The sequence below is a fragment of the Ranitomeya variabilis genome, chromosome 4, assembly GCF_051348905.1.
Source record: "Ranitomeya variabilis isolate aRanVar5 chromosome 4, aRanVar5.hap1, whole genome shotgun sequence".
Classification (NCBI taxonomy): Eukaryota; Metazoa; Chordata; class Amphibia; order Anura; family Dendrobatidae; genus Ranitomeya; species Ranitomeya variabilis.
In genome coordinates this window covers 347651401-347939758 of record NC_135235.1, presented here as the reverse complement: position 1 = coordinate 347939758, position 288358 = coordinate 347651401, and the positions used below count along the sequence as shown (strand labels likewise).

Here is a 288358-nt window from a genome sequence, read left to right as displayed (position 1 = left end):
AGGCAAATCTGCTTCCCCAGAGCTTCCAGCTAGCCTGAAAATATCATAATGACAAGCTGGACAAAAAGAAACATAACATGAGCAGAGCAATTAAGTTCACATCAAATGGACAACCAAAGAACTAGCAAAAACTTATCTTTTGCTGAAATGGACAGGCCATAGGAGAAATCCAAGAAGAGATCTGAATCCAACCCAGAAAACATTGACAGCTGGCATGAACTGAAGACCAGAGCCAGGTTAAATAGCAAAGCCAGGAGAAACGATCAGTGAAAGCAGCTGCTACAGCTAAATTCAAGGAGCAGCAGTTCCACTCGAAACCACCAGAGGGAGCCCAAGGGCAGAACTCACAAAAGTACCATTCACAACCACAAGAGGGAGCCCAAGAACGGAATTCACAACAGTACCCCACCCTCACCAGAGCCCCCAGGCCTATCAGGACGAGCCAAGTGAAAAGCACGAACCAGATCGGCCGCATGGACATCGGAGGCAACAACCCAAGAATTATCCTCCTGGCCATAACCCTTCCACTTGACCAGATACTGAAGCTTCCGCCTCGAAAAACGAGAATCCAAAATCTTCTCCACCACATATTCCAACTCCCCCTCAACCAACACCGGAGCAGGAGGATCAACGGAGGGAACCATGGGCACCACATATCTCCGCAACAAAGATCTATGGAACACATTATGAATGGAAAAAGAAGCTGGAAGGGCCAAATGAAAAGACACCGGATTGATAATTTCAGAAATCTTATAAGGACCAATAAAGCGAGGCTTGAACTTAGGGGAAGAAACCTTCATAGGAACATGACGAGAAGACAACCAGACCAAATCCCCAACATGAAGCCGGGGACCAACACACCAACGACGGTTAGCAAAACGTTGAGCCTTTTCTTGAGACAACGTTAAATTGTCCACCACATGAGTCCAAATCTGCTGTAACCTGTCCACCACAGAATCCACACCAGGACAGTCCGAAGGCTCAACCTGCCCCGAAGAAAAACGAGGATGAAAACCAAAGTTACAAAAGAAAGGCGAAACCAAGGTAGCCGAACTAGCCCGATTATTAAGGGCAAACTTGGCCAACGGCAAGAAGGTCACCCAATCATCCTGATCAGCAGACACAAAGCATCTCAAATAGGTTTCCAAGGATTGGTTCGCTCCGTTTGGCTATTTGTCTGAGGATGAAATGCTGAAGAAAAAGACAAATCAATGCCCATTCTAGCACAAAAGGACCGCCAAAACCTAGAAACAAACGGGGAACCTCTGTCAGACACAATATTCTCCGGAATGCCATGCAAACGAACCACATGCTGAAAAAATAATGGAACCAAATCAGAGGAGGAAGGCAATTTAGGCAAAGGTACCAAATGGACCATCTTAGAAAACCGGTCACAAACCACCCAGATGACAGACATCTTCTGAGAAACAGGAAGATCAGAAATAAAATCCATGGAAATATGCGTCCAGGGCCTCTCAGGGACCGGGAAAGTCAAAAGCAACCCACTAGCATGGGAACAGCAAGGCTTGGCCCGGGCACAAGTCCCACAGGACTGCACAAAAGAACGCACATCCCGCGACAAGGAAGGCCACCAAAAGGACCTAGCAACCAAATCTCTGGTACCAAAAATCCCAGGATGACCAGCCAACACTGAACAATGAACCTCAGAAATTACCTTAGTAGTCCATCTATCAGGAACAAACAGTTTCCCCACTGGACAGCGGTCAGGTTTATCAGCCTGAAACTCCCGAAGCACCCGCCGCAAATCAGGGGAGATGGCAGAAAGAATCACCCCCTCCTTGAGAATACCAGCCGGCTCAAGGACTCCCGGAGAATCAGGCAAAAAACTCCTAGAAAGGGCATCAGCCTTCACATTCTTAGATCCCGGAAGATCCGAGACCACAAAATCAAAACGGGAGAAAAACAGAGACCATCGAGCTTGTCTAGGATTCAACCGCTTGGCAGACTCAAGGTAAATCAGATTCTTATGATCGGTCAAGACCACAACGCGATGCTTGGCTCCCTCAAGCCAATGTCGCCACTCCTCAAATGCCCACTTCATAGCCAACAACTCCCGATTGCCGACATCATAATTACGCTCAGCAGGCGAAAACTTTCTGGAGAAGAAAGCACACGGTTTCATCAAAGAGCCATCAGAACTTCTCTGAGACAAAACGGCCCCTGCCCCAATCTCAGAAGCGTCAACCTCAACCTGAAAAGGGAGAGAAACATCTGGCTGACGCAACACAGGGGCAGAAGTAAAACAACGTTTAAGCTCCTGAAAGGCCTCAACAGCCGCAAAGGACCAATTCATCACATCAGCGCCTTTCTTCGTCAAATCGGTCAGAGGCTTAACCACACTGGAAAAATTAGCAATGAAGCGGCGATAAAAATTAGCAAAGCCCAAAAATTTCGGAAGACTCTTCACAGATGTGGGTTGAGTCCAATCATGAATGGCCTGGACCTTAACAGGGTCCATTTCAATAGCCGAGGGAGAAAAAATGAAACCCAAAAAAGAAACCTTCTGAACTCCAAAGAGGCACTTAGACCCCTTCACAAACAACGCATTAGCACGAAGGATCTGAAATACCATCCTGACCTGCTTCACATGAGACTCCCAATCATCGGAAAAAAACAAAATATCATCCAAATATACAATTATGAATTTATCCAGATAATTCCGGAAGATATCATGCATAAAGGACTGAAACACAGATGGAGCATTAGAGAGCCTGAATGGCATCACAAGGTATTCAAAATGGCCTTCGGGCGTATTAAATGCTGTTTTCCATTCATCACCCTGTTTAATACGAACAAGATTATACGCCCCTCGAAGGTCAATCTTGGTAAACCAACTAGCCCCCTTAATCCGAGCAAACAAATCAGAAAGCAAAGGCAAAGGGTACTGGAATTTGACCGTGATCTTATTGAGAAGGCGATAATCTATACAGGGCCTCAAGGAGCCATCCTTCTTGGCAACAAAAAAGAACCCTGCTCCCAACGGTGACGAAAACGGGCGAATATGCCCCTTCTCCAAAGACTCCTTTACATAACTCCGCATAGCGGCATGCTCTGGCACAGACAGATTGAAAAGTCGACCCTTAGGGAACTTACAGCCAGGAGTCAAGTTAATAGCACAATCACAGTCCCTATGAGGAGGTAGGGAACTGGACTTGGGCTCATCAAATATATCCTGGAAATCCGACAAAAACTCAGGAACTTCAGAAGAGGGGGAAGAGGAAATTGACATCAAAGGAATATCACTATGTATCCCTTGACAACCCCAACTAGTCACAGACATAGATTTTCAATCCAGCACTGGATTATGTACCTGTAACCATGGAAAACCCAGCACAACAACATCATGCAAATTATGCAACACCAAAAAGCGAATATTTTCCTGATGTGCTGGAGCCATGTACATGGTCAACTGTGTCCAGTACTGAGGTTTATTCTTGGCCAATGGCGTAGCATCAATCCCCCTTAAGGGAATAGGGCTCTGCAAAGGCTCCAAGGAAAAGCCACAGCGTTTGGCAAATTCCAAGTCCATTAAGTTCAGGGCAGCGCCAGAATCCACAAATGCCATAACAGAAAAGGACGAAAATGAGCAAATCAGGGTAACAGACAAGAGAAATTTAGGCTGTACAGTACTAATGGTAACAGACCTAGCGACCCTCTTAGTACGCTTAGGGCAATCAGAAATAGCATGAGTAGAGTCACCACAGTAAAAACACAGCCCATTCTGATGTCTGAATTCCTGCCGTTATGCTCTAGTCAAAATCCTAAGAAAGGAGAGGAAAGACACTGCATAAATGTGTGCACACCTATAAATATGTAGCAGCGCCCAATCAATCGGCAGGGCCCAGTGTCGCCTTACCGACGCAACCACAGGAACAGACGCCATTGACCTTGGCCCCTCAGCCTCACTTGGAGATGGGATCCACACAGGTACCTTCTTCTACTTTACAAATAGTTAACCTATCTGACCATGTTCTTTCATCAGCAGAACAATCGGTATTGCAGAGGGGACTCTCCTTTTCCCCTACTCGGACCACGGATAAATTTGATCTTATTAAGGATCTCTATTTGTTTTGTAGAAAATTGGTGCTGCAGGTTATTCATCAGCGACCAGAAATTGTCCAGACTCCATCCACCAGGGACCTACAGGTGCTCCAGGATCTTTTGGATTTATTGGAAGATAATACTACGCCAGCAGGTAGGAAACCTTTTCCATTTAGAAATAAGTCCTCTACCACTCCTTCATTTTCTTTGGTCCCTGCGGTCAAATTCTTTTTTGAGTCCACCAAAAGAGACATCCTACAATTACCTGTGTCTATTGGTAACACCCATAATCTTTCCTTACAGGAAAGAAAGGCACTGGGCTCTTTAAAAAATAATCACTCCTTCATCATTAGGGAGGCGGACAAAGGTGGGAATGTGGTACTTTGGCCCACCCACCTTTATCTTGAGGAGGCTAAAAGGCAACTTAACGATACCAAATTCTATGTCAGATTGCCCTCTGATCCGACAGAAATTTTTGCGCAGAGACTTTATAGGGTTATCAATCAGGTTGCAGCCATGGGCACCAATTCCATGAATGAAAAGAAGTTCATGTGGGTTGAGAATCCCATCATCCCCACGTTCTACCTTTTACCAAAGGTACACAAGGACGCCTGTAAGCCACCTGGCAGGCCCATTGTGTCAAGCATTGGCAGCATTTGTGAACGGGTCTGTACCTATATTGACTTTTTTATACAGCCTATAGCGTCATCTCTGCCATCTTTTATTAAAGATACGGCTGATTTAATTCGTGTTTGTAGTGGTATTTCTCTCACAGGACAGGAAATATTGGTAACATGCGATGTCGAATCGCTCTATTCAAATATCAGCCATGCCCATGGAATCAAAGCATTGTCTCACTTTTTAGATCGACTTAATGGTACAAATCGCCTGCATGACTCCCTCATTGTGGATTTATTGAGTTTTGTCCTGCACCACAACTATTTTTTGTTCGACAGGACATTTTATAAACAGGTATCTGGCGTCGCCATGGGCGCACGGTGTGCCCCGGCCTTCGCCAATATTTTCCTTGGTTGGTGGGAGGAAACGATCGTTTTTTGTTCCCAGACGTTTCATGACCATGTCAAACATTGGCATCGTTTCATAGACGATGTCTTTTTTATATGGGCTGGTACGGAGAATTCTTGTCTACAATTTCTCAGGGAACTGAATGACAATTCATTGAACATCTTTCTTACCCATTCTTGTTCCCCTGATTCAGCGGTGTTCCTAGATCTTCGGATTTCCACAGAAGGAAATAGACTGGTGACAGATTTACTCCGTAAGCCTACTGCCACTAGCAGCCTGCTTCAATACCAGAGTTTTCATCCTCAACATACCCGGATGGGTATTCCAACAGGGCAGTTCCTCCGGGTCCGCCGCAATTGCACTACCGATGAAAGCTTCAGACAACAATCCAGGGATCTGACTTCAAGGTTCCAACAGCGAGGGTACCCTCGGAGGGTGATTTCCAGAGCCTTCCAGCGGGCCTGATCATCGGACCAGGCTTCTCTTTTGGTACCACGGCCTCGGCAACAAGATTTCTCAGTTAGGTTCATCACGGAATATAGCACAAATTGGAATCAGGTGAGGCACATTTTGACAAAAAATTGGGACATTCTGACTTCAGATCCCCAAACTGTGGCCTGTGTGAGTCCCAGACCCCTGATGACTGCTAAGAGAGCACCTAACTTACGTGACGTCCTCACTAAAAGTCACTTTTCACGACCGGTTACTGGTTTAAATCGGGGTATTCGATTGAGAGGTTCCTTCCCTTGTGGAGATTGTACTCTTTGCCGCTTTATGCCACCCACCAGGGACCTCTTCCACAATCCATTAGACAGCTCTGATCATAAACTTTGGCAATATATCAACTGTAAGACCAGTTTTGTGATTTACGCTATTGTTTGCCCATGTCACAAGGTATACATTGGTCAGACATCGCAGGAATTAAGGAAACGAGCCCAAAAACATCTATCTACAATTCATTTGGCCCATTCTGACCTAATAAAGGGTAAGGTCTTAACCCCGATTGCAGCCCATTACCTTAAAGCAAATGGTGGTAAATCTACTAACACTCAATTTTTTGGTCTGCAGAGGATTTTATTAAATGAGAGAGGTGGTAATCGGCACAGATGGCTACTACAACATGAGGCCCGCTGGATTTTTCGTTTGAGGACCATCTCGCCCTTCGGTCTGAATGAAGAACTCCTCTATACAGGCTTCTTAGGATAACTGGGTCTGTTTAAATTTCATTTTTGGTATCCAAGATATAGACTTAGCCTGTTGCGAGCCAGTTTTCTGGACTCTTGGAATTTCCTTCTTTATTTGGTCCTTCGGTCTGTTTTAAGCCTTGAGTTCTGTACATGGATTGGACATGATTGGTGGCCCTGATTCTTATGGAACTTTTGCTTATCTTGGCACTGGACATCACTTTCATCCAAGACGTTTTTGCATGGCAGCATATCGACGGTCGGAACTTCTCCTCAACTTCATACCTGTGTGTTTCCCATCGGAGGATCTTTTTGCTGGACTATTTGGCGGTTTCTTTGCCACATGCTATGAGCATCCTGACTGAACTTCATTTTCTTAACATATACTTTGCGGGATGGTCTTCATATACATATACATATGCATATATTTTGGTGTTCTTCTGTATATATATAGTTGTGATTTTTTTCATATTTTGTTTATTATTTTTGTTATTTTATTGTTTTGTTAAAAATTATTTGGCTGAGAGATGCTTCTATCTACATGTTTCTATACATGGACAGATTATCTATATGAACAGATTATACACAATTGTGTGATATGTTAATTGTGCTTTTCTTTATTCAAGGGTGCAATATCTAGTATTTCTTATTTCTTACTTATTTATTCCTTACATTGGTTTCAGTTTCTCTACTTCTACATGTTCTAATTAATTGGACTAAATAAATATGTGTATTTTATTCTCTTCTATATACATATACATAATAATTTTTTCTTTAATATACATATTTTTTCTCATATTTTTTGCTGGTTTTTTATTTCCATTTTTCTTTTCCCCTTCTTTTATTACACTTTTTTTACTTTTTTTGTGCGGCCGCACAACATATATTTTGGGTTTCTTTACCTGCGTAGACATCCTCATTCGAGGGATGTGCCTATTGGCTCATCTAGATGAAGCAGGTGATAATTTATTCATTATTTTTCATTTTTCCGCTTGCTCCTTCATATTTTTGATCATGCGCAATTTACTCTGTTCTTACCGGGCCTCTGCGCCTGTGTATTACATCTGTCCATGCGCATTACATCCTGGTCTCTCCAGCCCATCACGCTTGCGCACCCAGCTCTCCTCCTCTCACTTCCGGTCTTCCACCTGTATTGCCACACACCGGTAATGTATAGGATCATCATCGCCGCTATATTTAGCGGTTTCATGCAGCTTGAGAATCACTTTCCCTGACGAAGCTGCTTAGTGCAGCGATACGCGTGGGATTCTCCCACACCTTCTCCTCATTGCCCATCGATCCGCCAGCACCGGGGTCTTTTCCATGACAGCTGTGGGACATAGAACTATCTCAGCTCCTTCTTTTTTGTGGTGAGCCGGCCTATTGCTGCTGACTGTTCTTTTGATTATGGCATTATCCAGCTACATTCGCTATACTATGTCTATATCTTTGCAACGGTGACTCCTGTTTACATTTGTTGGTCTTTTGACCTATAGGTGACCCCTCGTTGTTATAACTTGCACACCTTTTGTTTCCTTATGTCCACTTGTGACATAGGCTGTATCTTAAGGCCCCGTCTCACATAGCGAGATCGCTAGCGAGATCGCTGCTGAGTCACAAGTTTTGTGACGCAACAGCGACCTCCATAGCGATCTCGCTATGTGTGACACGTACCAGCGATCAGGCCCCTGCTGCGAGATCGCTGGTCGTGTCGGAATGGCCTGGACCTTTTTTTGGTCGTTGAGGCCCCGCTGACATTGCTGAATCGGTGTGTGTGACACCGATCCAGCGATGTCTTCACTGGTAACCAGGGTAAACATCGGGTTACTAAGCGCAGGGCCGCGCTTAGTAACCCGATGTTTACCCTGGTTACCAGCGTAAATGTAAAAAAAAACAAACAGTACATACTCGCCTTCTGATGTCCGTCAGGTCCCTTGCCGTCTGCTTCCTGCTCTCACTGACTCCCGGCCGTACAGTGAGAGCACAGCAGTGACGTCACCGCTGCGCTCTGCTCTCAGTGTACACATATGAAAAGAGAAAAGGTAGACCTGACAAAATGGGAGTCACCACCATGTGAATATAAAATATCAGATAACAACCTTTATTCAACACTTATGCAAAAGACAGAACATTTAAAAACATTTAAAAAGGGATCACACATATCCCTGAACCAAATAGCCTATAATAAGGCCAAAGCACCGCACCCCCTAATGAAGGGTTAAATACACATGCCCAATATAGTGAACAAAGAAAGACCCTGTCCACTAGCTCAATTGCTACAAATCAACAGTCCCCCGGTCCAAATAGTGGCAAGCGGTGTTTGTCTAATAACAAATATACCAGCGCCCCATGATGGCATAAAACCTGAAAGACAATAATAATTAGCACAATCCTTAGATATTTAGCATGTGTAGAAATGTTATGACCATGCATGGATAAAATACCCACCTAAGCAAAAGAGACCGGTGACCCAGAGTGCAGGAGCAAGAAATAACCCGTAAATGCCAGTCATAAGCACAATAGCATAATAGCATACAAGGGCATGTGTACCCTAACACAGGTGAGTGCGGGCGACAGACACCCAACGCGTGTCGCCACACAGCGGTGGCTTCGTCAGGTCCCCTGACGAAGCCACCGCTGTGTGGCGACACGCGTTGGGTGTCTGTCGCCCGCACTCACCTGTGTTAGGGTACACATGCCCTTGTATGCTATTATGCTATTGTGCTTATGACTGGCATTTACGGGTTATTTCTTGCTCCTGCACTCTTGGTCACCGGTCTCTTTTGCTTAGGTGGGTATTTTATCCATGCATGGTCATAACATTTCTACACATGCTAAATATCTAAGGATTGTGCTAATTATTATTGTCTTTCAGGTTTTATGCCATCATGGGGCGCTGGTATATTTGTTATTAGACAAACACCGCTTGCCACTATTTGGACCGGGGGACTGTTGATTTGTAGCAATTGAGCTAGTGGACAGGGTCTTTCTTTGTTCACTATATTGGGCATGTGTATTTAACCCTTCATTAGGGGGTGCGGTGCTTTGGCCTTATTATAGGCTATTTGGTTCAGGGATATGTGTGATCCCTTTTTAAATGTTTTTAAATGTTCTGTCTTTTGCATAAGTGTTGAATAAAGGTTGTTATCTGATATTTTATATTCACATGGTGGTGACTCCCATTTTGTCAGGTCTACCTTTTCTCTTTTCATATGTGTTTCAGTTGTTTAGACCTGGGTTGAGTCCCACCGATCGTGGTGCCCCCATTGCTTTGTTTGCTGCTCTCAGTGTACGGCGGCTCAGTCAGAGCAGGAAGCAGACGGCAAGGGACCTGGACACCGAAAGGCGAGTATGTACTGTTTGTTTTTTTTGGTAACCAGGGTAAACATCGGGTTACTAAGCGCGGCCCTGCACTTAGTAACCCGATGTTTACCCTGGTTACCCGGGTGCTGCAGGGGGACTTCGGCATCGTTGAAGACAGTTTCAACGATGCCGAAGTCGTTCCCCTGATCGTTGGTCGCTGGGGAGAGCGGTCTGTGTGACAGCTCCCCAGCGACCACACAGCGACTTACCAACGATCACGGCCAGGTCATATCGCTGGTCGTGATCGTTGGTAAATCGCTTAGTGAGACGGGGCCTTTAGCCTCGAGTTCTTATTGACATAGGGTGTGTTTCACATACCAGGAACTTGTTTATGGTATGATTTTGAGTGGGGACGCCCACTGGCTATTGGTATCGATGGTGCTTTCAGTACACCAGCTATAAGGGCCTGACCTCAACATATATTCATATGGTCAACATTTATATATAGGATTGTAATTACATTATTTCAGGCCATTGCTGGCTACATTTCTAGTAGAATGGTGTGTTTTGTGTTTGATCCTTATGGGATATGTTTTTAATGGTTTTTTATATTTTGTACTTGTTTGCTTCACAATAAAGTTGTCATTTTCTACATATTTATAGGTGTGCACACATTTATGCAGTGTCTTTCCTCTCCTTTCTTAATATTGCATTTTCCATGTTTTGTGTAGCACCCTAGTGGAAATATTCATATTATTGTTGTGCTCCGGACACATCTTTTTCTTGTTGCTAGTCAAAATCCTATCACATTGCATAGGCTCAGGACTCAGCCCAGAGGACACCGCCATATGGTGCACCACCTTGCGCTCGCGCAGGCGCCGATCAACCTGAATGGACAAAGACATTGATTCGTTCAAACCAGCAGGCGTGGGGAACCCCACCATAACATCTTTAAGGGCTTCAGAAAGACCCTTTCTGAAAATCGCTGCCAGGGCATACTCATTCCATTTTGTGAGCACAGGCCACTTTCTAAATTTCTGGCAGCATACTTCTGCTGCTTCCTGACCCTGACACAGAGCCAGCAAGATTTTTTCTGCCTGATCCACAGAATTAGGTTCGTCATACAACAATCCGAGCGCTTGAAAAAATGCGTCTACATTGAGCAATGCAGGATTCCCTGGCTCAAGGGAGAATGCCCAGTCCTGTGGGTCTCCACGCAGCAGAGAAATGACAATCTTCACCTGCTGAATGGGGTCACCAGAGGAACGGGGTCTCAAAGCAAAAAACAATCTGCAGTTATTTTTAAAGTTCAAAAATTTAGATCTATCCCCAGAAAACAAATCAGGAATAGGATTTCTAGGCTCTAAAACCGGAGTCTGAACAAGATAATCTTGGATACTCTGTACCCTTGCAGCGAGTTGATCCACACGCGAGGACAGACCCTGAAGCTCCATATCAGCACCAGAATTCTGAACCACCCAGAGATTAAGGGGAAAAAAAAGACAAAACAGGCTGCAAAGGAAAAAAAATGGCTCAGAACTTTTTTTTCCCTCTTTTGAGATGCATTCAACACATTGTTGGCCAGCTGTACTGTTAATCCCCAGAAAACATTTACAGCTGGCATGAACTGAAGACCAGAGCCAGGTTAAATAGCAAAGCCAGGAGAAACGATCAGTGAAAGCAGCTGCTACAGCTAAACTCAAGGAGCAGCAGTTCCACCCGAAACCACCAGAGGGAGCCCAAGGGCAGAACTCACAAAAGTATCATTCACAACCACAAGAGGGGGCCCAAGAACGGAATTCACAACAGCAGGATTAGTGAGTTGAGTGTGAGAGACTGAAGGGAAAGGAAGCAAGAGAGAGAGAAGCCTGGGGTCTGGAGCTGCGATAGGGCTCACCCCACGATAAAGCACCAAAATATCGGAGTCCGTGGTCATGCAAGGATTGCATACTCAGCCACCGAATCTGGAGGGTAGGAGATTGCAAGAGTCCTGTCCCCAACTGACATCCGCAGGCAACACAGCAGGTCAGGAGCTTGGGGCTGCCAGTGGGAAGGTAGTGCCCATGACAGCCTCAGGCTGTCAGCCATAAGGGTAGAAAGTACAGACACTGAGAGGACTTGTGCAGAGCTTCAGGCAGCAAGGGTCAGAATACAGCACAGAAAGGAAGGCTTCCAATCCCACCTGGTTAGGTGGATCCCAAGCTGTTTCCAGGCCGCCTGGACCCCATCACCACCTGCTACCTGTACCCTGGACTGTACCTGCAATTCATCAGTAAAAGGTAAAGGAAACTGCAACCTTGTGTCCTTCAATTCTTTCCTGCATCTCCACATCTACTATCCTTTACCAACTACAACGGGAGCCCTGGGGACCAAGCTCTACCTGTGGGGAGCTATACCAACTCTGCTGCAATACCATCAGCCCCAGTGAACCCCGTTTAAGCAGCGTTGGCTACCCCTGGCCGAATACCACAGGTGGCGTCACGAACAAATAGCTTTCATAAACGCTAATCCTCATTCACATACCCTTTTATTGGATGCCCAGGGCCACGGACCAGGTCACTGCCACTGTCACCACCCCTTTAAGTACCGCTGAATCCCGGTATCAAGTGCCCCATGGCACTAGCGGGCACCTCAACTTGGCGTCACAAACAGGATAAAGAACCGCCTCTAAGCAGTTCTTTATTCACATAATCCCTTTAAGGACTATCCCTTTTACTTGGGTACCCAGTGCCATGGACTGGGTTGCAGCCACCGTGACACATCCCCTTTAAGTACCGGACCCAGTACTGAGTACCCCACGACCCTGGCGGGCAACTCAACTTGGTGTCACAAACCAGATGGACCAACCCAGTGAAATGGGTCATGTGCTTAACTGTGTTAAGAGACTGTGTTTAACTGTGGAACTGTGAACTGTAAACTGGGGCGTTTTGTCATGGGCGAAGCCTGGAGGAATAGTGCGAAAGTTAAGGCCTCCCCTCATCGATATTACTATGTCCGAGAGATCTGTCCATCAGTAGAAGTTCGCCTCCTAATCTGGGATGGCGGGGATGAGAAGAGAAAAAAACTCCTATGGAAACAGATGTGGAAGGAACAGCAGGAAGGTGTGGCCCAGAACCCAGCCAGCAAGATGACGAGTGGAAGTCCCCCTCGAAGGAGGGGGAGGAAGCAGGAAGCTGCCCCAACCAATGGGAGAAAGAAGAAGACCTGCTGTCAGCGATGAACCCGGAGGTTCTTGGAGCAGAAGTGGAATAGCTGTGCTGTCAGCTCTGGCAGTCCTGGTTCGGCACAAACGCAAAAGTGTGAGAGCAGCAGCGGAGCCAGCTTTCGGAATCCCAGCCTGCAGCGGAGGAGTCCGGCATCGGAAACACCGCAGCGGCAGGTAAGGAGACCAACCCTGCCCCGGTAGCCGAGGACACCCTGATAGGGCCCATAGCCGCTCCGACGCCCCTACCACCCGGCTGGGTGTGCAGATTAATTGATTTGGAGCAGCCCTTGGATGTCATGCATACCTCCGCAGTCCCCGCTACAGCAGTCAAGAGGGACCCAGGAAGCACATGGAGAATGGGTGACCTTCCAGTGGGAGCACTCTGGCACCAACCTGATGGGGTTCCCTGGGGAGGCACAGACTGAGGGAGAATGTCTGGAGGTTATCAGCCAGAAGGAATACTGTCAGCAGAAGGCGCTCAAACGAGCAGGAGGACAGAGAGCGGGACCTCCGACACAGGCCATAGAAGAAAGAAATTTGCGTGCTAAAGCTCAGGCTAGAAAGAATAACCATTAGTGATGAGCGAATATACTTGTTACTCGAGATTTCTCGAGCATGCTCGGGGGTCCTCTGAGTATTTTTTAGTGCTCGGAGTTTTAGTTTTTAGCGCCACAGCTGAATGATTTACATCTATTAGCCAGCATAAGTACATGTGGGGGCTGATCTCAAGAACTGGTCAGCTCCAGCTGTGGCAGCGTTTTCTTCCTTGAAGAACTGTTTCATGACTGCCCCTGTATTGGTTCAACCTGATTTGTCTAAACCATTTATCGTAGAGGTGGTCGCCTCGAAGGTGGGAGTGAGGGCTTTGTTGTCTCAGGGGCCCACCATGTTGACTAACTTAAGACCCTGTGCCTTCTTTTCGAGAAAATTTTCCTCTGCTGAGAGGAATTATGATGTGGGTAACAGGGAGCTATTGGCCATTTAATTGGCGTTTGAAGAATGGAGGCATTTTTTGGAGGGAGCTGTACATCGTATCAATGTCATTACAGATCACAAGAACCTGTCTTACATCAAGTCAGCCAAAAGTTTAACTTCGAGACTTGAATGTTTCTGATACCAGGTAAAGAGATCTCCTTCGTTGCCTCCAAACGTAACATCACTCCCCCTTAGAGGAGAACGATATTGTTGCAACGACCAGGACCCTGGGGCGCTGCAATTTTACTGTATGCGGCACATGAATTGCTGGCATTTCAAAGGACACCGGTGCGTAAAGATTGGACAGCACTCGCATGGTCCGTGTGCTCTGCGATTTTTTTCCACATTGTAAGAGTCATGTCGGTCTGGTAGTCGGGGGCAGGTATATCTCGCCCAGGTATTTGTCCTATGTGAATTAGGCCACTCAGTATCTTCAGGATACCGAGGGGTTAATAAGTGCAGGAATAAAGGCTGACCAGCTGGAGGTTTCAGGTGTCAGCCTGGGGCACACAGAATGCCTGTCTGTGTGAGACAAATGCAGCGCCCCAGAGTCCTGGTCGTTGCAGTACTGTGGCTCCGCCACTAAGGGGAGCCATGGCGCGTTCGATGGCACTGAAGGAGTTCCTCCAATCAGGTATCACAGACACCAATATGTTTCACAGCTGGGCCTTCGGGGGGAGCTAAGGGTGCTATTCATTAGGCCACTCCCCACCATAGTGGGTAAACTGGGGGTCAGGCAGGAAGTTAGAGGAGAACGCTGACTGGATTGAACGAAGCAACACCTTGTGGCAGAGGGTGTTGTGAAGGGAGAGACAGTAGGGTCTCTGCCAGGGGTGGGATCCTGGCAGAGGCTTGGCATTGGAAAGAACGTAACGGGACCGTGCCTGCTCAGCATAGCGGCGGTGCCCAAAGAAAGGATTAGAAGCGAGATAGATTGTGCTGAGTGAGAAACGAGATCAAGCAGAAGGAGAATACCAGCAGGGGTTTTGTTGAAAGAGGCAGCACCTTGCTGAGGCGCATTACCGGTGGCCGGAACGCCGAGGGAGTGGAATAGAATTCAGCTTCAAGCCATACTCCAAACAGCGGCAGGACAGTCAGTCTCAGGCGGGCTGTCTACCACACATCACCTATGAAGTCTTGGGGGGCAATTGCGGGAGAGGGGCGACTCTAGGGTCCCGGAAGAACTCCAGGCCTACCTGACAAACGGGTGCCATTCCAACCTGAATACAGGGAGGGGTGGATTACGAGAAGAACATCAATTAATCGAGTTGTGAGGGAACTTAAGAAACAGACACAACCGTTGTGGGGTTACTTTCCGTGAGCACAGCAGGGAAGGACTACAACACATAGCGCTAGAAGGAAGGCACAGATTTCCACCTGAAAGGAGAACTCTGGAGGTGCCATTGGACCGGCCGGACTTGCGCAGCCTGGTGAACCGTATTCTGGACTGAGGACTCAGAGATCTCCAGTAAAGAGGTAAAGAGACTGCAACCTGGTGTCCTCGTTATTTACCGCGACCTGCACCCCACAACTACATCGCTACCATTATCACCACCTATTACACCGGACGTCCCCCACTGACGGACAGGGCCACGGACCGGGTCTAGCCACCGTGACAACCCCAGGACTGAGACCTAGAGGCCCGGCTCCGGGTACCCCTCGGCCCTGCGGCGGTGTGGGGGCGCTCCGCAACTTGGCGTCACGAACAGGATCTACTTAAGCCTGAAGAATCAGGTCATGTGTGCCTAGAGACTGTGATTTACTGTGCTTGGACTGTACTTTATTGCAAGACTGTGCTGCGCCTTTAGCCGCCAAAAGTTCCCGCCAAAAGGCGCCGCCATTGCTACACCCGAGAGGAAGTAGGGCGTGTTATGGGCGGAGACTTCCAGTGTGGCGCGAGAAATGGCTACCGCCCCCTGCATTTCTGGCTGCAGAGGAATGACCTGCCCCAAAGCCGAAGAGAAACACCCCTTGATATGCAACGGCGGGAAGCGGGTGACGGAGAAGCCCGACCTCTGAGAGATGGCGGAGTTAGGTGCATGCACTGCCACCGACTATCAGGCAGCGACGATGAACAGCAAGTGCCTGAGCGAGGAAGAAGCGATTCCGGCTTGCCCTCCTTCACCAGGGACGGACCGGAAGCCTGCGGAACTGACAGCGGAGCTACGTCCACCAACCCCGACCTTGGAATTAGAGGAGGAGGAACCACAGCAAGCGGAGCCGAATCCGAGAACCCCATTGGAGGAGCCGCGGTCCGGACTGCAGCCGACTCCAGCGTCCTCGTTAATGGACCGGAGCGACATCGGTGGGACCACATCAGGCGCAGGTATGGACGACACCCCTACTCCCCTGGTCGGTTCTGCTCTCCTGACCGATCCTCCCCGCAACAGTAATCCCTCATTTACAATCGAGCGGGCGGTCCTCACCCCCGGCGCGATGGGGAAGTTGTTACCACCATTGCCAACCAGGTGGGGAGAGCCCATAGAAATGGACCCAGGAGGGGTGATGTTTCGGTGGGATACCCCCTGGGTCGAGCAGGATGGGATCCCAGTGGATGGTCTCACTATTGCGATACTTACCTGGGACCAATACAAACAATGCGTGCTCCAGCACTGGGGGCAGCGCACTGAAGTTGAAAAACGGGAACTGCAGAGCAAAAAGATGATATGTGACGGGACGGATGCGGTAAGACGAGGAACGGTGGCGGCCTTCCACCCAAAGAAGGGGTGGGGCTCCATTTGGGAATCGGGTTTACCTACTGGCATCTTTGTTGCCGGCTACGATGTGGAAACCCCCTGCTGCGACCGAGAAGGCGAACCCCTCCGGGAAGGGGATCAGGTGACGTACACCCGTCACTGGAATGCACAAGGATGGCGTGCCCGGAAAGTTCAGCGATGTGAACCTGAGAGAATGTCACCTGTGGCCCCAACCATGGTCGATCCAGGGCTGCCAGACCTTGTTACTGTTTCTACTGTGCGCTTTGTAGCAGCTCCCGAACTTGCCAACAGAGTTAGGCTTCAAATTCAGACAACAGGCGACCAGGTGGTCCCTGCGGGGCTTGCCGCTGGTATCCGTGCTACAGTGGCCAGGGCTCAGGAACCAAAGCCACCTGAAGAAGAATAAACCTCGATACCATGAGAATGTAAATAGTTTTTCTTTAACTGTTCTTGATTTTTGCTACTATTTTTCTACTGTTGCTAAAACCCGTCCAGGGTAAACTTTAAAAGGTGACCCCTTTGTTGACCCGGGGTCACTATTGTTGTTCTTTTAAAGTTTTGCACAAAAGTTACACAAACTGCAGTAATCATGAACTGTGCATGATTCGAACTTTTTCTGTAAATAGTTTGCACCTTCTTAAAGGTGCTTCCTACTGGTTCTAGTTAAAGACACTTTGCGAAGATACCATTCCAGAACCTTTGCCTGGACTGGTAGGCTGAGAAGACGAGCTATCTCAGAAAGACTTGGTCCCCTCTTAAAGGGGATGTGTGAAACTGAACTTGAAAAGTGATACTGTTGCAGAACAGTAACGTCGTGATGATGCTTGGAAAAAGAATGTAACTGTTTTACATGAAAAAGTTATATGTGTTGAATTTGTTGAAATGTGAAATCTAAATAATGTTTTGCAAAAGGAAAAGATGCAGAGGGCCCGTAGGGGTAGAAGTAGAGATCTGCATGGCTGAAAGTAAAGAAGTAATAATGAAGGTGAGGATAGAAGGTAAACCCTGCGTCCCCATAGAAAGTTACTTTGTTACTAAGGACAGAAAGTGAACCCGTAGGGGTTAGAGAGTGAGTCCTTAAAGGAGCCGAGTAGAGCTGGCTCAGAGTTCTCTAAATGAAAGGAATGTTATGTCTATACTATGTATAGTAGCGAAAGGCAGTAGGCCCTGGCTGAACGGGGCGGTCCTGTAAAAGAAAGGAGAGGCAGTAGGTCTGGTGCCATAGGGACAGGCGGTCCTGCAGGTTCAAAGTAGGAGAATGTGAAGTTACCTTGCCCTGTAATGTGATTATAGGAAGGCCTTTGGTAAACTAAGAGTGTATGTTTCTTAAAGGCAATGTTAATTTATTGTTCCAGTATTTGCACTAAGTAGAATACCCGGTTGGGTAACAGGAGTTATGTATAGCCTGTAATTTATAATGTTGACTATGTTTGTAACGTTAAAGTGTCCTCACCTCCCATAAAGGGAAGCCTGTTCAAGTATACTTATTGTTTTGCACTCAACAAAATTGTATGTCTTTTTGCTAATCTGTATTGTTGTTTTTCTTCCCAGTCCCGGAGTACTGTGTTTAACCAGGGGGGAGTGCAGCGCCCCAGAGTCCTGGTCGTTGCAGTACTGTGGCTCCGCCACTAAGGGGAGCCATGGTGCGTTCGATGGCACTGAAGGAGTTCCTCCAATCAGGTATCACAGACACCAATATGTTTCACAGCTGGGCCTCCGGGGGGAGCTAAGGGTGCTATTCATTAGGCCACTCCCCACCATAGTGGGTAAACTGGGGGTCAGGCAGGAAGTTAGAGGAGAACGCTGACTGGATTGAACGAAGCAACACCTTGTGGCAGAGGGTGTTGTGAAGGGAGAGACAGTAGGGTCTCTGCCAGGGGTGGGATCCTGGCAGAGGCTTGGCATTGGAAAGAACGTAACGGGACCGTGCCTGCTCAGCATAGCGGCGGTGCCCAAAGAAAGGATTAGAAGCGAGATAGATTGTGCTGAGTGAGAAACGAGATCAAGCAGAAGGAGAATACCAGCAGGGGTTTTGTTGAAAGAGGCAGCACCTTGCTGAGGCGCATTACCGGTGGCCGGAACGCCGAGGGAGTGGAATAGAATTCAGCTTCAAGCCATACTCCAAACAGCGGCAGGACAGTCAGTCTCAGGCGGGCTGTCTACCACACATCACCTATGAAGTCTTGGGGGGCAATTGCGGGAGAGGGGCGACTCTAGGGTCCCGGAAGAACTCCAGGCCTACCTGACAAACGGGTGCCATTCCAACCTGAATACAGGGAGGGGTGGATTACGAGAAGAACATCAATTAATCGAGTTGTGAGGGAACTTAAGAAACAGACACAACCGTTGTGGGGTTACTTTCCGTGAGCACAGCAGGGAAGGACTACAACACATAGCGCTAGAAGGAAGGCACAGATTTCCACCTGAGAGGAGAACTCTGGAGGTGCCATTGGACCGGCCGGACTTGCGCAGCCTGGTGAACCGTATTCTGGACTGAGGACTCAGAGATCTCCAGTAAAGAGGTAAAGAGACTGCAACCTGGTGTCCTCGTTATTTACCGCGACCTGCACCCCACAACTACATCGCTACCATTATCACCACCTATTACACCGGACGTCCCCCACTGACGGACAGGGCCACGGACCGGGTCTAGCCACCGTGACAACCCCAGGACTGAGACCTAGAGGCCCGGCTCTGGGTACCCCTCGGCCCTGCGGCGGTGTGGGGGCGCTCCGCACAAACATGAGTGTGAGCTGTGCTCATGATCTGTGTAATGTTAGCTGGGAGGGAGAAGCCCCCCCAGTTGTTAGATAGGAACGTATTTGTTTAGTTAGCGCCGGACAGGCTAGGATTTATTTTTATGTTTTGTTTTCTGTATTTGCTTTCACTTTAATAAACCTGACTTGAGGTCAGTCAACTTGGAAACCTGCTGTCGCCTCAGAGTTCAATGCACAAACCACGCGACCTTTGACCCCAGCAAAGGCGATCCCGGAATGTTTTGTTACATTGTGGTGGAGAATGCGGGCAACGCGTGGCACAGGCGACAGTATGGAAGACGTGGTGAAAGCCCTAGTACAGGCCACTGCGGCACAGCAGGAAGCTAATCGCTTGATGGCCGCACAGCTGAAGGAGTTACTGGACATGACAGCTGCAGACTGCCAGCTTCTCCAACAGGTGGCGCAACGCTTGGTGAGCATGCCTGAGGTTGACCCGGAAGCAGAGTCCAGGAGGATCCATGTGAGTCGATACTGGCAAAAGCTGACCGCAGAAGATGACGTCGAGGCGTACCTGACAACGTTTGAGCGGACAGCGTTGAGAGAGAAGTGGCCGAAGGAACGATGGACCGATCTATTTGCTCCGTTTCTCTCCGGTGAGGCCCAAAAAGCTTACCATGACTTGGACCCAGAAGTCGCTCAGGACTTTGAGATGCTGAAAACTGAGGTCCTGGCCCGGCTGGGTGTGACGACGGCTGTCCGTGCACAGAGGGTACATCAGTGGACCTATCAGCAAGATAAACCGCCGCGATCGCAGATGTTCGACCTGATCTACTTAATAAAGAAATGGCTGCAACCCGAGGTACTGACAACTCCGGAGATAATCCAGCGGGTCGTTCTGGACAAGTACCTGTAGTCCATGAGCCGGGCCAGATATCGGTACCACCCGGAGTGACTAATTTTCTTTGGTATTTTTAGGTAGATGCATGTCTGTAGTTTATTTTTTGATATGATAGCCCTTACATATACGTAGCTTATTAACCCCTTCAGCCCTAGGCCTATTTGTACCCAAGTGCCTAAGCCAATCTGACCTGTGCCACTTCATGGGCTAATAACTTTGGAACGCTTTCACCTATCCAAGCCATTCTGAGATTGTTTTCTCGTGACATATTGTACTTCACGTCAGTGCTAAATGGGAGTCAATATATTTTACCTTTCTATATAAAAAAATGCTAAATATTCGGAAATTTTGGAAAAATCGGCAATTTTTTAACTTTGAAATTCTCTGCTTTTTACAAAAATACTGATACCCCCCATAATAGTTATTAATTTACACTCCCCACATGTTTACTTCATATTGGCATCATTTTGAAAATGAAACCTTATTGTTTTACGACGTAATAGGGCTTATAGTTTTATGCGCAATTTTTCACATTTACAGCAAAACCCACTTTTCAAAGGACCAAGTCACTTCTGAAGTCACTTTAAGGGGCTTACATAACAGAAACCACCCATAAATTACCCCATTTTGCAAACTACACCCCTCAAGCTGTTCAAAACTCATTTTTAAAAACTGTTAACCCTTTAGGTGTTCCACAGGAATTTTAGCAGAATGAAGGCGAAATTTCAAAATTTCATTTTTTTTCCAGATATTACATTGTAATCCAATTTTACCTGCAACCTAGCAAGGGTTAACGGCAAACCCAAACTTGGTTACCCTAATTCTGCAGTTTATAGAAACACCCCACATGTACTCGTAAACTAAAGTATGGGCACACAGCACAGCTCAACACGGAAGGAGCGCTATGTGGTTTTTGGGTGGCGGATTCACTGGAAGAAATCTAGGGGGCCATGTCACATTTGAAGGCTGCCTGAGGTACACCCACAGTGGAAACCCCAAAAAGTGACCCTATTTTGGAAACTACACCCCCAAGGAATCTTTTAGGGGGTATAGTGACCACTTTGACCCAACCAGTGTTTCACAGTAGTTGGAAACACTTGGTTGAGAAAATGGAAAAAGTGCATTTTTTACATGAAGGTGTCATTTTAGGCTCATTTTTTTATTTTTAAGAGGTGTACCAGCAAAAAATGCACCCCACTATTTGTTCACCAATCTCTCCCGAACACAACAACACCCGATATGTTGTCGTACACTGCAGTATTGGGGAACGGCAGGCCTCGGAAGGGAAGGAGCGCCAAATGACTTTTGGAGTGCAAATTTTACTGGAAGAAATCTAGGGGGCTATGTCACATTTGAAGACACCCTGAGGTGCCCCAACACACGCACACACACTGACACATACACGTTCTGTGCTGAACAGGACTCTCCGGTCTTCTCTGCAGAGCTCCTATCTCCCTCTGCTTGCATGGAAAAACTTCCTTCCATGGCTAGAAGAAAACCATGCAAGGGACCTTCACCATCTGGATGAAACACTGAAGAACATCACAAACTTTCGCATCAGTGTGTCGCAGGGATCCTTCGAAAAGCTCTTGGATAATGAATCTTGCACACTTACCCTGAAGCTCTTTCAAGTTTATCTTGAGACCCTCAGAAATGAACAACTCTCAGCATTCTGGATGTCATACTTGGACATGGTCGAGACCATGCTGGCCCTGGTTCGAGCTTCAAGAGAAGGCAACTGGATGCTTCACCTAGGAGCAATCCGACAGATGATACCATGGTGTTTTGCCTATGACAAGGTCAACTATGCCCGATACCTAACCTATTACTATGCCACAATGTCTCGGCTGCCCATAGAACACCCAGAGGTCCATGAATACTTCATGCAAGGTGGCTTTTCGGTCCAGATCGGTAGCAAGAATCCTTTTGGACGAATTCCTGTGGACCAGACCATTGAAGAGACAATCAACAAAGACACCCAGACACCAGGGGGCACAAAAGGCTTCAGCCTCAAAGTTGGAGCTGTTTCCAGGTTCTACCTGACATCAGAGTACCGCAGTATGTACTTGAGGCAGCTGAGGGCCCTGGTAGGCCAACAATATACTGACTTCAGCCATTCAGACCTACAGGTGTCTAGGATTAGAAGAGATGAAGCCGATGTCCAATCTTTCGTTCAACTGCTGGAGACAGGTTGGGTGAACCCCTTCAACAAAGAGCATAATGGTGAACTTATCAGTTTGTCAACAGCGACTGTAGCACCACCAGATGTAGCCAAAGACCTTCAAGGGGCATACAGTATAGGAGAGGATGCATATCAAACATTCAAGGATGAGCGTTTGGGTACCGATAAGCCAACTACATTGTTTCATGACAAGATGACGAAGAACAAACTTAAAACGTTCTCTAACATCCAAATGAAGACACGCAGACAAGGTCTTGGCAAGGAGGTAATTTTGAAGGCTGACAGAAACCTATTTGGCCAGATGATACTTGTAGCTGAGAACAGAAAGCTACAAATGAGTGATGTCTTGACTCATCCCCTGGGTCCATTGCCATGGGCACTTGCCAATGGTGATGGGTCTATCCGCAAGACCAACAAGGCTGCCCTCGCAAGGGAGTTGGAGAGGAATGCTCGTCCTGCAGAAGTGATCCCCGAGCCCTCTGCAACCATCATTGATGGGATGAGCCTGGTTCAGAAACTGAAGGGAAACAATGCAACATTTGGCCAGCTAGCAGGCACAGCAATGAGTCGCGCTATCCATGAGGGTGCTAAGAGCAAGCGCATTGATATTGTCTTTGACGTCTACAAGGAGACATCCATCAAAGATACAGAAAGAGTCAACAGATATGAAGGCACAGGGATCCATTTCAAGAACATTCAACATGGGCACAACATCCAGCAGTGGAAAAAGCTTCTAAGTAGTTCCTCCAACAAGGCAAGTCTCATAAAGTTTCTGGTAGAAGAATGGAAGGCGAAACACCACAGGGAGAAGCTTGAGGAGAAGGAGCTGTATGTCACATGTGAGCAGCTCTGCTTTAAGATCACCAAAGAACAGTGGGAAGAGGCTGCTGACCTTAAGTCAAATCAAGAAGAAGCAGACACACGCCTCCTTCTCCATGCTCTTCATGCAGCAGAATCTGGTTACAAGTCGGTCATCATCACTTCGGAGGATACTGATGTCATGGTCCTGTGTCTGGGCATGTGCCACAAAATCCCATCCCACCTGTTCCAGAAATGCGGTACACAGAACCGGACAAGATTCCTGGATATCACCACTCTGAGCCGAACATTGGGAGGCAGCGTATGTGATTCATTGATTGGTATGCATGCATTTACAGGCTGTGACACCGTCAGTGCATTCGCTGGCCGTGGGAAGATGACGACACTCAAGCAGTTGAAGATGAACAAGACATACCAGGATGCCTTTCAGGAAGTTGGTCGTTCATGGGAAGTGTCTACCGAACTTTTTGAGAAGTTACAGGAAATCACCTGCCACATGTACCTGCCAACTACCCAAACAACTGAGGTAAACAGGCTCCGTTATCAGCTGTTCTGTGCCAGACGTGGAGTGGTAGAGTCAAGTCAACTCCCTCCTTGCCAGGACTGCCTTTTCATGCATGCACTGCGTGCAAACTACCAGGCTGCGATCTGGAGGAGAAGTCTGCAGAGCCAGCCATGGGTTGCAAACCCAACAGACTGCGGTTGGATGATAGATAACGACGGAAAGCTTGTTGTCAAGTGGATGCAAGGGGCACCAGCACCAGAAGCTATTATACAGCTACTGTCCTGCAAGTGTGTGCGGTCATGTGAACTTCCTCAGTGTACTTGCCTCAGCAATGGCCTGAAGTGCACAGACATGTGCAGATTACAGACATGCCAGAACAAGGGTACTGAAGACGAGCCAGTAGAACAACAGTCAGATTCAGAGTCCGATGTTGAAGATATTATGGAGTAACATATATATATATATATATATATATATATATATATATATATATATATATATATATATGCACATGACATGTTCAGTGTGTATTTACATAACTTGGATTAAATTTTGTTACAAATACTACATCTAGTCACTCCGGGTGGTACCGATATCGTCATATTTGGTTCTTGGCTCATGCTAAAATTCCTGTGGAACACCTAAAGGGTTAACAGTTTTTAAAAATGAGTTTTGAACAGCTTGAGGGGTGTAGTTTGCAAAATGGGGTAATTTATGGGTGGTTTCTGTTATGTAAGCCCCTTAAAGTGACTTCAGAAGTGACTTGGTCCTTTGAAAAGTGGGTTTTGCTGTAAATGTGAAAAATTGCGCATAAAACTATAAGCCCTATTACGTCGTAAAACAATAAGGTTTCATTTTCAAAATGATGCCAATATGAAGTAAACATGTGGGGAGTGTAAATTAATAACTATTATGGGGGGTATCAGTATTTTTGTAAAAAGCAGAGAATTTCAAAGTTAAAAAATTGCCGATTTTTCCAAAATTTCCGAATATTTAGCATTTTTTTATATAGAAAGGTAAAATATATTGACTCCCATTTAGCACTGACGTGAAGTACAATATGTCACGAGAAAACAATCTCAGAATGGCTTGGATAGGTGAAAGCGTTCCAAAGTTATTAGCCCATGAAGTGGCACAGGTCAGATTGGCTTAGGCACTTGGGTACAAATAGGCCTAGGGCTGAAGGGGTTAATAAGCTACGTATATGTAAGGGCTATCATATCAAAAAATAAACTACAGACATGCATCTACCTAAAAATACCAAAGAGAATTAGTCACTCCGCTTGGTACCGATATCGTCAAATTTGGTTCTTGGCTCATGGACTACTGAGAGTACTACCACCGGCGCTGAAAAAGTGGGTGAGCCAAGGAAATCCCGCGACAGCGGATCAACTGGTGGACTTGGTGGAGTGTTATTCCGTGGCGGAAGGACTTCCTGATGATACCGCTACTACCCGAACTGTACCTCCTCCTCGTGGAACCGGTAAGACTGTTCCAGGGACTGTGGGGGAGGAACACGGGACTGCTCGCACCCCGAGATCAAGAGTGTCGGACTCTGGTTTCAATAGGGGGCTTGTTAGGTGTTTCCGTTGCCATGAGAAGGGCCATGTTTCTGCGAACTGTCCTGTTACCACTGAACCCATGCAGTGTGACGTTACGGACTCTAAGAAACGCATGTCTTTGGTTACACGGCTAGTAAGTGTGAATGCGGGTCAAAATGATACAGTAAAACATCTGTGTGAATTGTCTGTAGATGGGAAAAATGTTGTGGCGTTACTAGACTCTGGAAGTGTGGTGACTCTAGTGAAAGCCAGTCTGATAGCACGTCCAACTAGTCCATCTGACAAGTTTTCTGTAACGTGTGTGCATGGTGACACCTGCTCATATCCTACAGCGGTCATATGTATCTCCACTCCCTATGGATCTGTGCAACACAAAGTGGGACTCGTCCCCGCATTGTTACATGATATAATCCTGGGCAGGGATTTTTCCCATTTCTGGCAGTTGTGGGAGAATCAGTTGCTCCTTCACGGTAGTTGTGACCGTGAATCTTCTCCCATGCTACCTGGAGGTCCCGAGCTCCTGGAGGAGACCCCACAGGAAGATGCTGCTGGGGAGATTAGTGAATCTAACCTTCAGTACCCCTTCTCAGTTATGGCGGGGGAAACTGAGGAAACTGAGGAAACTCAGTGAGAGGCGGAGGCAGACAGCCATCCCGCACCATGCCTACCAGATTTGGGAGTCCAGTTGGATGACTTCCACAGCGAACAAATGAAAGATCCTACCCTGACTCAGGCTAGGAAAAATGTAAAAATGGTAGATAGCGTACCCGTAGAACCTGACACTAGGCTAGCGTACCCGTACATGGTTCTTGAAAATGATTTACTCTACCAGGTAGAAAAAAAAGGGGAAGACACTGTGCAGCAGTTAGTGGTACCCAAACCTTATCGGCGGAAGGTACTGGACCTGGCCCACGGACATATAATGGAGGGACATCTGGAGGTACAAAAAACCACAGAAAGAATATTGCATTGTTTTGTGTGGCCTGGAATACACAATGATGTGCGTGACTATTGTGAGTCCTGTCCAGAGTGCCAAATCTCGGCACCTAAACCTCGGTACTGTAGTCCTTTGGTACCCCTCCCTATCATTGGGGTCCCTTTTGAGAGAATTGGGATGGATTTGGTTGGGCCCCTTCCCCGGTCCGCACGTGGGCACCAACATATCCTTGTCATCATGGACTATGCCACTCGCTACCCGGAAGCCATCCCTTTGCGTAACACTGCTACCAAAACGATCGCCAAAGAATTGGTGCAAGTGTTTAGTCGGGTAGGAATTCCAAAACAGATACTCACCGACCAGGGGACTCCCTTTACGTCGAGGGTAATGAAGGAGCTCTGCAGACTCTTACAAATAGATCCCTTGCGTACATCTGTCTATCACCCTCAAACAGATGGGTTGGTTGAGCGGTTCAATAAAACCTTAAAACAGATGCTCCGGAAGGCGATAGACAAAGATGGGAAGAACTGGGATTACTTGTTACCCTATTTGCTGTTTGCCATTAGGGAAGTTCCCCAGTCTTCCACAGGGTTCTCGCCTTTCGAGCTATTATACGCCCGTCGTCCTTGTGGACTGTTGGACGTCGCAAAAGAAACCTGGGAAGGTCAAGTCACTCCCTTTAAAACGGTGATAGACCATGTAACGCAAATGCAGGACCGTATTGCTGCTGTCATGCCCATTGTTAGGGAACATATGTTACAGGCCCAGGGAGCCCAGAGGCTAAGTTATGATAGAGGCGCCAAGGTCCGTACGTTTGCACCCGGGGATAGGGTGTTGATCCTAATCCCTACGGTGGATAGTAAATTTCTGGCGAAATGGCAGGGCCCCTTTGAGGTCATGGAACGAGTTGGAGAAGTGAACTATAAAGTGCACCAGCCTGGTAAGAGAAAACCAGAACAGATTTATCATGTGAATCTGATAAAACCCTGGAAAGACCGCGCTGCCCTAACAGCGGATCTGCCCCGTCCGGTTTGCTCCCCTACCATACCGGAGGTGCAGATTGCCGAGACTCTCTCTGAACGAAAAAAATCTGAGGTTAAGCAGTTTTTGTTACAGAACCAACAGTTTTTCTCGGAAAAACCTGGCCAGACTAGGCTAGTGAAACATGAGATTGTCACAGAGCCTGGTGTCACAGTTCATGTGAAGCCATACCGGATTCTGGAAGCACGCCGTGAAGCCGTCTCCCGGGAGGTGAAGGCAATGTTGGACTTAGAAGTCATTGAAGAGTCGCACAGCGCCTGGTCCAGTCCAATCGTGTTGATACCTAAGCCGGATGGCTCTATACGGTTTTGCAATGACTTTAGGAAACTGAATGCGGTTTCTAAATTTGATGCCTACCCTATGCCCCGGGTCGATGAGTTGATCGATCGGCTGGGTAAAGCCCGATACATTACGACCCTGGATCTAACAAAGGGGTACTGGCAGATCCCTCTGGCCGAGGCGGCCAGAGAGAAGACGGCATTTGCTACACCGGAAGGGCTGTTTCAGTATATCTACATGCCGTTTGGACTTCACGGAGCCCCAGCAACGTTCCAGAGATTGATGGATCGAGTCTTGAGGCCCCACAGGCAGTACGCTTCTGCCTACCTGGACGACATCATAATTTACAGTGTGGACTGGGAAGCTCACCTCCGGAAGGTACAGGTGGTGATTGATGACCTGAGAGACGCAGGCTTAACGGCGAACCCCAAGAAATGTCACATCGGCCTTGAAGAAGCCCGATACTTGGGCTACGTGATTGGCAGAGGAGTGGTTAAACCCCAGATCGACAAAATACAGGCAATTCAGGGCTGGCCGCAACCAGTGAACAAGAAACAAGTTCAAGCTTTCCTGGGCATTGCCGGCTATTATTGCCGGTTCATACCCAACTTTGCGGCCATGGCTACCCCCTTGACGGATCTTACCAAAGGGAGGGATTCTGTCATGGTAAAATGGTCCTCAGCGGCTGAAGAGGCCTTCCACAGTCTGAAACGGGCTTTGTGCTCTCAGCCCGTACTAGTGACTCCTGATTTCAGCAGCGAGTTTGTGGTGCAAACTGATGCTTCTGATACTGGTGTCGGAGCTGTACTTTCCCAGGTAAGGGACGGAGTCGAACACCCGGTCCTCTACCTCAGTCGGAAACTGAATGTACATGAGCAGAGGTATGCCGTGATTGAAAAAGAGCCATCAAATGGGCTCTCGACTCCCTCAAATATTACCTGGCAGGTAGGAAGTTTAGGCTGGTCACGGACCATGCCCCTCTCAAGTGGATGCATCTCCACAAGGACCGTAATAGTCGCGTAACCCGGTGGTTCCTTGCCCTGCAGGCTTACTCTTTCACGGTGGAGCACCGCCCCGGGGTGCAGATGGGAAACGCTGATGCCCTGTCCCGAGTACACTGTTTTGAGAGTATTCTTGCTCGACCTGAGTGGTCTGAGCAGGGGGGGAGGATATGTAAGAGTCATGTCGGTCTGGTAGTCGGGGGCAGGTATATCTCGCCCAGGTATTTGTCCTATGTGAATTAGGCCGCTCAGTATCTTCAGGATACCGAGGGGTTAATAAGTGCAGGAATAAAGGCTGACCAGCTGGAGGTTTCAGGTGTCAGCCTGGGGCACACAGAATGCCTGTCTGTGTGAGACAAACGTGAGTGTGAGCTGTGCTCATGATCTGTGTAATGTTAGCTGGGAGGGAGAAGCCCCCCCAGTTGTTAGATAGGAACGTATTTGTTTAGTTAGCACCGGACAGGCTAGGATTTATTTTTATGTTTTGTTTTCTGTATTTGCTTTCACTTTAATAAACCTGACTTGAGGTCAGTCAACTTGGAAACCTGCTGTCGCCTCAGAGTTCAATGCACAAACCACGTGACCTTTGACCACAGCAAAGGCGATCCCAGAGTGTTTTGTTACAACATATATAGACTTGCATTGGCAAGTGTCGACAGAGTCTCGGTGACAATCGCAGCATGCTGTGATTTTACATGCACGTAGAATGTGCCTGCCCCATAGATTAACACTGCTGAAAATTAATGCATGTTCATAAGATTTTAGCAAACACAGGTCACATGCCACAGAAACACTTTAACTGGAAGAATGAACGTACTGTATATGCAAATGTGGTGCCCCAGGGTCCTGGTCGTCACAGTAGCATTGCTTTCCTCATGGGGAGAGTGATGTTACATTTGGAAGCGATGAAGGATAACTCTCATCAGGTAACCACCATACACATAACATGTTCACACTCCAGGCCGCAATTGGGGAGCTTTTAATTCTATTTACTAGGTGACTCCCCTATATACGTTGTGGTTTGGAGGGAAAGAGGTTCAGATTGTCAGAGAGACAGAAGATAGCAGATGGACCTAGAGGGTCAGAACGTCTGAAGGGGCCTTGTGGTCTGAAGTACCACAGCTCCTGGAAAGAGACATACAGAAAGCCGAACATTGTTCAGTGAGCATGCAGGAGAGCGAAGCACAGGAGAGTGATATCAGGGGAGACCAGCAGCGAGCAGGCTGCCTCCCTCTGAGGCGCAGATAACCGGTAACCAGACCACCAAGGTTGTAAGGGACTCTACGACTTACAGCAGAAACCGGCAGGACAACTGAACTGCAAGTTACCTGTCCACCTTAAAACCCGAGACACGATGACACCTATAGAGCCCGGCGCGTGCTAGAGTCCCTGTAAAAAGGCTCAAGTCACCAGTCATACGGGTTATGTCCTATCCTATATGGGAGACAGAGAGAACAACTGTGAGGACCTTATGTGAAGCCATAGGCAGTAAGGGACTACAACACCATCGCGCTTTGAGGAAGGCTTTTAACTCCCACCTGGTAAAGGGGACTCTGGATTCGCTTCCAAGCCGGCCATACCCTGCCTGTCCTGTGATCTGGTACCCTGGACTGTTGCTGCCTGAAGTCTTCAGTAAACAAGGTAGAGACTGAAAACCTGTGTCCTCGTTCTTACTGCGCCATTCACCATTTTCCATCTACACACCGGGAGCCCTGGGGATACACTTCACCTGTGGGAAGGTATACCATCTAGATGCCATAACATCACCCAAGAGGACCCCCTAAAGAAGCGTCAGTCCCCACTGACCGAATACCAAAGGTGGCGTCACAAACATAATATTATCCCTTTTACATGGGCGCCCAGGGCCACGGACCAGGTCACCACCGTGACATCCAATTGTGAACTCCGGACCCGGTACCAGGTACCCCACGGCCCTGGCGGGTGACTCATCTTGGCTTCACAACAGGATGGACCGACCCTGAGAATCGGGTCATGTGCGCCTAAAAGACTGTGCCTGAACTGTGATTTATTGAAAGACTGTTACTTGTAAATTGCTGCCAAAACCGCTGCCATTACAGTGCCATGAGGAGCGCCGGAGAATGGCGTGCTATCATGGGCAGAGACTACCACAGCGGTGCGAACAGTGATCAACGCCCACTTTACATGTTATTACATGACGAGGACGCGCCCGTCTGCCAAAGAGGTCCGCATCCTGATCTGCTAGGGCGGGAATAAGGAGGAGAAAAAGCCCCACCCAGGAAGAGAGCAGCATGCACGTGTGAGCGCAGACCCGGGGGGAGAGGATGGCGACCAGCAGTAACCCAGAGCGTGGGGTAGCAGCCGAAGAGAACCCGGACTCACCGTTGCCAGAGAATCCAGACTTCATGGAAGTGCAAGTGGACGAGCTGAGCCGCCAGCTCCTGGACGCCGAGCTGACTGCAGTGAAGAAATGGAAAGCAGCCCTGCGCAGGAAGATCGTGCTGGAGGAGCTGCAGCAGCAGCTAACGTCAGCAGCCTCACCAGTGGAGCGGACCGACACCGGTGGAACCACATCAGACGCAGGTATAGGAAACAACCCTGCTTCGGTGACCGACCCCACTCCCGTGACTGCTCCTGCCCCAGCCAGTAACCATGCTCCAGCGACTGCTCCTGCGCAACTACCGACTCCGCTCCCGCAACTGCCCCTGCTCCAGCTGAAAGCCCTGCTGTAGTGACTACTACCGCCGCCACCGACGAGACACTGGTAGGCTCGCTCCCTGCTCCATCAGACCCTGACCTGGTTCGGGTCACTATAATGTCTCCCAGGATCAGGAATCTGGGATGGAGAGGCACCTGAGCACTCCACTAACACCCATTGGCACTCCACTGGAGGTAAACACAGATGGGGTAGTCTTGCAATGGGACAATCCGGGAGCAGAACTGATCGGGTTCCCTGGGGAGGCCCAGCCAGAGGGATCCCATATAGAAGTCCTCACTTGGGTGGAGTACAGCCAGCGTCTAGAGCTAAAGTGGAGAAAGGAGGACTGGGATCTGTATCCAGGGGATATTGTGACATACCCCAAACATTTTGGTGAAAAAGGGTGGTACGCCTTAAATGTGACAAAGCTCAGAGACACTGCCCTAACGCAGCCCAAACCAAAGGCACCAGCAGCGCCACCTAGTGCCAAAGTAGCCACCACCCTTACCTCTCCAGCTGTGCCACCAGCATCCTAAGCCACCACAAAAACGACTGTGTGCACTATAACCATGACTGAAAAAACAGCAGCGGCAACCTCCCCAATCATCATGCGCACCACGACTACGCAAACCCTTATTGCAGGACATGATTTGACTGTGCACCAAGACCAAACCCACGACACTTATCTGGCACCAGGTGTGACTTTGGATCCAGATCTTCACAGGCCAGGAAGTATTCAGCGCCAAATCTTGCCTTGGAGACAGCCAAAGTAAATAAAAAGAAAGAATGTGACTGTAAATAGTTGGAGGTTAAACCATCATTGCTGAAAGTTTAAAATGACTGCTACAATTTAAAAGTTTAATAAACCTGACCAAGTTTCTATTTAAAGGGGTCCTTCATTAAAAGAGATCCTCTGTTTAAAGAGTTCATTTATTTAAAGAACATTCGAATCATGGGCGGTGAATGGTTCACAAACTTTCTTATAAATACTTTGCACCTTCTTAAAGGTGCTTTCTACTGGTTTTACAAAGAAGCTTTAAAGAAACTGTTTCTAATATTGCTGTGAAAGTTGCTTTGTTTTACAGAGACCTGAAGAAAAACTGGTTTGGCGTTGCAGGATTCCGTGTCTGGATACACGCCTCGCAGCCCTATGTTGGGGGTTTATGACAGGTCCCTCGCATCGATGCTGCTGTTGAAAAGTTATTAATTGACTTAGGTATTAAATTGCACCTTTAAATGCATTATCTCAGTACTGAAAGAACTTAGATTTGAATTTGCACCCTTAAAGGGAATGTTGAATTGACGCACTTTGTTAAAATGATATCTGAAGTTAGTCAGAACTGTACTTTATATGCTAGATAGTTAATATATTAGTGAGTTAATATAATGAATAAAAATGAAAACTGAAACTTTAATCCGGAAAGTGTTATGTGCAGAAAGAATTGAAGATGTCTAATGTTGCACTTTTGAATTAAACGAACCTGATGCAGTATACCCGTAGGGGTAGCCGCCGTTTGTAAGAAAAGATTTGCACTTTGAAGAAAATAAAGATAACTTTTGTTTTGCACTTTGAAGCCGTAAGAGATAGTATACCCGTAGCGGGTAATAGCCTTTCATAGTTATTTAGTTATTATACTGTTCTCTATTGTTAAACGTAGGCCTACAATGTAAATATGTTCTTGTAACGTTCAAGCATCAATTTCTCCCATAAAGGGAAGCTCTAGTTTACACTATTAACTTGTTCTATTGTTTATAGCATTTAAAAATGTGTATGTCTTTTTGCTAATTTGTATTGTTGTTCTTCTTTTCCCAGTCCGACTACTGGATTTAACGGAGGGGAGTGTGGCACCCCAGGGTGGCATCACGAACATAAACTTTATTCAATTATCCCTTTTACATGGGCACCCAGGGCCACGGACCGGGTTGCCACCGTGACATCCCCCTGTGAACACCGGACACCGGGTACCCCACGGCCCTGGCGGGTGACTCACATAGAGATTTTTTAGGTGGTTACAAAAGCATATTTTTTAGTGGAAATTCACCTTTGGTGAGTTTTGGGAGAAGATTTACATCTAAAGCGGTTTTGAAGAGTTTCTAGGGTAAGCTCACACAGGGTGTTTTTGCTGTGTTTTTTTCTGCAGCAAAACCTGATCATCTTGGCGGGAAAGAAGCTGCTCCAAAAACGCAGGTTTAGGTGCATTTTTGTTGCATTTTTTGCGGCGTTTTTGCCATGCTTTTGGTGCATTTTTCATGCTTTTTTTTCTCTTTGTGCATGCCAATGAAGTTGAGTGCACACAGAGAAAAAAACAACAACTTCTTGTAGATAGATAGAATGAAAAGATAGAATAGATAGATTGATAGAATAGTGAGTCGCCCTACCAGGGCAGTGGGGTACTCGGTACCGGGTCCGGTCACTTTTAAAGGGGATGTCACGGTGGCTGCGACCCGGTCCGTGGCCCTGGGTGCTCACTTAAAAGGGGAACAATCTTTAAAGGGATATTTAGTAATAAAGTCTATTTGTGACACCACCTGTGGTTCTTGGTCAGAGGGACTGATGCTGCTTAAAGGGGTCCTCTCGGGTGAGGTTGTTGTAGCAAAATGGTGATGCTTCCCACAGGCGAAGCAGGGTCCCCAGGGCTCCCAAGGTATATGGCAAGGATGGTGGGTTGCCAGTAAATAAGTGGAGGACACAGAGTTGGGCAGCACAGTGGCACAGTGGATAGCACTGCAGCCTTGCAGCGCTGGAGTCCTGGGTTCAAACCCCACCAAGGACAACATCTGCAAAGAGTTTGTATGTTCTCTCCGTGTTTGCATGGGTTTCCTCCGGGCACTCCGGTTTCCTCCCACATTCCAAAGACATACTGATAGGGAATTTAGATTGTGAGCCCCAAAGGGGACAGTGATGATAATGTGTGCAAAACTGTAAAGCGCTGCGGAGTAAGTTAGCGCTATATAAAGATTATTATTAGTTGTAAAGTATTTACCTGGTTTACTGGTAGAAGCAGTCCACAGTCCAGGGTACCAAGCACAGGTGGTGATGTGGTCCAGCCGGCTTGGAGGCAAAGGTGATCCCTATCCCAGGTGAGGTCCGTAAACCTTCCTAGTATGTAAGGTCCCTGATGCCTATAGTTTGCTGGCAATGTCCTCTCACTCCTGACCTAGAACAGGTACCCATATGATGGGCAGCTTGAGCCGTTTTACAGGGTATCTATCACCTGGGCTTTTCGGTTGCTGCTTTACCTCCAGGCGTGATGCGGGCAAATCACATACAGTTCTAAGCCCTCCGGTTCTGCTGTGTCGTAGAGTACAACAAAGCCTTGGGCTCCCGGTTACTGCACTTCGGCTCTGAGGGTGCCCGGTCACAGTTCCCCTCTGAGCCCTTTGCTTCCTCCACTGTGCTCCTTCCCTCAATTGCTCCACTACATTCAACAACCCCTCAGGTTCTCGTCCTTGCCTGGAGCTGCAGCTCAGTCCTGGCTGCACAGCTCCGTAGTCTGCTCTCTGCTCCACTCTCTCCCCAGACTGAACAAACTCCTCCTCCAGACCAGAATACTTAAAGCTGAGAGAAGCTTCCCTGAATCCAGGTCCTGAGCTCCCCCTTCTGGCCTGGATTCAGAATGTGTTGTGGTAGGTGCTTATCTGGTAAAGAGAACCCTCCTTGACTTCAAGCATGATATCGCCCTCCCCAAAAGGAAGGCAACATCACTGTAACAACCGGTTACCTGGAGTGTTACACTAGATCGATTAATAGACTAGATCGATTGATAGAATAGATCGATTGATATAATAGATAGATTGATAGAATAGATAGATTAATAGAATAGATAGAATACAATAGATATATTACCTGCGGTATCCTCTTGTCCGGCATTTTCCGACGGTGCAGAGGTAACTTAAAGTCAGGCTGTGAGGGAGCGCAGGCTCGGTGACGTCACCACTAGTTACTGCGGGTTGCCTGGTTGCTAGGGAATCTCCACATGTACTTATGCTCACTAACAGATGTAAATCATTCAGCTGCGGCAATGAAAACTAAATCTCTGAGCACTAAAAAATACTCGGAGGACACCCGAGCGTGCTTGAGAAATCGCGAGTAACAAGTATATTCGCTCATCACTAATGAGGACCCCTCTAAATCTTGATAACTAGCCTTGCTGATCCTGACAGCTGGGGGTTGCAGCCCCCAGCTGTGAGTTTTGTCTGGCTGGTTATCAAAATTAGGGGGGAACCCACGCTGTTTTTTTTTCATTATTTATTTATAGCGCAGGAGCGGCAGATGAAAACTCCCATCCGCCAGTCCTGTTGTCACTGTAATTAGCGGCTGTAGGTGTCAGATGATGGGAGCAGTAGCCCATCAGCTGTCATCAGTGATCGGAGGTGATGTTTACACCTCCGATCACAGCTGAGCGGTCCCGCTGTCTTCTGACAGCGTGGGAACCGAGGATTTCCCTGCCAATCAGAAGCGGTGTTTGCTGCGCTGTCATGCATATGACAGCGTGTCAAATACTGTAATGCCGGATCCCCCATTCAAGTGAATGGGGGGTCCGCTGCTGGATGACAGGCTGCATGGATGCAGTATTCAGCCTGTCGTCTAGATGTAGCAGAGCTGAGTGTGATGTCACATCCGGCTCTCCTTGACCTTTCTGCAGTAAATACGCTGCAAGAAAAGTCAACCCTGCATATTTGCAGCGTTTTTTCACCATCCATTCAAGTCAATGGGTGGAAAATGCTGAAAAAACGCTGGAAAAACGCTGAAAGAAGTGACATGCCCTATGTCAAAAAAATGCTGCAAAGCACAAAATACTGATTACACAAAAACCCACTGTGTGTGCATGAGATTTCTGAAATCTCATAGGCTTTGCTGGTATTGTAAAAGCATCTGAAAATTAGCATAAAAAAGCAGCAAAAAAACGCAGCAAAAACGCCCTGTGTGAACTTTCCCTAAAAGTGTTTTAGTAGAGTTTTTTTCTTATGTGTTTTTTGCTGCCTTGTGATTGGACAGTGCTTGGTATGAAGCATTTTCCATTGGGATCAGCTTTGAGGCGGCAGGTCCGGGTTTACAGCTCTTACTATGAGTGAGTTATATCTAGGTATATGCACTTACAATTTACCTGCACCTTATGCACGATTGCACTTTGTTTAGCTATGTGATACATACTATTACATCTCCCTTATGTCTGATCTCATAGATGGATTACACATGGAGACACTCTTATAAAATATAGCCATGCATTTTGTCTAGGTAATCTTGCTGCTTCTTAGTCACGCTATGACCCCTGATTGGACTGTTTGATTTTTATATGCGGCTATGACACCTACTTATCATTATTCTTCATAGTGTTTAATGTATACTGTATACATTTTGTAGTGCATATAATTCTCTATCAGATATATTATTCTATTTCTGCTTTATGTGTTACTCTGATCTGATTTTAATAATTTTTTGGATTAATAAAAATTTATATATTTTAATACTCTCTGACCTTTCCTCTATTATTTTATTAATAGAAAGGGTTATATGTGGTTAGATGTATAACATCTTGCCTGATGTCAAGATTTCTGAACTGGCAGCCATATTTATGACACTGGTATTGTCGAAAGTGTTGTATATCAAGGAGGAAAAACTGCACCCCAGCCCCACCATTTTAGTACCCCTTAGCCCACCAACTATAAAATGTTCCGCCAATAAAGACAAGACCAAATAATTTCTTTGGAATTATATAGGCCACAGCAGCCTTTATTTAACATACAACAATTAATACAGTGAATGCAGATACATTAACTTTAAAACTAGAAGGAGTCCTTGGAACCCCCAAGAATCTGGTGATTAACAACCCATAAAGTGAACATTAACATAACACCAATTTACTCCCAGCCATTCTAACCCTGGCTCGGGAGCACCAAAAAACCCAAAAGAGGGTTCACTGTTGACGGTAATATTCCAGGAGATCCGACCACCCCTGCTAGAACTCCCCACCACCATTCACCAGATCCGAAACATATTAAACTCCAAAAAACAGAGGAGCCATATGCCATTGGATCCCCCAAACCAATTTCCACCAGCTCCAAGGACTCCCCCCAGCCACCACAACGAGAGGCCATTGAACACAAAGGCCCGAGACCCCACCAAAATGAAAAACCATGGCCCTTTCAATGCCTTCTTGTAAGCCAAGTGCCCAAAAATCCATCCCCATGGCGTTCAAATGAATGCCGTCAGCCAACCAAAATGCCCCTTCCCCTTTCTCCAACTCAAAATGTCTCACTGTCACGCCCCCATTTCTAGATACAAATGCGGACACAGCCCTATTAACCTTTAACCTGGCCTTGTTTTTTTATCCAATGACCGCATGTTCCTCCAACGTTTACGCGGCACAATTTCCAACCAGACAATGGTCAAACCAGGATACAAAACGCATAACCGCAAAATAGCTTTTATTAATTCCCTAAAAGTTCGAACCCCAAAATCAATACCCCCAACATGCAAAACTAAAATATTTGGAACCTTATCCAACTTGACACTGTTATGGATCTCCTGTAGAACTCTATTCCAGGCCATCCCCCTAAAACCAAGCCACCGAATTACCACCACTCTCCGTTCAAAACCAAGCTGTCTACCCTCATTCCACACATCGGCACGCAGTGCTCCCCAATGGACATACGAGTGGCCGAGAATCCACACCACTAATGGCAGGGGACCTTAAAAACACAAAACAAAATCTCAAAATGTAAAACAGACGATATGACAACACTAAGGTCCTACACCAACTAAGGCACCACAGACCGCCCTTTGCGGCCGCACATAGCTGCGATATCTGTTTGACCGCCACCTACCAATACGCCGAATGGCAGCAGCCTCTAGGCCCCCAAACACCGCATCTGTTGTGGCCCAAATCCTAAACGAGTGAGGAGCAAAACAAGAATCATCCAAACCCTCCGTAATTTGATATCGGGATAAAAAGGAACCATCCTTATGGCATAACAATAACCGATCCCGATTAGGCCGAAGCCCCCAAAAATTTGCCAGACAGATAACCAGACACATAACCGAACCGTCGTCCGAACCCAAAACAATTCTACTACCTCTACTTTCCTGATCCGACTTTGATCGCAGCAACCACAACTCGACACGATCAGCTGACAGCAACACATCTCGAGCCAACAGTCCCCCATCACTTTTTTGCTAGGTGATACCAACTCATCAACTCTCAACGCCCCGAAATAGGCTAAAGTAAAGGCCAAACAGAACAAATAAAGTTCAAAAACTGACAAACATAAAGAAGGCAAAACCCCACCCAACTTTTCCAACAAATTAAAAGAAACAGGCCGTCTAGAATCCACTTGGCCCGGCTGCCGACGAAAACCTTTTACTGCCTGTTTCACCAAAAAGATCTTGGTTAAATCTTGTTGACAGGGGCGTCCCTATAATGAGGCAACTTGAGCTTGTTGCCTCAGGCGGCGCCACCTGCTGGGCGGCAGTGGGAGCGCTCAGTGCAGGAGACTGATGCACAAATTACTGAGCGTTGCTCCTGTGCAGAGCTTGGTGCCGCCTCCAGCACTGGCTCCTCCTCTGTCTTCTCTCCCCCTCACCCTCTGGCTGATCAGGACATCGGCAGTGAGGGACAAAGCAGGAGGAGCTCGGAGCCAGAAATCCCCTCAGTGTGTGACAATTATAGTGGCCAGTAGGCGGCAGCGTCACAAATTGATGCTGCCCCCTCCTGGCTCCAGATGTAGGGCTGTTCCCTACCCCAGCCCCCACCATTCCTGAGAATAGCTGCTGACGCTGCCTGCTGGTGCCTCTGTACACTGTCCCCTCCATAACTCCTTCCTAGTTCCTCTGAGATCACAGGAAGCAGTCGGACCAGAGGAGGAGGAGGGGGAGATCCTGCCTGCACAGACTCCTAGAGGAGGCAGCAGCTCCCTGTGTCCTCCTGTCTCCTCTGCCCCTGGTGACCTGGGATGGGGCGAGCAGTGACGGCTCTGCTGCAGCATGTGAGTATATGGAATGTCATTTATAGGGTATGTAATAGTGTGTATAGTGTCTGCTTTCCTGTGTGTGAATGAATGAAGAGGTTTCTTGTGTATGTAATAGTGTGTGTAGTGTACAGTATGTGTGTCTCTGTTTATAAATGAGTGTATTTGGCCATACGGCCTGTGATTCTTGAGTATAATCAGGCCTGAACCCACAATTGTCTCTGCTTGTCAGGATCCCACATAATAAATTCCCCCCAATAACAATCCTTTGCATATATCCAGCACAGTGTAACCTGTGCACTCCCGAGTATCTGGAGTCCTGTCCAGTAATGTGCTGGGGTGCAGGTGGTGTGGTGCTGGTGGGTGTGATGTGCGCTCCCCTGAGTATCCGGAGTCCTGTCCAGTAATGTGCTGGGGTGCAGGCCGTGCTGGTGTATGTGATGTGTGCTCCCCTGAGTATCCGGAGTCCTGTCCAGTAATGTGCTGGGGTGCAGGCGGTGCTGGTGTATGTGATGTGCACTCCCCTGATTATCCGGAGTCCTGTCCAGTAATGTGCTGGGGTGCAGGCGGTGCTGGTGTATGTGATGTGTGCTCCGCTGAGTATCCGGAGTCATGTCCAGTAATGTGCTGGGGTGCAGGCAGTGTGGTGCTGGTGTATGTGATGTGCGCTCCCCTGAGTATCCGGAGTCCTGTCCAGTAATGTGCTGGGGTGCAGGCGGTGCTGGTGTATGTGATGTGTGCTCCACTGAGTATCTGGAGTCCTGTCCAGTAATATGGTGGGGTGCAGGCAGTGCTGGTGTATGTGATGTGCGCTCCCCTGAGTATCCGGAGTCCTGTCCAGTAATGTGCTGGGGTGCAGGCAGTGCGGTGCTGGTGTATGTGATGTGCGCTCCCCTGAGTATCCGGAGTCCTGTCCAGTAATGTGCTGGGGTGCAGGCGGTGCTGGTGTATATGATGTGCGCTCCCCTGAGTATCCGGAGTCCTGTCCACTAATGTGCTGGGGTGCAGGCGGTGCTGGTGTATGTGATGTGCGCTCCCCTGAGTACCTGGAGTCCTGTCCAGTAATGTGCTGGGGTGCAGGTAGTGCGGTGCTGGTGTATGTGATGTGCGCTCCCCTGAGTATCCAGAGTCCTGTCCAGTAATGTGCTGAGGTGCAGGCAGTGCGGTGCTGGTGTATGTGATGTGCGCTCCCCTGAGTATCCGGAGTCCTGTCCAGTAATGTGCTGGGGTGCAGGCAGTGTGGTGCTGGTGTATGTGATGTGCGCTCCCCTGAGTATCCGGAGTCCTGTCCAGTAATATGCTGGGGTGCAGGCGGTGCTGGTGTATGTGATGTGCGCTCCCCTGAGTATCCGGAGTCCTGTCCAGTAATGTGCTGGGGTGCAGGCAGTGCGGTGCTGGTGTATGTGATGTGCGCTCCCCTGAGTATCCGGAGTCCTGTCCAGTAATGTGCTGGGGTGCAGGCGGTGCTGGTGTATGTGATGTGCGCTCCCCTGAGTATCTGGAGTCCTGTCCAGTAATGTGCTGGGGTGCAGGTAGTGCGGTGCTGGTGTATGTGATGTGCGCTCCCCTGAGTACCTGGAGTCCTGTCCAGTAATGTGCTGGGGTGCAGGTAGTGCGGTGCTGGTGTATGTGATGTGCGCTCCCCTGAGTATCCGGAGTCCTGTCCAGTAATGTGCTGGGGTGCAGGCAGTGTGGTGCTGGTGTATGTGATGTGCGCTCCCCTGAGTATCCGGAGTCCTGTCCAGTAATATGCTGGGGTGCAGGCGGTGCTGGTGTATGTGATGTGCGCTCCCCTGAGTATCCGGAGTCCTGTCCAGTAATGTGCTGGGGTGCAGGCAGTGCGGTGCTGGTGTATGTGATGTGCGCTCCCCTGAGTATCCGGAGTCCTGTCCAGTAATGTGCTGGGGTGCAGGCGGTGCTGGTGTATGTGATGTGCGCTCCCCTGAGTATCTGGAGTCCTGTCCAGTAATGTGCTGGGGTGCAGGCAGTGTGGTGCTGGTGTGTGTGATGTGCGCTCCCCTGAGTATCTGGAGTCCTGTCCAGTAATGTGCTGGGGTGCAGGCGGTGCTGGTGTATGTGATGTGTGCTCCCCTGATTATCCGGAGTCCTGTCCAGTACTGTGCTGGGGTGCAGGCAGTGCGGTGCTGGTGTGTGTGATGTGCGCTCCCCTGAGTATCCGGAGTCCTCTCCAGTAATGTGCTGGGTTGCAGGCAGTGCGGTGCTGGTGTATGTGATGCTATCAGTGCAGACGAGCGCTGTGCACTCTGGTACCCAGCACCTGTATGTTCTGCAGTTATCGTCCCTCTCATTATCACACCTCAGCTAGAATGTCCGCTCTGTGGAACATCTCCTGAAGGCTCGTGCATGATTCCAGAGCTCTGGTCATTCTAGCAATGGACCTAATAGTCCAGGCAGTGGTGACCACGGTCATTTCACTATATATAGATGCAGTGATGAGCCTGGGTTTAGGTTCCTCTCTGACTGAGAATCATGTCCGTTCTGTGTGGGCGGCTAAAATCTCCTTTTTTGTTTGACTAAGCTATTACAGATAGGACGCGCAGGCTGATATCAGAGATTTCTGTTGAGAACAATATGTATTGTTGACATAGCACAACGACCTAATGACTGAGGTGGACTCTTTTGTGCAGTTCCTCTGTTGGATAATGGTATTAAGTTAAATGCCTTTGATCAAAATGTCTGCTTAACATGGCCCAATAATCTCACGAGAGAATCGGAGCACACTGAGGAGAAGATGGAGGAAATAATTCTGTATCTTCTTTATCTTATCACTTTGCGGAAATCAGACTGCACTCAGATGTCATCCAAGTGCAGTCCAATGTTCTGCCCCCACTCACTGATTTGAATTTTTGCATGCCGTCCAATATACCCTGCTACTCCGCATTCTGTGATTTTTTTTTTTTGTCATGCCAATTCAGTATGAGAAGAAGACACTAGTCTTTTAGAAATCCCATCCTCACTATGTTTCTCCCCTCCGCAGCGTTATTTTAGCTGCAGTGCAGGTTTTGGGACTTCCTCATCACCACAGCATGTTCATTTCATGCTGTGGAGTCAGAAGAGATCGTCATCGGGTGAATGCGGGGAGAAGCCGCCCTGCACCCACTGCAGATCGTGAGTACAGGGCAGCGGCGGTCTCCCTGCGATCACCCGCGGGTCCCCACAGGTCTAGAGACACTGATTCCAAGACGCAGCCCCTCAAGATGTTGAGCACATACCCTAAGACTATGTTCACACACTGCATTTCTGTGTTTTCACCCATAGCACGCTGCAAAAGCGCTGAAAATAATTGGTGCTCATTCTTTCCAAATCGCAGGAAAACCCGTGCAGGCTTCACTGTCTGCAAATAAATAAAACCAATGTGCGTTCTCAGCTATAAAAAATGCAGGTTTAGATGAGCATAAAACCAAGGTAAAAATGCAGCAAAACCTTCCTTGTGTGAACACAGCCTAAAGAGGAGGAGAGAGTGGAGAATACATGTTATATGCGGCTCTTTACTTCATTCATTGGCCAATAGACCTGTCATAGGGGGGCACCAAAATCTCCTCATTTGCATTACATGTAAACAATTTTCTCAGGAAATTGTCCTGTGGTTTGCAGGCATTTTTCGGGAGGTTTCCCTCTTGCCCATTCCCTTGAAAGGGCGAGTTAAGCATGGCATCCGCCGGAAAATAGCTTTGAAGCCCCGGCCGGAATCCGCACCATAGACATGAAAGAGTGGGTTTCAGGCAGGAAACACAGCATGGAATACGCCTGTAAATCCAGCTTGTCTGGATAAAGCCTGAGGCCTCGTGCCCACTGACCGAAGGGGATAGCGGAGCGGCATCTCCGCAGTGGCTGTAATTGCGGTAGCAATTGCAGATCCCACAGGAATCTATTTGTGCCTGCAATTGTGGCCACTATTGTGGTACCCTAATTCTGTATCAAACTCTTCACTTAACTCTATGGATTGAGGTGCAGGTTTTAGTGCAGGATTTCAGCCCCTTGTCTGAATGGCTGGAATTGTTTTTGTATAATGGCAGCATACATTGACATGCTGCACTGCATGTTTTTTTTTGTAAACAAAATTTTTTCATCAGCATGTGGATGGGATTTACACATTAATGCTGCATATGACCCCAGCCTAATGGACCATTCAGTTATGCCTTAGGCCAAAAGCACACTGGTGATTTTACTGGCGTTTTTTGCATCCTGCACAATCCTCTCAGTAGTGTAGCTTACATATTACTCATCAAACTCAATTTGACAGGTGGACCCGCCCCTATCAAAGTGTATCAAAGTGTGTAACCCCCTCCCCTCCCTGTCTGGCTGCTGTCCCTGTGTGTCTGCTCTCCCCTTTTGATATAGTTTGATAATGTTAATTTGCTGCTGTGTTTATTATCACAGTATTGTTTTTTATATTAGATTTTCATATGTAGCTTGTGTGAGATTATTCTGTAATCGATGTATTTTAGAAGCAGTGTTTCAGCCACACAAACAGAGCGAGACACACAGCTAATGGCCCGTCAATCAGCACAGCAAAACAGACTGCAGGATGTTATGTGAAAGCCAGGGCCAAGAACTATTTCTTAGAAGCAGTGTTTCAGCCACACAAACAGAAGTGTCTGCTAATGGTCAGTCAATCAACACAGCTTAGGTGTTTCTGTCTGCAATTTTGTTTCTGCCTGCAATACCGGTTGTTATGTGATGTGAAAGGCATTCACATAACAACAAGCAGGTGTGTGTTATGAGTCATGGAGGGTCCCACGGACGTTGTGAGTTCTGGGAGCAGGTGTGTGTTATGAGTTATGGAGGGTCCCACGGATGTTGTGAGTTCTGGGATCCCAGAAGTGTAGGAAAGACTGGATGTGCAAAACATTATGTATGTGGCCATATTACAACACCCGCAAATATGAAGCGGTGTGTTTTATACGATTATAAAAACCAAAGACACGATATTGTAAAAGTTTAAAAAGATTTTATTGTAAAATAAATACATCTCAAAGACATTTCAATACTATAAAAATTCTTACAGAGTATAAAAGCAAAATCATTAAATAGCACAATGATCATACATCAACTCACTTCTTACAAAATGAATAAATAGTATCACAAGTACAATGAATATACATCATTACACTTCTTACAAAATAAATAATATAGTGTTACAAGCCAAGTACAGCATTTATCCAGTACACTCTTTACATCGTGAGCCACATGGTTTGTAGCATCGGTAGAGACCTTTTTTTAGGTAGCAGAGTTCCGCATGTGGTACCTAATGACGGGGAATGTAAAGATTGAATTGTACATGGCGGTGGGGCTAGCTTCTGCGGCGTAGATACAGCGTGTGTCTCACTGCTGGAAATGTTTAATTCATCTAAAAGCTTCCTAGTAGTGGGGTTACCAACAACTGTAGATGGTATATTTAGCTCGGCCATAGCCTGCATAAATGAATCCAACCCGGCGGTAAATTTCTGCCGGTCAGAGCATGACTCTGCGTTGTACTACGTACCAAATCCAGTAAGTTAGACCCTGGTATTACGGATCCTTTGAAAATAAATTCAGTTTTATTATTCCAGGCTGTAACATTTTTATTCTGCAGTAACCTGTTTAGTAAAAATTCAGCATTCTTTTTATATCTTTGGTTTATATGGCTGACAATTTCAGCGACCTCTTGATTTTTATCAGAGTCGGTATTTGCCAATTATTGCTGATCAGGATCAGGAGTGCTAACGTGATTTAAAGCCGTTACTTCTTTTGAGCTGTGCCTCGCATGTACCAAGTAACGCTGTAGCACAGAGCTATACATTTTAATTTTCACATCATCGGGAATGTCGCGATGTTGTAAAATGTCGCTAATTTCACTATCAAGGTGTCGAATAACACTGTCGCGTATGTTATCTGTAGTACCGGGTCTTAGTTTGTCTAGCTCCTGTTTGGGGACTAGATACATTTTCTCTGTATGCTCCATTATCTTCCTGCGAGCAGACTTGTTATTATAGGGATTGCAAAAGCTAAAAGAGGGCCGATAAACCCGCCGGCCTGCTTTAGTAGCCGCTTCTTTTTCTTTATGGGCTGAGATTTGTCGCTCAGGGTTCTTATAGCTTTACACCACTTCTTTAATATGCCTTTTTGACGCTCTTTCAGCGGAATCCTGCCTTTTAAGATGTTTAAAGCAATCTCGCCTATGGCTGTAATTAAATCATTGCTTGCATTGCGTAAAATAGACTTTCTGACAGCGGGGGTTGCTTTCACCAGAGTTTTTAAGAGAGCCCAGTTACTCCGGAGTCTCCCAGATATCTTTACATCACAACGCACACAGCGTAGAATGTCTGATACCTGGGTAAAATTCACTTTTTAGAAGTGTTTTTCTTTTGAACATAGACAGCAGGCAACGCTGGTGGAAACAATCCGGTCCTTAAGCGAAGATCCTCAGGGGTATTGGCTCTCAAATCTACAAGCAAATACCCATAAGGCTCCCGTGTGGCATCCTCAAAAGCTTCTAGGAAAAAACGTGTTTTTCCGGGGTACATCTGACAAGCTAGAGTTAAAATTTGTAATTTATCTCGGGGGTTATTAAAAAGCACCATGTACTTTGTGTTTAAATTTATCGTGCAGCTTTTCTTACCCTGACAAAATATGTTTTGTACCAGGTAGAAAATGCTGAGATTTCTGTGGTGCACATACTTGGTAAAGGCTTTTTCTAGCTCACAATTTTCACTAGCACTCTCCATGAGATCATCAACAATAGCCAAATTCACCTTCTCCGGTGGGAATAATTTGTCATCTACGAATGTATTCGGCAGACCCTCCACAAATCTGGAGTGGGGAAAAGAGAGAGACATTTCATCATATAGTTTCTGCCAACATGAATAAAACCAAACAATATTATCAGGTTTCTGAGAAAAATTAGTTTCAATATTATACAGCAGTTGTTTTACAAAATAGCTCTTTCCAGAATTAGACGGCCCTGCTAGAATGCATGAGAATGGGTGTTGCAGGCGTGTATCCATCACAATACTCGACTAATACCCAAAAGGTAAGGTAGTGAAATCATCAATTAGTCACCGCTTTGTGTAAACGCACTTTTGTGTTTTGCGTAATGGCCTCGTCTCAATCGCCCAGTACTTTTTATTTCTCACAATGGACGGCTGCTGTACGACAATACGTTTCTGTGTATCTGTGTCAGAATTGCGCGGGTAGTCCAGAACTAGATCTTTTAGACTGTTGAAATTAATAGATTGAGAGTTAGCGATATTTATTGTTATCCCCTTAACTTTTAAGACAGTTTTACAGGTGTTGAGTTTGTAACCGTAAGTTTTGGGGCCCGCGGATACAAATTCTGTGATGTGTGTACCATCGGGTATTTCACTGGTCAGTTCCCCCAGGTAATCGCCTAAAGGTGGCTGCCACTCACCATCTCTCTGTACAAAAATAACAGAATCTGTGTCTTGATAAAGGCACCTCTCCTGTAGCCTGTCCAGTGGCGAATAGAGCTCTAGCATGACATACGCGGTTGTAAAACACGCTATAAAAAGTTTGTGTTTTTGTTGTGTTAAAATCATACAGTCACGGCCTCTTTTGTTTAATGATCTGACTGGTCGCTATAGATTTCAAGCGCCTTTTTTACACCACCGCTATTTTTAATGATGGTGACGACTAGCTTTAACGAATTGGAAGCTAGACATTCAACGTTACTTTGAAGTGTGCGGGCAACGGCATTTAAAAAAGATTCAGAATTAAAATCTTCCCGGGTTTGTTTTGTAGCGAAAATAGGGTCTAAAGTATCGCCACATTCAAGCCTTAACTGTACAAAGTTACCAGGTTCAATGTCCCTGATGATTCTATCCAGTAATGACTGAACGCCGTCATGAACAATATTTTCGGCCTCTACAAATGATTGTACTTGATCCAAATTTACAAATCTAAAATGATCTGTATGTATATGTCCATTGAAATTGCGGAGAGCCCTTTGATGATGATAAAAATGCTGTAAAACGTCTGAACGATCTACGGACATTTCACTATCATAAACACCATTACCTACAGAGGCTGCATCATGCGCATTTTCAGTATGTGTTTCAAGATGCCCACTGCTCTGAGCATCTGGATCAGCACTGCTGTTGACATCTCCAGGACTGTCTTGGGTGTGTAAAACTGTAGTTGAATCATGTAACAGCCTCTGGGGATATTGTGTAGATATAGCGCTGTAAACTGTCTTTCGCCCCCTTCTAGCTGCTCGCGATCTTCTGGATTTTTTAAAACCACAGCCAACCAAGCTTAGTCAGGTGGATTTAGATTTATTTAAATTCACAGGTGGTGTATGTACACAGGCATGATTTAGTTTAAAATCATATAGCTCGGCGATAATGTCAGGTGTTGGACAGGCATTTATCAGTCTTTCATACGTATCACAGAAAGATTTTAGCTTGATCTGTGCGAGTTTGGTATGGATGTACTGAGCAGACATGACAATAAATATTTTGACATGCTCATCATCCCACACAGGTCGCCCTGTATAAGATGAATGTTCACCAACTCTCTGTTTTTTCCTACATACACGACGTCATGATACCGATCGTTTCTTTAGAGGTAATACAATGCCGGGGTCGCTAGAAGATCCTGCAAGAGCAGTATGTGCAGATTGTACAGTTTGACACAACTGTTTATTGCCACGGTTATTACCCTTCTTACCCGCGACGAGCTGTGCAATTTATCTGTTTTCAGGAGGAACATGCGGGATGCTGATTGTGCTATTGCCTTCCTAAGTTATGCTGGGGCTATCGTTCTGCGATGCAAATCTCTCTCTTGAAACATTCTTATATTTTTGATGTGGAATCTTGGGGCATGGATTCCTGGAGTGTTTGGGTGACGCGTAGCTTTCCTCACGATCCACAACACAGATGGGCGAAAGAGGACTTGTTCTCACAGCTGCAATAGCTCTTTGGGGGTGATTCAGTGCAGGCCCGTAATTACGTCGCTGCATAACTCATGGATGAAGATCCGACGTATCTAAAAGAAAAGATACAAGTGTCAGTTACCCGCGAAACCGGTGTAAAATTGGAAAAGCTGCACGCCAGTAGTTATCCATGATCCTGCTTAATATTTGAAAAGTTAACTGTGACAGTTATCCATGAAATCATTGTAACAATATTTGCATAAATCCGGTATAGATCAGACCAGATATATACTTACAAGTATGAACCGGGAATTGCACCTCCGCAGCTCCTGGTTTAACGGACGTCGCATTGTTCGAACTCGTTGAGACGGGGATATTCTCTTTTTCAAAATGAATTTTTCTGGCAACTAGTTTAGCAGATGTAAATAAAATATGACTATTAGTTAACACAGAACTGATTTTCTACACAAAAGTGAGAATCGTATGTATTTCAAGTGAACCGTTACCTTTTCTATTCTTGAGACACCTGCTTAACAAATTTCCGCGTCTTTTAGGGGCGCCGGGTAACGGCGAAATTACAGTGTTCTTGACATCTATGATCTCGACATCTGAATCCAGATTTTCACATGGTTCGGGAACACACCAGTTTTCAGGCATATAGACCGATGGCTGCGTGTCAGTATCTGTATGAAAAATTGCACTTAGTTCGTGTTTACATACTCACGTCCCGATTACATACCGCTGTGCAAACAATACTTTGACTCCATAAACAATACAGTCATGTCGGACCAGGGGACGCCGGTTAAATTCAGATACAGAAAGTGTATAGTGCGATTACATTTCAGACCGCGACAGTATTGACACGATAAAATGGTGTCTCAAAGGGTGTATGGAGATCCCGCTGTTTATGCCCGCTACTATACTGCCCAGTCGGGGTACGGGCTAGAGGGGTTCCGCGGGAGCGAGGACATGTATGGCTCTGGCCTGGCCGGGATATTTAAAGGCTTATTTTGCCGCGCTGTGCCGCTTTTCAGAAAAGGCCTAGAATTAGTAAAACCACACATAAAGACGGCGGTCCGGAACATCGCGACGGACGCCGTCACGACTGCCTCAACGGCCCTTATGAAACGGATAAATACACAACCACAGCAAGACGGATCTGGGATAATTTATGTCGCTAAAAAAGCACAAAAAAGAAAGAGGCGCGCTTGCCCGCCTTTATGCTCATGAATAAAACTACCACCAGGAGACGCCCCCGTCAGAAACGAGTAAGACGCTCTGCGGATGACATCTTCTAACCAGTTATCATGGCTTTCCTGCATGACGTTTCTGTAGAGTGCGCAAAATCTGAACTGGATATTTTTGATGTACCCCCGACACAAACCAGTATAGAGAAATCTCTATTTGTAGAAGTACAACCGGCTGCGGCTCTGTCAGACAATGGCCCATTGGAATTTTTCATATCTGGGAGCGGCGATTATTATTATTATTATCAAAACAACATGCTGTTGTACATAAGCTGTCGCATCGTGAAGCAAGATAATACGGCTATCGCCTATGGCGCCCGTGTGGCTCTCATAAACTATCCTCTAGCCACCCTTTTTAACCAGGTCGATATTACTCTGGGAGATCGACTTATCTCACAATCGGACAATCTCTACAGCTATAGAGCGTACATAGAGACCCTTTTAAATTACAGCTCGCAGACGCTGTCATCACAATTTACAGCCGGTTTGTTCTATAAAGACACTGCGGGCCATCATAATGACCGGAGCTTGGATGGCGCAAATGCAGGGTTTATCAAAAGAGCCAATGCAGCTTCTCGCTCAAAGCTTATCGACCTCTTGGGGCCCATTTTTGGGGATATATTTAATCAACCAAAGTTAATATTGAATGGTCTTGACCTTAAGGTTAAGTTAACAAGAAATAAGGATGCTTTCTGCCCCATGTCCGCAGAAGCCGAGCCGCTGAAGGTGCAAATCTCGCAAGCGGCTCTATATGTGAAAAGAGTGCCGGTGTCTCTGGCTGTCCGAATTGGTCACAGCCAGGCCCTCCTAACCGCAACCGCCAAGTACGCTATTGACCGAACATGCATGAAAGTGTACAGCATCGCCGCAGGGACACGGATCACGAACCACGAGAACCTCTTCCTAGGCCAGATACCAAAAACTGTCATATTGGGGTTTGTAGATAATGAGGCCTTCAGCGGTTCTTACTCGATAAGCCCCCTGCAATTCCACAACTACCACGTCAACCACGGCGCTTTATATCTGGACGGCCAGCAGATACCCGCGAGACCTTATAATCCTAATTTTAATGATGATTTAGCCATCAGAGAGTATATGGCGCTTGCCCATATATCTGGTAAACAAAAGGCTGATTGTGCCATGGCGATAGATCGTGAAGAATTTATGGCTGGATTCACTCTATTTGCTTTTGATTTATCGCCTGATCAAGAGCCTGGAGGCCATTTCTCGCTCATTAAAACAGGCAACCTACGTGCTGAAGTCCGCTTTGCGCTAGCGACACCCCACACGATAAATATGATTGTTTTTGCAGTCAACCACACCATTCTGGAAATTAATAATAGGAGAGAGATCTTGTACGATTTTAATTAAGTAACGATGGACAGTCTGCAGCTTACAGCGGTGGTGAAAGCCGATAATTATACAAATCGCATATTCGCCGGTGTGTTTCCGTGTGATTTGCTTCCGGAAGATAGAGTGACTCAGAGACCCCCGGCATATATCGTGAATACAGACCCGGCGAGTCAGGCTGGCCGCCATTGGGTATTAATCGTGCTCTGCGATGATAAAACGGGCATATTTTTTGATAGTTATGGGTTTCGTCCGGACAATATAATCTTCCCACGCGATTTTGTGACATTCCTGAACAAGAATTGTGAATCTTATTGTTATCAGAACGCGCAAATCCAAGATATGTATAGCCGTGTATGCGGCCATTATTGCGTATATGTATTACATTATTTAGCGCGCAGGTTACCATTCAAGAAACTTTTGCAGCGTTTCACTTCTGACATGCAGAATAATGATAGAATCGTATCAGATTTTGTGTCATCAAAATTTTCATGTTTAACTCGTTGTTCTGTCAGAAATTATCAATTTAATCAAAAATGTACTTGTCTTTGCAAACTTCATTGACCTAAATGTCAAATGTCTGAGCAGACATAGCCCCATTGATACATAGCGGCTGCTACCAATTAGCTCTGTTGTGTTTTAGTTCTGACAATAAATATTTTAACTGCTCTGTGTTTGTACAGCCAGTCTTTCCTACACTTCTGGGATCCCAGAGCTCACAACATCTGTGGGACCCTCCATAACACATAACACACCTGCTCCCAAAAGGCACATCACATAACAACCGGTATTGCAGGCAGAAACAAAATTGCAGACAGAAACAAACACCTAAGCTGTGTTGATTGACTGACCATTAGCAGACACTTCTGTTTGTGTTTACGTAAGAAATAGTTCTTGGCCCTGACTTTCACATAACATCCTGCAGTCTGTTTTGCTGTGCTGATTGACGGGCCATTAGCTGTGTGTCTCGCTCTGTTTGTGTGGCTGAAACACTGCTTCTAAAATACATCGATTACAGAATAATCTCACACAAGCTACATATGAAAATCTAATATAAAAACAATACTGTGATAATAAACACAGCAGCAAATTAACTTTATCAAACTATATCAAAAGGGGAGAGCAGACACACAGGGACAGCAGCCAGACAGGGAGGGGAGGGGGTTACACACTTTGATACACTTTGATAGGGGCGGGTCCACCTGTCAAATTGAGTTTGATGAGTAATATGTAAGCTACACTACTCCTCTCAATGAGACAGCATAGGCAGCATGGACGTCACGAACGTCCGCGCTGCCCACCCAAAGACTAGCGCGCCCATCCGCCTGAATGGAACGCCCCATTCAGGCGGGCGGCCCGCCCAGTCGTTCATTCAGACGTCCAGCCGCACACCGCGTCTGGATGCGGCTGTCAACTAGACGGCCATTCAGCATGGCGGCGATCGGCCGTGCTGAACAGCCGTCTAGTTCATGGGTCTAAAGGTACCCTAAAAATGTGACCTATTTCAAGTTTGGAAGTAATTTTAATTTTAAACAAAAATATATAATTTTCCACTGGGACAAAATATGTTGTAAAAAAACTATTGGTTGGCCCCTTCACACTAGATTTTGCTTCAGTTTTTTTATTATGAAATCAGAAAATCTGGAGCAAAATATGAGTTTTTAATGTGAGATATGAACAGAGGCTTCTGATTAGGATATTTTTTTGTGAATTTATCCCAAAATTCTCTGCTGCTTGTTACACTTTTTATGTTATTTCCTCTACTAATACTTTCATTTTAAATTAGGAAATGGACACAGCCGTATGTTGATATTTGGAACAAGAGACAATCTCCATCTACTGGCACAAAGTAAAGAGTGGGTTGCTGATGACATGTTTTTCACTACACCAGCCTTGTTTAAGCAACTTTACACAATCCATGTAGTCCACAGCGGCCTTGATGTTCCGCTAGTGCACACCTTGCTGACAGACAAGAGCCGTTCTACATACCAGAGGTTGCTGCAAGAGCTGAAGAACTTGCAGCCTGGACTGCAGTCAGACAACCTGATGTTGGATTTTGAACTAGCTGCAATACAGGCATTTGAAAGTGAATTCCCCAACCTTGTGAAGACTGGTTGCTTTTTCCACCTATCACAGTCGGTTTGGCGTAAAGTTCAAAATGAAGGACTCAAGATGCAATACCAAGGTGACCATGAATTTGACCATTGGATATGCATGATACCTGCCCTGGCCTTTTTTCCACCACAGAATGTTGTGCAATCATTTGAAGAATTGGTGGAAGATCCTGACTTTCCACAAGAAGCAATACCAATTGCCAACTATTTTGAAGACAGCTATATCGGTCATTGCAGAGGACGTCAAGCACCTTTGTTTCCAGGTCAATTCTGGAATGTGTATGAACGAACATTGAATGATCAACAGCGAACAAATAATGATGTCGAAGGATGGCACCGTAGCTTTCGAGAAACATGTGGTACTCTTTTCCAAAATATATACCGGTTCATTAACTGTCTGAAACATCAGCAAGAGCTCCATAGTTTTGAAATTATTCAGATAACAGCAGGAAATCCCATCGCTGCAAGAAACAAAAAGTATGCTGCGGTTTCAGCAAGGGTTAAACGTATCGTGCAAGATTTCAATAATAGAAGCTTGATGGATTATCTAAGAGGCATTGCCTACAGCTTTGAATTTTAGTTCATGGTCACATATTGTATGTTTTGAGAGCAGTGTTTTTAGCTGTAAAATAATTCAAGCATTATAACCTGTCATTTGTATTTTCTCTTTTTCTCTAATCCTTCCCCTCTATACCTTTTTATGTTTCTTGTTAAAACAGTTTTGATATATACAATTAAAGCATAACTCTACAAAAAACATGTTATGTTATAGTACCTGTGCCCATGATATTCATTTCCAAAGGAGAACTTCCAGCAGCTTCACGTCTGTGTGAAAAGTCTCATTCAAGTTAAAGCTCCATGTGCTGCAGGATTTCAGTGGTTGCTAAGGAGGTTGTTTCTCCTTAGTAGCAGTACTTGTGGATGGATTCTAGAGGGCGTGGCTGCACAGGAGCATGCAACTAACAATATATTCCCTATGATGTATAAAGGGCTGCTGGTTTACTTCCCTCTGCAAAGCCCCCCATGTGTTCTGTCCTGTAACGGCTTTACACAGGCAGGGGGGAGCCCTCCTCTTGTCCAGGACAGAGCACACAAGTGGAGGGTGAAGGGGAGCTTTTCAGAGGGTTGTGAACAAGCAGCCCTGAATGTATCATAGGGAGCCAGGATCCATTCTGCTACCAAGGGGGCATGACCTCCTTAGTAATCAATGAAATCCTACCATTTTCCTGTCTGTAAAATTACTCAACTAGAAAACAAAGTTTTAGAATAAAAAAAAAATAATTTGATCAGAATTCTATATCTTAGACTCATATGGTGTATTATTAGTGATAAGCGAACCTGCCAATGTTCAGTTCAGGCAGGACTTTCCCGGATGCAAAATATCCAGGAGCAAATTGCTGGAGGCAAAACATCCAGGGATGAACTGCTGGGGGCGAAACATCCGGGGGCGAACTGCTGGGTGCGAAACATCCGGGCGCGAACTGCTGGGTGCGAAACATCCGGGGGCGAAACATCTGGGGGCAAACTGCTGGGGGTGAAACATCCGTGAACGAAACTGCTGGGGGCGAAACATCCGGGGGGTGAAACATCCGGGGGCGAACTGCTGGGGGCGAACTGCTGGGGGCGAAACATCCGAGGGCGAACTGCTGGGGGCAAAACATCCGGGAACGAAACTGCTGGGGGCAAAACATCCGGGGGCAAACTGCTGAGGGCGAAACATCCGGGGGTGAAACATCCAGGGGCAAACTGGTGGGGGCAAAACATCCGGGAGCAAACTGCTGGAGCAAAACATCCGGGGGCGAAACATTCGGGGGCGAACTGCTGGGCGCGAAACATCCGGGGGCGAACTGCTGGGGGCGAAACATCCGGGGGCGAACTGCTGGGGGCGAAACATCCGGGGGCGAACTGCTGGGGGCAAAATATCCGGGCGCAAAACATCCGGGGGCAAACTGCTGGGGGCGAAATGTGCGGGGGCGAAACAACCTGGGGGCGAAATGCTGGGGGCAAAATGTTCGGGGGCAAAGTGTACCTGGGGGCGAACTGCTGGGGGCAAAATGCTGGGGGCGAACTGCTGGGGGTGAACTGCTGGGGGCAAAACTTCCTAAAACCAAAGATAATTGACAGAAAATAGATAGATAAATAGCCTATAGAGCTTTCTATTAAGCTAAATAAATAAATGGTTAAATGAAAAAAACCACGTACATACTCTTTTTTTGGTATCCAACAAAGGTAAAGAAGACAGCTGCAGGCTCATATTATCCATGGTTATTGGTCCCAATCTGGCCTAAAAATACAAGCCCGCAGCCGCTCCAAAAGTGACGTATCAGATTAGATATTCCAAATCTTCGCCTTGACTCTTCCTGATTGCTCTGGTGCGCTGGCAATCGAGGTAATGGTAGTTGATGTTGATGTTAGCTCTGAATTGCCAAAATAGCTGGATCAAGCTCTGGTTTAGAAATGGAGAGGGATCTATCAGGCACCCCCATTACTATCCCAGTAAAAAAAAAATACTTTATTTAACTAATAGTCCAGGGATTGAGCCGTACAAATGCTATGGAACCCCTTTCTGATGCTCCATAACCTTTCCAGAAAGCAGTCATTGACACACTCCACAAGGAGGGAAAGCCACAAAAGCTCATTACTAAAGAAGCTGGCTGTTCATAGAGTGCTGTATCCAGGCATGTTAATGGCAAGTTAAGTGGAAGGAAAGAGTGTGGTAGAAAAAGGTGCACAAGCAACTGGGATAACTGCACCCTCGAAAGGATTGTTAAGAAAAGGCCATTCAAAAATATGGGAGAGATTCACAAGGAGAGGATTGTTGCTGGAGTCATTGCTTCAAGAACCACCAGACACAGGCATATCCAGGACATGGGCTGTAAGTGTCATGTTCCTTGTATTAAGCCAATCATGACCAATAGACAACGCAAGAAGTGTCTTACCTTGGCAAAGGAGGAAAAAGACTGGACTGTTGCTCAGTGGTCCAAGGAGTTGTTTTCAGATGAAAGTAAATTTTGCATTTCATTTGGAAATGAAGGTCCCAGAGTCTGGCCAAGGAGCTCAGAGACAGAATTGTGGCAAGGCACAGATCTGACCAAGGTTACACAAGTAAACCACCGAACACAAGACACAAGCAACCAAATGGTCCCATAACACTATAAATCTTTATTAGAAAAATGTAAAAAGCCATCAGGTGAATAAAACGATGCAGGATAAGGGAACAAACGTGTATTCCTGTCGGACATGCTAAAAGGGTCAGGACAACCACACATGTCATGCCTAGATATGGCAATATGCCCTTAGTATAGGAAGGCCCATAATTTCATATGCTATTAAATAATAGAACAGTGTCATAGCAAAAACAGTAATGCATAATAGCTCAGTACGAGCACATACCTGATGTGAATGTAGCAGGCAGGATGCGTGGGTGACCGGACCCTAACCCCCATGCGCGTTTCGGAGCAGGCAGCTCCTTCCTCAGGGGGTGAATTACTGCAGTACTCAAGGTTCCTAACAGCACAGTGGCCTCCATAATCCTTAAAGTGAAGATGTTTGGAACCATCAGAAGTCTTCCTAGACCTGGCCAACCAGCCAAACTGAGCAATCGTGGGAGAAGAGCCTTGGTGTGAGAGGTAAAGAAGAACCCCAAGATCACTGTGGCTGAGCTCCAGAGATGCAGTAGGGTGATGGGAGAAAGCTTCACAAAGTCAACTTTCACTGCAGCCCTCCACCAGTCGGGTCTTCATGGCAGAGTGGCCCCACAGAAGCCTCTCCTCAGTGCAATAATAATAAGAAACCCAGCACTCAACTTGAAGTGATCAATCTGGTAATTTAATATAATTCACTGTAGTAGTCAAATTTGACTACTACAGTGAATTATATTAAATTACTAGATAGATCACTTCAAGTTGACTGCCGGGTTTCTTATTATTATTACTAACGGTGTGAGAACCTACTCTGGCACCTCAAATAGTGGTGCGCACGGTTCTCTTTTTCAGTGACCTCTTCTCAGTGCAAGACATATGAAAGCCCGCACAGAGTTTGCTAAAAAACACATGAAGGACTCCCAGACTATGAGAAATTAGATTCTCTGGTCTGATGAGACAAAGGCAGACCTTTTTAGTGATGATTCTAAGCGGTATGTGTGGAGAAAACCAGGCACTGCTCATCACCTGCCCAATACAATCCCAAGAGTGAAACTTAGTGGTGGCAGCATGCTATGGGGATGTTTTTCAGCTGCAGGGACAGGACGACTGGTTGCCATTGAAGGAAACATGAATGCAGCCAAGTACAGAAATATCCTGGATGAAAGCCTCTTCCTGAGTGCTCTGGACCTCAGACTTGACCGAAGGTTCACCTTCCAACAAGACAATGACCCTAAGCACACAGCTAAAATAACAAAGGAGTGGCTTCAGAACAACTCTGTGACATTCTTGACAGGCCCAGTCAGAGCCCTGACTTAACTCCTTAATGACCACCAACACGTCTTTTAACTGACCTGAGATGTAAGAGAATAGCATTCCCATACAGGTAACAATCCAGCAGATGTTGACTGTACACTATAGCTGACTACTTGCTGCATCAGCCACGATCAGTGTTTGCACTATCCAAATCTGTTTAACCCCTTAGATGCTGCTGTCAATACATTGTGTGCAGAATTATTAGGCAAGTTGTATTTTGATCACATAATACTTTTTATACATGTTGTCCTACCCTGATTAAGTACATCAGGTGATGTGCATCTCTGAGGAGGGGTGCTGTCTAATGACATAAAAACCCTATATTAGGTGTGCTGAATTATTAGGCAACTTCATTTCCTTTGGCAAAATGGGTCAGAAGAGAGATTTGACGGGCTCTGAAAAGTCCAAAATTGTGAGATGTCTTGCAAAGGGATGCATCAGTCTTGAAATTGCCAAACTTTTGAAGTGTGATCACTGAACAATCAAGCGTTTCATGGCAAATAGCCAACAGGGACGCAAGAAGCGTGTTGGGCAAAAAAGGCGCAACATAACTGCCCATGAATTGAGGAAAATCAAGCGTGAAGCTGCCAAGATGCCATTTGCCACCAGTTTTGCCATATTTCAGAGCTGCAACATTACTGGAGTAACAAAAAGCACAAGGTGTGCGATACTCAGGGACATGGCCAATGTAAGGAAGGCCAAAAAACGACCACCTTTAAACAGGAAACATAAGATAAAACGTCAAGACTGGGCCAAGCAATATCTTAAGACTGACTTTTCAAAAGTTTTATGGACTGATGAAATGAGAGTGACTCTTGATGGGCCAGATGGATGGGCCAGAGGTTGGATCAGAAAAGGTCAGAGAGCTTCACTCCGACTCAGATGCCAGCAAGGTGGAGGTGGGGTACTGGTATGGGCTGGTATCTTCAAAGATGAACTTGTGGGACCTTTTCAGGTTGAGGATGGAGTGAAGCTCAACTCCCAGACCTACTGCCAGTTTCTGGAAGATAACTTTTTCAAGCAGTGGTACAAGAAGAATGGTATCGTTCAAGAAAAAAAAGATTTTCATGCAGGACAATGCTCCATCACATGCCCCCAACTACTCCACAGCGTGGCTGGCCAGTAAAGGTCTCAAAGAAGAAAAAATGACATGACCCTCTTGTTCACCTGATCTGAACCCCATAGAGAACCTGTGGTCCCTCATAAAATGTGAGATCTACAGGGAGAGAAAACAGTACACCTCTCGGAACAGTATCTGAGAGGCTATGGTGGCTGCTGCACGCAATGTTGATCGTAAACAGATCAAGCAACTGACAGAATCTATGGATGGAAGGTTGTCGAGTGTCATCATAAAAAAGTGGCTATATTGGTCACTAATTTTTGGGGGTTTTGTTTTTGCATGTCAGAAATGTTTATTTCTAAATTTTGTGCAGTTATATTGGTTTACCTGGTGAAAATAAACATGTGAGATGGGAATATATTTGGATTTAATTAAGTTGCCTAATAACTCTGCACAGTAATAGTTACCTGCACAAACATATATCCTCCTAAGATAGCCAAATCTAAAAAACAAACCCTCCAACTTCCTAAAATATTATGCTTGGATATTTATGAGTCTTTTGGGTTGATTGAGAACATAGTTGTTGATCAATAATAAAAATAATCCTCTAAAATACAACTTGCCTAATAATTCTGCACACAGTGTAGTGACTACATCATTATAAATGGTTAACAGACTGTGGGGGCTTCCTCTTTATCCCAATTGGTGCCCTCAGATCATGATTTTGTGGTCCTCATGTTTGCCATGGCAATTCACGACCAAATACCGGCCTTAGAGTCTGCCGATTGTTGTAACCTGTTTAGAAGTTAGAGGCATTTAGGTGTTAAAAATGCACATTTTACTTTCTGTCAAGTCAATTTGTATTAATTCCTGAAAAACAACTGAAGAGTTAATAAACTACTTGACAGCAGTTTTCAATATGCCGGGGTGCTGTTTATAAAATGATATAACTTTTGTTTGTTTTTTTCAAATATATGGGACCCCTAAAGGCCCTTCAAACATAGATAAGTCCCTAAAAAAATACATTTTGTAAATTTCCTTGAAAAAATGAAAAATTATTGCAACGTTTTTAAACCTCCTAAAATGCTAACAAAATAAAAGAACATTTTACAAATGGTGCTGATGTAAAGCAGACATGAGAGAAATTTTATTTATTAATGTTTTACTGTGGTATGACTGTCTGGATTAAAGGGATAATCATTCAAAGTTTGAAAATTGGTAATTTTTTAACATTTTTCTCAAATTTCTGATATTTTTTATAAATAAACACAAAACATATTGACCTAAATTTTCCATTATCATAAAGTATAGTGTGTCACAAAAAAACATTCTAAAAAACACTGGGATTTGTTGAAACTTTCCAGGGTTATTACCACATAAAGTGACACGGTTAGATTTCAAAAATTTGGCTCCATCACTAAGGGGTTAAACCCAATTGAGCATGTCAGGAGAGACTTGAAAATGGCTGTCCACCAACATTCAACATCCAACCTGACAGAACTGGAGAGGATCTGTAAGAAATTATGGGAGAGGATCCCCAAATCCAGGTGTGAAAAACTTATCGCATCATTCCCAAGAAGACTCACGGCTCAAAAGGGTGATTCTACTCAATACTGAGCAAAGGGTCTGAATACTTATGGCCATGTGATATTTTATTTTTTATTTTTTAATAAATTTGCAAAAATTTCTACATTTCTGGGTTTTTTTCAGTCAAGATGGGGTGTAGAGTATACATTAATGAGAAAAAAATTAACTTTTTTTAAATTTACCAAATGGCTGCAATGAAACAAAGAGTGAAAAATTTAAAGGGGTCTGAATGGATTTCATGATGCATTTATGGTGGTTCATGTTTTGCAATCTTGCAGTGATGGCAGTTTTGGTAATGTATTCATGTGCTGCTAATGGCTCTGGTGATTTATTCATGTAGTGATGATAGTTCTGGTGCTGTATTTATCACCCGAATCTCCATTAGTACATGAATAAGAAATTAAAATTATTGTCATGTTCCTTGTATTAAGCCAATCATGACCAATAGACCATGCCAGAAGTGTCTTACCTTGGCCAAGGAGGAAAAAGACTGGACTGTTGCTCAGTGGTCCAAGGTGTTGTTTCCAGATGAAAGTAAATTTTTCATTTCATTTGGAAATGAAGGTCCCAGAGTCTGGAGAAAGAGTGGAGAGGCACACAATCCAAGCTGCTTGAGATCGAGTGTGAAGTTTCTACAATCAGTGATGGTTTTGGGAGCCATGTCATCTGCTGGTGTAGGTCCACTGTGTTTTATCAAGGCCAAAAGTCAGCGCAACCGTCTTCCAGGAAATTTTAGAGCACTTCATGCTTACCTCTGCTGACAAGCTTTTTGGAAATTGTTGTAACTGTATTTATCACCAGAATCGCCATCAGTACATGAATAAGAAATTAAAATTATCATCAGTACATAAAAAGAGCACCAGAGCCATCAATATTACATGAATACATAACCAGAACCACAATCAGTACATTAATGTGTCTCAAGAAGCACCATCAGTACATAAATGCATCACCATAGTCAGTACATGGATACATCACTAGATCCACCATTAGTAAATAAATACAACACCAGTACAGTACCAGCACATGTATACATAAACAAAATCACAATCAGTGCATGGATACATGACCAGAACCACCATTAGTGGATGACTACATTGCTAAGCTTTGTACAACAATCAATGGTAATGGCAAGTAAGCCCCATATATATTTGTATCGCAAGAACCTACAACTCAAAATATGTCCTTAACAATGCTAAGGAGATGCTTAGAGTTGTTATAATTCAGCTGCGGACCATACAAGAATCACAGTACTAATGAGACTTAGTAACAATAATTAAACATTTACATCCAGGTACCATTGTGATGGAAATATATATCATATAGATCTCACTTGTGCATATACTCCTATATAATTATATACTGTATACTCATGTATACTCATATATCCACAGCTAATATATACACTATAATCAATTGCTTAAAATGGCTGACATAAACTGATATAAGCTAGACTGACAGTTTGGGGATTTCCAGCCATAAAGTGGAACAGCACCAGATGTACTAAATGGTGATCAGATGTCTAAACTTTGTCCTAGATGCAGAAAGATGCAGACGGCTACATTTTAGTTGCTTAATCAGCATTCATATGTGCATTAATCACAATATTCCATATATATTTAGATAACCAATAACAGAGGAGCTAGACAATATGGTAATGAACTAACCACCTCCTTTCTATATGCAATTATAAAACCATGTGTGTACAATAAATCATCGGTATTGGTGGAATGTTATTGTCACAATTATGCACAGTGTAAATTCTTGAGCGCTCAAAATACTCAGTCTAATTGGGAACGGCCGCAGCACACACAGGGATAGATTTATCCAAGCCAAATTTCCATAACACCTTATGTATGAAATATTTTGTTATTGGAGTCATTCTCTTCTCCATCTTGTTCAGATGCCATCATGACCTTTCACAACCACAACTTGTCTTTGCAGACTTCCCTCTTCTACCATCTTTTGCAGCACATCCCCACATGGTGCTCTTAAAAAATAAGAGTGTTATTAAAATGCCCTCTGCATAAATATATCTGTCCATAAATTGCCCTAAATAAGCCTTCTAACGTAAATGGCCTCCACACTGTCTAACCTTATGAGCTACACCTACTAGACTGTTTGCCCTTATGAGCTATAGCCACTCCACTGTCTGCCATTATCAGCTTTAACCACCACACCATTCGCCTTAATGAAGCACAGCCATAGATATCCCATATCCACTGTTTTCCCTTACACTCCTTATATCTCCACACTGTCTCCCCAGCATAATAATCTGTCTGCATATTGCACCGCTATTTCATACAGCCTCCTCTCCATAACCATTTTGTGCTCCTATACACACTAGGCCATTATACTGCCCTCAATGCTTTCCTCTCCTAACTATATCCATTCCTCACACTGTCCTCCTACACTGTATGATGGTCACCACAGCTGCCCATACAGTATGATATCCACATGCAGTATGATGCCTACCATACCCTCCTATTTTATAGTATGGTCCCCACCATAGCCCCTCATATATAGTGTGATGTCCACCACAGCTCCGCATATACAGTATGATAATCCCCACAGCATCCCATACAGTTTATGGACCCTGGTCACCAATACAGTATAATGGCCCCCACAGCCACTAATAAACAGTATAAAGCACCCAACAGTATGATATCCATGGCAGCCTCCAATATACAGTATGATGCCAACCACAGCTCTCTATACAATATGGTCACCACATCACCACAACACCCTATACAGTATCATGTCACCCACATATTGTGTGCTGTTATGACCTTGTATTGTGGGAAATGGTGACCATACTGTATAGCGATACAGTATGGTCACCGCAGCAACCAATATAGTATTGTCATCACAGCCCCCTTTACAGTATTAGGACTTCACAGTCCCCTTTATAATGTCCCCCATAGCCCCTATACAATATGATCCCCCCACAGCCCCACATATAGTATGATGCATTCACAGGCTCCAGTATAATGTCCCTCACAAACCTCCACATAACGTGATGTCCCTCACAGATCCCCATATAATGTGATGTCCCCCACAGGCCCTTTTATGTTGTTTTATTTGCAAAGTGCGCCTGCCTCCGGGAAGCAAAAGGTAGCTATGTGGGTGTGTTTCCTGCCTATCCTTCATCCCTGAAGCATATCTCTAAATACCACAAAGAACAGCATCTCAGGTCAAATGGCTTCTGCATAAGAATGCATTGAAAAAAATTCTACAATTAGAAAACAAAATCAGAAGATAAAAAGAATATTTCACTACCAATTTTTAATAAGTACAAAATATGGGTAATACTTAGTTATCTCTAAAATTCAATGTCAGTGTCACATCATTATGATATTTAGCTTAACAAGCGTTAATAACATATTACTGGGACATTTTATCCTTAAAGTAGAAAAGTATACTTTTCAAAGGTAGTTTCATCTTTCAGACAGTTCATGTTATGAACACTTTGTCCTGTATATTTCAGTTATCTTGTAAATTGCAGTTATCTTTCAAGCTGTTAATTTTCCATGGATCACTCAGATATTTTTGAACTTCAATAGCAGGGCTTCGTGTCACTGCATTTAATGCTAGCAGCTTTTGAAACATGTCTAGTGCACGCCATGTAAATTGCTTCCATTGATAAGGGATTTTCTTGTAATTTCCTGTGGTTTGCCACAAAGCAAATTGTTCATACTGACTGTCTTTATAAGATGCTGTATCCCAGGGAAAGTATCCTGTTGAGATGCAAAACAGAAGAATACCAAATGCCCACACATCAAGGCTGGAGTCAAGTTCAAGAGTATCATTTTCTTCTAAGACACATAGTTCAGGAGATGAATATGGAACAGTTCCTTTTAAAGGAGATATGTTAAAACATTCAAGCCTTGTTAATCCAAAATCAGCAAGTTTTATGCAATGACAATCTTTGTCAAAAAGTAGAATATTATCCAGTTTCACATCTCTGTGAACAAGAGCTTTACTGTGCATAAAGTCAAGAGCTTCAGCCAACTGCATTGCACATCGTTTCACCATTATGTCAGGTAAACCTACCTAAAAAACAATAACAACATAATATGACATCAAAAAGTTAATCTAAGTATGCAAAAAATTTAAAAATACAATCAAAATTATAGGGGTATTCCCAGAAATAAACATTATCTTCTATCCAAAGGATAGGGAATAATTTATTAATCAATGGAATCCCAACTGTTAGGATCCCCAGCAATCCAAACAACAGAGATGTGGAAAGGATTTCATGGGCTTGACCTCCCAATTGATTGTCTGACAGACAACTAGAGACAGACAAGTCCAGTACTTCAGCTCTTTCCAGCTGTGCCACAGATGATGACTGGAGTGGAGGTTAATGATGTGCATCACTGCTTTTTCAAAGTGAATCTCTTCAGAGCTCTGCTCTTTGGATCACTAGTGGTCCCCCAGCAAACAGTAAATTAGAAGATAATTTTACATTCTAAGAATATTCCTTTAAATAGTGAAATAAAATATTCTGATCATTTATTAAAATGTTTGACCCTATTGAATGTGTTAACCATCTCAGGAAAACCTTATTTTGGGCTTTTATGATGAAGAATGATGAATATCATGTCAGAAGAGATAGAAATGATTTTAATAGTGGGCAAACTTTTTTGTTAAGAGATCGCCGTTATTCATTGAATAATGGTGATCATGTAATCGGGAACCGAAAAATCCTTCCCTGATTGTGTTCTCCAGGGATTCAGCTACCTCTGGATTTTCGGATTCTGGGTGGTGCAATAGGCTTATTCCCAGGGGAATAAGGTCCCTTAGCGGCCACCCTTTTAACCCTAGAACGCATACCTGGGGCCTCGCAGGCCTGCCAGCTTACTTGTTTTCTATTTTCTGTAAAAGTACTTTAGTTAGAATTTTGAAAATCTAGGTAATCCTCATGTATATAGTTGTTTCCAGTTATTCATATATTTTTATGTTACAGACATTTTGGTATATAACAACCTGTTTTTGGGACTACCCCATATTCACGCACCTGGGGCCTTATAGGCCTGTACTAGGTTTACATGTGATACTCAGTCTTTTTGTCTGTATTGTTGCTGGGGAAGAACTTTTATGACTCTGCTATTGCTGGGAAGAGTGTGGATTCTGCATGACAGCGCTGCTATATTTGTCCAGCAAAGAAGGAAAGAAAATCGGAGCGTTTCTGTTCTACTTGCGGACAAAATGTATGCAAGGAACAATAAGCCAAAAAAAAAATATGCGAGAATTGTCGGGGGAATATGTAAAGTTACAAATAGATATTCCTGCACCAAGTTTGCTACAACCAAAAAATGTTTTCATAAAAAAATTGCATATTTGGTGTGCCCGTTTACTTACTTTTTTGTTGTTTTATGCACATAATTATGTTTTGAAATATACACATCTTAGGCTGTGTTCCCAGTAGCGCTGGGGTTCGCCAGAAGGGGATCCATAATGGATCTGACCTCCTGGTAACTCCAGCTAAGGCTGCCGGAATGGCGGGATTCTGCCAGCCTTAGCTGGGGTCACCAGGAGGTCAGACCCATTACGAATCCCCTCCTGGCGGACCCCAGCGCTACTGAGAACACAGCCTAAGATGTGTATATTTCAAAACATAATTATGTGCATAAAACAACAAAAAAGTAAGTAAACGGGCACGCCAAATATGCAATTTTTTGGAATGCATCCTTACCTTACAATTGTAAAATAAGTTTTGAAAAGTATTTTTATTTGAGTTATTCCGTGTTATTTGCACACAGGCCTAAAAGGCCCCAGGTGCGTGAATATGGGGTAGTCGCAAAAAAAGGTTGTTATACCGAAATGCCTATAACATAAAAATATATGAACAACTGGAAATTTCTAACAACTATATACCTGAGGAATACCTAGAGTTTCAAAATTCTAACTAAAGTAATTTTACAGAAAATAGAAAACAAGTAACCTGGCAGGCCTGCGAGGCCCCAGGTATGCGTCCGCCAACCTTAGCTGGGGTCACCAGGAGGTCAGATCCATTACGGAATCCCGTTCTGGCGGACCCTGGCGCTAGTGGGAATGCATCCTTACTTTGCAATAAACTTTGAAAAGTATTTTTCGGATTGGCAGGCTGTGAGTGGTTGTCTTATTGGTATTTTTGCACCTATTTTGAAGCCATCTTAGGCTAGTTTCACATTTGCGTTTAAAAACGCAGCGTTTAAAACACAAACGCAGGTGGTGAAAAAACGCATGTAAACGCGTGCAAACGCTGCGTTTTTTAGACGCATGCGTTTTCTCATGCGGTAAAAAAAGCGGCGTTTTGCAGCGTTTACATGCGTTTTTTCCTGCGTTTGCGTTTTTGAAACGCATGCTGAGAAGTGTGTGACAGCTGCCAATCATCAAAATCATCTAGAAAACCCACTATAAATAGAAATAGCTAGGGTTGGGGTTAGGGTTAGGGTTAGGATCAGGATCCCTAGGGTTAGGGTTAGGGTTAGGGTTAGGATCCCTAGGGTTAGGGTTAGAGTTTGGATCCCTTTATCACCTTGATGGGTTAGGGTTAGGGTTAGAGGTAGGGTTAGGGGTAGGGTTAGGGGTAGAATTAGGGTTAGAGTTTGGATCCCTTTATCACCTTGATGGTGGGGGGTGGCTTATCAGTGTGTATTCTTGTTTTTTTCTATGGAAACGCATGCGTTTAAAACGCAGCCAAACGCATGTGCTTAAAAACGCATGCGTTTACATAGACAGCAATACATTTTTTTGCCGCAAAAAAAGCCTCTAAAAATTACTACATGTTGCATTTCTGCAACAAAACGCAAGCATGGAATCGACGCATGCGTCGTCAAACGCGGCAAAACGCATACAAAAAAACGCATGCGTTTTTAATTTTAAATATAGGGAAAAAAACGCATGCGTGTTTTTGCGCTAAAACGCAGCGGCAAAAAATGCAAATGTGAAACCAGCCTTAACTGCATGGGTCCACTGCATCCTGATAGTGCATATGTTTTGAGGCCTGGGCAGGTAAGCATCTCTGCATTTTGCTAGTGTTTTTTGAATTTTTGGAGGATCTCTGAATCCTATTTTTGTGCTGTATTTGTTCATCATAGGTAGACCACAATTATGAGAGTCAAAATGAGAAAACAAATGCAGAAAATCATTATCTGATTTGGCAAGATTTATTTTGCTAATTATGGTGGAAAATAAGTAATTGTTCACCTAAAAACATGCAAGATTTCTGGCTTTCACAGACCTATAACTTCTTCTTTTAGAGGCTCCTCTGTCCTCCATTCATTACCTGTAGTAATGGTACCTGTTTGAACTTGTTATCAGTATAAAAGACATCTGTCCACAGCCTCAAACAGTCACACTCCAAACTCCACTATGGTGAAGACTAGAGTTGAGCGACTTTCATTTTTTTAAGATCGAGTCTGGTTTTTTGAAACCCGATTTTGTCCAGAGTCGAGTCGAGTGCAGTCGGCCGATTATCGCTAAAAGTCGGGGATCGACCGAAACACGAAACCCAATGCAAGTCAATGGGGAAGCATAGTCGGCAGTGAGTGGAGGCCAGGAAAACACCTACAGTGCCCATTTTAATGCCAAAAACATCCATTCTTGTTTCTGAAGCTTGCAAATCTTAATTAACTTTATAATAATAGTTGGGCATAGGGAATTGGGGGTCATTTGGCAAAAGTTGTGGGGGGAGTAGGGCTGGCTCAAGTTTTTCGTGGGCCCAGGAAATGCGGACTACGTCACGGCGGTGTTGCAGGGAAAGGTAAGTATTTAAACGTTGCAAGTGCTGTGATCCTGAGCAAGCAGGGGGGGGCCCACTCGTTCACATTGGCACTGGCACAGGGCCCCTCAAAGTACGGTGGTGTGTTTGCATGGCGGGAGCGCCTCCCACCAGCAGCGACACTTTTGCGTACTCTGAGGGGCCCTGTGCCAGTGACGTCGCCAACGAGTATGCCCCCCCACCTGATGAAGGAACCTGCACTTTCATCTGCACCTTCCTCTTTGTCCCTGTGTAAGGTGGTATAACATGCGGGAAGGGGAACCTTACTTTCAGCAGGGTCAGATTCTGGCTGTGTAGAGTACAAGGGGAATGTAGTGGTCTAGGTCAATGTACCAGCAGACTCATTTAGCAGTGGCTGGGCAATGGGTAGGATGAGGAGGAAACAGATATAGGGCCAAAGAATAAAGTAGGCTAAATGCAGTTCAAAATTGGTAACAGGACTAAACAGGCGGCATTGCTTTGTTCAGTGGAGTAGCAAACCCAAGAGCAGCAGACACTGTTTCAAGGGCCTAACCACACTAGTAGGCCAAATGCAGTTTAATATCTGATAGTATAGGGCGAAAGCCAGAATGTGGAAGCTCAGCTTTGTTCAGTTGAGGACAACACCAGGGAGGGGCAGACACCTTTAGTAGGCCGGAACAGCCAATTTCATTTTTTAAAATGGTAATTTGGAACAGAAGGTTGAAGCTCAGCTTTATTCAGTTGAGGACAACACCAGGCAGGGGCACACAGACAGACACCTTTAGTAGGCCGGAAAAGCCAATTGCATTTTTTAAAATGGTAATTTGGAACAGAAGGTTGAAGCTCAGCTTTATTCAGTTGAGGACAACACCAAGCAGGGGCACACAGACACCTTTAGTAGGCTGGAACAGCCAATAGCATTTTTAAAATGGTAATTTGGAACAGAAGGTTGAAGCTCAGCTTTATTCAGTTGAGGACAACACCAAGCAGGGGCACACAGACACCTTTAGTAGTCCGGAACAGCCAATAGCATTTTTAAAATGGTAATTTGGAACAGAAGGTTGAAGCTCAGCTTTATTCAGTTGAGGACAACACCAGGCAGGGGCACACAGACAGACACCTTTAGTAGGCCGGAAAAGCCAATTGCATTTTTTAAAATGGTAATTTGGAACAGAAGGTTGAAGCTCAGCTTTATTCAGTTGAGGACAACACCAGGCAGGGGCACACAGACAGACACCTTTAGTAGGCCGGAAAAGCCAATTGCATTTTTTAAAATGGTAATTTGGAACAGAAGGTTGAAGCTCAGCTTTCTTCAGTTGAGGACAACACCAGGCAGGGGCACACAGACAGACACCTTTAGTAGGCCGGAAAAGCCAATAGCATTTTTAAAATGGTAATTTGGAACAGAAGGTTGAAGCTCAGCTTTATTCAGTTGAGGACAACACCAAGCAGGGGCACACAGACACCTTTAGTAGGCCGGAACAGCCAATAGCATTTTTAAAATGGTAATTTGGAACAGAAGGTTGAAGCTCAGCTTTATTCAGTTGAGGACAACACCAGGCAGGGGCACACAGACAGACACCTTTAGTAGGCCGGAAAAGCCAATAGCATTTTTAAAATGGTAATTTGGAACAGAAGGTTGAAGCTCAGCTTTATTCAGTTGAGGACAACACCAAGCAGGGGCACACAGACACCTTTAGTAGGCCGGAACAGCCAATAGCATTTTTAAAATGGTAATTTGGAACAGAAGGTTGAAGCTCAGCTTTATTCAGTTGAGGACAACACCAAGCAGGGGCACACAGACACCTTTAGTAGGCCGGAACAGCCAATAGCATTTTTAAAATGGTAATTTGGAACAGAAGGTTGAAGCTCAGCTTTATTCAGTTGAGGACAACACCAGGCAGGGGCACACAGACAGACACCTTTAGTAGGCCGGAAAAGCCAATAGCATTTTTAAAATGGTAATTTGGAACAGAAGGTTGAAGCTCAGCTTTATTCAGTTGAGGACAACACCAGGCAGGGGCACACAGACAGACACCTTTAGTAGGCCGGAAAAGCCAATTGCATTTTTAAAATGGTAATTTGGAACAGAAGGTTGAAGCTCAGCTTTATTCAGTTGAGGACACCTTGAATTAGGGACTGCAGACTGTCATGCAGCGCTCGCCCCCGGCTTCTGCAGCTCGCCGGGTGCGCGCGCGCGGCGCATTCAGCTCTGCGCGTGCGCACATCTGATTTCTCTGTTGGCACTCCTTCCTGTCCTCTCCGTCATCCTGGAGGACTGTAACCCGGAAGTAGCTCTCACGCTGGTATATAAGCTGCTTCCTGCTGCTCCTCTGTGCCTGATGATCATTTGTGTTTACAAGTGCTTCTGGTCACCTGTGGTCTCTGTGCGTTCCTAGCTTTCTGACCTTGGGACTCCTCCTTCCTCTGCAAGTACCTGCCTGATTTTCCTGTGTTCCTGATTTGTTCCTTCAGTTCCTGTTTCTCTGCGGTACCTGCCCGGCTCCTTTACCACACCTTGCTCCCGTCAGCCTCTGTGTCTCCATATTGTCTCGTCAGCCTCCGTGTCTCTGTAGTATTCCCATCTTCTCCCTCGTCTCAGTAGTTCCTTGCCATTCCCTCTGTTTCCTCCGCTGTTTCCTTCAGTCCCTGTGTTCCTGCAGTGTACCCTTCTTATCTCAGTCGACCCTCCAGCTTCCGTGGCGATAGTCCCTCACGGGCCTGCCCCTAACGCTCCCTGTATAGGGGGCGGTCCACCTGGTCAGCTCGTCCGAGAGGGGTTCGTCGTCACGGTCCAGTGGGTCCACTCTCCGTTGCCCCTGTTTGAATCTACTCTCTCAAATGGGACTGCACTCGGATGACATCTGAGTGCAGCCTGATTCTTACAGCATCACAGTATCATCAGGCCATGGACCCCGCTGGAGCTTCCGCTACTCAAAAAGACTTACTCTTTTTGCGTGAAAACCAGACTAGGATCATGTCGTTTTTAAAAAACATGGAGTCTCGCCTAGCGGCTTTACAGCCTTCTGATCCTGGTATTGCTCCGCAGTTGGTTGCCCTTCAGCTGGAGCTAGGTCTACAATGGGACACTCAGTCCCATATTTCGAATTTTTTGGCCTCTATTAATGATCGGCTTCTCGCCCTCCAGAATGTGGCCTCTGTCTCCGCTCCTGTCTCTGCGCCACAACCCTCGCCCCGACTTGCTAGACCTCCTCGGTATGGTGGGGATCCTAAAGCGTGCCGCGGCTTTCTTAATCAATGCCAGTTGCATTTTGAATTGTCTCCGCTACTTTATCCCACCGATCGAGCTAAGGTTGTTTTTATAGTATCCCATTTGGAGGGTGAGGCTTTGGCGTGGGTTAATCCCCTCTGGGAGCGTAATGGTCCTTTGGTCTCCCAACTCAATCCGTTCCTGGATACCTTCCGCAAGGTTTTTGATGAACCTGGACGTCTGGTCTCTACCACAGAGTCCCTCTTTAACCTTAGCCAGGCTACTCTCTCCGTAGCTCAGTACGCCATCCGTTTCCGGACTCTGTCTTCAGACCTTGGGTGGAATAATGAGGCTTTGGTTGGAGCGTTTTGGCGTGGTTTGTCTTCACGGATTAAGGATGAGCTGGCAGGACGGGACACTCCCACCTCTTTGGATGATCTTATCTCCTTGGCCATACGCATTGATCTGCGATTTCAGGAGCGCACTCGCGAGCTTGCCAGAGAAAAGAGACCTCTTCGCCAGACCACTATTGCTCGAGGGACTTCTTTTTCTCAAACAGCCCCGGTGGTTTCTTCATCTTCTCCTGAACCCATGCAGGTCGATCGCTTTGAGTCTTCCGAGCAGCGCCGCAAGGAGAGACTCGCACAAGGTCTCTGTTTTTACTGCGGTAGTGCCTCTCATCTCTTACGCGCCTGTCCTCAGAGGTCGGGAAACGCCTCCGCCTAGGACAGGTAAGAGAGGCCTTCCTAGGTGGTTATGACTCCTCTCCACCTCTGGTTTTGTCTGTTATTCTACATTTAGGTTCCCGTCACTTTTCTCTGGAGGCTTATGTTGATTCAGGAGCGGCTGGGAACTTTGTTCAGCTCGAGGTTGTTAACAGGCTTGGGATACCTGTTAGACCCTTGGAGACTCCTAGACAAATAGCTTCCGTCGATGGTCAGCCTTTGCGGGAGACCGTCAACTTAGTTACGGAGGAAGTTGAACTTCAGATTGGAGCTCTTCATCGTGAGAAACTGGCCTTTTATGTTTTACCTTCATTGTCTCATTCTTTCCTTTTGGGTCTTCCTTGGCTGAGAGATCACGAACCCACTCTGGACTGGCGCTCTGGAGATGTTCTACGGTGGGGACAGTCTTGTCTGAACAGGTGCCTGCTTCCTGTCAAGCCTGCGTCCTCCTTTCGGTCTGCTTTGGAATCCACGGGAATTCCTCCAGCCTATTGCGCCTTCTCGGATGTCTTTAACAAGAAGGAGGCGGAGATCTTGCCGCCGCACCGCTCTTATGACTGCCCGATAGACCTTGTTCCTGGTTCTACTCCACCTCGAGGACGTATTTACCCATTGTCTCCTACCGAAACTCAAGCCATGTCCGAATATATCCAAGAGAATCTGGCCAGAGGCTTCATTCGAAAGTCTTCCTCACCTGCAGGAGCTGGGTTCTTCTTCGTCAAGAAGAAGGACGGTTCTCTTCGCCCATGTATAGACTATCGGGGTCTCAACACTATCACGATCAAGAACAAGTACCCACTTCCTCTCATACCAGAACTCTTTGATCGTCTACGTGGAGCACGAATCTTTACCAAATTGGATCTCAGAGGAGCTTATAATTTGGTCCGTATCCGTTCCGGTGACGAGTGGAAGACTGCGTTTAATACCAGAGATGGTCATTATGAATATTTGGTTATGCCATTCGGTTTATGCAACGCACCCGCAGTCTTCCAGGAGTTTGTAAATGATGTTTTTCGGGATCTACTTTACACCTGTGTTGTAGTGTACTTGGACGATATCCTTGTGTTCTCTCCAGATCTGTCTACTCACAGAAGAGATGTACGGCAAGTACTTCAGCGTTTGAGAGAGAATCGGCTGTACGCAAAACTGGAAAAATGTGTCTTCGAACAGTCATCTCTTCCCTTCTTGGGTTTCATCATTTCCGACGCTGGTTTGTGTATGGATCCAGGAAAAGTTTCTGCCGTGCTCAACTGGCCACGTCCTCTTGGAGTGAAAGCAATTCAGCGATTTCTTGGATTTGCTAACTACTATCGTCAGTTTATCCCTCACTTTTCCTCTCTTTCTGCTCCAATTTCCTCCATGATTCGGAAGGGTGCCAATCCTCATCTATGGTCGTCTGAGTCCGAAGAGGCTTTCCGGTCCATCAAGCAGGCCTTCGCCTCCGCTCCTATTCTTCATCGTCCTGTGGCCAATAAACCCTTCATCCTTGAAGTAGATGCTTCTGCAATTGGAGCTGGAGCTGTGCTCTCGCAGAAATCCTCTTCTGGTCGTCTTGTGCCCTGTGGTTTTTTCTCTAAGATCTTCTCCTCCTCTGAAAAGAATTATTCTATCGGTGATAAAGAACTTTTGGCAATCAGGTTGGCATTGGAGGAGTGGCGGTACCTCTTGGAGGGGGCTTTACATCGTTTTGTAATTTACACAGATCACAAGAATCTGGCATATATCCGCTCTGCGCAAAGACTAAATCCTCGGCAGGCCAGGTGGGCCTTGTTTTTCGCCAGGTTTGACTTCGAACTTCGTTTCCTGCCAGGAGATAAAAATTCCAGAGCTGACGCTCTGTCTAGGTCATTCCAGGCGGTGGATATGGAGGAAGAACCTGCACACATCATCGATCCTGCAAGAGTCATCACAGTTGCTCCTCTCTCTCTTTCCTCGTTGCCTCCGGGTAAGACCTTAGTTGCTGAAGAGAACAGAGAACGCGTCTTACTTTGGGGTCATGCCTCCAAATTAGCTGGACATGTTGGTCTCAAAAAAACCCTCCGTCTGATCTCTCGCTATTACTGGTGGCCTACGTTGTCCAAGGACGTCCAAAGTTTTGTCGCCTCTTGTCCCTCCTGTGCCAAGAATAAAATTCCCAGGCAACTACCTTCCGGGCTTTTGCATCCTTTACCGGTACCCTCCACTCCGTGGCAACATTTATCGATGGACTTCATCACTGACCTGCCTTCTTCATCTGGTTGTACCGTCATCTTCGTGGTCATGGATCGTTTCTCCAAGATGGCTCATTTCATTGCACTACCTGGTTTGCCTTCTGCTCCCGAATTGGCAAAGATTTTTGTTCACCATATTTTTCGTCTTCATGGTCTTCCTTTACATATTGTTTCTGACCGAGGTGTTCAATTCACCGCCCGCTTCTGGAAATCCCTCTGCAAATCTATGAACATTTCGCTTGACTTTTCTTCGGCCTACCATCCGCAGTCCAATGGCCAGGTGGAACGTACTAATCAGACCTTGGTAACTTATATCCGTCATTTTTCCAATTCCCATCAGAATGATTGGTCTGACTTGCTGCCATGGGCTGAGTTTTCTTACAATAACCATTCCAGCGAAGCTACTAACAAATCTCCATTTTTTATCGTCTATGGTCAACATCCTGGCCTTCCTCTTCCGGTTCCTCCTGTCTCTACTGTACCAGCGGCTGATCTTCTGTCTAGAGAGTTCTCCAGGGTCTGGCAGGAGACCAAGTCTGCCCTTGAGTTGGCTCAAGTCAGGATGAAGAGACATGCGGACAAAAGACGCCTCGATTCTCCTATATTCCATCCTGGGGACAAGGTTTGGGTTTCTTCTAAATTTATCCGTCTCAAAATTCCTTCACATAAGCTGGGTCCTCGCTATATCGGTCCATTCGAAGTTTTGTCTCGTATTAATGACGTTTCTTACAAACTTAAGTTGCCTGCCTCTCTGCGTATTTCTAATTCCTTTCATGTGTCTCTCCTTAAACCCGTAGTTTTTAATCAGTTTCATTCTTCTAACCTTTGTTCTCCTTCGCCTGTTTCCGAGGATGATGTCTTTGAAGTTAGGGACATTTTAGCCATGAAAAAACTTAGAGGGAGAACTTTGTTTTTGGTTGACTGGAAAGGTTTTGGTCCTGAGGAGAGGTCCTGGGAGCCTCGTGAGAACATTCAGGCCCCTCGCATTTTGTCCCGGTTTCTTTCAAGTCTTAAAAAGGAGGGGCGTAAAGACGGGGGTACTGTCATGCAGCGCTCGCCCCCGGCTTCTGCAGCTCGCCGGGTGCGCGCGCGCGGCGCATTCAGCTCTGCGCGTGCGCACATCTGATTTCTCTGTTGGCACTCCTTCCTGTCCTCTCCGTCATCCTGGAGGACTGTAACCCGGAAGTAGCTCTCACGCTGGTATATAAGCTGCTTCCTGCTGCTCCTCTGTGCCTGATGATCATTTGTGTTTACAAGTGCTTCTGGTCACCTGTGGTCTCTGTGCGTTCCTAGCTTTCTGACCTTGGGACTCCTCCTTCCTCTGCAAGTACCTGCCTGATTTTCCTGTGTTCCTGATTTGTTCCTTCAGTTCCTGTTTCTCTGCGGTACCTGCCCGGCTCCTTTACCACACCTTGCTCCCGTCAGCCTCTGTGTCTCCATATTGTCTCGTCAGCCTCCGTGTCTCTGTAGTATTCCCATCTTCTCCCTCGTCTCAGTAGTTCCTTGCCATTCCCTCTGTTTCCTCCGCTGTTTCCTTCAGTCCCTGTGTTCCTGCAGTGTACCCTTCTTATCTCAGTCGACCCTCCAGCTTCCGTGGCGATAGTCCCTCACGGGCCTGCCCCTAACGCTCCCTGTATAGGGGGCGGTCCACCTGGTCAGCTCGTCCGAGAGGGGTTCGTCGTCACGGTCCAGTGGGTCCACTCTCCGTTGCCCCTGTTTGAATCTACTCTCTCAAATGGGACTGCACTCGGATGACATCTGAGTGCAGCCTGATTCTTACAGCATCACACAGACAGACTTTGCAGGCTGTCCCCTGTGTGGACCATGCATCCAATACATTAACCCATTGAGCCACAAAGGACACGTAACCTTCCGTGGCCAGGCCTACAGGTCCATGTGTCTGTTGTCAGGTATACCTTTGGACTGACAAATTGACAGAATGCAAGGACAATGCGGTCTTTAACATACAGGTGGAGGGGTGGGATGGCTTTTCACGCAAAAGAATTGTCAACTGGGTAGCTCATAGCGTGGTATATCGTAGTTCATCCTGGCTTTATTAATATTAAATTAAATAAAAAAATAGGCTGTAAGCACTTTATAATTGGTTCCAGGGGTACACGGGCAGCAGTGGTCTGGTCAGTGGAGGACTAGTGGAAGGAGGGAGCGCAGAAAGGCTTCGAAGGCCTAACATAATAAAATGGGCTGGCTGTAGGCACTTTATAATTGGTTCCAGGGGTACACGGGCAGCAGTGGTCTGGTCAGTGGAGGACTAGTGGAAGGAGGGAGTGCAGACAGGCTTCAAAGGCCTAACATAATAAAATGGGCTGGCTGTAGGCACTTTATAATTGGTTCCAGGGGTACACGGGCAGCAGTGGTCTGGTCAGTGGAGGACTAGTGGAAGGAGGGAGTGCAGACAGGCTTCAAAGGCCTAACATAATAAAATGGGCTGGCTGTAGGCACTTTATAATTGGTTCCAGGGGTACACGGGCAGCAGTGGTCTGGTCAGTGGAGGACTAGTGGAAGGAGGGAGCGCAGAAAGGCTTCGAAGGCCTAACATAATAAAATGGGCTGGCTGTAGGCACTTTATAATTGGTTCCAGGGGTACACGGGCAGCAGTGGTCTGGTCAGTGGAGGCCTAGTGGAAGGAGGGACCGCAGACAGGCTTCGAAGGCCTAACATAATAAAATGGGCTGGCTGTAGGCACTTTATAATTGGTTCCAGGGGTACACGGGCAGCAGTGGTCTGGTCAGTGGAGGACTAGTGGAAGGAGGGAGTGCAGACAGGCTTCAAAGGCCTAACATAAAAAAATGGGCTGGCTGTAGGCACTTTATAATTGGATCCAGGGGTACACGGGCAGCAGTGGTCTGGTCAGTGGAGGACTAGTGGAAGGAGGGAGTGCAGACAGGCTTCAAAGGCCTAACATAAAAAAATGGGCTGGCTGTAGGCACTTTATAATTGGATCCAGGGGTACACGGGCAGCAGTGGTCTGGTCAGTGGAGGCCTAGTGGAAGGAGGGAGTGCAGACAGGCTTCAAAGGCCTAACATAAAAAAATGGGCTGGCTGTAGGCACTTTATAATTGGATCCAGGGGTACACGGGCAGCAGTGGTCTGGTCAGTGGAGGACTAGTGGAAGGAGGGAGTGCAGACAGGCTTCAAAGGCCTAACATAAAAAAATGGGCTGGCTGTAGGCACTTTATAATTGGATCCAGGGGTACACGGGCAGCAGTGGTCTGGTCAGTGGAGGCCTGATGGAAGGAGGGAGCGCAGAAAGGCTTCGAAGGCCTAACATAAAAAAATGGGCTGGCTGTAGGCACTTTATAATTGGTTCCAGGGGTACACGGGCAGCAGTGGTCTGGTCAACGGAGGCCGATTGTAATGAGTGTCTGCCAGTTAGTAGTCCAAAACAACAAATAAATGTGAATGTCTCGCATTAAAACAAAACAAAAACACTAAAGGGTGCAATCATTAGGTTCAGGGGTGGGATCCTCTGCGTTGTTTCAGACCTACTAATTGTGCGCAAAGTATTTACTGTGGTAAATAGAGGACACTGCCCCTGACTATGTTAAGTACCATCATACATGTCAACACAATGGTATTGTCAGTGGCAGGTATGGAAGGATGTCAGCGCATAGACTTAACATTGGTGGAAGTGTGAGAGATAACTGTGGAAGTGGTAGAGCAATGTTTGACCTGGGGGTGGGTGAACTCTCTTGTGGCCGGCGGTACAGGCCCAAGGCCCCTCATGTTACAACAGTGTGTCTGACGTTGGGTGCGCACCACCACCGCCAGAGACACTTTATTGCACTATGAGGGACCCAGTAGCAATGCCGTCGACCAAAAGCGAGTACACCCACCTCTTCAGACAAACAGCAGTCTCACGGGTGCTTGCGCCAAGTCGCGATACCACGGCCCCGTGTGGGGAGTTTGGCCATTTAGGGAGGTGTAAACATGTCGTATGCTGGACAATCAGCTGCAGCAAATTAGACATTAGAAATGTAATTCACAGTAGTCCACAGGCAAGAGCTTTTCATAGGAAAGCTAGGTGTCGGCCGGGCAAGGTGGGGCAAAAGATTTCGAAATCCAGTTGTGGTTCATTTTAATGAATGTTAGATCATCAACATTTTGGGTAGCCAGACGAGTCCTTTTTTCGGTTAATATTGAACCTGCAGCACTGAATACTCTTTCTGATAGGACACTTGCTGCCGGGCAAGCAAGCTCCTGCAAGGCATATTCTGCCAATTCTGGCCAGGTGTCTAATTTTGATGCCCAGTAATCAAATGGGAATGACGGTTGAGGGAGAACATCGATAAGGGATGAAAAATAGTTAGTAACCATACTGGACAAATGTTGTCTCCTGTCACTTTCAATTGATGCAGCAGTACCTGTCCTGTCTGCGGTCATAGCAAAATCACTCCACAACCTGGTAAGAAAACCCCTCTGACCAACGCCACTTCTGATGTGTGCACCCCTAACACTCCTAGTCTGCTGCCCCCTGGAGCTCGTGTGAGATCGATCACGTGCGCTGTGTGCTGGGAATGCCTGAAGCAAACGGTCAACAAGAGTTGATTGTTTGGTTGCTAATATTAGTTCCAAGTTCTCATGTGGCATAATATTTTGCAATTTGCCTTTATAGCGTGGATCAAGGAGGCAGGCCAACCAGTAATCGTCATCGTTCATCATTTTCGTAATGCGTGTGTCCCTTTTTAGGATACGTAAGGCATAATCCACCATGTGGGCCAAAGTTCCAGTTGTCAAATCTCCGGTTGTGATTGGGTGAGGGGCAGTTGCAGGCAAATCTACGTCACTTGTGTCCCTCAAAAAACCAGAACCCGGCCTTGACACGCAACCAATTTCCAGTGCCCCCGGGAAAGGTTCCGCATTAAAAATATACTCATCCCCATCATCCTCCTCGTCCTCCACCTCCTCTTCGCCCGCTACCTCGTCCTGTACACTGCCCTGACCAGACAATGGCTGACTGTCATCAAGGCTTTCCTCTTCCTCTGGTGCAGACGCCTGCTCCTTTATGTGCGTCAAACTTTGCATCAGCAGACGCATTAGGGGGATGCTCATGCTTATTACGGCGTTGTCTGCACTAACCAGCCGTGTGCATTCCTCAAAACACTGAAGGACTTGACACATGTCTTGTATCTTCGACCACTGCACACCTGACAACTCCATGTCTGCCATCCTACTGCCTGCCAGTGTATGTTTATCCTCCCACAAAAACATAACAGCCCGCCTCTGTTGGCACAGTCTCTGAAGCATGTGCAGTGTTGAGTTCCACCTTGTTGCAACGTCTATGATTAGGCGATGCTGGGGAAGGTTCAAAGACCGCTGATAGTTCTGCATACGGCTGGCGTGTACAGGCGAACGTCGGATATGTGAGCAAAGTCCACGCACTTTGAGGAGCAGGTCGGAGAACCCAGGATAAGTTTTCAATAAGCACTGCACCACCAGGTTTAAGGTGTGAGCCAGGCAAGGAATGTGTTTCAGTTGGGAAAGGGAGATGGCAGCCATGAAATTCCTTCCGTTATCACTAACTACCTTGCCTGCCTCAAGATCTACTGTGCCCAGCCACGACTGAATTTCTTGTTGCAAGAACTCGGACAGAACTTCCGCGGTGTGTCTGTTGTCGCCCAAACACTTCATAGCCAATACAGCCTGCTGACGCTTGCCAGTAGCTGGCCCATAATGGGACAACTGGTGTGCAACAGTGTCATCTGCCGATGGAGTGGTTGGCCGACTGCGGTCTGTGGAAGAGCTGTAGCTTCGGAAGGAGGACGAGGACGAGGAGGAGGAGGGGGTGCGAACGCCTACAGCCAACTGTTTCCTAGACCGTGGGCTAGGCACAACTGTCCCTAAATTGATGTCCCCTGTGGACCCTGCATCCACCACATTCACCCAGTGTGCCGTGATGGACACATAACGTCCCTGGCCATGCCTACTGGTCCATGCATCTGTAGTCAGGTGCACCTTGGTACTCACAGATTGCCTGAGTGCATGGACGATGCGCTGTTTAACATGCTGGTGCAGGGCTGGGATGGCTTTTCTGGAAAAAAAGTGTCGACTGGGTAGCTCGTATCGTGGTTCAGCATACTCCATCAGGGCTTTGAAAGCTTCGCTTTCAACTAACCGGTAGGGCATCATCTCTAACGAGATTAGTCTAGCTATGTGGGCGTTAAAACCCTGTGTACGCGGATGCGAGGATAAGTACTTCCTTTTTCTAACCAGAGTCTCATGTAGGGTGAGCTGGACTGGAGAGCTGGAGATCGTGAAACTTTCGGGTGTGCCGGTGGACATGGCAGACTGAGAGACGGTTGGAGACGGTATTGTTTCCGCCGGTGCCCTAGATGCAATATTTCCTCCTACAAAACTGGTGATTCCCTGACCCTGACTGCTTTTGGCTGGCAAAGAAACCTGCACAGATACTGCCGGTGGTGCGGAAAATGGTGGCCTTACAGTGACGGAAGGGATGTTGCGTTGCTGACTAGCTTCATTGGCCGAGGGTGCTACAACCTTAAGGGACGTTTGGTAGTTAGTCCAGGCTTGAAAATGCATGGTGGTTAAGTGTCTATGCATGCAACTAGTATTGAGACTTTTCAGATTCTGACCTCTGCTTAAGCTAGTTGAACATTTTTGACAGATGACTTTGCGCTGATCAATTCGATGTTGTTTAAAAAAATGCCAGACTGCACTCTTCCTAGCATCGGATCCCTTTTCAGGGATTGCAGACTGAGCTTTAACCGGATGGCAACGCTGTGCTCCAACAGGTTTTGGCTTTGACACGCGTTTTGGGCCAGATAAGGGCCCGGCAGATGGAACCTGTTGCGATGTTGATGCCTGCTGCGGCCCCTCCTCCACCTCCGCTTCTGAACTACTGCTGCCTGCACCCTGTTCCCCCAATGGCTGCCAATCGGGGTCAAGAACCGGGTCATCTATTACCTCCTCTTCGAGCTCGTGTGCAACTTCGTCTGTGTCACTGTGTCGGTCTGTGGTATAGCGTTCGTGGCGGGGCAACATAGTCTCATCAGGGTCTGATTGTGGATCTGTACCCTGAGATGGCAATGTGGTGGTCTGAGTCAAAGGAGCAGCATAGTACTCTGGCTGTGGCTGTGCATCAGTGCACTCCATGTCAGAATCTACTTGTAATGGCCTGTTAAGTGTTTCACTTTCTAAGCCAGGGACGGTATGTGTAAAGAGCTCCATGGAGTGACCTGTTGTGTCGCCTGCTGCATCCTTCTCTCTTGTTGTAGTTTTTGCAGAGGAGGACAAGGAAGCGACTTGTCCCTGACCGTGAACATCCACAAGCGACGCGCTGCTTTTACATTTACCACTTTCAGAAGAGGAGGCAAAAGAGCTAGACGCTGAGTCTGCAATGTAAGCCAAAACTTGCTGTTGCTGCTCCGGCTTTAAAAGTGTTTTTCCTACTCCCAGAAAAGAGAGCGTTCGAGGCCTTGTGTAGCCAGACGACGAAACTGGCTCCACAGCTCCAGACTTAGGTGGAATATTTTTATCCCCACGACCACCTGATGCTCCACTACCACTACCATCATTACCAGCTGACAATGAATGCCCACAGCCACGACGACCTCTTGCACCAGACTTCCTCATTGTTTTAAAAAATTAACCAAAGTAACTTTATTTGTTGCTGTCAAACAACTTACACGGTGAGCTATAACTTCAGTATGATTTCTATATCCCTTAACAGGTTGGTGAGACCACAAGGAAAATCAGGCACAATGTTACACACTGTTTTCTGTGGCACAAAATCACAGAGATGACACACACGCAGGACTGTCACTCAAGCACTAATGTCAATATTATTCTCCCACCTAATTTTTTTTTTTATTTTTTTTTCTCAGGGAGACTTTAGAAACCAAATAAGATAAAATGTTTTTTTCAGGGACAATTTAGAAACCAAATACTAATAAAAAAAAAAAATATATAGCCTTTCTATGGCCCACTGATTGAGAGAGAGAGAGAGGTGGCACACCCAGGAGTCAAGACTGGCACACAAGCTGAAAGGGCAATATTACTCTCCCACTGTTTTTTTATGTATTTTTTTTTTTTGTTTCAGGGAGACTTTAGAAACCAAATAATAACAAAAAAATAAATAAAAATAAATAGGCTTTCTATAGCCCACTGAATGAGAGATAGCACACACAGGAGTGGCACACAAGCCCTGACTGAGGCCAATATTTTTCTCCCACTGATTGATGTAGTGTTTTTGTGTTGAGGTAGAATTTAGAACACAAATCACGGAAAAAATAAATAGGCTTTCTATGGCCCACAATTAGAGAGAGAGGTGGCACACCCAGGAGTCAAGACTGGCACACAAGCTGAAAGGGCAATATTACTCTCCCACTGTTTTTTTATGTATTTTTTTTTTGTTTCAGGGAGACTTTAGAAACCAAATAATAACAAAAAAAAAAATTAAAATAAATAGGCTTTCTATAGCCCACTGAATGAGAGATAGCACACACAGGGGTGGCACACAAGCCCTGACTGAGGCCAATATTTTTCTCCCACTGATTGATGTATTGTTTTTGTGTTGAGGTAGAATTTAGAACACAAATCATGGAAAAAATAAATAGGCTTTCTATGGCCCACAATTAGAGAGAGAGGTGGCACACCCAGGAGTCAAGACTGGCGCACAAGCTGAAAGGGCAATATTACTCTCCCACTGTTTTTTTTTTTTTTTTTGTTTCAGGGAGACTTTAGAAACCAAATAATAACAAAAAAAAAATTAAAATAAATAGGCTTTCTATAGCCCACTGAATGAGAGATAGCACACACAGGAGTGGCACACAAGCCCTGACTGAGGCCAATATTTTTCTCCCACTGATTGATGTATTGTTTTTGTGTTGAGGTAGAATTTAGAACACAAATCACGGAAAAAATAAATAGGCTTTCTATGGCCCACAATTAGAGAGAGAGGTGGCACACCCAGGAGTCAAGACTGGCACACAAGCTGAAAGGGCAATATTACTCTCCCACTGTTTTTTTATTTATTTATTTTTTTTTTGTTTCAGGGAGACTTTAGAAACCAAATAATAACAAAAAAAAAAATTAAAATAAATAGGCTTTCTATAGCCCACTGAATGAGAGATAGCACACACAGGAGTGGCACACAAGCCCTGACTGAGGCCAATATTTTTCTCCCACTGATTGATGTAGTGTTTTTGTGTTGAGGTAGATTTTAGAACACAAATCAAGGAAAAAAAAAAAAAAAAAAAAAGGCTTTCTATGGCCCACAATTAGAGAGAGAGGTGGCACACCCAGGAGTCAAGACTGGCACACAAGCTGAAAGGGCAATATTACTCTCCCACTGTTTTTTTATGTATTTTTTTTTTTGTTTCAGGGAGACTTTAGAAACCAAATAATAACAAAAAAAAAAATAAAAATAAATAGGCTTTCTATAGCCCACTGAATGAGAGATAGCACACACAGGAGTGGCACACAAGCCCTGACTGAGGCCAATATTTTTCTCCCACGGATTGATGTAGTGTTTTTGTGTTGAGGTAGAATTTAGAACACAAATCACGGAAAAAATAAATAGGCTTTCTATGGCCCACTCAGTGAGAGATGGCACACACAGGGATGGCACTGTAGCAGAAATGCCAATCTTAATCTCCCACAAAAAAAAAAAAAAAACAGGGACTGTCCTACAATTACTATCTCCCTGCAGTAATCTAAGCCAGGTATGGCAGGCAGCAATAGGAGTGGACTGATGCACAAATTAAATAAAAAGTGTGGACAAACAAAAAAGATAGCTGTGCAGAAAGGAAGGAACAAGAGGATATGTGCTTTGAAAAAAGCAGTTGGTTTCCACAGTGGCGTACACACAGCAATACAGCTATCACGGAGCCTTCTAGGGCAGCCCAATGAGCTACAGCGCTGAGGAAAAAAAAATTTAGCTTCCACTGTCCTGCAAACAAAAGGTGGTATTGGACAGTGGAAATCGCTACAGCACAAGCGGTTTGGTGGTTAGTGGACCCTGCCTAACGCTCTCCCTGCTTCTGACGAAGCGGCAGCAACCTGTCCCTAAGCTCAGATCAGCAGCAGTAAGATGGCGGTCGGCGGGAACGCCCCTTTATAGCCCCTGTGATGCCGCAGACAGCAAGCCAATCACTGCAATGCCCTTCTCTAAGATGGTGGGGACCAGGACCTATGTCATCACGCTGCCCACACTCACCTTCATTGGCTGAGAAATGGCGCTTTTCGCGTCATTGAAACGCGACTTTGGCGCGAAAGTCGCGTACCGCATGGCCGACAAGCACAGGGGTCGGATCGGGTTTTATGAGACGCCGACTTAGCCAAAAGTCGGCGACTTTTGAAAATGAACGACCCGTTTCGCTCAACCCTAGTGAAGACTAGTGTTGAGCATTCCGATACCGCAAATATCGGGTATCGGCCAATATATGCGTTATCGGAATTCCGATACCGAGTTCCGATATTTTCAGTATATCGGATACCGGAATCAGAAGTTCCCATAATTCAGAGCCAGAATTCAGCTAATGAGGAATGTTTAGAAGTGTGGGCACAACCTGATGTGCATGGTAGGCATGTAACTACTGGCATGGCTGTGATTGGCTGCTGAAATGATTTCATGATGCACTATAAAAGTCGCCACCGCCATTTTGGGCTCACTGTGCTGTGAATTCAGTTAGGGACAGGACGCTGTGTTCTGACTGAGGGCCAGTTTAGAGATAGCGATTTGCTTCATTGTGCTTGACCCAGGCTAGTAGTGTAGCAGAGATATGACTCGTCAAACTTAATTTGACAGGTGGACCCGCCCCTATCAAAGTGTATCAAAGTGTGTAACACCTCCCCTCCCTGTCTGCCAGCTTTCCCTCCATCTGGCTGGTTTCCCCTTTTGATACAGTTTGATATTGTTATCACAGTATTTGATACAGTGATTATTATCACAGTATTTGACCGTCTCCTTAATTAAACATAAACACATGTGTCCATGCAAGACATTCACCAAATGGTCAAGCAATCAACACAGCAAAAGAGATGTGGGGGAGATATACAAACAGTCAGAGTTTCTCAGCGATATATCCCTGAGTCACTCTTTCTTCCTATTTATATCCTGTGTTTTGCAGCATTATTTGATACTGTGACTCTCATTTTATATGAGTTTTATAACACACCAGGCTCATTGTATTGGGCATATTATGTATAACCTGTGTTTTTGCAGCATTATTTGATACTGTGATTCTCATTTTATATGAGTTTTATAACACAGCAGGCTCATTGTATTGGACATATTATGTATAACCTGTGTTTTTGCAGCATTATTTGATACTGTGACTCTCATTTTATGAGTTTTATAGCACACCAGGCTCATTGTGTTGGGCATATTATGTATAACCTGTGTTTTTGCAGCATTATTTGATACTGTGATTCTCATTTTATGTGTTTTATAACACAGCAGGCTCACTGTATTGGGCATATTATGTATATCCTGTGTTTTTGCAGCATTATTTGATACTGTGACTTTCATTTTATATGAGTTTTATAACACACCAGGCTCATTGTATTGGGCATATTATGTATAACCTGTGTTTTTGCAGCATTATTTGATATACTGTGATTCTCATTTTGTATGGGTTTTATAACACACCAGGCTCATTGTATTGGGCATATTATGTATATCCTGTGTTTTTGCAGCATTATTTGATACTGTGATTCTCATTTTATATGAGTTTTATAACACAGCAGGCTCATTGTATTGGGCATATTATGTATAACCTGTGTTTTTGCAGCATGATTTGATACTGTGACTCTCATTTTATATGAGTTTTATAACACACCAGGCTCATTGTATTGGGCATATTATGTATAACCTGTGTTTTTGCAGCATTATTTGATTCTGTGACTCTCAAAATGATTGTGTTTCTGCAGCATGTTATGTGAAAGGCATTCTGTGTATCACAGACTAGGTGTCGTGTTTCAGGAGCTATTTCCATGCTTAAATACAACCAGATGTGCTCATGTAGGAACAGAGCAGTATTTTTGATACTGTGATTCTCATTTTATATGAGTTTTATTACACACCAGGCTCATTGTATTGGGCATATTATGTATATCCTGTGTTTTTGTCAAGTATAAAGCGGGTGTTTTATACATTTCTGAAAAAAGCAAAGACAGGGTATTGTAAAATTTTTAAGATTTTAATATAATAAAATAAATACATGTCAAAGACATTTCAATACTATAAAATTCGTACAGAATGATATAAAAATCATTACATGTACAATTAACATGCATCATTACACTTCTTACAAAATAGATTATATACAGTGTTACAGTTCAGCTACAAAAGCACATTTCAGTGGGATTACAGCGTGATGTACAACAGCATACAATGGTGATTAGTTTAATAAGATATAGTATCACTTATTTTACAAGTGTTCAGAAAGTGGTGATAGCATAATTTTCAACACTATCAGGGTCTGTGTTAAGAGGTGTTTACCAAATATGTGTTCTGACCAGCAGATAATTAATTAAAATCCCATAAAGTGTGTTAAATAGACATCATACGGATATCGTAGTGAATCAAAGTGTATTAAATTGATTACTGAAACGATTCCCAGCTTTAACATGCTGGGTTTGGTACATAACACAACTCAGAGTCATGCCATGTCCAGCAGGAATTTCCCCCGGGGCTGGGATTCGTTTATGCAGGCTATGGCAGAATTAAATATGCCCTCCACCGTTGTGGGTAATTCCACTACTAGAGAACAATTTGATCGATTAAAAATTCCAATGAATGAAACTGATGGAACATCTAAGCCACAAACTCTATTCACATCATGCCGTGCGATCCGTCCTTTACACTCCACCCGACTAGGTATCGCTCAAGGACCATTGAGGCTCAAAAAAGAGAATCACCGATACTACAAGCCACATGGCCCACTATGTAGCCGTTATCAATTGTATTGCTATAAATTATTATGGACAAAATATTATGTACTGTATATACATTATTACATTCCAAGCCATCTATATGAGTGCAATAGTGAGTGGTCAGTGATAATTGATTTGATTTGTTTATTTGCGGTGTACTGTGGATTTCAAGAAGTAGCTGATTGAATCTAATTGAACAACAAAATTTATTCATATTACTTTTTTATAAAATGTAATTGATTATGTTCAATAAACGTTATTACTTTTATCTGAAAAAGTTCTCTCGTTCTTTATTTTACAAAGATCAGTACTGTTTATAGTATCAAATTGTCAATAAAAGAGGGTCCTATATAAATAGGTGTATCAAATTGTCAATAAAAGAGGGTCCTATATAAATACTGCAGGTGTATCAAATAGTCAATAAAAGAGAAAAAATATTATTTGACTATAAATAAATGCTTCCATAGACCAAAAAGACAAAAAAAAATCGGGACTGTCTGAACAAAGCTAAGGCTGCTCCACTCCTGGAGCCATGTGTTAATCAACAGCCATTATACTGCCAGCCACATATGCTCAGATCGGGTGCTCTTCAGAATGAAGCAGACGCTTCCAATAGTACATGCATGTACTATAAATAAAAGGGCCTATATAATAATAGATGTATCAAATTGTCAAAAGAGAATAAATATTATTGGGACTATAGGTGTATGAAACTGTCAATAAAAGAGAATAAATATTATTGGGACTATATATAAAAGGTCCTATATAATAATAGGTGTAATTATACACTTTGATACACTACGATTTCGATGTGATATCTATTTAATATGCTTTGATGTCACTTTGATAACAATTTGTTATCAATTTGTGGGAATTGTATCAGTAATCAATTTAATACACTTTGATTCACTACGATATCCGTATGATGTCTATTTAACACAATTTATGGGATTTTAATTAATTATCTGCTGGTCTGAACATATATTTGGTAAACACCTCTTAACACAGACCCTGACAGTGTTGAAAATTATGCTATCACCACTTTCTGAACACTTGTAAAATAAGTGATACTATATCTTATTAAACTCATCACCACTGTATGCTGTTGTACATCATGCTGTAATCCCACTGAAATGTTCTGTTGTTGCTGAACTGTAACACTGTATATTATCTATTTTGTAAGAAGTGTAATGATGTATGTTAATTAGTGTTGAGCATTCCGATACCGCAAGTATCGGGTATCGGCCGATATTTGCTGTATCGGAATTCCGATACCGAGATCCGATACTTTTGTGGTATCGGGTATCGGTATCGAAACAACATTAATGTGTAAAACAAAGAATTAAAATAAAAAATATTGCTATACTCACCTCTCTGATGCAGCCTGGACCTCACCGAGGGAACCGGCAGCGTTCTTTGCTTAAAATGCGCGCTTTTCCTTCCTTCCGTGACGTCACGGCTTCTGATTGGTCGCGTGCCGCCCATGTGGCCGCGACGCGACCAATCACAGCAAGCCGTGATGTAATTTTCAGGTCCTTCTAGGCATTCAGTATTTTAAAATTACGTTCCGGCTTTGTGATTGGTCGCGTCGCGGTCACATGGGCGACGCGACCAATCACAAGCCGTGACGTCACGGGAGGCAGGAGACGCGTGCATTTTAAAATGCGCGCGTGTCCAGCCTCCCGTGACGTCACGGCTTGTGATTGGTCGCGTCGCCCATGTGACCGCGACGCGACCAATCACAAGCCAGAACGTAATTTTAAAATCCTGAAGGACCTGAAATTATGTCACGGCTTGCTGTGATTGGTTGCGTCGCGGCCACATGGGCGGCACGCGACCAATCAGAAGCCGTGACGTCACGGAAGGAAGGAAAAGCGCGCATTTTAAGCAAAGAACGCTGCTGGTTCCCTCGGTGAGGTCCAGGCTGCGTCGGAGAGGTGAGTATAGCAATATTTTTTATTTTAATTCTTTATTTTACACATTAATATGGTTCCCAGGGCCTGAAGGAGAGTTTCCTCTCCTTCAGACCCTGGGAACCATCAGGGATACCGTCCGATACTTGAGTCCCATTGACTTGTATTGGTATCGGGTATCGGTATCGGATTAGATCCGATACTTTGCCGGTATCGGCCGATACTTTCCGATACCGATACTTTCAAGTATCGGACGGTATCGCTCAACACTAATGTTAATTGTACATGTGATGATTTTTATATCATTCTGTACGAATTTTATAGTATTGAAATGTCTTTGAGATGTATTTATTTTATTACATTAAAATCTTAAAAATTTTACAATACCCTGTCTTTGTTTTTTTTAGAAATGTATAAAACACCCACTTTATACTTGACAAAAACACAGGATATACATAATATGCCCAATACAATGAGCCTGGTGTGTTATAAAACTCATATAAAATGAGAATCACAGTATCAAAAATACTGCTCTGTTCCTACATGAGCACATCTGGTTGTATTTAAGCATAGAAATAGCTCCTGAAACACGACACCTAGTCTGTGATACACAGAATGCCTTTCACATAACACGCTGCAGAAACACAATCATTTTGTATTATGTGATCATTGGGGATAAAATATATTGCTGTGATTACAGCAGCAAACTCATATCAACCTCATATAAATGTAATGCTGCAAAAACACAGGATATACATAATATGCCCAATACAGTGAGCTTGCTGTGTTATAAAACTCATATAAAATGAGAGTCACAGAATCAAATAATGCTGCAAAAACACAGGATATACATAATATGCCCAATACAGTGAGCCTGGTGTGTTATAAAACTCATATAAAATGAGAGTCACAGTATCAAATAATGCTGCAAAAACACAGATTATACATAATATGCCCAATACAATGAGGCTGGTGTGTTATGAAACTCATAAAATGAGAATCACAGTATCAAATAATGCTGCAAAAACACAGGATACACATAATATGCCCAACACAATGAGCCTGGTGTGTTATAAAACTCATATAAAATGAGAATCACAGTATCAAATATTGCTGCAAAAACACAGGTTATACATAATATGCCCAATACAATGAGCCTGGTGTGTTATAAAACTCATATAAAATGAGAATCACAGTATCAAATAATGCTGCAAAAACACAGGTTATACATAATATGTCCAATACAATGAGCCTGGTGTGTTATAAAACTCATAAAATGAGAATCACAGTATCAAATAATGCTGCAAAACACAGGTTATACATAATATGCCCAATACAATGAGCCTGGTGTGTTATAAAACTCATAAAATGAGAGTCACAGTATCAAATAATGCTGCAAAAACACAGGATATACATAATATGCCCAATACACTGAGCCTGGTGTGTTATAAAACACATAAAATGAGAATCACAGTATCAAATAATGCTGCAAAAAGACAGGTTGTACATAATATGCCCAATACAATGAGCCTGGTGTGTTATAAAACTCATATAAAATGAGAATCACAGTATTAAATAATGCTGCAAAAACACAGGTTATACATATTATGCCTAATACAATGAGCCTGGTGTGTTATAAAACTCACATAAAATGAGAATCACAGTATCGAATAATGCTGCTAAAATACAGGTTATACATAATATGCCCAACACAATGAGCCTGGTGTGTTATAAAACTCATATAAAATGAGAGTCACAGTATCAAATAATGCTGCAAAAACACAGGTTATACATAATATGCCCAATACAATGAGCCTGTTGTGTTATAAAGCTCATATAAAATGAGAGTCACAGTATCAAATAATGCTGCAAAAACATAGGATATAAATAATATGCCCAATACAGTGAGCCTGCTGTGTTATAAAACACATAAAATGAGAATCACAGTATCAAATAATGCTGCAAAAACACAGGATATAAATAGGAAGAAAGAGTGACTCAGGGATATATTGCTGAGAAACTCTGACTGTTTGTATATCTCCCCCACATCTCTTTTGCTGTGTTGATTGCTTGACCATTTGGTGAATGTCTTGCACGGACACATCTGTTTATGTTTAATTAAGGAGACAGTCATACTTGAAGCACGACATCTACTCTGTGTAAAATGAGATGACCATTTGCTTTATGTCTCGCACGGACACTTCTGTTTGTGTGACCGACAGAAACACTGGTTCTAAAATACACTGCCCTGATTACACCAGCAAGCTTACAGCAGCTACATACAAAATGAAAATCTAATAGGATATAAAAACAATCAAATACTGTGATAATAATCACTGTATCAAATACTGTGATAACAATTTCAAAATGTATCAAAAGGGGAAACCAGCCAGATGGAGGGAAAGCTGGCAGACAGGGAGGGGAGGGGTTACACACTTTGATACACTTTGATAGGGGCGGGTACACCTGTCAAATTAAGTTTGACGAGTCATATCTCTGCTACACTACTCAGGCTAATTTAGCAACCGCTGTGTGAGAACCTTGCTTTTGCCTTGCAGCGCTGTTCACAGCTGTCTGCAAGGTCTCTGTGTGTGTGAGTGCAACTCACTCTGTAGTCTGTCCGCAGCCACAGCCGTTTGAAGTCAGCTCAGGATGCGTCACTGCCTCATACTGTTCAATCCATTGTCCTTTTTTGCAATTAGTGCGGCCTGCTGCATATTTTTTTCAAATTTATCCTATTAGTGGCTTTCCATCTGTATCCTGCTAGATTGTGGAAAAACACTATATAGAATTACATAGAGGAGCTTTTTTTGGCCTTGCAGCGCCGTTTACGGCTGTCTGCACGGTCTGTGTGTGAGTGCAGCTCGCTCTGTAGTCTGTTCTGCCACCACAGCCGGTTGTAGTCAGCTCAGGGTGCGTCACTGCCTCATACCGTTCCATTGTCCTTTTTTGCAATTAGTGCAGCCTGCTGCACATTTTTTAAAATTTATCCTATTAGTGGCTTTCCATCCGTATCCTGCTAGATTGTGGGAAAACACTATATAGGATTACATAGAGGAGCTTTTTTTGGCCTTGCAGACCCATTTACGGCTGTCTGCACGGTCTGTGGGTGAGTGCAGCTCGCTCTGTAGTCTGTTCTGCGGAAAAAACAAGAAATTAATAAAGTTCACCAAGCACTCCACTTTATAGTTGTGTAGGCCACATTAGCTCATATTAAAGTCTAGTCCACACTTGATAAAATTTGTGTTCCTTACACCTGTTAGCAGCTGTTCAGGAATAAGTACACTAAGCCCTTAGTACTTTTCTGCCTATCTTTATCAGTCTACCAAGATGAAGAAGGCAGAGAGTAAGGCACGTGGGCGTAGGCGTGGAGCAGGGAGAGGATGTGGGGATTCTGTGCCTGCTGCGGGCACCGGTGAATCATCATCCCCCAGTTTTAGCAGGGAACAGTCCTTCATGAGCAGCTTTGTAGGAGCTCACCGTGCCCCGCTGCTACGGGACGAACAAATTGAAGCCGTTGTCGGATGGATGGCAGCTAACACATCGACTTCAATTAGTGCCACATCCTCTCCGTCACAGAGCACAGAAGAGGACCCATCTGTCTCTTCACCACCTGCCAAATTGCCCAGGCAGTCAGAGAGCCCAGGACAGGAGCCATCTCTACTTCTGTTCTCTGAATCTCTTGGCTTGGAAAGAGGGGGCCAGCCAAGCAGCTTTGGAGAAATGGAAGAAGAGGCAGTATGCAGTGATGCCCAACAGCTTTTTTGACACAGCTGCAGATGACATTTGCTTAGCCAAACGCAAGGTGTGTCATCAGAAAGTCAAAAGAGGGAAAAGTGTCAGCAACCTCAATACCACAAATATGTGGAAACATGTGCGGACCAAGCACGTGGTGGAGTTACAAAAACACACTGAAGACCTAGGCCAACCAACAGCGGCACCTACCACCTCTTCAGCTCGTGTTGTTGCCTCTTCCCCCAGCTCACACACAGCTGGTTTGGCTTCCTCACAGGATCGCCATGGAAGAACCTCTGGCACTGTTGTCCACAGACCCAGTGTAATTCCACCCATAGCACCTTGTTCCCAGTCATTCTCACACTTCCAGCCCAGTCTACAGCCATCGGTAGCACAGGCATGGGAGAAAAGGCGGCCATTCTCGGCAAACCACCCCCGAGCACAGGCTCTGAATGCTGGCATTGCAAAACTACTGTCCCTTGAAATGCTGTCATTCAGGCTGGTGGAGACTAAAAGCTTCTGTAACTTGATTGCATTGGCAGTCCCACAATACAATGTGCACAGCCACTTGTATTTCAGCAGGCAAGCCGTCCCTGCCCTGCACAAGCATGTGGAGGGACACATAAAACATGCGCTACTGAATGCCGTCAGTCGCAAGGTCCACCTCACCACCGATGCGTGGACCAGTCACCATGGACAGGGGTGATACCTTTCCCTCACTGCCCTTTGGGTTAATGTTGTTGAGCCAGGTACAGATCGTGCGAGTGGTGCAGGACGTGTTCTGCCAACTCCAAGGATTGCAGGAATCCAGTCTGTATGCTGTTGTGAATTCCGTTCTTGGGCTCCCTCCGGTGGTTGTAAATGGCACTTTTGTGAATTCTGCCCTTGGGCTCCCTCCTGTGGTTTTAAGCGGAACTGCTGCTTCTTGGATTTAGCTTAGCAGCTGCTTCCACTGATCGTGTCTCCTGCTCTGCTATTTAGCCTGGCTCTGATCTTCAGCCAGTGCCAGCTGTCAATGTTTTTTGGTTGGATTCAGATCTCTCTTTGGATTTCCTTGATATTCGGTCCTGTTCAGCAAAGATAAGTCCTTGCATGTTCATTTGTTGTCCTCTTGCTGTGGACTTAATCATTCAGCTCATTTTATGTTTGCTCTAGTCCAGCTTGTCAGTATTCAATATTCAGTTAAGCTGGAAGCTCTGGGGAAGCAGATTTGCCCTCCACACCGTTAGTCAGGTGTGGAGATTTTTTGTAAACTCTGATGGATTTTTCTAGCTTTTAATACTGACCGCACAGTATCCTTTCCTATTCTGTCTATCTAGTTAGAAGTGGCCTCCTTTGCTAAATCCTGGTTTCATTCTGTGCATGTCATTTCCCTCTCCACTCACAGTCCATATTTGTGGGGGGCTGTCTGTCCTTTGGGAATTTTCTCTGAGGCAAGATAGCTTTCCTGTTTCCATCTTTAGGGGTAGTTAGTTCTCCGGCTGTGACGAGATGTCTAGGGAGTGACAGGAACATTCCACGGCTACTTCTAGTGTTGTGTTAGGTTCAGGAACTGCGGTCAGTAAAGATACCATCTCCTCAGAGCTCATCCCATGTTGCTCCTTAACCACCAGGTCATAACAGTACAGCTGGCCAGCAATGTATTGAATGCATCTCAAAAGAGGGGAAAAAAAGGTTCTGAACAATTTTTTTTTCTCTGCAGCCTGTTTTGTCTTTTTTCCCCCTTAATGTCTGGGTGGTTCAGGATTTTGGCGCTGACATGGATGTTCAGGGTTTGTTCTCTCGTGTGGATCAACTTGCTGCAAGGGTACAGAGTATCCAAGATTATGTTGTTCAGACTCCGGTTTTTGTTTTTTGCTTTGAGACCCCGTTCCTCTGGTGACCCCATTCAGCAGGTGAAAATTGTCATCTCTCTGCTGCGTGGAGACCCTCAGGATTGGGCATTCTCCCTTGAGTCAGGGGATCCGGCATTACTTAATGTAGACGCATTTTTTCAAGCGCTCGGATTACTGTATGATGAACCTAATTCTGTGGCTCAGGCAGAAAAAACCTTGTTGGCCCTGTGTCAGGGTCAGGAAGTGGCAGAATTATACTGCCAGAAATTTAGAAAGTGGTCTGTGCTCACTAAATGGAATGAAGATGCTCTGGCTGCAATTTTCAGAAAGGGTCTTTCTGAAACCCTTAAAGATGTTATGGTGGGGTTTCCCACACCTGTTGGTTTGAACGAATCTATGTCTCTAGCCATTCAGATTGATCGGCGCCTGCGCGAGCGCAAGGTTGTGCACCATATGTGTTGTGAATTTGGTTTCTGGGCTCCCCCGGTGGTCACTGGTGGTACTGAACTTGTGTGCTTCATCTCCTCTGTTCACCTGTTTCCATCAGGATGTGGGAGTTTTCTATTTAGCCTTGCTCCTCAGTCATTTCTATGCCGGCCATCAATGTAACCAGAAGCCTTTCTGTTGCATGTTCCTGCTCCTAGACTACTATCAGCTAAGTTGGACTTTTGTCCTAAGTTTGTTTTGCATTTTTGTTCCAGTTCTCTGTGATTGAATATTTCTGAGGCTGGAAGCTCTTGTGAGCTGAAATTGCCACTCTGGTGTCATGAGTTGATATTAGAGTCTTAAAGTAATTTCAGGATGGTATTTTGAAAGGGTTTTCAGCTGACCGTGAAGTTTCCTTTTCTGTCTTCCTACTATCTAGTAAGCGGACCTCAATTTGCTAAACCTATCTTCATACTTCGTATGTCAATTTCCTCTGAAATCACCGACAATATATGTGGGGGCTACTGTCTGCCTTTTGGGGAAAATTTCTCTAGAGGTAAGCCAGGTCTGTATTTTCCTCTGCTAGGGTCAGTCAGTCCTCCGGCTGGCGCTGGGCATCTAGGGATAAAAACGTAGGCACGCTACCCGGCCACTGTTAGTTGTGCGGTAGGTTTAGCTCATGGTCAGCTCGAGTTCCCATCTTCCAAGAGCTAGTCCTTTTGTATGCTCTACTACGTTCTCTTGCCATTTGAGAACCATGACAGTATGGCCGGCCAAGGGTTAAAATAATTGGCAGAAGAAAGGAGAGAAAAGAAGTCTGCAGAGAACTTTTTTTTTTTTTTTTCCTCTGAGTTTGCTCAATAGTTGATTCACTAGCATCTCTGCTTATACTGCAGCCTTCGTCTCTCTCTCCTTCTAATCCTTGAATGGTTCTGATTTCACCTGATTAAAATGGATCCTCAGAGTTTGGCTACAGGTTTGAATAATCTCGCTATGAAGGTTCAAAGTTTACAGGATTTTGTTATTCATGCTCCTATATCTGAACCTAGAATTCCTTTACCTGAATTTTTCTCCGGGGATAGATCTCGCTTTCAGAATTTCAAACATAATTGTAAATTGTTTTTGTCTCTGAGATCTCGCTCCGCTGGAGATCCTGCACAGCAGGTCAGGATTGTAATTTCCCTGCTCCGGGGCGACCCTCAGGATTGGGCATTTGCTTTGGCACCAGGGGATCCTGCGTTGCTCAATGTGGATGCGTTTTTCCTGGCTTTGGGGTTGCTTTATGAGGAACCTCATTTAGAGATTCAGGCTGAAAAAGCCTTGATGGCCCTGTCTCAAGGGCAAGATGAGGCTGAAATATACTGTCAAAAATTTCGTAAGTGGTCTGTGCTTACTCAGTGGAATGAGTGCGCCCTGGCGGCGAATTTCAGAGAGGGTCTCTCTGATGCCATTAAGGATGTTATGGTGGGGTTCCCTGTGCCTACAGGTCTGAATGAGTCCATGACAATGGCTATTCAGATTGATCGGCGTTTGCAGGAGCGCAAACCTGTGCACCATTTGGCGTTGTCTACTGAGAAGGCGCCAGAGAATATGCAATGTGATAGAATTCTGTCCAGAAGCGAACGGCAGAATTTTAGGCGAAAAAATGGGTTATGCTTCTATTGTGGTGATTCAACTCATGTTATATCAGCATGCTCTAAACGTACTAAGAAGGTTGATAAGTCTGTTTCAATTTGCACTTTACAGTCTAAGTTTATTCTATCTGTGACCCTGATTTGCTCTTTATCGTCAATTACCGCGGACGCCTATGTCGACTCTGGCGCCGCTTTGAGTCTTATGGATTGGTCCTTTGCCAAACGCTGTGGGTATGATTTAGAGCCTCTGGAAGTTCCTATACCTCTGAAGGGTATTGACTCCACGCCATTGGCTAGTAATAAACCACAATACTGGACACAAGTAACTATGCGTATTAATCCGGATCACCAGGAGATTATTCGCTTCCTTGTGTTGTATAATCTACATGATGTTTTGGTGCTTGGATTGCCATGGCTGCAATCTCATAACCCAGTCCTCGACTGGAAAGCAATGTCTGTGTTAAGCTGGGGATGTCAGGGGACTCATGGGGATGTACCTTTGGTTTCCATTTCGTCATCTATTCCCTCTGAGATTCCGGAATTTTTATCTGATTATCGTGACGTTTTTGAGGAGCCTAAACTTGGTTCACTACCTCCGCACAGAGATTGCGATTGTACCATAGATCTGATTCCGGGCAGTAAGTTTCCAAAGGGTCGTTTATTTAATCTTTCTGTGCCTGAACATGCTGCTATGCGTGAATATATTAAGGAGTCCTTGGAAAAGGGACATATTCGTCCTTCGTCATCTCCCTTAGGAGCCGTTTTTTTCTTTGTATCTAAAAAAGATGGCTCTTTGAGGCCCTGTATTGATTATCGGCTTTTGAATAAAATCACGGTTAAATATCAGTATCCTTTGCCACTGCTTACTGATTTGTTTGCTCGAATAAAGGGGGCCAAGTGGTTCTCTAAGATTGATCTTCGTGGGGCGTATAATTTAGTGCGAATTAAGCAGGGGGATGAGTGGAAAACCGCATTTAATACGCCTGAGGGCCATTTTGAGTATTTAGTAATGCCTTTTGGTCTTTCAAATGCCCCTTCAGTCTTTCAGTCCTTTATGCATGACATTTTCCGTGAATATTTGGATAAATTTATGATTGTGTATTTGGATGATATTTTGATTTTTTCGGATGACTGGGACTCTCATGTCCAACAGGTCAGGAGGGTTTTTCAGGTTTTGCGCTCTAATTCCTTGTGTGAGAAGGGTTCTAAGTGTGTTTTTGGGGTTCAAAAGATTTCGTTTTTGGGGTACATTTTTTCCCCCTCTTCCATTGAGATGGACCCTGTCAAGGTTCAGGCTATTTGTGATTGGACGCAACCCTCTTCTCTTAAGAGCCTTCAGAAGTTTTTGGGCTTTGCTAATTTTTATCGTCGATTTATAACTGGTTTTTCTGATGTTGCTAAACCGTTGACTGATTTGACTAAGAAGGGTGCTGATGTTGCTGATTGGTCCCCTGCTGCTGTGGAGGCCTTTCAGGAGCTTAAGCACCGCTTTGCTTCCGCCCCTGTATTGCGTCAGCCTGATGTTACTCTTCCTTTTCAGGTTGAGGTCGACGCTTCAGAAATCGGAGCTGCGGCGGTTTTGTCACAGAAAAGTTCCGACTGCTCCGTGATGAGACCTTGTGCGTTCTTTTCTCGTAAATTTTCGCCCGCTGAGCGAAATTATGATATTGGTAATCGGGAGCTCTTGGCTATGAAGTGGGCTTTTGAGGAGTGGCGTCATTGGCTTGAGGGGGCTAGACATCAGGTGGTGGTATTGACCGACCACAAGAATTTGATTTATCTTGAGTCTGCCAGGCGCCTGAATCCTAGACAGGCGCGCTGGTCGTTATTTTTCTCTCAGTTTAATTTTGTGGTTTCATACCTACCGGGTTCTAAAAATGTGAAGGCGGATGCCCTTTCTAGGAGTTTTGAGCCTGATTCCCCTCGTAATTCCGAACCTACAGGTATCCTTAAGGATGGAGTGATATTATCTGCTGTTTCCCCAGACCTGCGACGGGCCTTGCAGGAGTTTCAGGCGGATAGACCTGATCGTTGCCCGCCTGGTAGAATTTTTGTTCCTGATGATTGGACCAGTAGAGTCATCTCGGAGGTCCATTCTTCTGCGTTGGCAGGTCATCCTGGAATCTTTGGTACCAGGGATTTTGTGGCTAGGTCCTTCTGGTGGCCTTCCCTGTCGCGAGATGTGCGAGGTTTTGTGCAGTCTTGTGATGTTTGTGCTCGGGCCAAGCCTTGTTGTTCTCGGGCTAGTGGATTGTTGTTATCCTTGCCTATTCCGAAGAGGCCTTGGACTCACATCTCCATGGATTTTATTTCTGATCTCCCTGTTTCTCAGAAGATGTCTGTCATCTGGGTGGTGTGTGACCGTTTCTCTAAGATGGTCCATTTGGTTCCCTTGCCTAAATTGCCTTCCTCATCCGAGCTGGTTCCTCTGTTTTTTCAAAATGTGGTTCGCTTGCATGGTATTCCGGAGAATATCGTTTCTGACAGGGGGACCCAGTTCGTGTCTAGATTTTGGCGAGCGTTCTGTGCTAGGATGGGCATTGATTTGTCTTTTTCGTCTGCTTTCCATCCTCAGACTAATGGCCAGACCGAGCAAACTAATCAGACCTTGGAGACTTATTTGAGGTGTTTTGTGTCTGCGGATCAGGATGATTGGGTTGCCTTTTTGCCCTTGGCGGAGTTTGCCCTCAATAATCGGGCTAGTTCTGCCACCTTGGTTTCTCCTTTCTTCTGTAATTCGGGGTTTCATCCTCGTTTCTCTTCCGGTCAGGTGGAGTCTTCGGATTGTCCTGGAGTGGATGCTGTGGTGGAGAGGTTGCATCAGATTTGGGGGCATGTGGTGGACAATTTGAAGTTGTCCCAGGAGAAGACTCAGCATTTTGCCAACCGCCGTCATCGTGTTGGTCCTCGTCTTTGTGTTGGGGACTTGGTGTGGTTGTCTTCTCGTTTTGTCCCTATGAAGGTTTCTTCTCCTAAGTTTAAGCCACGGTTCATCGGCCCGTACAAGATATTGGAGATTCTTAACCCTGTGTCCTTTCGTTTGGACCTCCCTGCATCTTTTTCTATTCATAATGTCTTTCATCGGTCATTGTTGCGCAGGTATGAGGTACCGGTTGTGCCTTCCGTTGAGCCTCCTGCTCCGGTGTTGGTTGAGGGTGAGTTGGAGTACGTTGTCGAGAAGATCTTGGACTCCCGTGTTTCCAGACGGAGACTTCAGTATCTGGTCAAGTGGAAGGGCTACGGTCAGGAGGATAATTCTTGGGTGACTGCCTCTGATGTTCATGCCTCCGATTTGGTCCGTGCCTTTCATAGGGCTCATCCTGATCGCCCTGGTGGTTCTGGTGAGGGTTCGGTGCCCCCTCCTTGAGGGGGGGGGTACTGTTGTGAATTTGGTTTCTGGGCTCCCCCGGTGGTCACTGGTGGTACTGAACTTGTGTGCTTCATCTCCTCTGTTCACCTGTTTCCATCAGGATGTGGGAGTTTTCTATTTAGCCTTGCTCCTCAGTCATTTCTATGCCAGCCATCAATGTAACCAGAAGCCTTTCTGTTGCATGTTCCTGCTCCTAGACTACTATCAGCTAAGTTGGACTTTTGTCCTAAGTTTGTTTTGCATTTTTGTTCCAGTTCTCTGTGATTGAATATTTCTGAGGCTGGAAGCTCTTGTGAGCTGAAATTGCCACTCTGGTGTCATGAGTTGATATTAGAGTCTTAAAGTAATTTCAGGATGGTATTTTGAAAGGGTTTTCAGCTGACCGTGAAGTTCCCTTTTCTGTCTTCCTACTATCTAGTAAGCGGACCTCAATTTGCTAAACCTATCTTCATACTTCGTATGTCAATTTCCTCTGAAATCACCGACAATATATGTGGGGGCTACTGTCTGCCTTTTGGGGAAAATTTCTCTAGAGGTAAGCCAGGTCTGTATTTTCCTCTGCTAGGGTCAGTCAGTCCTCCGGCTGGCGCTGGGCGTCTAGGGATAAAAACGTAGGCACGCTACCCGGCCACTGTTAGTTGTGCGGTAGGTTTAGCTCATGGTCAGCTCGAGTTCCCATCTTCCAAGAGCTAGTCCTTTTGTATGCTCTACTACGTTCTCTTGCCATTTGAGAACCATGACACATATGGCAGTGTCCTCTGAGCAGAGTCCTGAGCCTATGCAATGTGATAGGATTTGGACTAAAGCAGAACGGCAGGAACTCAGACGTCAGAATAGGCTGTGTTTTTACTGTGGTGATTCTGCTCATGCTATTTCTGATTGCCCTAAGCGTACTAAGAGGGTCGCTAGGTCTGTTACCATTAGTACTGTGCAGCCTAAATTTCTCTTGTCTGTTACCCTGATTTGCTCATTATCGTCCTTTTCTGTCATGGCATTTGTGGATTCAGGCGCTGCCCTGAACTTAATGGACTTAGAGTTCGCCAGACGCTGTGGTTTTTCTTTACAGCCTTTGCAGAGCCCTATTCCCTTGAGGGGCATTGATGCTACACCATTGGCCAAGAATAAACCTCAGTACTGGACTCAGCTGACCATGTGCATGGCTCCAGCACATCAGGAAGATTGTCGTTTTCTGGTGTTGCATAATTTGCATGATGTGGTTGTACTGGGTTTTCCATGGTTACAGGTACATAATCCAGTGCTGGATTGGAAATCCATGTCTGTGACTAGTTGGGGTTGTCAAGGGGTACATAGTGACGTTCCTTTGATGTCAATTTCCTCTCCCCCCTCTTCTGAAGTTCCTGAGTTTTTGTCGGATTTCCAGGATGTATTTGATGAGCCCAAGTCCAGTTCCCTTCCTCCTCATAGGGACTGTGATTGTGCTATTAACTTGATTCCTGGCTGTAAGTTCCCTAAGGGCCGACTTTTCAATCTGTCTGTGCCATAGCATGCCGCCATGCGGAGTTATGTTAAGGAGTCTTTGGAGAAGGGGCATATTCGGCCCTCTTCGTCACCGTTGGGAGCGGGATTCTTCTTTGTTGCCAAGAAGGATGGCTCCTTGAGACCCTGTATTGATTATCGCTTTCTTAATAAGATCACGGTCAAATTCCAATAGCCTTTACCTTTGCTTTCTGATTTGTTTGCTCAGATTAAGGGGGCTAGTTGGTTTACTAAGATTGACCTTCGAGGGGCGTATAATCTTGTTCGTATTAAACAGGGTGACGAATGGAAAACCGCATTTAATATGCCCGAAGGCCATTTTGAATACCTTGTGATGCCATTCGGGCTCTCTAATGCCCCATCTGTGTTTCAGTCCTTCATGCATGATATCTTCCGGAATTATCTTGATAAATTCATGATTGTATATTTGGATGATATTTTGATTTTTTCCGACGATTGGGAGTCTCATGTGAAACAGGTCAGGATGGTATTTCAGATCCTTCGTGCTAACACTTTATTTGTGAAGGGGTCTAAATGCCTATTTGGAGTTCAGAAGGTTTCTTTTTTGGGTTTTATTTTTTCTCCCTCGGCTATAGAAATGGATCCGGTCAAGGTCCAAGCCATTCATGATTGGATTCAACCCACTTCTGTGAAGAGCCTTCAGAAATTTTTGGGCTTTGCTAATTTTTATCGCCGTTTCATTGCCAACTTTTCCAGTGTGGTTAAGCCCCTGACCGATTTGACGAAGAAAGGCGCTGATGTGACGAATTGGTCCTCTGCGGCTGTTGAGGCCTTTCAGGAGCTTAAACGTCGATTTACTTCTGCCCCTGTGTTGCGTCAGCCGGATGTTTCTCTTCCTTTTCAGGTTGAGGTTGACGCTTCTGAGATTGGGGCAGGGGCCGTTTTGGCTCAGAGAAGTTCTGATGGTTCTTTGATGAAACCGTGTGCCTTCTTCTCCAGAAAGTTTTCGCCTGCGGAGCATAATTATGATGTCGGCAATCGGGAGTTGTTGGCTATGAAGTGGGCATTTGAGGAGTGGCGACATTGGCTTCAGGGAGCCAAGCACCGCATTGTGGTCTTGACTGACCATAAGAATCTTATTTACCTCGAGTCTGCCAAGCGGTTGAATCCTAGACAGGCTCGATGGTCCCTGTTTTTCTCCCGTTTTGATTTTGTGGTCTCGTATCTTCTGGGATCTAAGAATGTTAAGGCTGATGCCCTCTCTAGGAGTTTTTTGCCTGATTCTCCGGAAGTCCTTGAGCCGGTTGGTATTCTCAAGGAGGGGGTGATTCTTTCTGCCATCTCCCCTGATTTACGGCGGGTGCTTCAGGAATTTCAGGCTGATAAGCCTGACCGCTGTCCAGTGGGGAAACTGTTTGTTCCTGATAGATGGACTAGTAAGGTCGTTTCTGAGGTTCATTGTTCGGTGTTGGCTGGTCATCCTGGGATTTTTGGTACCAGAGATTTGGTTGCTAGGTCCTTTTGGTGGCCTTCCTTGTCGCGGGATGTGCGTTCTTTTGAGCAGTCCTGTGGGACTTGTGCCGGGGCCAAGCCTTGCTATTCCCATGCTAGTGAGTTGCTTTTGCCTTTACCGGTCCCTGAGAGGCCCTGGATGCATATTTCCATGGATTTTATTTCGGATCTTCCTGTTTCCCAGAAGATGTCTGTTATCTGGGTGGTTGGTGACCGGTTTTCTAAGATGGTCCATTTGGTACCTTTGCCTAAATTGCCTTCCTCCTCTGATTTGGTTCCATTGTTTTTTCAGCATGTGGTTCGTTTGCATGGCATTCCGGAGAATATTGTGTCTGACAGAGGTTCCCAGTTTGTTTCTAGGTTTTGGCGGTCCTTTTGTGCTAGGATGGGCATTGATTTGTCTTTTTCTTCGGCGTTTCATCCTCAGACAAATGGCCAAACTAAGCGAACCAATCAGACCTTGGAAACCTATTTGAGATGCTTTGTGTCTGCTGATCAGGATGATTGGGTGGCCTTCTTGCCGTTGGCCGAGTTTGCCCTTAATAATCGGGCTAGTTCGGCTACTTTGGTTTCGCCTTTTTTTTGCAATTTTGGTTTTCATCCTCGTTTTTCTTCAGGGCAGGTTGAGCCTTCTGATTGTCCTGGTGTGGATTCTGTGGTGGACAGGTTACAGCAGATTTGGACTCATATGGTGGACAATTTGACGTCTCAGGAAAAGGCTCAACGTTTTGCTAACCGCTGTCGGTGTGTTGGTCCCCGGCTTCGTGTTGGGGATTTAGTTTGGTTATCTTCTCGTCATGTTCCTATGAAGGTTTCTTCCCCTAAGTTCAAGCCTCGCTTTATTGGTCCCTATAAGATTTCTGAGATTATCAATCCGGTATCTTTTCGTTTGGCCCTTTCTGCCTCTTTTGCCATCCATAATGTTTTCCATAGATCTTTGTTGCGGAGATATGTGGTGCCCGTTGTTCCCTCTGTTGAGCCTCCTGCCCCGGTGTTGGTTGAGGGGGAGTTGGAATATGTTGTGGAGAAGATTTTGGATTCTCGTTTTTCGAGGCGGAGGCTTCAGTATCTTGTCAAGTGGAAGGGTTATGGCCAGGAGGATAATTCTTGGGTTGTTGCCTCCGATGTCCATGCCGCCGATTTGGTTCGTGCCTTTCACTTGGCTCGTCCTGATCGGCCTGGGGGCTCTGGGGAGGGTTCGGTGATCCCTCCTCAAGGGGGGGTACTGTTGTGAATTCCGTTCTTGGGCTCCCTCCGGTGGTTGTAAATGGCACTTTTGTGAATTCTGCCCTTGGGCTCCCTCCTGTGGTTTTAAGTGGAACTGCTGCTTCTTGGATTTAGCTTAGCAGCTGCTTCCACTGATCGTCTCTCCTGCTCTGCTATTTAGCCTGGCTCTGATCTTCAGCCAGTGCCAGCTGTCAATGTTTTTTGGTTGGATTCAGATCTCTCTTTGGATTTCCTTGATATTCGGTCCTGTTCAGCAAAGATAAGTCCTTGCATGTTCATTTGTTGTCCTCTTGCTGTGGACTTAATCATTCAGCTCATTTTATGTTTGCTCTAGTCCAGCTTGTCAGTATTCAATATTCAGTTAAGCTGGAAGCTCTGGGGAAGCAGATTTGCCCTCCACACCGTTAGTCAGGTGTGGAGATTTTTTGTAAACTCTGTGATGGATTTTTCTAGCTTTTAATACTGACCGCACAGTATCCTTTCCTATTCTGTCTATCTAGTTAGAAGTGGCCACCTTTGCTAAATCCTGGTTTCATTCTGTGTATGTCATTTCCCTCTCCACTCACAGTCCATATTTGTGGGGGGCTGTCTGTCCTTTGGGAATTTTCTCTGAGGCAAGATAGCTTTCCTGTTTCCATCTTTAGGGGTAGTTAGTTCTCCGGCTGTGACGAGATGTCTAGGGAGTGACAGGAACATTCCACGGCTACTTCTAGTGTTGTGTTAGGTTCAGGAACTGCGGTCAGTAAAGATACCATCTCCTCAGAGCTCGTCCCATGTTGCTCCTTAACCACCAGGTCATAACAGTACGCATTGCCTCCTCCTCATACTCAAGTTCCTCAGAATCATCGCTGCAGGAGCCGTCACAGTCCACCTCCACATGGACCCATGAACGTTTACCTGTTATGACCGATATGAGCACAGACATGGCCAAACGTCAACAGGCCGTACTGAAATTAATTTCTTTGGGGAATCGAAGCCACACAGCGCAGGAGCTCTGGAATGCCATCAAGCAAGAGAGCGACGTGTGGTTTGTGCTAGCGAATCTCCAGCCAAGCATGGTAGTGTGTGGCAATGGCCGAAATCTGGTGGCAGCTCTGGGCCTAGGCAACCTCACTCACATCCCATGTCTGGCACATATGCTCAACTTGGTCGTGCAGAGTTTTTTGAGGGACTATCCGGATCTTGATGCACTGCTGCACAAGGTCCGCCTAGAGTGTGCGGCGTTCCAGCATGGCAAGATCGCGCATTGCAGCTCTGCAGCGCCGATTCCGCCTTCCGGAACATCGCATCATATGTGACCTACCCACCAGGTGGAATTCCACGTTACATATGTTGGAGCGGTTGTGTGAGCAGCAGGAAGCAGTAATGGAGTACCAGCTGCATCAGGCGCAAAGAAGTCGCACTGTGCGCCGTTCAGACTTCACAACCACTGAGTGGGCCACTATGAAGGACGTCTGCCAGGTTTTGCATTCCTTCGATAATTCCACCAAATGATGTCAGAAGACAGACAGCGCTAACTGCGGATGGCCAAGGTTGAACATAACAGCGCAGGCTACGGGACAGATTCAAACAACGCTGAGGAGGCGGCGCACTACGCCAAGTGGGTAGAAATGACAGCTGTGTTGCGTCTCATTAGGAAGGAAAGTCCCACCTCCGGGACGGTTTCACGATATCAGGGGACACATTTTATAAGTGTTTAGTTTAGCATTTGCAAGGAGCATAATTAAAAGACCCACCTTTTCCTTGTGCAGCCTTAGTGCTGCACAAGATGGCTCTTTCAGTTACTAACGCCTGCGGGGGGTTAAAGGTTCCCTTTCAACTTGCTCCAATTAGGCCTCGGCCTACACTCTGCTCCTCCTGCATTCCCTGGGTTCCAACACCGCCAGTTGCTTCCCGGAAGTGCTGTTTGCACAGAGAAAAACACTTGCTCCTGTTTTAGTGGGGTTCAGTAGCGTCAGCTGCTCCCCTACTGTGTATCCAGCAATGTGTCCTGCGACCACCACGCTGACACTCCATCAGAAATTAAACTGCATCGAGTGCAGGCCTTGGCCTACACTCTGCTCCTCCTGCATTCCCTGGGTCCCAACACCGCCAGTTGCTGCTCGGAAGTGCTGTCTGCACAGTCAACAGTCGCTCCTCTGTTGTTGAGGTTCAGTAACGCCAGCTGCTCCCCTGCTGTGTGTGCGGCAATCACTCTAGTCTGCTCCTCCTGCCATCCCTGGGCTCCAACACTGCCAGTTTCTGCTTGGAAGTGCAGTCTGCACAGGCAACAGTCGCTCCTCTGTGATTGGGGTTCAGTAACGCCAGCTGCTTCCCTGCTGTGTGTGCGGCAATCACTCTAGCCTGCTCCTCATGCTGTCCCTGGGCTCCAACACCACCAATTGCTGCTCGGAAGTGCTGTCTGCACAGTCAACAGTCGCTCCTCTGTTATTGGGGTTCAGTAACACCAGCTGCTCCCCTGCTGTGTGTGCGGCAATCACTCTAGCCTGCTCCTCCTGCTGTCCCAGAGCTCCAACACCGCCAGTTGCTGCTCAGAAGTGCTGTCTACACAGTCAACAGTCGCTTCTCTGTTATTGGGGTTCAGTAACGTCAGCTGCTCCCCTGCTGTGTGTGCTGCAATCACTCTAGCCTGCTCCTCCTGCTGTCTCTGGGCTCCAACACTGCCAGTTGCTGCTCGGAAGTGCTGTCTGCACAGTCAACAGTTGCTCCTCTGTTATTGGGGTTCAGTAACGTCATCTGATCCTCAGCTGTGTATGCGGCAATGTGTCCTGCGACACTACAACAAAAATTAAAGGGAACCTGTCCCCCCAGGCATTTGTAACTAGAAGAGCCATCTTATGCAGCACTAATGCTGCATTTGGACAAGGTGGCTGTTTTAGTTATTCTCCTTGCACACGCAGAACTAAACACTTATAAAATGTGTCCCCTGATACCGTTAATCCATCCCGGAGGTGTGACTTTCCTTCGTAATGACACGCAGCAACCCCCTTGGCGCCGGGCGCCGCCTCCTCAGCGTTGTTTGAATCTGTCCCGGAGCCTGCGCTGTTATGTTATCCCTTGGCCATGTGCAGTTAGCACTGCCCGTCTTCTGACATCATTTGTTGTCAGGCTGGCTGCGCCTGTGCGGCCGCCCTGCCCGAAATCATGCCCCGCAGTGTCTTATTTATTCTCACTGCGGAGCTGTGATTCATGGGCATGCGCAGTGCATATCTTCGCCTCTCACTCATCTCCTTCCGCCTTCTTCAGACTGTGCGGCTTCACGGCCTTGGCATGTGATTAGGGATCAGCTGACGCCACACAGTCTGAAGCAGGCATAAGGGCATGAGTGAGAGGCAAAGATATTTACTGCACAAGGCCATGAATCCCAGCCCCGCAATGTGAATAAATCAGAAGACACTGCGTGGCTGGGATTCATGGGCATGCGCGGTGCATATCTTCGCCTCTCACTCATCTCCTTCCGCCTTCTTTAGAGTGTGCGGCTTCACGGCTGTGGAATGTGATTAGGGATCAGCTGATGCCGCACATTCTAAAGCAGGCGTAAGGACATGAGTGAGAGGCAAAGATATTTACTGCGCAAGGCCATGAATCCCAGCCCCGCAGTGTGAATAAATCAGAAGACACTGCGGGGCTGGGATTCATGGGCAGCGCGACCGCACAGGCTGACATCAAATGATGTTAGAAGACGGGCAGCTCTAACAGCGCATGGCGAAGGGATAACATAACAGCGCAGACTCCGGTACACAAAAAAGCAACGCTCAGGAGGCTGCGCCCAACGCCAAGGGGGTATTTTTGACAGCTGTGCTGCGTCTCATTAAGAAGGAAAGTCCCGCCTCTGTGACGGTTTCACGGTATGAGGGGCAAAATTTTATAAGTGTTTCGTTCAGCGTGTGCAAGGAGCATAATTAACAGAGCCACCTTTTCCTTGTGCAGCATTACTGCTGCACAAGGTGGCTCTTCTAGATACTAACGCCTGGGGGGGTTTAAAGGTTCCCTTTCAATTTGCTCCAATTAGGTCTCAGCCTACACTCTGCTCCTCCTGCTGACCCTGGGCTCCAACACCGCTAGTTGCTGCTCGGAAGTGCTGTTTGCACAGTAAACAGTTGCTCCTCTGTTATTGGGTTTCAGTAACATCAGCTGATCCCCAGCTGTGTATCCGGCAATGTGTCCTGCGACAGCCACACTGACACAACAACAGATATTAAACTGCCTCGAGTGCAGGCTTTGGCCTACACTCTGCTCCTCCTGCTTACCCTGGGCTCCAACACCGCTAGTTGCTGCTCGGAAGTGCTGTTTGCACAGTCATCAGTTGCTCCTCTGTTATTGGGTTTCAGTAATGTCAGCTGATCCCAGCTGTGTATCCGGCAATGTGTCCTGCGACCACCACGCTGACACAACAACAGATATTAAACTGCTTCGAGTGCAGGCTTTGGCCTACACTCTGCTCCTCCTGCTGACCCTGGGCTCCAACACCGCTAGTTGTTGCTCGGAAGTGCTGTTTTCACAGTCAACAGTTGCTCCTCTGTTTTTAGGTTTCAGTAACGTCAGCTGATCCCCAGCTGTGTATCCGGCAATGTGTCCTGCGACCGCCATGCTGACACAACAACAGATATTAAACTGCCTCGAGTGCAGGCTTTGGCTTATACTCTGCTCCTCCTGCTGACCCTGGGCTCCAACACCGCTAGTTGCTGCTCGGAAGTGCTGTTTGCACAGTCAACAGTTGCTCCCATGTTATTGGGTTTCAATAACATCAGCTGATCCCCAGCTGTGCATCCGGCAATGTGTCCTGCAACCGGCACGCTGACACAACAACAGATATTAAACTGCCTGGAGTGCAGGCTTCGGCCTACACTCTGCTCCTCCTGCTTACTCTGGGCTCCAACACCACTAGCTGCTGCTCGGAAGTGCTGTTTGCACAGTCAACACTTGCTGCCGTGTTCTTGGGTTTCAGTAATGTCAGCTGATCCCCAGCTGTGTATCCAGCAATGTGTCCTGCGACCGCCACACTGACACAACAACAGATATTAAACTTCCTCGAGTGCAGGCCTCGGCCTACACTCTGTTCCTCCTGCTGTCCCTGGGCTCCAACACTGCTAGTTGCTACTCGGAAGTGCTGTCTGCACAGAAAAAAACACTCGCTCCTGTGTTAGTGGGGTTTTGTAAAGCCAGCTGCTCAACTGCTGTGTTGCTGCAAGAACTCTAGCCTGCTCCTCCTGCTGTCCCTGGGCTCCAACAATGCCAGTTGCTGCTCGGAAGTGCTGTCTGCACAGAGAAAAACAATCGCTCCTGTGTTATTGGGGTTCAGTAAAGCCAGCTGCTCCCCTGCTGTGTTGCGGCAAGAACTCTAGCCTGCTCCTCCTGCTGTCCCTGGGCTCCATCACCGCTAGTTGCTGCTCGGAAGTGCTGTTTGCAAAGTCAACACTTGTTGCCGTGTTATTGGGTTTCAGTAACGTCAGCTGATCCCCACCTGTGTATCCGGCAATGTGTACTGCAACCGCCATGCTGACACAACAACAAATATTAAACTGCCTGGAGTGCAGGTTGCGACCTACACTCTGCTCCTCCTGCTGACCCTGGGCTCCAACACCGCTATTTGCTGCTCGGAAGTGCTGTTTGCACAGTCAACAGTTGCTCCCATGTTATTGGGTTTCAGTAACATCAGCTGATCCCCAGCTGGGCATCCGGCAATGTGTCCTGCAACCACCACGCTGACACAACAACAGATAATAAACTGCCTCGAGTGCAGGCTTCGGCCTACACTCTGCTCCTCCTGCTTACCCTGGGCTCCAACACCGCTAGTTGCTGCTCGGAAGTGGTTTGCACAGGCAACAGTTGCTCCTCTGTTATTGGGTTTCAGTAACGTCAGCTGATCCCCAGCTGTGTATCCGGCAATGTGTCCTGCGACCACCACGCTGACACAACAACAGATATTAAACTGCCTCGAGTGTAGGCTTCGGCCTACACTCTGCTCCTCCTGCTGACCCTTGGCTCCAACACCGCTAGTTGTTGCTCGGAAGTGCTGTTTTCACAGTCAACAGTTGCTCCTCTGTTATTGGGTTTCAGTAACGTCAGCTGATCCCCAGCTGTGTATCCGGCAATGTGTTCTGCGACCACCACGCTGACACAACAACAGATATTAAACTGCCTGGAGTGCAGGCTTCGGCCTACACTCTGCTCCTCCTGCTGACCATGGGCTCCAACACCGCTAGTTGCTACTCGGAAGTGCTGCTTGCACAGTTAACAGTTGCTCCTCTGTTATTGGGTTTCAGTAACGTCAGCTGATCCCCAGCTGTATATCCGGCAATGTGTCCTGCGACCACCACGCTGACACAACAACAGACATTAATCTGCCTCGAGTGCAGGCTTCGGCTTATACTCTGCTCCTCCTGCTGACCCTGGGCTCCAACACCGCTAGTTGCTGCTCGGAAGTGCTGTTTGCACAGTCAACACTTGCTGTTGTGTTATTGGGTTTCAGTAACGTCAGCTGATCCCCAGCTGTGTATCCAGCAATGTGTCCTGCGTCCGCCAGGCTGACACAACAACAAATATTAAACTGCCTCGAGTGCAGGCCTCGGCCTACACTCTGCTCCTCCTGCTATCCCTGGGCTCCAACACTGCTAGTTACTACTCGGAAGTGCTGTCTGCACAGAAAAAAACTCTCGCTCCTGTGTTAGTGGGGTTTAGTAAAGCCAGCTGCTCCACTGCTGTGTTGCGGCAAGAACTCTAGCCTGCTCCTCCTGCTGTCCCTGGGCTCCAACACCGCCAGTTGCTGCTCGGAAGTGCTGTCTGCACAGAGAAAAACACTCGCTCCTGTGTTAGTGGGGTTCAGTAAAGCCAGCTGCTCCCCTGCTGTGCAGCGGCAATAACTCTAGCCTGCTCCTCCTGCTGTCCCTGGGCTCCAACAATGCCAGTTGCTGCTCGGAAGTGCTGTCTGCACATAGAAAAACACTCGCTCCTGTGTTATTGGGGTTCAGTAAAGCCTGCTGCTCCCCTGCTGTGTTGCGGCAAGAACTCTAGCCTGCTCCTCCTGCTGTCCCTGGGCTGCAACACCGCTAGTTGCTGCTCGGAAGTGCTGTTTGCAAAGTCAACACTTGCTGCCGTGTTATTGGGTTTCAGTAATGTCAGCTGATCCCCACCTGTGTATCCGGCAATGTGTACTGCAACCGCCATGCTGACACAACAACAGATATTAAACTGCCTCGAGTGCAGGCTTCGGCCTACAATCTGCTCCTCCTGCTGACCCTGGGCTCCAACACTGCTAGTTGCTGCTCGGAAGTGCTGTTTGCACAGTCAACACTTGCTGCCGTTTTATTGGGTTTCAGTAACGTCAGCTGATCCCCAGCTGTGTATCCAGCAATGTGTCCTGCGACCGCCAGGCTGACACAACAACAGATATTAAACTGCCTCGAGTGCAGGCCTTGGCCTACACTCTGCTCCTCCTGCTTACCCTGGGCTCCAACACAGCTAGTTGCTGCTCGGAAGTGCTGTTTGCACAGTCAACACTTGCTGCCGTGTTATTGGGTTTCAGTAACGTCAGCTGATCTCCAGCTGTGCATCCGGCAATTTGTCCTGCGACCGCTACGCTGACACAACAACAGATATTAAACTGCCTCGAGTGCACGCTTCAGCCTACACCCTGCTCCTCCTGCTGACCCTGGGCTCCAACACCGCTAGTTGCTGCTCGGAAGTGCTGTTTGCACAGTCAACAGTTGCTCCTCTGATATTGGGTTTCAGTAATGTCAGCTGATCCCTAGCTGTGTATCCGGCAATGTGTCCTGCGACCACCACGCTGACACACCAGATATTAAACTGCCTGGAGTGCAGGCTTCGGACTACACTCTGCTCCTCCTGCTGACACTGGGCTCCAACACCGCTAGTTGCTGCTCAGAAGTGCTGTTTGCACAGTCAACAGTTGCTCCCATGTTATTGGGTTTCAGTAACATCAGCTGATCCCCAGCTGTGCATCCGGCAATGTGTCCTGCGACCGCCACTCTGACACAACAGATATTAAAGTGCCTCGAGTCCAGGCTTTGGCCTACACTCTGCTCCTCCTGCTGACCCTGGGCTCCAACACCGCTAGTTGCTGCTCGGAAGTGCTGTTTGCACAGTCAACAGTTGCTCCTCTGTTTTTGGGTTTCAGTAACGTCAGCTGATCCCCAGCTGTGTATCCGGCAATGTGTCCTGCGACCGCCACGCTGACACAACAACAGATATTAAACTGCCTCGAATGCAGTCTTCGGCCTACACTCTGCTCCTCCTGCTGTCCCTGGGCTCCAACACTAGTTGCTGCTTGGAAGTGCTGTTTGCACAGTCAACACTTGCTGCCATGTTATTGGGTTTCAGTAACATCAGCTGATCCCCAGCTGTGCATCCGGCAATGTGTCCTGCAACCGCCACGCTGACACAACAACAGATATTAAACTGCCTCAAATGCAGGCCCCGGCCTACACTCTGCTCTTCCTGCTGTCCCTGGGCTCCAACACTGCTAGTTGCTGCTCGGAAGTGCTGTCTGCACAGAAAAAAACACTCGCTCCTGTGTTAGTGGGGTTCAGTAAAGCCAGCTGCTCCACTGCTGTGTTGCTGCAAGAACTCTAGCTTGCTCCTCCTGCTGTCCCTGGGCTCCAACACCACCAGTTGCTGCTCAGAAGTGCTGTCTGCACAGAGAAAAACACTCGCTCCTGTGTTAGTGGGGTTCAGTAAAGCCAGCTGCTCCCCTTCTGTGTTACGGCAATAAGTCTAGCCTGCTCCTCCTGCTGTCCCTGGGCTCCAACAATGCCAGTTGCTGCTCGGAAGTGCTGTCTGCACTGAGAAAAACACTCGCTCCTGTGTTATTGGGGTTCAGTAAAGCCAGCTACTCCCCTGCTGTGTTGCGGCAAGAACTCTAGCCTGCTCCTCCTGCTGTCCCTGGGCTCCAACACCGCTAGTTGCTGCTTGGAAGTGCTGATTGCACAGTCAACACTTGCTGCCTTGTTATTGGGTTTCAGTAAAGTCAGCTTATCCCCAGCTGTGTATCCGGCAATGTGTCCTGCGACCGCCATGCTGACACAACAACAGATATTAAACTGCCTCGAATGCAAGCATCGGCCTACACTCTGCTCCTCCTGCAGACCCTGGGCTCCAACACCGCTAGATGCTGCTCGGAAGTGCTGTTTGCACAGTTAACACTTGCTGCCGTGTTATTGGGTTTCAGTAACGTCAGCTGAACCCCAGCTGTGTATGCGGCATTGTGTCCTGCGACCGCCACGCTGACACAACAACAGATATTAAACTGCCTCGAGTGGAGGGGGCGTGGCTATGTAAGCTAAGAGAGAGGACGCACCTCGTGGGAGCTCCGGTTATCCTGGTCCTAATCCTGCCATTAATCCCCCTGATCCACAGTCTGCACCGGCTGGAACGGTGCCCTGGGACCTCAGGAGACCGGCGATCTCTTCAAACGGCAGCTTTGGAGTCCTGGGACGTCAGTAAATGAGACGGCCTGGACAGGCGGCAAAGTCCCTGAGCTGCGGCGGCCATCTTTGAGTGCGGCTCCAACAAGCAGGACACAGCGCCGTCGGTGACTGAAGCTGGGTGTATCCCCCTGGGATGCGGCAGATACCTACATTACAGCGGGGATGCTGTGAAACACCGGGAAATACAGGTGCTGGGTCTGGAGCGGCGGGCGGTGCCTGGGGAGACTGCAGCCATTATCACATGCAGCCATTATCACAGCGCGCACTCCAGCAGTAAGGAGAGCAGCGCTTTGCAGCACAATTGCGGTGCAGCTCAGGAGGTGAGATAACAGCCTGAAACAATAGAAGGGTGGTGCAGTGTGTGCCCTGGAAGATTGGGCCCTGCACCCCCTTACCAGACAAACTCCTGTCAGCGCCATAACTCTGGAGGGATTATCCACCCTCCCTGCTGTTCTGCCTGTGGGAGCTGAGGGATGCTCTGGGGCACAGTGCCTGGGCAAATCCTTAGTTGCTGCTCCTATAAATATCTGACAATTCTCTGCCTGACCGACAGCCTCCCTGGGATATATTCCAGTATTTGAACTTGTCCGGTCTGCTGTTGGAGAATAGACTAACTATAATCATAAGTGTGGTCCTTTTGTGGGGACCTTCTGTTAACCGCCATGCATCATTCTAAAGGAGCGGGGGCTGCTGACAAGTTAAAGAAATATGCCAGAGAAGATGCCCCTGACAATGTACATACCCTCAGAAATAATCCCACGCAGAACCAACGCAAAAATCGTCTTTCTGACAGTAATGAGGAGGGAAAACAAGACGAACTGACTCTTAAACAAGCATCTGAGCAATTGATGCAAGCCATATCCCTCTCCAGATCTTCTCTTACTGAGAAAATAGAAGACGTACATACTGAAGTGGGTCGTCTGCAACATGATATGCAAGCTATGAGAGGGCGTATCTCAGAGGTTGAAGCAAGAGTGTCTCAGATAGAGGACACCATTACCCCAAAGGAAGCTAAGCTGTCAAAGGCTGCTGGCTCTGTGCATGCCTGGAAGCAAAAAGCAGATGACCTGGAAAACAGATTGCGCCATAATAACATTCGAATTATTGGCCTGCCGCAACGCTCAGAGGGTCAGCAACCTGAGCAATTTCTGGAGGACTGGCTTAAAACCTGTTATGATCCCAATGGCAGAGGATCTCTGATATTCCGGCAAGATAGCAAAAATATAAATACTGCTCTAGGGAGGTGGAAACTGGGCTAACCGCATACCTGATCCTAACACAAACAACTAGAAGTAGCCGGTGAACGTGCCTACGTTGGTTCTAGACGTCTCGAGCCAGCCAGAGAACTGACTACCCCTAGAGAGAAATAATAAGACCTCACTTGCCTCTAGAGAAATTGAACCCCAAAGATATAGAAATCCCCCAACAAATAATAACGGTGAGGCAAGAGGAAAGCACAAACATAGAGATGAACTAGATTCAGCAAAGTGAGGCCCAATAGTCTAAATAGCAGAAAATAGATAGTGGACTATGCGGTTAGCAGAAAACCCTACAAAAACATCCACGCTGAACATTCAAGAACCCCCACACCGACTGACGGTGCGGGGGGAGAACATCAGCACCCTTAGAGCTTCCAGCGAGCAGAAAATCAAATATAAAGCAAGCTGGACAAAAACACTGAATAATGCAAACGATCCAAATTGTACAAAAACAGACTTAGCTTTTCTTGCATAAGGCAGACTGAAAGGAATCCGGAGGAGGTCATATAGGTCTGGATACAACGATGCCAGGCAAGAGACTGAGTCCAGAGGAGACTCAAATAGGGAACACCCGCTGCTTAACGACACAGCTGGAGCTCAGGCCTGCAACAAGACATGCCTAACACAATACCGTTAGTGACCACCAGAGGGAGCCCAGAAACATAGTTCACAACAAAAACCTCCCTGGGAGATGGATTCTCCTCAACATTTTCTGTGGAGAGGGCCCATAGGGTCCCAACGAGACCTCTTCCTCCCGGAACTCCACCCCGGCCTTTTTTGGCACGTCTCCTCAATTGCAGAGACAGGGATGCGATTCTTCGCTTGGCAAGGCAGAAGGGCCCTATTAAATTCAATAACGCTACTATATCAATCTTCCCGGATTTCTCCATGGAGCTTCAAAAGCAGCGAGTCCGATTTATGGAAGTTAAAAAGCAGCTCAGGGATAAGAACATCATTTACTCCATGCTTTACCCAGCTCGACTCCGCATTGCCCATGAAGGCTCTTCCTTGTTCTTTACTGATCCGGCGGAGGTAGCCGAATGGTTGCAGTCATACAAGGGGTCTAGTGTGCCGGACTCCTAAGTAGTTCTCCTTGTCTAATGGCAACACAAATTGGAGCTCTCTATATGGGTGCTGAGCTTATCAACAATACGGGACGCTGGTTCCAGTGAGGGTATCCCCTTTTCTATCTGACTGTAGGAGTGTAGGATTATACTCCTCCACTGTTCAAACTCTGTTTTGTTTGGGTTTTTACACCAGTTTTGATTGTTTGATATGTTTGTTAGTCGCCAATGATAATTTTATGCTCTGTGTGTTGTTCCTAATCCCTGCTCAGGTTGTGGTGTATATTATTCCTTTTTCTGGGTGTGGATATGGGGTCTGAGATTATATATATGACGTGGAATATACAGGGTATTAAGACTCCTCGAAAGAAAGTCAAGGTATTTTCGCAGATTAAAAGGTATCATCCCCATGTTTGTTTGTAATTTCAGTATGGCACCCTTGCTGTGGTGATATCATTATACTTGTTTTATTTTTACTTTTGTCTTATTATTTTTCCTTTTTTCTTCCGTTTTTTCTTTTGTCTCTCTTGTTTTTAAATTTATGGTTGCAGTCACTCATTTTATCTTTTTCTATATTTGCAGTATATATGTTTTGAAACCTCTGTTGAAATGTTTTGCATGGAGGGACTTTTTTCTGGCTGGCCAAATGGACATCAGGATAACGTGGGCATGTCTGCATATCCATCCTTTCAAGTGCATGATTACGAAATAATGAAAGCAAGGATCCCCTTTGCATCACTATTGCATAAATTGATCTTGTTTTGTATATTGATTTTTTTTTTTTTTGTATTATTAATGTGTTATGACATATTATATGTGCACTTGGGTGATCCGGCTTTGCCTTTTCTATTTCATTCTAGAGTAGGGTATAAAGATGGTGTCTATGTTGGATACAGGTGCGCTATACAAACTCTTAATATTTGCTGGCATCTCTCTCTATAGACCCAACTGTTTTATACTTACTTGCCATCCGGGCTCTTTACTTACGCTCGTTGGTGTCTTCCCCCTTCCCTCTTTCTCATGCCTTTGCATTCACGGCCCTGTTGCCCTGGCCTCTGCCAGTAAGCAAGATGGCGATCGCGGCACGCGCATGCGCGGTGGACCCGAGGTCTGCACACGTCTTCAGATGGCGTCCTATCAGTGCTGTAGGGAATATTGACGTCACGGAGTGTTTTCCTCCTCTCCCCTTCAGCGCTGGGACTGCCGGACGTTACGTGCTGCGGTACGGGGACCGCCCCGCGTGCGCGACTTAGAGCAACGCAATCTGTTTAGTATAAAAGCCCCCCCATTGTGGCAACCTCACACAGGCCACCCGAGGAAGCTAACAAAAGCGAAACGTACGTCGGGGCTACGAACCTAGCAGGTACCTCCTCCACATGGGTAAGCACCATAGTTAGCATCGACCTTATGCACTTGGCACTTTATTGTTAGTCGGCAGCACATGGGTTTTCTGTTAACCGACCATATAACGCTTAATTATTTGTGGGATATCGGTTCTCCTGTGCTTCCCTGACACTTGTCTGCATGCCATTTTCATGTCAGTTCCCTTGTAGTGAGGACTGACAATATCTTTGGTCTATGCTATCATTGGATTGCTAGTAACTTTACTATAGTACTGCCTTGGTTCTTTATTTTGGTCATCACCAAGTTTCTATCATTCTACTGTGGTTTTATGGTGTTTTGTATTTATTAATAAATAAATTTGTCTTTTTCACTATATTATGTACAGTGTCGTAATTTTGGGGCGTCATTCTCCGCTGTTCTTTATAGGGTCTATTATTTATGGGAGTTGTTCCATGGTCCAGAAATTGTTTGGACATTCTCTTACTTTTGGATATTAATAAATGTCTATGATATGTCGGTTTCTGTTGTAATCATCCCCATGTTGTAGCACTTGTGGAAACGCATCTGACCAGAGACACAGTTAAATGTACACAAAAGCCGTGGGTGCAGTGGTCCCTTCACGCATTCCATACTAGTTACTCCAGAGGGGTCTCTCTGTTGATACATAGGAGTAGGGTTGAGCGAAACGGATCGTTCATTTTCATAAGTCGCCGACTTTTGGCAAAGTCGGCGTCTCATGAAACCGAGCCGATCCCTGTGTGGGGTCTGCCATGCGGTACGCGACTTTCGCGCCAAAGTCGCGTTTCAATGACGCTAAAAGCGTGCCAGAGTGTGGACAGCGTGATGACATAGATCTCAGTCCCCACCATCTTAGAGAAGGGCATTGCAGTGATTGGCTTGCTTTCTGCGGCGTCACAGGGGCTATAAAGGGGCATTCCTGCCGACCGCCATCTTACCGCTGATCTGAGCGTAGGGAGAGGTTGCTGCAGATTCTTCGGAAGCAGGGATAGTGATAGGCAGAGTACATAAAGCTACAAACCACTTGTGCTGTAGCGATTTCCACTGTCCAACACCACCTTTTGATTGCAGGGACAGTGGAAGCTACATTTTTTTTTCCTCAGCGCTGTAGCTCATTGGGCTGCACTAGAAGGCTCCCTGACCCTGATAGCTGCGTTGCTGTGCCTGTGTGTACGCCACTGTGCAAACCAACTGCTTTTTTCAAAGCACAAATCCTGTTTTTCCTTCCTTTCTGCACAGCTATCTTGTGTGTTTGTCCACACTTTTGTGTGCAGCAGTCCTTTTTATAGCTGCCTGCCATACTTTTCTGAGATAACTGCAGGGAGATAAATATTGGCAAGTCTGCCTCCGTGCCATTGCTGTGTGTGGTATCTGTCTCTCATTGTGTGCCACCAAAAACACTGTGTAATACTTGGCCATTTTTTTTTTTTTTTGCTAAATTCTCCCAGAAAAAAAAAAAATAGTGGGAGATTAAGATTGGCATTTCTGCTTGAGTGCTGGTCCTGTGTGTGCCATCTGTCTCAAATTATTGGGGCACAGAAAACCTAGTGTGTAACATTGGGCCTGATTTTCCTTTCAGTGTCAGGCACCTATAAAGGTATATATAAATCCTACAGAAGTTTGAGTTCACCTGATAAGTTGTTTTACAGTAACAAATAGCGTTACTTTGGTTACGTTTTGCAAACAATGAGGAAGTCTAGTGGAAGAGGTCGTGGCCGTGGGCGGTCATTGTCAGCTGGTAATGATGGTAGTGGTGGTGGAGCATCAGGTGGTCGTGGTAAAAGCAGTACAGCACCTAAGTCTCGAGTTGTTGAGCCAGGTTCGTTGTCTGGCTACACAAGGCCTCGAACGCTCCCTTTTCTGGGAGTAGGAAAACCACTTTTGAAGCCGGAGCAGGAGGAACAAGTACTGGCTTTCATTGCTGACTCTGCCTCTAACTCTTTCGCCTCCTCCTCGGAAAGTGCCAAATGTCAGAGCAGTGCATCGTCAGTGGATGCTCCCGGTCAGGAACAAGTCGCTTCCTTGTGTCCTTCACTAAAAACAACAGTGAAGGATGCGTCAGTCGACACAACAGGTTACTCCATGGAGCTCTTTACACATACCGTTCCAGGGTTACACAGTGAAACAGTTAACAGGCTATGCCCATTAGAAGTTGAATCGGACATGGAGTGCACAGATGCACAGCCACAGCCAGATTACTATGCTGTTCCTTTGACTCAGACCAGAACATTGCCCTCGCAGTGTACTGAGGCAGAATCAAAACCAGCGGAGACTATGGTGCTCGGTCACGAACGCAATACCACCGGCTTACAAGGTGACACAGACGAAGTTGCACACAACATAGAAGAGGAGGTCATAGATGACCCAGTTGTGGACCCCGATTGGCAGCCATTGGGGGAACAGGGTGCAGGCGGCAGTAGTTTTGAAGCGGAGGAGGAGGAGCCGCAGCAGGCATCAACATCACAACAGGTTCCATCTACCGGGCCCGTATCTTGCCAAAAACGTGTGGCAAAACCAAAACCAGTTGGAGGACAGCGTGGCCATCTGGTTAAAGAAGCTCAGTCTGCAATGCCTGAAAAGGTATCCGATAGTAGAAAGAGTGCAGTCTGGCATTTTTTTAAACAACATCCAAATGATCAGCGCAAAGTCATCTGTCAAAAATGTTCAACTACCTTAAGCAGAGGTCAGAATCTTAAAAGTCTAAATACAAGTTGCATGCATAGACATTTATCCACCATGCATTTGCAAGCCTGGACTAACTACCAAACGTCCCTAAAGGTTGCAGCACCCTCGGCCAATGAAGCTAGTCAGCAACGCTACATCCCTTCCCTCCCTGTAAGCCGACCATTTCCCACACCACCTGCAGTATCTGTGCAGCTTTCGTCGCCAGGCCAAAGCAGTCAGGGAATCACCAGGTTAGTAGTAGGAAACACTGCATGTAGGGCACCGGCAAGAATACCATCTCCAACCCTCTCTCACTCACCCATGTCCACCGGCACCACCGCTAGTTCCACGATCTCCAGCTCTCCAGTCCAGCTCACCCTACATGAGACTCTTGTTAGGAAAAGGAAGTACTCATCCTCGCATCCGCGTACACAGGGTTTGAATGCCCACATTGCTAGACTAATCTCATTAGAGATGATGCCCTACCGGTTAGTTGAAAGCGAAGCTTTCAAAGCGCTGATGGACTACGCTGTACCACGCTATGAGCTACCCAGTCGGCACTTCTTTTCTAGAAAAGCCATCCCAGCCCTCCAACAGCATGTTAAAGACCGCATCGTCCATGCACTCAGACAGTCTGTGACTACAAAGGTGCACCTGACAACAGATGCATGGACCAGTAGGCATGGCCAGGGATGTTACGTGTCCATCACGGCACACTGGGTGAATGTGGTGGATGCAGGCTCCACAGGGGACAGCAATATTGGGACAGTTCTGACTAGCCCACGGTCAAGGAAAGAGTTGGCTGTAGGCGTTCGCCCCCCCCTCCTCCTCTTCCTCCTCCTCCTGCAGAAGTGAGAGCTCGTCCACAGACCGCAGTCGCACATCCACTCCATCCGCAGCTGCCACTGTTGCACACCAGGTGTGCCATTATGGGACAGCTAGTGGCAAGCGTCAGCAGGCTGTATTGGCAATGAAGTGTTTGGGCGACAACAGACACACCGCGGAAGTTCTGTCCGAGTTCTTGCAGAAAGAAACTCAGTCATGGCTGGGCACTGTACATCTTGAGGCAGGCAAGGTAGTGAGTGATAACGGAAGGAATTTCATGGCTGCCATAGCCCTTTCCCAACTGAAACACATTCCTTGCCTGGCTCACACCTTAAACCTGGTGGTGCAGTGTTTCCTGAAAAGTTATCCGGGGTTACCCGACCTGCTCCTCAAAGTGCGCAGACTTTGCTCGCATATCCGCCGTTCGCCTGTACACTCCAGCCGTATGCAGAACTATCATCGTTCTTTGAACCTTCCTCAGCATCGCCTAATCATCGACGTTGCAACAAGGTGGAACTCCACACTGCACATGCTTCAGAGAGTGTGCGAACAGAGGCGTGCTGTTATGTATTTGTGGGAGGATACACGGGCAGGCAGTTGGATGGCAGACATGGAGTTGTCAGGTGTGCAGTGGTCGAAGCTACAAGACCTGTGTCAAGTCCTTCAGTGTTTTGAGGAATGCACACGGCTGGTTAGTGCAGACAACGCAATAATAAGCATGAGCATCCCCCTAATGCGTCTGCTGATGCAAAGTTTGACGCACATAAAGGAGCAGGCGTCTGCTGCCGAGGAAGAGGAAAGCCTTGATGACAGTCAGTCATTGTCTGGTCAGGGCCGTGTAGAGGACGCGGTAGCCGGCGAAGAGGAGGAGGAGGACGAGGAGGATGATGGGGATGAGTAGTTTTTTAATGAGGAAGCTTCTCCTGGGCCAACAGAAATTAGTGGCGTTGCAAGGCCGGGTTCTGTTTTTGTAAGGGAGACAAGTGACGTAGATTTGCCTGTAACTGCCCCTCAAACCAGCACAACCGCAGATTTGCCAGCTGGAACTTTGGCCCACATGGCGGATTATGCCTTACGTATCCTCAAAAAGGACCCACGCATTATTAAAATGATGAGCGATGACGATTACTGGTTGGCCTGCATCCTTGACCCTCGCTATAAAGGCAAATTGCAAAATATTATGCCACATGAGAACCTCGAACAAATATTAGCAACCAAACAAGCTACTCTTGTAGACCGTTTGATTCAGGCATTCCCAGCACACAGCGCCGGTGATGGTTCTCACACGAGCTGCAGGGGGCTACAGGGCAGAGGTGTTAGAGGTGCACAGATCAGAATTGGCTTGGACAGAGGGGATTTCTGACCAGGTTGTGGAGTGATTTCGCAATGACCGCAGACAGGACAGGTACTGCAGCATCTATTCAAAGTGACAGGAGACAACATTTGTCCAGTATGGTTACTAACTATTTTTCAGCCTTCATTGATGTTCTCCCTCAACCGTCATTCCCATTTGATTACTGGGCATCCAAATTAGACACCTGGCCTGAATTGGCAGAATATGCGTTGCAGGAGCTTGCTTGCCCAGCAGCTAGTGTGCTATCAGAAAGAGTATTCAGTGCTGCTGGTTCAATATTAACCGAAAAAAGGACTCGTCTGGCTACCCAAAATGTGGATGATCTCACCTTCATTAAAATGAACCACTCCTGGATTTCAAATTATTTTGCCCCACCTTTCCCGGCTGACACCTAGCTTTCCTATAAAAAGGTCTGGTTTGTGGACTGGTCTTACTGAGTGTTAAAATCTCTTAATTTGCAGCAGCTGTTTGACCAGCATACGACATGTTTACACATCCCCCAATGGGAAAACTCCCCCCACGGGGCCGTTGTCTCACTCTCGACACTTGGCGCAAGCACCCGTTAGTTACAGTGCTGTTTGTCAGAAGAGGTGGGTGTGCTCGCTTTTGGTCGAAGGCACTGCCACTGGGTCCCTCATAGTACAATGTAGTGTCTCTGGCGGTGGTGGTGCGCACCCAACGTCAGACACACCGTTGTAACATGAGGGGCCCTGGGGCGGTACCGCCGGCCACAAGAGAGTTCCCCCCCCAGCTCAAACTGTGCTCTACCACGTGCCAAATTATCTCGCACAGCTCCACCAATGTTTAGTCTATGCGCTGACATCATTCAATGCCTGGCACTGACAATCAATACCAATTTGTTGACATCTATGATGATAGTTACAGTAGTCTGGGTCAGTGTCCTATATTGACACCAGTAAATACTAATTTACTGCCAAATTACTTTGTCATAAACTCTGCAGATGAGCCCACCCCTGTACCTAAGCATGCCACCCTTTTTTTTATTTATAGTTGTTTTGCGAGACATTAACATCTATTTATTTTTTGGGAGTACTAACTGTGTCAGACACTTCTTGCAATACTCCTCCACTGACCACAATGCTGCCTGCCTGTGTATCCATGTAACCGATTTAAAACTGCCATGCCTGCCTATTGTTTGTTATTTTAGGCCTTTGATAGCCTGTCTGCGGCCCCTACTTGCAATACTCCTCCACTGACCACAATGCTGCCTGGAGTGCCTGCCTGTGTATCCATGTAACCGATTTTAAACTGCCATGCCTGCCTATTGTTTGTTATTTTAGGCCTTTGATAGCCTGTCTGTGGCCCCTACTTGCAATACTCCTCCACTGACCACAATGCTGCCTGGAGTGCCTCCCTGTGTATCCATGTAACCGATTTTAAACTGCCATGCCTGCCTATTGTTTGTTATTTTAGGCCTTTGATAGCCTGTCTGCGGCCCCTACTTGCAATACTCCTCCACTGACCACAATGCTGCCTGGAGTGGCTGCCTGTGTATCCATGTAACCGATTTTAAACTGCCATGCCTGCATATTGTTTGTTATTTTAGGCCTTTGATAGCCTGTCTGCGGCCCCTACTTGCAATACTCCTCCACTGACCACACTGCTGCCTGGAGTGGCTGCCTGTGTATCCATGTAACCGATTTTAAACTGCCATGCCTGCCTATTGTTTGTTATTTTAGACCTTTGATAGCCTGTCTGCGGCCCCTACTTGCAATACTCCTCCACTGACCACACCAATGCTGCCCGTGTACCCCTGGAACCTATTTAAAAGTTCATAGAGCCTAGTTATATATTTTATTTACTATTAATAAGGCCATGATGGACTACGCTGTACCATGCTACAAGCTAACCAGTCGACACTTCTTTTGCGAGAAAAGCCATCCCAACCCTCCACCAGCATGTAAAAGACCGCATTGTCCATGCACTCTGGCAATCTGTGAGTACAAAGGTGCACCTGACAACAGACGCATGGACCTGTAGGCATGGCCATGGAAGATTACGTGTCCATTAAGGCGCAATGGGTTAATGTGGTGGATGCATGGTCCACAGGGGACAGCCTACTAAGTCTGTCTGCAGTCCCTAATTCAAATTGTCCTCCACTGTCTAAATCGGAGCTTCCACCTTCTGGCTTTCGGCCTATAGTATCAGATATTAAACTGCATTTGGCCTTCAACTTTGGTTACGGCCTTCTAACGGTGTCTGCCCCTCCCTGGTGTTTGTCCTCAACTGAATAAAGCTGAGCTTCAACCTTCTGGCTCTCATTTAGTGCTGTGTTTTTAAAAATTGGTGGTTAGGGCCTACTAACGGTGTCTGCCCCTCCCTGGTGTTTGCCCTCAACTGAATAAAGCTGAGCTTCCACCTTCTGGCTTTCGGCCTATAGTATCAGATATTAAACTGCATTTGGCCTTCAACTTTGGTTACGGCCTACTAACGGTGTCTGCCCCTCCCTGGTGTTTGTCCTCAACTGAATAAAGCTGAGCTTCCACCTTCTGGCTTTCGGCCTATAGTATCAGATATTAAACTGCATTTGGCCTTCAACTTTGGTTATGGCCTACTAACGGTGTCTGCCCCTCCCTGGTGTTTGTCCTCAACTGAATAAAGCTGAGCTTCAACCTTCTGGCTCTCTGTTATGATCCTAGTGGTAGAGGATCTCAGGAAATCCAGCTAAGTCTGCAAACACAAAAACCAGCTCATAGGGAGGTGGTAACTTGGCTGACCGCATACCTGATCCTAGCACAACAACTAAAAGCAGCTGGGGAACGTACCTACGTTGATTCTAGACGTCTCGCGCCAGCCGGAGAACTAACTAACCCTTTCAGAGAAAATAAGACCTCACTTGCCTCAAGAGAAAAGACCCCAAAGTTATAATACAAGCCCCCAACAAATAATAACGGTTAGGTAAGAAGAAAAGACAAACGTAAGAATGAACTAGATTTAGCAGAGAGAGGCCCACTAATTAATAGCAGAAAATAGGAAGAGGACTTATGCGGTCAGCAAAAACCCTACAAAAATATCCACGCTGAATATCCAAGAACCACCGCACCGACTAACGGTGTGGGGGGAGAATATCAGCCCCCTAGAGCTTCCAGCTAAAACAGAAATCACATTTTGAGCAAGCTGGAACAAAATAAGAGCAAATGCAAATGAACAAAAATAAGAAAGCAGAACTTAGCTTATCTTGCAAAAATCAGGAGACCAGGAGTCAGGAGAACACAGACATAGACTGATTACATCGATTCCAGGCACTAGACTGAGTATCCAGGAAGTTTAAATAGGAACACCCAAGGCCAAACGAACCAGGTGAGTACCAACCTGGGGAATGACAAACAAAGTGTCATACCGCTAGTGACCACAAGAGGGAGCCAAGAAATATAGTTCACAACAGTACCCCCTCCTTTAAGGAGGGGTCACCGAACCCTCACCAAGACCACCAGGGCGATCAGGATGAGCAGCGTGAAAGGCACGAACCAAATCGGCCGCATGAACATCAGAGGCGACCACCCAGGAATTATCCTCCTGACCATAGCCCTTCCACTTGACCAGATACTGAAGCCTCCGTCTAGAGAGACAAGAATCCAAGATCTTCTCCACTACGTACTCCAACTCGCCCTCAACCAACAACGGAGCAGGAGGCTCAACAGCAGGAACCATAGGCACAACGTACCACCGTAACAAAGACCTATGGAACACATTGTGAATGGCAAACGACACCGGAAGATCCAAACAAAACGACACCGGGTTAAGGATTTCCAAAATGTTATAAGGGCCAATAAAGCGAGGCTTAAACTTAGGAGAGGAAACCTTCAGAGGGACATACCGAGAAGACAACCAAACCAAATCCCCAACACGAAGTCGGGGACCCACACCGCGGCGGCGGTTGGCAAAACGCTGAGCCTTCTCCTGTGACAACTTCAAGTTGTCCACCACATGATTCTAAATCCGCTGCAACCTATCCACCACGGAATCCACCCCAGGACAGTCAGAAGGTTCAACATGACCCGAGGAAAAACGCGGATGAAAACCAGAGTTGCAGAAAAATGGCGAAACCAAGGTAGCGGAACTAGCCCGATTATTGAGGGCAAACTCAGCCAATGGCAAGAAGGTCACCCAATCATCCTGATCCGCGGAAACAAAACATCTCAAATAAGCCTCCAGTGTCTGATTAGTACGCTCCGTTTGGCCATTAGTCTGAGGATGAAAGGCAGATGAAAATGACAAATCAATGCCCATCTTAGCACAAAAAGATCGCCAGAATCTGGACACAAACTGAGATCCTCTGTCAGACACGATATTCACAGGAATGACGTGCAAACGAACCACATTCTGAAAAAACAAAGGAACCAGATCGGAAGAGGAAGGCAACTTAGGCAAGGGCACCAAATGGACCACCTTGGAAAAACGATCACACACCACCCAGATGACAGACATTCCTTGAGACACCGGAAGATCTGAAATGAAATCCATGGAAATGTGCGTCCAAGGCCTCTTCGGGACGGGCAAGGGTAAAAGCAACCCGCTGGCACGAGAACAGCAAGGCTTAGCCCGAGCACAAATCCCACAGGACTGCACAAAAGAATGCACATCCCGCGACAGGGAAGGCCACCAAAAGGACCTAGCCACCAAATCTCTGGTACCAAAAATCCCAGGATGCCCTGCCAACACCGAGGAATGAACCTCGGAAATAACTCTGCTGGTCCATTTATCAGGAACAAACAGTCTATCAGGTGGGCAAGGGTCAGGTCTACCAGTCTGAAATTTCTGCAACACACGTCGCAAATCAGGAGAAATGGCCGACAAGATTACTCCCTCTTTAAGAATACCCGCTGGCTCTGAGACTCCAGGAGAGTCAGGCACAAAACTCCTAGAAAGAGCATCAGCCTTCACATTCTTTGAACCAGGCAGGTACGAGACCACAAAGTCAAAACGGGAGAAAAACAACGACCAACGAGCCTGTTTAGGATTCAGGCGCTTAGCAGACTCGAGATACATCAGATTTTTGTGATCAGTCAAGACCACCACATGATGCTTAGCTCCCTCGAGCCAATGACGACACTCCTCAAATGCCCACTTCATAGCCAACAACTCCCGATTACCAACATCATAGTTCCGCTCAGCAGGCGAAAATTTCCTAGAAAAAAAAGCACATGGTCTCATCACAGAGCAACCAGAGCCTTTCTGCGACAAAACAGCCCCTGCACCGATCTCAGAAGCGTCTACTTCAACCTGAAAGGGAAGTGAAACATCAGGCTGGCACAAAACAGGCGCCAAAGTAAACCGGCGCTTCAGCTCCCGGAAAGCCTCCACGGCTGCAGGAGCCCAATTAGCAACATCAGAACCTTTCTTGGTCATATCCGTCAAAGGTTTAACAATGCTAGAAAAATTAGCCATAAAACGACGGTAGAAATTAGCAAAACCCAAGAATTTCTGAAGACTCTTAACAGACGTGGGTTGAGTCCAATCATGAATAGCTCGGACCTTGACTGGGTCCATCTCCACAGTAGAAGGGGCGAAAATAAAACCCAAAAAGGAAACCTTCTGCACTCCAAAGAGACACTTTGAGCCCTTCACAAACAAAGCATTATCACGCAAAACCTGAAACACCATCCTGACCTGCTTTACATGAGAATCCCAATCATCAGAGAAAACCAGAATATCATCCAGATAAACAATCATAAATTTATCTAGATACTTCCGGAAGATGTCATGCATAAAGGACTGAAACACTGAAGGGCCATTAGAAAGCCCAAAAGGCATCACCAAGTACTCAAAATGACCTTCGGGCGTATTGAACGCAGTTTTCCATTCATCTCCCTGCTTAATGCGCACAAGGTTGTACGCACCACGAAGATCTATCTTGGTGAACGACTTGGCACCCTTAATCCGAGCAAACAAGTCCGACAATAGTGGCAAAGGATACTGAAATTTGACCGTGATTTTATTCAGAAGCCGATAGTCTATAAAAGGTCTCAAAGACCCGTCTTTTTTGGCCACAAAAAAAAATCCCGCACCAAGAGGGGAAGAGGATGGACGAATATGTCCCTTCTCCAAAGATTCCTTTATATAAGAACGCATCGCGGCATGCTCAGGTACAGATAGATTAAATAATCGTCCCTTAGGAAATTTACTACCAGGAATCAAATCTATAGCGCAGTCACAGTCCCTATGAGGAGGAAGGACACTGGACCTGGACTCACTGAATACATCCTGATAGTCCAACAAATACTCAGGGACTTAAGAAGGAGTAGAAGAAGCAATAGACACCGACGGGGAATCGGAATGAATTCCTCGACAACCCCAACTTGACACGGACATAGCCTTCCAATCCAAAACTGGATTATGGGTCTGTAACCATGGCAGACCCAAAACAACCAAATCATGCATTTTATGCAGAACGAGAAAACGAATCACCTCCCGATGTTCAGGAGACATGCACATGGTCACTTGTGTCCAATACTGCGGTTTATTCTCCGCCAATGGCGTAGCATCAATTCCTCTAAGAGGAATAGGATTTTCTAAAGGCTCCAGGACAAAACCACAGCGCTTGGCAAACGACTAGGGTTGAGCGACTTTCATTTTTTTACGGTCGAGTCGGGTTTTGTGAAACCCGACTTTGTCCAGAGTCGAGTCGAGTGCAGTCGCCCGATTATCGCTAAAAGTCGGGGATTGACCGAAACACGAAACCCAATGCAAGTCAATGGGGAAGCATAGTCGGCAGTGAGTGGAGGCCAGGAAAACACCTACAGTGCCCATTTTAATGGCAAAAACATCCATTCTTGTTTCTGAAGCTTGTCAATCTTAATTAACTTTATAATAATAGTTGGGCATTGGAAATTGGGGTCATTTGGCAAAAGTTGTGGGGGGTAGGGCTGGTTCAAGGTTTTGGTGGGCACAGGAAACGTGGACTACGTCACGGCGGTGGAGCAGTGAGAGGTAAGTATGTCAAGTTTGCAAGTGCTGTGATCCTAAGCAAGCAGGGGGGCCCACTCATTGGCATTGGCACTGGCACAGGGCCCCTCAAAGTACAGCGGTGTGTTTGCACGGCGGGGGCGCCTCCCACCGGCAGCGACACTTTTGCGTACTCTGAGGGGCCCTGTACCAGTGACATCGCCAACGAGTATGCCCCCCCCACCTGATGAAGGAACCTGCACTTTCATCTGCACCTTCCTCTTTGTCCCTGTGTAAGGTGGTATAACATGCGGGAAGGGGAACCTTACTTTCAGCAGGGTCAGATTCTGGCTGTATAGAGTGCAAGGGGAATGTAGTGGTCTAGGTCAATGTACCAGCAGACTCATCTAGCAGTGGCTGGGGAATGGGCAGGATGAGGAGGAAACAGATATAGGGCCAAAGAATAAAGTAGGCTAAATGCAGTTCAAAATTGGTAACAGGACTAAACAGGCGGCATTGCTTTGTTGAGTGGAGTAGCAAACCCAGGAGCAGCAGACACTGTTTTAAGGGCCCAAACACACTAATAGGCCAAATGCAGTTTAATATTTGCTACTGTAGGCCAAAAGGCAGAAGGTAGAAGCTCAGCTTTACTCAGTTGAGGACAACACCAGGCAGGGGCAGACACCGTTAGCAGGCCGGAACCACCATTTTTTTAAAAAAACAGCAGTTAGTCAGAGCCAGAAGGTAGAAGCTCAGCTTTATTCAGTTGAGGACAACCCCAGGCAGGGGCAGACACCGTTAGTAGGCCGGAACCACCATTTTTTTTAAAAACAGCAGTTAATCAGAGCCAGAAGGTAGAAGCTCAGATTTATTCATTTGAGGACAACTTGAATTAGGGACTGCAGACAGACTTACCAGTCTGTCCCCTGTGTGGACCATGCATGCAATACATTAACCCATTGCGCCACAAAGGACACGTAACCTTCCGTGGCCATGCCTTCCGCTCCATGTGTCTGTTGTCAGGTGAACCTTTGGACTCACAGATTGACAGAATGAAAGGACAATGTGGTCTTTAACATGCTGGTGGAGGGGTGGGATGGCTTTTCTCGCAAACGAATTGTCAACTGGGTAGCTCATAGCGTGGTACAGTGTAGTCCATCATGGCTTTATTAATATTAAATAAAATAAAAAATAGGCTCTATGCACTGTAAAATAGGTTCCAGGGGTACACGGGCAGCAGTGGTCAGGTCAGTGGAGGCCTAGTGGAAGGAGGGACCGCAGACAGGCTTCGAAGGCCTAACATAATAAAATGGGCTAGCTGTAGGCACTGTAAAATAGGTTCCAGGGGTACACGGGCAGCAGTGGTCTGGTGTTGTGAATTTACCTTTTTGGCTCCCTCTAGTGGTTACTAGTGATTTGACTCTGGGAATGTCTGCCATCCCTTGTATGCTCACCTGGGTCGTTAGGTCAGGGGTGTTGCTATATAAGCTCCCTGGACCTTCAGTTCAATGCCTGGCAACGTTGTAATCAGAGCTAATCTGTTGTGCTCTTGTCTACTGATCCTGGTTCCTGCTAGATTAAGCTAAGTCTGCTTTCTTGCTTTTTGCTATTTGTTTTTGTTTGCATTTTTGTCCAGCTTGTACATCATCTGTATCCTAACCTTGCTGGAAGCTCTAGGGGGGCTGGAGTTCTCCCCCCGGGCCGTTAGACGGTTCGGGGGTTCTTGAATTTCCAGCGTGGATTTTTGATAGGGTTTTTGTTGACCATATAAGTTATCTTACTACATTCTGCTATTAGTAAGTGGGCCTCTCTTTGCTAAACCTAGTTCATCTCTGTGTTTGTCATTTCCTCTTACCTCACCGTTATTATTTGTGGGGGGCTTGTATCCTACTTTTGGGGTCTTTTCTCTGGAGGCAAGAGAGGTCTTTGTTTTCCTCTTCTAGGGGTAGTTAGTCCTCCGGCTGGCGCGAGACATCTAGCGACCAACGTAGGCATGTTCCCCGGCTACTTCTAGTGTTGGCGTTAGGAGTAGATATATGGTCAACCCAGTTACCACTGCCCTATGAGCTGGAATTTTGTACTTCGCAGACTTACTTGCTCCTCTGAGACCCTCGCCATTGGGGTCACAACAGTTTGCCAGGCCAGTATTAAATGTTATATGCATTGCAGAAGCGGGATTATAAGAAAGAAGATTCTGAGTTTTTTTTTCTCTCTCTCATTTTTTTTTCTTTTCCCCTTTACCTCTGAGTGGCTTGTGTTTGCTGCAGACATGAATGTCCAGACCTTGATTACAAGTGTGGACCAGCTTGCTGCTCGTGTGCAGGGCATACAAGATTATGTTACCAGAAATCCTATGTCAGAACCTAAGATACCGATTCCTGAACTGTTTTCCGGAGACCGATTTAAGTTTAGAAATTTCAGGAATAATTGTAAATTGTTTTTGTCCCTGAGACCCTGTTCATCTGGAGACTCCGCTCAGCAAGTGAAAATTGTTATTTCTTTTTTACGGGGCGACCCTCAGGATTGGGCCTTCTCGCTGGCGCCAGGAGATCCGGCATTTGCTGATATTGATGCGTTTTTTCTGGCGCTCGGTTTGCTTTATGAGGAACCCAATCTTGAGATTCAGGCAGAAAAAGCCTTGCTGGCTATGTCTCAGGGCCAGGACGAGGCTGAAGTGTATTGCCAAAAATTTCGGAAATGATCCGTGCTGACCCAGTGGAACGAGTGTGCATTGGCTGCAAATTTTAGAAATGGCCTTTCTGAAGCCATTAAGAATGTTATGGTGGGTTTTCCCATTCCCACAGGTCTGAATGATTCCATGGCCCTGGCAATTCAAGTCGACCGGCGGTTGCGGGAGCGCAAAACCGCAAATTCCCTCATGGTGTTGTCTGAACAGGCACCTGATTTAAGGCAATGTGATAGAAAAACCGCAAATTCACCTATGGTGCTGTCTGAACAAACGCCTGATTTAATGCAATGTGATAGAATCCTGACTAGAAATGAGCGGAAAATTCATAGACGCCAGAATGGCTTGTGTTACTATTGTGGTGATTCTACACATGTTATCTCAGCATGCTCTAAACGTCTTACTAAGGTTGTTAGTCCTGTCGCCATTGGTAATTTGCAACCTAAATTTATTCTGTCTGTAACTTTGATTTGCTCACTGTCATCGTATCCTGTCATGGCGTTTGTGGACTCAGGTGCTGCCCTGAGTCTTACGGATCTGTCATTTGCCAAGCGCTGCGGTTTTGTTCTGGAGCCATTAGAAAATCCTATCCCTCTTAGGGGTATTGATGCTACGCCTTTGGCAAAAAATAAACCGCAGTTTTGGACACAGGTTACCATGTGCATGACTCCCGAACATCGGGAGGTGATACGTTTTCTGGTTCTGCATAAAATGCATGATTTGGTTGTTTTGGGTTTGCCATGGTTACAGACCCATAATCCAGTCTTGGACTGGAAGGCAATGTCAGTGTCAAGTTGGGGCTGCCATGGAATTCATGGAGATTCCCTGCCCTTGTCTATTGCTTCTTCTACGCTTTCGGAAGTTCCGGCGTATTTGTCTGATTATCAGGATGTCTTCAGCGAGTCTAAGTCCAGTGCACTGCCTCCTCATAGGGAATGTGACTGAGCAATAGATTTGATTCCTGGCAGTAAGTTTCCTAAGGGGAGACTGTTTAATCTGTCGGTACCTGAACATACCGCGATGCGTTCATATATCAAGGAGTCTCTTGAGAAGGGGCATATCCGTCCTTCTTCTTCCCCTCTTGGTGCGGGATTCTTTTTTGTGGCCAAAAAGGACGGATCTTTGAGGCCTTGTATTGACTATCGGCTTTTAAATAAGATCACTGTCAAATTTCAGTATCCTTTGCCGCTGTTGTCAGATTTGTTTGCCCGGATTAAAGGTGCCAAGTGGTTCACCAAGATAGACCTTCGTGGTGCGTACAACCTTGTGCGCATTAGGCAAGGCGATGAATGGAAAACCGCATTCAATACGCCCGAAGGTCATTTTGAGTACTTGGTGATGCCATTTGGGCTCTCTAATGCACCTTCAGTTTTTCAGTCCTTCATGCATGACATTTTCCGGAAGTATCTGGATAAATTTTTGATTGTTTATCTGGATGATATTCTGTTTTTTTCTGATGATTGGGACTCGCATGTGGAGCAGGTCAGGATGGTTTTTAAGATTTTGCGTGAAAATTCTTTGTTTGTAAAAGGCTCAAAGTGTCTCTTTGGTGTACAGAGGGTTCCCTTTTTGGGGTTCATTTTTTCCCCTTCTGCTGTGGAGATGGACCCAGTCAAGGTCCGAGCTATTCATGATTGGACTCAACCCTCGTCAGTTAAGAGTCTTCAGAAGTTCTTGGGTTTTGCTAACTTCTTCCGTTGTTTTATCGCAAATTTTTCTAGCGTTGTTAAACCGCTGATGGATATGACCAAGAAAGGCTCTGATGTAGCTAACTGGGCTCCTGCTGCCGTGGAGGCTTTCCAGGAGTTGAAACGCTGGTTTACTTCGGCGCCTGTTTTGTGCCAGCCTGACGTCTCACTTCCCTTTCAGGTTGAGGTGGATGCTTCGGAGATTGGGGCAGGGGCCGTTTTGTCGCAGAGAGGCCCTGGTTGCTCTACTATGAGACCTTGTGCCTTTTTCTCTAGGAAGTTTTCGCCGGCAGAGCGAAATTATGATGTGGGCAATCGGGAGTTGTTGGCCATGAAGTGGGCATTTGAGGAGTGGCGTCATTGGCTCGAGGGTGCTAAGCATCGTGTGGTGGTCTTGACTGATCACACAAATCTGATGTATCTCGAGTCTGCTAAACGCCTGAATCCTAGACAGGCCCGCTGGTCATTGTTTTTCTCCCGTTTTGACTTTGTGGTCTCGTATTTACCAGGTTCTAAGAATGTGAAGGCCGATGCTCTGTTTAGGAGCTTTGTGCCTGATGCTCCTGGAGTCGCTGAACCTGTGGGTATTCTTAAGGAAGGAGTTATCGTGTCAGCTATTTCTCCAGATCTGCGACGTGTGTTACAGAGATTTCAGGCTGGTAGGCCTGACTCTTGTCCACCTGACAGATTGTTTGTGCCTGCTAAATGGACCAGCAGAGTCATTTCCGAGGTTCATTCCTCAGTGTTGGCAGGGCACCCGGGAATTTTTGGCACCAGAGATCTGGTGGCCAGGTCCTTTTGGTGGCCTTCCTTGTCAAGGGATGTGCGGTCATTTGTGCAGTCCTGTGGAACTTGTGCTCGAGCTAAGCCTTGCTGTTCTCGTGCCAGGGGGTTGCTCTTGCCCTTGCCTGTCCCGAAGAGACCTTGGACACACATCTCTATGGATTTCATTTCTGATCTTCCGGTGTCTCAGGGCATGTCTGTCATCTGGGTGATATGTGATCGTTTCTCCAAGATGGTCCATTTGGTTCATTTGCCTAAGCTGCCTTCCTCTTCTGATCTGGTTCCTGTGTTCTTCCAGAATGTGGTTCGTTTGCACGGCATTCCTGAGAATATTGTGTCGGACAGAGGATCCCAGTTTGTTTCCAGGTTCTGGCGATCCTTTTGTGGTAGGATGGGTGTTGTGAATTCGCTTTTTGCTCCCTCTAGTGGTTACTAGTTTTTTGGACACTGGTTTTTCTGTCATCCCTTTTATCCGCACCTGGGTCATTAGTTAGGGGTGTTGCTATATAAGCTCCTTGGACCTTCAGTTCTATGCCTGGCAACGTAGTTATCAGATCTAGTCTGCTGTGCTCTTGTCTACTGATCCTGGTTCCAGTAATTCAGCTAAGTCTGCCTTTTGCTTTTGCTATTTGTTTTGGTTTTTGTATTTTTGTCCAGCTTGTTCCTAATCTATATCCTGACCTTTTCTGGAAGCTCTAGGGGGCTGGTGTTCTCCCCCCGGACCGTTAGACGGTTCGGGGGTTCTTGAATTTCCAGTGTGGATTTTGATAGGGTTTTTGTTGACCATATAAGTTACCTTTCTTTATTCTGCTATCAGTAAGCGGGCCTCTCTGTGCTAAACCTGGTTCATTTCTGTGTTTGTCATTTCCTCTTACCTCACCGTTATTATTTGTGGGGGGCTTCTATCCAGCTTTGGGGTCCCCTTCTCTGGAGGCAAGAAAGGTCTTTTATTTTCCTCTACTAGGGGTAGCTAGATTCTCCGGCTGGAGCGAGTCATCTAGAACCAACGTAGGAATGATCCCCGGCTACTTCTAGTGTTGGCGTTAGGAGTAGATATATGGTCAACCCAGTTACCACTGCCCTATGAACTGGATTTTTGTATTCTGCAGACTTCCACGTTCCTCTGAGACCCTCGCCATTGGGGTCATAACAGTTTGCCAGGCCAGTATTAAATGTGTAATGCATTGCAGAAGAGGGATTATAAGAAAGAAGATCTGAGTTTTTTTTTTTTTTTTTCTTCTTCCCCTTTACCTCAGAGTGGCTATGCTTGCTGCAGACATGAATGTCCAGACCTTGATTACAAGTGTGGACCAGCTGGCTACTCGTGTGCAGGGCATACAAGACTATGTTATCAGAAATCCTAGGTCAGAACCTAGAATACCGATTCCTGAACTGTTTTCCGGAGACAGGTTTAAGTTTAGGAATTTCGTGAATAATTGTAAATTGTTTTTGTCCCTGAGACCCTGTTCATCTGGAGACTCTGCTCAGCAAGTAAAAATTGTTATTTCGTTCTTACGGGGCGACCCTCAGGATTGGGCTTTTTCGCTGGCGCCAGGAGATCCGGCATTGGCTGATATTGATGCGTTTTTTCTGGCGCTCGGTTTACTTTATGAGGAACCCAATCTTGAGATTCAGGCAGAAAAGGCCTTGCTGGCTATGTCTCAGGGGCAGGACGAGGCTGAAGTGTATTGCCAAAAATTTCGGAAATGGTCCGTGCTGACACATTGGAACGAGTGTGCACTGGCCGCTAATTTCAGAAATGGCCTTTCTGAAGCCATTAAGAATGTTATGGTGGGTTTTCCCATTCCCACAGGTCTGAATGATACTATGGCACTAGCTATTCAAATTGACCGGCGGTTGCGGGAGCGCAAAACCGCAAATTCCCTCATGGTGTTGTCTGAACAGACACCTGATTTAATGCAATGTGATAGAATCCTGACTAGAAATGAGCGGAAAATTCATAGACGCCGGAATGGCTTGTGCTACTACTGTGGTGATTCTACACATGTTATCTCAACATGCTCTAAACGTATAGCTAAGGTTGTTAGTCCTGTCACCGTTGGTAATTTGCAACCTAAATTTATTCTGTCTGTATTGCTCACTGTCGTCTTATCCAGTCATGGCGTTTGTAGATTCAGGTGCTGCCCTGAGTCTTATGGATCTGTCATTTGCTAAGCACTGTGGTTTTACTCTTGAACCATTAGAAAATCCTATTCCTCTTAGGGGAATTGATGCTACGCCATTGGCAGCAAATAAACCGCAGTATTGGACACAGGTTACCATGTGCATGACTCCTGAACACCGCGAGGTGATACGTTTCCTGGTTTTACATAAAATGCATGATTTGGTTGTTTTAGGGCTGCCATGGTAACAGACCCATAATCCAGTCCTGGACTGGAAGGCTATGTCAGTCTCAAGTTGGGGCTGTCGTGGTATTCATGGGGATTCCCTGCCTGTGTCTATTGCTTCTTCTACGCCTTCGGAAGTTCCGGAGTATTTGTCTGATTATCAGGATGTCTTCAATGAGTCTGAGTCCAGTGCACTTCCTCCTCATAGGGACTGTGACTGTGCTATAGATTTGATCCCAGGCAGTAAGTTTCCTAAGGGAAGACTGTTTAATCTGTCGGTACCTGAACATGCCGCTATGCGTTCATATATCAAGGAGTCTTTGGAGAAAGGACATATTCGTCCGTCTTCTTCCCCTCTTGGTGCTGGATTCTTTTTTGTGGCAAAAAAGGACGGATCTTTGAGACCTTGTATTGATTATCGGCTTTTAAATAAGATCACTGTCAAATTTCAGTATCCTTTACCACTATTGTCTGACTTGTTTGCCCGGATTAAAGGTGCCAAGTGGTTCACCAAGATAGACCTTCGTGGTGCGTACAACCTTGTGCGCATTAGGCAAGGTGATGAATGGAAAACCGCATTCAATACGCCCGAGGGTCATTTTGAGTACTTGGTGATGCCTTTTGGGCTCTCCAATGCGCCTTCAGTTTTTCAGTCCTTTATGCATGACATTTTCCGGAAGTATCTGGATAAATTTTTGATTGTTTATCTGGATGATATTTTGGTTTTTTCTGATGATTGGGACTCGCATGTGGAGCAGGTCAGGTTGGTCTTTAAAATTTTGCGTGAAAATTCTTTGTTTGTCAAGGGCTCAAAGTGTCTCTTTGGTGTACAGAAGGTTCCCTTTTTGGGGTTCATTTTTTCCCCTTCTGCTGTGGAGATGGACCCAGTCAAGGTCCGAGCTATTCTTGATTGGACTCAGCCCTCGTCAGTTAAGAGTCTTCAGAAGTTCTTGGGTTTCGCTAACTTCTACCGTCGTTTTATCGCTAATTTTTCTAGCGTTGTGAAACCTTTGACGGATATGACCAAGAAGGGCTCCGATGTGGCTAACTGGGCTCCTGCTGCCGTGGAGGCTTTCCAGGAGTTGAAACGCCGGTTTACTTCGGCGCCTGTTTTGTGCCAGCCCGATGTCTCACTTCCCTTTCAGGTTGAGGTGGATGCTTCAGAGATTGGAGCAGGGGCCGTTTTGTCGCAGAGAGGCCCTGGTTGCTCTGTTATGAAACCTTGTGCCTTTTTCTCTAGGAAGTTTTCGCCTGCCGAGCGAAATTATGATGTGGGCAATCGGGAGTTGTTGGCCATGAAATGGGCATTTGGGGAGTGGCGTCATTGGCTCGAGGGTGCTAAGCATCGTGTGGTGGTCTTGACTGATCACAAAAATCTGATGTATCTCGAGTCTGCTAAACGCCTTAATCCGAGACAGGCCCGCTGGTCATTGTTTTTCTCCCGCTTTGATTTTGTTGTCTCGTATTTACCAGGTTCAAAGAATGTGAAGGCCGATGCTCTTTCTAGGAGCTTTGTGCCTGATGCTCCTGGAGTCGCTGATCCTGTTGGTATTCTTAAAGATGGAGTTATTTTGTCAGCTATTTCTCCTGATCTGCGACGTGTGTTGCAGAGATTTCAGGCTGATAGGCCTGAGTCTTGTCCACCTGACAGACTGTTTGTCCCGGATAGGTGGACCAGCAGAGTCATTTCCGAGGTTCACTCCTCGGTGTTGGCAGGTCACCCAGGAATTTTTGGCACCAGAGATCTGGTGGCCAGGTCCTTTTGGTGGCCTTCCTTGTCAAGGGATGTGCGGTCATTTGTGCAGTCCTGTGGGACTTGTGCTCGAGCTAAGCCTTGCTGTTCTCGTGCCAGCGGTTTGCTCTTGCCCTTGCCTGTTCCGAAGAGATCTTGGACACATATCTCCATGGATTTCATTTCTGATCTTCCGCTATCTCAGGGCATGTCCGTTATTTGGGTGATATGTGATCGCTTCTCCAAGATGGTCCATTTGGTTCCTTTGCCTAAGCTGCCTTCCTCTTCCGATCTGGTTCCTGTGTTTTTCCAGAACGTGGTTCGTTTGCACGGCATCCCTGAGAATATTGTGTCAGACAGAGGATCCCAGTTCGTTTCCAGGTTCTGGCGATCCTTTTGTAGTAGGATGGGCATTGATTTGTCGTTTTCGTCTGCTTTCCATCCTCAGACTAATGGACAGACGGAGCGAACCAATCAGACTTTGGAGGCTTATTTGAGGTGTTTTGTCTCTGCTGATCAGGACGATTGGGTGACATTCTTGCCGTTGGCTGAGTTTGCCCTTAATAATCGGGCTAGTTCCGCCACCTTGGTTTCGCCTTTTTTCTGCAACTCTGGTTTCCATCCTCGCTTTTCTTCGGGTCATGTGGAGCCTTCTGACTGTCCTGGGGTGGATTCTGTGGTGGATAGGTTGCAGCGGATCTGGAATCATGTGGTGGACAACTTGAAGTTGTCACAGGAGAGGGCTCAGCGCTTTGCCAACCGCCGCCGCGGTGTGGGTCCCCGACTACGCGTTGGGGATTTGGTATGGCTTTCTTCCCGCTTTGTTCCTATGAAGGTCTCCTCTCCCAAATTTAAACCTCGTTTTATTGGGCCTTACAAGATATTGGAAATCCTTAATCCTGTGTCTTTTCGTCTGGATCTTCCTGTGTCGTTTGCTATTCACAATGTATTTCATAGGTCCTTGTTGCGGCGGTACATTGTGCCTGTAGTTCCTTCTGCTGAGCCTCCTGCTCCGGTGTTGGTTGAGGGCGAGTTGGAGTACGTGGTGGAGAAGATCTTGGATTCTCGCCTCTCCAGGCGGAGGCTTCAGTACCTGGTCAAGTGGAAGGGCTATGGTCAGGAGGATAATTCCTGGGTGGTCGCCTCTGATGTTCATGCGGCCGATTTAGTTCGTGCCTTTCATGCCGCTCATCCTGATCGCCCTGGTGGTCGTGGTGAGGGTTCGGTGACCCCTCACTAAGGGGGGGGTACTGTTGTGAATTTGCTTTTTGCTCCCTCTAGTGGTTACTAGTCTTTTGGACACTGGTTTTTCTGTCATCCCTTTTATCCGCACCTGGGTCGTTAGTTAGGGGTGTTGCTATATAAGCTCCTTGGACCTTCAGTTCTATGCCTGGCAACGTAGTTATCAGAGCTAGTCTGCTGTGCTCTTGTCTACTGATCCTGGTTCCAGTAATTCAGCTAAGTCTGCCTTTTGCTTTTGCTATTTGTTTTGGTTTTTGTATTTTTGTCCAGCTTGTTCCTAATCTATATCCTGACCTTTGCTGGAAGCTCTAGGGGGCTGGTGTTCTCCCCCCGGACCGTTAGACGGTTCGGGGGTTCTTGAATTTCCAGTGTGGATTTTGATAGGGTTTTTGTTGACCATATAAGTTACCTTTCTTTATTCTGCTATCAGTAAGCGGGCCTCTCTGTGCTAAACCTGGTTCATTTCTGTGTTTGTCATTTCCTCTTACCTCACCGTTATTATTTGTGGGGGGCTTCTATCCAGCTTTGGGGTCCCCTTCTCTGGAGGCAAGAAAGGTCTTTTATTTTCCTCTACTAGGGGTAGCTAGATTCTCCGGCTGGAGCGAGTCATCTAGAACCAACGTAGGAATGATCCCCGGCTACTTCTAGTGTTGGCGTTAGGAGTAGATATATGGTCAACCCAGTTACCACTGCCCTATGAGCTGGATTTTTGTATTCTGCAGACTTCCACGTTCCTCTGAGACCCTCGCCATTGGGGTCATAACAGATGGGCATTGATTTGTCGTTTTCGTCCGCTTTCCATCCCCAGACTAACGGACAAACGGAGCGAACTAATCAGACTCTGGAGGCTTATTTGAGGTGTTTTGTCTCTTCTGATCAGGATGATTGGGTGACCTTCTTGCCGTTGGCTGAATTTGCCCTTAATAATCGGGCTAGTTCCGCCACCTTGGTTTCGCCATTTTTCTGCAACTCTGGTTTCCATCCTCGTTTTTCCTCGGGACATGTGGAGCCTTCTGACTGTCCTGGGGTGGATTCCGTGGTGGATAGGTTGCAGCAGATCTGGAGTCATGTGGTGGACAACTTGAAGTTGTCACAGGAGAAGGCTCAGCGTTTTGCCAACCGCCGCCGCGGTGTGGGTCCCCGACTTCGCGTTGGGGATTTGGTATGGCTGTCTTCTCGATTTGTTCCTATGAAGGTCTCCTCTCCCAAATTTAAGCCTCGCTTCATTGGTCCTTACAAGATATTGGAAATCATTAATCCTGTATCCTTTCGCCTGGATCTTCCGGTGTCGTTTGCCATTCACAACGTAATTTCATAGGTCCTTGTTGCGGCGGTACGTTGTGCCTGTGGTTCCTTCTGCTGAGCCTCCTGCTCTGGTGTTGGTTGAGGGCGAGTTGGAGTACGTGGTGGAGAAGATCTTAGATTCTCGTCTCTCCAGGCGGAGGCTTCAGTACCTGGTCAAGTGGAAGGGCTATGGTCAGGAGGATAATTCCTGGGTGGTCGCCTCTGATGTTCATGCGGCCGATTTGGTTCGTGCCTTTCACACCGCTCATCCTGATCGCCCTGGTGGTCTTGGTGAGGGTTCGGTGACCCCTCACTAAGGGGGGGGTACTGTTGTGAATTTACCTTTTTGGCTCCCTCTAGTGGTTACTAGTGATTTGACTCTGGGAATGTCTGCCATCCCTTGTATGCTCACCTGGGTCGTTAGGTCAGGGGTGTTGCTATATAAGCTCCCTGGACCTTCAGTTCAATGCCTGGCAACGTTGTAATCAGAGCTAATCTGTTGTGCTCTTGTCTACTGATCCTGGTTCCTGCTAGATTAAGCTAAGTCTGCTTTCTTGCTTTTTGCTATTTGTTTTTGTTTGCATTTTTGTCCAGCTTGTACATCATCTGTATCCTAACCTTGCTGGAAGCTCTAGGGAGGCTGGAGTTCTCCCCCCGGGCCGTTAGACGGTTCGGGGGTTCTTGAATTTCCAGCGTGGATTTTTGATAGGGTTTTTGTTGACCATATAAGTTATCTTACTACATTCTGCTATTAGTAAGTGGGCCTCTCTTTGCTAAACCTAGTTCATCTATGTGTTTGTCATTTCCTCTTACCTCACCGTTATTATTTGTGGGGGGCTTGTATCCTACTTTTGGGGTCTTTTCTCTGGAGGCAAGAGAGGTCTTTGTTTTCCTCTTCTAGGGGTAGTTAGTCCTCCGGCTGGCGCGAGACATCTAGCGACCAACGTAGGCATGTTCCCCAGCTACTTCTAGTGTTGGCGTTAGGAGTAGATATATGGTCAACCCAGTTACCACTGCCCTATGAGCTGGAATTTTGTACTTCGCAGACTTACTTGCTCCTCTGAGACCCTCGCCATTGGGGTCACAACAGTTTGCCAGGCCAGTATTAAATGTTATATGCATTGCAGAAGCTTGATTATAAGAAAGAAGATTCTGAGTTTTTTTTTCTCTCTCTCATTTTTTTTTTCTTTTCCCCTTTACCTCTGAGTGGCTTGTGTTTGCTGCAGACATGAATGTCCAGACCTTGATTACAAGTGTGGACCAGCTTGCTGCTCGTGTGCAGGGCATACAAGATTATGTTACCAGAAATCCTATGTCAGAACCTAAGATACCGATTCCTGAACTGTTTTCCGGAGACCGATTTAAGTTTAGAAATTTCAGGAATAATTGTAAATTGTTTTTGTCCCTGAGACCCTGTTCATCTGGAGACTCCGCTCAGCAAGTGAAAATTGTTATTTCTTTTTTACGGGGCGACCCTCAGGATTGGGCCTTCTTGCTGGCGCCAGGAGATCCGGCATTTGCTGATATTGATGCGTTTTTTCTGGCGCTCGGTTTGCTTTATGAGGAACCCAATCTTGAGATTCAGGCAGAAAAAGCCTTGCTGGCTATGTCTCAGGGCCAGGACAAGGCTGAAGTGTATTGCCAAAAATTTCGGAAATGGTCCGTGCTGACCCAGTGGAACGAGTGTGCATTGGCTGCAAATTTTAGAAATGGCCTTTCTGAAGCCATTAAGAATGTTATGGTGGGTTTTCCCATTCCCACAGGTCTGAATGATTCCATGGCCCTGGCAATTCAAGTCGACCGGCGGTTGCGGGAGCGCAAAACCGCAAATTCCCTCATGGTGTTGTCTGAACAGGCACCTGATTTAAGGCAATGTGATAGAAAAACCGCAAATTCACCTATGGTGCTGTCTGAACAAACGCCTGATTTAATGCAATGTGATAGAATCCTGACTAGAAATGAGCGGAAAATTCATAGACGCCAGAATGGCTTGTGTTACTATTGTGGTGTTTCTACACATGTTATCTCAGCATGCTCTAAACGTCTTACTAAGGTTGTTAGTCCTGTCGCCATTGGTAATTTGCAACCTAAATTTATTCTGTCTGTAACTTTGATTTGCTCACTGTCATCGTATCCTGTCATGGCGTTTGTGGACTCAGGTGCTGCCCTGAGTCTTATGGATCTGTCATTTGCCAAGCGCTGCGGTTTTGTTCTGGAGCCATTAGAAAATCCTATCCCTCTTAGGGGTATTGATGCTACGCCTTTGGCAAAAAATAAACCGCAGTTTTGGACACAGGTTACCATGTGCATGACTCCCGAACATCGGGAGGTGATACGTTTTCTGGTTCTGCATAAAATGCATGATTTGGTTGTTTTGGGTTTGCCATGGTTACAGACCCATAATCCAGTCTTGGACTGGAAGGCAATGTCAGTGTCAAGTTGGGGCTGCCATGGAATTCATGGAGATTCCCTGCCCTTGTCTATTGCTTCTTCTACGCTTTCGGAAGTTCCGGCGTATTTGTCTGATTATCAGGATGTCTTCAGCGAGTCTAAGTCCAGTGCACTGCCTCCTCATAGGGAATGTGACTGTGCAATAGATTTGATTCCTGGCAGTAAGTTTCCTAAGGGGAGACTGTTTAATCTGTCGGTACCTGAACATACCGCGATGCGTTCATATATCAAGGAGTCTCTTGAGAAGGGGCATATCCGTCCTTCTTCTTCCCCTCTTGGTGCGGGATTCTTTTTTGTGGCCAAAAAGGACGGATCTTTGAGGCCTTGTATTGACTATCGGCTTTTAAATAAGATCACTGTCAAATTTCAGTATCCTTTGCCGCTGTTGTCAGATTTGTTTGCCCAGATTAAAGGTGCCAAGTGGTTCACCAAGATAGACCTTCGTGGTGCGTACAACCTTGTGCGCATTAGGCAAGGCGATGAATGGAAAACCGCATTCAATACGCCCGAAGGTCATTTTGAGTACTTGGTGATGCCATTTGGGCTCTCTAATGCACCTTCAGTTTTTCAGTCCTTCATGCATGACATTTTCCGGAAGTATCTGGATAAATTTTTGATTGTTTATCTGGATGATATTCTGTTTTTTTCTGATGATTGGGACTCGCATGTGGAGCAGGTCAGGATGGTTTTTAAGATTTTGCGTGAAAATTCTTTGTTTGTAAAAGGCTCAAAGTGTCTCTTTGGTGTACAGAGGGTTCCCTTTTTGGGGTTCATTTTTTCCCCTTCTGCTGTGGAGATAGACCCAGTCAAGGTCCGAGCTATTCATGATTGGACTCAACCCTCGTCAGTTAAGAGTCTTCAGAAGTTCTTGGGTTTTGCTAACTTCTACCGTCGTTTTATCGCAAATTTTTCTAGCGTTGTTAAACCGCTGATGGATATGACCAAGAAAGGCTCTGATGTAGCTAACTGGGCTCCTGCTGCTGTGGAGGCTTTCCAGGAGTTGAAACGCCGGTTTACTTCGGCGCCTGTTTTGTGCCAGCCTGACGTCTCACTTCCCTTTCAGGTTGAGGTGGATGCTTCGGAGATTGGGGCAGGGGCCGTTTTGTCGCAGAAAGGCCCTGGTTGCTCTACTATGAGACCTTGTGCCTTTTTCTCTAGGAAGTTTACGCCGGCAGAGCGAAATTATGATGTGGGCAATCGGGAGTTGTTGGCCATGAAGTGGGCATTTGAGGAGTGGCGTCATTGGCTCGAGGGTGCTAAGCATCGTGTGGTGGTCTTGACTGATCACAAAAATCTGATGTATCTCGAGTCTGCTAAACGCCTGAATCCTAGACAGGCCCGCTGGTCATTGTTTTTCTCCCGTTTTGACTTTGTGGTCTCGTATTTACCAGGTTCTAAGAATGTGAAGGCCGATGCTCTGTCTAGGAGCTTTGTGCCTGATGCTCCTGGAGTCGCTGAACCTGTGGGTATTCTTAAGGAAGGAGTTATCGTGTCAGCTATTTCTCCAGATCTGCGACGTGTGTTACAGAGATTTCAGGCTGGTAGGCCTGACTCTTGTCCACCTGACAGATTGTTTGTGCCTGCTAAATGGACCAGCAGAGTCATTTCCGAGGTTCATTCCTCAGTGTTGGCAGGGCACCCGGGAATTTTTGGCACCAGAGATCTGGTGGCCAGGTCCTTTTGGTGGCCTTCCTTGTCAAGGGATGTGCGGTCATTTGTGCAGTCCTGTGGAACTTGTGCTCGAGCTAAGCCTTGCTGTTCTCGTGCCAGCGGGTTGCTCTTGCCCTTGCCTGTCCCGAAGAGACCTTGGACACACATCTCTATGGATTTCATTTCTGATCTTCCGGTGTGTCAGGGCATGTCTGTCATCTGGGTGATATGTGATCGTTTCTCCAAGATGGTCCATTTGGTTCCTTTGCCTAAGCTGCCTTCCTCTTCTGATCTGGTTCCTGTGTTCTTCCAGAACGTGGTTCGTTTGCACGGCATTCCTGAGAATATTGTGTCGGACAGAGGATCCCAGTTTGTTTCCAGGTTCTGGCGATCCTTTTGTGGTAGGATGGGCATTGATTTGTCGTTTTCGTCCGCTTTCCATCCCCAGACTAACGGACAAACGGAGCGAACTAATCAGACTCTGGAGGCTTATTTGAGGTGTTTTGTCTCTTCTGATCAGGATGATTGGGTGACCTTCTTGCCGTTGGCTGAATTTGCCCTTAATAATCGGGCTAGTTCCGCCACCTTGGTTTCGCCATTTTTCTGCAACTCTGGTTTCCATCCTCGTTTTTCCTCGGGACATGTGGAGCCTTCTGACTGTCCTGGGGTGGATTCCGTGGTGGATAGGTTGCAGCAGATCTGGAGTCATGTGGTGGACAACTTGAAGTTGTCACAGGAGAAGGCTCAGCGTTTTGCCAACCGCCGCCGCGGTGTGGGTCCCCGACTTCGTGTTGGGGATTTGGTATGGCTGTCTTCTCGATTTGTTCCTATGAAGGTCTCCTCTCCCAAATTTAAGCCTCGCTTCATTGGTCCTTACAAGATATTGGAAATCATTAATCCTGTATCCTTTCGCCTGGATCTTCCGGTGTCGTTTGCCATTCACAACGTATTTCATAGGTCCTTGTTGCGGCGGTACGTTGTGCCTGTGGTTCCTTCTGCTGAGCCTCCTGCTCCGGTGTTGGTTGAGGGCGAGTTGGAGTACGTGGTGGAGAAGATCTTAGATTCTCGTCTCTCCAGGCGGAGGCTTCAGTACCTGGTCAAGTGGAAGGGCTATGGTCAGGAGGATAATTCCTGGGTGGTCGCCTCTGATGTTCATGCGGCCGATTTGGTTCGTGCCTTTCACACCGCTCATCCTGATCGCCCTGGTGGTCTTGGTGAGGGTTCGGTGACCCCTCACTAAGGGGGGGGTACTGTTGTGAATTTACCTTTTTGGCTCCCTCTAGTGGTTACTAGTGATTTTACTCTGGGAATGTCTGCCATCCATTGTATGCTCACCTGGGTCGTTAGGTCAGGGGTGTTGCTATATAAGCTCCCTGGACCTTCAGTTCAATGCCTGGCAACGTTGTAATCAGAGCTAATCTGTTGTGCTCTTGTCTACTGATCCTGGTTCCTGCTAGATTAAGCTAAGTCTGCTTTCTTGCTTTTTGCTATTTGTTTTTGTTTGCATTTTTGTCCAGCTTGTACATCATCTGTATCCTAACCTTGCTGGAAGCTCTAGGGAGGCTGGAGTTCTCCCCCGGGCCGTTAGACGGTTCGGGGGTTCTTGAATTTCCAGCGTGGATTTTTGATAGGGTTTTTGTTGACCATATACCGTATTTTCCGGCGTATAAGACGACTGGGCGTATAAGACGACCCCCCAACTTTTCCAGTTAAAATGTAAAATCTCCTTAAAAGTCGGGGGTCTTCTTATAAACCGTGTCGTCTTATAGGACCGGTAACTAATGTGCCTTTTGGGGGGGGGGGGAGTGGGCCTGATGATGACGAGGGGGCGTCTCACAGGAAAGTGAGTATCCCCCATTACCTCATTGTATCGCTGCAGCGTGGGGTCTCTGCTGGGAGCGGCGGCTGCTGCTCCTCATTGTGCAGCGTGGGTGCTGTGCTGTGGCGGCTCCTCTTCTTCAGTGTGGGGCCTCTGTGCAGCTGGGCGGCGGCGGCGGCGGCGGCTTATCTTCAGGCAGTCGGGGCTCCTCCGGTATCTCCTTAAAGCCCGGAGGCCCTGCCGGCAACTCCATCGGTGCAATGCAGTGGCCTTCAGGAACATGGCCGCTGCTCAGATTCAGATCTCGTCCCGAGATCTCGGGAGACGAGATCTGAATCTGAGCAGCGGCCATTTTCCCGGAGACAGCTCCATTGCTGCTATGCGGTGGCCCGGCCGCTGGGGGCTGCGCATGCTCAGATTCAGATCTCTGAATCTGAGCAGCGGCCATGTTCCCGGAGGCCACTGCATTGCACCGATGGAGTTGCCGGCAGGGCCTCCGGGCTTTAAGGAGATACCGGAGGAGCCCCGACTGCCTGAAGATAAGCCGCCGCCGCCGCCCAGCAGCATTGAGGCCCCACACTGAAGAAGAGGAGCCGCCGCCCCACGCACAGCACAGCAGCCGCCGCCGCTCCCAGCAGAGACCCCACGCTGCAATGATACAATGAGGTAATGGGGGATACTCACTTTCCTGTGAGACGCCCCCTCGTCGTCATCAGGCCCACTCCCCCCCCCACCCACCATATACACCCGGCAATGCGATACCCGGCGTATAAGACGACCCCCGACTTTTAAGATGATTTTCAGGGGTTAAAAAGTCGTCTTATACGCCGGAAAATACGGTAAGTTATCTTACTACATTCTGCTATTAGTAAGTGGGCCTCTCTTTGCTAAACCTAGTTCATCTCTGTGTTTGTCATTTCCTCTTACCTCACCGTTATTATTTGTGGGGGGCTTGTATCCTACTTTTGGGGTCTTTTCTCTGGAGGCAAGAGAGGTCTTTGTTTTCCTCTTCTAGGGGTAGTTAGTCCTCCGGCTGGCGCGAGACATCTAGCGACCAACGTAGGCATGTTCCCCGGCTACTTCTAGTGTTGGCGTTAGGAGTAGATATATGGTCAACCCAGTTACCACTGCCCTATGAGCTGGAATTTTGTACTTCGCAGACTTACTTGCTCCTCTGAGACCCTCGCCATTGGGGTCACAACAGTCTGGTCAGTGGAGGCCTAGTGGAAGCAGGGACCGCAGACAGGCTTCGAAGGCCTAACACAATAAAATGGGCTGGCTGTAGGCACTTTATAATTGGTTCCAGGGGTACACGGGCAGCAGTGGTCAGGTCATTGGAGGCCTAGTGGAAGGAGGGACCGCAGACAGCATTCGAAGGCCTAACACAATAAAATGGGCTGGCTGTAGGCACTTTATAATTGGTTCCAGGGGTACACGGGCAGCAGTGGTCAGGTCAGTGGAGGCCTAGTGGAAGGAGGGACCGCAGTCAGGCTTCGAAGGCCTAACACAATAAAATGGGCTGGCTGTAGGCACTTTATAATTGGTTCCAGGGGTACACGGGCAGCAGTGGTCAGGTCAGTGGAGGCCTAGTGAAAGGAGGGACCGCAGACAGGCTTCGAAGGCCTAACACAATAAAATGGGCTGGCTGTAGGCACTTTATAATTGGTTCCAGGGGTACACGGGCAGCAGTGGTCAGGTCAGTGGAGGCCTAGTGGAAGGAGGGACCGCAGACAGGCTTCGAAGGCCTAACACAATAAAATGGGCTGGCTGTAGGCACTTTATAATTGGTTCCAGGGGTACACGGGCAGCAGTGGTCAGATCAGTGGAGGCCTAGTGGAAGGAGGGACCGCAGACAGGCTTCGAAGGCCTAACATAATAAAATGGGCTGGCTGTAGGCCCTTTATAATTGGTTCCAGGGGTACACGGGCAGCAGTGGTCAGGTCAGTGGAGGCCTAGTGGAAGGAGGGACCGCAGACAGGCTTCGAAGGCCTAACACAATAAAATGGGCTGGCTGTAGGCACTTTATAATTGGTTCCAGGGGTACATGGGCAGCAGTGGTCAGGTCAGTGGAGGCCTAGTGGAAGGAGGGACCGCAGACAGGCTTCGAAGGCCTAACATAATAAAATGGGCTGGCTGTAGGCACTGTAAAATAGGTTCCAGGGGTACACGGGCAGCAGTGGTCTGGTCAGTGGAGGCCTAGTGGAAGGAGGGACCGCAGACAGGCTTCGAAGGCCTAACATAATAAAATGGGCTAGCTGTAGGCACTGTAAAATAGGTTCCAGGGGTACACGGGCAGCAGTGGTCTGGTCAGTGGAGGCCTAGTGGAAGGAGGGACCGCAGACAGGCTTCGAAGGCCTAACACAATAAAATGGGCTGGCTGTAGGCACTTTATAATTGGTTCCAGGGGTACACGGGCAGCAGTGGTCAGGTCAGTGGAGGCCTAGTGGAAGGAGGGACCGCAGACAGGCTTCGAAGGCCTAACACAATAAAATGGGCTGGCTGTATGCACTTTATAATTGGTTCCAGAGGTACACGGGCAGCAGTGGTCAGGTCAGTGGAGGCCTAGTGGAAGGAGGGACCGCAGACAGGCTTCGAAGGCCTAACACAATAAAATGGGCTGGCTGTAGGCACTTTATAATTGGTTCCAGGGGTACACGGGCAGCAGTGGTCTGGTCAACGGAGGCCGATTGTAATGAGTGTCTACCAGTTAGTAGTCAAAAACAACAATTAAATGTGAATGTCTCGCATTAAAACAAAACAAAAACACTAAAGGGTGCAATCATTAGGTTCAGGGGTGGGATCCTCTGCGTTGTTTCATACCTACTAATTTAGCGCAAAGTATTTACTGTGGTAAATAGAGGACACTGCCCCTGACTATGTTAAGTACCATCATACATGTCAACACAATGGTATTGTCAGTGGCAGGTATGGAAGGATGTCAGCGCATAGACTAAACATTGGTGGAAGTGTGAGAGATAACTGTGGAAGTGGTAGAGCAATGTTTGACCTGGGGGTGGGTGAACTCTCTTGTGGCCGGCGGTACAGGCCCAGGGCCCCTCATGTTACAACAGTGTGTCTGACATTGGGTGCGCACCACCACCGCCAGAGACACTTTATTGTACTATGAGGGACCCAGTAGCAATGCCGTCGACCAAAAGCGACCACACCAGCCTCTTCAGACAAACAGCAGTCTCACGGGTGCTTGCGCCAAGTCGCGATACCACGGCCCCGTGTGGGGAGTTTGGCCATTTAGGGAGATGTAAACATGTCGTATGCTGGACAATCAGCTGCAGAAAATTAGACATTAGAAAAGTAATTCACAGTAGTACACAGGCAAGAGCTTTTCATAGGAAAGCTAGGTGTCGGCCGGGCAAGGTGGGGCAAAAGATTTCGAAATCCAGTTGTGGTTCATTTTAATGAATGTTAGATCGTCAACATTTTGGGTAGCCAGACGAGTCCTTTTTTCGGTTAATATTGAACCTGCAGCACTGAATACTCTTTCTGATAGGACACTTGCTGCCGGGCAAGCAAGCTCCTGCAATGCATATTCTGCCAATTCTGGCCAGGTGTCTAATTTTGATGCCCAGTAATCAAATGGGAATGACGGTTGAGGGAGAACATCGATAAGGGATGAAAAATAGTTAGTAACCATACTGGACAAATGTTGTCTCCGGTCACTTTCAATTGATGCAGCAGTACCTGTCCTGTCTGCGGTCATAGCAAAATCAGTCCACAACCTGGTCAGAAAACCCCTCTGTCCAACGCCACTTCTGATGTGTGCACCCCTAACACTCCTAGTCTGCTGGCCCCTGGAGCTCGTGTGAGAACGATCACGTGCGCTGTGTGCTGGGAATGCCTGAAGCAAATGGTCAACAAGAGTTGATTGTTTGGTTGCTAATATTAGTTCCAAGTTCTCATGTGGCATAATATTTTGCAATTTGCCTTTATAGCGTGGATCAAGGAGGCAGGCCAACCAGTAATCGTCATCGTTCATCATTTTCGTAATGCGTGTGTCCCTTTTTAGGATACGTAAGGCATAATCCGCCATGTGGGCCAAAGTTCCAGTTGTCAAATCTACGGTTGTGATTGGTTGAGGGGCAGTTTCAGGCAAATCTACGTCACTTGTGTCCCTCAAAAAACCAGAACCCGGCCTTGCCACGCAACCAATTTCCAGTGCCCCCGGGAAAGCTTCCGCATTAAAAATATACTCATCCCCATCATCCTCCTCGTCCTCCACCTCCTCTTCGCCCGCTACCTCGTCCTGTACACTGCCCTGACCAGACAATGGCTGACTGTCATCAAGGCTTTCCTCTTCCTCTGGTGCAGACGCCTGATCCTTTATGTGCGTCAAACTTTGCATCAGCAGACGCATTAGGGGGATGCTCATGCTTATTATGGCGTTGTCTGCACTAACCAGCCGTGTGCATTCCTCAAAACACTGAAGGACTTGACACATGTCTTGTATCTTCGACCACTGCACACCTGACAACTCCATGTCTGCCATCCTACTGCCTGCCCGTGTATGTGTATCCTCCCACAAAAACATAACAGCCCGCCTCTGTTGGCACAGTCTCTGAAGCATGTGCAGTGTTGAGTTCCACCTTGTTGCAACGTCTATGATTAGGCGATGCTGGGGAAGGTTCAAAGACCGCTGATAGGTCTGCATACGGCTGGAGTGTACAGGCGAACGTCGGATATGTGAGCAAAGTCCACGCACTTTGAGGAGCAGGTCATGCATGGTGGTTAAGTGTCTATGCATGCAACTAGTATTGAGACTTTTCAGATTCTGACCTCTGCTTAAGCTAGTTGAACATTTTTGACAGATGACTTTGCACTGATCAATTGGATGTTGTTTAAAAAAATGCCAGACTGCACTCTTCCTAGCATCGGATCCCTTTTCAGGGATTGCAGACTGAGCTTTAACCGGATGGCCACGCTGTCCTCCAACAGGTTTTGGCTTTGACACGCGCTTTGGGCCAGATACGGGCCCGGCAGATGGAACCTGTTGCGATGTTGATGCCTGCTGCGGCCCCTCCTCCACCTCCGCTTCTGAACTACTGCCGCCTGCACCCTGTTCCCCCAATGGCTGCCAATCGGGGTCAACAACTGGGTCATCTATTACCTCCTCTTCGAGCTCGTGTGCAACTTCGTCTGTGTCACTGTGTCGGTCAGTGGTATAGCGTTCGTGGCGGGGCAACATAGTCTCATCAGGGTCTGATTGTGGATCAGTACCCTGAGAGGGCAATGTGGTGGTCTGAGTCAAAGGAGCAGCATAGTACTCTGGCTGTGGCTGTGCATCAGTGCACTCCATGTCAGAATCTACTTGTAATGGGCATGGCCTGTTAAGTGTTTCACTTTCTAAGCCAGGGACGGTATGTGTAAAGAGCTCCATGGAGTTACCCGTTGTGTCGCCTGCTGCATCCTTCTCTCTTGTTGTAGTTTTTGCTGAAGAGGACAAGGAAGCGACTTGTCCCTGACCGTGAACATCCACAAGCGACGCGCTGCTTTTACATTTACCAGTTTCAGAAGAGGAGGCAAAAGAGCTAGAGGCTGAGTCTGCAATGTAAGCCAAAACTTGCTGTTGCTGCTCCGCCTTTAAAAGCGGTTTTCCTACTCCCAGAAAAGAGAGCGTTCGAGGCCTTGTGTAGCCAGACGACGAAACTGGCTCCACACTTCCAGACTTAGGTGGAATATTTTTATCCCCACGACCACCTGATGCTCCACTACCACTACCATCATTACCAGCTGACAATGAATGCCCACGGCCACGACGACCTCTTGCACCAGACTTCCTCATAGTTTTAAAAAATTAACCTAAGTAACTTTATTTGTTGCTGTCAAACAACTTACACGGTGAGCTATAACTTCAGTATGATTTCAATATCCCTTAACAGGTTGGTGAGACCACAAGGAAAATCAGGCACAATGTTACACACTCTGTTTTCTGTGGCACCAAATCACAGAGATGCCACACACGCAGGACTGTCACTCAAGCACAAATGTCAATATTAATCTCCCACTGTTTTATTTTTTTTTTCTTTTTCAGGGAGACTTTAGAAACCAAAAAAAAATAAATAAATAGGCTTTCTATGGCCCACTGAGTGAGAGATGGCACACACAGGAGTCAGGAGTGGCACACAAGCCCTGAGGCCAATATTTTTCTCCCACTGATTGATGTAGTGATTTTTTTTCAGGTAGATTTTGCAACCCAAATCAAGCAAAAAAATAAATAGGCTTTCTATGGCCCACTGAGTGAGAGATGGCACACACAGGGATGGCACTCTAGCAGAAATGCCAATCTTAATCTCCCACAAAAAAAAAAAAAAAAAAAACAGGGACTGTCCTACAATTACTATCTCCCTGCAGTAATCTCAGCCAGGTATGGCAGGCAGCAATAAGGAGTGGACTGATGCACAAATTAAATAAAAAGTGTGGACAAACAAAAAAGATAGCTGTGCAGAAAGGAAGGAACAAGAGGATTTGTGCTTTGAAAAAAGCAGTTGGTTTGCACAGCGTCGTACACACACAGGCACAGCAACGCAGCTATCAGGGTCAGGGAGCCTTCTAGGGCAGCCCAATGAGCGACAGCGCTGAGGAAAAAAAAATGTAGCTTTCACTGTCCCTGCAAACAAAAGGTGGTGTTGGACAGTGGAAATCGCTACAGCACAAGCGGTTTGCAGCTTTATGTACCCTGCCTATCACTATCCCTGCTTCTGAAGAAGCGGCAGCAACCTCTCCCTACGCTCAGATCAGCAGCAGTAAGATGGCGGTCGGCGGGAACGCCCCTTTATAGCCCCTGTGACGCCGCAGAAAGCAAGCCAATCACTGCAATGCCCTTCTCTAAGATGGTGGGGACTGAGATCTATGTCATCACGCTGCCCACACTCTGCGTTCACCTTCATTGGCTGAGAAATGGCGCTTTTCGCGTCATTGAAACGCGACTTTGGCGCGAAAGTCGCGTACCGCATGGCCGATACAACGCTGGGATCGGCTCGGTTTCATGAGACGCCGACTTTGCCAAAAGTCGGCGACTTTTGAAAATGAACAACCCGTTTCGCTCAACCCTACAAACGACAAGTCCATAAGACTCAGGGCAGCACCCGAATCCACAAATGCCATAACAGGGTAGGAAGACAATGAGCAAATTAAAGTCACAGACAAAATAAACTTAGGCTGCAAATTACCAATGGCGACAGGACTAACAACCTCTGACAGGCATTTAGAGCATGCTGAGATAACATGTGTAGAATCACCACAGTAAAAACACAACCTATTCTGGCGTCTATGATTTTGCTGTTCGATTCTAGTCTGAATTCTATCACAATGCATTGAGTCAGATGTCCGTTCAGACAACACCGCCAGAGGATTAGCAGATTTGCGCTCCCGCAAACGCCGATCAATCTGGATGGCCAGAGCCATAGAATCATTCAGACTTGTAGGAATGGGAAAACCCACCATCACATTCTTAATGGCTTCAGAAAGACCATTTCTGAAATTTGCGGCCAGAGCACACTCATTCCACTGAGTAAGCACGGACCATTTCCGAAATTTTTGGCAGTACACCTCAGCTTCATCCTGGCCCTGAGAGATAGCCAGCAATGCTTTTTCTGCCTGAATTTCAAGAACCCCCGCACCGACTAACGGTGTGGGGGGAGAATATCAGCCCCCTAGAGCTTCCAGCTAAAACAGAAATCACATTTTGTGAATGTTTTTCCCAGCAATATGCGCTCCTGAAGGATGATGATGGAACTCGATATTCTGATTCAAAGATGATTTTTATTTCAAACTAATATACAACCGGTTTCGACTTCTTAGAGTCTTCCTCAGGTATAATGTCATGCATATAAACAGATCTATCTGAACACATTTTATAGCAGATATCCCTGCATGTCAATTTGGGTGGGGACTGACAATTTCTTTTCTTTTTTTTTTTTTTCTTCTTTTTTTTTTTTCCTTTTTTCTTTTTTTCTTTCTCACACAAGGAGGAAAAAAAGTGTTAAAAAACTCCACACTGAAAAAAACAAACAAAAAAAAAAAAAAAAAAATGTACCCACAAATTTTTCACTAAAATGATTTTTTCTTTTCTAAAAACACTATAAATATAATTATGCTATATCTAAAATTTCTTTTAAAATGTTATTAAACATACTAAAGTGTGATTTCATACTAAAATGTAAAATCCTACAAACATATACATAATAATAAAAAAAAAAAAAAACTCCCTTTTTTCATATTGGGACTATTTCCAAATGCCAAATACAAATTTTCGAAATTTCATTCATATCAAAACTGAAAAAACTAATATGCAATTTTGTACCTGTCAATTTATTTGCTTTGTACTTCATATACCTTCTATAACATCATTTAATCCATCTGGGTATAATGTACCCAGACGGAAGATCCAATATGATTCTTTCCAGTTTAACTTTTGTACTCTATTAGTACAATTCACAGGTATTTGCTCCAACGGGGTTACAGAAATATTGAATGTTTTATTATGCTTCAAACATAAATGCCGGGATAAGCTCTGCTTTAAAAAGCAATTTTTAGTATTGTGTCTGTGGCCATTCATACGGGATCGTAAGGACTGAATAGTCCGACCCACGTATTGCAGGCCACAGGCACAGGTAATAACATATATCACAAAATCACTATCACATGTTAGTTTTTGTGTGATTGCTATGGTTTCACCCGTACTATACGACGTGATGTGATGAGTCATATGGGTGATAATTTTACAGGTACAACATTTTCGGGAACCACATCGATAAATACCCGGTTTGGAAGCATCCGTTTTGTTTATCCTAATTTTTTCTTTTCTCTGTATACATTCACGTTCCTCATCTTTGGTCATTCTGAGATTACTAGGGGCAATTATACCCTTCACTGTTTGGCCCCTACGAAAAGTAATATTGGGTTTGTCTGGTAAAAGTTTTTTCAAAAATGTATCTTTTTTCAATAAGTACCAATATTTATTTAAAATGTTTCTTATCTCTATATTACTACTATTAAAAGCAGTGATAAAATTATACTGCCACCCATCTTTTTTTCTATCCTTATTATTTTTGTTTTTATTAGTTGTCTGCTCAGGTTTTTCTCCTCTTTCCTTAGTTATCCCCTCTTCCACTTCCTTATTTTTATTATTCTCTCTGGATAAGCACTCCTGCTGAGTTCTTTCTAGATTGGTTCTATATGCTGCCATAATTAATCGCTTTGGATATTTCTTATCCGTAAACCTATCGATCAAAATTTTCGATTGTTCTACATAATCTTTCTTATTTGTATTATTTCTCCTGATTCGACGGAACTGGCTATAAGGAATGTTTTGCTTCCATTTTTGATGGTGTGCACTCCGATAATCGAGGAAACCATTGGTGTCAGTTTTCTTGAAGTTCTAGTGCTAATTTTTTTGTTTTTATGAGATATTTCTAGATCAAGAAAATTTATTTTTTCTTTATTAACCTCTGCGGAAAAAGTGATACCCCAGTCATTCCTGTTTAATGCCACAATAAATTCTTGAGCTTCAACTGCAGTGCCTTTCCAGAATATAATTGCGGAGCGCCCCCACACCGCCGCAGGGCCGAGGGGTACCCGGAGCCGGGCCTCTAGGTCTCAGTCCTGGGGTTGTCACGGTGGCTAGACCCGGTCCGTGGCCCTGTCCGTCAGTGGGGGACGTCCGGTGTAATAAGTGGTGATAATGGTAGCGATGTAGCGGTGCAGTTGTGAGGTGCAGGTCGCGGTAAATAACGAGGACACCAGGTTGCAGTCTCTTTACCTCTTTACTGGAGATCTCTGAGTCCTCAGTCCAGAATACGGTTCACCAGGCTGCGCAAGTCCGGCCGGTCCAATGGCACCTCCAGAGTTCTCCTCTCAGGTGGAAATCAGTGCCTTCCTTCTAGCGCTATGTGTTGTAGTCCTTCCCTGCTGTGCTCACGGAAAGTAACCCCACAACGGTTGTGTCTGTTTCTTAAGTTCCCTCACAACTCGATTAATTGATGTTCTTCTCGTAATCCACCCCTCCCTGTATTCAGGTTGGAATGGCACCCGTTTGTCAGGTAGGCCTGGAGTTCTTCCGGGACCCTAGAGTCGCCCCTCTCCCGCAATTGCCCCCCAAGACTTCATAGGTGATATGTGGTAGACAGCCCGCCTGAGACCGACTGTCCTGCCGCTGTTTGGAGTATGGCTTGAAGCTGTATTCTATTCCACTCCCTCGGCGTTCCGGCCACCGGTAATGCGCCTCAGCAAGGTGCTGCCTCTTTCAACAAAACCCCTGCTGGTATTCTCCTTCTGCTTGATCTCGTTTCTCACTCAGCACAATCTGTCTCGCTTCTAGTCCTTTCTTGGGCACCGCCGCTATGCTGAGCAGGCACGGTCCCGTTACGTTCTTTCAATGCCAAGCCTCTGCCAGGATCCCACCCCTGGCAGAGACCCTACCGTCTCTCCCTTCACAACACCCTCTGCCACAAGGTGTTGCTTCGTTCAATCCAGTCAGCGTTCTCTCCTAACTTCCTGCCTGACCCCCAGTTTACCCACTATGGTGGGGAGTGGCCTAATGAATAGCACCCTTAGCTCCCCCCGGAGGCCCAGCTGTGAAACATATTGGTGTCTGTGATACCTGATTAGAGGAACTCCTTCAGTGCCATCGAACGCACCATGGCTCCCCTTAGTGGTGGAGCCACAGTACTGCAACGACCAGGACTCTGGGGCGCTGCACTCCCCCCTGGTTAAACACAGTACTCCGGGACTGGGAAGAAAAACAACAATACAGATTAGCAAAAAGACATACAATTTTGTTGAGTGCAAAACAATAAGTATACTTGAACAGGCTTCCCTTTATGGGAGGTGAGGACACTTTAACGTTACAAACATAGTCAACTTTATAAATTACAGGCTATACATAACTCCTGTTACCCAACCGGGTATTCTACTTAGTGCAAATACTGGAACAATAAATTAACATTGCCTTTAAGAAACTTACACTCTTGGTTCATCAAAGGCCTTCCTATAATCACATTACAGGGCAAGGTAACTTCACATTCTCCTACTTTGAACCTGCAGGACCGCCTGTCCCTATGGCACCAGACCTACTGCCTCTCCTTTCCTTTACAGGACCGCCCCGTTCAGCCAGGGCCTACTGCCTTTCGCTACTATACATGGTATAGACATAACATTCCTTTCATTTAGAGAACTCTGAGCCAGCTCTACTCGGCTCCTTTAAGGACTCACTCTCTAACCCCTATGGGTTCACTTTCTGTCCTTAGTAACAAAGTAACTTTCTATGGGGACGCAGGGTTTACCTTCTATCCTCACCTTCATTATTACTTCTTTACTTTCAGCTATGCAGATCTCTACCTCTACCCCTACGGGCCCTGTGCATCTTTTCCTTTTGCAAAACATTATTTAGATTTCACATTTCAACAAATTCAACACATATAACTTTTTCATGTAAAACAGTTACATTCTTTTTCCAAGCATCATCACGACGTTACTGTTCTGCAACAGTATCACTTTTCAAGTTCAGTTTCACACATCCCCTTTAAGAGGGGACCAAGTCTTTCTGAGATAGCTCGTCTTCTCAGCCTACCAGTCCAGGCAAAGGTTCTGGAATGGTATCTTCGCAAAGTGTCTTTAACTAAAACCAGTAGGAAGCACCTTTAAGAAGGTGCAAACTATTTACAGAAAAAGTTCGAATCATGCACAGTTCATGATTACTGCAGTTTGTGTAACTTTTGTGCAAAACTTTAAAAGAACAACAATAGTGACCCCGGGTCAACAAAGGGGTCACCTTTTAAAGTTTACCCTGGACGGGTTTAGCAGCAACTTAAAGGAATAAGCAGTGAACAATTAGGAACAGTCAAAGGAAAACTATTTACATTCTAAAGCATTCTGTTTCAAAATTCCTCACGAGGCGCCACCCGGCGGGTGAACCCCTGCAGTACAGGCAGTTCAAGTTCCAGGTTCACTCCCGCAGCCAGGTACACCCCATGAGTACGGGTCTGTTGCACAACCAAATCATGTGCGGTGATGGGAGTCTGCGTTCCCACTTCTCTCCGCTCCGGTACATCAGGAACACCGGTCATTCGAAGGGGCACCTCCTTAGCCACTACGGTGGTTGTGGCGATCGGGCGGCAGATCGCAAGTTCTGTGGCCTGGCAGGCGGGGGTGACCAGGGCGGTTGCAGGTCGGTCACACGGTGGCACTTTGGCTACAGGGGCTGGTTTCTCCTTCTTGTAGACGTTCAGAGTGAACCACCCCTTTTCCCCAAAATGCCGGGTGTAAGTGACACTGTCCCCCGGATAGAGGTCTCGATCAGGGTGACCCTCTCTAAGGTGTGACTCGACATCCCGTCGGTTAACAAAGACCTCCGCGTATAGCCCCGGTTCTTTAATGAAACCCCAGCCTCCTTGGAGTTTAAAGGTGGTGACGATGCCCTGCCTGCGCGGGGCCTGGTGAGTGGTGGGGTCCTTATGGGCCCGGTCCTTGACCGCCAAATCTTTTTGATGGTAGGCCTCCCGTCTAGCCTGATGTGTTTTCTCCTCCTCTCGCCACCGTTGTTCTAGCTGAATCTGGTATTCTTCCCAGCTTAGGGCCTGTACCATTTCTCCCTTCTGGGTCTCCACCCCGGGGAACCCCATAAGATTGGATCCAGGGTTCACCCAGCGGCACACCGTGCGCTCCGCGCTGACCTCACACGGCAAGGGAGTAGGGGTGATTGGGGCTCGCATACGGTGTTCCATGCCCGTGGCTTCCTCCCATGGTAGCAGGCGCTGGAGTCTATGGGTTCCCGGGAGAGGTGGTGCCGCTACGGGACCCACTAACACACCCTCGGCTGGCGGGGAAGGATCGGCGGACTCACCCACTGGTACGGATCCACTTTCCGCGACAGGTCCCGCTGGTTCTTCCGGTGAGAACTCCGATGTCCGGGAATCCTCTGCCGGCACCACCTGGTGCGGGGCCTGGACTCTCACATTCAGTTGGAGGAGCTGGTTATATAAGTCCTCCATCTCGGCTCTCAGGAATCTGGTGTTATCCACGGAGGACAGGCTGCTGGGCTCATCCGGGTAGTCAGGGGAGGCTTCCACTTCAACCCCGCTGTCGGGTTCGGAGCTGCTGGCCATAACGTCCTCCACGTGGGTCGCTTCCTGGTCTTTTTCCCGCTCTCTCCTTCGTGAGCAGTTTCGTTTTCTCTGCCTCCGCCCCCCATTGAGGATTAGGAGGCGGATCTCTGCTGCTGACGGACACGTCCTCACCGTGCAGAAATATTTAGACTGGGCGGCCATTGCTGTTCGCGCTCTCCAGCTTGCCTACGCCCACTCCACGCCCCTCTTCTCTTCCTGCGCTCTCCTCAGCGCTGTAATGGCGGCGGATTTTGGCGGCAACTGGCGCAGCACAGTCTTGCAATAAAGTACAGTCCAAGCACAGTAAATCACAGTCTCTAGGCACACATGACCTGATTCTTCAGGCTTAAGTAGATCCTGTTCGTGACGCCAAGTTGCGGAGCGCCCCCACACCGCCGCAGGGCCGAGGGGTACCCGGAGCCGGGCCTCTAGGTCTCAGTCCTGGGGTTGTCACGGTGGCTAGACCCGGTCCGTGGCCCTGTCCGTCAGTGGGGGACGTCCGGTGTAATAAGTGGTGATAATGGTAGCGATGTAGCGGTGCAGTTGTGAGGTGCAGGTCGCGGTAAATAACGAGGACACCAGGTTGCAGTCTCTTTACCTCTTTACTGGAGATCTCTGAGTCCTCAGTCCAGAATACGGTTCACCAGGCTGCGCAAGTCCGGCCGGTCCAATGGCACCTCCAGAGTTCTCCTCTCAGGTGGAAATCAGTGCCTTCCTTCTAGCGCTATGTGTTGTAGTCCTTCCCTGCTGTGCTCACGGAAAGTAACCCCACAACGGTTGTGTCTGTTTCTTAAGTTCCCTCACAACTCGATTAATTGATGTTCTTCTCGTAATCCACCCCTCCCTGTATTCAGGTTGGAATGGCACCCGTTTGTCAGGTAGGCCTGGAGTTCTTCCGGGACCCTAGAGTCGCCCCTCTCCCGCAATTGCCCCCCAAGACTTCATAGGTGATATGTGGTAGACAGCCCGCCTGAGACCGACTGTCCTGCCGCTGTTTGGAGTATGGCTTGAAGCTGTATTCTATTCCACTCCCTCGGCGTTCCGGCCACCGGTAATGCGCCTCAGCAAGGTGATGCCTCTTTCAACAAAACCCCTGCTGGTATTCTCCTTCTGCTTGATCTCGTTTCTCACTCAGCACAATCTGTCTCGCTTCTAGTCCTTTCTTGGGCACCGCCGCTATGCTGAGCAGGCACGGTCCCGTTACGTTCTTTCAATGCCAAGCCTCTGCCAGGATCCCACCCCTGGCAGAGACCCTACCGTCTCTCCCTTCACAACACCCTCTGCCACAAGGTGTTGCTTCGTTCAATCCAGTCAGCGTTCTCTCCTAACTTCCTGCCTGACCCCCAGTTTACCCACTATGGTGGGGAGTGGCCTAATGAATAGCACCCTTAGCTCCCCCCGGAGGCCCAGCTGTGAAACATATTGGTGTCTGTGATACCTGATTAGAGGAACTCCTTCAGTGCCATCGAACGCACCATGGCTCCCCTTAGTGGCGGAGCCACAGTACTGCAACGACCAGGACTCTGGGGCGCTGCATAATTAAATCATCAATGAAGCGTCGATAATATAATATATTGTTACAGTAAGGTAGCTGACATAAGGGGGATGAGGACTCGAAGCACCCCATGAAAAGATTTGCGAAACTTGGGGCTACCCGAGTCCCCATCGCGGTGCCAAGCCGCTGTATATACAATTGCCCCTGGAAAGTAAAAAGGTTGTGTTCCAATATGAATTTTAGACCCATTATTAAAAATTGTCTCTGATGTTCTGGCATATCAATTACCTCATTCAAATAATGTGAAACTGAATTTATTCCCAATCTATGATCAATGTTGGAGTAAAGAGCGTGCACGTCTAAAGTTATGAACATGTAATCTTCTTCCCAAACAAAATTTTCACATTCTTTTATTAATTGGCTGGAGTCTAGGAGAAAAGAAGGTAATTTTCTAACTAGATCCTGCAGGTACAGATCAATGTAATGAGACAGCTGACTAGTTAGTGACCCTATCCCCGAGATGATCGGTCGTCCGGGAGGTTTCACAGGATTTTTATGCACCTTGGGCAGATGATAGAATAGGGCTGTATTTGGATTTTTGTTAGTCAGGAACCGTTTTTCCCTTCTATTTAGGATGTTTTGATTAAAGGCTGTGTCTATCAACCTATGATAATCTTCAATATGTCTTTTGGAAGGGTCAACATCTAATTTTTTATAGTATTTTACATCCGATAATATATTATATGCTTCCTCCAAATAGTCCTCTCTGTCCTGAATGACAATACCCCCTCCTTTATCTGCCCCTCGAATCACAATGTTTTCGTTGTTCTTTAGTTCTTTTAAAGCTTCTTTTTCTTCCTTTGAAATATTCATTTTTTGAATGGTTCTTTTATTACTTAGTCTGTTTCTACCTACAGAACTCGTATTTTCTATTTTCCCTTTTTGTATAGTTTTTCCAGTCTTATTTAAGCTCAGGAATTCCTCAGATACTAAAGTATAAAAAGTGTCCAAATGACTGCCTCGATGGTGGGTGGGGTTAAAATTGGATTTGGGACAGACGTTTTTATGTATACTTTTACTGGATAGTATGGTATCTGCTTTTTCAATAGTTTTTACTTCATCCTTGTCTTTACACCCTGCTGTTCGATCCATTATAGCAAAACCGGTTTTACGTACCGGTAATAGGATTTTACAGAGTCCACGACAGCACCTTGTGTTCCAGAGTACAAGGGATACCGCCAATGAATCAGTACATGACAATATTATCTTAAACACTACTAAATACCACCACCTCTATAGAGTGATCTCTAAAGCACACCTTCCAACAGAGTGCAGGAATAAGTAACTAAATACGGGGGGGGAATGTATGGGTGCTGTCGTGGACTCTGTAAAATCCTATTACCGGTACGTAAAAACCGGTTTTCCTATCGCCACGACAGCACCCACAACGAGAGACTTTCAAAGACTATTAACTGGGAGGGACCACAGCACTCAGCACTGAGCGGCCAAATTGTAAGGTGGAATTAGCAGATAGATCAAGGCGATAGTGCTTATAAAAGGTGGAAGGTGATGACCAAGTTGCCGCCTTACATATCATTTCAATGGGGACATCTGCCTTCTCCGCCCAGGATGATGCCATGGCCCGAGTGGAGTGCGCCCTGATGCCTTCAGGTGGTGTTACTCCCTTGGCAGAGTAGGCAAGACATATCGCTTCTCTAATCCATCTGGCGATAGAGCTTTTCGTGACACCAGAACCTTTTTTCCGATTCTGGAAAGAAATAAACAGAGCCCTACTCTGCCTCCAGCTTTGTGTCCTATTCAGGTATTCTAATATTACCCTCTTAACATCTAGTGTGTGATATTTTTTCTCCTCATCTGAACCCGGATTTTCATAGAAAGATGGTAAATAAATCTCCTGACTCCTATGAAATTTAGTTGCCACTTTTGGCAAGTACGCAGGATCAGGTTTTAAGACAATTTTATCTTGGAGAATTATCAAGTAGGGAGGATCTACTGACAAGGCATGAATATCACTGACCCTTCTGGCAGATGTTAACGCTAAGAGCAGGGCTGTTTTTAATGTTAGATTTTTAATCGAAATAGATTCTAAAGGCTCAAAGGGGGGTTCAGTCAATGCCTCAAGCACCAAGTTGAGGTCCCAAGGAGGTACCCTGGCAATATGGATTGGGTTAGAACGCTGACATGCCTTAATAAATCTAGCAACCCATCTATTACCAGCTATGTCACTGTTGTACAGAGCTCCTAAGGCTGATATATGAACCCTTAGAGTGTTGACCGCTAGACCCAACTCCCAGCCCTTCTGAAGAAATTCTAAAATGGCTGAGATCGGAGCATTATCTCCCAATGGTTTATGGTAAAACATAAGGAATCTTTTCCAAATTTTTGAATAGATTTTTGTTGTAACCTCCTTCCTGCTTTTCAATAAGGTAGTTACTAAAGCCTCGGAGAACCCCCTCTCCTTCAGAAGCTCCCTCTCAAGTTCCACGCTGTTAAGTGAAGAGTCTCCAAATCTGGATGACGAAATGGACCTTGAGAGAGGAGATCCGGAACCACTGGTAACACCCAGGGATCGGTGACAGACATTGCTTTGAGGAGGGAAAACCAAGGTCTCCTGGGCCAGAAGGGGGCGATTAAGATTATTCTGGCTCCCTCCTCCCGGATCTTCCTGAGAACTATCGGAATTAGACACATAGGAGGGAATGCATACGCTAGCCGGAAGTTCCAACGGACACGAAGGGAGTCTACTATGAGAGGTTGGTCTGCCCTGTGTAAAGATGCAAACCTCCTGGTCTTTTTGTTCTCTCTCATAGCAAACAGATCTATTGTCGGTAATCCCCACAGATTGACTATCTGATTGAATATGTGCTGGTTTAGGGACCACTCTCCCTGACGAAGGGAATGGCGACTGAGGTAGTCTGCTTCTATATTGAGTTTCCCTTCTATGTGAACCGCTGTCAGAGATTGTAAGTGGTCCTCGGCCAGAGACAATATCTGTGCTGCCGTGGTCATTAAGGAACGTGACCTTGTCCCTCCCTGATGATTGATATAGGACACCACAGTCATATTGTCCGACTGTATTTGAACATGCGAACTCTCCAGGGAAGGTAGCAGGGAAAGAAGAGCCTGGTTGACTGCGGTCAGCTCTCTTAGGTTTGAGGAGTTCTGGGACTCTAGACTTGACCAACGCCCCTGGGTTAGAATGTCTCCCATATGGGCTCCCCAACCGAACGGACTGGCATCTGTCGTGACCACATTGTCCGGGGTGATGGTCCAGAGGACTCCTTTTGACAAATTTACTGGATTGAGCAACCATCTGAGATCGTGAAGAGTGGCAGGCGATATACTGAACTTCCTGCTTAGAGCTCCCTGAAGATCTTTCTCTGCTTGAAGCACCTCGTACTGAAGCATTCGGGTGTGAGATTGAGCCCATCTCACCGCCGATATGCATGCCGTCAAAGAACCTAGAAGAGACATTGCGTCTCTTAAACTTAAGTTTGGAGCTTTCCTTACGGCCTTGATCTTCTGAATGATCCTTTGTTTCTTTTCTTCTGGTAGGAAGGATGACTGATTTTCTGAGTCTAAAAGAACTCCTAAGAATGATTGATGTCTTGTGGGTTCTAGTCTTGACTTTTTCCAGTTGATTATCCACCCGAGACCCTGTAGGGATGATATTATGGCATTTACCCTAGATGTACACTGAGCGATAGAATTTCCAATTATTAAAAAATCGTCTAGATAGGGCACCACCAGGGTTTCTCTTTCCCTGACATGGGCCATTACTTCTGACACAACCTTTGTAAAAATTCTAGGAGCCATAGATAGGCCAAAGGGCATTGCTGAGAACTGGAAATGCTTAATCTGATGGTTTACCCATACAGCCATCCTGAGGAATTGCCGATGATCCCGGTGAACTGGAAGATGGTAATACGCATCTTTTAGATCCAACACTGACATGTAGCACCTAGGAAACAAAAGCTTAGTTGTTGATCTGATGGATTCCATCTTAAAGGCGCGGTACTGAAGATATTCATTCAATCTGCGTAAATTTATAATGGTCCTAAAGGACCCATCAGGCTTAGAGATTAAGAACAGCGGAGAATAAAAGCCAGTCTTCTCCTGATCTCTTGGTACTTCTTCAATGACTCGCTTTGTCAGTAATTGTTGAATCTCTAACTCTAGGGCCTGTTGTTGGGCCGGAGTATCCAGTGATGTTACAATAAAACGATTTGGGGGAGTTTTCAAAAATTCTAATCTTAAACCTGCCCCGACTACCCCCATTATCCAGGCACTAGATGTTATTTTCTGCCATTCTGCTGAGAAGAACTTTAATCTTCCACCTACTGGCAGACCTGCTTTATCTGCGTCTCCGTCTTGAGAAAGATGAAGGGTTTTTATAGTATCCACCTTTCTTTTTCTGATCCGACGACTCCCAGTCACGATTATATCCCTGCTGGTCTGACTGGAACTTCCTGAAGGGCATACGTCTCCGGAAGGTGTTCCTAAAAGTGGGATTAAAAGCTTTAGGAAATCCCTTCTTTCTATCTTCTGCCTTTGCAAGTATGTCATCCAGCACCGGGCCGAACAGGTACTCACCCCTACACGGAATAGAGCACAATTTAGCTTTTGCCTGGGCATCTCCCTTCCAAGTCTTTAGCCAAAGCGCCCTTCGGGCTGCGTTTGAGAGCCCCGCCGATCTCGCAGCTAATTTCAGGGAGTCGATTGAGGCATCTGCCAGGTAAGCTGCTCCTTCTCTGACCTGAGACAGGGAGTTCAGCAACTTATCCCTAGGTGTTTTTGCTTTAAGTTGTTCTTCTAGCTGCGTCACCCAGACCATGATTGACCTTGCCGTACAGGTGCCTGCGATTGCAGGTTTAAAGGCTCCTGATGATGCTTCCCACACTTTTTTAAGGAGCATGTCAGCCTTTCTATCTGAGGGATCCTTAAGGAGTCCCACATCCTCTAATGGTAGTGAGGCAGTTTTTGAAGTAGAGGCTACTGCCGCATCCACTTTCGGGATTTTTACCCACTGAGATAAGGTGTCATCTTCAAAGGGGTACCTTCTTTTTGCAGCCGAAGGTAAGAACCCCTTATCCAGTTTGTCCCATTCTCGCCTGACTAGATCTTTAATGGTCTCAACCACGGGAAAAGCTTTACGATTCCTCTGGTTTAGTCCTGCAAACATGATCTCCTGGGTGGTTTTTGGCTCTTTGCTCTCTGCCACCCCCATCGTTGTACGGACTGCTTTAATTAAAGAGTCCATATTTTCCGTGGAGAAACAAGGCCTTCCTTCCTCATCCGAGGAGGCCGATGATGAAGTGTCCGAGCACTCGCCCTCTTGTAATGAAGGGCTGGAATCAGATATCACCTCCATGCTACTTTTCTCATGCCGCTTGGTTTTAAGGGATGATTTTATTTCCTCCCTAATTACTTCCCTTAAATCTGATACACGGAGGGGAGCTTCTTCCTCTAACGTGCGGCATATACACAACTGACATAGCTTTTTTAGATAGGTGTCAGGTAGTGGCTCCGTGCATAACGCACACTGCTTATGTTTGGACTTTGAGGTCTTTTTTCCCTATAAGAAAACATAGTACAGGGGACAATCTGTATCAGTCAATGGTTCAAATATAAAACTCACCACTGCTGATGAAACAATAAAGTACCGGTTTTTGAGGGGGTGAGGTACGACGTGGTGTGCCAGGGTCCTGCTGCCCGCGTGCCACATCTCCAGCGTGAGATCTGCTGCTCCTCTGCTCACTTAACGGTCGGTGTTCGGCGTCTCCTGTAGAAGACATGCTGCCGCACACTACTCACCAAGCGCTGCCTTCTTTTCAAAGGTCCCGCGCTCTTCCTCCCGGCCTCCTCCGGAAGTCGTTGTTCTACTTCCGGGTCCCTGGCGTCCTGCGCGCGTGGTCGACCCGGGGCGGCGCGCCTTCCCCCGGGAACGCCACTACGACCGCTCAGTCTCCACCGAGCCGGTCCCTGCCAGACGAGGGGGGAGGCTGAAAACAGAACCTCCCCCGACGCTGCTTCCAGGCCCCCGACTCTGCCGTTCTCACCCGGACACCGCACAGAGGCTTGGCGGACCTGGGTAAGCTAAACCGTAGGCTCCCGCCGTCCGGACAGGAACCCAAACTGGAGGGCGAGGGGGGGCCGCCCTTTTTTAACCTGTAGGTTCCTGTCCGGAAGGTGGGCGGATCCCCTCTCTCGTTGTGGGTGCTGTCGTGGCGATAAGAAAATGTCTAATAAGTGTTAATTTACGGACATACTTATTTAGATCAAGAAATAAATCAAAAGGCCTGGCACTTTGTGTGGGACAGAAGCCTAGACCTTTAGATAGAATTGCTTCTTCAGCCTTAGAAAGTTGATGTTTTGATAAATTGAATAATTTAATCGTACTATTCTCTATATTCCGTTCGGTATTCTTTTTTAAAAACCTCCTTCTTTTAGAGAGACCAGAGTTTTTTTCTTTCCTCCCTCCTCTAGAGCCTCTGGTCCTCTTTTTCTTTTTGAGGACTGCAATGGTGTTGGAGGAAAATACTTTGTGATCAAATTCTTCTTTTGTGCCTCTATTGGAGGCGCTACTAATGAGCCTGTCTCCAGACTGGGTAAAATTACCTCTGTGGGTGGTTGGGTTATTCTTGGTACAATCTCTAAAAAAGATATATTGGAATTTGCTGGAGAAGGAGATGGTCCTTGTACTACTGTGGTGTAAAGATTAGGTGATTCAGTAGTGTCATGTATTGTAAAAATACTATAATTAGGGCAAAGTTCAGATATGTGATTCTGAGGTCGTACTGTTTCCTGTAATTTTGTATTAGACTTTACTGAATTGGGGGAAAGAAAGGAGAAGAGTGAATTGTTAAATTCCTCTTCCTCCCTGCTTGACATATCCCCCTCAGAATTATGTGCACTAGTCTCCTCACTAGCTACCCCATAAGTTCCTTTCTTATGTATTGGTAGAGGAATCGCAGCGGGAGTGGAAGATATGACTCTAGTGATATGTTTCACTGGTTCCCCATTTTTGTTTTTATTTATGCTATTTTTAATGTTTGTTTTAGGAATGGCCCCTGCTTCCAAAGCCGTAAATGTTCTTCGTGGTTTAAATGAGCCCTCTTTAAGGGCAGAATTTGTCTTAGAATTGTAAAAGGTACGCAAACCATTTACTATTTCATTTTGTTTTTTCAAAAACCTATTGTTGTCTCCCCATGATGCGGTTCCTGTGGAGTTGACCTGACCAGGGGTTTTTGGTTTTGTGGGAACTGCATCGTATTTAGTCACTCTCCATCCTGGCTGTGGTTTCTCTAGATGTTTTTTTGCCTGTTTTTTTAGATCAAAAAAATCTCTGCGGACCTTTTTGGTCTTCATCTCAATTAAATTGTTTTCAAAAATTTGTAGATTTCTATTCGTATCCCTATTAAGTGCTTCATACAGAGGTGAAGAACTATACTCTATTAATTCTTCTAGATCATTTTCACATGATGTTGCAAAATTTTTTGCTAGCTTGTTACGTTTTTCTATTAAAAGTTTCATGAGGTTGTAAGAACAATCATCTAATATATCATACCATTTTTCTGTAAATTCCTTATCTTCAATAAATGTACTATTAAAATGTATCCGCAGACCATTTGGGATAATTTTCTGCTCTAGGCAGATATTCAAAAAGTCTGCGTCCAGCTGGTGTTTAATTTCACCTTTCATGTTTTTCTCAGTTTCATTGTCAATCTCCAAAGGGTTAGACTTATTTGTGTCAACTGTAGGTGTAGATAAGATTAAAGTAGAAAGGATATTTTTACGTCTCTCAATTCGATTGGTGAAGTATTCCATGTTATAAGCCGCTGCTGTCCTCTTCCTTGGGCTGTAGGAAGTTTCTCCTCTATTGCTGTTCAGGTATGGTCCTCACAACACAATATATATGTAAAACAAGAGGGGATTATAGGGAGAGAAATGGGAAGTGCAGACTTCTGAGTGTAGTAGTTAGTTTCCAAAGGTGTGTACTTAGTGTGAATCCACTCACCTTTTTGGCGTCTTGATATACTGTGTATAGATCCAATCCATGGATCACTCCATTCCTCTTTCCACTCAGTTTGCTGCAAAGATCTGGGAACTGATGAGCGCACTGAACAGTGCTTTCATAGGCGATAACACTTTGTGAATGTTTTTCCCAGCAATATGCGCTCCTGAAGGATGATGATGGAACTCGATATTCTGATTCAAAGATGATTTTTATTTCAAACTAAAATACAACCGGTTTCGACTTCTTAGAGTCTTCCTCAGGTATAATGTCATGCATATAAACAGATCTATCTGTTTTCCGCAGAGGTTAATAAAGAAAAAATAAAATTTTCTTGATCTAGAAATATCTCATAAAAACAAAAAAATTAGCACTAGAACTTACTTCAAGAAAACTGACACCAATGGTTTCCTCGATTATCGGAGTGCACACCATCAAAAATGGAAGCAAAACATTCCTTATAGCCAGTTCCATGGAATCAGGAGAAATAATACAAATAAGAAAGATTATGTAGAACAATCGAAAATTTTGATCGATAGGTTTACGGATAAGAAATATCCAAAGCGATTAATTATGGCAGCATATAGAACCAATCTAGAAAGAACTCAGCAGGAGTGCTTATCCAGAGAGAATAATAAAAATAAGGAAGTGGAAGAGGGGATAACTAAGGAAAGAGGAGAAAAACCTGAGCAGACAACTAATAAAAACAAAAATAATAAGGATAGAAAAAAAGATGGGTGGCAGTATAATTTTATCACTGCTTTTAATAGTAGTAATATAGAGATAAGAAACATTTTAAATAAATATTGGTACTTATTGAAAAAAGATACATTTTTGAAAAAACTTTTACCAGACAAACCCAATATTACTTTTCGTAGGGGCCAAACAGTGAAGGGTATAATTGCCCTTAGTAATCTCAGAATGATCAAAGATGAGGAACGTGAATGTATACAGAGAAAAGAAAAAATTAGGATAAACAAAACGGATGCTTCCAAACCGGGTATTTATCGATGTGGTTCCCGAAAATGTTGTACCTGTAAAATTATCACCCATGTGACTCATCACATCACGTCGTATAGTACGGGTGAAACCATAGCAATCACACAAAAACTAACATGTGATAGTGATTTTGTGATATATGTTATTACCTGTGCCTGTGGCCTGCAATACGAGGGTCGGACTATTCAGTCCTTACGATCCCGTATGAATGGCCACAGACACAATACTAAAAATGGCTTTTTAAAGCAGAGCTTATCCCGGCATTTATGTTTGAAGCATAATAAAACATTCAATATTTCTGTAACCCCGTTGGAGCAAATACCTGTGAATTGTACTAATAGAGTACAAAAGTTAAACTGGAAAGAATCATATTGGATCTTCCGTCTGGGTACATTATACCCAGATGGATTAAATGATGTTATAGAAGGTATATGATGTACAAAGCAAATAAATTGACAGGTACAAAATTGCATATTAGTTTTTTCAGTTTTGATATGAATGAAATTTCGAAAATTTGTATTTGGCATTTGGAAATAGTCCCAATATGAAAAAAGGGAGGTTTTTTTTTTTGGTTTTTTTTGTTTTTTTTATTATGTATATGTTTGTAGGATTTTACATTTTAGTATGAAATCACACTTTAGTATGTTTCATAACATTTTAAAAGAAATTTTAGATATAGCATAATTATATTTATAGTGTTTTTAGAAAAGAAAAAATCATTTTAGTGAAAAATTTGTGGGTACATTTTTTTTTTTTTTTTGTTTATGTTTTTTTCAGTGTGGAGTTTTTTAACACTTTTTTTCCTCCTTGTGTGAGAAAGAAAAAAAGAAAAAAGGAAAAAAAAAAAAAAAAGAAAAAAAAATTGTCAGTCCCCACCCACATTGACATGCAGGGATATCTGCTATAAAATGTGTTCAGATAGATCTGTTTATATGCATGACATTATACCTGAGGAAGACTCTAAGGGTATGTGTCCACGTTCAGGATTGCATCAGGATTTGGTCAGGATTTTACATCAGTATTTGTAAGCCAAAACCAGGAGTGGAACAATTAGAGGAAAAGTATAATAGAAACATATGCTCCACTTCTGCATTTATCACCCACTCCTGGTTTTGGCTTACAAATACTGAGGTAAAATCCTGACCAAATCCTGATGCAATCCTGAACGTGGACACATACCCTAAGAAGTCGAAACCGGTTGTATTTTAGTTTGAAATAAAAATCATCTTTGAATCAGAATATCGAGTTCCATCATCATCCTTCAGGAGCGCATATTGCTGGGAAAAACATTCACAAAGTGTTATCGCCTATGAAAGCACTGTTCAGTGCGCTCATCAGTTCCCAGATCTTTGCAGCAAACTGAGTGGAAAGAGGAATGGAGTGATCCATGGATTGGATCTATACACAGTATATCAAGACACCAAAAAGGTGAGTGGATTCACACTGAGTACACACCTTTGGAAACTAACTACTACACTCAGAAGTCTGCGCTTCCCATTTCTCTCCCTATAATCCCTTCTTGTTTTACATAGAAATCACATTTTGAGCAAGCTGGAACAAAATAAGAGCAAATGCAAATGAACAAAAATAAGAAAGCAGAACTTAGCTTATCTTGCAAAAATCAGGAGACCAGGAGTCAGGAGAACACAGACATAGACTGATTACATTGATTCCAGGCACTAGACTGAGTATCCAGGAAGTTTAAATAGGAACACCCAAGGCCAAACGAACCAGGTGAGTACCAACCTGGGGAATGACAAACAAAGTGTCATACCGCTAGTGACCACAAGAGGGAGCCAAGAAATATAGTTCACAACAGCTCTCATTAAGTGCTGTGTTTTTAAAAATTGGTGGTGGTTAGGGCCTACTAACGGTGTCTGCCCCTCCCTGGTGTTTGCCCTCAACTGAATAAAGCTGAGCTTCAGTCTTAGGCTTTTGGCCTAAAGTATCAGATATTAAACTGCATTTGGCCTATTAGTGTGTTTGGGCCCTTAAAACAGTGTCTGCTGCTCCTGGGTTTACTACTCCACTGAACAAAGCAATGCCGCCTGTTTAGTCCTGTTACCAATTTTGAACTGCATTTAGCCTACTTTATTCTTTGGCCCTATATCTGTTTCCTCCTCATCCTGCCCATTGCCCAGCCACTGCTAGATATGTCTGCTGGTACATTGACCTAGACCACTACATTCCCCTTGCACTCTACACAGCCAGAATCTGACCCTGCTGAAAGTAAGGTTCCCCTTCCCGCATGTTATACCACCTTACACAGGGACAAAGAGGAAGGTGCAGATGAAAGTGCAGGTTCCTTCATCAGGTGGGGGGGGCATACTCGTTGGCGACGTCACTGGCACAGGGCCCCTCAGAGTATGCAAAAGTGTCGCTGCTGGTGGGAGGCGCCCCCGCCGTGCAAACACACCGCTGTACTTTGAGGGGCCCTGTGCCAGTGCCAATGCGAACAAGTGTGCCCCCCTGCTTGCTCAGGATCACAGCACTTGCAACGTTGAAATACTTACCTCTCCTTGCTCCACCGCCGTGACATAGTCCATGATTCCTGGGCCCACTAAAACCTTGAACCAGCCCTACCCCCCACAACTTTTGCCAAATGACCCCCAAGTTCCATTGAACAACTATTATTATAAAGTTAATTAAGATTGACAAGCTTCAGAAACAAGAATGGATGTTTTGGGCATTAAAATGGGCACTGTAGGTGTTTTCCTGGCCTCCACTCACTGCCGACTATGCTTCCCCATTGACTTGCATTGGGTTTCGTGTTTCGGTCGAACCCCGACTTTTAGCGATAATCGGCCGACTGCACTCGACTCGACTCTGGACAAAGTCGGGTTTCACAAAACCCGACTCGATCTTTAAAAAATGAAAGTCGCTCAACCTTACATAGGAGTGTTAGATGGGAGGCTAGGGAGGCACTAAGAGATCCCGAGGGTCGCTTTGTTTTTGTACACGCCTTTATTAATACGCATGAATATGTGATATTATGTGTTTATAACCCACCCCCGGCTAGTATATCGGTTCTCCGCATGGCAATGGGTTTCTCCCTAAATTATCCTAATGCTAGTGTTATTTGTATGGGAGACTTTAACTTAGTCATGGATAATTTTAAAGATAGATTGAGACTAGACGGCGAGATGTCCGGGGGGCCTCCTTCTCAGTCCCCCTCTCAATTGGCACTATCTATGAGCGGTAGCGGATGGTTGGATCTATGGAGAACACGTCACCCTGAGACAAAGGAATATACCTGCCATTCATCAACTAGACGATCTCTATCTCACATAGATTACATATTTGGATCTAGTGACCTGGCATTATGGGTGGATAGTGTCGAACATGGTAATAGGGGGATATCAGACCACAGTCCAGTTATTCTTAAATTTAAATACGGTCAGTCAAATAATAATATACCTTGGAAATTTAATCCCTTCTGGTTGAAATTGATAGATTCTAGTGATAGAACGGTTGATCAGCTGAACTGCTTTGTCTCTACTCATCCAGACCCCTCAAATCTTAATCTGTTTTGGGACACTCTAAAGGCATATTTAAGGGGATGTCTGTCCTCCACAATTTCTTACATAAAAAGGACGACGGCAGGGGAGGATGATGAGATGAAGCGGCAACTGAGGGATTCGGAGGCCGCCTATGTAACCAATCAAACCAGTGGCAGCAGGGCGGAATGGCTCACTTCCCAAAGAATATATACCCAGCATATAGACACTAAATCGATACGCAAATTATTCTTTACCCGTCAATCCTATTTTGAATTGGGGAATCAGGCCAGTACACTTCAAGCCTTTTTAGTACGCCAACATAATACCTCTAATACAGTACTACAGATTTGGGCACTTGATGGTTCGTTGGTATCCTCTACTGAGGAGATTCTTCGGTGTTTTTGTAATTACTATAAGTTATTGTACAAATCTGGTAGTGGTCTTGGTGTCCCTGAATGTGTAGACTATTTATCGGACATAAAGTTCCCCTCACTGAGTCCAACCCAGCAAGCTTTTATGGAGGCCGAGTTTACTCTGGAGGAAGTGGAGCACGCTATAATGGACATGGCCACTGGGAAGGCCCCTGGACCCGACGGGTTTCCCGCTGAGTTCTATAAAAAATACCGGAACCACCTGGTACCACTTTTACTGAAGGTACTCCGGAGTATATGGGAGGGAGAATCTATGCCTGAAACATTTTACGATGCAAATATTATTGTAGATTAAACACGATCATATTAGACCTTATACACCCAGATCAAACTGGCTTTATGCCTGGGAAAAGTACCTCCATCAATATTAGGCGGGTCCAATCGGTGATTCAATATAGTTCTCTAGAGTCGGATAATAATTGGGCACTGGCATCACTAGACACAGCCAAAGCGTTCGACTCTCTCGAATGGCTTTTCCTCTCCGCATCTCTACAGAAATACGGTTTTGGGGACAAATTTATTAGAGGGATAGATACACTATATAGGAATCCTAGGGCGCGTGTAATTGTGAATAACTCTATCTCTGATTCTTTTACCTTGCATAGGGGAACCCGTCAAGGATGTCCTCTGTCCCCGGCCCTCTTTGCCCTCACGATAGAGGCTTTAGCAATACGCATAAGGTCCTCCACAGATATTAAGGGAATAAATATTGCGGATCGTGTGGATGCCATCGGTCTTTATGCCGATGACATGATCATATTTATGGATAAAATAGAAGAAACACTACCACAAGTAATAACGACCATTGATAAATTTGGTAAATTCTCCGGTCTTTATATAAATTGGGACAAGTCTGCCCTGATGCCTCTGTCTCATGCTCCGATACGCTGTCTCAAAAATCTCTCGTAACTACCTGTAGTCTCCAACTTCAAATATCTAGGAATCCATATGTCTCAATATAGTCGGCTGGATCTACAACTTAACATTTATCCACTATTAGACCTGGTCAAATCTAAATTTATAACCTGGAGCAAACTCCCTCTCTCTGTTGCAGGCCGCATTAATCTAATTAAAATGATATTGCTTCCCAAACTTAATTACTGTTTCCAACATAGTGCTGTGCCAATACCCAAGTCTTTATTTGCAAATTTAAACTCCCTAATCACATCCTTTATATGGGGAAAGACCAGACCCAAACTTAAACTATCTACTCTACAGAGACTGAAAAAGGGGGGGTGGGGCGGGCCTACCAGACTTTTATCTGTACTATCTTGCCGGGCAAGCTAAGGCAATAAGCAAATGGATGCCTTAAAACTCCCTACCTAATTCAGAGAGTCATCTAATCCATTCTGCCCGGATTGATTGTCCATTGGGATTTTTGGAAGTGGAGAAAATCAGTGCTCCCCGTTTGCTGCCTTTACTTCGACTGGCGAGATTAATATGGAGACAAATCAAAAGAGTTATTAAATTTGCAGATATAATAGCCGAAATGCCACTGTGGAATAATAGTTGTTTCCCAGAACTATTGAATCACCCATCTACTGAGTTCTGGATCTCATGTGTTCTTTCGGTGGGCAATGTACATGACCAGGGGTTTTTTGTATCCTTCGAACAACTACGGAATACTTACAACATCCCAAGATCTCAATTTTTCCGTTATTTACAGCTAAGGTCAGCTTTCCAATCGCATATACGAAATGCGGGTGCAGGTCGAGCGATCTCATCTTTACCTCTGATAGGCATTCTCAACTCACAGGGTCCTCAGGTACTCATTTCCTCTTTATATAAGTATTTACTATCCATGGGAGATGGGTCTACTATTAACTCTATCAAAGGGAAGTGGGAGGGACTTCTTCCCGATATACTGGGAGAGGAATGGGAAGATATTCTAGAATCTCCAACTAAAATTTCTCCTTCAGTTAATAACAGGATGACCCAGCTATATATTATTTATCAGACTTATTTGACCCCGACACGACTCTTTAAAATGGGTTGCCTCCACTCGTCAGATTGCTTACGATGCCATACACGTGAAGCAGATTTTATCCATATGATATGGAGGTGCCCGGTAATTTTTCACTATTGGAAAGAGATCACGACACTACTAACATCTTTATTGTCGATCCCTGTCCCACTTGAGCCATTGACCTGCTTATTCGAGGTGTGGGATATAGAGACCTGGGATCACCATACTAGGATCTTTCTTCGAGAGACGCTCTTATTGGCACGGAAGGTACTGGAGTTAAGGTGGATGGGTGGTTCCTCCCCGTCTCTCAGAGCTTGGATTGACTTGGTGAACTCGGTTATTCCATATGAAAGAACACTATACCAAAATAGAGGATGCCCAGGTAAATTCAAAAAAATTTGGGGTAGATGGAATTCCTCTTATCATACTCTGTATTCTACACTGATTAGATACATACACAGGAGAGTAGGCTTGTGTTTTTCCTTTTGGCGACTTACTATTAACGGTTAAAGTTGTTAAAGTTGTATAGTAGATATTTTATAGGCACTAATGATTTAACATGCACAATTTATTACCCCTATAAACTTTGGATATGATGATATTCTGCAATTACTTGTATTCTGCGGTATAATTGATAATGATAAATGCAAATGTGTGCATTGTTTGTTTTATTCTGGAATTAATAAACGAATTAAAAAAAAAAAAAAATGCCTCGAGTGCAGGCTTTGGCCTACACTCTGCTCCTCCTGCTGTCCCTGAGCTCCAGCACCACTAGTTGCTGCTCGGAAGTGCTATCTGCACAGAAAAAAACACTCGCTCCTGTGTTAGTGGGGTTCAGTAATGCCAGCTGCGCCCCTGCTGTGTTGCAGCAATAACTCTACCCTGCTCCAGAAGTGTCTTTGGCACAGGTACTCCCTCCTGTCCAGCCCGGTTACAGCACGCCAGCTGTTTCCGGGTAGCGTCAAGGTCACTTGGCCTCCAATACATTGTCCTGTCGGGTTGAGGTCGGGTTAGCCGACTCCATGGTGCCTGCAGTTCAGGTGCTTCCTATGTGGGCTGCGGGAACTGGCAATCAAGGCTGGTTCCGTATAGCCAATAGGACAAGCTCCCCCTGTTGGACTGGATTTTCGATAACCACGGCCGGCTCGCGGCGGCCTAGCAACTTTTGTTTTTCCTGTGGACCTTTTTCTGCCTATCTGAGTTCCAGCACCATTAGCTGGTTCTTAGGAAGACAATCTTGAATAGGTCCCCCTGGTTCCAGTACCGTCAGCTGGTTAAAGGCAGATCCTTTGGCCTCCTTCTGGGTATCCGAGTTCCACCAACGTCAGGTGGTCCTTGGTAGTGCTTTCTGGCACGGGTACCTCCTGCTTAGTAACCGGGTTCCAGTACCGTCAGCTGGTCCTCAGTTGTTCCATTGGCTCTTTTACCTTCTGCTACCCATCCGGGTTCCAGTACCATCAGCTGGTTCTCGGCAGTGTCTTTTGCTCTTGTACCTTCTGCTCCCCATCCTGGTTCCAGTACCGTCAGCTGGTTCCGGGCAGAGCCTTTGGCTCAGGTGCCTCCTTCTGGGTATCAGAGTTCCACCAACGTCAGGTGGTCCTTGGTAGTGCTTTCTGGCACGGGTACCTCCTGCTTAGTAACCGAGTTCCAGTAACGTCAGCTGGTCCTCAGTAGTTCCATTGGCTCTTGGACCTTCAGGTAGCCATCCGGGTTCCAGTACCGTCAGCTGGTTCTCCGCATTTCCTCAGCCTTCTTGTACCTTCTGCTAAATTTCCAAGTTCAAGACCCTAAAGACGACGACCTTGAAGACCACCCCTAAGATGACGACGACCCCAGAGACGACGACCCCTGAGACGACAACCCTGGTGACGACGACCCTGAAGACCACCCCGAAGACGACGACGACCCCAGAGACAACGACCCTGGAGACGACGACCCTGAAAACCGAGAAGTAGAAGAACAAGAAGCTGCAGAACAAAGAGCAGAAGAACATTAAGCATAAAGGTACCTTCACACTAAACGACTTTGCAACGATAACGATAGCGATCCGTGACGTTGCAGCATCCTGCATAGCGATATCGTTGTGTTTGACACGCAGCAGCGATCTGGATCCTGCTGTGATATCGCTGGTCATTGCTGAAAGTCCAGAACTTTATTTGGTCGTCAGATCGGCGTGTATTGTCGTGTTTGACAGCAAAAGCAATGATGCCAGCAATGTTTTACAATGGTAACCAGGGTAAATATCGGGTTACTAAGCGCAGGGCCGCGCTTAGTAACCCGATGTTTACCCTGGTTACCATTGTAAATGTAAAAAAAAAACAGTACATACTCACCTTCTGATGTCCGTCAGGTCCCTGGCCATCTGCTTCCCGCACTGACTGTGAGTGCCGGCCGGACGTAAAGCACAGCACAGCGGTGATGTCACCGCTGTGCTCTGCTTTTACTTTACGGCCGGCCGGAGCTCACAGTCAGTGCGGGAAGAAGACGGCCAGGGACCTGACGGACATCAGAAGGTGAGTATGTACTGTTTTTTTTTTACACTTACAATGGTAACCAGGGTAAACATCGGGTTACTAAGCGTGGCCCTGCGCTTAGTAACCCGATGTTTACCCTGGTTACCCGGGGACTTCGGCATCGTTGTTCACTGGAGAGCTGTCTGTGTGACAGCTCTCCAGCGACCACACAGCGACACTGCAGCGATCGGCATCGTTGTCGATATCGCTGCAGCGTAGCTTAATGTGACGGTACCTTAAAGGGCCACTGTCACCCCCCTCCAGCCGTTATAAACTAAAAGAGCCACCTTGTGCAGCAGTAATGCTGCATTCTAACAAGGTGGCTCTTTTAGTTTTAGGTTCAAGTATACCCCAAATAAAGCGTTTTTACACTTAGCCACAATTCCTGTCTCTAGCCAGGGAGGCGGGTCCTCACTCCCCAGCTTGGCCAGCTCCTCTGCAGTCACTCCAATCTTCCTGCGGTTTCGCCGCCGCCCCCTCAGCGCTGTTATCGTTTCAAAACCGGCGCCTGCGCTGTGTACTGGTGTCCTGCGCAGACGCAGTAAGCTCTGGCCGTCTGATGTCCCAGCCAGGCTTGCACACTGCGCCTGCGTGGGCATTGCGGCCAGCCACCTTTGGAATCCCCGCCCCGCACTGTGTTATGCATTATGCACAGTGCGGGGCAGGGATTAAAAAGGTGGCTTCTTCTTGTACTGAGCGGTCACATTGTACCGCTCATTACAGTAATGAATATGCGTCTCCACCTCCCATAGGGGTGGAGCTGCATATTCATTACTGTAATGAGCGGTAACGGTGACTGCTCAGTACAGGAAAAAGCAGCAGCGACGGGGAAACAGGTGAGTATAATGGGGAGGGGGAGCGCAGCCCGATATTCACCTGCTCCTCGTTCCAGCCGCCGCTCCATCTTTTGCAGTGACGCTGAGGTCAGAGGGCACGGTGACGTAGTTAGTGCGCGCCCTCTGCCTGAACATCACTGCAGAGGAGGCAGAAGATGGAGAGGCGCCGGAACGAGAAGCAGGTGAATATTGAAAGTGCCGGGGGCCTGAGCAATGGAGAGGTGAGTATGTGATTTTTTTTTTTAATCGCAGCAACAGCAAATGGGGCAAATATCTGTATGGAGCATCTATGGGGCCATAACGTTTGTGCAGCACTATATGGGGCCAGTGTCTGTATGGAGCATCTTATGGGGCCATAATCAACGTTTGTGCAGCACTATAAGGGGCCAGTGTCTGTATAGAGCAACTATGGGGCCATAACATTTGTGCAGCACTATAACGGGGCAAGTGTCTGTATGGAGCATCTTATGGGGCCATAACGTTTGTGCAGCACTATATGGGGCAAGTGTCTGTATAGAGCATCAGTGCTAGTATTGGAGAACCAGCTATGGATTTAAGACGTTATAACACTCGTCAAAAGACAAGTGGATATAACAAGAAAAATAAATATCAGGATTCTAAGCAAGGCAATGAGCTTAAGGTAATTAACCTATCTGACATTGTTCTTACATCAGCCCAGCAATCTGTATTGTCTTTAGGCCTGACATTTTGTCGAACTGCTAATTTTGACACCTTTGAGGCTATTAAAGATGTTTTTTTATTTGCTCGTAAATTGATTCTGAGGAAGTTTCATAGTAAAAATACTGCCCCTTTTTCAACAGAGGTGGAACTGGAAGCGCTCCGGGTATTAGAGAGCCTCCTTCTGGAACAACAAGAGTCAGAACAGGGTAAGTTTCCTGATTTTATTAAAAAGAGATCCAAGACATTTCCACCATTAACTTTGAATTCCTCTATTGAGGTTTTTGTGAGAATGGTTTGCAGTGAGTTATATCAGCTGCAGACTAAAAGACCATATGATAATCTGACTCCCATCCAACGGAGGGCCTTACAGGAACTCAAGGATATGAAACAGGTGGTATTCAAACCGGCTGATAAAGGTGGTAATGTGGTGGTATGGCCGGTACAATTATATGAGAAGGAGGCCTTCAAACAGTTAAATGATGATACTTGTTATCAGAAACTATCATCAGACCCCACATCCACCTTTCAGACTCAACTGTTTCATATCCTTGATATTGCACTTGAGAATGGTTGTATTACTAAAACAATATGGGAAGGACTACGGGTTATTCATCCGGTGGTTCCAACCATATATTTTTTACCCAAGGTCCACAAAAGTCTTTCGAACCCACCCGGTAGACCTATTGTCTCCGGGTGTGGGGGGTTGAATGAAATGATCTCCCGTTTTTTGGATTATTATTTGAAACCATGTGTGTTTGAACTACCATCGTACATCAAGGACTCTGGCGATGTACTAAGGAGGATACAGGGTATTACCTTTGAATCAGATATGCTGTTCATCTCAGGCGATGTAGAATCGCTATACACCTGTATTGAACATCAGAAGGGTATTGCGGCTGTCAGATTTTTCTTGCTAAACAAGGGTATGGATTCTGATCTGTTGGACCTTTTATTGGAATTATTGGACTATGCACTCACGCACAATTACTTCACCTTTAAGGACCGGTATTTTAACCAGAAACGGGGAGTGGCGATGGGGGCGTGTTTTGCGCCCTCGTACGCTAACCTGTTTATGGGCCATTGGGAGAGAGAATACATGTTGTCATTTTCATCTGATACATTGGGACCTAACATATTGAGCTGGATGCGCTTCATAGATGATGTGCTTATTATTTGGCAGGGGAGCAGAATTGAACTGGAGGACTTCCTGACATATCTCAATGCCAATGATTGGAATATTAAGTTTACGTTTAAAGTGGAGGAGAATAAAATAGATTTTTTGGATTTGCAACTCTCTGTTGATCAATTGGGCAATATTCACAGCACCATCTACCGCAAGGAAACAAGTACCAACTCATTGTTGCATGCAAGATCTGCGCACCCCAGACATACCATTAAAGCAATCCCTAAGGGACAGTTCATTAGAGCCAGGAGGATATGTGACTCTGAGGAGGAATTTGAAAATCAAGCTCGTGACTTGAAACAGCGATTTCTTCATCGAGGCTATATGTTGGGTGATGTTGAAAAAGGATACCAACAAGCTAAGGAAAGGAGTCGGAATAGTCTTCTTCATGATCGGATACGAGGGAAAGAGGAACCACAATTATGGATTATCACCAATTACCACAGCAGATGGAGGGACATGGGTGACATCATGAACCGCCATTGGCCCATTCTGAGAGAGGATCCGGAATTAGCTAAATTGATTGAAGGAACATCAAGGATCGTTGCAAGGAGGAGTAAGACCGTAGGTGAGATGATTACGCATAGTCACTATATTCCTCCTAGGTCACAATTCATCTTTAATTCTAAGGGACCAACTTGGGGTTCACGGCCATGTGGTGGGTGTAGTGCATGCAGATATATGGTCAAGACAGATGTATTTATGAATTCTTCCAACTCCCGTACATTCAAGATAGTGCACCCTATTAATTGTAGAACTACATCAGTAGTGTACTATATTACGTGCCCATGTGGGCTTATTTATATAGGCCTCACATCGAGACAGCTACGTGTACGAGTCCCGGAACATATTAAGGATATACGGGCAGCTAGATTGATAGGATGTGAGGATTCACAAAAGGAGGAAGTTGCAAAGCTTAAAACGATTCCCTCCCACTATCGGGAATTTCATCCTACGGGAACAATTGAGATGCAGGTGAAAGGCATTGATGTGGTCCACTTGGGAACTCGTGGTGGCCATCTGATGAATAAGCTGGCACAGAAGGAGTGTCGTTGGATAACGACACTCAGGACGATGAAACCACTTGGTCTTAATGATCAATGGGGATTCTCCAGTTTTTTGTAATTTGAGCTTCATTCCCTGGCTGATCATTAGCTTCCATGCCATGAAATTATGTAGATATAAATGGTATATGTATACACCTTGAAGATTTATATAATTTTGGTTTGTTATTTTATTATGTATATATTTAATTCTTTTATATATATATTTTTTATATATTTCTTTTCGGTTTTATTTTTCTTTTTCTTTTCTTTAATCTCTCTTTTCTATTCCCTCCCTTTCTTGGTTCTGAGGGATTGGTAGCCGTATTATTGTTTTCAATTTATCTTTTGTCCTAGTTTTTCAGGCCCATTATATGTATATTAAGGATTGAGTATCGATATGGAGAAGGTTCGCATTGGAGCAAAGGAAATTCTTCCCCTCCCCCCCTTTTTTTGAGGCACGTCGTACACGTCAAGAAGATTTCTTTATTTATTTATTTAATTGTTCATTTAATTACTTTTACTATTTGTTTTTTGATTTGTATTATTTATTTATTTTTCACGATGTATAATGCTTTGATGAATGTTAATATTATTATTTATTTATATTGTTTGTAATTATGTGGTGGGTATACATATTTGTAATTATGGTGTATAATATCATGTATTTTTTATACAATTTTCATATGCACTTATTTATTATCACGTTTATTTGTCCTTGCATGATTGCTCTGATGTTGAAATATGCGATCCCCCCTTTTTTTCTATACCTGTATCAGGTTGGATACACTTTCAAGTCCTGTTTGCCTTTTGCCCTTCCCCTTGCCAGTACATCTGATGGCTGCCGCGGTGTTGTGCGCTTGATCTGCCTCCCTGCACGTGTACCATATCACGTGCCTTGCCTGTGACGTCACGGATGGTGCGGCTGCGCCCTCTTGTGACGTTGCCGCAAGGCCGGTGAAGGTGCATTGTGATGTGTGGCGGTGGATCAAGCGCCGCATTACACACATCTGAGCGGCGAACCTGTCATTGGCCGGATGTTACTTTGTGGACCTATATATACGGCTATTTGCCCTCTTTTTTATCACTCCCTGAGGAAGCGACGTGAAACGCGCGTTGGAGTGTGGGATAGCAGCAATACCACGTGAAAAATGAATCCTGGTTAGTATATGGAATTTTTATTATGCACTAGTCACTTTCCTATTAGGGTTTATTACATGTGATGAGGATATGTGCACATTATAGGTATACTTAAATTATACTATATATACTTGATTATACTTTCTGGATTCGGGTATATACTTACTAGCACTTTAATAATTTATTAATATTGATTAAATTTAGTATATACGTATGGATTTTCTTATTTATAATATATTATTTATTTAAAAACCATGTACTATAGTTACAAAATATTCAGATCATGAGTGGTATTCTCTTCCCTTGGGATTTTTAGATTTGTTATATGTTTTTTAATTGATTGTTGTGTCAGTTTGGATTGGTGTTCCTGAATAAAATTATTTATATTTTGAATACTACTGGTTTTTGGTTTATTTATTATTTATTTATTTATATATATGTTTTTTCTCAAGTGGATTTCTTTTTTTATAGGCTTGCACACTGCGCCTGCGTGGGCATTGCGGCCAGCCAACTTTGGAATCCCCGCCCCGCACTGTGTTATGCATTATGCACAGTGCGGGGCAGGGATTAAAAAGGTGGCTTCTTCTTGTACTGAGCGGTCACATTGTACCGCTCATTACAGTAATGAATATGCGTCTCCACCTCCCATAGGGGTGGAGCCGCATATTCATTACTGTAATGAGCGGTAACGGTGACTGCTCAGTACAGGAAAAAGCAGCAGCGACGGGGAAACAGGTGAGTATAATGGGGAGGGGGAGCGCAGCCCGATATTCACCTGCTCCTCGTTCCAGCCGCCGCTCCATCTTTTGCAGTGACGCTGAGGTCAGAGGGCACGGTGACGTAGTTAGTGCGCGCCCTCTGCCTGAACATCACTGCAGAGGAGGCAGAAGATGGAGAGGTGCCGGAACGAGAAGCAGGTGAATATTGAAAGTGCCGGGGGCCTGAGCAATGGAGAGGTGAGTATGTGATTTTTTTTTTTAATCGCAGCAACAGCAAATGGGGCAAATATCTGTATGGAGCATCTATGGGGCCATAACGTTTGTGCAGCACTATATGGGGCCAGTGTCTGTATGGAGCATCTTATGGGGCCATAATCAACGTTTGTGCAGCACTATAAGGGGCCAGTGTCTGTATAGAGCAACTATGGGGCCATAACATTTGTGCAGCACTATAACGGGGCAAGTGTCTGTATGGAGCATCTTAAGGGGCCATAACGTTTGTGCAGCACTATATGGGGCAAGTGTCTGTATAGAGCATCTTATGGGGCCATAACGTTTGTGCAGCACTATATGGGGCAATTGTATGTATAGAGGATTTTATGGGGCCATAATGTTTGTGCAGCACTATATGGGGCAAGTATCTGTATAGAGCATCTTATGGGGCCTTAACGTTTGTGCAGCACTATATGTGGCAAGTTTCTGTATAGAGCATCTTATCGGGCCATAACGTTTGTGCAGCACTGTATGGGGTAAGCGTCTGAATAGAGCATCTTATGGGGCCATAACGTTTGTGCAGCACTATATGGGGCAAGTGTCTGTATAGAGCATCTTATGGGGCCATAATGTTTGTGCAGCTCTATATGGGGCAAGTGTCTGTATAGAGCATCTAATGGGGCCTTAACGTTTGTGCAGCACTATAACGGGGCAAGTGTCTGTATGGAGCATCTATGGGGCCATAACATTTGTGCAGCACTATATGGGGCAAGCGTCTGTATGGAGCATCTATGGGGCCATAACGTTTGTGCAACACTATATGGGGCAAGTGTCTGTATAGAGAATCTTATGGGGCCATAACTTTTGTGCAGCACTATGTGGGGCAAGTATCTGTATAGAGCATCTTATGGTGCCATAACGTTTGTGCAGCACTATAGGGGGCCAGTGTCTGTATGGAGCAACTATGGGGCCATAACGTTTGTGCAGCACTATAACGGGGCAAGTGTCTGTATGGAGCATCTTATGGGGCCATAACATTTGTGCAGCACTATATGGGGCAAGTGTCTGTATAGAGCATCTTATGGGGCCATAACGTTTGTGCAGCACTATATGGGGCAATTGTATGTATAGAGGATTTTATGGGGCCATAATGTTTGTGCAGCACTATATGGGGCAAGTATCTGTATAGAGCATCTTATGGGGCCATAATGTTTCTGCAGCACTTTATGGGTTAAGTGTCTGTATAGAGCATCTTATGGGGCAATAAAGTTTGTGCAGCACTGTATGGGGTAAGCGTCTGAATAGAGCATCTTATGGGGCCATAACGTTTGTGCAGCACTATATGGGGCAAGTGTCTGTATAGAGCATCTTATGGGGCCATATTGTTTGTGCAGCTCTATATGGGGCAAGTGTCTGTATAGAGCATCTTATGGGGCCATAACGTTTGTGCAGCACTATAACGGGGCAAGTGTCTGTATGGAGCATCTATGGGGCCATAACATTTGTGCAGCACTATATGGGGCAAGCATCTGTATTGAGCATCTATGGGGCCATAACTTTTGTGCAGCACTATATGGGGCAAGTGTCTGTATAGAGCATCTTATGGGGCCATAACTTTTGTGCAGCACTATATGGGGCAAGTATCTGTATAGAGCATCTTAGGGGGACATAACGTTTGTGCAGCACTATAACGGGGCAAGTGTCTGTATGGGGCATCTATAGGGCAAGCGTCTGTATAGAGCATCTTATGGGGCCATAACGTTTGTGCAGCACTATATGGGGCAAGTGTCTGTATAGAGCATCTTATGGTGCCATAACGTTTGTGCAGCACTATAGGGGGCCAGTGTCTGTATGGAGCATCTTATGGGGCCATAATCAACGTTTGTGCAGCATTATATGGGGCCAGTGTCTGTATAGAGCAACTATGGGGCCATAACGTTTGTGCAGCACTATAACGGGGCAAGTGTCTGTATGGAGCATCTTATGGGGCCATATCATTTGTGCAGCACTATATGGGGCAAGTGTCTGTATAGAGCATCTTATGGGGCCATAAAGTTTGTGCAGCACTATATGGGGCAATTGTATGTATAGAGGATTTTATGGGGCCATAATGTTTGTGCAGCACTATATGGGGCAAGTATCTGTATAGAGCATCTTATGGGGCCATAATGTTTCTGCAGCACTTTATGGGTTAAATGTCTGTATAGATCATCTTATGGGGCCATAAAGTTTGTGCAGCACTGTATGGGGTAAGCGTCTGAATAGAGCATCTTATGGGGCCATAACGTTTGTGCAGCACTATATGGGGCAATTGTATGTATAGAGTGTCTTATAGGGCCATAATGTTTGTGCAGCACTATATGGGTTAAGTGTCTGTATAGAGCATCTAATGGGGCCATAATGTTTGTGCAGCACTATATGGGGCAAGTGTCTCTATAGATCATCTTATGGGGCCTTAACATTTTTGCAGCACTATATGGGGCAAGTATCTGTATAGAGCATCTTATCGGACCATAACGTTTGTGCAGCACTGTATGGGGTAAGCGTCTGAATAGAGCATCTCATGGGGCCATAACGTTTGTGCAGCACTATATGGGGCAAGTGTCTATATAGAGCATCTTATGGGGCCATAATGTTTGTGCAGCACTTTATGGGGCAAGTGTCTGTATAGAGCATCTTATGGGGCCATAACGTTTGTGCAGCACTATAACGGGGCAAGTGTCTCTATAGAGCATCTTATGGGGCCTTAACGTTTGTGCAGCACTATATGGGGCAAGTATCTGTATAGAGCATCTTATCGGGCCATAACGTTTGTGCAGCACTATATGGGGCAATTGTATGTATAGAGGATTTTATGGGGCCATAATGTTTGTGCAGCACTATATGGGGCAAGTATCTGAATAGAGCATCTTATGGGGCCATAATGTTTCTGCAGCACTTTATGGGTTAAGTGTCTGTATAGAGCATCTTATGGGGCCATAAAGTTTGTGCAGCACTGTATGGGGTAAGCGTCTGAATAGAGCATCTTATGGGGCCATAACGTTTGTGCAGCACTATATGGGGCAAGTGTCTGTATAGAGCATCTTATGGGGCCATATTGTTTGTGCAGCTCTATATGGGGCAAGTGTCTGTATAGAGCATCTTATGAGGCCATAACGTTTGTGCAGCACTATAACGGGGCAAGTGTCTGTATGGAGTATCTATGGGGCCATAACATTTGTGCAGCACTATATGGGGCAAGTGTCTGTATGGAGCATCTATGGGGCCATAATGTTTGTGCAGCACTATATGGGTTAAGTGTCTGTATAGAGCATCTAATGGGGCCATAATGTTTGTGCAGCACTATATGGGGCAAGTGTCTCTATAGAGCATCTTATGGGGCCTTAACATTTTTGCAGCACTATATGGGGCAAGTGTCTGTATAGAGCATCTTATGGGGCCATAACGTTTGTGCAGCACTATAACGGGGCAAGTGTCTGTATGGAGCATCTGTGGGGCCATAACATTTGTGCAGCACTATATGGGGCAAGTGTCTGTATGGAGCATCTATGGGGCCATAACGTTTGTGCAGCACTATATGGGGCAAGTGTCTGTATAGAGCATCTTATGGGGCCATAACTTTTGTGCAGCACTATATGGGGCAAGTATCTGTATAGAGCATCTTATTGGTCCATAATGTTTGTGCAACACTATATGGGGCAAGTGTCTGTATAGAGCATCTTAGGAGGGACATAACGTTTGTGCAGCACTATAACGGGGCAAGTGTCTGTATGGGGCATCTATAGGGCAAGCGTCTGTATAGAGCATCTTATGGGGCCATAACGTTTGTGCAGCACTATATGGGGCAATTGTATGTATAGAGTGTCTTATGGGGCCATTATGTTTGTGCAGCGCTATATGGGTTAAGTGTCTGTATAGAGCATCTAATGGGGCCATAACGTTTGTGCAGCACTATATGGGGCAAGTGTCTCTGTAGAGCATCTTATGGGGCCTTAACATTTTTGCAGCACTATATGGGGCAAGTATCTGTATAGAGCATCTTATCGGACCATAACGTTTGTGCAGCACTGTAGGGGGTAAGCGTCTGAATAAAGCATCTCATGGGGCCATAACGTTTGTGCAGCACTATATGGGGCAAGTGTCTGTATAGAGCCTCTTATGGGGCCATAATGTTTGTGCAGCACTTTATGGGGCAAGTGTCTGTATAGAGCATCTTATGGGGCCATAACGTTTGTGCAGCACTATAACGGGGCAAGTGTCTGTATGGAGCATCTATGGGGCCATAACGTTTGTGCAGCACTATATGGGGCAAGCGTCTGTATAGAGCATCTTATGGGGCCATAACGTTTGTGCAGAACTATATGGGGCCAGTGTCTGTATGGAGCATCTTATGGGGCCATAACGTTTGTGCAGCACTATATGGGTTAAGTGTCTGTATAGAGCATCTAATAGGGCCATAACGTTTGTGCAGCACTATATGGGGCAAGTGTCTCTATAGAGCATCTTATGGGGCCTTAACGTTTCTGCAGCACTATATGGGGCAAGTATCTGTATAGAGCATCTTATCGGGCCATAACATTTGTGCAGCACTCTATGGGGTAAGGGTCTGAATAGAGCATCTTATGGGGCCATAACATTTGTGCAGCACTATATGGAGCAAGTGTCTGTATAGAGCATCTTATGAGGCCAAAACGTTTGTGCAGCACTATATGGGGCAAGCGTCTGTATAGAGCATCTTATGGGGCCATAACATTTGTGCAGCACTATATGGGGCCAGTGTCTGTATGGAGCATCTTATGGGGCCATAACGTTTGTGCAGCACTATATGGGGCAAGTGTCTGTATAGAGCATCTATGGGGCCATAACATTTGTGCAGCATTATATGGGGCAAGTGACTGTATAGAGCATCTTATGGGGCCATAACATTTGTGCAGCACTATATGGGGCCAGTGTCTGTATGGAGCATCTTATGGGGCCATAACGTTTGTGCAGCACTATATGGGGCAAGTGTCTGTATAGAGCATCTTATGGGGCCATAACGTTTGTGCAGCACTATAATGGGGCAAGTGTCTGTATGGAGCATCTATGGGGCCATAACATTTGTGCAGCATTATATGGGGCAAGTGACTGTATAGAGCATCTTATGGGGCCATAAAGTTTGTGCAGCACTATATGAGGCAAGTGTCTGTATAGAGCATCTTATGGGGCCATAACGTTTGTGCAGCACTATATGGGGCAATTGTATGTATAGAGGATTTTATGGGGCCATAATGTTTGTGCAGCACTATATGGGGCAAGTATCTGTATAGAGCATCTTATGGGGCCATAATGTTTCTGCAGCACTATATGGGTTAAGTGTCTGTATAGAGCATCTTATGGGGCCATAACGTTTGTGCAGCACTATATGGGGCAAGTGTCTGTTTAGAGCATCTTATGGGGCCTTAACGTTTGTGCAGCACTATATGTGGCAAGTTCCTGTATAGAGCATCTTATCGGGCCATAACGTTTGTGCTGCACTGTATGGGGTAAGCGTCTGAATAGAGCATCTTATGGGGCCATAACGTTTGTGCAGCACTATATGGGGCAAGTGTCTGTATAGAGCATCTTATGGGGCCATAATGTTTGTGCAGCACTATATGGGGCAAGTGTCTGTATAGAGCATCTTATGGGGCCATAACGTTTGTGCAGCACTATAACAGGGCAAGTGTCTGTATGGAGCATCTATGAGGCCATAACATTTGTTCAGCACTATATGGGGCAAGCGTCTGTATGGAGCATGTATGGGGCCATAACGTTTGTGCAGCACTATATGGGGCAAGTGTCTGTATAGAGCATCTTATGGGGCCATAACTTTTGTGCAGCACTATATGGGGCAAGTATCTGTATACAGCATCTTATGGGGCCATAATGTTTGTGCAGCACTACATGGGGCAAGTGTCTATATAGAGCATCTTATGGGGCCATAACGTTTGTGCAGCACTATAACGGGGCAAGTGTCTGTATGGAACATCTATGGGGCAAGCGTCTGTATAGAGCATCTTATGGGGCCATAACGTTTGTGCAGCACTATATGGGGCAAGTGTCTGTATAGAGCATCTTATGGGGCCATAACGTTTGTGCAGCACTACATGGGGCAATTGTATGTATAGAGTGTCTTATGGGCCATAATGTTTGTGCAGCACTATATGGGGCAAGTATCTGTATAGAGCATCTTATGGGGCCATAATGTTTGTGCAGCACTATATGGGTTAAGTGTCTGTATAGAGCATCTAATGGGGCCATAACGTTTGTGCAGCAGTATATGGGGCAAGTGTCTCTATAGAGCATCTTATGGGGCCTTAACGTTTGTGCAGCACTATATGGGGCAAGTATCTGTATAGAGCATCTTATCGGGCCATAACGTTTGTGCAGCACTGTATGGGGTAAGCGTCTGAATAGAGCATCTTATGGGGCCATAACGTTTGTGCAGCACTATATGGGGCAAGTGTCTGTATAGAGCATCTTATGGGGCCATAATGTTTATGCAGCACTATATGGGGCAAGTGTCTGTATAGAGCATCTTATGGGGCCATAACGTTTGTGCAGCACTATAACGGGGCAAGTGTCTGTATGGAGCAACTATGGGGCCAAAATGTTTGTGCAGCACTGTATGGGGCAAGCGTCTGTATAGAGCATCTTATGGGGCCATAACGTTTGTGCAGCACTATATGGGGCCAGTGTCTGTATGGAGTATCTTATGGGGCCTTAACGTTTGTGCAGCACTATATGGGGCAAGTGTCTCTATAGAGCATCTTATGGGGCCTTAACGTTTGTGCAGCACTATATGGGGCAAGTATCTGTATAGAGCATCTTATCGGGCCATAACGTTTGTGCAGCACTCTATGGGGTAAGCGTTTGAATAGAGCATCTTATGGGGCCATAACGTTTGTTCAGCACTATATGGGGCAAGTGTCTGTATAGAGCATCTCATGGGGCCATAATGTTTGTGCAGCACTATATGGGGCAAGTGTCTGTATAGAGCATCTTATGGGGCCATAACGTTTGTGCAGCACTATATGGGGCAAGTGTCTGTTTAGAGCATCTTATGGGGCCTTAACGTTTGTGCAGCACTATATGTGGCAAGTTCCTGTATAGAGCATCTTATCGGGCCATAACGTTTGTGCAGCACTATATGGGGCAAGTGTCTGTATAGAGCATCTTATGGGGCCATAATGTTTGTGCAGCACTATATGGGGCAAGTGTCTGTATAGAGCATCTTATGGGGCCATAACGTTTGTGCAGCACTATAACAGGGCAAGTGTCTGTATGGAGCATCTATGAGGCCATAACATTTGTGCAGCACTATATGGGGCAAGCGTCTGTATGGAGCATCTATGGGGCCATAACGTTTGTGCAGCACTATATGGGGCAAGTGTCTGTATAGAGCATCTTATGGGGCCATAACTTTTGTGCAGCACTACATGGGGCAAGTATCTGTATAGAGCATCTTACGGGGCCATAATATTTGTGCAGCACTATATGGGGCAAGTGTCTATATAGAGCATCTTATGGGGCCATAACGTTTGTGCAGCACTATAACGGGGCAAGTGTCTGTATGGAACATCTATGGGGCAAGCGTCTGTATAGAGCATCTTATGGGGCCATAACGTTTGTGCAGCACTATATGGGGCAAGTGTCTGTATAGAGCATCTTATGGGGCCATAACGTTTGTGCAGCACTACATGGTGCAATTGTACGTATAGAGTGTCTTATGGGCCATAATGTTTGTGCAGCACTATATGGGGCAAGTATCTGTATAGAGCATCTTATGGGGCCATAATGTTTGTGCAGCACTATATGGGTTAAGTGTCTGTATAGAGCATCTAATGGGGCCATAACGTTTGTGCAGCAGTATATGGGGCAAGTGTCTCTATAGAGCATCTTATGGGGCCTTAACGTTTGTGCAGCACTATATGGGGCAAGTATCTGTATAGAGCATCTTATCGGGCCATAACGTTTGTGCAGCAGTGTATGGGGTAAGCGTCTGAATAGAGCATCTTATGGGGCAATAACGTTTGTGCAGCACTATATGGGGCAAGTGTCTGTATAGAGCATCTTATGGGGCCATAATGTTTATGCAGCACTATATGGGGCAAGTGTCTGTATAGAGCATCTTATGGGGCCATAACGTTTGTGCAGCACTATAACGGGGCAAGTGTCTGTATGGAGCAACTATGGGGCCAAAATGTTTGTGCAGCACTGTATGGGGCAAACGTCTGTATAGAGCATCTTATGGGGCCATAACGTTTGTGCAGCACTATATGGGGCCAGTGTCTGTATGGAGCATCTTATGGGGCCTTAACGTTTGTGCAGCACTATATGGGGCAAGTGTCTCTATAGAGCATCTTATGGGGCCTTAACGTTTGTGCAGCACTATATGGGGCAAGTATCTGTATAGAGCATCTTATGGGGCCATAATGTTTGTGCAGCACTATATGGGGCAAGTGTCTATATAGAGCATCTTATGGGGCCATAACGTTTGTGCAGCACTATATGGGGCCAGTGTCTGTATGGAGCATCTTATGGGGCCATAACGTTTGTGCAGCACTATATGGGGCAATTGTCTGTATAGAGCATCTTATGGGGCCATAACATTTGTGCAGCATTATATGGGGCAAGTGACTGTATAGAGCATCTTATGGGGCCATAACATTTGTGCAGCACTATATGGGGCAAGTGTCTGTATGGAGCATCTATGGGGCCAAAATGTTTGTGCAGCACTATTTGGGGCAAGCGTCTGTATAGAGCATCTTATGGGGCCTTAACGTTTGTGCAGCACTATATGGGGCAAGTGTCTCTATAGAGCATCTTATGGGGCCTTAACCTTTGTGCAGCACTATATGGGGCAAGTATCTGTATAGAGCATCTTATCGGGCCATAACGTTTGTGCAGCACTCTATGGGGGAAGCATCTGAATAGAGCATCTTATGGGGCCATAACGTTTGTGCAGCACTATATGGGGCAAGTATCTGTATAGAGCATCTTATGGGGCCATAACGTTTGTGCAGCACTATAACGGGGCAAGTGTCTGTATGGAGCATCTATGGGGCCATAACATTTGTGCAGCACTACATGGGGCAAGCGTCTGTATGGAGCATCTATGGGGCCATAACGTTTGTGCAGCACTGTTTGGGGCAAGTGTCTGTATAGAGCATCTTATGGGGCCATAACTTTTGTGCAGCACTATATGGGGCAAGTATCTGTATAGAGCATCTAATGGGGCCATAATGTTTGTGTAGCACTATATGGGGCAAGTGTCTGTATAGAGCATCTTATGGGGCCATAACGTTTGTGCAGCACTATAACGGGGCAAGTGTCTGTATGGAACATCTATGGGGCAAGCGTCTGTATAGAGCATCTTATGGGGCCATAACGTTTGTGCAGCACTATATGGGGCAAGTGTCTGTATAGAGCATCTTATGGGGCCATAACGTTTGTGCAGCACTATATGGGGCAATTGTATGTATAGAGTGTCTTATGGGGCCATAATGTTTGTGCAGCACTATATGGGGCAAGTATCTGTATAGAGCATCTAATGGGGCCATAACGTTTGTGCAGCACTATATGGGGCAAGTGTCTCTATAGAGCATCTTATGGGGCCTTAACGTTTGTGCAGCACTATATGGGGCAAGTATCTGTATAGAGCATCTTATCGGGCCATAACGTTTGTGCAGCACTGTATGGGGTAAGCGTCTGAATAGAGCATCTTATGGGGCCATAACGTTTGTGCAGCACTATATGGGGCAAGTGTCTGTATAGAGCATCTTATGGGGCCATAATGTTTGTGCAGCACTATATGGGGCAAGTGTCTGTATAGAGCATCTTATGGGGCCATAACGTTTGTGCAGCACTATATGGGTTAAGTGTCTGTATAGAGCATCTAATGGGGCCATAACGTTTGTGCAGCACTATATGGGGCAAGTGTCTCTATAGAGCATCTTATGGGGCCTTAAAGTTTGTGCAGCACTATATGGGGCAAGTATCTGTATAGAGCATCTTATCGGGCCATAACGTTTGTGCAGCACTCTATGGGGTAAGCGTCTGAATAGAGCATCTTATGGGGCCATAACATTTGTGCAGCACTATATGGGGCAAGTGTCTGTATAGAGCATCTTATGGGGCCATAATGTTTGTTCAGCACTATATGGGGCAAGTGTCTGTATAGAGCATCTTATGGGGCCAAAACGTTTGTGCAGCACTTTATGGGGCAAGCGTCTGTATAGAGCATCTTATGGGGCCATAACATTTGTGCAGCACTATATGGGGCCAGTGTCTGTATGGAGCATCTTATGGGGCCATAACGTTTGTGCAGCACTATATGGGGCAAGTGTCTGTATAGAGCATCTTATGGGGCCATAACGTTTGTGCAGCACTATAATGGGGCAAGTGTCTGTATGGAGCATCTATGGGGCCATAACATTTGTGCAGCATTATATGGGGCAAGTGTCTGTATAGAGCATCTTATGGGGCCATAAAGTTTGTGCAGCACTATATGGGGCAAGTGTCTGTATAGAGCATCTTATGGGGGCCATAATGTTTGTGCAGCACTGTATGGGGCAAGTGTCTGTATAGAGCATCTTATGGGGCCATAACATTTGTGCAGCACTATATGGGGCCAGTGTCTGTATGGAGCATCTTATGGGGCCATAACGTTTGTGCAGCACTATATGGGGCAAGTGTCTGTATAGAGCATCTTATGGGGCCATAACGTTTGTGCAGCACTATAATGGGGCAAGTGTCTGTATGGAGCATCTATGGGGCCATAAAGTTTGTGCAGCACTATATGGGGCAAGTGTCTGTATAGAGCATCTTATGGGGGCCATAATGTTTGTGCAGCACTGTATGGGGCAAGTGTCTGTATAGAGCATCTTATGGGGCCATAACATTTGTGCAGCACTATAACGGGGCAAGTGTCTGTATGGAGCATCTATGGGGCCATAACGTTTGTGCAGCACTATATGAGGCAAGCGTCTCTATAGAGCATCTTATGGGGCCATAACGTTTGTGCAGCACTATAATGGGGCAAGTGTCTGTATGGGGCCATAACGTTTGTGCAGCACTATATGGGGCAATTGTCTCTATGGAGCATCTTATGGGGCCATAATCAACGTTTCTGCAGCACTATATGGGGCAAATATCTTTATGGAGCATCTTATGGGGCCATAATCAACGTTTCTGCAGCACTATATGGCGCAAATATCTTTATGGAGCATCTTATGAGGCCATAATCAACGTTTATGCAGCACTATATTGGGCAAATGTGTCTATGGAGCATCTTATGGGGCCATTATTAACCTTTATGCAGGATTATATGGGGCTCCTGATTCAATATGGATATTCAAAAACACTTAACCTACTGATGTCTCAATTAATTTTACTTTTATTGGTATCTATTTTAACATTATGGGGACTCAGGAATGTACCTTGGCTTGGTCATACAGTTTCAATAGAGTTAAGGTTCAAATGGGGGAAGTTTTAGGGGGGAGATTTGGGGGGGGGGGGGGGCGCCAAACTGATCCTTTGCCCCGGGTGCAGGAAAGGCTAGATACACCTCTGGTAGCCCTGCATCAGGCTGGGAAGACTGAATCTGCAATAGGCAAGCAGATTGGTGTGATGAAATCAACTGTGGGAGCAATAATAAGAAAATGGAAGAAATACAAGACCACTGATAATTTCCTCGATCAGGGGCTCCAAGCAAGACCTCAACCTGTTGGGTCAAAATGATCACAAGAGCAGTGAGCAAAAATCCCAGAACCACACGGGGACCTAGTGAATGACCTGCATAGAGCTGGGACCACCGTAACAAAGGCTACCATTAGCAACACACTACGCCGCCAGGGACTCAGATCCTGCAGTGCCCAACGCGTTCCCCTGCTTAAGCCAGTAAATATCCGATCCCGCATTTGCATTATTCAGAATAGTATGTCATATGGTCTGATGAAACCAAAGTAGAACTGTTTGGTAGAGACAAAACTCGGAGGAGACAGAATGCTAAGCAGCATCCAAAAAACACCATACCTTCTGTGAAGAATGGAGGTGGCAACATCATGCTTTGGGGCTGTTTCTCTGCAAAGGGACCAGGATGACTGATCCATGTACATGAAAGAATGAATGGGGCCATGTATCGTGAGATTTTAAGTGCAAACCTCCTTCCATCAACAAGGGCATTGAAGATGAAACATGGATGGATTTTTCAGCATGATAATGATCCCAAGCACAACACCAGGGCAACGAAGGAGTGGCTTCATAAGAAGCATATGAAGGTCCTGGAGTGGCCTAGCCAGTCCCCAGATCTCAACGCCATATGAAACATTTGGAGGTAGTTGAAAGTCCGTGTTGTCCAACAACAGGCCCAAAACATCGCTGCTCTAGAGGAGATGGGCCAACATACCACCAACAGTGTGTGCCAAACTTGTGAAGACTTACAGAAAACGTTTGACCTCTGTCATTGCCAAGAAAGGATATATAACAAAATATTGAAGTGAACTTTTGTTAGTGACCAAATACTTACTTTCCACAATAATTTGCAAAATAAATCTTGCAAATCAAACAAGGTGATTTTCTGGATTTGATTTCTCATTTTGACTCTCATATTTGTGTTCTACCTATGATGTAAATTACAAGCCTCTCTCATCTTTTTAAGTGGGAGAAGTTACACAATTGGTGGCTGACTAAATATTTTTTTCCCCACTGTATATACCAGTCACATACTATCCTGCATATAACATATGTTATCTGTACACATAGTATAATATATAACAGTCACATATTATCCTGTATATAACAACTGTCTGTACACATAGTACAATATATAACAGTCAAATACTATTCTGTTTATAACGTCTGATATCTGTACACAAACTATAATATATAGCAGTCATACATTATCCTGCATTTAACATCTGATATCTGTACACATGATATAATATATACCAGCCACATACTATAATGTATATAACATCTGATGTCTGTACACATCTAATATATAAAGCTGAATGTGTGTGTGTATGTATGTGTGTGTGTATGTCCGGGATTGGCATCTGCACCGTCGCAGCTACAGCCACAAAATTTTGCAAAGTCACACGTCTGGACCCCGAGAGCGTCATAGGCTATGTTGTGAGGCAAAATTTTAACCCCGTGCGTTCCAATTCACCAAACAATTTTGCCCCTATCTACATAATGGGGAAAAAGTGAAAGGAAAAGTGTTGGAGGCGAATTGACAGCTGCCAGATGTGAACAAGGGGGACTTAAAGAGTGAGAGCGATGGCGCCAAGAGCATATACCATACAATTGCTAAGGTGGAGCCCCGACATGGGATACTCACCACACACGGGGATATGAACACACACACAAAATGCGCCACACACTACCACGTGCTTGAACACATATACCACCCTCAGCACACATTTCACCACACATACACCAACCTCGCCACATAAAAGTCAAAACACAAAAGTTGCCACTCAAAACTCGCCACGCGCAAAACTCGCCACATGCAAAACTAGGCTCACGCAAAACTCGCCACACATGCAAAACTCAACTCATGGAAAACTCGCCACAAGCAAAACTTGCACGCGCGGAAAGATTGCCACATGCACAAAAGTTGCAACACATGCAAAAGTTGCCTCACATAAAACTCGCCACGCGCAAAACTCACCATGTGCAAAACTTGCTGCACACAACTTGCAACACTAACGTATCACATGCAACTCGACACACAAAAAGTTGCTACACGCATGTCGCCACACAAAACTCATCTCACAAAAGTCGCTACATGCATGTAGCCACATGCAACTCAACACACAAGTTGACACATGAAACTCGCCCTAAAACACACACACAAGTCTGGTATTATCCTTCAAAAATAAAAATCTGATTAATAAGCAGACAAACTACAAGAGCAAGAAATGTACCATATAGGAAATACAGCAGCTGTCAGTCACATGACCTGTCTATTATGTGTATGTGTGAGCTAATATATACTGCCAGGGGGGAGGGCTTCCTGTTGGCTGGGAATTTATCAAGCTGCCAATTTAGCTTACAAATACTGAGGTAAAAATACTGACCAAATAATGTGTGAACGCGGTCTAATACAGGAGGAGATGACATACAGATATATACTATATACAGGGGAGATGACACACAGATATATACTACTAGATTGTGGCCCGATTATAATGCATCGGGTATTCTAGAATAAGCATGTCCCCGTAGTATATGGACAATGATGATTCCAGAATTCGTGGCAGACTGTGCCCGTCGCTGATTGGTCGAGGCAACCTTTATGACATCATCATCGCCATGCTGTGCCCGTTGCTGATTGGTTGAGGCCTGGCGGCCTCGACCAATCAGAGACGCGGGATTTCCAGGACAGACAGACAGACAGACAGACAGACGGAAAAACCCTTAGACAATTATATATATATATATATATATATATATATATATATATATATATATATACACACACTCACTGGCCACTTTATTAGGTACACCTGTCCAACTTCTTGTTAACACTTAATTTCTAATCAGCCAATCACATGGCGGCAACTCAGTGCATTTAGGCATGTAGACATGGTCAAGACAATCTCCTGCAGTTTAAACCGAGCATCAGTATGGGGAGGAAAGGTGATTTCAGTGCCTTTGAACGTGGCATGGTTGTTGGTGCCAGAAGGGCTGGTCTGAGTATTTCAGAAACTGCTGATCTACTGGGATTTTCACGCACAACCATCTCTAGGGTTTACAGAGAATGGTCCGAAAAAGAAAAAAAATCCAGTGAGCGGCAGTTCTGTGGGCGGAAATGCCTTGTTGATGCCAGAGGTCAGAGGAGAATGGGCAGACTGGTTCGAGCTGATAGAAAGGCAACAGTGACTCAAATCGCCACCCGTTACAACCAAGGTAGGCCTAAGAGCATCTCTGAACGCACAGTGCGTCGAACTTTGAGGCAGATGGGCTACAGCAGCAGAAGACCACACCGGGTACCACTCCTTTCAGCTAAGAACAGGAAACTGAGGCTACAATTTGTACAAGCTCATCGAAATTGGACAGTAGAAGATTGGAAAAACGTTGCTTGGTCTGATGAGTCTCGATTTCTGCTGCGACATTCGGATGGTAGGGTCAGAATTTGGCGTAAACAACATGAAAGCATGGATCCATCCTGCCTTGTATGGAGCATCTTTGGGATGTGCAGCCGACAAATCTGCGGCAACTGTGTGATGCCATCATGTCAATATGGACCAAAATCTCTGAGGAATGCTTCCAGCACCTTGTTGAATCTATGCCACGAAGAATTGAGGCAGTTCTGAAGGCAAAAGGGGTCCAACCCGTTACTAGCATGGTGTACCTAATAAAGTGGCCGGTGAGTGTATATATAGCTCAGATATATACATAGGTGTGTATATATATGGTGGCCCGATTCTAATGCATCGGGTATTCTAGAATATGCATGTCCACGTAGTATATTGCACAGCCCACGTAGTATATTGCCCAGCCACGTAGTATATTGCCCAGCCATATAGTATATTGCCCAGCCACATAGTATATTGCACAGCCCACGTAGTATATTGCCCAGTTACGTAGTATATTGCCCAGTTACGTAGTATATTGCCCAGCCACGCAGTATATTGCACAGTGACGTAGTATATTGCCCAGTGACATAGTATATTGCCCAGTTACGTAGTATATTGCCCAGCCACGTAATATATTGCACAGTGACGTAGTATATTGCCCAGCCACATAGTATATTGCACAGTGACGTAGTATACAGCACAGAGCCATGTAGTATATTGCACAGTGACGTAGTATACAGCACATAGCCACGTAGTATATTGCCCAGCCACGTAGTATACAGCACAGCCCACGCAGTATATTGCCGAGCCACGTAGTATATTGCCCAGCTACGTAGTATATTGCCCAGTTACTTAGTATATTGCCCAGCCACGTAGTATACAGCACAGCCCACGTAGTATATTGCCCAGCCACGTAGTATATTGCCCAGCTACGTAGTATATTGCCCAGTTACGTAGTATATTGCCCAGTCACGTAGTATATTGCCCAGCCACGTAGTATATTGCACAGTGATGTAGTATACAGCAGAGCCACGTAGTATATTGCACAGCGACGTAGTATACAGCACAGCCCACGTAGTATATTGCCCAGCCACATAGTATATTGCCCAGTCACGTAGTAAATTGCCCATTCACATAGTATATTGCCCAGCCATGTATGTCACAGGTTAAAAAATAAAAAATAAACATATACTTACCTTCCTGAGGGTCCCTTGTAGTTCTGTCGCCTGTGTTCGGTGCAGGCGGCAGCTTCCGATCCCAGGGTGTGATGACGTCGCAGTCACATGACCGTAACGTCATGGCAGGTCCTTCTCGCGCAGGCGCGCAGGACTTGTGATGACGTCACGGTCACATGACCGTAACGTCATGGCAGGTCCTTCTCGCAGACCATCCTTGCCAACGGAACCTGCCGCTTGCATGGACCTGTCACCGGAGCATCGCGAGGAGCGGAAAAGGCGGCGGAAGGTGAGTATATAATGATTTTTTATTTTTTTTATTATTTTTAACATTAGATGCATAGGCAGCATCAATAGTAAAAACTTGTTCACACAGGGTTAATTGCGGCGGTAACGGAGTGAGTTACCTGCGGCATAACGCGGTCCGTTACCGCTGGCATTAACCCTGTGTGAGCGGTGAGGGAGTTTGGAGCGGGCGCCGGGCACTGACTGCAGGGGAGTAGGGAGGGACTAATCGGATTCTGGCCGTCACTGATTGGTCACGGCAGCCATGACAGGCAGCTGGCGCGACCAATCAGCGACGCGGGATTTCTGGGACAGACAGACAGACGGAAGTGACCCTAAGACAATTATATAGTAGATGACCAGTATTCAATAAGCTCCCCCTAGTGGTCACTGAAAGTTCTAGAATATGCATGTCCCCATAGTATATGGACAATGATGATTCCAGAATTAGCGGCAGACTGTGCCCGTCGCTGATTGGTCGAGGCAACCTTTATGACATCATTGTCGCCATGGCAACCATTATGACATCTACGTCGATACTGTGCCTCGACCAATCAGAGATGCGGGATTTCCAGGACAGACAGACAGAAAGACAGACAGACAGACAGACGGAAAAACCCTTAGACAATTATATATATAGATATACAGGAGAGATGACACACAGGTATATACTATATACAGGAGGAGATGACACACAGGTATATACTATATACAGGAGGAGATGACACACACATATATACTATATACAGGTGAGATGACACACAGGTATATACTATATACAGGAGGAGATGACACACTGGTATATACTATATACAGGAGGAGATGACACACAGGTATATACTATATACAGGAGGAGATGACACACACATATATACTATATACAGGAGGAGATGACACACACATATATACTATATACAGGTGAGATGACACACAGGTATATACTATATACAGGAGGAGATGACACACTGGTATATACTATATACAGGGGAGATGACATACAGGTACATACTATATACAGGGGAGATGACACACAGGTATATACTATATACAGGAGAGATGACACACAGGTATATACTATATACAGGAGGAGATGACACACAGGTATATACTATATACAGGAGGAGATGACATACAGGTACATACTATATACAGGAGGAGATGACATACAGGTATATACTATATACAGGGGAGATGACACACATATATATACTATATACAGGAGGAGATGACACACAGGTATATACTATATACAGGAGGAGATAACACATTGGTATATACTATATACAGGGGAGATGACACACAGGTATATACTATATACAGGAGGAGATGACACACAGATATATACTATATGCAGGAGCAGATGACACACAGGTATATACTATATACAGGAGGAGATGACACACAGGTATATACTATATACAGGAGCAGATGACACACAGGTATATACTATATACAGGAGGAGATGACTTACAGGTATATACTATATACAGGAGGAGATGACACACGTATATACTATATACAGGAGACGACATACAGGTATATACTATATAAAAGAGGAGATGACACATAGGTATATAGAGGAGGAGATGACATACAGCAGGTATATACTATATACAGGGGAGATGACATACAGGAATATACTATATACAGGAGATGACATACAGGTATATACTATATATAGGAGGAGATGACATACAGGTATATAGTATATACAGAAGAGATGACATACAGGTATATACTATATACAGGAGGAGATGACACATAGATATATACAATATACAGGAGGAGATTACATACAGCAGGTATATACTATTTACAGGCAAGATGACGTACAGGTATATACTATATACAGGAGATGACATACAGGTGTATACTATATATAAGGGAGATGACAAACATGTATAAACTGAGGGGAAAATGAGAGGTGTGAGGTGAAAATGAGGGGTGTGAGGTGAAAATGAAAAGGTGTGAGTGCAAAATGATAGGAGTGAGAGAAAATAGTGGAGTGATCGGAAAATGACAGATGTGAGGTGGAAATGATAAGTGTTAGGGGGGAATGAGAGGAGTGAGGGGGAAAATAAGAGGAGTGAGCGGGAAAATGAGAGGTGTAAGGGAGAAAATGAAAGATGTGAGGGGGAAAATGAGAGGCGTGATGGGAAAATAAGAGAATTGAGGTGCTATAACTAACCAGATATTTACTATGCCCAGGCAACGCCGGGCTCTTCAGCTAGTACTGACATATTATCCTGTATATAACATCTTATATCTGTATGCATAGTATAATATATACTAGTCACATACTATCCTGTATATAACAGACCTCGCCCTATCCTGGATTTCCTCATACCTTTCTAACCAGACATTCAGCATCTTCCACTCCCACACTACCTCCTCCTCCCACCCTCTCTCTGTTGGAGTCCCCCAAGGCTCTGTTCTAGGACCCCTACTCTTTTCAATCTATACACTTGGCCTGGGACAACTCATAAAGTCCCATGGATTCCACTACCACCTTTATGCTGATGACACTCAGATCTACCTCTCTGGCACAGATGTCACCTCTCTGCTGTACAGAATCCCGGAGTGTCTATCAGCCATACCCTCCTTCTGCTCTTCTCGCTTCCTCAAACTCAATGTGGACAAATTTGAACTCATCATCTTTCCTCCATCTCACAGATCTTCCTTACCTGATCTATCTATCACAATAAATGACATCATGCTTTCCCCCATACGGAAGTCCACTGCCTCAGAGTTACCCTTGACTCTGCCCTGTCCTTCAAACTGCACATCCAAGTACTTTCCACCTCCTGTCACCTTCAGCTCAAAATTATTTCCAGAATCCATCCTTTCCTCAACCCTCCATATACTAAAATGCTTGTGCATGCCCTGTGTGGAGAAATGGGGTCAGTGGGTGCTCTCATCCTCTGGCTCAGCTGCCTTTAGCAAGACTGTATGGACCAGGGCTCATACCACTGAATGCCCTCTCTATGTCTCGGTGGGCAACACACTACACAGACAATACATGGTTAAGGTAAAACAGAGTGGCAATACTTTATTGAACCACAATACCCAATAGCAAACAGAACAATCTCAGCAATTACCCCAAGATGGTGCACATTACAGGGCCTTACCCTTCTGCTGACTCGCCGAGATAATGGCAGATGTTATGTCTGAGCTCCCAGGGTCGCTACTCCACCTGTGGTACACATGCAGAGAGGAGGTAATGACAAGTGTAGGGAGTAGTGATGAGCGAACGTGCTAGCCACTACTCGATACTCGCCCAGTATCACTATGCTCGGTGTACTTGGTGAGCACCGAGTATTTCTGGGATTATTCAGCGGGAGCTCGGGTCTCTGCCCTGTAATTCTGGTGCTATTTAGAGCGCCAATGACAGTGCAGGGATTGTAAGCCATACACTGTAATGCCTCATCCATCTTTGTTGTGGTATTACAGTGATTGGCTGGCCGCACAGCGTCATGAGGTCTATAAGAGACCTGGCGCCGCACTGCTCGCTGCATTCTGCTCCGGACTTAGCGAGTGTAGGGAGAGTTGCTGCTGAGATAGGGTCAGAATCGTGCTTTTTAGGCCGGCGTCACACTCAGCGTATGAAAATACGGTCCATTTTTTACTGCTGTAATACGCAGAAATGTTCCCTAAATAGTGATCCATATGTCATCCGTATGCAGGGTGTGGCAGTGTATTTTGCGCATGGCATCCTTCACATTTGTAATCCGTATGGCATCCGTACTGCGATATTTATTCGCAGGCTTGCAAAACCGACATCTAATGGATTTATGGGCTCAAATGTTCGTTAAAACATAAATACAGTATATATATATATATATATATATATATATATATATATATATGTCATTGAGACACACACACACATATATATATATATATATATATATATATATATATATATATATATATATATATATATATACTGTATTTATATTTAATTCAGCGAGAGATAGCAGAAAAGCCGGTAATTCAATTGCCGGCTTTTTCTTTCTCCTTCACAAACCCGACAGGATATGAGATATGGTTTACATACAGTAAACCATCTCATATCCCTTTTTTTTTTAATATTCCACATTACTAATGTTAGTAGTGTGTATGTGCAAAATTTGGGTGTTCTAGCTGGTAAAATAAAGGGTAAAATCGCGGAAAAAATTGGCATGGGCTCCCGCGCAATTTTCTCCGCCAGAGTGGTAAAGCCAGTGACTGAGGGCAGATATTAATAGCCTAGCGAGGGTCCATGATTATTGGCCCCCCCAGCTAAAAACATCTGCCCCCAGCCACCCCAGAAAAGGCACATCTGGAAGATGCGCCTATTCTGGCACTTGGCCACTCTCTTCCCACTCCTGTGTAGCGGTGGGATACGGGGTAATGAAGGGTTAATGTCACCTTGCTATGTAAGGTGACATTAAGCCAGATTAATAATGGAGAGGCGTCAATTATGACACCTATCCATTATTAATCCAATAGTTCAAAATGGTTAATAAAACACACACACATTATTACAAAGTACTTTAATGAAATAAAGACACAGGGTGTTTTAATATTTTATTATACTCTTAATCCACCTGAAGACCCTCGTTCTGTAAAAAAGGTAAAATAAAAAATCAACAATATCCCCTACCTGCCATCGTTCTGTCACGTCCCACGATGTAAATCCATCTGAAGGGGTTAAAACATTTTACACCCAGGAGCTCTGCTAATGCAGCTGTGCTCGTGGCTGTAAAAATCCGGGAAATGAATGGAATGCGGGGGAATGTCCTGTAGTTAACTTGAGTCTCGGTGATGCGCCCTCTGCTGGATGAACTCATATGAACTCGAGCGTGGGAAAAATTCCCAGGCTCGAGTTCATATGAGGACATCCAGCAGAGGGCGCATCACCGCGACTCAAGGTAACTACAGGACATTCCCCTGCATTTCATTAATTCCCTGGATTTTTACAGCCACGAGAACAGCTGCATTAGCAGAGCTCCTGGGTGTAAAATGTTTTAACCCCTTCAGATGGATTTACATCGTGGGACGTGACAGAACGACAGAATGTATGGGATATTGTTGATTTTTTATTTTACCTTTTTTACAGAACGAGGGTCTTCAGGTGGATTAAGAGTACAATAAAATATTAAAACACCCTGTGTCTTTATTTCATTAAAGTACTTTGTAATAATGTGTGTGTTTTATTTACCATTTCGTACTATTGGATTAATAATAAATAGGTGTCATAATTGACGCCTCTCTATTATTAATCTGGCTTAATGTCACCTTACAATAGCAAGGTGACATTAACCCTTCATTACCCCATATCCCACCTCTACATGGGAAGAGAGTGGCCAAGTGCCAGAATAGGCGCATCTTCCAGATGTGCCTTTTCTGGGGTGGCTGGGGGCAGATGATTTTAGCAAGGGGGGGCCAATAACTATGGACCCTCTCTAGGCTATTAATATCTGCCCTCAGTCACTGGCTTTACCACACTGGCGGAGAAAATTGCACGGGAGCCCATGCCAATTTTTTCCGTGATTTAACCCTTTATTTTACCAGCTAGAGCGACCAAATTTTGCACATACACACTACTAACATTAGTAGTGTGGAATATGCAAAAAAAAAAGGATATGAGATGGTTTACTGTATGTAAACCATGTCTCATATCATGTCGGGCACTGCTCGCTGCATTCTGCTCCGGACTTAGCGAGTGTAGGGAGAGTTGCTGCTGAGATAGGGTCAGAATCGTGCTTTTAAGGCCGGCATCACACTCAGCGTATGAAAATACGGTCCATTTTTTACTGCTGTAATACGCAGAAATGTTCCCTAAATAGTGATCCGTATGTCATCCGTATGCAGGGTGTGGCAGCGTATTTTGTGCATGGCATCCTCCATATGTAATCCGTATGGCATCCGTACTGCGATATTTTCCCGCAGGCTTGCAAAACCGACATCTAATGGATTTATGGGCTCAAATGTTCGTTAAAACATATATACAGTATATATATATATATATATATATGTCATTGGGACACACACACACATATATATATATATATATACTGTATTTTTATTTAATTCAGCGCGAGATAGCAGAAAAGCCGGTAATTCAATTGCCGGCTTTTCCGTTCTCCTTCACAAACCCGACATGATATGAGACATGGTTTACATACAGTAAACCATCTCATATCCTTTTTTTTTGCATATTCCACACTACTAATGTTAGTAGTGTGTATGTGCAAAATTTGGGTGCTCTAGCTGGTAAAATAAAGGGTTAAATCACGGAAAAAATTGGCGTGGGCTCCCGTGCAATTTTCTCCGCCAGTGTGGTAAAGCCAGTGACTGAGGGCAGATATTAATAGCCTAGAGAGGGTCCATAGTTATTGGCCCCCCTTGCTAAAAACATCTGCCCCCAGCCACCCCAGAAAAGGCACATCTGGAAGATGCGCCTATTCTGGCACTTGGCCACTCTCTTCCCACTCCCGTGTAGAGGTGGGATATGGGGTAATGAAGGGTTAATGTCACCTTGCTATTATAAGGTGACATTAAGCCAGATTAATAATGGAGAGGCGTCAATTATGACACCTATTTATTATTAATCCAATAGTACGAAATGGTAAATAAAACACACACATTATTACAAAGTACTTTAATGAAATAAAGACACAGGGTGTTTTAATATTTTATTATACTCTTAATCCACCTGAAGACCCTCGTTCTGTAAAAAAGGTAAAATAAAAAATCAACAATATCCCATACATTCCGTCGTTCTGTCACGTCCCACGATGTAAATCCATCTGAAGGGGTTAAAACATTTTACACCCAGGAGCTCTGCTAATGCAGCTGTTCTCGTGGCTATAAAAATCCAGGGAATGAATGGAATGCAGGGGAATGTCCTGTAGTTACCTTGAGTCGCGGTGATGCGCCCTCTGCTGGATGTCCTCATATGAACTCGAGCCTAGGAATTTTTCCCACGCTCGAGTTCATATGAGTTCATATGAGTTTCGATAGAACAGCGCTGCGTATTTCTCGCAAGTCACACATCTGGTCCATGTGTAATCCGTATTTTTCTCGCCCCCATAGACATTCATTGGCGATTTTTTTGCGCAATATGGTGACAAGCGCAGCATGCTGCGATTTTCTGTGGCCGTACAAGACCGTATAATACGGATCAGTAAAATACGGCTGATAGGAGCTGGGCCATAGAGAATCATTGTACCGTATGCAATCCGTATTTTCAGCGCCTCTCATACGTCCGTACAACTCGCTAGTGTGATGCCGGCCTTATAGTTAGTGTAGGTCTGCAACTGTTCAGACCACAACTCCTGAGAAACCAACAGTCCTTTTTAGGGCTAATTCGGGGGTCCTGAGATTTCAGCGCTAGGTAGGTAGGGGAGTCTATGTGCGCATATCCACATCAGTGCAAGGCCTGCAGGCACTGCATTTGAGTACATAGCTTTCACTGCGTACCTCCAAAAGCTCCATTACTGTCTGCTGCTGCTGCTTTTTAAATATATATCTAGCTACAGTTTTTTGTGGCTTTTTTTTCTTCACCTGATACCTGCTCCTTTTATTGTAAAGCAATCCATAGCCCCCTTATTTAACATTTATTTGCTTGTTCACACTGTCTACTACTTGTTCATAACTGCCAGGTTATTGAAATCTAAGAACGTGCAAATCTATCTTTTTTTGGTCCCAGACACCAGTGAGTGCACCAAAAAAACTTTGTTTTTTTTTCTTGTGTCATAGGCTCATAGCCAACTTGTTGACAAAATTTAGTTGTGCCCAAAAAAATCAAGGCCACATTTAGATCAATCTGTTATCTGAAGCTGACGGCTGGTGTATCGGTGGTGGAAAAATCATAGTTTTGCAGGCATAAGTATCATAGCTCTGTGTGCTAGCCTTGTTCTTTTTTTTTCTTTTTAAATTCATCCAAAAAATATATATTTTATACAGTCTGTTATGTCAGGCTGAGGCCTGGTATATCTGTGTTTGAAAACTCGCAGCTTTGCAGGCATAAGTTTCTACGTTTCATAGATCTGTCTGCTAGCCTTGTTCCACTCTTTTTTTTTTAAATTCTCCAAAAACAAAAAAAAACTGTTATACAGTCTGTTATGTCAGGCTGAGGCCTGTTGTATCTGTGGTGGAAAAATCATAGCTTCGCAGGCATAAGTTTTATAGTTCTGTCTGCCAGCCTTGCTCCCCTTTTTTTATTTTAAAAATTCTCCAACCCCCCCAAAAAAAGTTATACAGTCTGTTATGTCAGGCTGAGGCCTGTTGTATCTGTGGTGGATAAATCATAGCTTCGCAGGCATAAGTTTCATAGTTCTGTCTGCTAGCTTTGCTCCACTCTTATTTTTATCTTAAAAATTATCCAACCCCCCCAAAAAGATTATACAGTCTGTTATATCAGGCAGGGGCCTTGTGCATCTGTGGTGAAAAAATCGTAGCTTTGCAGGCATAAGTTTCATAGTTCTCTCTGCTAGCCTTGTTCCACTTTTTTTTTTCTTTTAAATTCTCCAAACCCCCCCAAAAAATTTAAACAGTTTGTTATGTCAGGCCGCCGTCACACTGGCGAGTTTTACGGACGTAAGAGCGCAGAAACTACGTCCGTAAAACTCGCATAACATACGGCACAATGATTCTCAATGGGTCTGCTCCTATTAGCCGTATATTACGGTTCAGTATTATACGGCTTTCTACGGCCGTACAAAATCGCAGCATGCTGCGTTTGTCAGCGTACTGCGCAAAAAAATCGCCAATGAAAGTCTATGGGGGCGAGAAAAATACGGATTCCACACGGACCTGCAGTGTGACTTGCGAGAAATACGCAGCGCTGTTAGTGAAAAGTCGGTAATTCAATTGCCGGCTTTTCATTTCTCCTGCACAAACCCGACAGGATATGAGACATGGTTTACATACAGTAAACCATCTCATATCCCCTTTTTTTTGCATATTCCACACTACTAATGTTAGTAGTGTGTATGTGCAAAATTTTAGCGCTGTAGCTGCTTAAATAAAGGGTTAAATGGCGGAAAAAATTGGCGTGGGCTCCCGCGCAATTTTCTCCGCCAGAGCGGTAAAGCCAGTGACTGAGGGCAGATATTAATAGCCAGGAGAGGGTCCATGGTTATTGGCCCCCCCGTGGCTACAAACATCTGCCCCCAGCCACCCCAGAAAAGGCACATCTGGAAGATGCGCCTATTCTGGCACTTGGCCACTCTCTTCCCACTCCCTGTAGCGGTGGGATATGGGGTAATGAAGGGTTAATGCCACCTTGCTATTGGAAGGTGACATTAAGCCAGATTAATGATGGAGAGGCGTCAATTATGACACCTATCCATTATTAATCCAATTGTAGGAAAGGGTTAAAAAACACACACACACATGATTGAAAAGTATTTTAATGAAATAAACACAGCGGTTGTTGTAATAATTTATTGCTCTCTCAAATCCATTTGCAGTCCCTCGCTTGGCAACATAATAAACGCACAAAATACATACCTTCTGATGTACTGTCAGGTCCAACGATGTAATCCATCTGAAGGGGTTAACTAATATTACAAGCAGGAGCCCTGCAATAATGCAGCTGTGCTCCGTGCCTGTAATCCCCGGCGAATGAATGAAATGTAGGTCATTGACCTACATTTCCTTCAGTCGCGGTGATGCGCCCCCTGGTGGATGTCCTCATATGACCTGGAGCGTGGGAAAAAGTTCCCAGGCTGCAGTTCATGAGAACATCCACCAGAGGGCGCCTCACCGTGAATGAATGAAATGTAGGTCAATGACCTACATTTCATTCATTCGCAGGGGGATTACAGGCACGGAGCACAGCTGCATTATTGCAGGGCTCCTGCTTGTAATATTAGTTAACCCCTTCAGATGGATTACATCGTTGGACCTGACAGTACATCAGAAGGTATGTATTTTGTGCGTTTATTATGTTGCCAAGCGAGGGACTGCAAATGGATTTGAGAGAGCAATAAATTATTACAACAACCGCTGTGTTTATTTCATTAAAATACTTTTCAATCATGTGTGTGTGTGTTTTTTAACCCTTTCCTACAATTGGATTAATAATGGATAGGTGTCATAATTGACGCCTCTCCATCATTAATCTGGCTTAATGTCACCTTCCAATAGCAAGGTGGCATTAACCCTTCATTACCCCATATCCCACCGCTACAGGGAGTGGGAAGAGAGTGGCCAAGTGCCAGAATAGGCGCATCTTCCAGATGTGCCTTTTCTGGGGTGGCTGGGGGCAGATGTTTTTAGCCACGGGGGGGGGGGCCAATAACCATGGACCCTCTCCTGGCTATTAATATCTGCCCTCAGTCACTGGCTTTACCATTCTGGCGGAGAAAATTGCGCGGGAGCCCACGCCAATTTTTTCCGCCATTTAACCCTTTATTTCAGCAGCTACAGCGCTGAAATTTTGCACATACACACTACTAACATTAGTAGTGTGGAATATGCAAAAAAAAAGGGGATATGAGATGGTTTACTGTATGTAAACCATGTCTCATATCCTGTCGGGTTTGTGCAGGAGAAATGAAAAGCCGGTAATTGAATTACCGGCTGTTCACAGATATCGCGCTGAATGAAATCTAAATACAGAATATATATATATGTGTCTCAATGACATATATATATATATATATACTGTATATATGTTTTCCCGAACATTTGAGCACATAAATCCATTAGATGTCGGTTTTGCAAGCCTGCGCGAAAATCTCGCAGTACGGATGCCATACGGATTACATACGGAGGATGCCATGCGCAAAATACGCTGACACACCCTGCCTACGGATCACTATTTTGGGAACATTTCACCGTATTTCGGCCGTATTACGGCCGTAAAATACGGACCGTATTGTCTTACGCCGAGTGTGACGCCGGCCTCAGGCTGAGACCTTGTGTATCTGTGTTGTTAAAATCATAGCTTTGCAGGAATAAGTTTCATAGTTCTGTCTGCAGCCTTGTTCCACTTTTTTTTTTTTTTTTTTTTTTTTTTAATTCTCCAAACCGCCCCCCCTAAAAATTAAACAGTCTGTTATGTCAGGCTGAGGCCTTGTGTATCTGTGGTGGAAAAATCGTAGTTTCGCAGGCATAAGTTTCATAGTTCTGTCTGCTAGCGTTGTACTCATTTTTAATTTTTTGCCAAATTTCACATACAAGAGAAAGAAAATCAGACAGTCTGTTTTCCGTAGCTGCGGCCTGGTATATCGGTGGTGGAAAAATCGTAGTTTTGCAGGCATACGTATCATAGTTCTGTGTGCTAGCCTTGGTCTCCTTTTTTTTTTTTCCTTTCAAAAATTCACCCCCCAAAAAAAAAAAATTATACAGTCTGTTGTGTCAGGCTGAGGCCTGGTTTATCTGTGGTGGAAAAATTGTAGCTTTGCAGGCATAAGTTTCTAAGTTTCATAGATCTGTCTGCTAGCCTTGTTCCCCTCTTTTTTTATTTTAAAAATTCTCCACCCTCCCCCCCCCAAAAAAAAAAAAAATTATACAGTCTGTTATGTCAGGCTGAGGCTTTTTGTATCTGTGGTGGAAGAATTGTAGCTTCACAGGCATTAGTGTTAGGTGTCGAATTCCCGCTGCTGAACAGGGTGAATCTCAAACTACGTCCACTACAGTCTCCCATTTCTCCTCCAGCTGAATTGGAACCTGCTCATCGGAGACGTCGGTCCCAGCATCTGTCTCAGGCCGGAGACACACTGGTGCGAGATACGTCCGAGTCTCGCTGGTTAAAAGCAAGCTGTGGCACCTGCACTCCGGAGCGGAGCGTGCAGCTGCATAGCAATACATGGAGCTGCACGCTCCGCTCCAGAGTGCAGGTGCCACAGCTTGCTCTTAACCAGCGAGACTCGGACGTATCTCGCAGCAGTGTGTCTCCGGCCTCAAGCTGATAATGTGGGCTTGATTACTGCTGCCTTTCCAGGCTCTGCCTTTGTAGCCAGCACTGATCATCAGCAAGCAGGCCTTTCAGGGACTAAAGGTACCTTCACACTAAACAACTTTACAACGAGAATGACAACGATTCGTGACGTTGCAGCGTCCTGGATAGCGATCTCGTTGTGTTTGACACTCAGCAGTGATCTGGATCCCGCTGTGATATCGCTGGTCGGAGCTAAAAGTCCAGAACTTTATTTGGTCGTCAGATCGGCGTGTATTGTCGTTTTTGACAGCAAAAGCAACGATGTCAGCAATGTTAAACATGGAGCTAACGACCTGTGAGAACGATAAGTGAGTCACCGCTACGTCACAAGATCGCTCCTGCATCATTGTGGAGCTGCTGTGTTTGACATCTCTACAGCGACCTAAACAGCGACGCTGCAGCGATCGGCTCGTTGTCTATATCGCTGCAGCGTCGCTAAGTGTGACGGTACCTTAAGTCCTGCTTTTCTCATACTGAGCATGCCCACGGGACAACCTCCCATTGGAGGTCGGGGGTCACATGCTCAGGTCCTGTTGCGGCTCCTATTGGACCATCAGGAACGTCCCGGAGCATTACTACTATAAAAGGTTTGCATGGCCGCTCGAGCATGAGCTAGTTTAACCCCTTCACACCGCAGCCCTTTTTTGTTTTTGCGTTTTTGTTTTTCGCTCCCCTCATTCCCAGAGCCATATCTTTTTTATTTTTCTGTCAATATGGTCATGTGAGGGCTTATTTTTTGCGGGACGAGTTGTACTTTTGCAGGACACCATTGGTTTTACCATGTCTTGTACTAGAAAACGGTAAAAAAATATTCCAAGTGTGGTGAAATTGCAAGAAAAGTGCAATCCCACACTTGTTTTTTGTTTGGATTTTTTGCTAGGTTCACTAAATGCTAAAACTGGCTGGATATTATGATTCTCCAGGTCATTACAAGTCCATAGACACCTAACATGTCTAGGTTATTTTTTATCTAAGTGGTAAAAAAAAAAATCAAAACTATGCTAAAAAAAAAAATGTGCCATTTTCCGATACCCATAGCATCTCCATTTTTGGGGATCCCGGGTCGGGAGAGGGCTTGTTTTTTGCGTGCCGAGCTGACGTTTTTAATGATACCATATTTGTGCAGATATGTTCTTTTGATCGCCTGTTATTGCATTTTAAAGCAATGTCACGGCAACCAAAAAAAACGTAATTCTGGTGTTTCTAATTTTTTTATCGCTACGCTGTTTAGCAATCAGGTTAATGCTTTTTTTATTGATAGATTGGGCAATTTTGAATGCGGCAATACTAGATATGTGTAGGTTTGATTTTTTATATTATTGTTTTATTTTGAATGGGGCGAAAGGGGGGTGATTTAAACTTTTATATTTTTTTTTATTTTTTTTTCCTATTTTTAAAAATATTTTTTTTACTTTTGCCGTGCTTCAATAGCCTCCATGGGAGGCTAGAAGCTGGCACCACTCGATCAGCTCAGCTACATTGCAGCGATCATCAGAAATGCAGGCTTGCTATGAGCACCGACCACAGGGTGACGCTCACAGCAGGCCGGCATCAGTAACCATAGACATCTCAAGGACCTCTATGGTTACCATCCTGACGCATCGCCGACCCCGATCATGTGACGGGGGTCGACGATGCGTTCATTTCTGGCCGCGAGGCCGGAAGCGGTAGTTAAATGCCGCTGTCAGCGTTTGACAGTGGCATTTAACAGGTTAATAGCGGCTGATGAATCGCGATTTCACCCGCCGCTATTGCGCGCACACGTCAGCTGTACAAAACAGTTGACATGTTGTGACTTTAATGGGGGCTCACCGCCGGAGCCACATCAAAGGGGGAGACACGACATGCGCCGTACTAGTACGGCACATGTCGTGAAGGGGTAAACTTGCAAACGTGTGTGTGTGTATGCCTGTCGATGGATAAAAGCTCCAAATTATTTCCATGCCTAGTGTTGTTGACTGTTCGCGAATGGTGGAAGCTACCAAGCGCCTGACAGTGCTGTCCCACACATTTAGCACACAATACTGCATCTCTTAGCAGTGACCGCCAGTGCGGCGCCATGCGCTAATAGTGTGCTTTGTTGGCCCAAGTTTAGGTGGTTAGTGGCGCCCGCCAGAGCGACGCTGCACGCACTCTTGTGCAATAAATTCTTAGTTTAAGTTATCTCTGACACCCCAGTAGCGGTGTCAAGCGCAAGAGGTCTAGAGGAGCTCTTCCCCTGAGTCTTGGGACAGAGTTCTGTGACTCTTTACTTGCGCTCTTTGTGCGGTACCATGGCCCTGTGACGTGACAGGGTTCGCTTCCTTCATACCGGGTGAAGCTAACCCGTGTGTGTATCCACATTATACCACCATATAGTCCGTCATTACTCAGCAGCAGGTTCCATCCGTGCACGGTGGACCCCAGGCTGCGAACGCACCTTATACCATCCTTATAATTATTTGGTGCGTTCTGCCAGCCCTAACAATTAGTTTCATAGTTCTGTTTACTAGCCTTTTTTTTATTTTAATAATTCTCCAACCCCCTCCCAAAAAAAAAAAAAAATTATACAGTCTGTTATATCAGGCTGAGGCCTGGTGTATCTGTGTATCTCCACTCATCTCGGCAGAAAACTTTGCCTCATTGTTCAAGCAGAAGATTGATAACATCAGAGACAGTTTTGGTCGACAACCCCAGAGCCCTTCCTCCTAACTGCACAGCCCAACTCCTCCAAAACCAACTTCTCCACTATTACAGAAGATCGACTCTCCACTCTACTCTCAAGATCACATCTCACCACCTGTGCTCTTGACCCGATCCTATCCCACTTCATCCCAAACCTCACCACAGTCTTCATTCCAACCCTAACCCATCTCTTCAACCTATCACTAACAACTGGTGTTCTGCCCTCAAGATTTAAACATGCCTCAATCACACCTATCCTCAAAAAACCCTCTCTTGACTCATACTCTGCATCTAGCTATCACCCCATATCACTTCTGCCCTATGCCTCAAAAGTACTGGAACAACATGTCCATCTTGAACTGTCCTCCCATCTCTCTTCTCGCTTCCTCTTCAACCACTTTCAATCTGGTTTCTGGCCGCATCACTCCACTGAAACTACTCTAACTAAAGTCACCAATGACATATTAACTGCCAAAGCCAATCAACACTACTCTGTCCTCCTCCTCCTAGACCAGTCCTCTGCCTTTGACACAGTGGACCATTCCCAACTATTACAGATGCTCTCATCTCTTGGCATCACTGACTTGGCCCTATCTTGGATTTCGTTGTACCTAACAGACCATACATTCAGCGTCTCCCACTCGCACACCACCTTCTCACCTCGCCCCCTATCTGTCGGAGTCCCACAAGGTTCAGTCCCAGGGACTCTGCTCTTTTCCATATATAACTTTGCCTTGGACAGCTCAGAGTCCCATGGTTTTCAGTATCATCTCTATGCCGACAGCACATCTCTGGACCAGATATCACAACCCTACTAACCAGAATCCCACTATGTCTGTCTGCTATTTCATCCTTCTTCTCCTCTAGATTTCTAAAACTTAATATTTACATTTTACTAAAAAATATACCAATGAACAGAAAAATCAGACAAACTGAACATTTTGCAGGGGTCTCTTAATTTTTGCCAGAGCTGTATATCTCATGTCTATAAACATAGTATAACATATACCATTACATACTATCCTGTATATAGCATCTGATGTCTGTACACATAGTATAAGGCCATGTGCACACGTTCAGGATTGTTAGCGTTTTTTTCGCGTTTTTTCGCTATAAAAACGCGAAAAAAAACGCTTACATAAGCCTCCTATTATTTACAGGGTATTCCGCATTTTTTGTGCAAATGTTGCGATTTTTTCCGCGAAAAAATCGCATAGCGGAAAAAAAAGCAACATGTTCATTAAAAATGCGGAATTGCAGGGATTCCGCACACCTAGGGGTCCATTGATCTGCTTACTTCCCGCACGGGGCTGTGCACACCATGCGGGAAGTAAGCAGATTATATGCGGTTGGTACCCAGGGTGGAGGAGAGGAGACTCTCCTCCACGCACTGGGCACCATACAAGTGGTCAAAAAACAAGAAATAAAATAATAAACAGTCCTATACTCACCCTCGATGTATTCCCGCCTCCTCGCACGCTGCCGTTCGGTTCCTGTAGCTGGTGTGCGCTGAAGGACCTCGCCGAATGACGTCACTGTCCTGTGATTGGTCGTGAGCGGTCATGTGACCGCTCACGTGACCGTGACGTCACGGGAGGTCCTGTGCGCACAGACCAGCTAGAAGAGGAGCCGGACGGCCGCTGAGGAGATGTCTGGGTGAGTATAAGCATTTTTTTTATTTTTTTTATTATTTTTAAACATTCTATCTTTTACTATAGATGCTGCATGGGCTGCATCTATAGTAAAAAGTTGGTCACACTTGTCAAACGCTATGTTTGACAAGTGTGACCAACCTGTCAGTCAGTTTTCCAAGCGATGCTACAGATCGCAGGGAAAACTTTAGCATTCTGCAAGCTAATTACGCTTGCAGAATGCTAAAAAAACGCGAAAAAAACGGAAAAAAAACGCAAAAAAAAAAATGCGGATTTCTTGCAGAAAATTTCCGGTTTTCTTCAGGAATTTTCTGCAAGAAATCCGCAATGTGTGCATATACCCTAATACTAGATGTTTCCAGCCAGCTAACGCTCGGCACGCTCGTTGCTATCTAATTAACACTGCTGGTGATTAAACTAAAGTAAATAATGACAACATTCAATAGCGCTTACGCAGGTAGTAAATTAACTTAAAATGAAGTTAATAACAATAGTGTGGTGATGTGGTGGGGGGCGGGGTTATGTGTGGTAATGTGGTGAGGGGTGGGATTATGTGTGGTGATGTGGTGGGGGCGATATTATGTGTGGTAATGTGGTGGGGGGGCAAGATTATGTGTGGTAATGTGGTGGGGGGCAGGATTATGTGTGGTAATGTGGTGGGGGGGCTGGATTATGTGTAGTAATGTGGTGGGGGGCAGGATTATCTGTGGAAATGTGGTGGGGGGCGGGATTATGTGTGGTAATGTGGTGGGGGGCAGGATTAAGTGTGGTAATGTGGTGTGAGGCGGGATTATGTGTGGTGATATGGTAGGGGCGGCATTATGTGTGGTAATGTGGTGGCGGGCGGGATTATGTGTGGTAATGTGGTGGGGGGTGGGATTATGTGTGGCAATGTTTTGGGGGGGCAGGATTATGTGTAGTAATGTGGGGGGGCGGGATTATGTGTGGTGATGTGGTGGGGGGCGGAATTATGTGTGGCAATGTGGTGGGGGTGTGTGATTATGTGTGGTAATGTGGTGGGGGGTGGGATTATGTGTGGTGATGTGGTGGGGGAGCGGAATTATGTGTGGTGATGGGGTGGGGGTGGGATTATGTGTGGTAATGTGGTAGGGGCGGCATTATGTGTGGTATTGTGGTGGGTGGGCGGGATTATGTGTGGTAGTGTGGTGGGGGGCGGAATTATGTGTGGTGATGTGGTAGGGGCGGCATTATGTGTGGTAATGTGGTGGCGGGCGGGATTATGTGTGGTAATGTGGTGGGGGGTGGGATTATGTGTAGTAATGTGGGGGGGCAGGATTATGTGTGGTGATGTGGTGGGGGGCGGGAATATGTGTGGCACTGTGGTGGGGGTGTGTGATTATGTATGGTAATGTGGTGGGGGGTGGGATTATGTGTGGTGATGTGGTGGGGGGGCGGAATTATGTGTGGTGATGGGGTGGGGGGTGGGATTATGTGTGGTAATGTGGTAGGGGCGGCATTATGTGTGATAATGTGGTGGCGGGCGGGATTATGTGTGGTAATATGGTGGGGGGGCAAGATTATGTGTGGTAATGTGGTGGTGGGGCGGGATTATGTGTAGTAATGTGGGGGTGCGGGATTATGCGTGGTGATTGGGTGGGTGGGCAGGATTATGTGTGGTGATGGGGTGGGGGTCGGGATTATGTGTGGTGTTGGGGTGGGGGGCAGGATTATGTGTGGTGATGGGGTGGGGGGCGGGATTATGTGTGGTAACGTGCTGGGGGCAGAAATGTGTGTGGTAATGTGGTGGGGGGCGGGATTATCTGTGGTAACATGGTGGGGGGCAGGATTATGTGTGGTAACGTGGTGGGGTAGCGGGATCATGTGTGGGGATGTGGTGGGGGGGCGGGATCATGTGTGATACTGTGGTGAGGGTGGGATTATGTGTGGTGATTGGGTGGAGGGGCAGGATTATGTGTGGTAATGTGGTGGGGTGGGATTATGTGTGGTAATCTGGTGTTGGGCCGGATTATCTGTAGTAACTTGGTGGGGGGCGGGATTATGTGTGGTGATGTGGTGGGGGGGTGGGATTATGTGTGGTGATGTGGTTGGGGCGGGATTATGTGTGGTGATGGGTTGGGGGGTGGGATTATGTGTGGTGATGGGGTGGGGGGCGGGATTATATGTGGTGATGGGGTGGGGGGCAGGATTATGTGTGGTAACGTGGTGGGGTAGCGGGATCATGTGTGGGGATGTGGTGGGGGGGCGGGATCATGTGTGATACTGTGGTGAGGGTGGGATTATGTGTGGTGATTGGGTGGAGGGGCAGGATTATGTGTGGTAATGTGGTGGGGTGGGATTATGTGTGGTAATCTGGTGTTGGGCCGGATTATCTGTAGTAACTTGGTGGGGGGCGGGATTATGTGTGGTGATGTGGTGGGGGGGTGGGATTATGTGTGGTAATCTGGTGTTGGGCCGGATTATCTGTAGTAACTTGGTGGGGGGCGGGATTATGTGTGGTGATGTGGTGGGGGGGTGGGATTATGTGTGGTGATGTGGTTGGGGCGGGATTATGTGTGGTGATGGGTTGGGGGGTGGGATTATGTGTTGTGATGGTGTGGGGGGGCGGGATTATGTGTGGTGATGGGGTGGGGGGGCGGGATTATGTGTGGTGATGTGGTGGGGGGCGGAATTATGTGTGGCAATGTGGTGGGGGTGTGTGATTATGTGTGGTAATGTGGTGGGGGGTGGGATTATGTGTGGTGATGTGGTGGGGGAGCGGAATTATGTGTGGTGATGGGGTGGGGGTGGGATTATGTGTGGTAATGTGGTAGGGGCGGCATTATGTGTGGTATTGTGGTGGGTGGGCGGGATTATGTGTGGTAATGTGGTGGGGGGCGGAATTATGTGTGGTGATGTGGTAGGGGCGGCATTATGTGTGGTAATGTGGTGGCGGGCGGGATTATGTGTGGTAATGTGGTGGGGGGTGGGATTATGTGTAGTAATGTGGGGGGGCAGGATTATGTGTGGTGATGTGGTGGGGGGCGGGAATATGTGTGGCACTGTGGTGGGGGTGTGTGATTATGTATGGTAATGTGGTGGGGGGTGGGATTATGTGTGGTGATGTGGTGGGGGGGCGGAATTATGTGTGGTGATGGGGTGGGGGGTGGGATTATGTGTGGTAATGTGGTAGGGGCGGCATTATGTGTGATAATGTGGTGGCGGGCGGGATTATGTGTGGTAATATGGTGGGGGGGCAAGATTATGTGTGGTAATGTGGTGGTGGGGCGGGATTATGTGTAGTAATGTGGGGGTGCGGGATTATGCGTGGTGATTGGGTGGGTGGGCAGGATTATGTGTGGTGATGGGGTGGGGGTCGGGATTATGTGTGGTGTTGGGGTGGGGGGCAGGATTATGTGTGGTGATGGGGTGGGGGGCGGGATTATGTGTGGTAACGTGCTGGGGGCAGAAATGTGTGTGGTAATGTGGTGGGGGGCGGGATTATCTGTGGTAACATGGTGGGGGGCAGGATTATGTGTGGTAACGTGGTGGGGTAGCGGGATCATGTGTGGGGATGTGGTGGGGGGGCGGGATCATGTGTGATACTGTGGTGAGGGTGGGATTATGTGTGGTGATTGGGTGGAGGGGCAGGATTATGTGTGGTAATGTGGTGGGGTGGGATTATGTGTGGTAATCTGGTGTTGGGCCGGATTATCTGTAGTAACTTGGTGGGGGGCGGGATTATGTGTGGTGATGTGGTGGGGGGGTGGGATTATGTGTGGTGATGTGGTTGGGGCGGGATTATGTGTGGTGATGGGTTGGGGGGTGGGATTATGTGTGGTGATGGGGTGGGGGGCGGGATTATATGTGGTGATGGGGTGGGGGGCAGGATTATGTGTGGTAACGTGGTGGGGTAGCGGGATCATGTGTGGGGATGTGGTGGGGGGGCGGGATCATGTGTGATACTGTGGTGAGGGTGGGATTATGTGTGGTGATTGGGTGGAGGGGCAGGATTATGTGTGGTAATGTGGTGGGGTGGGATTATGTGTGGTAATCTGGTGTTGGGCCGGATTATCTGTAGTAACTTGGTGGGGGGCGGGATTATGTGTGGTGATGTGGTGGGGGGGTGGGATTATGTGTGGTGATGTGGTTGGGGCGGGATTATGTGTGGTGATGGGTTGGGGGGTGGGATTATGTGTTGTGATGGTGTGGGGGGGCGGGATTATGTGTGGTGATGGGGTGGGGGGGCGGGATTATGTGTGGTGATGGGGTGGGGGGGCGGGATTTTGTGTGGTGATGGGGTGGGGGGGCGGGATTATGTGTGGTAGTGTGGTGAGGGGCGGGATTATGTGTGGTGATGTGGTGGGGGGTGGGATTATGTGTGGTGATAAGGTGGGGGGCGGGATTATGTGTGGTGATGGGGTGGGGGGGCAGGATTATGTGTGGTGATGGGGTGGGGGCGGCATTATGTGTGGTAATGTGGTGGCGGGCGGGATTATGTGTGGTAATATGGTGGGCGGGCGGGATTATGTGTGGTAATGTGGTGGTGGGGCGGGATTATGTGTAGTAATGTGGGGGTGCGGGATTATGCATGGTGATGGGGTGGGGGGGCAGGATTATGTGTGGTGATGGGGTGGGGGTCGGGATTATGTGTGGTGTTGGGGTGGGGGGCAGGATTATGTGTGGTGATGGGGTGGGGGGCGTGATTATGTGTGGTGATGGGGTGGGGGGAGGGGATTATGTGTGGTAATGTGGTGGGGGGGCAGGATTATGTGTGGTAATGTGGTGTGGGGGTGGGATTATGTGTGGTAATGTGGTGTGGGGGTGGGATTATGTGTGGTAATGTGGTGGGGGATGGGATTTTGTGTGGTAACGTGCTGGGGGTGGGAATGTGTGTGGTAATGTGGTGGGGGGCGGGATTATCTGTGGTAACATGGTGGGGGGTGGGATTATGTGTGGTAACATGGTGGGGGAGCGGGATCATGTGTGGGGATGTGGTGGGGGGGCGGGATCATGTGTGATACTGTGGTGGGGGGTGGGATTATGTGTGGTGATTGGGTGGGGGGGGCAGGATTATGTGTGGTAATGTGGTGGGGTGGGATTATGTGTGGTAATCTGGTGTTGGGCCGGATTATCTGTAGTAACTTGGTGGGGGGCGGGATTATGTGTGGTAATGTGGTAGGGGGCGGGATTATGTGTGGTAAAGTGGTGGGGGGCGGGATTATGTGTGGTAACATGGTGGGGGGCGGGAACATGTGTGGGGATGTGGTGGGGGGGTGGGATTATGTGTGATGATGGGGTGGGGGGCAGGATTATGTGTTGTGATGTGGTGGGGGGCGGGATTATGTGTGGTAATGTGGTGGGGGCGGGATTATGTGTGGTAATCTGGTGTTGGGCCGGATTATCTGTAGTAACTTTCACAACTGGTTCAGGACCCAACAAGAAGGGGGGCACTGCTAGACCTAATATTAACCAACAGGCCAGACCGCATATCAAATATAAGGGTTGGGGGTCACTTGGGGAATAGTGATCACAAAATAATAAGTTTTCATATCTCCTTTAATAAGATGTGTAGTAGAGGGGTGACAAGGACACTAAACTTCAGGAGGGCAAATTTCCAACGGATGAGAGAGGATCTTGGTGCAATTAACTGGGACGATATCCTGAGACATAAAAGTACACAAAGAAAATGGGAGACGTTTATTAGCATCCTGGATAGGACCTGTGCACAGTATATACCGTATGGGAATAAACATACTAGAAATAGGAGGAAACAATATGGCTAAATAAAGCTGTAAGGGGCGCAATAAGTGACAAAAAGAAAGCATTTAGAGAATTAAAGGAAGTAGGTAGTGAGGAGGCATTAAATAAATATAAAAAATTAAATAAATTCTGTAAAAAGCAAATCAAGGCAGCAAAGATTGAGACAGAGAGACTCATTGCTAGAGAGAGCAAAAATCACCCCAAAATATTCTTTAACTACATAAATAGTAAGAAACTAAAAAATGATAGTGTTGGCCCCCTTAAAAATAGTCTGGGTGGATGAGGATGAGGAAAAAGCCAATATGCTAAATGACTTTTTTTCTTCAGTATTTACAAAAGAAAATCCCATGGCAGCCAATATGACTAGTGCTAAAAATTCCCAATTAAATGTTACCTGCTTAACCCAGCAGGAAGTACGGCGGCGTCTAAAAATTACAAAAATTGACAAATCTCCGGGCCCGGATGGGATACACCCCCGAGTACTGCAGGAATTAAGTACAGTCATTGATAGACCATTATTGTTAATCTTTAAAGAGTCCATAATAACAGGGTCTGTACCACAGGACTGGCGTATAGCAAATGTGGTGCCAATATTCAAAAAGGGGACAAAAACTGAACTGGGAAATTATAGGCCAGTAAGCTTAACCTCTACTGTGGGCAAAATCCTGGAGGGCATTCTAAGGGATGCTATACTGGAGTATCTGAAGCCTCATGACCCAGTATCAGCACGGGTTTACTAGGGACCGATCATGTCAGACTAATTTGATCAGCTTCTATGAAGAGGTAAGTTCCGGACTGGACCAAGGGAACCCAGTAGATGTAGTGTATATGGACTTTTCAAAAGCTTTTGATACGGTGCCACACAAAAGGTTGATACATAAAATGAGAATAATGGGGATAGGGGAAAATATGTGCAAGTGGGTTGAGAGTTGGCTCAGGGATAGGAAACAAAGGGTGGTTATTAATGGAGCACACTCGGACTGGGTCGTGGTTAGTAGTGGGGTACCACAGGGGTCAGTATTGGGCCCTCTTCTTTTTAACATATTTATTAATGACCTTGTAGGAGCCATTCAGAGTAAAATTTCAATATTTGCAGATGACACTAAACTCTGCAGGGTAATCAATATAGAGGAGGACAATTTTATATTACAGGATGATTTATGTAAACTAGAAGCTTGGGCTGATAAATGGCAAATGAGCTTTAATGGGGATAAATGTAAGGTCATGCACTTGGGTAGAAGTAATAAGATGTATAACTATGTGCTTAATTCTAAAACTCTGGGCAAAACCGTCAATGAAAAAGATCAGGGTGTATGGGTGGATGACAAACTCATATTCAGTGGCCAGTGTCAGGCAGCTGCTACAAAGGCAAATAAAATAATGGGATGCATTAAAAGAGGCATAGATGCTCATGAGGAGAACATAATTTTACCTCTATACAAGTCACTAGTGCAACCACACTTAGAATACTGCGCACAGTTCTGGTCTCCGGTGTATAAGAAAGACATAGCTGAACTAGAGCGGGTGCAGAGAAGAGCGACCAAGGTTATTAGAGGACTGGGGGGTCTGCCATACCAAGATAGGTTATTACACTTGGGGCTATTTAGTTTGGAAAAACGAAGGCTAAGGGGTGATTTTATGTTAATGTATAAATATATGAGGGGACAGTACAAAGACCTTTCTGATGATCTTTTTAATCATAACCGGTGACAGGGACAAGGGGGCATCCTCTACGTCTGGAGGAAAGAAGGTTTAAGCATAATAACAGACGCGGATTCTTTACTGTAAGAGCAGTGAGACTATGGAACTCTCTGCCGTATGATGTTGTAATGAGTGACTCATTGCTTAAATTTAAGAGGGGACTGGATACCTTTCTGGAAAAGTATAATGCTACAGGGTATATATATTAGATTCCTTGATGAGGCATTGATCCAGGGATTGCCGTATGTGGGGTCGGGAAGGAATGTTTTTCCCCATGGTGGAGCTTACTCTTACCACATGGTTTTTTTTTGCCTTTTCCTGGATTAACATGTTAGGGCATGTTAGGCTATGGGTTGAACTAGATGGACTTAAAGTCTTCCTTCAACCTTAATAACTATGTAACTATGTAACTATGTAATTTGGTGGGGGGCGGGATTATGTGTGGTAATGTGGTGGGGGGCGGGATTATGTGTGGTAAAGTGGTGGGGGGTGGGATTATGTGTGGTAACGTGGTGGGGGCGGGATTATCTGTGGTAATGTGGTGGGGGCAGGATTATGTGTGGTAATGTGGTGGGGTGGCAGGATTATGTGTGGTGTTGTGGTGGGGGGTGGTATCATGTGTGATACTGTGGTGGGGGGCGGGATTATGAGTTGTTATGTGGTGGGGGGTGGGATTATGTGTGGTAATGTGGTGGGGGCGGGATTATGTGTGGTAATGTGGTGGGGGCGGGATTATCTGTGGTATTGTGGTGGGGGAGTGGGATTGTCTGTGGTAATGTGGTGGGGGTAGCATTATGTGTGGTTATGTGGTGGGGGCGGGATTATCTGTAGTAATGTGGTGGGGGGGTGGGATTATGTGTGGTAATGTGGTGGGGGGCGGGATTATCTGTGGTAATGTGGTGGGGGGGTGGGATTATGTGTAGTAATGTGGTGGGGTGGTGGGATTATGTGTGGTGATGTGGTGGGGGGCGGGATTATGTGTTGTAATGGGGTGGGGGGACAGGATTGTGTGGTGACGTGTTGAAGGGGCGGGATTATGTGTGGTGATGTGGTGGGGACGGGTTTATGTGTGGTGATGTGGTGGGGGGAGCGGGATTGTGTGTGGTGATGTGGTGCGGATTGTGTGTGGTAATGTGGTGGGGGCGGGATTGTGTGTGGTAATGGGGTGGGGGGCAGGATTATGTGTGTTGATGTGATGGGGTGGAGCTACTGTGCAGGGGGCGGGATTAGCGAGTAATCACGATGCCTCATATATATAGATATATCAGTCACATACTATCCTGTATATAATATCTGATGTCTGTACACATAGTATAATATATACCAGTCACCTACTAACCTGTGTATAACATCTGATTTACATAGTATAATATATACCATTGCATACTATCCTTTATACAACATCTGATGCCTGTAGTCATAGAATAATATATATAATCACATACTATCCTGTATATAACATCTGGTATCTGTACCCATAGTGTAAGATATACCATCACATACTATGTGTATATAGTATACAGTTGTGTTCAAAAGTTTACATACCCTGGCAGAATTTTTGCTTTCTTGGCCTTTTTTCAGATAATATGGATGATTACACCAAAATGTTTTCTCCATTCATGGTTAGTGGTTGGGTGAAGCCATTTATTGTCAAAATACTGTGTTTTCTCTTTTTAAATCATAATAACAAACCAAAACATCCAAATGACCCTGATCAAAAGTTTGCATACCTCATTTCATAATGCCGTGTATTGCCTCCTCTAATGTCAATGACAGCTTGAAGTCTTTTGTGGTAGTTGTGGATGAGGTTCTTTATTTTCTCAGATGGTAAAGCTGTCCACTCCTCTTGACAAAAAGCCTCCAGTTCATGTAAATTCCTCAGCTGTCTAGCATGAAATGCACGCATGAGATCTCCCCAGATTTTCTCAATGATATTGAGGTCAGGAGACTGAGATGGCCACTCCAGAACCTTCACTTTGTTCTGCTTTAGTCAATGGATCATTGTCATGTTGGAACGTTCATGTACGTCCCATGCGCAGCTTCCGGGTTGATGAGTGCAAATTTGCCTCCAGTATTTGCTGTTAAAGTGCTGCATTAGCTTTCCTTCAACTTTGACCAAGTTTCCTGTGCCTTTGTAGCTCACACATCTCCAAAAACTCAGTAATCCACCTCCGTGCTTTACAGTAGGAATGGTGTTCCTTGCATCATAAGTTTTGTTGACCTCTCTCCAAATATAACGTTTATGGTTCTGGCCAAAAAGTTCAATTTTGGTCTCATCATTCCAAATGACCTTGTTCCAGAAGTTTTGAGGCATGTCTTTGTGCTATTTTGCATATTGCAGGTGAAATACTCTGTGGCATTTGCACTGTAATGGCTTTATTCTGGCGACTTGACCATGCAGCCCATTTTTCTTCAAATGACTCTTTATTGTGCATCTTGAAACAGCCACACTGCTAGTTTTCAGATGTTATTTGTGGGTCTTTCTTTGCATAAACAAACAATTTTCCTGGCAGTTGTGGACAAAATTTTTGTTGGTCTACCTGACCGTGGTTTTGTTTTTACAGAGCCCCTGGTTATCCTTTTGTTGATCACAGTTTGTATGCTGCTGACTGGCATTATCAATTCCTTGTATATCTTTTTGTATCCCTTTCCTGTTTTATACAGTTCAACTACCTTTTCCCATAGATCCATTGACAATAATTCTTTTGCTTTCCCCATGACTCACAATCCTGAAACGTCAGTGGCTGGATGAAAGATGCAAGAGTCTGTCTGGATCCCAGAAACGCACTTAGCTTTCATGCACACACACTGATTACAAGCAAACAGATCACAGGTGAGGATGTTACCTTTAGTAGCCATTCAAACCCATTTGTTTCAACTTCTGCACATGTTATCAGGCCAAAATCACCAGGGTATGTGAACTTTTGATCAGGGTCATTTGGATGTTTTGGGTTGTCATTCTGATTTAAAAAAGAAAACACAGTAGTTTGACAATAAGTCAAAAGTTTTGTATGGGTGGAAGAGGTTAAGGCAGGAGTAATGAAACTTTTTTTATGTAACTCACTTAACCCCTTAGTGACAGAGCCAATTTGGTACTTAATGACCGAGCCAATTTTTACAATTCTGACCACTGTCACTTTATGAGGTTATAACTCTGGAATACCTTAACGGATCCCGCTGATTCTGAGACTGTTTTTTCGTGATATATTGTACTTCACGGTAGTGGTAACATTTCTTCGATATTACTTGCGATTATTTATGAAAAAAATGGAAATATGGCAAAACTTTTTAAAATTTTGCAATTTTCAAACTTTGTATTTTTATGCCTTTAAATAAGAGAGATATGTCCCGAAAAATAGTTAATAAATAACATTTCCCACATGTCTACTTTACGTCAGCACAACTTTGGAAACAAAATTTTTTTTTGTTAGGGAGTTATAAGGGTTAAAAGTTGACCAGCAATTTTTCATTTTTACAACACCATTTATTTTAGGGACCACATTTGAAGTCATTTTGAGGGGTCTATATGATAGAAAATAACCAAGTGTGACACCATTCTAAAAAATGCACCCCTCAAGATGCTCAAAACCACCTTCAAGAAGTTTATTAACCCTTTACGTGCTTCACAGGACTGAAACAATGTGGAAGAAAAAAATGAACATTTAACTTTTTTTGCAAACATTTTACTTCAGAACCATTTTCTTTATTTTCACAAGTGTAAAAACAGAAATTTAACCATAAATTTTATTGTGCAATTTCTCCTGAATACGCCAATACCCCATATGTGGAGTTAAACCACTGTTTGGGCGCACAGCAGAGCTTGGAAGTGAAGAAGCACCGTTTGACTTTTTCAATGCAGAATTGGCTGGAATTGAGATCTGATGCCATGTCACGTTTAGAGAGCCCCTGATGCGCCTAAACAGTGGAAACCCCCCACAAGTGACACCATTTTGGAAACTAGACCCCTTAAGGAACTTATCTAGATGTGTGGTGAGCACTTTAATCCCCAAGTGCTTCACAGAAGTTTATATTGTAGAGCCGTGAAAATAAAAAATCACATTTTTTCTACAAAAATGATATTTTTGCCCCAAAATTTTTATTTTCACAAGGGTAACAGGAGAAATTAGACCACAAATGTTGTTGTCCAATTTCTCCTGAGTACGTCGATACCCCATATGTGGGGGTAAACCACTGTTTGGGCGCACTGCAGAGCTTGGAATAGAAGGAGTGCCGTTTTACTTTTTCAATGTAGAATTGGCTGGAATTGAGATCGGACGCCATGTCGCATTTGGAGAGCCCCTGATGTACCTAAACAGTAGAAACCCACCACAAGTGACCCTATTTTAGAAACTAGACCCCCCCAAGAAACTTATCTAGATGTGTGGTGAGAACTTTGAATGCCCAAATGCTTCACAGGCGTTTATAATGCAGAGTTGTGAAAATAAAAAATATATATTTTTTCCACAAAAAAGACTTTTTAGCCCCCAAGTTTTTATTTTCACAAGGGTAACAAGAGAAATTGGACCCCAAAAGTTGTTGTCCAATTTGTCCTGAGTATGCTGGTACCCCATATGTGGGGGTAAACTGTTTGGGCGCACGGCAGAGCTCGGAAGGGAAGGAGCGCCGTTTTGGAATGCAGACTTTGATAGAATGGTCTGCGGGTGTTATGTTGCGTTTGCAGAGCCCCTGATGTGCCTAAACAGTAGAAACCCCCCACAAGTGACCTCATTTTGGAAACTAGACCCTGCAAGGAACTTATCTAGATATGTGGTGAGAACTTTGAATGCCCAAGTGCTTCACAGAAGTTTATAAGGCAGAGTCGTGAAAATAAAAAAATATTTTTATTTTCCACAAAAAAGATTTTTTAGCCCCCAAGTTTTTATTTTCACAAGGGTAACACAAGAAATTGGACAGCAAAGTTGTTGTCCAATTTATCCCGAGTACGCTGATGCCCCATATGTGGGGGTAAACCACTGTTTGGGCACACGGCAGAGCTCAGAAGGGAAGGAGCACCATTTGCCTTTTTGAGCGCAAAATTGGCTGTCGTGTTTGGAGACCCCCTGATGTACCTAAACAGTGGAAACCCCCAATTATAAATCCAACCCTAACCCCAACATACCCCTCACCCTAATCTCAACCCGATCCATAATCCTAATCACAACCCTAACGATAATCACAACCCTAACCCCAAAACAAGCCTAATCTCAACCCTGACCATAACCCTAATCAAAACCCTAAATCCAACACACCCCTAATCCTAATCTCAACCCTAACCTCAAACCTAACCCTAATCCCAATACACCCCTAACCCTAATCCCAACCCTAACCTTAACCCTAATCCCAAACCTAACCCTAATCCCAAACGCAACCCTAACCCTAATACCAACCCTAATCCAAACCCTAACCCTAATCCCAACTCTAACCCTAACTTTAGCTGCAGCCCTAGCCCTAACTTTAGCCCCAACCCTTGCCCTAACTTTAGCCTCAACCCTAACCCTATCCCTAACCCTAACTTTAGCCCCAACCCTAATCCTAGCCCTAACCCTAATTTTAGCCCCAACCCTAGCCCTAACCCTAACTTTAGCCCTAACCCTAACCCTAAATTTAGCCCCAACCCTAACCCTAAATTTAACCCTAACCCTAGTCCTAACTTTAGCCCCAACCCTAACCCTAGCCCTAAGGCTACTTTAACACTTGTGTCGTGTGGCATCTGTTGCAATCCGTCATTTTGGACAAAAAACGGATCCTGCAAATGTGCCCGCAGGATGCCTTTTTTTGCCCATAGACTTGTATTGCTGACAGATGGCCACACGTCGCATCCGACGTGCACTGGACCCATTGTGTTTTGGCAGACCGTTGTCACAAAGAAAACATTCAATGTAACCTTTTTTTGTACTTCACATCCGCCATTTCTGCGCATGCGTGGCCGTAACTCTGCCCCCTCCTCCCCAGGACATAGACTGGGCAGCGGATGCATTGAAAAACTGCATCTGCTGCCCACGTTGTGCACAATTTTCACAACGTGCGTCGGTACGTCGGGCCGACGCATTGCGACGGCCCCGTACCGACGCAAGTGTGAAAGAAGCCTAACCCTAGCCCTAACCCTAACCCTAGCCTTAACCCTAACCCTAAATTTAGCCCCAACCCTAACCCTAAATTTAGCCCCAACCCTAACCCTAACCCTAATTTTAGCCCCAACTCCTCTCTCCTGTCGGCCGGCAGATGGCAGCAGATGGTGGGTGCACTGCGCATGCGCTCGCCATTTTCTTTCCCGATGAAGAAGCCGGCGGACAGGAGGGGACGCAGGAGGACCCAGGGACACCGGTAAGTATGATAGGGTCCCTGAATCCCCCTATTTCTCTGTCCTCTGATGTGCGATCACATCAGAGGACAGAATGACAGATCGCTTTTTTTTTTTGGCGACCGCCGGTAAACAGTTAATTACCGGCGATCGCAAAACAGGGGTCAGTAAAAACCGACCCCGATCATGTTCTTTGGGGTCTCGGCTACCCCCGGCAGCCGAGACCCTAAAGATCCGGACTTTAGGGTGCCGGCCGGCGGGCGCAGTGCGCCCGCCATTTTTTTGCTGGAAACAGATGGCGGCGCCCATCGGGGGCCACGAGTAGAGTTGAGCGACTTTCATTTTTTTAAGATCGAGTCGGGTTTTGTGAAACCCGATTTTGTCCAGAGTCGAGTCGAGTGCAGTCGGCCGATTATCGCTAAAAGTCGGGGATCGACCGAAACACGAAACCCAATGCAAGTCAATGGGGAAGCATAGTCGGCAGTGAGTGGAGGCCAGGAAAACACCTACAGTGCCCATTTTAATGCCAAAAACATCCATTCTTGTTTCTGAAGCTTGTCAATCTTAATTAACTTTATAATAATAGTTGGGCATTGGAAATTGGGGGTCATTTGGCAAAAGTTGTGGGGGGTAGGGCTCGTTCAAGGTTTTAGTGGGCCCAGGAAACGTGAACTACGTCACGGCAGTGGAGCAGTGAGAGGTAAGTATGTAAAGTTTGCAAGTGCTGTGATCCTAAGCAAGCAGCCAGGGCCCACTCGTTGGCACTGGCACTGGCACAGGGCCCCTGAAAGTACGGCGGTGTGTTTTCATGGCGGGGGCGCCTCCCACCAGCAGCGACACTTTTGCGTACTCTGAGGGGCCCTGTGCCAGTGACGTCGCCAACGAGTATGCCCCCCCACCTGATGAAGGAACCTGCACTTTCATCTGCACCTTCCTCTTTGTCCCTGTGTAAGGTGGTATAACATGCGGGAAGGGGAACCTTACTTTCAGCAGGGTCAGATTTTGGCTGTGTAGAGTATAAGGGGAATGTAGTGGTCTAGGTCAATGTACCAGCAGACTCATCTAGCAGTGGCTGAGCAATGGGCAGGATGAGGAGGAAACAGATATAGGGCCAAAGAATAAAGTAGGCTAAATGCAGTTCAAAATTGGTAACAGGACTAAACAGGCGGCATTGCTTTGTTCAGTGGAGTAGCAAACCCAAGAGCAGCAGACACTGTTTCAAGGGCCTAACCACACTAGTAGGCCAAATGCAGTTTAATATCTGATAGTATAGGGCGAAAGCCAGAATGTGGAAGCTCAGCTTTGTTCAGTTGAGGACAACACCAGGGAGGGGCAGACACCTTTAGTAGGCCGCAACAGCCAATTTTTAAAAAAAACAGCAGTTAATAAGAGGCAGAAGGTAGAAGCTCAGCTTTATTCAGTTGAGGACAACACCAGGCAGGGGCAGACAGACACCTTTAGTAGGCCGGAACAGCCAATTGCTTTTTTAAAAATGGTAATTTGGAACAGAAGGTTGAAGCTCAGCTTTATTCAGTTGAGGACAACACCAGGCAGGGGCAGACAGACACCTTTAGTAGGCCGGAACAGCCAATTGCTTTTTTAAAAATGGTAATTTGGAACAGAAGGTTGAAGCTCAGCTGTATTCAGTTGAGGGCAACACCAGGGAGGGGCAGAAACCGTTAGTAGGCCCTAAACACCATTTTTAAAAAAAAAAAACAGCAGTTAATGAGAGGCAGAAGGTAGAAGCTCAGCTTTATTCATTTGAGGACAAATTGAATTAGGGACTGCAGACAGGCTTCCTAGGCCTAAAATACCTAAAAATAGGCTTATGGCAGTTTTACATCGGTTACATGGATACACAGGCAGCATTGTTGTCAATGGAGGAGTATTTAAAGTAGGGACCGCAGACAGGCTATCAAATGCCTAAAATAACAAAACATAGGCTCAAGGCAGTTTAAAATAGGTTACATGGATACACAGGCAGCTTGTTGGTCAGTGGAGGAGTATTTAAAGTAGGGACCGCAGACAGGCTATCAAAGGCCTAAAATAACAAAACATAGGCTCAAGGCAGTTTAAAATAGGTTACATGGATACACAGGCAGCTTGGTGGTCAGTGGAGGAGTATTTAAAGTAGGGACCGCAGACAGGCTATCAAAGGCCTAAAATAACAAAACATAGGCTCAAGGCAGTTTAAAATAGGTTACATGGATACACAGGCAGCTTGGTGGTCAGTGGAGGAGTATTTAAAGTAGGGACCGCAGACAGGCTATCAAAGGCCTAAAATAACAAAACATAGGCTCAAGGCAGTTTTACATCAGTTACATGGATACACAGGCAGCATTGTTGTCAGTGGAGGAGTATTTAAAGTAGGGACCGCAGACAGGCTATCAAATGCCTAAAATAACAAAACATAGGCTCAAGGCAGTTTAAAATAGGTTACATGGATACACAGGCAGCTTGGTGGTCAGTGGAGGAGTATTTAAAGTAGGGACCGCAGACAGGCTATCAAAGGCCTAAAATAACAAAACATAGGCTCAAGGCAGTTTAAAATAGGTTACATGGATACACAGGCAGCTTGGTGGTCAGAGGAGGAGTATTTAAAGTAGGGACCGCAGACAGGCTATCAAAGGCCTAAAATAACAAAACATAGGCTCAAGGCAGTTTAAAATAGGTTACATGGATACACAGGCAGCTTGGTGGTCAGTGGAGGAGTATTTAAAGTAGGGACCGCAGACAGGCTATCAAAGGCCTAAAATAACAAAACATAGGCTCAAGGCAGTTTAAAATAGGTTACATGGATACACAGGCAGCTTGGTGGTCAGTGGAGGAGTATTTAAAGTAGGGACCGCAGACAGGCTATCAAAGGCCTAAAATAACAAAACATAGGCTCAAGGCAGTTTAAAATAGGTTACATGGATACACAGGCAGCTTGGTGGTCAGTGGAGGAGTATTTAAAGTAGGGACCGCAGACAGGCTATCAAAGGCCTAAAATAACAAAACATAGGCTCAAGGCAGTTTAAAATAGGTTACATGGATACACCGGCAGCTTGGTGGTCAGTGGAGGAGTATTTAAAGTAGGGACCGCAGACAGGCTATCAAAGGCCTAAAATAACAAAACATAGGCTCAAGGCAGTTTAAAATAGGTTACATGGATACACAGGCAGCTTGGTGGTCAGTGGAGGAGTATTTAAAGTAGGGACCGCAGACAGGCTATCAAAGGCCTAAAATAACAAAACATAGGCTCAAGGCAGTTTTACATCAGTTACATGGATACACAGGCAGCATTGTTGTCAGTGGAGGAGTATTTAAAGTAGGGACCGCAGACAGGCTATCAAATGCCTAAAATAACAAAACATAGGCTCAAGGCAGTTTAAAATAGGTTACATGGATACACAGGCAGCTTGGTGGTCAGTGGAGGAGTATTTAAAGTAGGGACCGCAGACAGGCTATCAAAGGCCTAAAATAACAAAACATAGGCTCAAGGCAGTTTAAAATAGGTTACATGGATACACAGGCAGCTTGGTGGTCAGAGGAGGAGTATTTAAAGTAGGGACCGCAGACAGGCTATCAAAGGCCTAAAATAACAAAACATAGGCTCAAGGCAGTTTAAAATAGGTTACATGGATACACAGGCAGCTTGGTGGTCAGTGGAGGAGTATTTAAAGTAGGGACCGCAGACAGGCTATCAAAGGCCTAAAATAACAAAACATAGGCTCAAGGCAGTTTAAAATAGGTTACATGGATACACAGGCAGCTTGGTGGTCAGTGGAGGAGTATTTAAAGTAGGGACCGCAGACAGGCTATCAAAGGCCTAAAATAACAAAACATAGGCTCAAGGCAGTTTTACATCAGTTACATGGATACACAGGCAGCATTGTTGTCAGTGGAGGAGTATTTAAAGTAGGGACCGCAGACAGGCTATCAAATGCCTAAAATAACAAAACATAGGCTCAAGGCAGTTTAAAATAGGTTACATGGATACACAGGCAGCTTGGTGGTCAGTGGAGGAGTATTTAAAGTAGGGACCGCAGACAGGCTATCAAAGGCCTAAAATAACAAAACATAGGCTCAAGGTGGTTTAAAATAGGTTACATGGATACACAGGCAGCTTGGTGGTCAGTGGAGGAGTATTTAAAGTAGGGACCGCAGACAGGCTATCAAAGGCCTAAAATAACAAAACATAGGCTCATGGCAGTTTTACGTCAGTTACATGGATACACAGGCAGCATTGTTGTCAGTGGAGGAGTATTTAAAGTAGGGACCGCAGACAGGCTATCAAAGACCTAAAATAACAAAACATAGGCTCATGGCAGTTTTACATCAGTTACATGGATACACAGGCAGGCAGCATTGTGGTCAGTGGAGGAGTATTGCAAGGAGTGTCTGTCCCAGTACTCCCAAAATATAAATAGATGTTAATGTCTCGCAAAACAACCCAAAAAAAAAAAAAAAAAAAAAAGGTGGCATACTTAGGTACAGGGGTGGGCTCATCTGCTGAGTTTCTGACCTAGTAATTTGGCAGTAACTATGTAATGGTGCAATATAGGACACTGACACAGACTACTTTAAGTAGCATCATAGATGTCTACAAATTTGTATTGTCAGTGCCAGACATTGAATGATGTCAGCGAATAGACTAAACATTGGTGGAGCTGTGCGACATAATTTTGCACGTGGTAGAGCACAGTTTGAGCTGGGGGAGGGGGGAACTCTCTTGTGGCCGGCGGGACCGCCCCAGGGCCCCTCATGTTACAACGGTGTGTCTGACGTTGGGTGCGCACCACCACCGCCAGAGACACTACATTGTACTATGAGGGACCCAGTAGCAATGCCGTCAACCAAAAGCGAGCACACCCACCTCTTCAGACAAACAGCAGTCTCACGGGTGCTTGCGCCAAGTCGCGATACCACGGCCCCATGTGGTGAGTTTGGCCATTTATGGAGGTGTAAACATGTCGTATGCTGTACAATCAGCTGCAACAAATTAGACATTAGAAAAGTAATTCACAGGTAAGAGCTTTTCATAGGAAAGCTAGGTGTCGGCCGGGCAAGGTGGGGCAAAAGATTTCGAAATCCAGTTGTGGTTCATTTTAATGAATGTTAGATCGTCAACATTTTGGGTAGCCAGACGAGTCCTTTTTTCGGTTAATCTTGAACCTGCAGCACTGAATACTCTTTCTGATAGGACACTTGCTGCCGGGCAAGCAAGCTCCTGCAATGCATATTCTGCCAATTCTGGCCAGGTGTCTAATTTTGATGCCCAGTAATCAAATGGGAATGACGGTTGAGGGAGAACATCGATAAGGGATGAAAAATAGTTAGTAACCATACTGGACAAATGTTGTCTCCTGTCACTTTCAATTGATGCAGCAGTACCTGTCCTGTCTGCGGTCATAGCAAAATCACTCCACAACCTGGTCAGAAAACCCCTCTGTCCAACGCCACTTCTGATGTGTGCACCCCTAACACTCCTAGTCTGCTGCCCCCTTGAGCTCGTGTGAGAACGATCACGTGCGCTGTGTGCTGGGAATGCCTGAAGCAAACGGTCAACAAGAGTTGATTGTTTGGTTGCTAATATTAGTTCCATGTTCTCATGTGGCATAATATTTTGCAATTTGCCTTTATAGCGTGGATCAAGGAGGCAGGCCAACCAGTAATCGTCATCGTTCATCATTTTCGTAATGCGTGTGTCCCTTTTTAGGATACGTAAGGCATAATCCGCCATGTGGGCCAAAGTTCCAGTTGTCAAATCTCCGGTTGTGATTGGTTGAGGGGCAGTTTCAGGCAAATCTACGTCACTTGTGTCCCTCAAAAAACCAGAACCCGGCCTTGCCACGCAACCAATTTCCAGTGCCCCCGGGAAAGCTTCCGCATTAAAAATATACTCATCCCCATCATCCTCCTCGTCCTCCACCTCCTCTTCGCCCGCTACCTCGTCCTGTACACTGCCCTGACCAGACAATGGCTGACTGTCATCAAGGCTTTCCTCTTCCTCTGGTGCAGACGCCTGCTCCTTTATGTGCGTCAAACTTTGCATCAGCAGACGCATTAGGGGGATGCTCATGCTTATTACGGCGTTGTCTGCACTAACCAGCCGTGTGCATTCCTCAAAACACTGAAGGACTTGACACATGTCTTGTATCTTCGACCACTGCACACCTGACAACTCCATGTCTGCCATCCGACTGCCTGCCAGTGTATGTGTATCCTCCCACAAAAACATAACAGCCCGCCTCTGTTGGCACAGTCTCTGAAGCATGTGCAGTGTTGAGTTCCACCTTGTTGCAACGTCTATGATTAGGCGATGCTGGGGAAGGTTCAAAGACCGCTGATAGTTCTGCATACGGCTGGCGTGTACAGGCGAACGTCGGATATGTGAGCAAAGTCCACGCACTTTGAGGAGCAGGTCGGAGAACCCAGGATAAGTTTTCAATAAGCACTGCACCACCAGGTTTAAGGTGTGAGCCAGGCAAGGAATGTGTTTCAGTTGGGAAAGGGAGATGGCAGCCATGAAATTCCTTCCGTTATCACTAACTACCTTGCCTGCCTCAAGATCTACTGTGCCCAGCCACGACTGCGTTTCTTGTTGCAAGAACTCGGACAGAACTTCCGCGGTGTGTCTGTTGTCACCCAAACACTTCATAGCCAATACAGCCTGCTGACGCTTGCCAGTAGCTGGCCCATAATGGGACAACTGGTGTGCAACAGTGTCATCTGCCGATGGAGTGGTTGGCCGACTGCGGTCTGTGGAAGAGCTGTAGCTTCTGCAGGAGGACGAGGAGGAGGAGGAGGAGGGGGTGCGAACGCCTACAGTCAACTGTTTCCTAGACCGTGGGCTAGGCACAACTGTCCCGAAATTGATGTCCCCTGTGGACCCTGCAACCACCACATTCACCCAGTGTGCCGTGATGGATACATAACGTCCCTGGCCATGCCTACTGGTCCATGCATCTGTAGTCAGGTGCACCTTTGTACTCACAGATTGCCTGAGTGCATGGACGATGCGCTGTTTAACATGCTGGTGTAGGGCTGGGATGGCTTTTCTGGAAAAAAAGTGTCGACTGGGTAGCTCGTATCGTGGTTCAGCGTACTCCATCAGGGCTTTGAAAGCTTCGCTTTCAACTAACCGGTAGGGCATCATCTCTAACGAGATTAGTCTAGCTATGTGGGCGTTAAAAGCCTGTGTACGCGGATGCGAGGATAAGTACTTCCTTTTTCTAACCAGAGTCTCATGTAGTGTGAGCTGAACTGGAGAGATGGAGATCGTGGAACTTGCGGGTGTGCCGGTGGACATGGCAGACTGAGAGACGGTTGGAGACGGTATTGTTTCCGCCGGTGCCCTAGATGCAATATTTCCTCCTACAAAACTGGTGATTCCCTGACCCTGACTGCTTTTGGCTGTCAAAGAAACCTGCACAGATACTGCCGGTGGTGCGGAAAATGGTGGCCTTACATTGACGGAAGGGATGTTGCGTTGATGACTAGCTTCATTGGCCGAGGGTGCTACAACCTTAAGGGACGTTAGGTAGTTAGTCCAGGCTTGAAAATGCATGGTGGTTAAGTGTCTATGCATGCAACTAGTATTGAGACTTTTCAGATTCTGACCTCTGCTTAAGCTAGTTGAACATTTTTGATAGATGACTTTGCGCTGATCAATTGGATGTTGTTTAAAAAAATGCCAGACTGCACTCTTCCTAGCATCGGATCCCTTTTCAGGGATTGCAGACTGAGCTTTAACCGGATGGCAACGCTGTGCTCCAACAGGTTTTGGCTTTGACACGCGTTTTGGGCCAGATAGGGGCCCGGCAGATGGAACCTGTTGCGATGTTGATGCCTGCTGCGGCCCCTCCTCCACCTCCGCTTCTGAACTACTGCTGCCTGCACCCTGTTCCCCCAATGGCTGCCAATCGGGGTCAACAACCGGGTCATCTATTACCTCCTCTTCGAGCTCGTGTGCAACTTCGTCTGTGTCACTGTGTCGGTCTGTGGTATAGCGTTCGTGGCGGGGCAACATAGTCTCATCAGGGTCTGATTGTGGATCTGCACCCTGAGAGGGCAATGTGGTGGTCTGAGTCAAAGGAGCAGCATAGTACTCTGGCTGTGGCTGTGCATCAGTGCACTCCATGTCAGATTCTACTTGTAATGGGCATGGCCTGTTAAGTGTTTCACTTTCTAAGCCAGGGACGGTATGTGTAAAGAGCTCCATGGAGTGACCCGTTGTGTCGCCTGCTGCATCCTTCTCTCTTGTTGTAGTTTTTGCTGAGGAGGACAAGGAAGCGACTTGTCCCTGACCTTGAACATCCACAAGCGACGCGCTGCTTTTACATTTACCAGTTTCAGAAGAGGAGGCAAAAGAGCTAGAGGCTGAGTCTGCAATGTAAGCCAAAACTTGCTGTTGCTGCTCCGGCTTTAAAAGCGTTTTTGCTACTCCCAGAAAAGAGAGCGTTCGAGGCCTTGTGTAGCCAGACGACGAAACTGGCTCCACAGCTCCAGACTTAGGTGGAATATTTTTATCCCCACGACCACCTGATGCTCCACTATCACTACCATTATTACCAGCTGACAATGAACGCCCACGGCCACGACCTCTTGCACCAGACTTCCTCATTGTTTTAAAAAATTAACCAAAGTAACTTTATTTGTTGCTGTCAAACAACTTACACGGTGAGCTATAACTTCAGTATGATTTCTATATCCCTTAACAGGTTGGTGAGACCACAAGGAAAATCAGGCACAATGTTACACACTCTGTTTTCTGTGGCACAAAATCACAGAGATGACACACACGCAGGACTGTCACTCAAGCACTAATGTCAATATTATTCTCCCACCTAATTTTTTTTTTTTTTTCTCAGGGAGACTTTAGAAACCAAATAAGATAAAATGTTTTTTTCAGGGACAATTTAGAAACCAAATACTAATAAAAAAAAAAAAAAAAAAAAAAAAAAATAGGCTTTCTATGGCCCACTGAATGAGAGAGAGAGAGGTGGCACACCCAGGAGTCAAGACTGGCGCACAAGCTGAAAGGGCAATATTACTCTCCCACTGTTTTTTTATGTATTTTTTTTTTTTTCAGGGAGACTTTAGAAACCAAATAATATTAAAAAAAGCAAAAAAATAAATAGGCTTTCTATGGCCCACTGAATGAGAGATGCCACACATGCAGGACTGTCACTCAAGCACAAATGTCAATATTAATCTCACACCTTTTTTTTTTTTTTTCTCAGGGAGACTTTAGAAACCAAATAAGATCAAATGATTTCTTTCAGGGACAATTTAGAAACCAAATACTAAAAAAATAAAAAGACTTTCTAGGGCCCACTGAGTGAGAGATGGCACACACAGGAGTCAGGAGTGGCACACAAGCCCTGAGGCCAATATTAATATCCCACTGATTGATGTTTTATTTTTTTTTCTGGTAGATTTTAGAACCCAAATCAAGCAAAAAAATAAATAGGCTTTCTATGGCCCACAATTTGAGAGAGAGAGGTGGCACACCCAGGAGTCAAGACTGGCACACAAGCTGAAAGGGCAATATTACTCTCCCACTGTTTTTTTATGTATTTTTTTTTTTCAGGGAGACTTTAGAAACCAAATAATAATAAAAAAAAATTAATAAGCTTTCTATGGCCCACTGAGTGAGAGATGGCACACACAGGAGTCAGGAGTGGCAAACAAGCACTGACCGAGGCCAATATTTTTCTCCCACTGATTGATGTAATGATTTTTTTAAAGTTAGATTTTAGAACCCAAATCAAGCAAAAAAATAAATAGGCTTTCTATGGCCCACTGAATGAGAGAGAGAGAGAGAGGTGGCACACCCAGGAGTCAAGACTGGCACACAAGCTGAAAGGGCAATATTACTCTCTCACTGTTTTTTTATGTATTTTTTTTTTCAGGGAGACTTTAGAAACCCAATAATATAAAAAAAAAAAAAATAATAATAATAATAAATATGCTTTCTATGGCCCACTGAATGAGAGAGAGAGAGCTGGCACACCCAGGAGTCAAGACTGGCACACAAGCTGAAAGGGCAATATTACTCTCCCACTGTTTTTTTATGTATTTTTTTTTTTTTTCAGGGAGACTTTAGAAACCAAATAATAATAAAAAAAAATTAATAAGCTTTCTATGGCCCACTGAGTGAGAGATGGCACACACAGGAGTCAGGAGTGGCACACAAGCACTGACCAAGGCCAATATTTTTCTCCCACTGATTGATGTAATGATTTTTTTAAAGTTAGATTTTAGAACCCAAATCAAGCAAAAAAATAAATAGGCTTTCTATGGCCCACTGAATGAGAGAGAGAGAGAGAGGTGGCACACCCAGGAGTCAAGACTGGCACACAAGCTGAAAGGGCAATATTACTCTCTCACTGTTTTTTTATGTATTTTTTTTTTCAGGGAGACTTTAGAAACCCAATAATATATAAAAAAAAAATAATAATAATAATAAATATGCTTTCTATGGCCCACTGAATGAGAGAGAGAGAGGTGGCACACCCAGGAGTCAAGACTGGCACACAAGCTGAAAGGGCAATATTACTCTCTCACTGTTTTTTAATGTATTTTTTTTTTTTTTCAGGGAGACTTTAGAAACCCAATAATATAAAAAAAAAAAAAAATAATAATAATAAATATGCTTTCTATGGCCCACTGAATGAGAGAGAGAGAGGTGGCACACCCAGGAGTCAAGACTGGCACACAAGCTGAAAGGGCAATATTACTCTTCCACTGTTTTTTTATGTATTTTTTTTTTTTCAGGGAGACTTTAGAAACCCAATAATATTAAAAAAAAAAAATAATAATAATAAATATGCTTTCTATGGCCCACTGAATGAGAGAGAGAGAGGTGGCACACCCAGGAGTCAAGACTGGCACACAAGCTGAAAGGGCAATATTACTCTCCCACTGTTTTTTTATGTATTTTTTTTTTTTTTCAGGGAGACTTTAGAAACCCAATAATATTAAACAAAAAAAAATAATAATAATAATAAATATGCTTTCTATGGCCCACTGAATGAGAGAGAGAGAGGTGGCACACCCAGGAGTCAAGACTGGCACACAAGCTGAAAGGGCAATATTACTCTCCCACTGTTTTTTTATGTATTTTTTTTTTTTTTTCAGGGAGACTTTAGAAACCCAATAATATTAAACAAAAAAAAAAAAATAATAATAATAAATATGCTTTCTATGGCCCACTGAATGAGAGAGAGAGAGGTGGCACACCCAGGAGTCAAGACTGGCACACAAGCTGAAAGGGCAATATTACTCTCCCACTGTTTTTTTATGTATTTTTTTTTTTCAGGGAGACTTTAGAAACCCAATAATATTAAAAAAACAAAAAAAATAAATAGGCTTTCTATGGCCCACTGAATGAGAGATGGCACACACAGGGATGGCACTGTAGCAGAAATGCCAATCTTAATCTCCCACAAAAAAAAAAAAAAAAAAAAAACTGTCCTACAATTACTATCTCCCCTGCAGTAATCTCAGCCAGGTATGGCAGGCAGCAATAGGAGTGGACTGATGCACAAATTAAATAAAAAGTGTGGACAAACAAAAAAGATAGCTGTGCAGAAAGGAAGGAACAAGAGGATATGTGCTTTGAAAAAAGCAGTTGGTTTCCACAGTGGCGTACACACAGCAATACAGCTATCAGGGAGCCTTCTAGGGCAGCCCAATGAGCTACAGCGCTGAGGGAAAAAAAAAAAATATATAGCTTCCACTGTCCCTGCACACCGAAGGTGGTGTTGGACAGTGGAAATCGCTACAGCACAAGCGGTTTGGTGGTTAGTGGACCCTGCCTAACGCTCTCCCTGCTTCTGACGAAGCGGCAGCAACCTCTCCCTAAGCTCAGATCAGCAGCAGTAAGATGGCGGTCGGCGGGAACGCCCCTTTATAGCCCCTGTGACGCCGCAGACAGCAAGCCAATCACTGCAATGCCCTTCTCTAAGATGGTGGGGACCAGGACCTATGTCATCACGCTGCCCACACTCTGCGTTCACCTTCATTGGCTGAGAAATGGCGCTTTTTGCGTCATTGAGACGCGACTTTGGCGCGAAAGTCGCGTACCGCATGGCCGACAAGCACAGGGGTCGGATCGGGTTTCATGAGACGCCGACTTAGCCAAAAGTCGGCGACTTTTGAAAATGAACGACCCGTTTCGCTCAACCCTAGCCACGAGGAGCACCGGGGGAGACAGGTGAGTATCGGGGGGCTATCGGGGACCCCATTTCTCTGTCCTCTGATGTGCGATCACATCGGAGGACAGAGAAATTAAAAGGGAAATTGCGTTTGTTTGTTTTTTTGCGATCGCCGGTAAACGGTTAATTACCGGCGATCGCAACTCGGGGGTCGGTGAAAAACCTACGAATCATGTTCTCTGGGGTCTCGGCTACCCCTGGCAACCGAGACCCCAGAGAAAATCTGACTCTGGGGGGCGCTATTCACTTTTTAAGTACCCTTAACTGCCGCCGTTAACAGGCGGATCGGCGGTCGTTAAGGGGTTAAACCAACTTTCAATTTACAAAATTAAACTAGCTATCTAGAACCACGAGGCGTAAGTGCAACTGGTTAATTTTAAGGAATGTTAGCTTCCCCATATTGGATTTGGACAGCAGATGTGCCTGTCTGTGATGACAACCCCTGCCGTGCTAAACAAATGTTCTGACAGTACACTTGCCGCAGGGCAAGCTCAGGCCATGTGTCCAATTTGACGATCCAGAAGATAAATAGGGCAGTGGACTGGAGACATGTGGACTGGACACATACTCTTCCACCATCTTGTTGTAATGCTGCTTCCTGCTAATGCGATGCCTCTCCAGTGATGGAAGTAATAATGATACGTGGTTCTTGTAGTGGGGATCCAGCAGGGTGGTCATCTAGTAATCTGCACTGATAACAATATGGGTAACTGTAGCATGTATTGGCTCATGTGTGCCTGACTGCCCATAGACAATGACAAACTGTCCTGGGTTGGATGTATATCGTTTGGGAACTCTGTATCCCCTCATCTATGCTCCAGTGATGCCTGTGAACTGATCTGAGTGTCACTGCGATGTGAATATGGGTGTTCCTCCTTCTCCGCCTCCTTCTCCTCATTATCATCATCCTCCCAAACTGTCATTTGTCTGTACAGTGGGGTACCTGAACGAATTTCAGACAGTAACCCTCTCTCCAAGCCATGTGTGGATGACAGGCCTGATAACGGTGTTAATTGGCTCTGCTATTCCTCCTGCTCCTCGATGGCATCTTCAGCGTTGGCCATATTGCTGACATATTCGAAACAGCGCAACATAGCACACACATCCTGCCTGAAAACCCCGTTAATTGGTGCTGAATTGGTGTTGTTCAGAGAGACTCAGACCAGAGTGCTGTAGCTGAAACTTGACTATTGTCTACTGCTGCTCGCACAGTCTCTCCACCATATTCAAGGTGGAGTTGCGCCTTGTTGGTACGCTGCTTATCAGCCTATGACCGGGAAGGCAGAAGTGACTACTGCGCTGACAGGTGAGCAGCAACACGGTGAGAACGACAAAAGTGCGCACACACTGCTCGCATTTTCAGCTCCTGCTCCAACATGTGTGGGTAGGTGTTGAGGAAGCCCTGCGCCACAAAATTTAGCAAATGCATCAGGCAAGGGATGTGCATCAAACCAGCAAGGCCCAGAGCTGCTATCAGATTTCATCCGTTATCACACACCTCCAGGCCGGTGTAACAGGCCAGATTAACCCACCACCCAGAATATACCCGCTGTTGAAGGCCACTTTATACCCCGGGTATATTCTGGTCTAGGCCAAACTGTACCCCGGGGTATACAGTAAATTGGACTAGGCCAGTTTATACCCCTCTGGGCCAGAATATACCCCAGCTGCTGTAGATCAGATTTGTTATGCTTTTGAGAACCATTGAGTGACATACTTAATAACGGGTCCCCAGTCAGTGCACAGGGGTCCCAGGCAGCACACATGGGCCCAAGGCAGTGCACAGGGGGGCAGAGACAGCTCATGGGGCCGCAGACAGCGCAAGGGGCCCCAGACAGCGCACAGGGGCCCCAAACATCGCACAGAATTGAGTGATTTACTCAAGAACGGGGCCCCAGGCAGCACACATGGGGGCAGAGACAACGAACTGGCCCCAGGCAGTGCACAGGGACCCAGGCTGCATACGGGGCCCCAGGTAACACATGGGGGCCCCAGGCAGCGCACAGGGCCCCAGGTAGCACACAGGGGCCCCAGGCAGCACACGGGGGCAGAGACAGCGATCGAGGTCTCAGGCAGCACACGGGACCTCAGGCAGCCATGGGGGCCCCAAGAAGTGCACAGGGATCCAGGCAGCACACAGGCCTCTGGCAGCACACAGGGGCCCCAGACAGCATACAGAGGCCCATGGCAGTGCACGGGGCCTCAGGCATCACATGGGGCCCAGGCAGCAGACAGGGCCCCAGGCTGCATACGAGGGACCCAGGCAACAAACAGGGGCCCCAGGCAGTACACAGGGGGCAGAGACAGTGAACGGGGCCCCAGGCAGCACATGGGGCCCCAGGCAGCCACAGGGGCCCCAAGCAGTGCACAGGGCCCCAGGCAGTACACGGGCCCCTGGCAGCCCACAGGGCCCCAGGCAGCGCACAGGGGCCCCAGGCAGCATACAGAGGCCCCTGGCAGTGCACGGGGCCCCTGGCAGCACACAGGGGCACTAGGCAGAGCACAGGGCCCCAGGCAACTCACGGAGGCAGAGACAGCACACGGGGCCCCAGGTCACGCACGGGGCCCCAGGCAACACACGGGGGCCCCAGAAATCAGACATTGCACAGGGACCCCAGACATCGCACAGGATTGAGTGATATACTCAAGAACTGGGCCCCAGACAACACACAAGGGGTCCCACACAGTGCACAGGGGGTCCTAGACAGCATACGGGGGCAGAGGCAGCGCACAGAGGCCCTGCGCGCTGTCTCTTCCCCCTTGTGCGCTGCCTCTCCCCCTTTGTGCGCTGTCTCTGCCCCCCTGTGAGCTATCTGGTGTCCCATGCGCTGTTTCTTCCACTCTGTGCACTGCCTGGGGCCCTGTATGCTGCCTGGGGCCCCTGTGTGCTGCCTGGGGCCCCTGTGTGCTGCCTGGGGCCCTGTGCGCTGCCTGGGGCCCCTATTTGCTTCCTGGGGCCCTGTGCACTGCCTGGGGCCCCAGTGCACTGTCTGGGGCCCCTGTGTACTGCCTGGGGTCCTGTGCGCTTCCTGGAGCCCCCGTGTGCTGCATGGGACCCCATTCGCCGTGTCTGCCCCCATGTGCTGCCTGAGGCCACTGTGTGCTGCCACAGGCCCCTGTATGCTGCCTGAGGCCCTGTGCACTGCCTGGTGCCCCTGTGTGCTGCCTGGGAGCCCGTGCACTGCCAGGGACCCCTGTATGGTGCCTGGGGCCACTGTGCTCTACCTGGGGCCCCCGTGTGCTGCCTGGGGCCCTGTTCACTGTCTCTGCCCCATGTGCTGCCTGGGGCCCTGTGCACTGCCTGGGGACCCCGTGTGCTGCCTGGGGCCCCATTCACTGTCTCTGCCCCCCATATGCTGCCTGGGGCCAATGCATGCTGCCTGGTATCCTGTGCGCTGCCTGGGGCCACTGTGCACTGTCTGGCACCCTGTGCGCTGCTTAGGGCCCCTGTGTGCTACTTGGGGCCCTGTGCACTGCCTGGGGCCCCTGTGTGCTGCCTGGGGCCCCATGTGCTGCCTGGGACTCCATTTGCTGTCTCTGTCCCGTGTGCTGCCTGGGGCCTCGTGTGCTGCGTGGAGCCCCCGTTTGCTGCCTGGTGCCCTGTGTGCTCCCTGGGGCCCCATTTGCTGTCTCTGCCCCCTGTCCTGCCTGGGGCCCCCGTGTGCTGCATGGGGCCCCGTGCATTGCCAGGAGCCCCTGTATGCTGCCTGGTGCCACTGTGCACTGCCTGGCACCCTGTGTGCTGCCTGGGGCCTCGTTCACTGTCTCTGCCCCCATGTGCTGCCTGGGGCCAATGTGTTCTGCCTGTGGTATCCTGTGTGCTGCCTGGGGCCCTGTGCATTGCCAGGGGCCACTGTATGCTGCCTGGGGCCACTGTTCACTGCCTGGCACCCTGTGCACTGCTTAGGGCCCCTGTGTGCTACCTGGGGCCCTGTGCGCTGCCTGGGGCTCCTGTGTGCTGCCTGGGGCCCCATGTGCTGCCTGGGACTCCGTTCGCAGTCTCTGCCCCGTGTGCTGCCTGGAGACCCCGTTTGCTGCCTGGGGCCCGGTTCGCTTTTTCTGCTCCATGTCCTGCTTGGGGCCCCCGTGTGCTGCATGGGGCCCTGTGCATTGCCAGGGGCCCCTGTGTCCTGCCTGGGACCCCGTCCACTGTCTCTGCCCCCGTTTGCTGCCTGGGGCCCCATGTGCTGCCTGGGGCCCTGTTCGCTGTATCTGCCCCCATGTGCTACCTAGGGCCCCGTGTTCTGCCTGGGACCCCGTGTGCTGCCTGGGGCCTCGTTATTGAGTATATCACTCAATGGTTCTCAAAAGCCTAAAAAATCTCCAGCACCTGGGGTATATTCTGGCCCAGAGGGGTATAAACTGGCCTAGGCCACTTAAACCCCTGTTATATTCTGGGTGGGGGGTTAATCTGAACTGTTACACCGGGTTTGAGGTGCAAGACACCAGCCACTCATCTGTCTGGGTTGATCTTTGTCCATAGCTCCTGCGCATTGTGGGATTTGTGCTCCAAACAGAGGAGTTTAAGAATAACCTGCTGTCGGTTCCCCCTGGCTGCGCTGAAGTTGGTCGTGCAGGTCTTCTTGTGATCGAATGGGGAGGTGATGGAAGAAGCAGATTAGGAGTCAACCTGGACAGATAAATACCCAGCAATATTAGGTGGTAGGACATAAGCTAGAACACCTTCCGACTCTTTTCCAGCCACCACTACTTTTAACCAGTGGGCAGTTAGAGAGATGGAATGTCTCTGGCCATGATTACTAGTCCACATTCCCCATTAAAATGTCATTAAAAAATTCCCCATTAAATGTCACCAGTAGTGTTGAGCATTCCGATACCGCAAGTATATGGGTATCGGCCGATATTTGCGGTATTGGAATTCCGATACCGAGTTCCGATACTTTCAGTATATTGGATACCAGAATCGGAAGTTCCCATAATTCAAAGTGCCCGAATTCAGCCAATGAGGAATGATTAGAAGTGTGGGCACATCCTGTTCTGCATGGTAGGCATGTAACTACTGGCATGGCTGTGATTGGCTGCTGAAATGATGTCATGATGCACTATAAAAGTCGCCACCGCCATTTTGGGCTCACTCTGCTGTGAATTCAGTTAGGGACAGGACGCTGTGTTCTGACTGAGGGCCAGTTTAGAGATAGCGATTTGCTTCATTGTGCTTTACCCAGGCTAATTTAGCAACCGCTGTGTGAGACCTTGTTTTTGCCTTGCAGCGCTGTTCACAGCTGTCTGCAAGGTCTCTGTGTGTGTGAGTGCACATCGCTCTGTAGTCTGTCTGCAGCCACAGCCGGTTGTAGTTAGCTCAGGGTGTGACACTGCCTCATACTGTTCAATCCATTGTCCTTTTTTGCAATTAGTGCAGCCTGCTGCACATTTTTTCAAATATTTCCTATTAGTGGCTTTCCATCCATATCCAGCTAAATTGTGGAAAAACACTTCATAGGATAAAATAGAGGAGATTTTTTTTGGCCTTGCAGCGCCATTTACGGCTGTCTGCACGATCCCTGTGTGAGTGCACATCGCTCTGTAGTCTGTCCGCAGCCACAGCCGGTTGTAGTGAGCTCAGGGTGCGTCACTGCCTCATACTGTTCAATCCATTGTCCTTTTTTGCAATTAGTGCAGCCTGCTGAAATTTTTTTCAAAAATTTCTTATTAGTGGCTTTCCATCTGAATCCAGCTAAATTGTGGAAAAACACTACATAGGATTACATAAAGGAACTTTTTTGGGCCTTGCAGCGCCATTTATGGCTGTCTGCACGGTCTCTGTGTGAGTACACATTGCTCTGTAGTCTGTCCGCAGTCACAGCCGGTTGTAGTCAGCTCAGGGTGCGTCACTGCCTTATACCATTCCATTGTCTGTTTCTCAATTAGTCCAGCCTGCTGCACATTTTTTCAAATTGTTCCTATTAGTGGCTTTCCCTCCGTATCCTGCTAGTTTGTGGAAAAACATTATGTAGGATTACATAGAGGAGCTTGTTTTGGCTTTGCAGCGCCGTTCACGGCAGTCTGCATAGTCTGTGTGTGAGTGCAGCTCACTCTGTAGTCAGTTCTGCAAAAAAAAAAAATAAATAATAAAGTTCACCAAACACACCACTTTACAGTTGTGTAGGCCACATTAGCTCATATTAAAATCTAGTCCACACTTTAGAAAATTAGTGTTTCTTATACCTGTTAGGAGCTGTTCAGGAATAAGCACACTAAGCCCTTAGTACTTTTCTGCTTATCTTTATCAGTCAACCAAGATGAAGAAGGCAGGGAGTAAGGCATGTGGGTGTGGGCGTGGAGCAGGGAGAGGACGTGTGGATTGTGTGCCTGCTGCGGGCACCGGTGACTCATCATCATCCAGTTTCAGCAGGGAACAGTCCTTCATGCGCAGCTTTGTATGAGATCGCCGTACACCGCTGCTGCGTGAAGAACAAATTGAAGCCGTTGTCGGATGGATGGCAGCTAACGCATCGACTTCAATTAGTGCCACATCCTCTCAGGCACAGAGCACTGGAGAGCACCCATCTGTCTCTTCACCACCTGCCAAATTGCCCAGGAAGTCAGAGAGCCCAGGACAGGAGCCATCTCTACTTCTGTTCTCTGAATCTCTTGGCTTGGAAAGAGGGGGCCAGACAAGCAGCATTGGAGAAATGGAAGAAGAGGCAGTATGCAGTGATGCCCAACAGCTTTGTCTCTCTGACTCTGAAGAGACGGGTGGGCCAGTGCCTCCAGTCAGCACACCTCAGTACGTATCTGATGATGAGACTCAGGTGCCACTTTCAGGTGCGTACTGTGCTGCCGAGACTACCCAGGAGAAGCAGTTGGTGGAAGAGGGTAGTGTAGATGATGAGGTCCTTGGCCCATCATGGCGCGAGGTACAGGAAGGTGGTGGGAGCAGCCCTGAGGAAGAGATTCCCTGAACGGCCCAAAGAGGGAAGGTGTTATGACCCCAATGGCGAGGGTCTCAGAGGAACATGTAAGTCTGCGAAGTACAAAAATCCAGCTCATAGGGCAGTGGTAACTGGGTTGACCATATATCTACTCCTAACGCCAACACTAGAAGTAGCCGGGGAACATGCCTACGTTGGTCGCTAGATGTCTCGCGCCAGCCGGAGGACTAACTACCCCTAGAAGAGGAAAACAAAGACCTCTCTTGCCTCCAGAGAATAGACCCCAAAAGTAGGAAACAAGCCCCCCACAAATAATAACGGTGAGGTAAGAGGAAATGACAAACACAGAGATGAACTAGGTTTAGCAAAGAGAGGCCCACTTACTAATAGCAGAATGTAGTAAGATAACTTATATGGTCAACAAAAACCCTATCAAAAATCCACACTGGAAATTCAAGAACCCCCGAACCGTCTAATGGCCCGGGGGGAGAACTCCAGCCTCCCTAGAGCTTCCAGCAAGGTAAGGATACAGATTATGTACAAGCTGGACAAAAATGCAAACAAAACAAATAGCAAAAAGCAAGAAAGCAGACTTAGCTTAATTTAGCAGGAACCAGGATCAGTAGACAAGAGCACAACAGATTAGCTCTGATTACAACGTTGCCAGGCATTGAACTGAAGGTCCAGGGAGCTTATATAGCAACACCCCTGACCTAACGACCCAGGTGAGCATACAAGGGATGGCAGACATTCCCAGAGTCAAATCACTAGTAACCACTAGAGGGAGCCAAAAAGGTAAATTCACAACAGTACCCCCCCCTTAGTGAGGGGTCACCGAACCCTCACCAAGACCACCAGGGCGATCAGGATGAGCGGTGTGAAAGGCACGAACCAAATCGGCCGCATGCACATCAGAGGCGACCACCCAGGAATTATCCTCCTGACCATAGCCCTTCCACTTGACCAAGTACTGAAGCCTCCGCCTGGAGAGACGAGAATCTAAGATCTTCTCCACCACGTACTCCAACTCGCCCTCAACCAACACCGGAGCAGGAGGCTCAGCAGAAGGAACCACAGGCACAACGTACCGCCGCAACAAGGACCTATGAAATACGTTGTGAATGGCAAACGACACCGGAAGATCCAGGCGAAAGGATACCGGATTAAGGATTTCCAATATCTTGTAAGGACCAATGAAGCGAGGCTTAAATTTGGGAGAGGAGACCTTCATAGGAACAAATCGAGAAGACAGCCATACCAAATCCCCAACGCGAAGTCGGGGACCCACACCGCGGCGGCGGTTGGCAAAACGCTGAGCCTTCTCCTGTGACAACTTCAAGTTGTCCACCACGTGACTCCAGATCCGCTGCAACCTATCCACCATGGAATCCACCCCCGGACAGTCAGAAGGCTCCATATGTCCCGAGGAAAAACGAGGATGGAAACCAGAGTTGCAGAAAAATGGCGAAACCAAGGTGGCGGAACTAGCCCGATTATTAAGGGCAAATTCAGCCAACGGCAAGAAGGTCACCCAATCATCCTGATCAGAAGAGACAAAACACCTCAAATAAGCCTCCAGAGTCTGATTAGTTCGCTCCGTTTGTCCGTTAGTCTGGGGATGGAAAGCGGATGAAAACGACAACTCAATGCCCATCCTACCACAAAAGGATCGCCAGAACCTGGAAACAAACTGGGATCCTCTGTCCGACACAATATTCTCAGGAATGCTGTGCAAACGAGCCACGTTCTGGAAGAATACAGGAACCAGATCAGAAGAGGAGGGCAGCTTAGGCAAAGGAACCAAATGGACCATCTTAGAGAAACGATCACATATCACCCAGATGACAGACATGCCCTGAGACACCGGAAGATCAGAAATGAAATCCATAGAGATGTGTGTCCAAGGTCTCTTCGGGACAGGCAAGGGCAAGAGCAACCTGCTGGCACGAGAACAGCAAGGCTTAGCTCGAGCACAAGTTCCACAGGACTGCACAAATGACCGCACATCCCTTGACAAGGAAGGCCACCAAAAGGACCTGGCCACCAGGTCTCTGTTGCCAAAAATTCCCGGGTGCCCTGCCAACACCGAGGAATGAACCTCGGAAATGACTCTGCTGGTCCATTTAGCAGGTACAAACAATCTGTCAGGTGGACAAGAGTCAGGCCTACCAGCCTGAAATCTCTGTAACACACGTCGCAGATCTGGAGAAATAGCTGACACGATAACTCCTTCCTTAAGAATACCCACAGGTTCAGCGACTCCAGGAGCATCAGGCACAAAGCTCCTAGACAGAGCATCGGCCTTCACATTCTTAGAACCTGGTAAATATGAGACCACAAAGTCAAAACGGGAGAAAAACAATGACCAGCGGGCCTGTCTAGGATTCAGGCGTTTAGCAGACTCGAGATACATCAGATTTTTGTGATCAGTCAAGACCACCACACGATGCTTAGCACCCTCGAGCCAATGACGCCACTCCTCAAATGCCCACTTCATGGCCAACAACTCACGATTGCCCACATCATAATTTCGCTCTGCCGGCGAAAACTTCCTAGAGAAAAAGGCACAAGGTCTCATAGTAGAGCAACCAGGGCCTCTCTGCGACAAAACGGCCCCTGCCCCAATCTCCGAAGCATCCACCTCAACCTGAAAGGGAAGTGAGACGTCAGGCTGGCACAAAACAGGCGCCAAAGTAAACCGGCGTTTCAACTCCTGGAAAGCCTCCACGGCAGCAGGAGCCCAGTTAGCTACATCAGAGCCTTTCTTGGTCATATCCGTCAGCGGTTTAACAACGCTAGAAAAATTTGCGATAAAACGACGGTAGAAGTTAGCAAAACCCAAGAACTTCTGAAGACTCTTAACTGACGAGGGTTGAGTCCAATCATGAATAGCTCGGACCTTGACTGGGTCCATCTCCACAGCAGAAGGGGAAAAAATGAACCCCAAAAAGGGAACCTTCTGTACACCAAAGAGACACTTTGAGCCTTTTACAAACAAAGAATTTTCACGCAAAATCTTAAAAACCATCCTGACCTGCTCCACATGCGAGTCCCAATCATCAGAAAAAACCAGAATATCATCCAGATAAACAATCAAAAATTTATCCAGATACTTCCGGAAAATGTCATGCATGAAGGACTGAAAAACTGAAGGTGCGTTAGAGAGCCCAAATGGCATCACCAAGTACTCAAAATGACCTTCGGGCGTATTGAATGCGGTTTTCCATTCATCGCCCTGCCTAATGCGCACAAGGTTGTACGCACCACGAAGGTCTATCTTGGTGAACCACTTGGCACCTTTAATCCGGGCAAACAAATCTGACAACAGCGGCAAAGGATACTGAAATTTGACAGTGATCTTATTTAAAAACCGATAGTCAATACAAGGCCTCAAAGATCCGTCCTTTTTGGCCACAAAAAAGAATCCCGCACCAAGAGGGGAAGAAGAAGGACGGATATGCCCCTTCTCAAGAGACTCCTTGATATATGAACGCATCGCAGTATGTTCAGGTACCGACAGATTAAACAGTCTCCCCTTAGGAAACTTACTGCCAGGAATCAAATCTATTGCACAGTCACATTCCCTATGAGGAGGCAGTGCACTGGACTTAGACTCGCTGAAGACATCCTGATAATCAGACAAATACGCCGGAACTTCCGAAGGCGTAGAAGAAGCAATAGACAAGGGCAGGGAATTTCCATGAATTCCATGGCAGCCCCAACTTGACACTGACATTGCCTTCCAGTCCAAGACTGGATTATGGGTCTGTAACCATGGCAAACCCAAAACAACCAAATCATGCATTTTATGCAGAACAAGAAAACGTATCACCTCCCGATGTTCGGGAGTCATGCACATGGTAACCTGTGTCCAAAACTGCGGTTTATTTTTTGCCAATGGCGTAGCATCAATACCCCTAAGAGGGATAGGATTTTCCAATGGCTCAAGAACAAATCCGCAGCGCTTGGCAAATGACAGATCCATAAGGCTCAGGGCAGCACCTGAGTCTACAAACGCCATGACAGGATACGATGATAGTGAGCAAATCAAAGTTACAGATAGAATAAATTTAGGTTGCAAATTACCAATGGCGACAGGACTAACAACCTTAGTAAGACGTTTAGAGCATGCTGAGATAACATGTGTAGAATCACCACAGTAGTAACACAAGCCATTCTGGCGTCTATGAATTTTCCGCTCATTTCTAGTCAGGATTCTATCACATTGCATTAAATCAGGTGCCTGTTCAGACAACACCATGAGGGAATTTGCGGTTTTGCGCTCCCGCAACCGCCGGTCAATTTGAATTGCCAGGGCCATAGAATCATTCAGACCTGTGGGAATGGGAAAACCCACCATCACATTCTTAATGGCTTCAGAAAGGCCATTTCTAAAATTTCGTTCCACTGGGTCAGCACGGACCATTTCCGAAATTTTTGGCAATACACTTCAGCCTCGTCCTGGCCCTGAGACATAGCCAGCAAGGCTTTTTCTGCCTGAATCTCAAGATTGGGTTCCTCATAAAGCAAACCGAGCGCCAGAAAAAACGCATCAATATCAGCCAATGCCGGATCTCCTGGCGCCAGCGAGAAGGCCCAATCCTGAGGGTCGCCCCGTAAAAAAGAAATAACAATTTTTACTTGCTGAGCGGAGTCTCCAGATGAACAGGGTCTCAGAGACAAAAACAATTTACAATTATTCCTGAAATTTCTAAATTTAAATCGGTCTCCGGAAAACAGTTCAGGAATCGGTATCTTAGGTTCTGACATAGGATTTCTGGTAACATAATCTTGTATGCCCTGCACACGAGCAGCAAGCTGGTCCACACTTGTAATCAAGGTCTGGACATTCATGTCTGCAGCAAACACAAGCCACTCAGAGGTAAAGGGGAAAAGAAAAAAAAATGAGAGAGAGAAAAAAAAAAAAAAACTCAAAATTTTCTTTCTTATAATCCCGCTTCTGCAATGCATTTAACATTTAATACTGGCCTGGCAAACTGTTATGACCCCAATGGCGAGGGTCTCAGAGGAACAAGTAAGTCTGCGAAGTACAAAAATCCAGCTCATAGGGCAGTGGTAACTGGGTTGACCATATATCTACTCCTAACGCCAACACTAGAAGTAGCCGGGGAACATGCCTACGTTGGTCGCTAGATGTCTCGCGCCAGCCGGAGGACTAACTACCCCTAGAAGAGGAAAACAAAGACCTCTCTTGCCTCCAGAGAATAGACCCCAAAAGTAGGAAACAAGCCCCCCACAAATAATAACGGTGAGGTAAGAGGAAATGAAAAACACAGAGATGAACTAGGTTTAGCAAAGAGAGGCCCACTTACTAATAGCAGAATGTAGTAAGATAACTTATATGGTCAACAAAAACCCTATCAAAAACCCACACTGGAAATTCAAGAACCCCCGAACCGTCTAACGGCCCGGGGGGAGAACTCCAGCCTCCCTAGAGCTTCCAGCAAGGTAAGGATACAGATTATGTACAAGCTGGACAAAAATGCAAACAAAACAAATAGCAAAAAGCAAGAAAGCAGACTTAGCTTAATTTAGCAGGAACCAGGATCAGTAGACAAGAGCACAACAGATTAGCTCTGATTACAACGTTGCCAGGCATTGAACTGAAGGTCCAGGGAGCTTATATAGCAACACCCCTGACCTAACGACCCAGGTGAGCATACAAGGGATGGCAGACATTCCCAGAGTCAAATCACTAGTAACCACTAGAGGGAGCCAAAAAGGTAAATTCACAACAGGAGGGGGAGGGGGAAGACTGAAGAGCCTGTAGCCTCCACTTCAGCACCCGTTAGGAGCATGCCTCTTCCAAAAGCCAAAATGGGCACTCCCAAGACTTGAAGTGCCTGGTCCTTTTATGACACAGTTGGAGATGACATTTGCTTTGTCAAATGCAAGGTGTGTCATCACAAAGTCAAAAGAGGGAGAAATGTCAGCAACCTCAATACCACAAATATGTGGAAACATGTGCGGACCAAGCACGCGGTGGAGTTACAAAAACACACTGAAGACCTAGGCCAACCTACAGCGGCACCTACCACCTCTTCAGCTCGTGTTGTTGCCTCTTCCTCCAGCTCGCACACAGCTGGTTCGACTTCCTCACAGGATCGCCATGGAAGAACCTCTGGCACTGTTGTCCACAGACCCAGTGTAATTCCACCCACAGCACCACGTTCCCAGTCATCCTCACACTCCCAGCCCAGTCTACAGCCATCGGTAGCACAGGCATGGGAGAAAAGGTGGCCATTTTCGGCAAACCACCCCCAAGCACAGGCTCTGAATGCTGGCATTGCAAAACTACTGTCCCTTGAAATGCTGTCATTCAGGCTGGTGGAGACTGACAGCTTCCGTAACTTGATGGCATTGGCAGTCCCACAATACAATGTGCCCAGCCGCTTTTATTTCAGCAGGCAAGCCGTCCTTGCTCTGCACAAGCATGTGGAGGGACACATAAAACACACGCTTCTGAATGCCGTCAGTAGCAAGGTCCACCTCACCACCGATGCTTGGACCAGTCACCATGGACAGGGGCGATACCTTTCCCTCACTGCCCATTGAGTTAATGTTGTTGAGCCGGGTACAGATCGTGCGAGTGGCGCAGGACGTGTTCTGCCAACTCCAAGGATTGCAGGAATCCAGTCTGTACGCATTGACTCCTCATACACAAGTTCCTCAGAATCATCGCTGCAGTAGCCGTCACAGTCCACCTCCACATGGACCCGTGAACGTTTACCTGTTACGACCGATATGAGCACAGCTGTGGCCAAACGTCAACAGGCCGTCTTGAAAATAATTTCTTTGGGGAATCGAAGCCACACAGCGCAGGAGCTCTGGAATGCCATCAAGCAGGGGAGCAACGTGTGATTTGTGCCAGTGAATCCCCAGCCAGGCATAGTAGTGTGTGACAATGGCCAAAATCTGGTGGCAGCTTTGGGCCTAGGCAACCTCACTCACATCCCATGTCTGGCACATGTGCTCAACTTGGTTGTGCAGAGTTTTTTGAGGGACTATCCAGATCTTGATGCACTGCTGCAAATGGTCCGCCTAGTGTGCTCACTTGCGGCGTTCCAGCATGGCAAGATCGCGCATTGCAGCTCTGCAGCGCTGATTCCGCCTTCCGGAACGTCGCATCATATGTGACCAACCCACCAGGAGGAATTCCACATTACATATGTTGGAGCGGTTGTGTGAGCAGCAGCAAGCAGTAATGGAGTACCAGCTGCATCAGGCGCAAAGAAGTCACAGTTTGCGCCGTTCAGACTTCACAACCACTGAGTGGGCCACTATGAAGGACGTCTGCCAGGTTTTGCATTCCTTCAATGATTCCACGTGGATGGCGAGTGCAGATGATGCACTAGTCAGCATGACTGTCCCCCTTATCTGCCTGCTTCAACAAACACTGCAAGCGCTAAGGGATAATGGTGTGGAAGAGGTGGAGGATGAGAGTCACCAATTCCATCAGCTTCTGGACAGTCAGCGCTACATGGTTCCTCACAAAGGCCTAGGCAGGGGTCACTTTTTGAGGAGGATGAGGAGGAGTCAATGGGGGAGGAAGACATCGGTCCAGAGGAGGGAGTTACACAATTCTCCAATAGTCAGTGTGTAGAGCGAGGGTGGGGTGATGCAGAGCAGGCAGAGATCATGCCTCAAGCAGGGGACAGCGTTTCTTGGCCAGTTGGCCATCTGCAGCACATGGTTGATTACATGCTGCAGTGCCTGAGAAACTACCACCGCATCGCCCACATAATCAACACGGCTGATAATTGGGTGTACACCCTTCTAGATCCTCACTATCGGGACAACTTACAAAGCCTCATAACACCGTTGAACACACTGGTGAATTCCATCATCTTCTCCAGTCCAACTGAGAGCAGTGCTGCTAGTGCTTTACAAAGCAGCTCAGTGCGTCGAGGCAGTGGAGGAAGCTCTGCACAAAGAGGGAGCAGAAGCAGTGCCTCAGCACAAGGCAAGACCAGTATGGCCCAACTGTGGCACAGTTTTGTGTGCCCACCACAAATGTCTACACCATCACAGGCGGCTCCAGTCAGCAGGATGCAACGTTTCCGTCAAATGGTGACAGACTACATGTCTTGCCCTCTTACTGTACTCCCAGACGGCTCTTCCCCCTTCAAGTTTTGGGTCTCTAAGCTGGATACATGGCTAGAGCTAAGCCAGTACGCATTGGAGGTGTTGGCTTGCCCTGCTGCTAGTGTATTATTGGAACGCGTCTTTCGTCCCGCAGGTGGTGTACTAACAGACCGTCGCATGCGACTATTCTCTGATAATGTTGACCGGCTTACTTTTCTGAAAATGAACAAGGCCTGGATCTCGCAGGAATTTGCCACTCCTCTTCCAGAAATAAATAATTGGTTGGCTACAGTATCCATGTCTCCTGTTGCGTTCATGTTTCTACCACCTGAACTGTAATCCCTGGGCTCCAACACCGCCAGTTGATGCTCAGAAGTGCCGTCTGCACAGTCAAAACATATGACCCAGTGTTATTGAGTTTCAGTAACGTCAGCTGATCCCCAGCTGTGTATCCGGCAATGTGTCCTGCGACCGCCACGCTGACACAACAACTGAAGTTTAAGGGAACCTGTCCCCCCCAGGCATTTGATACTGAAAGAGCCACCTTGTGCAACAGTAATGCTGCACAAGAAAAAGGTAGCTCTTTTAGTTTTGCTCCTTGCACACGCTGAACTTAACACTTCTAAAATGTGTCCCCTGATACTGTAAAACCCGGAGTCCCGGAGATGGAACTTTCTGTCAGGACTCTGAACATTTTTTACCTTTTGTGCATTACTGCCCTCTTCCAAGATGGTGTCTTTGGTCTCTTGTGCACTGTGTCTTCCTGCTATAAAACTCCACCCCAGCCTTCAGTCTGTGCTAGAGTATTCTGCCTTGCATCCAGCTCCTGACCTCTGATTACTCCCTGGCTATACACCTTCCCCTGTAAACCTGTGTGGTGATCCTGCTACTCTGCTCTGAGTTCCTGCTGCATACACAAGTTTCCAGTAATCCTCCTTCATCTGCTGCTCGTGTTTACTTCATCTGCATTTGCTGGACATGTAAGCTGCTGCTGCCTTGCTATAACCTGAGACTATTAACCAGGCCTCCCTGGTTGAGCTAAGATATGATTTGAACTGCCTATAAGCATATCTATCCATGTCTGGACTAAGACAAGGATTTATTCATGTCAAGTATCCTCAAGAATAACTGTGCTTCATAGACTTTCTGCTTGATTGCATTTTTCTCTGAAGACTGCTAAGCTGCATTTATTATTTGCACCAAGTATTGTGGACTTGAGTTTCTCTCTGCACCTGTTTGAATCACCGTGTGAAAATATAGACTTTACCACTTATAAATCTGTGTCCTGTAGTTGTCTTGTTCCACGCAAAGAGTCTCCTGAGTTATCCCCTATAATTATTACAGGATACTCTAGCCTAAAAAAAAAAAAAAAAAGGAGACTGCTGGAGCAATGACTGCAGAAAGCAGATTAGAGCAGGTGTTTTCCATAATTAGATCACTGCAGAAAGATGTGGAAGGTCTGCAAAAGAAGTTTGGAAGCTTTGAACTCAATCAACAAGTGTTTGGACAGACTTTGCAGGACTTGAGCAACCGCATGGCAGCCCAGAAAAACAAACTTGCTGGCATAGAGTCCCAGTATGGATGGGCTTTTCAGGACATAAGCACGCAAATAGCTGCACAAGTGACTTCACCCTCTGGGCAACTGCCACCAGCTAGCCCACCTAAGTTGCCCCCATTCAGATTCAATGGTGATCGTGACAAATTTCGTGGCTTTGTGAATCAATGTATGCTATATTTTGATGTGCATGCTGACCGTTTTCCTACTGATAGATCCAACAAAGTATTGTGTGTAATAATGCTACTGACCTCACGAGCGCTCGCCTGGGCGAATCCGATGACTGAGTCTCGTGACCCACGGTTAAATGACTTGGATGATTTCTTGGCTGCTATGACATTAATGTTTGATGACCCTAATCGCCGTGCAACTGTTGAATCTGCTTTGTTGTCTTTATGCCAGGCTAAACGTTCTGTTATTGAGTATGCCACTGAATTCAGGAGATTGGCGGTAGATACCAATTGGGACAGTTATGCACAATTGCCTATTTTTAAAAGGGGTCTGTCTAGTATTGTAAAAGATGAACTAGCCCGCTCTGAGTCACCACAAGAGCTATAGACATTTATACAGCATTGTGTGCGCATAGACATTCGCCTTACTGAGCGTAGGCAGAAGAAATTTGCTGCATATAACCGTGTTTCTAACTTTTCCCTTCCTTCCAAAGAGCCTGCAGGTAAAACCTCTCGGGAGGTGGAGGAGGTGCCCATGCAAATTGATTCCGTTCAGAGGCGCGAGAGCATCGCCTTCGTGAAAGTCTATGTTTCTACTGCGGCCAGTCTGACCACTTCTTGATCAATTGTCCTAATTGTCCTAGATGGCCTAACAAGGTGCTAGCAGCAGTAGGGGAGTATGACAACTGTGTTGATGAATCTGACATCTCTGAATGTAGCCTGCCTTTAAACGCTGTATTCCATTCACTTTCTATGACTTCACCCCCCAAGGAGCTGAAGGAAAAGAACTCTCACTGTTCTCTCCCTATTAAAATCCTGTGTTCAGGACAGTGGATTTCCAGTTCAGCTATGATTGACTCTGGTGCAGGTGGCAATTTCATGGATATCGCATTTGCCAAGGAACATGGTATTAAAATTCAGCAAAGAGCCTCTCCAATTACCATGGAAACAGTGGATGGGTCACCTTTAATCTCTGGGCCTGTGGATCAGGAGACCGTACCCCTTGAAATTTTGTTGGAGCCTAATCATCAGGAGCAACTTTCTTTCTTGCTAATTTCTTCTCCTCATTTTCCTGTGATTTTAGGCATTCCTTGGTTGCATTCTTAGAACCCAATTATCAACTGGGAGACCAAGAAGATTATCTTCCCAACAAGGAGCAACTCAGCGTTAACAGAAGCTGTCCCTGAGTCCACGACTACGGAACCACATGTACAGGTATTTTCTTTACCTCCAGCTTATAAAGAGTTCTCTGACATATGTGACAAGAAGAATGCAGATCAGCTTCCTCCACACAGGCATTATGACTGTCCAATTGAGCTGCTTCCCAGGGCAGCCAATTCTTTTGGTAACGTATACCCTTTGGCGGCACCTGAGCTTCAAGCCTTAAAAGAGTATATTGATGAAAATCTGGCCAAAGGCTTCATACGTCCGTCTTCCTCACCAGCAGGGGCACCTATCTTTTTTGTAAAGAAGAAGGATGGGACCCTGAGACCCTGTGTTGACTATCGAGAACTCAATAAGGTAACCATACGAAACCGTTACCCTTTGCCTCTGATTCCCGAATTACTGGAAAGAGTCCGCCATGCTAAGGTGTTCTCTAAACTGGATCTTCGTGGGGCTTATAATTTGGTGCGTAATCGTCCAGGGGATGAGTGGAAGATAGCATTCAGATGCCGGTATGGACACTTTGAATCTGTTGTGATGCCCTTCGGGCTTTGTAATGCCCCTGCAACATTTCAACACCTTGCTAATGACATTTTCAGAGATTTGTTGGACCTGTTTGTAGTGATCTATTTGGACGATATACTAATCTTTTCTGACTCTCTACAGGAACATGAAGAACATGTCAAAACTGTTTTAAGATGTCTGAAAGAGAACCATCTGTATATTAAGCCGGAGAAATGCGAGTTCCATCGTTCTGAGATACAGTTCTTAGGTTATATCATCTCTTCCCAGGGGCTGAACATGGAATCTGGTAAGATTCAGGCTATCCTTGACTGGCCGGTACCCAAGAACGTTAAGGAGGTCCAACGTTTTATTGGTTTTGCAAATTTCTACAGACGCTTCATTCGAAATTTTTCTGATATTGTCCGTCCCATTACTTCCTTGACAAAGAAGGAAAAGCCCTTTAAGTGGTCATCACAGGCTCAAGGAGCTTTTGATCGGCTTAAGATCTGTTTCACATCAGCACCACTGTTGATACACCCTGATCCAACACAACCTTTCATTGTGGAGGTGGATGCTTCTGATAATGCTTTGGGGCTATTATCTCCCAAAGAACTGGAGAGAAGGGTCTGCTACATCCTTGTGCTTTCTTTTCCCCTAGACTAACCTCAGCAGAGAAGAATTACGACGTGGGAGACAAGGAATTGCTGGCTATTATTGCGGCTTTCAAAGAATGGAGGAATCATCTGCAAGGAGCTGCACAACAGATCATAGTGCTAACTGACCATCGCAATTTAGAGTTCCTTAGATCCGCTAGATGTCTTTCTCCTCGTCAGGCTCGTTGGAACTTATTTTTAAATCAGTTTAACTTTGTTATCTCGTACCATCCAGGTTCTCGTAATGGGAAGGCTGATGCTTTATCCCGAATCCATGCTGCGGATTCCATACCTGGAGCCCCATCCAAGACCATTCTATCTGATGCCAATTTCATCGGAGTTATCCATGATCAGGACTTGTGGAAGGAGTGCAGGGAGACCTATGAAGGTGATGTATTTCTGGCCAACCCACCTGTGGATGTTAATCTTGTCTTTAAGGGTGGCATGTGGTTCAGAGATCGACGTATCTACGTCCCAGAGGTCGTTTGTCTGCAGATCCTCAAGTTGGTACATGACTCCAAGTTGGCTGGTCACAGGGGGGTACAGAAGACACAAGAGTTCCTGAGCTGATTCTTCTGGTGGCCAACTTGCCTGAAGGATACCAAGGACTATGTTCTCTCTTGCGAGGTATGTGCCCTTTACAAGACTCCTCATGTGGCACCTACGGGTCTTCAACAACCATTACCTGTTCCATCCCGCCCTTGGGGGTCTATATCAATGGACTTTATTGTGGAGCTGCCTACATCAGGGGGCATGAATACAATTATGGTGGTAGTTGATCGCCTGACTAAAGCTGCTCATTTTGTTCCGTGCACCGGCCTCCCCTTAGCTAAAGATACAGTGAACTTGGTTATACAGAATGTCTTTCGGTTGCATGGGGTTCCGGATGAGATCTCTGACCGTGGAGTACAGTTCACTTCAAGATTTTGGAAGGGGTTTTGCTCTGCATTCAATATTAATGTCTGACTCTCGTCTGCTTACCATCCCCAGACAAATGGTCAGACTGAGCATACCAACCAGATGCTGGAAAAATATCTAAGATGCTATGTCAGCCATCTCCAGGGTGATTGGTTGGAGTTGTTGCCGTTAGCCAAATTTTCATATAATAATTCTCAGAGCGCCTCCACTAAATTTACACCTTTCTTTGCCAATCTGGGTTATCATCTGTGTATTTTACCTAGGTCTCCAATTAATTCTCCGGTTCCGGCAGTGGAGGAAAGGCTGACTGCGATGAGACAAAATCTGGACGTTCTGAAGGAATCCCTGACCACAGCTCAAGAACGTTATAAGAGATCGGCTGATAGATTCCGTAAACCTGCACCCATGTTCAAGGTAGGAGATTCCGTGTGGTTAGCAACTAAGAATCTGAAGTTAAACGTTCCTTCACAAAAACTTGGACAGAAATTCATTAGCCCTTTCAAGATCAACAGTATTGTGAGCTCTGTGGCCTGCCGGCTGAAGCTGCCTAGGACAATGAAGGTACACGCAGTTTTTCATGTATCTTTACTAAAGCCTGTATCTCCTAATACCTTCCAGGGACGTGTTGTGCCACCTCCGCAGCCTGTGGTGATTGATGGGCAAGAACAATTTGTGGTGGAGGAAATTATTGATACCAGGATTCGCAGGAATCGGCTCCAATATCTGATAAGATGGCAGGGATATCCCCCTGAGGAAGACTCTTGGGAACCTGTGGAAAACATCAATGCCCAACAGAAGATTTCTCGTTTTCATCAGAGATTCCCTGAGAAACCAGGTCCAGGATCGTCCTGAGGCCGCTTCTAAGGAGGGAGTAATGTCAGGACTCTGAACATTTTTTACCTTTTGTGCATTACTGCCCTCTTCCAAGATGGCGTCTTTGGTCTCATGTGCACTGTGTCTTCCTGCTATAAAACGCCACCCAAGCCTTCATTCTGTGCTAGAGTATTCTGCCTTGCATCCAGCTCCTGACCTCTGATTACTCCCTGGCTATACACCTGCCCCTGTGAACATGTGTGGTGATCCTGCTACTCTGCTCTGAGTTCCTGCTGCATACACAAGTTTCCAGTAATCCTCCTTCATCTGCTGCTTGTGTTTACTTCATCTGCATTTGCTGGACATGTAAGCTGCTGTTGCCTTGCTATAACCTGAGACTATTAACCAGGCCTCCCTGGTTGAGCTAAGATATGATTTGAACTGCCTATAAGCATATCTATCTGTGTCTGGACTAAGACAAGGATTTATTCGTGTCACGTATCCTCAAGAATAACTGTGCTTCATAGACTTTCTGCTTGATTGCATTTTTTTCTGAAGACTGCTAAGCTGTGTTTATTATTTGCACCAAGTGTTGTGGACTTGAGTTTCTCTCTGCACCTGTTTGAATCACTGTGTGATAATATAGACTTTACCACTTATAAAACTGTGTCCTGTAGTTGTCTTGTTCCACGCAAAGAGTCTCCTGAGTTATCCCCTATAATTATTATACTTTCCTTATTAATGGGACGCAGCACAGCCATCATCCCTACCCCCTTGGCGCCATGCACCGCCTCCTTAGCGTTGTTTGAATCTGTCCCGTAGCCTGCGCTGTTTTGTTCAACATTGGCCATGCGCAGTTTGCGCTGCCCATCTTCTGATATCTTTTGGTGTCAGGCTGACTGGGCCTGTGCAGCCACGCTGCCCGAGATCCCGCCTCGCAGTCTCTTCTGATTTAATCATACTGCGGGCCTGGGATCTATGGGCATGTCTTCACCTCAGGCTCTCACTCATCTCCCTCCACCTTCTTCAGACTGTGCGCCATCAGCTGATCCCTTCTAGCATGCCACAGCCGTGACGCTGCACAGCCTGAAGAATCCAAAAGGAGATGAGTGAGAGGCGAAGATATGCACTGCGCATGCCCATGGATCCCAGCCCCACAGTGTGATTACATTAGACGACTCTGCGAGGTGGGATCTCGGGCAGCACGGCCGCACAGGCGCAGCCAGCCTGACAACAAATTATGTCAGAAGACGAGCAGTGATAACTGCACATGGACAAGGTTGAACATAACAGCGCAGGCTCCGGGACAGATTCAAACAACGCTGAGGAGGCGGCGCATGGCGCCAAGGGGGTAGGAATAACGGCTGTGCTGCGTCCCATTAGGAAGGAAAGTCCCACCTCCGGCACGGTTTCACTGTATCAGGGGACACATTTTATAAGTGTTTAATTCTGCGTTTGCAAGGAGCATAATTAAAAGAGACACCTTTTCCTTTTGCAGCATTAGTGCTGCACAAGTTGGCTCTTTCAGCTACAAATGCCTGGGGGGGTTAAAGGTTACCTTTCAACTTGCTCCAATTAGGCCTCAGCCTACACTCTGCTCCTCCTGCTTTCCCTGGGCTTCAACACTGCCAGTTGCTGCCCGGAAGTGCTGTTTGCACAGTCAAAAGTTGCTCCTCTGTTATTTGGTTTCAGTAACGTCAGCTGATCCCCAGCTGTGTATCTGGCAATGTGTCCTGTGACCGCCACGCTGACACTCCATCAGATATTAAACTGCCTCGAGTGCAGGCTTCGGCCTACACTCTGCTCCTCCTGCTGACCCTGGGCTCTAACACTGCCAGTTGGTGCTCAGAAGTGCTGGCTGCACAGAGAAAAACACTTGCCACTGTGTCAGTGGGGTTCAGTAATGCCAGCTGTTTCCCTGCTATGTAGCCAGCAATGTGTCCTGCAAACACCACGCAGACACAACAGATATTAAACTGCCTCCAGTGCAGGCTTCGGCCTACACTCTGCTCCTCCTGCTGACCCTGGTCTTTAACACCACCAGTTGGTGTTCGGAAGTGCTGGCTGCACAGAGAAAAACAATCGCCACTGTGTCAGTGGGGTTCAGTAACGCCAGCTGTTCCCCTGCTGTGTAGCCGGCAATGTGTCCTGCAAACTCCACGCAGACACAACAGATATTAAACTGCATCCAGTGCAGGCTTCGGCCTACACTCTGCTCCTCCTGCTGACCCTGGGCTCTAACACCACCAGTCGGTGCTCGGAAGTGCTGGCTGCACAGAGAAAAACACTCACCACTGTGTCAGTGGGGTTCAGTAACACCAGCTGTTCCCCTGCTGTGTAGCCGGCAATGTGTCCTGCAAACGCCACGCAGACACAACAGATATTAAACTGCCTCGAGTGCAGGCTTCGGCCTACACTCTGCTTCTCCTGCTGACCCTGGGCTCTAACACCGCCAGTTGGTGCTCGGAAGTGCTGGCTGCACAGAGAAAAACACTCGCCACTGTGTCAGTGGGGTTCAGTAACGCCAGCTGTTCCACTGCTGTGTAGCCGGCAATGTGTCCTGCAAACTCCACGCAGACACAACAGATATTAAACTGCCTCCAGTGCATGTTTCGGCCTACACTCTGCTCCTCCTGCTGTCCCTCGGCTCCAACACCGCCAGTTGCTGCCCGGAAGTGCCATTTGCACAGTCAACATTTGCTGCCGTGTTATTGGGTTTCAGTAACGTCTGCTGATCCCCAGCTGTGTATCCGGCAATGTGTCCTCAGAACTCCACGCTGACACTACAACACAAATTAAAGGGAACCTGTCCCCCCCAGGCGTTTGTAACTAGAAGAGCCACCTTGCGCATCTCTAATGCTGCATTTTTACAAGGTGGCTCATTTAGTTATTCTCCTTGCAGATGCAGAACTAAACACGTATAAAATGTGTCCCCTGATACTGTTAAACAGTCCCTGAGGTGTGACTTTCCTTCGAAATGACACGCAGCAACCCCCTTAGCGCTGTGCGCCGCCTACTCTGCGTTCTTTGAATCTGTCCAGGAGCCTGCGCTGTTATGTTCAACCTTGGCCATGCGCAGTTAGTGCTGCCAATCTTCTGACATAATTTGGTGTCAGGCTGGCTGCGCCTGTGCGGCTGCCCTGCCCGAGATAACGCCCCGCAGTGTCTTATTTATTCTCACTTCGGGGCTGGGATTCATGGGCATGCGCTGTGCATATCTTTGCCTCTCACTCATCTCCTTCTGCCTTCTTCAGACTGTGCGGCTTCACAGCCGTGGCATGTGATTAGGGATCAGCTGATGCGGCACAGTCTGAAGCAGGCATAAGGACATGAGTGTGTGGCGAACATATTTACTGCACAAGGCCATGAATCCCAGCCCTGCAGTGTGAATAAATCCGAAGACACTGCGGGGCTGGGATTCATGGGCATGCGCTGTGCATATCTTCGCCTCTCACTCATCTCCTTCCGCGTTCTTCAGACTGTGCGGCTTCACGGCTGTGGCATGTGATTAGGGATCAGCTGACGCCGCACAGTGTGAATAAATCACAAGACACTGCGGGGCTGGGATTCATGGGCAGCGCGACCGCACAGGCTGACATCAAATGATGTCAGAAGACGGGCAGCGCTAACAGAGCATGGCCAAGGGATAACATAACAGCGCGGTACACAAAAAAGCAACGCTCACGAGGCAGCGCCCAGCGCCAAGGGGGTATTTTTAACAGCTGTGCTGCGTCTCATTAAGAAGGAAAGTCCCGCCTCCATGACGGTTTCATGGTATGGGTAGCACAATTTTATAAGTGTTTCATTCAGCGTGTGCAAGGAGCATAATTAAAAGAGCCACCTTTTCCTTGTGCAGCATTACTGCCGCACAAGGTGGCTCTTCTAGTTACTAACACCAGGGGGGGTTTAAAGGTTCCCTTTCAATTTGCTCCAATTAGGTCTCAGCCTACACTCTGCTCCTCCTGCTGACCCTGGGTTCCAACACCACCAGTTTCTTCCCAGAAGTGTTGTTTGCACAGAGAAAAACACTTGCTCCTGTGTTAGTGGGGTTCAGTAATGTCAGCTGCTCCCCTGCTGTGTATCTGGCAATGTGTCCTGCGACGGCCACACTGACTCTCCATCAGATATTAAACTGCCTCCAGTGCAGGCTTCGGCCTACACTCTGCTCCTCCTGCTGACCCTGGGCTCCAACACCGCTAGTTGCTGCTTGAAATTGCTGTTTGCACAGTCAACAGTTGCTCCTCTGTTATTGGGTTTCAGCAACGTCAGCTGATCCCCAGCTGTGTATCCGGCAATGTGTCCTGCGACCGCCACGCTGACACTCCAACAGATGTTTAACTTCCTCAAGTGCAGGCTTCGGCCTACACTCTGCTCCCCCTGCTGACCCTGGGCTCCAACACCGCTAGTTGGGGCTGTAGGAAGACAATCTTTAATAGGTCCCCCTGGTTGCAGTACTGTCAGCTGGTTCCGGGCAGAGCCTTTGGCTTAGGTGCCTCCTTCTGGGTATCCGAGTTCCACCAATGTCAGGAAATCCTTAGTAGTGCTTTCTGGCATGGGTACCTCCTGCTTAGTAACCTGGTTCCAGTACCGTCAGCTGGTCCTCGGTAGTTCCATTGGCTCTTGTACCTTCGGCTACCCATCCGGGTTCCAGTACCGTCAGCTGGTTCTCAGCAGTGTCTTTTGCTCTTGTACCTTCTGCTCCCCATCCTGGTTCCAGTACTGTAAGCTGGTTCTGGGCAGAGTCTTTGGCTTAGGTGCCTCCTTCTGGGTATCCAAGTTCCACCAACGTCAGGTGGTCCTTGATAGTGCTTTCTGGCATGGGTACCTCCTGCTTAGTAACCTGGTTCCAGTACCGTCAGCTGGTCCTCGGTAGTTCCATTGGCTCTTGTACCTTCGGCTACCCATCCGGGTTCCAGTACCGTCAGCTGGTTATCAGCAGTGTCTTTTGTTCTTGTACCTTCTGCTCCCCATCCTGGTTCCAGTACCGTCAGCTGGTTCCAGACAGAGCCTTTGGCTTAGGTGCCTCCTTCTGAGTATGCGAGTTCCACCAACGTCAGGTGGTCCTTGGTAGTGCTTTCTGGCACGGGTACCTCCTGCTTAGTAACCGGGTTCCAGTAACGTCAGCTGGTCCTCGGTAGTTCCAATGGCTCTTGGACCTTCGGGTAGCCATCCGGGTTCCAGTTCCATCAGCTGGTTCTCTGCATTTTCTCAGCTTTCTTGTACCTTCTGCTACATTTCCAAGTTCAAGACCCTAAAGACGACGACCCTGAAGACCACCCCTAAGATGACGATGACACCAGAGACGACAACCCCTGAGACGACGACCCTGGAGACGACGACCCTGAAGACCACCCAGATGACGACGACGACCCCAGAGACGACGACCCTGGAGACGACGACCCGGAAGACTGAGAAGCAGAAGAAAAAGAAGCTGCAGAGCAAAGAGCAGAAGAACATTAAGCATAAGACTAAACATCAGAGCAAAATATATTATCTAAATTATAAGCAGAAGAAGACTAAGCAGTGTATGGGGGTGAGTCCGTTCCTCCTCAGGGTGCCCCTGACGAAGCTATTGTTATAGCGAAACGCACGTCGAGGTGCGCTCTGGCTGGGTGATCTCCCTCCTTTTGATTCTGGAAATATGACCGCAGGTAAACAACTATCATGCATTATTACGGTTTATGACGCCCGTGCCGGCCTGATGTTAAATATTAGCTAGACTGCCTTTTATATACGGCACGGCTGTCTCTCTGTTAGACATTTGCACTATATCCTGCACAATAGCCTCAATTTTTGGCATGGTCTATGGAAATATCATGTGTATGTAGTTACACATTTGTGTTCTACACAGAATCTTCTAGTGGGGAGACACTCTAGTCTTCGGCTCTGCTTAGATTTCGTACTTGCACTATATCTCACCATAATATTGTGTATTTAATGTTGGTTTTATAATATTGTCTATAATAAATATTTTTGTTTTTAATGGAAATATCTAATCCAGTCTCTTCTGCTGCTGCAGGCCTAACTGAACGCGGACAAATCCTGTTGTAACTCTTTTGTGACAGGCAGAACGGAAGGTGTAATCTTCAAACTTTTATAGATAACAACTACAGGAATGCCTGTCACAAATAAGAATATGATGAAGTAGAATATGAAGAAGAATAATAGTTTAATAAAAAGAATATGAAGAATGTAACAAAAAAAAATAGGTAGAAGATGAAGAAGAAGATGAATAAGGTGAAGAGAATTTGATGTAAAAAATGCTGCTGCTGAGGATGATGAAGAAGAAAGTGTCGGAGAAGTAAAAAGGAAGGTGAAGGGCATGGAAGTAGTGAAACATCAATATCTGACAAAATAAAAAACTCTTAACATAGTCAATATCTTTGTAACTCCGAAAATCTTAAAAAAAAAAAAATGTCTCCGCCACCTCCCCCAATACATCCTACATTATTCTTAGTTGTTTTCCTTCATGTAGAATGAACCTACAAAGAAAGAAAGGGTTTATTTTAATTCCAATATTTTGGTCCCATTGACTTGCATTGGTATCTGGTATCGGTATCGGCGATATCCGATATTTTTTGAATATCGGCCGATCCAATCCGATACCGATAGTTTTTGATATCGGAAGGTATCGCTCAACACTAGTCACCAGCTTAACCCAGCAGGAAGTACGGCGGCATCTAAAAATCACGAAAATTTACAAATCTCCGGGCCCGGATGTGATACACCCCCGAGTACTGTAGGAATTAAGCACAGTCATTGATAGACCATTATTTTTAATCTTTAAAGACTCCATAATAGCAGGGTCTGTACCACAGGACTGGCGTAAAGCAAATGTGGTGCCAATATTCAAAAAAAGGGACAGAAATGGAATTCGGAAATTATAGGCCAGTAAGCTTAACCTGTACTGTGGGTAAAATCCTGGAGGGTATTCTAAGAGATGCTAAACTGGAGTATCTGAAGAGGAATAACCTCATGTCCCAATATCAACATGGGTTTACTAGGGACCGTTCCTGTCAGACTAATCTGATAAGCTTCTATGAAGAGGTAAGTTCTGGACTGGACCAAGGGAAAACAGTGGACGTAGTGTTTTTGGACTTTTCAAAAGCTTTTGATACGGTGCCACTCAAAAGGTTGATACATAAAATGAGTATAATGGGGATAGGGGAAAATATGTGTAAGTGGGTTAAGAGCTGGCTCAAGGATAGGAAACAAAGGGTGGTTATTAATGGAGCACACTCGGCCTGGGTCGCGGTTAGCAGTGGGGTACCACAGGGGTCAGTATTGGGCCCTCTTCTTTTTAACATATTTATTAATGACCTTGTAGAGGGCATACAAAACAGAATTTCAATATTTGCAGATGACACTAAACTCTGAAGGGTAATCAATACAGAGAAGGACAATTTTATATTACAGGATGATTTATGTAAACTAGAAGCTTGGGCTGATAAATGGCAAATGAGCTTTAATGGGGATAAATGTAAGGTCATGCACTTGGGTAGAAGTAATAAGATGTATAACTATGTGCTTAATTCTAAAACTCTGGGCAAAACCGTCAATGAAAAAGACCTGGGTGTACGGGTGGATGACAAACTCATATTTAGTGGCCAGTGTCAGGCAGCTGCTTCAAAGGCAAATAAAATAATGGGATACATTAAAAGAGGCATAGATGCTCATGAGGAGAACATAATTTTACCTCTATACAAGTCATTAGTTCGACCACACTTAGAATACTGTGTACAGTTCTGGTCTCCGGTGTATAAGAAAGACATAGCTAAACTAGAGCGGGTGCAGAGAAGAGCAACCAAGGTTATTAGAGGACTGGGGGATCTGCAATACCAAGATAGGTTATAACACTTGGGGCTTTAGTTTGGAAAAACAAAGGCTAAGGGGTGATCTTATTTTAATGTATAAGTATATGAGGGGACAGTACAAAGACCTTTCTGATGATCTTTTTAGTCATTTGTATGTGTGAAGGAAAGATGGTTTAAGCATAATAACTGATGAAGATTCTTTACTGTAAGAGCAGTGAGACTATGGAACTCTCTGCCGTATGATGTTGTAATGAGTGATTTATTGCTTAAATTTAAGAGGGGACTGGATGCCTTTCTTGAAAAGTATAATGTTACAGGGTATATATACTAGATTACTTGATAGGGTGTTGATGCAGAGAACTAGTCTGATTGCCATATGTGGAGTCGGGAAGGATTTTTTTTTCCCCAATGTGGAGCTTATGCTTTGCCACATGGGATTTTTTTTTGCCTTCCTCTGGATCAACATGTTTGGGCATGTTAGGTTAGGCTATGGGTTGAACTAGATGGACTTAAAGTCTTCCTTCAACCTTAATAACTATGTTACCATGTTACATATTGGTGGTTATGTGGACCTTGCAACAGATGGCGCTGCGCAATGCACACCTGATTTGGTCAACAACATGTTTTTCCTGGGCAGGAATGGCGCACCTGGAAAAGTAGTGGCCTGGGAACAATGTACTGCGCTACAGCCACAGCTATCAGTTTTTTTTAAAACTCCCCATCTCCACCAGCCAGAATTGAAACATTCTGTAAATATGTCTGTAATAGTACAGTGCGTAAACACAAATTTATTTCATCTGCACCCATGTCAGTGGGAGTACTTTGCCTACAAACCACCTAAAAAATGAGGAGAGCATCAAATAGGGAACGTGGACATTGCCGTGCTGCTGCTGGTGTAATGTGCCCATAATACAGTCTGGTGGAGTGCGTATGTAATACAGACTGATGCAGCGTGTCCATAATTCATCTCTTGCAAAGTCTATAGCTTGATAGCATTTTTCATACACTCATTGACAGATTCATGTTTTTCATGGTGATCTGTAGTCAGAAATTCAAAGCATGCAAAATTAACCCTTTAATGACCATTCACATTACCAGGCTCCCTCTCTGGAATCAAATTTGATTCTCTGTTACCCATAGTCACCTTTCCATGGAATGGAACTCATATGGTACAGGAGGTAATCAGAAGGGAATGCGGCATGGGGAGGGTGAGCTGAATGGCCTCCAGATGACACCACGAGTGACCTGTCTCGTCACCCAATGTACCCAAGGCAACACACAGTCACTTCTGTCAGGCTTAAGCCCCCGTCACACTAAGCGAGGTCACTAGCGAGATCGCTGCTGAGTCACAAGTTTTGTGACGCAACAGCGACCTCAGTAGCGATCTCGCTATGTTTGACACGTAGCAGTGACCAGGCCCCTGCTGTGAGATCGCTGGTCGTGTCGGAATGGCCTGGACCTTTTCTTGATTGCTGAGGTCCCGCTGGGTAGCACACATCGCTGTGTTTGACACCTTACCAACGATCTCATTGACGGCTCAGACACCGACACATAGGCGTGCATTTGCGTTGCCTTTTCTGCACCCCTCCGCTCCGATTGGTGGTTGCTACTGCGTTCTGATTGGCAGTCATGCCTTCAACAGAAGGCAACATAGTAGCGCTTCCATCCTTTGTTCCTGACTGCGTGGTCAGGAACAAAGGACGGAAGGGCTATTGTGTCGCCTCATAAGGCAATCAGAACGCAGTAGCGACCACCAATCGGAACTGAATGGGCGCGGAAAAGGCAACACAAATGCACGCCTGTGTGACTACAACGTCACACAGGACGTCCCTCATCGAGGTCTGAATCGTCATAATAGCTGCCATGTGACAGGGTCACAATGACCAACGACATCGTTGTACAGGTCGCTACAGGTCGCTGCTGCGTCGTTGGGAAGATCTCACTGTTTGACATCTCACCAGCGACCACATAGTGACGCAGCAACGATCCCTGACAGGTCGTATCGTTGTCGGGATTGCTTTAGCGTCGCTAAGTGTGACGGGGCCTTTAGACCTGCCACCATGGCAGAAGGTCCTTTTTTTCTTTCGTCTGTTATCTTAAGCTATTTCCCTATTCATATTTGTTTGCAGGGCAATTGTCCTGCTCTTACCCCCCATTTTGCTCCTTTTGCAGCCCCTAAACCTTACTATGATCATTTTACAGACATTTTACTGTAATATTCCACGTTTCGGATTGCCAGCGCTTTGGACGGAGCGGAAAACTCGCTCCGCCGAAAGTGCCGCCCCCTTCTATACGGGCGGTGATTCTGGATGTGTTCATTGCACACATCCGGAATCTCCGCACCCTATTCATAGGGCACTGTGATTTACCTTGCGGTGATGGAGCGTCACTGCAAGGTAAACAGACATGCTGCGGGCTAAAAAGACGTGCCGCATGTTCCATAAACGCAGGGCCGCCGGGTGCGTGTTCGCACGCATAGTGGAGACGGAATTTCATAAAATCCCCTCCACTATGCTGTAACATCTGGATGTTGTGGATTGTACACAGCGTTCAAACCGCAGCTATTCCGGGTGTAATACTGAATGTGGACACATACCCTTAGAGCACAGTCAAGATCAGGGTCAAGTTCGGATCCTAACCAAATTTTTAACTCAAGTTCAGTCAAACACGACAATTGCAAACATCCACTGGTCCATTCATCCCTGCTTCCCAGCAAGTTGGCTCTGCTCCATGAGAGCATGCAGAAAGGCATGAGCAGTGACTGCAACCACTTCCTGTACTACCCTTATGACTGACAGTGAGTGGCTGCAGGGAGAATATTACTTAATTTTCTCCCTGTAGCTGCGCTGCCAGATAGCCTGCCAGATTTAACTTCTAAATATCTGCAGATTACAAATATATCTGCAGGTAAATACTGGTTTTTTGGAAGTAACAGGTTTCCTTTAAATCAAAATTCCATATCTCAGAACATTGTTTTCTATATATAACACAATGCTCTTTACTATTAAATGCAAATGTGCTAGCAACTTACTTGTGGGACAATGATAGAGTGCAGATCTCCAGCAGTTGCCAGCTCTTGAGCAAATGAAAAATATCTATTTGTTTCAAAGGCCACTTGAAAAGTTTTTATAATATTAGGGTGTAATGCCAGACACAACGACACACAATATTCCATTAGAAAATTCTCTTTCTTTGTGGATCTTTTCTTCATCAGTTTTAAAGCCACAATATTACCTGTAAATGAAAAGATACAATTCAAGTATTCATATAAAACATATGACATTACACACTGTTTATGTAAGGGTATAGCCTTTTTTGCTTTCAGGTATTTTAGAACATGTTTCATCTCTGGTACCCAACCAATGTTAACAATTTTGACAAAAGTAAATAAAATCTAGATTGTAAGAAAATAATTAAAAACATACCCATACTAGAAATGATAATGGACAACATGTTGGAGGAAAAGTTTGGGCACTAGAGGCACTTACTAGGGATGAGCGAACATGCTCGATGATACTTGGTTAAAGGGACTCTGTCACCTGAATATGGAGGGAACAATTTTCAGCCATAGAGGCGGGGTTTTCGGCTGTTTGATTCACCCTTTCCTTACCCGCTGGCTGCATGCTGGCTGCAGTATTGGATTGAAGTTCATTCTCTGTCCTCCGTAGTACACGCCTGCGTAAGGCAAGATTGCCTTGTGCAGGCATGTACTACGGAGGACAGAGAATGAACTTCAATCCAATATTGCAGCCAGCATGCAGCCAGCGGGTAAGGAAAGGGTGAATCAAACACCCGAAAACCTCGCCTCTATGGCTGAAAATTGTTCCCTTCAAATTCAGGTGACAGAGTCCCTTTAATACTCAAGTATCACGTTGCTCAGATGTGATCGTTACTTGGTGATAAATGGCTGGTGCTTTATGTAAAACTCAAATCCCCACCCCGCATGTTTGATGCCTGTTACACAGCCAATTAACATGCAGGGATTGCCTGTGTGTCAATGTAATGCCTTAGCCATCTTGGTTGTGGCATTACTGTGATTAGCTGGCCATGTGGGTTTATCAGGGGTTATAAAAGAACTGGTGCCACCCGGCTCAGCACACTGACGCCATTGCACAGCTCTGTGACACTTCAAATTGGAGGGAGAGAGTGCTTGTCTAGGCTTGTGTATGCACAGCATAACAAATTAGAGACCTGTATTGTTGATACTGGTGCTGACCCTTCCAACAATCTTTCCAAAGCTAACTGTTTGCTTTGCCATTTGAATCACATATAATCTGCATCTAGTCTAGGCAGTAGTGATGGGTGAACCCCTGGATGTTCGGCCGAACAGTTAAAAAATAGTTTGGTTCAGGTATCAGGACAGTGCTCGAACCCGGACCTCATTCACTTGAATGGGGGCCTGAATATCCAGTGTTTGCCATGCTGTCATGTGCATGACAACACGGCAAACGCTGAATCTGATTGGTGGTAAAATCATTACCGCTTGCCAAAGAGCTGTGAATCCCAAGCTGGAGGTTAGTGGTGTTGGCTGATGGGAGTATTCATTAGCCGGCATCTGCGCTCTAAATAATAAAATTCAAAAATATAACCGACAGAGGTTCCCCTGAATTTTTGATAAACAACCAGGTAATACTACTGCAACCCTCAGCTAAAAAATGGCATGGGGTATCCCCATGTTTGAGGGCAGGTATTCTTAGGCTGGTAAGGGGCATTGGATATTGCCCCCTCAATCTAAAAATAGTAGCCCGCAGCTGCCCACATCTATTAGATGCACCAATTCTGGCTCTTTGCCTGGCTCTTCCCACTTGCTCTGTGGCGATGGCAAATGGGGTTTATATTTGTGGGGTTGACTTGTATTGTCTGGTGACAAGTAATGGAGAGGCGTTTACAATCCCACAGTTGCATTTCAAATATAAAAAACAATTTTTTTTTTTTATTTAAACATAACACAGTTATACTCACCTAATGCCCATTCAATTGAAGCTATTGTCTCCTGTAAAAAGAAAAAATATAAAAAACAACCACATCCCTCAGCTGTCCATCGTTCTGTCCCACAATGTAATCCATGTCTGGTATAAACAGTTTTCAATCTGGACAGTGCCAAGATGCGATCGTCCAGCTGAGAACCACTGAGGAATAAGCTGCTGTGAGCTCAGCCTCAGTGACTAGCAGTGTTGTTATCGAGGTTACAGCAGGTCACTGAGGCTGCATTCCCAGCCGGGCCCCTGAACTACGGTGACCTTGGTGAGATCACCTCTAGCACAGTGAGAAAAAGTCTCATGGTGCAACTGTGATTTCATCGAAGTTTACCTTGGGAAATTTCTCATTTCTCCCGGTGAATCATTTTCCTGGGTTAAATTTCTTGCCCATACACCATTCTGTGTTGTGGATTTTTTTATACATAACACCACAAAAAAGCATTTAAAACTTTTGCAGGGTAAATTTTGTCACCCATACAGTATTACATGGTCTGGGGTACATTTCAGTGGTCTATAAAACTGAAAAAGAAAGTAAAAAAAAATTGCATGCTTACATTTCTCAGCCATACAGTTTAATGTCTTCTGTGGTATATTTCTGTGATATCTAACACTCCAATAAATATATAAAAAATATAGTTGGATTACATTTCTTACCCATACACTATTCTGTGGTTTGGAGTAAATGTCTGTGATATTATCTAACACTGTAAAAAAGCATTAAAAAAATTGGCTGGGTCACTTTTCTCATCCATACACTATTCCGTAATCTGGGGTACATTTACTGTGACCAATAAAACTGAAAAAAGTGTTACAAAAAGTTGCAGGCTTAAATTTATCAGCCTTACAATATTATGTGGTCTGGGGTACATTTCTGTGAAATATAACACTCCAAAAAAGCATTTCAAAATTTTGCTCTTTTAAATTTCTCATCCATACAGTATTACCTGCTTTGTGGCATATAACATTCCCAAAAAGCATTGTAACATTTTTTTGGTTTGAATTTGATTGTCATCCATACACTGTTGCTTTCTGTTACATTATGGTGGTATTAAACTACCAAAACTGCTTTAACTGCTGCAAAATGTTTAGAATTGAGAGTCCTCAGTGGTTGATACCTTTTTTAATGGCTAACTGAAAAGATAGTAACAAATTGCAAGCTTTCGAGACTACACAGGTCTCTTCATCAGGCATAGACTAATACAAATTCTGAAGAATCACATATTTATGCACAACATAGCACAGAAAAAAAAACATGGATAAGACAGGTGGCATGAAGCAGAATTACCATGAGTGATAAACAGTTATGTCCATAAATATTGGGCCAGTTCTTAGATAAGGAATGTTTTATTGTCCTCTGATTGGGCTCTCTGTTGTGATGACCCCTCATAGTCTGAGGGGCAAGTTCCTTAGTTGATGTAAAAAGACATAAATCCATGAGACACATTCATTCCACCACTAAGACAGTCAAAGGTCGTCATCAGTTTATATTCCCAGACTCTTCTGTCTCTCTGAGTTTTGAAGTTACCCTTTAATATCAGTAATTTCATGTCCATATTGTTATGATTTGGGAGACAAAAATGTATTGCCACAGGTAGATCCATTCTTCTTTCTCTTATTGTATGGCAGTGAGAATTAATTCTTGTTCTAAGCTTTTGCCCTGTCTCCCCCACATACAGACCCCCAGTTGGACATTTAGTACAAATAATTAGGTACACCACATTAGATGTGATGCAGCTGAAAGTACCTGGTATCTTGTAGTCCTGATGTGAATTGGGGATCTTTACCTTGTCCGTGGTCATTATAAATGGACAGGTTTTACATTTTTTCTGATTGCAGGGAAAGGTACCTGCAGCTGTTGGAGAGGACAGGGAGCTCTTGACAATGATGCTTCTTAGATTTGGGGGCTGCCTACAACACAGTACTGGGGGGTCTGGAAAAATGGATTGTAATCAGGCATCTTTTTGTAGTAAAGGTTGTAATTAACTGCTGCAAGTGATCTTTTTTTTTTAAATTAAAAATAAACTTTGTTTCAAGAGATCTAGCAATTACAAAATGCATAAGGCTACGTTCACATTTGCGGTCCTCGCCGCAGGGTCGGGCGCCGCAGCGGCGCCGCATGAATCATGCGCCCCTATATTTAACATGGGGGCGCATGGACATGCGGTGCACTTGCGTTTGGCGCCGCATGCGTCCCTGCGGCGCCCGCGTCGGGGCGCAGAGAACGCAGCAAGTTGCATTTTTGCTGCGTCCAAAATCAATGAAAAAAAGGACGCATGCGGCGCAAAATGCAGCGTTGTGCATGCGTTTTGCCGCGTTTTTGTTTGCGTTGTGCGCTGCGGCGCCGACGCTGCGGCGCACAACGCAAATGTGAACGTAGCCTTAGACATGCGGTAAGGGATGGGGAAGTCGAAGTGCTGATGATTTTGCACTCATATGCAGAGGACATAGGGCAGGTGCTACTATGCCTGTTGCTGGAGCACAAAAAACAAGCCCATCCACGACACATAGGTTCCAGTCACACCTTGCGGGGAGGCACAGTACACCACTTCTGAAGCCAGAACAGTGAGAACAGCTGGCTGGTTGGATAGCAGATAATGCTTCCAGCAGGCTTGGCAGCACTACCCAGTCTGCCTCACCCTGATCCTCTTTCCTCCCACAATGTTCAGTTCCAGGAGACTAGTGATCCCACAATAGAACACTTTGAGGAGCTCTTTACAACATTTGTTGATTGTGGCCTCTCAATCTGCATGCTTCAAGAGGGACAGGAGGACAAGCTGTTTAGTGAGGCACAAAACTTAGAACAGCCATGGCCACAAGAAGATGATGGTGGGTAACAGCAAATTTAGGCTAAGGAGGAATATGATGATGAGACACAGTTGCTAAGTCTTGTTGTTGGTCGCAAAGTCAGGAGGACCAGGGTGTGGTGGTGACAGACGAGATGGTGGATGAAGGCCTTTTTCGGTGAATTTAAAACACCCCCCAAAAAAAAAGGGCACAAGGGTAGTGCTACACAACTATGCTACGTATACCTGACATGCTATAATTTTTCAACAGGCCTCAGTCTGACAGAACAGACGGTATTTTTTTTTTTTGGGGGGGGGAATTTTTTGGGAAAAAAAAGAAGGTATATAGACAGTAAATAAGCTGCTGCAGCAGCAGGCAGTTATGGAGCTTTGGGAAGGATGCAGTGGGGCCAATGAACGCACATACAGTGCCCTGCCTGCCTAGCGCTGCAATATCGGGACCCACGAATTAGCCCTAAAAAGGACTGTTGGTTTCTCAGGAGTTGTGGATGTAAGGGTATGTGTCCACGTTCAGGATTGCATCAGGATTTGGTCAGGATTTTTCATCAGTATTTGTAAGCCAAAACCAGGAGTGGGTGATAAATGCAGAAGTGGTGCATATGTTTCTGTTATACTTTTCCTCTAATTGTTCCACTCCTGGTTGTGGCTTACAAAAACTGATGAAAAATCCTGACCAAATCCTGATGCAATCCTGAACGTGGACACATACCCTAAGAGTTACAAACCTACACTACCTCTAAAAACCACGATTCTTACCCTATCTCGGCAGCAGCTCTCCCTACTCTCGCTGAAACAGGAACAGAATGCAGTGAGCAGGGCGTCGCCTGGTCTCTTATACTCGGGATGATGCTGTGCGGCCCAGCCACGACCACAACAAAGATGGCTGAGGCATTTCATGGCCTGCCAGACAATCCCTGCACCGTGATTGGGTCTCTAAAGTCCGCCAAAACTACTGGGTGGAGACTACAGTTATCGCCGAATAATCCAGAAAATGCTCGCTGCTCGCTGAGTACACCAAGCATAGCGATACTCAGGCGAGTAACAAGTAGTGGCGAGCATGTTCGCTCATCACTATTTATTAACCCTTCAGGTGTTTCACAGCAGCAGAAGCAAGATGAAAGGAAAAAATGAACATTTAACTTTTTAGTCACAAAAATGATCTTTTAGCAACAATTTTTTTTATTTTTCCAAGGGTAAAAGGAGAAACTGGACCCCGAAAGTTGGTGTACAATTTGTCCTAAGTACGCCAATACCCCATATGTAGGGGGGAACCACTGTTTGGGCGCACGACTGGGCTCGGAAGGGATGGAGCGCCATTTGACTTTTTGAATGAAAATTTGGCTCCAATCTTGAGCAGACACCATGTCACGTTTGGAGAGCCCCTGTGTGCCTAAAGATTGGAGCTCCCCCACAATTGACTCCATTTTGGAAACTAGACCCCCAAAGGAACTTATCTAGATGCATAGTGAGCACTTTGAACCCCCAGGTGCTTCACAACTTGATCTGTAAAATTAAAAAGTACTTTTTTTCACAAAAAAATTTCTTATAGCCTCACTTTTTTCATTTTCACAAGGGCAACAGGATAAAATGGATCATAAAATTTGTTGGGCAATTTCCCCTGAGTACACTGATACCTCACATGTGGGGGTACACCACTGTTTGGGCACACGGCACGGCTCGGAAGAGAAGGAGCGCCATTTGACTTTTTGAATGAAAAATTAGCTCCAATCGTTAGCGGACACCATATCGGGTTTGGAGAACCCCTGTGTGCCTACACATTGGAGATCGCCCACAAGTGACCCCATTTTGGAAACTAGACCTCTGAAAGAACTAATCTAGATGTGCGATGAGCACTTTGAACCCCCAAGTGCTTCACAGAAGTTTATAACGCAGAGCCGTGAAAATAAAAAATCATTTTTCTTTCCTCAAAAATTATTTCTTAGCCCACAACTTTTTATTTACACAAGGGTAACAGGAGAAATTGGACCCCAAAAGTTGTTGTCCAGTTTGTCCTGAGTATGCTGATACCCCATATGTGGGGGGGAACTACTGTTTGGGCACACGTCGGGGCTCGGAAGGGAAGTAGTGATGTTTTGGAATGTAGACTTTGATGGAATGGTCTGCGGGCGTCATGTTATGTTTGCAGAGCCCCTGATGTGCCTAAACAGTAGAAACCCCCCACAAGTGACCCCATTTTGGAAACTAGACCCCCCAAGGAACTTATCTAGATGTGTAGTGAGCACTTTGAACCCCCAAGTGCTTCACAGAAGTTTATAACGCAGAGCCATAAAAATAACAATCATTTTTCTTTCCTCAAAAATGATTTTTTTAGCCCACAATTTTTTATTTTCACAAGGGTAACAGGAGAAATTGGACCCCAAAAGTTGTTATCCAGTTTGTCCTGAGTACGTTGATACCCCATATGTTGGAGGGAAGCACTGTTTAGGGAACCTGGCAGAGCTCTGAAGGGAAACTGACGTTTTGAAATGCAGACTTTGATTGAATGGTCTGCGGGCGTCATGTTATGTTTGGAGAGCCCCTGATGTGCCTAAACATTAGAAACCCCCCACAAGTGACTCCATTTTTGGAAACTTGACCCCCTAAGGAACTTATCTAGATGTGTGTTGAGCACTTTGTACCCCCAAGTGCTTCACAGAAATTTATGACGCAGAACCGTGAAAATAAAAAATCATTTTTTCCTCAAAAAAAAAAAAATGATTTTTAGCCCGCAATTTTTTATTTTCACAAGGGTAACAAGAGAAATTGGACCCCAACAGTTGTTGTCCAGTGTGTCCTGAGTATGCTGATACCCCATTCAGTATGTGGGGGTAAACCACTGGCACACGTCGCGGCTCGGAAAGGAAGTAGTGACATTTTGAAATTCAGACTTTGATAGAATGGTCTGCGGGCATCGCATTGCGTTTGCAGACCCCTGGTGAGTAGTGTTGAGCGATACCATCCAATACTTGAAAGTATCGGTATCGGAAAGTATCGGCCGATACCGGCAAAGTATCGGATCTAATCCGATTCCGATACCCGATACCAATACAAGTCAATGGGACACCAAGTATCGGACGGTATCCTGTATGGTTCTCAGGGTCTGAAGGAGAGGAAACTCTGTCTGCTCTGTCCATGAAAAGCATGGATAGAACTAATTTTTGAAAAATTGGTGTCTGAATGAGCCCTTGGAGGTAGGTGTTTTCTATATAAAATAGCTGGTACTTGCCATGTATGGAGTCGACTGATATCCAGAGCTCACTCCATGCACCCATACTTGCTCCATGATGCAATTGTAGGTCTAAAGGGCTAGTTGCTAACATGAAAGATAATAGCAAGCTTTTGAGACTTGCCTATGTCTCGTCATCTGGTATGGTTTACACACTAAATAATCACATATTTCTACATGAATGGAAAGAGAAATAGTGCATTATTACTTCACAATTCTATTTCACTAAGAAAAATATTCTAACCACGTGAAAAAACACAATTCAACAGTATTAAATGTATACATCTTGATGTAGTGCCATTTATAATTAGCTAGTTTATTTTCTTACCTTGTAATTTATGCTCAGCTAGTATAACGCACCCATACGTGCCACTGCCCAGTCTCTTGATTACACTGTACTGGTCTTTCAGTGTTATATATGGCATCCTTCTGGATGTTAGAGTCATCATTCTTTTCAGGATCTCCTCATTTTCATTTTCATCCATCTCTTCTATGTTATAATCTTGGGATTGAGTCTTGTATATTGCCAATTTTATATTATCTGTTAAAAACTGTTCAGATTTTAATGACTAGCAGTTTTATAACTTTTCATACATTTATGATTCATAGACATGCTTTTGGATGTAGTGTCAAAATTAAGCTTTCTTCAAGGAATAAATGATCTTTAAAGTATACTTAAAGGGTTAGTCTCTCCTTTTTAAATTTATGACATTTTTCCAGGATGTGCAATCACATAACCCCTTCACTACCTTGGGGTTTTCCCCATCTGTATTTCTGTTTTTGCTCCTCTTCTTCCCAGAGCCTTAACTTTTTTTTTTATTTTTCTGTCAATATGGCCTTGTGAGGGCTTTTTTTTAGCAGGACCAGTTGTACTTTTGAATTTCATCTTTGGTTTTACCATATCGTGTACTGAAAAATGGGAAATGAATTCAAAGTGTGGAGAAATTGCAAAAAAACTGCAATTCTTTTTTTTGTTGTTTTTTTTTACCATTTTCACTAACTGCTAAAACTGACCTGCCATTAAGATTCTCCAGGTCATTACGAATTTGCAGACACCAAACATGTCTAGGTTCTTTATTATTTAAGTGGTGAAAAAAAATCCAAAGTTTGTAAGAATGAAAATGGCGCCAATTTCTGAGACCTATAGAGTCTCCATTTTTTGGGACCTGGGGCTGTGTGAGGGCTTATTTTTTGTGCACCGAGCTGACGTTTTTATTTGAAACAATTTTTGAGTACATGCTACTTTTTATTGCCTGTTATTGCATTTTATTGCAATGTTGCGGAGACCAAAAAAGCGTAAATCTGACGTTTTGATTTTTTCTCGCTACGCCATTCAACAATCGGATTAATTCTTTTCATATTTTTGGGTATTTCAGAAGTTGGCAATACCAAATATGTGTATTTTCAATTTGTTTATTGTTTTATTTGAAATGGGAAAAGGGGGGGTAATTGGAACTTGTATATTTTTCTATTTTTTTTAATATTTTAAAAAACATTTACCCTACCTCGCCACAACCCAACTTTAAAGCAACAACCTTGATCAGGAAGTCTCCTTACTTGCTCTGGGGTTTTGCATCCTTTTTCTTCTGCTGCTAGAATCCTTGCACTTGACATCCCACTAGCCTGTTGTACTCAGTTCTGCTCAGGACCATTACCTTATGAATTACAAGCTCTAAGGTTTGTGACTTGGCGTCCTCTCCAAGGTCCCTTTTCCGCTAGGCCACTTTATCTCATCAGTCACTTTCTCTTCACCCATTAGGCAGCACTGCTCACTTTGCACTCCAAACTTGAACTAACTAACTACAAGGAGCAGTCACTTGCCCTATCATTAAACCCACCTGCTATCAGCTAGTCTCAAACATAAAGTCTATCTTTCCATAATGTCACTACCTAAACTACAATCAACTATCTATTCCTATACTACCTATGTTGTACACTATACATTATATCATCACATCCTACACTATACATTATGCATAACATATCACAATGAATTATAACTAGAGATGAGTGGTCCCATAGAAGTTCAGGTTTTGGTTCTTTACAGAACTGTACCTGAACTTGAACCAGATCTCAAACCCCATTGAAATCAAAGGGGACCCAAGCTTTCAAGCTGGAAGATCTCCCTTTCTCTATTTATATATATGTATCTCTCTCTCCTCCCGAACTGTAAAACAGACTTCCAGGAGAAGTCTGGCAGACGCGGTACTGTATAAGGTGCGCGTCTCTGACTGGGGAGCACACAGATAGAGCAGCATTAAAACGATGTCAGTGCCAGTTCCCCCCTAGCATCACTCCCCCTTAGTGATGCACTAATTGGAAGACCCCCAGCCGGCCAGTGGTCACTGGAGGGGAGGGGTCCTATGGCCACTCCTACAGGGGTTAAATCCTGGTGTCCGGCCGGGAACTTCCTCTTTTCCTCCCGGCGGACACCTGGAAGCTTTTGTCTGCCCCTGCGGTAGTGATGTCGGATCCCCTGTTCGAGGCCTTACAGAGGAGAGCGGCGCAGGAAGGTGAGAACTGGTTTCAGGCCCTCTTTACCGATATCAGGGCTCAGCTTCCCGCGCCCTCTCCCGACCCCCTGCCCTCAATTCCCGTAGCTGGTCCGGCCGTGGCCTCCCTCATGCCCCCTCCCACGGGGCCCCTTGTGGCCTGCTCACCTCTGCTGCCAGCTGGGGGGCGTCCTGTGCTGTGTCCCGGGGAGCCTGAGTCTGAGACCCCTGCGCAGGACCCTCTCTCTGTCACGCAGAGAGCAGAGTGTTTCGCAGCCGCGGACATCAAGGCGGCCTCCCGGAGGCAGCGGGGGAGGGCCGGGCGTCGCTCCCGCCAAAAAAGCTGGCTGTGTCCCCATCATCGACGAGTCATCGGGCCGCCCCGGGCGGCAGGCGGTGTCTCCTGCTCCGGTGACCAGTGGCGTGCAGGCTGCGCGAGGCATTGCTCCCTCCCCTGGCCGCTCTGGCGGCTCCCCCAGCTGTGCGAGGGGGCTGGCGGTCTGCCCGCTTGCCCCGCGCCCCGGAGCGGCTCCAGGTCGAGGAGGGGGCGGCCTCGCCACCTCGCAGCTGCCGGTGTCTTCATGCTCCCTCCTCGTGCTCAGTCCGGCGCTCGGAGAAAGCTCCGCCCACCCACTTCCTGTCCCCGCCCACCCACTTCCGGTCACCGCATCATAGCGCTGGAAACAGCGCTTGCCAGTCCTCGGTTGCCTTCCCTGTGGGCACATATATGTCTCTCGCAGGGGGTAATCTGGAGACTGGCGCTAACGCCACATGGTTCCCAGAGCGCGTGGATTTCTCACCAGGCCTGACCTCCAGCATACCCCCAGCAGACTCAGCACTGATGCCTGCATGGGGATATCAGGGGTCAGGCCGTAGAGGTCGCAGGGCAGCTGATGAGCGCATTGTTCAGTCCAATAGGACCGAGCAAGGCGCTCAACAGCTGCACACCGGGAATCACTGCGAAATATCAGTAAACACGCACCAAACACGGACACATTCACACCCCCCCCACTGCCCAAATTCCTAATAAAAATTATCCGTTACCCGCTGCCCCGCCAAACTCCAGCTATGGGGCTGAATACAGCTACCTCCTAACCCCCCCTCTTCTAAGTAGCACTACGGGACCGTATACCGCCAATATTCCCTCTAGTAATAATGTTAGAATCTCCCCCATTACACCGCTGAGCAACGGCGGTCGAAGGCGTGGACGCCAAACGTCCTCACAATCCTCCTCGGATAAATCCCGTCGCCATTCGCGCTACCCCTCTAAATGTCCCTCCCGTCACCGACGCAGACTCAACTCCCATAGGAGCCGCCGCAGATCGCGGGCCTCAGGATGGCTGTCATCAGCAACATCCGAGGGGTCCGATGTATCGTAGAGCCCGGATAGAAGTTATCGGGCACGTGACAAAACTTCAAAATCAAGGGCACCCTCTAGGGCTTTCAGCCGGGGAGAACAATCCCCCGCGGCTTCCAGCCTCAACAACAACCACGCAATCGCCGAAAACAGAGCCAGTAATCCGCCACGATGTGGTTGTAATCGGGCTCCAACGCACGATACTCAGTGCATCGGCCAGAACATCGGCCAGTCCCTCGCTGTAGCGGGAGCCAGAGTTTCCCCGTCCTGCGACATCACCCCGTCAACATCTGGGGGGGTTCCTCCAGGATCGGAGTACACTCGTCCAGAGTCACACAGCGGTGAGTGTTCCAAGGGTGGCAAGGAAATGTTACAAGAAATGGAGCTAACTTCAGCGTTAAAGGAGTTAATCCTACAACTATCACACTCTAGCGAAAAAGTGGTGAACAATACAGCATCACAATCCGCTAATCTACACAAAGACGCCTTCTTCTGCGGGATCAGCCCGCTAGACGCCCATATAGATCAGGAAACTAGACAGAAAATCTGGAGCAATGATTATATTGACATATGGTCGCTGATATCAGCAGACCAACAAATGGTGGAAAAAGCCAACGATAGGAATTTCGATAGGCCGTCGCAGTATTGGGCTGTATTATGGGCCAGAAACATCCGAATTGTTTATATATCAGGACACGATATATAGTTCGTACAAGTCGCACGGCGATTCAGCCTGGCGTTGGTACGGCGAGGAGTTCTGCAGGCGTCTGGCCCTACAGCCCGATCTAGGCTGGGGGGTTAAAGCAACAGACATATGGTTGGCCCCCTGGCTAAAGCTCTACCCCAATAAGAAAGCGGCTCAGCAGCTACAAGCGGGATTCTCCAACGGGTTTTTTATTCCCTTTAGGCTAACAAGAATGCCAACCCTATCCGATAACCTAAAATCGGCTCGCGAATTTCCCCAAATTCTTAGACAAAAAATTGATACCTTCAAAAACATTAAAATATCATCGCTAGGCATTATACCAAAAAAGGAACCCGGTAAATACCGCCTAATCCATCATTTATCTCACCCAAAGGGCGATTCGGTTAATGACGCAATTTCCCCAGAAGAAGCCTTCAAATATATCTCACACAAATTCGGCGTGCCATTGTCACCAGAGAAAACGGAGAGACCATGTAATGCGTTCCCCTTTTTGGGCATCGAAATAGATACCAATGCGATGGTTTTCCGCTTACCAGAGGATAAAATACTTAAAAACCCAGCAAATGTTGAAAGGCTTTCGTGAAGTAAACAAGGTAACCCTACAGCAAATGCAGGCATTATTGGGCCTACTGACGTTCGCCTGCCGTGTAATGCCGGTCGGCAGAGCATTCTCGCGCAGACTTTCTTTGGCAACAAAAGGCGCTTCTCAGCCCGGCCATAGAATTAGGCTCACTCGTTCGCTAAAAGCAGATCTGCTAGTATGGCAGACGTTCCTGCAATCGTACAAGGGTCACACGTGCGTCATGGCTAGAGAGATCACAAGCACGGAATTAGGGCTGACAATAGGGTGGAACAAAACAGGGGGTTTTGCAGCAATCTACAAAAACCAATGGGCAAATCTGATTGGCCAGAGCAATGGATGACAACAAAGTGGGGGCAAGATCCAGCCCTATGGGAATTGTTTGCGGTTGTAACGGCATTGGAGTTATGGGCCGATCAGTTGAGAAACATGAACATTCGTTTCCAAACAAAAAATGCGAAAACAGTGAAGAGTTTAAATCACATGTCTTCTTCATCCCTGCCCATATTCGCTCTCTTGCGCCGGCTAGCGCTGATATGCCTTGAAAACAATATCTGGTGTAGAGCCACCGTGGTGGCGGAAGTTGACGATAATATCATTAGCCCACTGTTAGTTTCCAATTGGCAGGCTTTCAGAATCCAGCAGCCCAACGCGCAACCCCGGGGTAGTCCGTGTCCACTGTCCCTGTGGGACACAGTGGCCAATCATTGATGACCTTAATCCGGGCCTCCGTTTTGCCAGCTACCTGGCTGGTGTATGGTAAGGCTTGGGAG

The 288358-nt window shown here is 46.2% G+C and overlaps 1 pseudogene across 1 annotated transcript; it reads right to left on the bottom strand.

The window, feature by feature from the left end:
* Nucleotides 1-63169: 63169 nt before the first annotated feature.
* Nucleotides 63170-282958, bottom strand: LOC143767875 (serine/threonine-protein kinase SBK1-like; annotated as a pseudogene). Its single transcript, XR_013213773.1, has 3 exons — nt 282779-282958; nt 274473-274675; nt 63170-63819 (listed from the first exon to the last, which is right to left on the bottom strand). The product of XR_013213773.1 is annotated as a serine/threonine-protein kinase SBK1-like (transcript).
* Nucleotides 282959-288358: the final 5400 nt, after the last annotated feature.